This window comes from Gobius niger (assembly GCF_951799975.1).
Source record: "Gobius niger genome assembly, chromosome: 14".
NCBI lineage: Eukaryota > Metazoa > Chordata > Actinopteri > Gobiiformes > Gobiidae > Gobius > Gobius niger.
In genome coordinates this window covers 14523112-14811469 of record NC_136865.1, presented here as the reverse complement: position 1 = coordinate 14811469, position 288358 = coordinate 14523112, and the positions used below count along the sequence as shown (strand labels likewise).

At 41.0% G+C, this 288358-nt stretch overlaps 1 protein-coding gene across 1 annotated transcript; it reads left to right on the top strand.

Annotated features, from left to right (window-relative positions):
• Positions 1-51435: 51435 nt before the first annotated feature.
• adgrb2 (adhesion G protein-coupled receptor B2) lies at positions 51436-284354 on the top strand. Its single transcript, XM_079571360.1, has 36 exons — positions 51436-52236; positions 124254-125172; positions 166931-167011; positions 177261-177449; positions 186559-186720; positions 191037-191201; positions 191888-192049; positions 194851-194952; positions 197814-197920; positions 199455-199649; positions 199742-199810; positions 200237-200345; positions 202800-202950; positions 204366-204376; positions 208710-208797; positions 209567-209669; positions 213886-213929; positions 226163-226289; positions 239495-239598; positions 239899-240001; positions 240618-240768; positions 244004-244073; positions 247266-247332; positions 250779-250864; positions 252877-252975; positions 255093-255192; positions 256255-256326; positions 260156-260248; positions 263363-263402; positions 263756-263770; positions 265817-265980; positions 266456-267184; positions 270060-270095; positions 271913-272026; positions 280837-280890; positions 283107-284354. The coding sequence occupies exons 2-36, from the start codon at positions 124269-124271 to the stop codon at positions 283281-283283; spliced, it is 5043 nt and encodes a 1680-aa protein (XP_079427486.1). The 5' UTR covers positions 51436-52236; positions 124254-124268; the 3' UTR covers positions 283284-284354.
• Positions 284355-288358: the final 4004 nt, after the last annotated feature.

The following is a 288358-nucleotide window of genomic DNA, read 5'->3' as shown; positions in this document are numbered from 1 at the left end:
CTATTCAGTTAGAGAAAGGGTTTGCCTCTGCAAATTTCTTTATGTTGATGCACTTTAAATACAAGAAATAAAAAAAATTAAAATATTTTTATATATATCGTAAATCAAGTTTTTTATTAAAAAAAACTCTTGGTCACATGACTTTTCTTAAAAGGATGCACTCATGACACATCACGGCTGAGCCCATCATGACTTTGTTGCAAAATAGCCCTTTTGTTCACCTTTTTACTCCACTTTGTTTGAAATTATCTTTTACTTTACTTTAATTAAATTACAACTTTATTTAACCTTTTAACATCTTGGTTTTTGCTACACCTTTAACACCTAGCTTAGCAGGGTTGTAAAACCGACAATTTGCTGAATGTCTCTAACCTAAAGTCACAAAAATGCGACTGCAACAGGCTCTCGTATAAATATATTCCCTCCTCCTATATTTTCCTCCATCAGACGTTTATCAATAGCTCTACTCACACAATAAAATCCACTTTTTTGGTCAAAGTGATGCTCAGGACTGTCTGTAGTACTGTTTATTGTTTTACTTTATTATATAGATGTCACGAAATGTATATATAAAAAAAGTGGCGCCCAAAGGGTTAATAATCCATTCCAAAAGTGTGTGGTGGAAAATGGCTCCATCATAACAACACCAACAGACAGTCTAGTTCCCTTGAAGCTCTTATGTTCACATCGACGAGGAGCACACTCCCTGGAGGACTGTACTTTCAAAGGAATGAAAAAAATGCCAACTAGGTAATAATCACTGTTTTGGGGGCACAAAAGGGCTATACATGTTTCAATTTCCCTCTATAGTATGTTCCTCCATCTCCCCTCACCCCCACCTGTACCACACACTCACACTCAGGTTTTCTGTGTTCCTCAGCAATCCTCCGGGGGCAGTGCTGACAGTACAAGTATGATAGAAGACAGCATGCTGGAGCAGAGAGGGAAATGGTCTGCTAATAGTTCAGTAGCTCCCACTGGACACCTCTGTTACTCTACTGCTACTCATTCAGTGTGTACAGCCACTCCACCTATGTGTACCTCTACAACTTACAATGAGTATCTAGTTCAGTCTTTTTTACTTTTTGAAATATATTTATTACTTTTAAAGATCGGGCTGTCTTGCTCTGGTCAACATTCCTTCATTGAGTGGGGGATGTAGTGATCTACCTGTGCTTCGAAGATGTGGAGTGCAATGGTCAGTTATAGCCAAGACAATTTACGAAAATGACTTGAGTTTACTCTCTGCTACTAATATCTTTGCAGTTTTCAAGATGTTCAGAACAAAATATTATGCATGTAAAAAGTGACTCGTCAAGTGTATATTGAAATGTATTTGAGGAGCTATTTGGAAAGGACAGGAGAACTACAGCAGAAGTATTACGCACATTTGTTTTTGGACCTTGATGTTTTTTCTCTTCACATTTTCAAACTTAAAGTCTGTTGGACTGATGTGTCCCAGGTAGGGTTGGGTACGGTGAAACTTGGTACTGACCGAAAGGCTCCGGTAAAGGGCGGATTAGAAAAACTAAAATTCTTTCTGTGCCAAGTTTTGGTATTTTTTCTCTCCAGATCTCAATATATGACCCACAGTGAGTCTAAAAATAGCAACATGAAGTTGTATGCAGATAATGAGCCGCTTCTGCGCAAATACAGGCTGTTGTCTTTAAGCGAAGTATGAAAGCCATAACTTACTAAACTTTTGTAATAGAGCTGGTAGAGCTGGTAGAGCTGTGGTCTGCGGCAGGACTGAGCCAGGACCAAACCAGGACTTAGACTACACCGGTTGTAACCCACAGCTAAACTAAACCGGTTATAAACCAGGACTGAATAAGAAACTAGAGTTTTTAGGCAAATTGAAAAGTAGAACAGAGCAGTGACAACAAGAAAGATGTCTTCACCTTTAGCCACAGACCTGGAGGCTGTATGTTGTTTATGACCAGCTGCAGCGAGGAGAATGTCAAAGATTGTTTGTGGAAACGTGAGCGCTCACTCTGTATGACACATTTTTGGTACAGTTTTGGTAAGTTAGAGACAGAGTGAGCACTCCCACCGTATAAATATCCTTGACGTGTGAAGTTTTGCTTCGTCGAAGCACAGTGTGTTGTCATGATGTGGATCTGTCCCTGCAGCTCAGGAAGTCTGCTCAAACATGAGGTTACAGATGACGCTGCAGTGGCCTGTGTTGTGCTGTTTTAGGACTTTCTCCTGAACGATACTTTTTTTACACGTTATTTTAATTGAATTCAAATACCATAGGTATCGACAAAAGCACTGTTAAGGCACCGGTATCGAAAAGCAGGTATCGTTGAAGTAGTGGTGTTGAAAAAAAACAACACTACCCAGCCATCGTCCCAGGTGATGGCTACATTGCCTATAAGGTGACAATGCGCTGCGCGTATAGGCACTGCGTCTCCGAGGAGCAACACATTGAGGCCAATGTGACTGGACGGCATTGTATAGTATTTGTGCCGCCGTTTTATCAACGCAGCTGACAAAAAAAACGGCTTGCATTCAATGGGAACAATGAGAAAGAAGAGTTACTGTGTGTGCCAATGTGAGTGATGACACAACGCATATAGGAGTCTCTGTGCTTCACGCTCATACAAACGTGGCAAATCCGCTGCAAACTTAAGTTCAGATCCTGACAAAACTTTCTCATCCTGTAGTGTTCTCTGATGCCTGCGCTCACTGCGGTAAGGGAGAAAGGAAAGAGGGGAAGGTGTGGAGATTGAAGACATGTCTGAGCTGAAGTGCGCTGCACCTACAGGGGCAGAAACTCAGGTTCTGGGGGGAGGGGGCACCAACTGTTAAACATCTGAACTCAATTATTTTAACTCTACAAATAGTATTGGTGTAATTTCGAGCCTGAGTTTAATTTTAATGAGCTACCCCTCCTCCCTGATTCCTTTTTAAACATGCCTGCTTAGGGCACCAAAATGGCTTGCAGTGGTCCTGAGAGAAAGTGTTTTTTAAAGCATTCAAAGCAGGTCCACGCTCTGAATAAAGTGTGCAGAATTATTTTGCAGCCATGTTCCCTTGCCAAAAAACCTTCAAAACAGTCACAAATTGTTACTAGCTGTACAGAGGGACACAGCCCTCTTGAAATATCAAAAAACGTTGGGACGGCTTTTCCTTGCTGTGAAGGAGGGTGTAAGGATGGGGGGGGTGCTTGGGGCAAAAACTATTGATCTCACTGTTGACTTTTCATTTGCATGTTCGGTTTCGATTGAAGGTTGGAAAAGAGTCTCATCTCAACAATTAAGAGGGTTGGAAAAACTTTCACTCTGATCTACAATCCTTTATTTGAGGGTTAGAAAGTCCAACGAGATTTGTTTATAAGATTGAGTGCATATCCCAAAAGTGAGGGCGAAGTTGAATTGAGTTGTCACCAGACCAGTCAACCTCAGCTCACCCCTTTGCAAGGCCCAGTAATTCTCTTTGATTTAAACTGCCTTTAAACCATATGTTTGTGTGCATTCTCTTTGAATAAGAGAAACCCAGCCTGATCAAAGAAAGCATCAGCCACTCAGGGCCCATTAGAACCAGAATATTTGATCATTTCGTCCTTCCAAACAAGCTTGAAGTCGTCGGAAAAGTTTGCAGCCTTTTCTATTTGAAACTATTCTGAAAGAAGAAGAATACCATTTATTTGATAACAGTAGTCCTTTTCTTGGCATGTGCTCAGATCAGGCAACTTATTTGAATTGTCCCATGCCTCCCAGGCTTTTTTTCCCAACACGCACAACAGTGCAATCAATCAATAAGCTCCTTATAAAAGCGTCTTAAGCAGCATTCACATACACATCCCCTCGAGGCTGTCCAAAGCTCATGAGATTAAAGAAACATCTTGGAGGAGAGCCAGAAGCATCAGTGTCAGAGATGCATAAGCATGCGTCTGTCTTTAAAGCATTTTCTACACTAATAAAAACAGTAACAAAATGTCACATGATTCAGATTGCCCTGCGTCTTCAATCAAGACTGTTTATGCAAGGCTGCATGACACGTTATTATTATTGCAAAATTAGGTAATGCAATATCCACATCAAAAATCATAGGTGCATGGTCATCTAAAATCTATTTTACTAAACTTGTTGAATATTTTTGGTTTGTTTGGTCCTGACAGGTCGGTGGGGAGTCCTTGCCTCAAGTGGAGGAGTTCAAGTATCTCGGGGTCTTGTTCACGAGTGGGGGACGGATGGAGCGTGAGATCGATAGACGGATCGGTGCGGCGTCAGCAGTGATGCGGTCGCTGTATCGGTCTATCGTGGTGAAGAGGGAGCTGAGTCGGAGGGCAAAGCTCTCGATTTACCGATCGATCTACGTTCCCACCCTCACCTATGGTCATGAGATTTGGGTCATGACCGAAAGGACAAGATCGCGAATACAAGCGGCCGAAATGAGTTTCCTTCACAGGGTGGCTGGGCTGGGCGCACCCTCCGAGATCGGGTGAGGAGCTCAGTTACCCGGGAGGAGCTCGGAGTAGAGTCGCTGCTCCTTCACGTCGAAAGGAGCCAGCTGAGGTGGCTCGGGCATCTGTTCCGGATGCCTCCTGGTCGCCTCCCGCGGGAGGTGTTCCAGGCATGTCCTAGTGGGACAAGGCCTCGTGGAAGGCCCAGGACACGGTGGTGGGACTATGTCTCCGAGCTGGCCTGGTGTCGCCTCGGGGTCCCCCCAGAACAGCTGGAGGAGGTGTGTGTGGATCGGGAAGTTTGGGCATCTCTGCTGAGACTGCTGCCCCCGCGACCCGGCCCCGGATAAAGCGGAAGAAAATGGATGGATGGATGGTCCTGACTTTGTACTTTTAAATTGTTGTTTGATTAAAAAAGGATTTTTTATTATTATTAAACTTAATAGAACATACTTTATTGATATGGTTTTGACTGCAGATTGAATGGGCAATAAAACAAACACTCTATTTGGCTCGGCCAAAAGTTTTTTACACCTCCATCTTTTGTGGAGTAACTTCTTGTCCTCCTTGAAGTGTGCCCAGTGGATGAAAACAACCCTCTTAATCAGTACTCTCCAGGGGTAAACAATTAATAACTCTCATCACTGACTTTGTTGGCCAATTGCACTCTGCCTCTCACTTGCATAGTAAACAATCAGCGCATTTTACGTCCCTATAAAACTTTATGAACGCGTCGCTATGTGTCTCCCCAGCTAACTCTCTGGCTAATGTTTCGGGCCTACGCCATAAACCCTGACTCTATCTCCATCACTTCTCCCTCTGCCGGTCTCTTCCTTCCTTGTCGTCCCTATGCACCGAGCTTGTTAGTTATCCATTTCGGTCAGCTCTCTGTATTGCCACTTTCTAATAGGAGAGAAATGCAATTGCCGCCATGTTTCTAATGAGTCCCAGAGCAACAATCCCAGCATTCAATCTTGTACACGTCTGTTATTCAGCGAAAATGTAATGTATCGTTCTTCCCAGCTGACATCCATGTCATCTACTGACAGTCTAATATTTATCTGCATTTTCACAGAATCAAATCTGATGTGTTCTAACGTTATCTCAGAAACATAATCAGAAGGTTTCAGTGTCCAATGTGCTGAAACGAGCAACGTTACTGGGAATTTAATGCAGCAGTCGCTCGCCAACTGGGATGTTTCAATTCTTTCTGCTTGGTGCCTAACCATGAAATAGGAGAAAATTTCAATCACATCAATGCTGCTGGAATTTGAGTTGCATTTTGAATAAAGTCACCTGGTGGCAAGCTGGGAGAAACTACCCAAAACCTCAGCAAAATCAGGAAAGTTGGGACCGATGCGCTTTTTATTTCCTGCTTGGATGATTAAAAAAAAAGTTGACTTAAGAAAGACATCACTGCGTCACTGTAAAAGCATTCAGGAGAGCTCTGCTAGATCATGGGTAATTGCTGTTCCCATGGAGATCATTTCAATCTTAAATGTTCCCTTTGTTGCAGGAATATTTCTTTGGTAATTTGGCGAAAGTCTTTTTTCACATACTATAAGGTCATTTCTTGTATTTCCCACCTTGTTAGGGCTGTTATAATCTGCCTTTGCATCCGCTTCTAGTGACAAACTAATCAAAATATTGCACTGTAATTGCTGGTTAGTGGTGTGTTGCATGTAATTACGGCAGTCAAGGTTGCCTTCGTTCTCCACTGTTATGATGGCATATGCGTCAGGCGATTGCATAATACAACTAAAGACACATTGATTGTGTAAAGGGTCAATTTATAGTGAGTGCACAGCTCTTAAGTCAGGTTTTGAAACTCAATAATCAACACACATGAAAGGTTTTAACTAAGAGAACTAAGAGTTTGACATCCCCTCATACTTGTATAGCTACGTTCAGTGAATTTATATTGAAAGTAAACCTCAGAATACCTGGATTTTTCCATTATGTTCAGTCGCTGTGAAAAAGGAACACTGTTAAGATATCTCAAATGACCATTTCATAAACACGAAAATTTATGGAGGAAAAGACACTTTTTTATACTCAGTCAGCAGACAAATATTCCTGCAATAGTCTTTCTTCATTCTCAGTGAATCACTATTTGAATTGATTTTGTGAGAGTGGATAAAAGTTCAGCTGCTTGCTTTCTCAACTCAATTTCGCAGCTCGAATAATAGAAGTCATAACAATGTTCTCCCTTATGTAAAATATATTTGGGGATTGATGAAACTGTCTCAGAAATATTGACACCAATGGAGTTTAGCAACTTGTCTCTCAGAATTCTTTCCTTCAAGTTTGGTAAAGCAGGGTTTGCTACAGTTTTCATGATTAATAAGTGTTTGCTGCACCATAGTGAAATTGATTTATGTTCACAACTACAGTAAGTTGCACAATTAACCAATCAATGTGAAGTGGAGACACACAAAACATGTAATAATTAATATGCAAATTGCACTGATGGAGCTTTGTAGACACACATGTCCACCGTAGATGGACAGGAATGGGGGCCTTGCTATAAGTAAGTAAGTAAGTAAGTAAGTAAGTAAGTAAGTAAGTAAGTAAGTAAGTAAGTAAGTAAGTAAGTAAGTAAGTAAGTAAGTAAGTAAGTAAGTAAGTAAGTAATGTTTATTTATATAGCACCCTTCACAGACAAAGGTCACAAAGTGCTTCACAAAAATACAAATAGAAATACAAAGTACATTTACATTTACATTTAAAGTCACAAATGTGGTCATAAAGCAACCCTTATTCCACTGGAATTAAAACGCTTTCTGAAAAAAGTAGGTTTTAATTTGCTTTTAAAGACATCAACACAATCAAGTAAGTGCAAGGAAAGCGGAAGATCGTTCCAGAGCATCGGCGCGACCACCTGGAAGGAGCGATCTCATCTGGTCTTGAAACGAGTACGAGGGACCATGAGACGGTTCTGATCCTGAGACCTCAGCCTCCGAGAGGGGGTATAAGGACACAACAAGTCTCTAATGTATGAGGGAGCCTGGCCATGCAAGGCTCTGAAGGTCAGCACCATTTTAAAATGGAAACGAAAAGAGACTGGAAGCCAATTAAGAGCTTTCAGAATGGGAGTAATGTTTGTGCGAGTCAGTAACCTCGCTGCAGAGTTTTGTACCTGCTGTGTCATGCTGTGTGTCCGGTCAGGTATGATTGATGTGTCTCCTGTGGGGGGGTTCTAGTCTATTCTATTCTATGCTATGCTATGTTATGTTATGCTATGCTATGCTATGCTATGCTATTCTAATTCTATCATATTCTATGCTATGCTATTCTAATTCTATGCTATTCTGATCTAATTCTATTCTATGCCATGCTATGCTATTCTAATTCTATTCTATTCTGCAATAATTAATATAGAAATTACACTGATGGAAATTTGTCGTGATTGTACACGATGGGATATACTACATCTGGCATCAGCTATTAATGTTTTAAGTAGCATCTTTTTTCCCATTAATATTTATTCAGGATATAAAACATACTTAATAACATGTAGTGTTTGTAATATTAGATCGGATGCACATCAGATTTCAGCGTGACTTCAATCTGCGGTCAAACTGCTGCCCCGCTGTGTGACCTAATCCTAAACTGGCCCTGACACATGTCCACCATAGATGGACAGGAAAGGAGGAGGATGGTGACCCAACATGGCGCCTTGCTGTGTCATGCTGCACGTTGTGTGTGTTGGTTTTCATGTGCCGGTCAGGTATGATTGATGTGTCTCCTGTGGGGGGTTGATTGCTATGGTACCTGCCCCCTGACGAGCGGTTATAGGCTGAAGGTCCCGGCACCATGATCGGCGGGCGGTCGATGTGTACGGGATGATAGAGAGCTTTTAATGAGGAAGGAAAAGGTCACTGTTGGTGACTGTATGCCTACACTTTGTGCAAATGTGAAGCTGAGGCTCTTGCAGTAACAAAAGAGACCCATAGTGCCTTGTGTTATTAAAAGTGGGGTGGAGTTGTTTGTTTTTTTGAATATGAAAAGCACAAACCCACTAAAAAAAACAAGAATGTCCATTTAAAATGTGTGACCTAAAAGTGTAAGACATTAAAGTGTTGGCCACCACAATCATTCATGCTTGCATATGAAGCAGGTCAATCAAATACAAACATGTCTCCAGTTCAGCAATATGAACTTATCTGCAGGGTGGAGCATGGGAGCTTCCTCATTTGAAAAGCATGTGGTGATGTTTAGAAGCCCGATAGAAGGTGCTGGATGGGAGGTTTGTGTCCACACCTGTTCCAAATAGGCTGAGGGAGCTATAACCGTAGAGGCGTATTATTTTTTTTGTCGTCACTTCAAAATTCCCCCGGGAGACAGCATTCCTGATCGCTAATCCATTTTATTGTGGGTGGATGCCTTCAGGGATCATTGTTCCATATGCTTTCTTCAAGAATAACTGTCATGCTGTATGAATCCAGACTGTTTTTTTTTTTCAGTTCTTGATGGAACAGGACAGTGTGTGGTTTCAGCGAGATGGAGCCACTGCACACACCGCCAGGATTTCAATGGATTCTTTTGAGAGAAGCCTTCCAGCGGCGACCGATCGCCCTGGGAGGGGACATAAACTCGCCTGATCAGGCCCCGTGATTATTTCCTGTGGGGTTATCTCCAATCACTGTTTTTTAACGATCATCCACAGACCCTGGAAGACCTACAGAATGACATCCAAAACGAAACTGCCAATATACTAGTCAACATACTAGAAAAAGAGTGGACCAAAACTTTCAAAATTGTCTGAATCAGTGTAGTGTGATGATGGAAGCTGACTTTTATAGGATCTTCTGTTCAAAACTGTGTCAAATTACATTTCCTATGTTATGTGACAGGCAGAAAATAAGAGCAAAGCGTATCGAAACATGTCGGTTTTTTTTTTTACATTTTTATTACTGTACTATGCTAGGGTGTGCTATTCTAATTCTATTCTATGCTATGCTATGCTATTCTATGCTATGCTATGCTATTCTATGCTATGCTATTCTAATTATATATTATTTTATGCTATTCTAATTCTATGCTATGCTATTCTATTCTATGCTATGCTGTTCTAATTCTATTCTATGCAATGCTAGGCTATGCTATGCTATTCTATTCTATGCTATGCTGTTCTAATTCTATTCTATGCAATGCTAGGCTATGCTATGCTATTCTATTCTATGCTATACGAGTCTATGCTATGTTATTCTAATTCTAATCTATTCTCTGTCAAGCTATGCTATTCTAATTCTATGCTATTCCCTGCTATGCTAGGCTATTCTAATTCGAATCTTTTCTATTCTATTCTATGCTATGCTATGCTATTCTAATTCTATTCTATGCTATGCTATGCTATTCTATTCTATTATATGCTATGTCATTCAATTATATTCTATGCTAATTATATTTTCATTGTATTCAGTGCAACTTTTGATCACAGCCTTTTCATTCAAAATAAATGTGTTTATTTTTTTCATTATTTTCTATGTTTTATTTCAATTTCAACATCGACATCAGTGTATACATTATTTAAGCGCTAAGATTCCACCTCAATTCATTCTTTTTTTTTCAAACCAAACAATAGCCGTCTTCACATGTGTCCAGGTTTTGGAAGAGTTCCACAAATTGCAGCAGCGTGAGGCGGCTGCTGGGCTCAATCATCTCTGAACCAAAGCGGAGGCAGGCAGGATCCAGGCAGGCCACCATCCAACTCCGGAGGATTTACTGGAATTAAACTGTGTGAAGGTGTGCACACGCTCACTCTGCACCCACACCAAACATCCTCAAAAGAAGGGGAGAAGAAAGAGCGCCCGCCAAGAAATCGGGGTGAGGGAAGAGGATTTGACTTCAGCCCTTTAAAGCACTCTATCTCTCCAAAGCACATTTGTTTTATTAATTTAATGTCACATCAGGAGGCTGCGTCAAAGTCACTTCACGGAACTTTCCTCTGTGTGCAAAGTACTAAGAGAACAAAGACCCAGAGTTGTATAACGCAGCAGACAGAGGCAGCGACACGGGGAGTGGATAAAAGTGGTTTCCTTTCCTCTCCCATTAAATTGGCCTTTAGATAAAAGAAGCGCGTACACCAAAAGAGCAGAGTAATGCTTAAACAGCTCTTCATACTGGAGAGGTTTTTAGCCTCAGCATCACAGAGGGATAACAAAGCAAATAGCTGGGATTAATGTTTTTAATGCATTAGGAAAACATCTACTTGCTAAAAAGTACATTTTACTTTCTTTACAAAATTTGGATCCTTCAAAAATCTGTTTCCAGAGGCTGTGTAAGGATGGCATAGTCTGTGATTTAAGATAGGTTGAGATCAGTTCATATACACGTTTTGTAATTGAATAGGAAAAACATGTTTGGGTATATAGACTAACAATGAATTGCTGTGGGACTACAGGAAATTTGTCTTTGGTCACAATCTGGCATGTTCACTGTTTACCATTAACTTGCTGTTATAGAACTAACAAGCATATTTACTTGACATTATATAGCAGAACGACACAATACTAAAACATGTGGTCCTTTGCTGTTAACACCGGCATCATGATTTTGCTATAAAGAAGTGACCTCACAGTTATGAAAGTGATGTGTCCATATTCTGCAGCAGGGACGATACAATCGACATAGTACAATCAACAACGTTGCAATTAACATTTGCAGCTGATGCGATGCATGAAGAGCTTTTAGCTTTTTGGTATTTCGCAGCTCATGTCCCTGGTTGGGCCTTTCTACATAATTTACAATAATAAAATACATTAATATAAGATATACATTAATAATATAAACATATGTATAAAACGTTTTCAGTCACACACATACATACTGTATATGCTCAAACCTACATTAACACAGACTCAGTGCTATTTACAAATGGGTACAGCTTTGGTTTGTTTTTAGCCAAGACTTAACCCTAGAAGTGAACATTTTAAACTTAGGTTCGGTTTTAAGTTCTGTGGGTAATGAGTTCCACAGCTTCGGACCTGAGTACGAAATGGCAGACTGACCAAATGAGGTCTTGCGGTATGGAATTCTACAATTGTGATTGATGGAGCCTCTGGTGACTCTGTTACTGCTTTGTCTCTGTATAAATGAACGGAGTGGCTCGGGCGCTAGATTATTGACACATTTGAATATTTGTGTGAGAAGACACAACTTGCCAAAGTTTTCAAAGCTTAGCAGTTTATGCTTCTCAAGGATATTGCAGTGATGGTAGCAGATTGGCTTTTTGTCCATGATTTCTTGATTGTATTATGATCCAATATGCTCCCTCAGTGACTGAGGGAGCGGCCTGTGCCCATATGTAAAAACATCATAGCATGCATGGACAGGAGTGCGGCCTGGTTTGGAAAATAATGTCTAATTAACTTAAAACAATTTAGATTTCTTTGTATTGTATCCTGCCCATTTTACCACAATGACCATGTTCGAAAGGGAAATCATGGCAGATTTACAGACCCAGCTCTGACCGAGCATATTCCTAAAAAGGGCGGGATCTTCACTGTAGACTTGGCCCTCGTGTGACGTGTAGTTTGATCGTAATCAAGCCATTAGCTCTAATGCTAGCGGCCTGTCAATCAAAGTCCGGCCCTCATTAGTATACAAGATTTTTTTTTTAAATTCTTACGAAAACCAGCCTGATTTATTTAATTGTACCTAACCCAGTGTTATCACAGGAGCAATATCTAGGTGTAGGAAGTTCCAAAAAAATTAATCCAGGCTTTGCAGTTGTTTAAATCGTATGTGAAGTGCAATGCTATCTAATGGAAAACTAGCTTGTTTTGCCGATCGCATGGAGGCACTGCAGCAATGGAGGGCAATGTCGGCCTCTAACGTCGCAGTCATGAAGCAGTACAACCAGCAGCCATTGGCTGCATCCTGTCCCCTCAGTTTAGATCTTGACTGTACTCTCAGAACGCTGCACCGAGAGAATGAGATGCATTGACTATTCCAGAAAATGAAAGATTTAAATTTGAAAAATGAAAGGAAAGGATAAATCATATCTTTTCGATTGTCTTGAGTACAATAATGACTTGTGTATCAGCCATGTCTCATCAGTTGTATGCGTTCTTGTAGCCTACACTTAACCTCTCCAATCAACGCAGAGCCATTATTTTCTATCAGGCTGATTGTGCCCTCCATCTCCATACAACTGATTGAACTGCTTCACTATCTACGCCCACAGGACTCTCCTGCTCTTCCTGACCCTCACACACATGCACACACGCATCTTTTAGACATCAAAGAAAGATTGGGAAAGCACTGCATATGTGTAATAAACTTTGGCAACTTCAATAACATATAACAAGAAAGATGAAGAAGATCACATGGCGACCCCAAGGCAAAGTTGTCCTTCATCTGATACTTATGCTGGTTGTGACATTACAGTTGCCGATATCACTGAATTTAAAGTGATTTACAACAGGCTTTAACGTGTAAATAATTTTGTACTTCAACAATTGCAAGGTAGGTTCTAAGATGTACTTGAGTTAGCATTAAAATGTAAATTAGAAAAGGAACTATGAATTGTGTCCTGGATTTCATGTCAGATACAAAACTTTCTTTGACAAAAAGACCATAAGTAAAATTGACTTTCCTCATGCCTCGAAGTTTATAAACAAAAGGAGCATGCAAATTTTTAGTCCATTCCAGTCCATGCCACAGGCTATCCAATTTGCCTTGGTTAATGAGAAGTGGTCATCCTTGTGGAACACAGCTGTTTTCTCCTGCGTGCTGTTGTTTTGCTGCTCTTTATCGACTGGCGTTTGGGCCTAGGAGGGGGGTTTTGATGTTGAATGAGTATTTTGCCACAGAGGTGGGGAGAAGGAAATGAGATCTGTGGCCGGACTAAAGATCCTTCTTGATTGTGGCAGTGAGTTTGCACAACTTTGCTCTGCAGCCCTGACACTGACTGGCATTTCAATATCAAAGTGTGCTATCTGAACCAGAGATGTGTGGGTTCAATAGCTTTAAGGCTTGACACCCTGTTCAAGGTTAACATAACAATTAGTGGTGGGACTCGATAACATTTTTTAAATTGTGTTAATTACTGTAAGTAATTAATCGTAATTAATCGCAAACCAAAAACATTTTCAATTCAAAAACCCTTTTTGCAACTAAATTATTGAATAGAATTGAATGGATAGAGGCATGAGCACAACTTCAAATATATTTAGTGTTGTTAGTCTGTTAAGCTCACAAATAGATCGGTGCAAAGTGCATTTACAGCTATTCAGCTTCAAGTGTTTTAGGAACTCTGATCATACATGTAACTTGTAATCAGTAAGTAAAGTTTTTACATTGCCACGTTTTACATTGTATAGTAAAATAAATTAACCAAAAGGGGCATAAAGCATTGCCTCAATCATTACATTTTAGCTCCATATTGCACAACATTGTGAAGAAAGAACTTTTAATGTTGATCTGTTTTCTCTCTTAAAATAAAATAAAGATTTAAAACGCCTTATGCCACAGTTCATACAAACACTGCGCATGTGTGACATGATGCTGTATCTGCTACACTTGTGCATTTGCCAATAGAGCTTTTGAGTTCTTAAAGGGGCTAGATTCAAGTTCGTGATTTTATGCTCACTACTGCCATCTCAGGCCTTATGCGTAACTGCAGCTTCTATATTAAAGGAATAGGCCACCGTTTTTACATACTGAGATATGTTCTTACCTTTGCTTTGATGAGTTCTTTAGGACCTGTCTGGTCTTTACCCGTGCCTTCAGTCACGTAAACACAGCGCAGACGGCGTTAGCATTTAGCCTCTCCCCCTCTCCTCTATAGCTCCAAAACAGGTCAAGATAGAAGCTACCAAGCTCTTCCACGTTTTCCCTATTTAAATATGGTTACGTGAAGTGTTACACTACAAAGTATAATTACACAAAATTAAACAATGTGGATTTTCTAAGCGGATAAAAGGGGGAACTATATTGTAAGGCGTAATAATACCAGGAGTAATTTGGCATCGCACAGTAAAGTGAAGATTACTGCACGGATTTCGAACTACTCCTGGTATTATTACTGTTATTACTTATTATAATTATACTTTGTAGTGTAACACTTCACGTAACCATATTTAAATAGGGAAAACGTGGAAGAGCTTGGTAGCTTCTATCTTGACCTGTTTTGGAGCTATAGAGGAGAGGGGGAGAGGCTAAATGCTAACGCCGTCTGCGCTGTGTTTACGTTACTGAAGGCGCGGGTGAAGACCAGACAGGTCCTAAAGAACTCGTCAAAGCTAAGGTAAGAACATATCTCAGAATGTAAAAACAATGGCCTATTCCTTTAAGTTCGTGCATGACGGCACTTCGGACCCAAATTAACACCTTTTTGAGTGACAGTGCAGGATTTTAGAGGCAGTTGTGGCGAAAAGGTACATAGTTTAAAGATTTTTAAACTCTGTATAGTCCCTTTAATTAATGGTAAGTGAGTTTAAGACAGGTGTCCAACAATTATAGTCTTTATTTTTGTAATTATCCCACATTTTTATGAATACATATTATGATAATCATACAATTTTAAAGTATTCTCCTCCAAAATGACTAAATCGTGGTAGGGGTGTGTAGGTGTGTCCAAATGTCCAGAGAGAAATAACATTTCCCACAATGCATTCTGAAAAGTAGTGAGCAGCGATGGTCACTAGACCACAATGCATCGCATCAGTCAGAGGATGTGACTGTGTATGTCCACCTGTGGGCGGGGGGGTTGCACGTGCAAGCTCCTGCCCCGCGCTCTGTATTAATCATCTTTGTGTTTATCCAGCTGAGCTGATTGGCTGCAGTTAAGGACGGCGGAGGTGGAGTGGCCGCTCTCTTGTTTATCTCCTGGGTGCACGTCAACTCGCCCGGGCTGCCAAGCCACGCCAGCCATGCCGCACACTTAAATCTTTTTACACGCACGTCAACACTATACTCGCACCACACAAACGCTATCTTACTGATTCTCATTCGCTCTACACCCTCTGCACTACAGCATATGATCCATGTATACTGATTACAGCAATGTAATATACTTTTTATCGCTTTTAACCCTTTGGGTTAACTCGTATTCAGAGTCCTGCTCATCTTTTGTTGAGCCAAGGTCGTAACAGAGGAGAACAGCTGACTGTTCAAACTATACACAACATGAATAAGTGAAAACAACTGTTTTAATCGCATGTTGCATATGAATCAAGTTCTTGAATATAAATGGTTACGGTGAGAAGTTGCTGACGTTAGCTGCTTACCTTTAGCTTGAGCTGTTGAGATGTTTATGATCGATAGCTTCCTCTCTCAAGCATAAAGGCAATAATTCAAGCCGTTTTCTTAATTCATGACAAATCCATGTGAAATCAAACGTATCTGATGAATATTTATTAGAGGTGGGCATAGGTTAATTTTTTTAAAATCTAGATTAATATACACTGCGTTCCAAATTATTATGCAAATTGGATTTTTGTGTCAAAAAGGTAAACAAAAAAAAACAAAAAAATGAAACTTGTGGATGGTATCGTGTCTCGGGGCTCTATGAATCACTGACATTCATCTCAGAGACCTGGGATGATTAGTTTTCAGGTTAAGCCCAGTTAAGGGAAAAACTACTGAAAAAGGGTGTTCCACTTTATTATGCAGATCATCATTTTCAAGTAATATGGGAAAGAAAAAGGGTATTTCTGCTGATGAAAAGCATGAAATAGTTGAATGCCTTGGTCTAGGTATGAAAACCTTTGATATTTCATGAAAGATTAAGCGTAATCATCGTACTGATAAGAGATTTGTGGATAATTCAGAGCACACTCCGGTTTGTGCGGATGATGGCACAATATTTCTGCCAGACAAACACATCAGATTAAGAGAACAGATGCTACAAAGCAGCATACAGGTATCTGAAGCTGCTGGCTGCAGTTGTGCATAAACCTTCTATCCGGGCCTCCCCTAAACTGTTAATTGAAGCTGATGAACAGAAACGGCTGCAGTGGCTCAGAAATACATGAAGACTCATTTTCAAACAGTGTTGTTCACTGATGAGTGCCGTGTAACGCTGGATGGTCAAATCAATGGAGTAGTGGATAGTTGGTGAATGGCCACAATGTCCCAACAAGGCTGTGACGTCAGTAAGGAGGTGGCGGAGTCATGTTTTGGGCCAGAATCATGGTGAGAGAGCTGGTCAACCCCTTTAGGCCCTTTTAGGCTCCCCTCATGATGTGGACCCCCTCCTCCCCTGACCTCAACCCTGTTGAGAACCTTTGGAGCCTCAACAAAAAAAACTTCTATGAGGGTGGGAGGCAGTTTTCATCCAAACAGCAGCTCTGGGAGGCTATTCTGACATCCTGCAAAGAAATCCAAGCAGAAACTCTCCAAAAACTCACAAGTTTAATGGATTTAAGAATTTTGAAGCTGCTATCTCACAAGGGCTCCTATGGTAAAATATAACTTGACCTGTTAATATTTTTTGGATTGAAATAGCTTTTGATTTCAGTAAATATGACCTCCTAATGCCACAAATTCAACAAATGACCATTTTCAGTCAATTACAAGCTTTAAAATGTATTGAAACGATGAGTTGCATAATAATTTGGACCAGTGGATTTTGAGGTTTTTACTATATTTATTTTTGAAAAATTGCATAATTGCACATTTGCATAATAATTTGGAACGCAGTGTAGATTAATTTTGAAATTAATCTAGATAAATATAGATTAAAATGGCTCGCTTGAATTCTGCCGAAGCCATTCAGAATATGTGTGCTACCCAAATAATGACTAAAAGTAAGTCTTTGAGAACTAGTTTCTCAAGTCAGCTAGCGCGTTAGACCAGGGGCTCATCTCCTGTTTCCAAAATGCATCACAAACTGCTTGAGAACATTCTACTATGATAATTGGTGATGAAAATAATTCATGTTCAAGAAGATGCACTTGTGTTTACTAACTGTTTATTCAGTTAAACATTAATGTTGAACTGTAGGCTTACTACATAAGAGGTCCTGATGAACTGTTTACAGTCAATTTTCTGGTGACAAACTAAATCTCCTCTTCTGCACAATATGACCTGATAAAGAAAAAAGTCTCTCACATGGGACAGTTGTGGCAGGAGTCCCCAAGTATTTATTTACGGGCAGTTCATTCTTTATATTTTTTTTATTTACCAGATCAGAAAAAATAGGCCTCTGTTTGTGAGTGTGGGAAACATGTGCGCGTCTCCTGATTGGTCAGCAGTGTCAACAGTGTCACGTGATCACTGTCACAACCACGCAGTTCATGCTGCTGCAGCTACTGCTACTACGAGCTTCAACTTGGCGATAGTTCTGTCAAAATGGAGATAAACGTCGACAACATGAAGATGCGGGACGTATTTCTTTGGATTTGATAAGAAAATGAAACGGGCGGAGCGGAGAAAGAGAAGCTAATGGACTCGGAGAAAAGGAGCTGTAAAGCTCGTCTCCAAACTCAATAAGTGCTGCGGCGATAAAGTTGCACTGTTTCGTGTGGGGCTGTGGCCATGAAATGAGTTGTTTATGTCGCTGTTTTGAAAGAGGGAGGTGCTGCGGTGTTTTTCTGTCTTTTTTTCACTCTGTCTTTGGCCGCTGCTTCTGTGTGTCGCTTTGGAGACGCAATATTCACTCACTTTCTCCTGTGCGTCCGAAATTGGGCATAAAAGTTGTGTAGTGTGTGCTGACCATAAAATATCACGGTGAAAGTCATCATAGCTTGCAGAGTATAGACCCAGCTCCCAACCCAGCTTTGAGAATAGATTAACGGCGATATTTTTTTTATCGCCCGATAAGAGTCTCGCGTTAATGCCGATAACGGCCCACCACTAATATTTATCCATACATTTTCCACTGTCTCTTGATTTTGGTCGGTCTTCATCGCAGAAATACATTGTTCCCGGAGTTTATCGAACTGAGTTTAGCAGATGTCGTGTGCACTCATTCTGCTGGCTCACTACTTTGTGCACGCTGCGCAAGACAACCCGCGGTGAGGGCGAGAAAAGAGGAGTGGGCTTTTTGTCCAAAACACCAACAGAATCTGTACGCTAATGTATAGTGAATGAAGGGGTCAGGGACTAGGGAGGTCAGTCGGACCAAGCCACTGTTGCTAGCAGATGTAGCGTGTGTGTCTGATCTATGGGCGTACTAGAAACAAGCAGTTCAAATTAACGCGTCTGTATAATTAATTAATTGAAATTAAGCCATTAAAGTTCCGGCCCCTAATTACAATGCCATATTTGACTATAATGTTTACACAAGCTTGTCTTTAACTATTACATAGATTGTGTTTTTGTGGTTGTCGATAAAAAAAGATCCAAGGATCAAAATCTAGATTATAAATGAGTTGGTACTCATGCTCATGTTGTTTGTCGTTGCTTTCAATGTTTTGTTCCAAGTTAAGATGGCAATGTTTTGACAAATCTGTTCTTAACCTGGCTTGGAACTGACAGAAACACTATGTTAATTGAGCCGCCTGGCCGACTTTTCCAAAAAGTAAGTGCTTATGAAGATGTAATTTATAAAAATATTGCTCTATTGTTTTTGGAATTCTGTGTAAAAACAAAAACACGAAACAAAAATAACAAACTACGTTCTGACTCACCTTTTAATGACACCGTGCCTTTTTATTGTTATAGATGAACACAATGTAAGAAGTTTTCATTCTGCAACTTTGTGCCCAGAAAATCTCATAATGACTTCCCTTCATTATTGCCCCACCAGAGTAACACAATTAAAAATAACTTCAAAGAAATCTGCCAGCTCTAAAAATATTTAGCAGGAAAATGAGCCGAAATAAACTTTTGTTCTCCTTTGTGGATAGCATGCAATTCCCTGTGGCACCTCATCTAAAACAATGCTTAATAAGATACGCTTTTGAGGATTTTTCTTTCACAATCTCATTATCTGTTGAGATAAATACTTAATTAACAGTAACCATTGTATGTTCTGACCATTAAGTTACTATCCCTAAGGCAAGACAACACTGCAGTGAAACTCAAACTGTCGTACATGTACCATCATTTACTGCATTGTAGGTCCATTGTAAACCCTTTTTAGACATGGTTTTGTCCTGATTTTTGTTTTTGTTTAGGTTTTCTCTCATTTAAAGTGTAATATTCAACACAACATGTTCATTTTGAGTTCTTGAATCCCCTTTCATTTCTTAACTTGTTCCTTTCCACATTAACAACTATTATAAGACTGAACCAAAATTGCTTATAGAAATGAAATATATACTTAAGGTGTAATGGTACACATGGATTATTGAACATTACATTTTGCAAGTTTATTTTCAGATTTTTACCAAATACTTGAACTAAATCGAAATGCCATTTTACTGTACTGATACACTCCTAATAAATACACATATTACCTTCCTCATTATGACTCATCTGCACCGTGTGGATCCAAACTATTGCCATGGCAGGCTGAATAAGAGTGTGTTGGCGTCATAGCGGCCCTGCCCCGTGGCCTGATTGCTTTGAGCCGATGGTTTAATTGGCAATTAGGGCAGGAGCAGGGCAGCAATCACAATAGGTTTATGTGTTTATGTGTCTGCATGCTTAAATATGAGAAGGTGCAATTTGGTGGTTCTCCAACATCGGGTTAGATGTGGGTGAATGGAAAATGCTGCCCTGGGAATGTACTGTGTAACAGAATGTACTTTGAAATAAGAAGATATTCTGATGTCATTTTTGTTTAAAGGAACAGGCTACAGTTTTGTCATTCTGAGATATGTTCTTACCTGAGCTAAGACGAGTTGATACGTACCTTTCTGGTCTTTGTGCCTGCCCGTGAAAGAGCGTGGTAGCTTCCAACTTCACCCTGTTTGGAGCTATAGGAATATACTGGGAGAGGCTAAATGCTAACAACATCTTTGGTCTTTTTTGCATAACTGAGCGCACGCGCAAAGCCCAGACAGGTCAGTATCAACTCGTCTAAGCTCAGGGAAGAACATATGTCAGTATGTTAAAACGGTGGCCTGTTCCTTTAAATAACAATGATCCTTTCCCTATAGTCCCACACTAGCACAGCGATAACTCAGTCTGTCTTTGTAATGCTTCTGAAAATGGCTAGGTCGTCCTCTTCTATGTTCTATAGGGATTTGTTCGAGTATCTCATTTGTTGAAAGTTAACTTTTCGCTTATATCACTGATTGTTTGATAACCGTGACAGCTAATCCCAGCCTCTATCGTGTTAGCTGTTGCATCACAGTGCTCATGATGGCAAGGGCTGGGTACCGTTAAACGGTACCTACTTGGTCCCGACCGAAAAGGTCCGGTAGGGAGCAGTATCGAAAAACTTTTTTTTTCTGTGCCAATATTTGGTACTTTTTCTCTTCAGACGTAAATAAATTATCCGCAGTGAGGCTTAAAAAGCAACCTAAACTTTCGAGCAGCTTCAGCACAAATGCAGATGTTTTCTTGAAGCGAAGCAAAGCTATAACTTACTAAAACTTTAGTCATTATCAGAGATGGCAGAGCTGCGGTCTGAGCCAGGACTAAACCACTAAACTGGTTAAAATACAGGACTGAATAAGAAACTCCAAAAGCTCCATGCCGCAGAGCCTGAAGTTACGTGCTGTTGTTTACTAAACTCCAGCTGCACCGGAGAAGGAGATGAAAGTTTGTTTCTGAAAAAGTGAGCACTCACTCTCCCTTAGCCATTTTGGGAACAGTTTTGGTAAATTTTTAGTGACAGAGTGAGTGCTCACACTATGTAACAGATCTTTGGCGTGTGGAGCGCTTTCACTTTGACGAACAGCGCAGTGTTCGGCTGATGTGGATCTGATCTGTCTCTGCAGCTCAGGAGGTAATAATGTCCTTTCTCTCTTTTTATCGCTGCTTAAAGGGGCTAGATGCAAGTTAGCCATTTTATACTCACTACTGCCACCTCAGGTCATACGTGTAACTGCAGCTTCTATATTAAGCGCATGCATGATGGCAATTCGGACCCGAAGTGACACCTTTTTGAGAGAAAGTGCAGGATTTTAGAGGCAGTTGTGGTGAACAGGTCTGGGCTCATTCTACACCTTAGGACATTGTTGGAACATTTTGGGGGAGGAAATTAGATCATTTTACCATTTTTAAACTCTGTATAGTCCCTTTAAGTGGAACTTCTGCTCAAAAAATAAGGTGACGCTGCTGCGGCCTGTTTTCTTTTTGTTGTGCTGTAGGATTTTCTCCTGAACAATACTTTTTAAATAACATAGGTATCGGAAAAAGTACCGTTAAAAGAGCTATACCTGATTGTACAAAGACACAGGGTCACTCAAAATTCAAATTGCTATCTTCTGGTCCAAACTCATCTCACACTTTCCTAATGCATTTACAACATCAAAATTCGGCACAGGGACTGAGTTTAAACCAGGTTTCACAACTTTCAGGGAGGAAAACTCACACTTCACTGTAAAAATATGCCTTGCTTGTCATTTTATGACTGTTTAAAAGGCTTTAAAACCCGTGTTTTTTGATAAATGTCTGCTTTCACCATATTCTAAAGGGAAAAATAAATTTTATTCCAATAACAGAAGATTAAAAAATCAAGGATAGCTCCTTTAAGGCACCAGTACTGAAAAGCAGTTATCGTTAAAGTAGTGGTATCGGAAAAACGGTACCCAGCCTTAATCATGGCAAACAAATGAGTTTGCTATTGCTATTGTGATGAACAAAGAATTCATGTGCAAAAGGTAGTGAGTCACAAGACTATAAAATGGTACATATAGTGAACTATATGTAATTAAAATGGCTAAATGGCAAATCAGTAAGGACCGAGATCTGACTAAGGTGTATCAATAAGTTGACAAAACAACTTTAAATAAAACTCATTTATTTGACTCCAAACTCAAAGTAGACAATGTAGATTTCACATTTTACTGTGTAAAATAATACAACTTTAATTTACACTCATTTTAACAAGTCACATCAAGCACACTATGCTATATTTTAATGCTGAAATAATACAAAATTAGGCCACCGAGTAGCTATGATTTTTATTTATGATTTGATATTTATTTCATTTTCTCTAGCATCTTTTAGAAAAAAAATTCAACACGATTTCCTTCCCCGACTTGGTCCGCAAAAAGCCTCGTCAACGTCACTCTACTTACTTTTTAATCCACTGTAGTATTTCTCCGGATCCTCGCAGAATAAAGAAAAGGCTGGTGTGCATTTCAAAGCCAGTGGTATCATAAAAGAGCTCCGCTCCTGGATGAAAGCTCGACTGTTGATTCAAAACATGCAGTGCCATTTCTTTGTTTCTCTCTCCTCTGCGCCTTCGATGATGACATGGGTTCTAATCATTGGGTCATGTCGCATCTGATGCTCTCGAACAACTTCAAAAGTCCCACGTTGAGAAGCACTTTCAAGAGATGCAATTCTCCAAAGAAGCCAAGGGGAGAAAAAAAGCAGCCTCGGCTTCCTGAATTGGTGATGTCTGGGAGGAGCAGGAAATGTTTGGCACTTCCTCTCCTACCGTCATGTTTTGTGCATGAGGTGTGGGAGGCTCGAGCTCTGATCACAGGGAATTCTGACATCCTAACGTAAAAGAATAAAGTTGACTTTATTACTGTACTGATAACTGCAGGTGCGGAAAAGCTATATTAAATGATTTAACAACAAGGAGCTGTGGAGATTTGTAGCATTAAGTCATTTCAGTCCTGTCGCCAATGTGTAAGAGGGCATTGTGGGTGAACACGTGCCCGCTCTCCTGCAGCAGCCACCTGTTAGTGCCAATGCCAGGCCGTACCGCTGAAGCATGAACAAATCACCGCACACACTCACTCGCAGCGTCTTGGCGGCGGCGCACCTGATCACAGCCCACACACGGAGAAAACATACACACGGGTAGAGTTGCCAAGTAAATTCACAGCGTGTGGAGTGAGATGACTTGATGACTAAAGGGAAGTCGAAGCTTGAGCGAGCGCCATGAGTAGCAGGTGAAATAAACGCACCACTGGCTCTTTGTAGCCCACGGAGCGAAAGAATCAGCTTGTGTAGCTCAATATCACACATCTTTACCTTTATTTTAACAAATGACACAAAAGACAACAACTTACTCTTGATGTACTGTAAAATCTACATACCTTACCATCACTACAAACATACAGTATTAGCTTAGATTCACTGGTTAAAGTTGCTGTAATGGTGATGAACCTTGGAGAGAGGCAATTCAAACCCAAAATCTGGCTATCCTCCCTATCCTCCTTCAGCCTTACACTGTACAAAGGCATGCAAAGTAAATTAGTGGTCCTCCCATATCCCAATATTAGTACATTAGGGCAGGTGAGAAATAGTTCGGCTGGGGGGTCTCCACCCTCCAAACGTGCTCTAAAAGCCTTGGGCCAGATCTTGTGGTGGCGCACGGAGGGGCGCAGGCTCTTGGCCAGTTATTTTCCGAGTGGCGGAGCTATTTGCGCCATTCGCCTCCGCCACCTGTGAGGGGGCTTCACAAGAGGAGGTGACTGCACTGATGGGAACGCCGCTGACATTCATTTCCTCGTTTACATTGCGCTGCCTTGTGTCCTTTAAAAAATGCTCATTTATGGTAGTTGTATTACAATTACAATAATAAGAGTGTTAATATGATTAAGAAAATGTCATCTGATGTCAATGTCAATGTCAATGTCAATTTTATTTATAAAGCACATTTAAAAACAACCATAGTCGACCAAAGTGCTGTACAAGAACAGTAACAATATGTACAATAAACACAATAAAAGTCACTGGAAAAGACTTGAAAAGACAAACATAACTGTCATTCATCAAAGCAAATGCAACTTTGAAATGCTGTAAAAGATAAGAAGAAAAAAAGGTTTACTTCTACCTACTCCTTTTCGGATTATAATCCATCCATCCATCCATCCATCCATTTTCTTCCACTTGTCCGTTGCCGGTTCGTGGGGGCAGCTGTTGGAGCTGCCCAAACCACCCACCAGCCCCCTATGGCTCCTCCTGCAGGTGGTGGGTCCACAGAAGGACGGCCTCACGATTAACCGGGCCTGTTGGTCTCTCATAAGGGGCTTCTGAACCGCTCTTTGTCTGACCCGTCACCTAGGACCTGTTTGCCATGGGAGACCCTACCAGGGGCACGAAGTCCCCGACAACAGAGCCCCCAGGATCATTCGGGTGCTCAAACCCCTCCACCACGTAAAGGTGGCGGTTCCAGGAGGGGTTGGATTATAATGTTTTAGTTTATTTGTTACGGTATGTATCCACATAAGGAACATAATTCAAAATTTGAAAAAAAAACTAATCTAAACTTTGCAAATGTGTGTCTTCTTATGTCTACGTGTAGCCTCTCCGACCTTCTCCACTCACATGCACACTTCTCATGTTCACACATGACGACATCCCACTCTAATGCCATCAGGCTAAGGGTCCTTGCAGAAGGAGAAGTCCAAGGCAGAAAGTGCACAACAACAGTATATTGTGAAGAAATCTCTGTAGACTTTTGTGCTTCGTTGCTCTTGGCCCTGAGGGAGAAAACAGCCTCAACCTTGACAAGGCCCGCTGAACATGCGCCATCATAATACGATTTTGAGTACATTAGAAAACAGCCCTGCACCCATGATTTCTCAACTGTGTGAAAGTCATCATTTTAATGCTATCAGTCAACATAATGCAAACACATTTGGGGCTAATTGTTTCTCATTTACATGCAGCAGAGTGGCACTGTGTGTACAAGTTCAAATCTTTAGTGGTTATGGTTACATTAGTATTTAGACTTGGAGCGAGACTATAATGCAGCTTTGAAAGCCTGCATTATAGCCATTTCTCATTGTACATTGATTTTAGACTAGCTTTGCAACATAACATGTCTTGAGAAATATCCCAAAGTTCATTCCGCATCCAAAAATGCTACAGTAACTACTACATCTCATTTCCCAACCAGTATCAACTGCTGCTGTGTTGTTGGGCAAGACACATGACCCACCTTCAAAAGAATGTGGTTTGAGAGTAAGTGATTGATGGGGGTTGACAGTGGAGCTGTCCGTGCAGGTTGGGAAATTATTCTGTAGTAATGAATTTTGTGACATTGAAGGGCAGATTTCAAATGTATAAAGCTATCACCATTAGTATATAAAACACATTTTTAAAAAGAGTAGTGACCACAAATATAGAGTCTGACCTAAAACTGTTCATGAGGTTCACTTGGAATGAGGCTCTGGACGGATAACCTCATGCCACATTGAAAAGAACTCTGCCAAATTCTCAGACTAACTTGCTCAAACTATTATGCTAATTTGGCACATTATCTCGCCTATTTAAAAAAAAACCTTTCCATCACCCAAAGTGTCCCTAATGTTCTCCGCCTGCTGTGTGGGTGTGACAGAACACAGATAAACACTGCTAAACACACAGGCTTGACATGACTCGCTCCCTGTTTTTTATGTTTCCCTCATTTCCTTTTAACACTCTCTTTCGAAAAAGTAGGTGCACTTTGTCAAGCTGATGCGCACATATTCATAGACACAGCATAAGTAAAGAGGCCGACCACTAATAGGATGAGGAAACCCACTCTATATTGCATTTCTCTCTCCTGTGCAAAGGAATGGAATCTGGATGGACAGATTTGCTCATTGAAGTCTTGAAAGAAAAAAGTAAATAACAGAAGCTTACAGGAAAGGGATAATGACATAGAGGTCCGTAATCAGGTCTGTCTGCGCTCCTAATTGCACTCCTATCTGGCTCTTAGTCACGAATGAGTAGCCAAGCTGACTGCCATAAACAAGCGTGGCACTTCTGAGCAATCAGAGAGGTGACATGGTGCACAAAGAGAGGGCAGCAAGAGACAAGTGTAAGAAAAACAGCTGTCTGAATGGGGAAATTTAAAAGTAGCAAATACCAGAAAGTGAAAGGTCGGAAAGGTCAGTTTTAAACATTCATAACATAAAATGCAGGACCAGAAATGTACTTAATTGTTTTACTTTATGGACATGTTCTTGATAATCTTCACTCTAAGGGCCCGATCTAAGCTGGTATCTTGCGTACAAACAACAGTGGGCCGGCGCTTTTGCCGGTAGCCGGAGGGAGTTGCTTAAAGAAAAAAAGGTTTCGGCAGCACTGACTACAACGAGCACTTCCTCTTCTCTACATTAAAGGGATATTTCAGGATTTTCCTTTCCTAGTTATCCAGAGTATTGTTGATTTCTGTAGATGTTTTTTTTTAATTTGTCTATGGCGCATGTCTATGGTATCTAGTAGCCTGCATTAAAAACCTCTTCAAAATCATCGAGTAGTCCTCCAAACGTTGCCAAATCTGATTTGTAGAAAGCTCCTTTGTGATGTAATGCCGGCCGCAGGTAAACAAACTACTGTAGATCCGGTAACCAAGCAGATCAATCCACCGCTGCGTAGCTTACAACCAGGAAGCGGATGCTGCTCAAATATAAGTTATTTTAAATGCAAAATGGTTACATTAAAAAAAATATTCAGTCAACACAGACATTTATATGTGTAGTCTGGTGTTGTTGCCTCAGGTGTACTGTGCTTGGGTCAGACTGTTTTTAATTTAACTAGTTACCATAGACATGCGCTAGCCTAGCACTAGTCTAGCACCAATAAACTCTTCAAATGTAAGGACTGCATTAATTTAAAAAACTCCTTTTAACATCACGCGCAGCCTCGGGCATCTTATCAAGCGCTCACAGGACAAACTACAAAGCAATTTCTTCCACTGTGAGTCAAACACTGTCCAGCTGCCGAATATATCGATAGTCCCTCTAAAGAGCGCACAGTAGCGAAAATATTCCAGTTTAGTATGTTCTGTAGTAGGTAAAGCTTGAGGAGGGACCACTGCTGTGCATGAAATGGGTATGGGAGTCTGTCCAGCCCACTTACTGCACGAGGTATGAAGCTGAAGATCGCACACAGCGCCCCCTCCCCCATCTGCACAAATGTTAGTCCACAGTCTGCATTTAGAAAACCAAGATCTGGCCCCAAATCCTTATAACTCAAGACAAAGCTATTCAATGAGATCTTTGACTTTAGTTGAGGGTGCCTTCACAGGAAGCCAAAAATAACTGCAGGCTTGAACTGACAAACCAGTAATCCAGTGTAATAGTCAGTATTGTTTAGCTGCCATTTTTGCAAATTGTCAAACCTCAGAAAGCAAATCTTTTCCTTATGAGGTTTGCTTAGCTAAGGGCTGATTGACACAGATACTTGTGATCACCATTCTGTTGTAAACTACTTTTAACGACAAACGAGCACAATGGTTCCACATCGATTTGCTGGAGTCTGATGTGCAAGGCATGCTAGTGAAAATGTAACTATGGGCATCTATTATTCACGACGCAATTATGAACTGAGCTGCTTAGTCAGTCAGTCAATCAGAACCTGGCTGTTCATTCAGCGACCTGTCATGGCTCTGCACTGCAGCCGAGAATTCACACGCAAATGCATGCACTAATGGAGACATGGTACAAATAAACAGTCTTTTTCTTATTGTCAAAAAAAGGACTGCCAGATTGCACTCTAACCTTTCCTGTTTTATTCTTCTGTCCATGCCATGGCTCAATTTAAATGTCAAGTACAACTTACTGGATTATGGAAATGGAAAAGCATGGTAAATGCGGTGTGGTCAATAGTATGCAGTGGATAATGACAAGGCTGAGTCATATTGGGAACATGATAATTACTTAATTAGTTCCACAATGGTAATAATCTCTCATTTTATACTTGAAGACATGCAAAACAATAAATGCAAATGTTTAGATACAATATTTCACAGAGCAATGTGGGCTTGTTGACCGTTTGTTCTGTATTTTGGCGTCACGGTTTTCTTTCCACTGTTTATATTCTCAAAAACATGCATTCCTGTCCTTGAAAGTTTCACAATGTTAAACAAGCAAATCACATTAACAGAATATTCTGAGAACTTGCCGCAAAATAATGCAATTTCCTTTGACGAGCCATCACATTGTCATTGTGATCATTGACAGGTAGTTTTCAGTTTTTATCTTGCCCTTGAGTTACACACATCTTATCTTAACGCTAATACATTTGAAAGTACAAGTTTCATTATAGTGGTTCCCCTGAGGACTTTGCAGGATTCACATTTTGAAATGAAGCTCTCTCCATCCCTTTCAGCGCTCATCAGTGCAGAGTGGACTCCCTCAGAGGCTAAAGCCTTTATCTATCTGACTGGCACAAGTCTCAGTGACTCAGTGACAGTGGATTTACGAAAGAGAGAAGTTTGTAACCTCAACTAGGAGTTTCCTTCCTGACCGGAGCATACAGTGTATAGCAATTGCTGTTTTGTTTAATATGTATTCAGATTGATTGCCGTTTTAAGAAGTGCTCACATATGACACATTTGTAATAAAGCTGAATATACATTTGAATGGAATCGAGCCAGCAGTGACATACATGACTAATTCTGTACACATTCTTACTCTGTTTGTAAAGACACTGATTTTACATGAGTGTGATAAACGTCAATCACTTCTCAGAACTGGTCCATGCCTCGGCCAACATCCTGCCAATTCCATATGAAATCACAAAGCTCAAAATAATGTCTTTTATGGTTTCTAATCTCAGCTCTTGCTATTTTGTTTTTAGCGAGAAAATGGCAAAATAACTTCCAAAACAACCGGTGAAAGAACATTTTGTCTGCTTTCTGTAAACAGGTCTCCAAAAACCGTGCAATTGAAAAACAGACTTGTGTAGAACGTTGCTGGGTTTAAAGGAATACATGTTGCCCCTCTGGACACAACAAAGAAGCAATTGTCATAGAGTGCTATACAACTTGCTGTGGCGGGACCCCAAAATTGTGTTTTGTGGAAATGTCAGACATCTGATGTGACAGAATAGGAAAAAAAACAAACATGAAAAAATAGAGAAAGAGCAGAGAGGCAAAGGGCAAGGCCGAGAGACCTTCACAGCAAGTATGGAATTCAATAAAATGGATTGGATCGGATTTTGTAAATGCAACCGTAGCAGCTCGGGAAAACTACAGGGACTGCTGCAAAGTAATGCAATATGGTGAACCTGCAGACAGTATATCCTTATCTATTGGAGTTCCCTTCCCAGATTGCACAGGCAAATCACATATTGTTTTGGCTTGCAAATGTCATCTCACTCTTTCTCAGAATAAAGCTGTCTATTTCCCCCCCAGGGTTGTATAATTGAAACACATACAAACAAGCAACATGCTAGAAAATAGAAACGGATCTCCTTGAAATCCTTTAAGACGTTGCACGTTGACTCCAGCCACGTTGTGGAGCTCATCCATATTAATGTGCGCGTGGGGTATATTTACTCTCCTGACCAGCATGCTTCATTATAAAACGTGATGGTTGTTGTGATGCGAAGAGGACTAGCCCGCTCTGACTCCGGAGGCTCAAGATCAAAGCCTACCGTGTGTCACATCGGCGTTGGAAAACTAATCCAACGTCACCGTGCTCCGGAGAAGAACACGAAGTCGTAATGATGTTGACTTAAGCTTTATCCTTGTGTACACCTCCCGTTTAAAAGATGGAAGGCTTGGCTCTGTTTTGTTTTGAGGAGATGGCATAATGAGCCAAGTGACAGGGGACGCCACATCTTACTGTACACTGAGGGCCACGGAGATGTTTGAATAATGTTGTCTAATTGGCAGTCGATATGTTAGGAACAAACAAGCATAAAGAGAGCAGTTAGCTGTACTTAGAGAGTCTTAAGATGATCGCTAAGCCGCTCACAGCCCCGCCGGGCGGGTCTGTATGAGGAAATGTGGAAATAAGTAATTTGACTTCATAAATACCTCCCCTGAGCATGTGGCCAGTAGACGCGTTAAGAGTTGCCTTGCTATTGTCAAGTACAGCTAAAGTACCGCTAAAGGAAGGGTTTAATTTAAGTGCTTACCAATGACTCTTTTTGGGGAAATTGACACTAGAGGAATTTTGAACAAAACCACAAGAACAGTGACTTTTAAGCTTTCCATGAGTTGTTATTGTTGTAAGCTCTACAGAAAATAAAGGACGGCACTTTTCAGGCAACTACTGTGGCATTTTCAACTTAGAAGTGATATGCAGATTTTTTGCAGAGGAAGACTAATTATTTGCACACCATCCGCCATCTGTTTTTGTTATGGGGTGATGCAGCCTTAACTACTACATTTTTAGTAATATTTTTTCATAATTAATATAGAATCTAACCTCTCAGGTCTAATTAAACGAACAAAGTTGCCCTCATCACTCGCTGTTCAAAGGCTATGCAAAGAACCAAATTCACCTGTTACTGTGACAAAGCCTCAGTCAAATTGGTTTTAACCAGCTTTTTACTTCCGTGGCACCTTGCTGTGTTGAAGGGAAATTGTGAATAGCTTATTATGAGTCAACCAAGAGGCTTTGACCCACGCTCCACTTCTCAATGCTGTTGATCTCCTGTCCCTCCAGTCAACAGCCGCACTTCTGTGTTGTACAAAAGCCTTTGACTGTTCACAAACACATTTACAAAAGCTGGTAATGTTTGCAAAGGCCACTTGGACCGGACTACCAACTGCTGGACACAAAGTTATAAGGTAAGACAGGTTAAGTGCACTTTTTTGTGTGTTTCTTGATAAATATCAACAATGACTCAGCACAAACAGGACAATATCACACGGCTGAGGTCTACTCATTGCTGGTGTATAAACCACGCTGTTACAGCAATATGCACTTGGATCTTTGGAAATATGACTTTACAATCATGAATACACGTTAAATGTAATGTCTTAATAAAGTCACTTTTGCCTTGTAATCATGGAAACATCTTGTAACTAATAACAGTTCTTAAAAATAGCATGAAGCCTTTAGTATCAACTAAATCCTTTCTGTTAGTGCTACCAACTGTCTATTTTCTTGTGATTTTCTTTTTATCGTCTTTCAGGAACCCAGAGACTATTACCTGCTTATGTCCTGTCTTCTCTGGACACACCTCCATCACAATAACCTAGATGTAAAAACTTTACAAGCCTGGGGCCCCTTACAGTGCATTTGGAACATCTTCCTTGCATGTTTATGGAAGAAAGCACTAAGTGGTTCTCTGATGGTCCCTCTGGTTCCGTGGCTGCATGCCATGAGTGACATTTGGTATTAAACATGTCAGTGTTGGTTGACGGGCCTGTGATAAGGAGCAAGTGAGAGTGATCCTCATTAAACATCAATCCTGGTTTGGTTTACAGCCTTGTTGCCGTGGGCGACAGCATAGTGACACGGAGCAAAACACCTCGGGGAACAAAGCGAGAATTTTGAAGAGACGGGGTTTAAATTGGCCTTCTCTGTCACCCTCAGCTAATTTGATGTCTTGTTTTTTTTTATTTTATTGTGTGTCTTTTTGTGCTCGGTGTACAGTAAACTTCCTTCTGTCCTCAAACACAAAGGCTATTAGGGGCACGTAGGTTTCAAAGTGTTTTCCTACTCACTGTGGGTGAAGAAAATGGAAGTCTAGTCAACTGTTAAGTATTATAGGATTAAAATGACTGTGCAACCAATTGAAGGTAGTAAACCTGGGATTTGTGCCATTCCCATTTTTATCAGAACATATTGCAAATAAATCACACGCAATATGTTCAGTTCTGATTCACAGCTTGAGAAAGCAATATGCAGATCAGTTAATTAGCATGTCTTTTCAGCAGTTTATGTGCATGCATTTATCTTTTACACTCTCCAACGCTCACTGTATGTACTGTGCTCCTTACCCACGCGGAAACAAAGATTAAGCTCATCAGAAAGAAAATATTCTAACAAAACTTTGTTTATCCAAATAGTCCACAGCTTTGAATGTAACATTGGCACAATATGGCTAATGCAATGGTGGGGTTTGTCACTGAGAATCTATGTAAATGTGGGTATCGCTTTAGATGAAGGTGTGCTCATTAACATAAGCATTAGTGATCAGGTTAGGGTAAGGGTTAACGATTGGCTATGAAAAAGCGTATTAGTATGTTTACAGATAAAAGTATATTAAGCAGTGTGTTAATACTTTATAAGCATATTATTAATACTTATTAGTACCTTATTAATACTTAACGAGCACACTCAAAATCGTTTTGTAAATTGTTTATGTGAGACCAAAATGGACTGTCATGCCGATAGATGTGCCCAGAAATAAATAGTTACATATTACTTTTATTGCTTTTATCAATTAATATGAATGATTTCTACATACATACAAACCTTTTCTTTTTCACCACATAAATCTTCGCGTTTACAAGCGAGATGCCATGTTGCTTTTATATCTCACATGGATTCTGGCAGTTTGCAGATTAAATCTGACATTATTTTCTTGTTCAGGTGTAGCACTTTTGACTTTGTTGATTTTCCTCAGAAACCTTGACTGTGCGCCTTTACCAGAATCTGAGAGTTACATTTTGTATTATTATTTCTGTACTTGACAATAATGCCAGGGTTTGGTGTTGTAAACTATAAAGTGGTATTGATCTTGCAAAGTGATGTGCCCTAGAAAGACTCCAAACAAATTGAAGTGGCTTTTCTTTCTTTCTTTCTTTTTTTTCGCCCTGAAAATTCTCATTTTGTCAGGCACAAAATCAATCCGTTTGCCAAGTGTGCTCCACCTTGTAAAAAAGCGAATAATGTGCCCTCCTATTGATTCCTGAGATGCAAAATCGGCAAGTTCGGAGAATGAGAGGGATGGTCAGATCTCACAATCCAATCAAGAGCACACAGAAAATACAATGGACTTCAGCTCTTTTCACCTCTTAGCTCTTTTTTTAAGGCAGCTGCCCATTATCCTCGACTTGCTGATCTCCAAAGATTTGCATAAAAAGCTGGGGCCATCTTTTGCATTTATTTATTATTTATTCTGAAAATCCATTAATTCTTTTTATTCAGGCTTTGGCACGGCCAATTTATTATTTTATTTTTTTTATAACAAAATTCAAGTCCCTTACTCATTAAGATAATTAGCTCACAGACTGGAGGCAAAGTGGGTGACTCGCATCATGCACCTGCTGATCTCGACACGCACTAATGTATCCTCACATCTTATACCTTGCTTTTACTGTTTTTATACATCTACACAGTAGATCTGACACAAAATTAGCTGACAATGGTAAACAAAATGGCTCTCTGCCGCTTAGCCGCTGCTGTTCAGGCTTGTAATTCTCCAGATGGTGCTATAGGCATGTTGCATACTATCTGAAAGAATCTCTAAATTATTAGAGTAGTAGTAGTTTTTTTGTTGTTGATTCAAATTGTAGAGACAGGCAAGCAGTAAAAGTTCAAATTCAAACTTTGAGCTAAAATGTTGCATTTTCTCTGAACTCATTTACTCAAGTGCGTGTAAAAACGAAAGAAACGAAAGGAAAAAAAGTTCCTCGGTTCCCTTCCATCTTCTTTTATTAGCTTTTGCACGCTAAAACCTCGTGAACATTTACCCAGTGTTCTGCGGCAGTGCTTTGCTGGCACAGTTCACGGGGCATATTGGATCTCGTCTTGATGATTACTCACCGGCGCACAGAGCTGGCACCAAAAAATTGGAAAAGTCCCGTGGTCACATCATTTACATAAATACGCCTTTAGTGTTTGGCTTAAGGAACAGGGGTCAGTGAAATAATAGAGATTCACTTTTGCTTTTAATCAATGTGGTGTCCCGGGGCAGTGAGCGCAGAGCTATGGAGAGTGCTTTGTTTTATGCACTGGGCTATGGCTGGAGGTTTCGCTGATCAGCATTATTGGAGCAGCTCTGGATATACTCAGCCCACTGGGTGATGGACGCGTATTTGCCAACATCTGATACTGCCACATTCTCCGCTTCGCAATGGTAAAGGCACCATCTAATGCATTACATTCTTACATACTTTTTGACAGTACTCAAAGCATTTACGTTTTACAATTTAAGATACCGTATTTTCCGAACGATAAGTCGCACTGTTTGGCTGGGGGTGTGACTTGTACTCAGGTGCGACTTAATATATCAAAATATATAATTCCACAGTGTTAGCACTCTAGGCTTGTGGATCAGCATCTGCTACTCCTGTACCACTGAAGATAAAAAAAAACAGTAATCAAGCAGCAGAAAGAAAGTTTGGAGTGAGCAAGAAACTTGAGGGAGTGGCGAAAAGCGTAGGTTACTCTTAGTGCAATGAAGAAAACAAAAAAAGCAAATCACGAGCTAAGAGCTAAATGCCCACAGCTAGAGGAACGAGTTTGCAAATGGGTGCTTGAACAACGTGCCTGCCGGGAGAGGCTTGTCAACAGCAGTTACGCCTCCATGAACAGGTAGTTGGCAAGGCTGGTGCGACTTATACTCCGGTGCAACTTATAAATGTTTTTTTTCTTCATCATTGTGCATTTTTTGGCTGGTGCGACTTATATATGTTTTTTTCTTCATCATTGTGCATTTTTTGGCTGGTGCGACTTATACTCCGGAGCGACTTATATATGTTTTTTTCTACACATTATGCCTTTTTTGGCTGGTGCGACTTATACTGCGGAGCAACTTATATGTTTTTTTCTTCACATTATGCATTTTTTGGCTGGTGCGACTTATACTCCGGAGAGACTTATATATGTTTTTTTCTTCACATTATGCCTTTTTTGTCTGGTGCAACTTATACTGCGGAGCGACTTATACATGTTTTTTCCTTCACATTATGCCTTTTTTGGCTGGTGCGACGTATACTCCGGAGAGACTTATATATGTTTTTTTCTTCATCATTGTGCATTTTTTGGCTGGTGCGACTTATACTCCGGAACGACTTGTAGTCCCTAAAATATGGTAATGTACAAGTAAGACATTAACCAGGAGCATCAAACTGAGATTCACAACCTTTTCACATACAGTCCTGGGGGGATACAATTGTACACAAACACAGAGGACCACCACCTAATGACATACACAGGTAGGGGAGGCAAGCATTTCGACCTTAATGCATTTTAAAGAGCCAGAATCATAAAATGCTTTGTTCAGCTATCAAACGGAATTGCAGCCAAGCATGTCTCTCCGGTCAGCCTCCAGCGTCTTGAGTTTGCCACACAGGGACACTATGGACTGGGATTGATTTTAATCAGGGCTGTCACGGGATCAATGGAAGTTTATTACCCCCAGAAGGAGAAGGCTGGAGCTCCGGCAATGAAGCTCGGCCTCTTGGGAAGTGTAGTTTCAGCAGCCATCAACATCTTAACAGCACTTAGGGAGCTCTTCTATGGAAACTGCAGCTGTGATCATTTTTAGGTGAATAGTGTGTTTTGAGTGAAATGCAGCAAAAATAGGAAACATTCAACAGCATTAGCATAAAAAAAGACTAGGAAGGAATTGCCTTTACTTTACAGTATGGGGCCTGGCTCAGTTTTATTCAGTGGTACTTTTGAAGACTGTTATAATTAATTGCACTTAGCTGTTGGCAAAAAAATAAATAAATAGGATCTTGGCCACATTAATCACAACGTTTTGGGAAGTCGTGCAAAATGTGAGTCTTTGCTTTGGCCCTATCTCCACAGAAACACATGTGGCTAAGCATGATTTTTATATTTAAAAAAAATACAAACTGTAAGGTTTTTACACAATATCGACCCCTCCACATCATCCGTTATTGCCCTTACTCCTCTTTTTTTTGTTCACTGATATATGAGGTGAACCCAATACTGTTCTCACCATGCAATGTCGGGATTACGAACAATTATTCATAGTTACTTACAGAAATAAAAGGCTAATGGGGGCTCGTAAATCTATTGTTCACCTCCCGTTTACTCCCACAGGATTGAACTCACCGGGGAGTGCAGCGCTGTGTGCACGGTGTAGAGGCAAAAACGCTGTAAATGACTTGACACACTATTAAAAATTAGGGTCATGAGTGTGATTTGTACACTTGACCTTTAAAGTGCAAATATGAATGGAATATGCATGATTGGGTAACACGATTTACAGTAAGCTCCTCCATTGTGTTTATTTAAATCAGTTTTTGTTTATTTATTCAGGTGCAGTATATACATCTGAGCAAACTCAAAGCCCTATACAGACATTTTTCACTCAACAATTGCCACAATAACAGCAATAAAACAGGGAACTGTAGGATTCATATAATGGGGTTTAGATGGAGGAGGATGAGTATGCCGAGCAGCGGTGAGCAGCTATAGGTACACACTTAATCCATTTGAGAATGTACATTAATTTGAGAGGCTTTGACGGATGGCACGACCACAACCTCAAGGACAGGCTGGATCTACAGATTGGCTGAGAGGAGCTGAGAAGAGGGAAATGATGGGGCTGATTCACTCCTCTCTGTGCATGTACAATCTGTGTTCTGGCTTTGCAGATAATCTACATAATGTCTTAACAAATGAATAAATAAAGAACGTCTTGTGCTGTTTGTAATTGGGCTGAGAACCATCACATTTCTTTCGATACCAGTACTTTAACGATATACCAATACCTGAATGATACCTTTTTTCCGATACTGTTTTATGTCATCTAGAGCAGTGGTTCTCAACCTTTTGGAGCCGCGACCCCCATTAAAACAGTTAAAGGGGTTCGTGACCCCCTGCCCGGGTCACACCGTGAGAAATTGGAACATTAGCCTACATAATTCTTAAAAAAACAAAGAAAAAAACAAATGGCTAAAATAAAATTCATCAAATTATAAACATATAGTGGTAAAATAGCACACACATGCAACAATAAAATATTATAATATGCGCTAAAAAAAAGTATGTATGTTTTATCTACATGATCTGGCGACCCCCCAAATTTGTCTCGCGACCCCCTTGGGGGTCCCGACCCCCAGGTTGAGAACCGCTGATCTAGAGCTCCATAAAACAGAACAATAATGTGAATTAATTCCATAAAAGACCATTTGTTTTAAATGTGTATCATTTATTTGGGCTGAAACAACCAAGTCACTTCCTTTAATGCTGTCCCTGCGTCAACAGGCATCAAATCTTGGATCTAAAGATATATATTTTTTGATACTAGTAGTACTTACGCTTTATATCGATACCATGCTGGTATTGTTTAACGCAGGGGTGCCCAAAGTGGGGCCCGCACACCAAAATTGGCCCGCCAAAACAATTCCGTTGGCCCGCCAGAGAGTGACTTCTTGCGCTGGTATGATTAATACTAACTCTCTCCCATTCATTCTCAATGGAAAATATTGATGCAGTACACTTTTTGGCCACCAGCGTCAAATTGGGGGCGCTGTTTCACTCCTTTCGCAAAGTTAAGGAAACAATGTACTGTTGTGGTGTCTTGGTGTTTGTCAATCACACAGTGTTGTAGCACATCAGCCACCAGTTTTCCAACTTTTATTGCAAAGAATGTTGACCTCAACAAAGGTACGTGCTAGAAATGGATTTATAAAAGAATTTATGCTGAACTGACACTTTAAAAAATTATGTAATATCACATTTTCTTTGAGTTAACAAAAGAAAGTAATAAAGTCACTGTATGTGCTGTGTTGCTGTTGTTTATGCTTTGCACTATGTTGTTAAATTTTTTGATTTTCTGCTAAAACTTTAATAATTTGCATAGTTAGGATAACATGCAAATGTATACCGAAAAATCAAATAAAGTCATTATTATTATTTGCAGTTATATGTATTTCACATGATATCGGCGTGTTTGGCCTGCGACCCACTGGCACTTTTTTATTTTGGCCCTCGGAAACAAAAAGTTTGGGCACCCCTGGTTTAACGTTACCCAGCCTGAGCTGTTTTTGACCCTTGGTACCAGATTATCAGTAAGCATAGATTATATTGTTGAGATCACCATTGGGCAATAATATCCCTTTTTGAACCTGGCATTATGTTGAATATCTTTTTCATCAAATGCATACTTTTATCTGGCTCATTTAACCCAGCCTCAGCCTATATGCTCTGCCTCCCACGTACTGCTTTGATAATTCAACCATGATACATTCTGACTCAGGGTAAACCCACCCGCACCTTTTCACATGCATACGCACATGGGCTATGAATATCACTCAATTTCTTGGAATATGCTTAGAATACACACACGCACGCACGCACGCACACACCATATACATGAGGGTGCAGCTGTGTGTGTACCTGCCTTTACCCGGACCATTAACCACGTGGTGAGAACAGAGAGCCCTGGGCAGCCAAGTGTGTTACGTCTTACAAACAATCAATCATACGTTATCCATGTGAAGCAGAGCCAACTGCCAGGCCGCATGGAAGTGACGCCGGCTGCTTTTCAAAGATCAGTGCAAGGAAGCTGATGAATACGTATTTGAGCGGAGTCCGTGTCATCCCTGCTGTATCAAAGCCAACGTGAGTGGAGAGTCACATCATACCCACATGCGCGGAGCTTCCCTTTTTAGAATTGATCTGTAATGTGGTCGGTTGCGTGAAAGAAAAAAGGCAAATCGTCACTTACTCATTTACTTTTGCGAGTGCGTAGATGAGTCGGATGGTGTTAATGCGGTGAATGAGGGGTTGGGCCGTTGGAGCAGGGGACAGGAAGATGAGTGCAGAGGGGGACAATCAGTAGCACATGATAACAACAATAATAAATGTATGAACAACTCCCAAAACCTCAGACTATATATGCATGAAGTCTTTGAGCTTGGCAAGGCAATCTGCTTGTTGACTGGTTTGGAAACAGCACATACGTAAGCAGAGGTTCCAGAAGACAAGACGATTATAAGCAGGAGATGTTTCACTCGTAACAAGTGGATAATAATTGGCTAATTACTGGACCTCTATTTATGGCTCAAGATCATTTGCAGTGATCTTGACAACAGATCATCACCACTAGTAACACGGTAACCGCACCATTTCAACAGTCTGAGTACTCCAGAAATCAGATCGTGATAGGATTTTAGATATGTATGTAATGTAAATAACCCCTATTTTCAAAATGTATTTTCTAATGTCACAGGTTTGTGTTTTATTGTAAGGGGTAAGTTAGCAGTGGCCGAATAGTTCAGTTAGTTAATTATTGATTAGTTTAATGTGGGAGTTGTAGGGTATCCAATAAACAAACCCAGTTAAAAAGGATTCAATTACAATTTATTAGGCCTAATAAAAAACATGAATGACAGTAAAATATACTGAGAAGGAGAAAAAAAAAACTAATAGCGAAAACAAAAAGTTCAGAAGTTATGGTGCAATCCAGTTCCAGGAGCGACACGCACGGCAGGGGTCCCCCGGCAGCTGCGTCTTCGGGGCCTGGCGGTGTGTCGGGAGCGCCGTGTCTCGCGTTTTCATTCCTGGTGCGCCTCAGCCGGCACCCGTCTGCCACATGTCGCACCACCTCCCGATCACCTGCCAGGACACACACAGGGGTCAGAATAACCCAGCCAGATCCCTCCCAGCCATAGGCCTGCTTGATGTTTTTTATCAAGACTGTATACACTGATTATGACAATAATGTTTCTGATAACTGTTCAATTTTAACCATACATTATTTTATGTGTAAGTATGTGTGTATTACTTGTCTGCACATTTCCTATCTATTTTGCACCCCAAGTGTTTCTTGAGAGCTGATGGAATAGGTGAATTTCTCCAGTATGAGATCAGTAAAGTGTTAAAATTCAAGTTATTTTCTTTCATTCTATTGAAATATCTTGGCTATAAACTCTCCAGGATGTACGCCTCCGTAGTCTCATAACCAAATTCACATGTGCGCCCCCAGCAGGGTAAAGTCCTGCTGAAGTCAGGACTTTTGGAAGAATTTTTTCCCGGAGGCGCATGTGAATTTTGGCTTTTGTTACAAGTGTCTTCGAGCAGTTTTGAGTAGCTCTCTGATGGTTTTGATTTGTAAAAGTATCTCAACATATAAAAAAGGTTGGAGACCCCTGGTATAAACTAAAATAGCTCAAATCATGCAGTTGAACCACACAGCAAAGCACCGAATGTGGTACTTTACGGTACAGTAATAACATGGTAATAGGATAGAAACAGCAGTGTGACTAACAAAGGATATTGCTCTTTTCATATTATCCTTGTTAAGAAAACAATAACTGTGTTTCATGTTAATTGACAGGCTTTATAGATGATACAAGTACCATAATTGTCATTCTTAAACAGAACCCTCAGCGTTCCTCAGAGTGTCAAAACAACCAATAGTGCACACTTGACCCTCATTAGGCTTCTGTTGCCATGCGGTTGCTACGGTGCCACATCACTCACATTCCTTGTATACTGGTTTAAAGTTAGGGCGAGGGCTACGATTCGTGTTACTGCCATAACAACCACATTATTACACTTTCCAGAACCATGCTGGTACTGCTCAGTAAAGTCAGTTGTTATAAGAATTGAAGTGCCCTCTGTTTTACAATCTTTGAACACAACACTTCCTAATCCATTGTGTACACTGCTGAACACAACACAATGAATTATGCAGGTAAGGAGACTACTAAACTTGTGAGTGTATAGGAACTCATATACTTTCAACTGCTTTGTTTTATTTTTTATTATTATTCTTTATTTATTTAAGTACAAAGAACATTTCCCACAGCGGCTGCCCACCATAAAGGGAATAACCCTCACCTTTGAAAAGACATTTACAACTCGCGGACTTGTCTGCGCGAGATCTTTTTATTTTCTGAGGACATAACTTACATCAGGTGGCTGCAGACATATGTGATGAAGTCATAGATTGTGACTTAATGTCACCAAACAGATGCTTCAGCAAGTAAACAAAATGTGTGTGAGAATAAGAAGCAGGAGGAGATGGTATCATTGTGCACTGATCCGGGCTGCATACTAATTTGAGATTGCAACATATTACCTGCATTTCTAGATATTGTCCTGTGAGTGTGATGCTAAATAGATAGATGCAATATGTGCTTGATGCTCTGTAGGGCATGTCACTTGTTGGCTGTATCAAAAACAAACACAGAATAAAGACAGATGCTTTTATTTGCCCGTATCATGCGGTACATGAATTTGCAAACACCTTAATTGCTGCTATTTGGGTAAAATTATCTTGTAATAACATAAAACACACAGGAAAAGAGAGCTGTTCCAGACTTATTAGGACTAGTGATTGTAAATGCCACAACATGATGAATGGTTCTACATTTAGCTCCATCGATTGTACATTGCAAAAGGGCACAGAGAGGGCATTCAAGTGAAACTGTGACTAAAGATCAAACAAAGTGATTAGAACTAAAGACATTTGCCGTTCGGGTATGAGCTGAAAGTTGTCCTGTTCACTTTGGTCATTTCCCCTTGTACTCCTGGACTATCATCCTTTATACCAGTTCTCAAAGAGTTTTCACAACAGTATATGTTCTTCAGTAACTTGGAGTCATTCAAACAGTACCTTTTACTTCTATTTTGTTGAAGTAACAGTGCTTACTTACCTACCTCGGTTATTAGGTAAAAGTAAACATTTGAGTTCACTGTGTCTTTCCCTCTGCTGCCAACAGATGGAGCTCCACTCGAAATCCTGCCCATCCCTGGTTCCTGTGGCTGTATAATATCCATTTAGACGCCATTTCAAATGTGTAAATATTAATGCTCACATCATAAACATCTGTATTTTTATTTTGACAGTTGAAAGGTGAATTCTACCGAAAAATCCTGTCCTCCTTTATAGTCACAACAGCAGATTTTTTCTAACAGCGCATCATCCAAACCTCTTAGCTGATTGTGAATATTTCATCGGTAGTTCATATAGTATGCACGTGACAGCCATGTTTGGACAGATTTTACCCACTTCCCGCTGTTTTTTTTTGCGTGCAAGGTCGCCAAAGTCTCACGGCAGCCAATTCCGACGCAGCAGAACGATATCTGCTGCCGCTGATTCATCTGTCCCTGCAACAACAACATGCAACACATTTCCTTGAATATTTCATGTCCTGCTGAACTCTGAACCACATTTGGTGCAGTATGTTTTGTTTCTGTGTCACTGAGCACATGCTGTGATTCTATCTGAGCAAATCTACTAAAAGACAGAACATGCATGTATGAATAATGGATGGACTGTTCGAGGCTAAATTCAGACCAAAAGGAGAAAAGTGGATTTAAACGCTTTTGCCTGTTATTATCTTTTTCACAGGGCAGCTATATAATCTTCTATTAACTATCTAAGATAAAGACTATATGGAATGACTTTGCGTTCTTATTCTTATAAAAATGCCATAATGACACACTTTTGAGATATTTTTCCATACAAACATGTCAGCCACTTTCTTTTGCCTTGCACCTCCTGGGCAATATTTTAATTCACTTTAAAAGAGCTGCAAAATTGTTTTGTGTTTGATTTTGAAAACCATGTCACAACGAATTTAACACACATGTGCAGTGAGTGGTGAGAAAGGTATTCCAAAAGTTTCTTTGTCAGTCCAATTGGGTTCATTAGGTCCTCTATGATAGTATGTTCGTATAGCCAGACTTGTAGTGTAAACCTTTAATAATGCCATAACGTATACTAACTGCTGGACTCCTCAGCACCGATACATTAGTTTACATCCTATGACTGAGAATAACCTCTTTATTGTGCAGAAAAATAACTCTTTATCCCCAAGGACTTTGTGGGCTCAGTGTTTCAGTCAATGGTGTTGTGATGAATGCAGTTTGAGAGGAGAGCTGGTGCGGTGCTGGCTTATGAACTTTAAAAAAGCAGAGGACACTACGTTCTATCTATTATGCAACAACGTCCTGGAAACACAAGTCAAAGAGTTGCAGAAAAAATTGACCAACGTAAACAGGAGTGCTAAAACTTATGTGAATGAAGCTGTGCATATATGACTCTCTCCGCCAATGTCAAATAAGATTATATGTATATGTGAAATACCGAGTGCAAAAGAGAAAGCTTAAACTTCTCCTTAATCACTGTGACACAAAGAAATGGATTATGTTAATTGACTGAATGGACTGAAAAAGAGCGGAAAAATAGCTCTTTTTTTATTATTATTTAACACAAATGATAAAGGGTCCCACAAGGTTCCATATTAGGGCCTATACTTTTTTCTGTGTACATCAATGACCTGCCCCCTCTCTCATAGCTACTTTTAACCTAAACCGGTGAGGGGTCTCTGCACCATAAAAACAGTGTTATTGCATGGTTAAAAGCTCAAAAAAGTCAATTTGGCTTGTGGTCCCCTTTAAGATCTTGTACTACGGGTAAAAAAGGTCATGTTGACATTTTTCAGAATTAAATGCATCTTTCGCACTTCTCTTGCTTACTCGTATTTCCTCTCCAAAATCTCCTGCTGCGTTGTACTGCGGGTCTTGGCCTTTTGCTTGTGAGTGTTTGCAGTGCTTATTGGAGCGTGCTGTCTGTGCCACGGCCCAGCTCTCCACAATGGCCCCTACACAGATCCCATTTAGTTAAGAGCTGAAGATGACCTGACTCCAGGCCAAACGCAGAGCAAGGGAGGCAGGGGAGGAACAAAAAGACGGACAGCGGGAATGAAGAGGCGCTAATGCACGTCTTTATGACTTTAGTGGAGACTGACAAAACCCCAAACCTGTTTTTAGTCCATGTTCACACCAGACTAAAGATGCTATTTTTTTTGTGGGTTGCCCATGTTGTGCTTCCACACCTCCAAAAGCCTTGAACAGTCCAACGATGCCATTTTAAGATGAATTACAAATGCACATTCACTTTTCTCAGATGTTTTTCTGGTTGCGTTGTTCTCATTTTGCCTCTTCTTCTTCTTGGCCCACATGCTCTTCTTTTGTCGACAGAACTGTATAACATAAAAGCGGGTCAAGATGGGACATTCAGCAAGCTGTTGAGGTCACGACCAGAACCCATGACACTGAGAAATGTTTTATAACCTCTTTTTTTTTCCACAGTAAGAAAGTTATTGCTGCTGATTTGATGTTTTCCTTAATCATGCATGACTTATTTCAGTAGAACAGTCCTCTCTGGCACTCCCACCGGGGCCAGCAATGTCCCGGTCTCCTCTTGATTCCCGTTTGGTATTGTCAGAAGGATACAAACGGCGGCCATTCTTCAGTGAGTGCAGCCTCTCCACCGGTGATGGGTGTTTTCCCGCTGGCACGGGATCGCCGACATATCTCCAAGCGCTACTGTCACGCCAGGTGTTTATCACGGCCGCGCTGCCCAACTCGCGCTGATCTATTGCGATGAAGAGCTGTATTTCATAAGCCGCGAACGCTCAATTAGGATCATATCTGGCAACCGGAGCAGTCAGGTAGATTGTACACGGGCGCAGCGAAACGCATTAGCAAGTTTAATATCATTTTTTTTTTCCCGCTCCTCTTCCAGGGATCATTAAAGTTTCAAGAATAATTACTCTGTTTGCATTAGGCACCGTGTAATAGGCCTGTGCTGACACAAGGGAACGGATGGCATGGTAATATACTTGTCAAACTTGGATTTTTTTTTTCTTTTTAATTCCTATTTCGCATTTCGTCATTTAAAGCTGATATTTCTTGTTGTCAAATCATGAAAAGAGGAGATATTGGAGTTTAAACCGCTACACTTGTTTGTGTCTCTTCAAGTCCTGATTCTTCATGTGGATTAATTACATGCATGTTTCAGCCGCATGTACAGCTTTGTCAGATGGCGAAGGCTGACTGAATATGCAAGATTACTTAAACATGCATACATTAAAGAAAAGAGCCTGCTAAATTATCATAATATTTTTTTTATGAGGGAACAATATAACCGTGAACGGATCTGCAAAGTCAGTATGGAATACCGCAGGCTTTTATAGTCTGACAGCATGTTCACTTTTGATTACTTTCCTCTCGTCTGTTTCTTACACTGTTTCTACTATGACATACTTTTTTTTTTTTTTTCTTTACTTTTGATTGCTGTAATTGCAATGCTTAGAAAGTTCCCCATTGTGAGAATTGATCCACGGTTGATTGTCAAGTGTAATCAACCTTGTATATGCTCTTGTGCACAGTGCAGCTCAAACCCCCCTGTTTCTGCTTTCGTAAAGAAGAAGCCAGGTGTGCAGAGGCAGAGCATCCTCGTTCATCCTGCGGTAAGGCAAACCTAAATCATAACTAGTTGAGTTTTCCTCGCTCTTTTTTCTCCGTCCTGGCTGAACTTGTTTGGCCTCCAGTCGTCAGTGATAGATGGGGCGACAGAGTGTGGTCCGCTTTGGGCTCGGGCTACTCTTAAATGTATGGCCGGACTGCCGGGGGGATGGGGAAGAAAGGAGCGGGCACGGAGATGAGATAGAATGGGAGGAAATGTATGAGGAGAAGGGGCCGAGTCAGGGGTGATGCATGTCCACAGAGGAGGTTGAAGGCAGGGACTGTGGGGGGCGCCGACGAGCAGCGAGAAGAGCGGCTATAGGTGAGTGGAGAGGGCGGCGGCTACGGCCTGTGATCTGTCTCTGTCAGCTGGCGGGAAGATTTTTCTTCGTCCTGCGCTGCAGTGTGGTAGATGTCATATGTAGCCTACTTTGGGGTGTTTGTTAGGCTGGTAGACTGTGTTGCAAATGCAGTTTGATGTTATTTGTTTCTAAATAGTGAAATGAACGTAAGAGGAGTCTAAATGTCACATTATTCTGGGAAAATGCATTTGTCATAGTCAGGACTAATAAACAAAATATTAGTTTCTCCTTTCCTGATGCATAGAGTACATTCCCGGAAACACTGCACACTATTTTCTTTATTGGATCAAATTCTTGTGAAGTGTAAAGTTTGGTGTTATTCAGTTGTTGAGTTTTAGACAGTGTTTCACAAACCATGAATTGTGTTCATGGTTTAGACAAATAGTTATGTTTTTGAGTGAGTTTGAGCAGAAAGTGACTTGACACCGTGAATGACATTCAATGTCAAATCAAAAACAATAAAACACACAAGAACATGAAGATCTCAGAGGCAGTCTTCCCTTTGCTCCAATTTCTCTGCTTACAAATAAATATACTTGTTCTAGTGCTACATGCATTCGTTCTATAGTTTATTTGTGTGGTGCACGTTGGCAAAAGAGTTTCCACACGACTGCCATGAATGCCTCCAAAACACTTACAGAATGTTTAACCAAAAGACAAAAAACAAAAAAAACAGTTTCTATTAACTAAGCGTATTTTTGGTAATAAATGCAAACATTGAAGTCACCAGCATCCATTTTTGAGGTATACCCAATAGGCCAGTGTTCTGGGAAATGCGTACATCAGATGTTGAGTTAGTCCTGAACCAAATAAACTGTTGGTGTGCAAAGAAGGCAGTCCCACAGGAAAGAGGAGCGAGCATATCATAATGGTCACATTTGATCAGAAGGATTCACGGTGAGTTCATGCACCAATGCATCTTGTTAATCTATCATTCCCCTAAGGACTCACCAGGACCAACAGAAATACAACACACCCGCGATCTGACTCTGATAAACACAGCATATACCTATCTGAGCTTCACGTTCTTTTTAATATCACTCCCTCTTTCTCTTTAATATCTGGTATTTCATCATTGTGAAATACCAGATATTAAAGAGATTAAGCATCTTTAATATTTAACATTTATCTTTACAGAACCCACATCTTACTGTATGCAACAGCTCTGCTTCTTAGAGCTTCAAATTTAAGAGATATGGAGCTTCCAAACAGTCAGTGTTTATGTCACTTCTTTAAAATCCTAATTTGTATTAGTCAATTGAAATATCATGAGATTTTACTCAGAGACTATTTATGTATTTATTTAGTTTCAGTCTGTACTTTAATCAACAAAATATTACAAACTAATTCAAAGAAATGAACACTGCAGGCATAGGACCGACACTACAGTACAGGAAAGTTCAGATTTAAAAATCCTTTTCTCAACATTTATTAACAAGAAACATATTATAATTTACCCACCTTGTATGCAAAGACTGATGCCGCTATTGTTTGAAGAGGTCCTCCTGTCTCCCTGCTCTGTTTACTCAGCCTGTCCCTGCAGCGGCAGCAGCAGCAGCAGAAGCAGATGATGTGAGCTAATCAGGTCAAGAGCACCATTGACTTGTGCCCATGTGTACATACAGTGTACTGACACGTCCTGGTTCAGTGTATGCATGAGGAGATGTACTGACCCAGCTGCCTCATGATGCATGCCCACCTCCGGCACAGGTCACCTTTGGAGCTCTTACTTACAGTCAGACAGTGGACCGATGAAAAACTGCAGAAATAAGAAAACAGCAACAAAACAAAAACAAACAATTAGCGTGACAGGTTGTAATTTACAGAAGATTTATTGCAACTTCCCCCTTTCTCTGGAGCTCTCCGTGGTTCTGAAACCGTGAGGAAAGCCATGCTTTTCTTTTGTTAGGAGCATTGGACAATACCCTTGAAGACAATTACATGTAATTAGTTACTATCTTTGTCTATGTCTTGTATATTTGTAAAAACGTCCAAGCCTATTTAAGTTTCTGGACTGAGTTTAACATACAGCAGAAGACCATTTGAAAGCACTAATATGCCTTTCACTGTACATAATTTTGACCTGACAAGGACAACCCACTCATGCGATTGAACTAGATTATCTTATTTGCTGCTCGGTACTTTATCAGTGCAATTAAGGCCAGAATTGTGAGTTTATGAGGAGATTTACAGTTTGTTAGCTTGTAATACACGGTAGGTGATTTCCCAAGACAGACAACCTGCAGAGTGTTTCCTCCTCTGCTTTAGTTACTGGCTGCTGGAGTTACTGCATATGCAATATCATATAAAACTTTCACAAGCGTTTCAAGCATTGCCTTCCTTTCAACACATCATGGTGATCGTCCAGGAGACACAAGACACATGAGCAGTTCAGTGTTTGAAGAGTGTGATGGCACAAAGTAAAGCTTATTCTGTCTAAGTCGTCCTCAAATAGTCTGAACATGTGCAGGGCCTCCGCCAGTAACCGAGCGGAGCTCTCCAAGGTGCTGAAACATGAGCAGTATGTGTGGCAGCTCCAATATTCCAACTAAGGACAACACAAAATGTTTTACTTTAGTTTTACTGTATTAGTCTGTTTGTTTTGGTTTTTAATAGAGCTTAAGTTCTATCAATTTCAATCTGTTGCCTTTGTAGACATTTGCAGTTGATATTGTATCATGCATGTTTTGGTTTTAACCCCTGCTTCAGTCAGTCAGATTGTCCAATCAAAATGTCTACACGTATCCTATCATTTTGACTGCCAGATTTTATAAAATAAAAAATAAAAAAAAGTATCGTAAATAATAAACAAGATAAGGCAACCCGGCCTGCCCTTGTTTTTGTATGATACTGTTTTGAATTTATACTCTAACCTTGAGTTTTAGTCAGCAAACATATTACACTGATGCAATCTATGAAGAAAATGTTTTTAGTTAACGAAACATTTTCATTTCTTTTGACCACAATTTCCTTTTCTTTTGACATGAAATTTTAAATAAAATGTGGGTGGCGCGGTGCTTGTGGGTTGAGCGCTCTTACCCCAGAGTAAGAAAGTCCTGGGTTCCATTCCCAGACCGGGCAGGGCATTGTTGTGAGGAGTTCGCATGTTTTCCTTGTGTCTGTTCTGGTTTCCCCTCTCTCCAAACATGCTGGTCTGGTTGGCCTACAATGTTGGTGGGGGCGTACGGACTTGCAGGCTCAGGGCAAGCTCTCCATTTGGTCGATGCAATTTTGTCGCATAATAACAGTAAAACGTACTTTATTTTTCTTCTAATGTTATAACTAAAACAGTTCAGAGCAACATTTTAAAAAGCCATGAAGACACGGAGCTGCCCTGTCTAACAAAGCCTACCAGCCAAAAATCCATAAAAGTATAAAAATCCCCATGGAATAGTTGTGCATCAATATTAGCCAGCAAACACCCACATACTCTGATTTTTTTTTCTTTTATTTTCACAAAATTAAATGAAACACAATCTTCACATTTCTATTCTATTTCACTCATGAACGCACAACAACGATCCTTCCATTCTCTATAAGAGTGAGAATTATTCCGAGTTCTGACGGCACGATTATTTCTCTTTGGCAGGAAGCTATGGAAGTAAGTTCAATTTCTCCCCCGCCCATGCAGTTTTTATAACATGCTCCGTGCCAGCTCCCGGCTACAGTCTGTGAGTCAACTCAGTATAGATTTCTGCATTTAAATCATGAACAAGACAGGCAACAATGACGACAGAAAATGCCACAAACTGCGTGTTTTGATATTAGAGTCACAGGTATGCAGACCTTACCTACATTTGCTTGAACAATTTTAAGTGTGTTCAGTCACAGCACAACACATGTAAATGACTCACTTGTTTACTTCAGTGCGCCTCAAGTCCGTATGATATTAGTATCAGATGCCTCTATACTGTTTTTTTTTTCTCCATAGATGTCTCGAATAACAGCCTTGAACTTCCCGACACCTCATCCCACCTGAAGAGCTGGTTATACGAGAAAGCATCAGTATCCAATCAACACATTGTCTGAGAGTGTGATAAACATTCTCCAGACCTCTTTAAATTGTTCCTCTTTAAGTGATGATCTGTAGTACATTCTCTCTATAGAAGAAAACCTCGACATAACATCCATACCCTTCCAAACCACTGCAGACCCTTCACACAAAGCATTGAAAGGAATTGCTTCCTGAGTTAAAAATGCAAAACATTCCCTCTCCGCTTTTGCACATGCTACTCCATTTGCACTCGAGCAAACGCTTGGTAATTGACCCCCTTAATTGTTGCAAATAATTTGCATGAGATCCTGTAGAGCTCTCCGTGGTGCTGAAACATTTGCCCATTGCTCCACTTCATGGATAGGCGTTTTGCAGGTTTTTGGTAAACATTTGAAGCACATCTTTGTCACTATCTGACGTGTTGTTGGTTAGAAAATGCAATATTGATCCAAAACTGCTGAAACAAAATCTCCAGTAGTTTTACTTCCATTTTTTTTTCAAGCGTCCGCCAACCCTCCCCTTGTTTCATAAAAGGACAAAAAGGAAAAACAAAACAGATTCTGCAGCCCGTATGGTTATAGTTTAGCTATGGTGAGTGTTTTTACTTGCGATGAAAGGGTTAAGCTAAACAAGAGATGACGAGAAGAGGAAAGCATGTCCTGGAAAGTAGGACCTCAGGAGAAGCTACTATATAGTGTATAGATTACTCTACGCCATTGAAAACACAGCTCCAGGTGTGTTTCCTTTTTGATGAGAGAACAACATCGTAACTAGGTGAAAAGCTCGAAATAGTCGATTTTGCATACACCCCTCACCTTCATATGAAATAATTTCCACCTTAAAGGAACAGGCCACCGTTTTTACATTTTGAGATACGTGAGTTTAGATGAGTTGATGCGTACCTGTCTGGTCTTTGTGCGTGCCCTCAATCGCACAAAACGACCAAAGATGTTGTAAGCATTTGTCCATTTTCCAATAGCTCCAAACCGGGGTGAAGTTGGAAACTATCACACTCTTCCACGCACAAAGACCAGACAGGTACGTCGTCTAAGCTTAGGTAAGAACATATCTCGGTATGGAAAAACGGTGGCCTGTTCCTTTAAGAGCCAACTTTTATTGGCTATTTGAAGTCAAAAGTCATCAGATCCACGTTTGAATATAACGTATGATTTTTGTTTTATTTAAATAAATACATGTTCCATAAATGTTTTTGTCAATGATTACATTCTCATCATTAATCTTCAACCCGCCATTTTAGTGGCATGTTACATTTTATAACATGTAAGTAAAATTGAGGAAAACGACTGTAAGATTTGACCAGAAACCTGTAACCTATATTCTGTGCTGTATCCCGTCCCTCTACCTTTTCTCATCCATATGCAAATACTTGCAGCAGAACTATCTAATCACATCAGCTGTGAGGCCCCATGATGCTGCATCATGTGTTCACAGCGAAGATTTATTGACATTTTTGGAGAGGTTTGAATCAGACCTCTATGAGCAGAACAAGAGCTTCAGATATTTACCTGGTCTAATGTTCTGTGTGTTGCTATTGATCTGTATCTGTATTTGTATTTTTCTTTGCTAAAATCGCTTTTGCCTCGTGGCTTCATCAAACTACCATTCAGAGCTCAAGATACAGGCCATCATCACACCACCGCCTCAATAAAACTGAAAATAATCATAAAAAAAAAAAAGTACACGACGTGTGGCGTCGCAAAAATGTTTGATATATTTCGAAGAGGAGGTCCATGTGCAATAGTTAGAACCTCCGCGTGCTGACGTCACTCCGTGCTTGGATGTGGGGGTATAGCTAACAGGAGGGGAGGGGGATCCACTGTGAACGCGCCTGACAGTTCTCCCAGAGGAGGGCAGCGAGGGCGCGCATCTGTGTCCTCCGCTAGTGAAGCGACTGCAGGGGAGCCAGATGACCGAGAGTGAGCCGCTGCCTGTGGATACTTCTTTCCCGAATGCCAAGGTTGCCGCCGCCCGTACGTAGCGCGCATCACCTCAACGTCTGAACGGGAGGAGAGGAGAAGAGTGGCGCTAGATGGAGGGGCATGATTCCCTCATCTGCTCAACCGCCTCACGTGAAAGGCTGTGGACTTGGAAAAGCAGCAGTCAGTAGGAAAAACTCGCTTTTTTTTTTTTTTTTTTTCGCTGCGGTTCTGCTGTTCGCGAACACGTCCCCTCACCGCTTAGGAATACTCTGCTGCCTGTATGCGCCAAACCATGGAGCTTAAATGACGTGGATTTATTAATGATCTAACTGGACATCTCAACAGTATCTCCCTTTTCATCTGCCCCGTGTTTACCCCGTGTTTTTTGGGGGGGGGTTTGACTACGCTATGGTTTCATGTCCTTAGTGATCCTTCCCCGGTTCGGTTCTTTTGCTTTTTTTCCCTTCTTCTTCTTTTCTCCACTTGTTTTCGGCGCAGAAGTGGGATGCCTCGCGAAGAACATTTGTGGTGGAAGATTCCGCACAGAGGAAAGGCTCAGGCTCAGTGAGAGAAGAACCATGGTCTCCCTTTTCACTTGAAACCCAGCATGGATGGGAAACTTAATTTGTGTCAACGGAACCGACCCGGGATTAGCCGTCGCGTTGAATAACTACAGCTGACAGACAGTGACCAGGTAACTTTCTCTCTCTCTCTCTACTTCTGTGATCCCAAATCCAAAAATGACAGCGATTACCTGCGCATCGCTATTGTCCGTTTTGTTTTCCAATACTCGGATTATGCGAGTGTTGTAGGTGGAAACACAGGCCATTGGTGACTTTGAGCAGGCGCAATGTGATGCCATGGTGTATTATGGTGCGCAAACTTGGTGCTATTTGGTGTTTTAGCGCGCTGCCCGAAATTGAACTTTGCGCAGTGGCCAAAAAAGCTGGGCGCACGTTACTACAGCTGCACACCCTCTTTCTATGTATCACAGTCGTGTCTGTCCCCTGAAAAACACGCTCACATTCCAGAAGCGTGGGGGGGGACTTTCACGCGCAATGCCATTTTGAGTTTGATTCAGAGTCAGAGCCGCTCTTCTGCACGCCGGGAGCTTTCCCTGACGGAGCCCTAAATGGCTGCAGGATGTGTTCTCGTCCTATTCTCCAGTGCGCGCCCGCTGCCTCCCCCGCTGCATGCTAAAGAGCCACGAAAGGATGTAGACTCCAGCGAGCGTGCACTCGGGCACTCAGGGGGGGCTGCTGTGACTTCCATCCGTCCTGGCATCCTATCCCCGCGCGTAACAGAAAGCCCTTTGAAACCTGATTACGCGCTGAGCTGCGATTGATTTGACAGCGTCTGCCGCAGTGTCGACGCTCCGCTTTAAACCACGCTACTTTCCAGTCAAACGATGTGGAGTCCCGTGTGTGGACTCTTCCCGAACACGTCCCCCCCCCCAAAGTCCCCGATAGCAAGCAGGTGGCCCCGGTGACGGTGAGCAGGAATGACAAGCGGGAGTGCAGAGCAGCCTTGAAGCATCCTCTATCTTCTACATAGCCATCTGTTGAACGTGCAGTGCATGCGCGCTGTTCCTCACGCACTTCCAACTCCTCTATCAAACGGCCTTTAATAATAGAGTAGATCAGACACGGCACAAGCGACCTCCATTATTCCATTCCGCAAGAAGCCATCTGCAGCATGTTCAACTATTTCCTACAATCTTCGTCTTATTCCAGGCACTGTCGAGCCATAGCGCCTGTGGGTGAAACTGCTCAAGACATTCATTGGCACACTGTCTTCTTGGCAGTCGTTCAACCTGTCTTCAAACCACATAACGACTTCATGTGGTTATCAAGGATTCACTGGGCTACATGGATGAAGCCTCTCTGAGATAATTCACCTGTTGGAAGATCAGAAAAAGGGCAAATGTCTTCATAGTTAGACAGTGATTTTAATGAATCTCTGTCCAAAGATATTTCACCCACACTGCCACCTGAAAGAGTATTACCTTGCTGTTTCTTCAGGAGTTCTTCTCCAGTGCCCTCTGTCTGATGTGAGTGGTGAATAATCACATTCTCTCTTCTTGATTTTAATGCACTGAATAACCTCATTTGTTTTATTTCTTGGGGCGGCTGTCGGGACTAATGGAGCCGCCAGGGCCATGTCCCCTTTTAGCAGAGATGAGCAACCCACAGATTACATGCGCACACGAGAAGGCAGTTTTATTTTTTTTATACCGAGCCGCTGAATAGAGGACACAGAGGTTGGACCGAAGCGCGTTTATATGGGAACAGTCACACACAGGTTATCAGAGGCACACGAGTCATTGTTCACTTTTAAATACTATCATTATAGCGGTCAACAGGTGATGAACTATTGTCTGTCTTGTTGTGCTGTGACTATGTAAAATGTGCACGTCGGCTTTAGTTGGGTGGCCAAACTGAATCGACTCTTGATCTGGCTTCATCTATGCTTTCAAGCCTCTCTAGCATTTAGAAATACTTAAACAATGATGAATTAACAAATGGCATTAGTGGGAAAATAAAAAAACCCAAATGACTTCAAATCATAATAGTGGCGTTGTTACATCTTCCCGTTCCGATCCAGCACACCAAAATAAAAGCACCATCTTACTCATTAGTTCAGCAGTTCATTAGTTCAGCTTTCTTTCTGCCTAACTATTAACAGACAAAAAAATGTGAGTGTTTAATTATATTCTCGCAATGTAGCAAGTACCTGCTGAACGAATCAATGAGACGAGCTGTGTGCTTTTATTCTGGCGTGCTGGATCGAAACAGGAAGTCACTTCTTGGGCACTTCTTGGGTTATGCAGTTATGAGTCAATTATGGAATCGTGATGTCAAGTTGTTATATTTCTATGAGGTACAAGCAGGTTATATCTTGATCCCTAACATAGGCAGACCGTTCAATTGTTCATAGTCAAACCCACATTTACATTCCTTCCAAACACTCATCTCAGGGATGAGATTACAAGCATGTTTCACAACTTTCAGGAAGAAAACTGGAGCTCTAGTAACAACAAGCATGTTCATAGCGCCTCAGTGCCACCTCGGGTTAGTAAACATTCTGCAAACATTTGATTAAAGTATAGTTGTTTAACTGATCTCCATTGCATTCCCTGGCACAAAAGCATTAACTTAATAAATCCCTAAATTACCCATTGTGAACACTGTGTTACTGTCTCCAGCTTGGTCTTTCGATTTGGTGACATCTGCGAAGATACGTGCTGCTCAAATCTGCCTTGCAAATGAGCATGCTGCCTTAATGGACCACAATGCCATTTTTTCCCCCCCTCTCTCTCTCTCTCTTCTCATTTTTGAAACAGTACTGGCATGAATGAATGTCTTTCTTAATCTGTAGAGTGGAGAAGTTCCAATAGCTGAGGCTCCTATGGGCTGCAGCCAAACTGGCCAACACGGTGTCTGGAGATGTGCACAGATCTGCCTAAGTCCCTCCAGATGAGCCTCCAATTGGAATGTATGAGCTGCGGGCTCAATGGTCTAAAGCTCATTATGGCCAGCATTCAGGGTGGGATCTGCTCTCACACAATTAATCAACAGCGCACACAGAGAGGAGCACGGGTTTCAGCAAAAAAAAAAAAAAAAAAAAACATCAATTGTGGTGGATGCATGACCAGCTATCTTTATACAGGAAACTTACTTTGCGACTACTCCAACACTGGGTATCATTGCGATAAAGGACCAGTGTCTTGGCCAAAGTCAGTGTTGAACATTAGTTGCCTAAACTACAGGCGATTGAACAGTATGGAAACATTTAGTGCCAGCATGGTCTCAAACATACTAGTGTTTATTTTGACATATCTGAAGAAAGTAGACAGCGTGTGAAAAACATATTGTTTTGGACTCAGCAGTTGGCCTGTGGATGTCTGGCTTCATTGGTTTTGGATAAGCTATTTGTGTGTCTATTGGGTGCATTCAGTGGCAGTGGAGAAAAAAAGAGTAATTTGTGACCAAAGCGCAGCAGGAAGGTTAAATGGGAGAGAGAAATGAAATGCAGTGTAATGACGGTCTTATCAGCAAAGGATCATCCAGGCAGCAGCTGGAAGGGAAACACAAATGGTGCCTTGACATGGAGAGATCTATGGAGCACTCCTAGATCAGTGGCACTTGAATAACTCCCCTAAACGTGATCCTAATAATATGGTCTATATCCACCCACATGTCAGCAAGGAAGGCTGCCAATGCTAAAAATCTTTATCCCACCCACAGGCATTCAACACCTGCCTCTCACCTGCTCCAATGTCAATTTATATTTGGAAAATCATTTGCCAGAAGGAAATGTTGCAACATTTTAACCTTTATGAAACTGGAAGCGGCGACACATTCTTCGTGTGCCTAGATGGTCGCAGTCATTCGCTAGAATTAACGCTACTCGGTTTGTGCCTGGAGGAGTCACTGCCACTGTGCGATTAAGAGAGAACCTGTTTCAGTTTATTCCATGGTCTGATTGCTATATAAGCACAAGGTTCCGAATGAAAACATGCTTCTTGGTTCATTGATTTTGCTCTGGCTGAATAGTTTTGCTATCAAACAAACCTTGCAAAGCCATCTAACCTCTGACCTTCCCTGGACTTGGTGATCTCCGCTCCCCGACACTGTCCCGTGCCTTTCCGGCTCTGTGCACTGCAATGTGAGTGTGAGGCGGCAACTTCCAGCTATTTGGTGACGTGCAGCTTGGGCCTCTAGACCCCTTCTCTAGCTTGTGCGAGCAGATACTCCGCTCTGCACTACATGAGTTTCTAGCCTCTTTCCCCAGACAATGAGTCAGTAGGAAAACGCTCTCAGAACACTGACTATCAAGATCAGTCTTCTCTCGTCTTCCCTCTTCTCTCTCTTTCTTTTTGACCTGGGGTACACTACAGTAAAAGCAGTCCACAAGCAGTGGGGTTATTTCATTAGCTTTGCCCAATAGAGGACAGTGTGTTGGAGAGTGTGCGGTGCCTGTCTATGCCAAATACCCAACTTTGCCCTATAGCTGTAGCCAATTTGCCAATTTGCTCCTCATTCAGCAGGTTGGCATTTGTGCTCACATCAGTACAGAGTTTCATCCCTTGGTTTCTCTTCAACGGTTTACTTGTAATGCACTGCTTACAATCTGCTGGGCAAATGCTCAAGATGCTGGATAAGCATCACACTGACGTTCGACCCGCTTCCGCAGGTCTTTTCTCGCTTGTGGGCGCACCTTTACATTGAAATAATACAGAAATCACAGCAGAAGCCTTAGTCAAGTTTGGTCAGAACGGGCCGGCGGAGTTAACATTTGCATTGCTTATATATATTACAGTACATGAGTGAAGCGTCTGTGAATGAATTTTTATTTTTTCTGAATGCATTTACAAATAACTGAGGGGTCATCTGTCAGCAGGCACACCGTACTCTTCCTATAGCAGTATTTATGTATACACAAATACAAGAAATTGCATGGAGTGTGAACATGGTGATGGTGGCAGTGAGAGAGTGCACACATGCTTCTTGTTTGTATTGTGCATATGTAGACGAGGCATGACGACAGCTTGGGTTTGTTTGGATCATTGCACTTTGGCACGGCCACTGTTTCTTACACACACACACACATGCACGCACATGCACACGCACACATACAGACATACACTTCCTGTCTGTTCTCTTTGCATATTTCAGCTTCTAGATCCTGTAATATAAGCAACAATACATTGTCTTGCAATGTTAAACTGTGACACTGTATTGGACATGCCTGAGATGACTCGAGTCTGGACTGTTTTTGGTGTGAACCTTGCAAGCAGGATAATGTATATATCTGTACACTCACTATATACTCATCCCTTATGGTGACGAACATGGGTGTGATATAGAGGTCATAAACTAAGATAACACATCAACCGTGTGACGCACAGTGCTGTTTGCTACTGCTGCAAACTGCTCATAAAGCAAAAGCCTGTCATGTTTTACTACTTGAATAAAAGGCCATGAGTACACATGTAGAATTATATACATGGTCTAAAACATGATGAAACATTAAACATTTAATCACTGGAGTCAGAATTGCCCAACAGATACAGACATAGTAGTTGCAATGGAGTCCAGAGTTTTTCCCAGAACATCCTACACGCCATACCTCTCGGCTCATATGCCTGTTGTTAGTGGGGCAGCAGATGCACTTGGCACGGCCTTGGGTGACTGTGTCAATATGGTGAATGCCATTTTAGTTCAGGAACAGCTCATGACTAAACATCGCTATAGCTAGGGCTAAAAGAAAATGCACAATGAGCTTGCTCTTGTACATTTAATCAAACCTTTTGCCGAGGGAAAGGAGAAGCGGCGGTCTCTTTGGGGAATATGCAGGTCCAGGGCGGCTAAAGGATGAGGTAAGAAAAAGAGAACAAAGCAAATTAATTGTGTGGAATTGCAAAGATAATTCACACCTCTTATTAATATTGATCACACAAGGGATAAGACACTGCCGCAAATAACCATAGATAGCAGCAGATTTAATCATAAATGAGTCAATAGATCCAGATCCACAGAGAATAGGCTGTGCAGCTTGACATGGTTTAATCCTTCACATATCAAAATTAAAAACTGGCATACACTGTTTCATTCCTACTGTCAATTACAGGGATATCGGTTCAGTTCAACAATTGTAAATTTGGGGGGTTCAGTGTCGTACACTGCTCTTCACAGACATGGTCACACTAAGTTTTCATTCACTCCACACACGGCGGGCGGTGATGTGTGGATTCCCACAGATTCAGACAGGTTGAGTACCTGAGTGGTTCAATAGAATGACATCCACAGGAGTATACCACGTGGAGCTGGGATGGGCTTTTGTTGTGACTACTAAAACTACTAAAACTACTAGTATCATCACTACTGCTATTGCTACTACTCCATCTACAGCTGAATTACCCCCCTTGGGGTGGTTCTTGCCTTGCCAGCCCAGCTATACAGGCTTTTTAAAGATATGTAGTCTGGGAGCGAGTATGATCGCAGCAATTTCCCGATGGGCATAATTGACAGACGCGATCAACCAATTAGAGAAACGCCAGATATGAGGCAGGACCCAGCAGCAGGAAGCCTTTTCAGTAAACATTAAACAAGGAGGGGATGGCATGTCTGCCAGTACAACTCTGTTTATTATTTAAAACAGATGAAAAGCAGAAGAAACCAGAGTATCAGTCGCCGCACGCGCCATCTTTAATGTTTTGGTAGAGTGCGGTGACCACTTCCGTCTCTTGGTGCGACAAACTCCCACCTCTTGGTCCATGAGTGGAACATCAGTAAATGATAGACTGTTCTTCTTTTGAACAGAAAGGAGAAGCGTCTGGCTGACCAGGCAAAGACTTTTCCCGACGAAGGCCAATGGCTGAAATGTTACATTCCCAACGTGCCTGTTCCAAGCCAGGCATGTGAACTCTTTTGAAAAGTTTTTTGTTTTTCCACTCATAAAGTAAATATTCTGAATATGTTATTATTTTTCCCTTATGCCCACAGTCCAGCTTGAGTTGTACAATAATAATTCAACGCAATGTTTTTCATAATGCCTTTGGGAAAGTACCAAGAGTCGACACGGCGTATTGATTCAAAGCATCTAAAGCTGCTATTTTATCGTACTGCACAGGAGGGCCCTTGAGGATAGCAATAGCTAAAGTTTCTATTTCATGATTGCTTTTTTCCCCCCTTTTAATTCAGCGGTGCAGTAATCCACATACCTCATCCACCATAACCCTATGTCTAATACTACCCATTTAAAGGGCGCCCAAAAGCAAATGGCACATCCCCATCATGGGACTTATCTTCTACTCAGAGCCCTGTCTGACATTCATCCAACTGTGTCACACTTTTGGTGTGGCAGGCCAACAAGTGGAAGGCGAAAAGAGAAAAAAAAGTGTTGCATTTATGTGCCGCCTTGATCTGATGGAGTGTGATGTGTGCATGTTTGTCCACTGTTCCGAGTGCAGATGTAAATATAGCCGGGGACGTCCAGTCTATTCCCTTTGGTTGAATAGAGATGGATTTTTGCTTTGAATAACCTTTACTTGACTTCGCTTTTGGGAGACATCTATGCAGCAATATGCAGAGCTCAGTGTATTTTCACCATAGATGTACGAGATTTAAATACTGCTTTAATACAGAACTATGTGCAGTATTCAGTAACATTTTGTCTTTTTTTTGGTGCAGGGAGATTAAAAAGAAAAAAGAAGAGACTTGTATTTCGGCTTTATCTGAGGAGCACAATTCATACACACATTAATTCAAAGTACTTCACAGAACTGGAAATGAGGCTAAATACACACTTAGAAGGCAAACAAAGTGAATGAAACCAAAACAATCATAATGAAGTTGAATAAAATGCAAAGAGTGCAATTGGAGTACTTTCAGTCGTCATTATACAGAACTCATTTGCCTGGATTTGTCAGAGTCTACACCTGTCTCACATCGCACCAGATTTTAGTGGCATAAAAATGAAAAGCCATTGACCAATCCCTGAGGTTGTCAGAGACCGAGATGGTTCATTTGGCTCCAACATGTCACTAAAGTACATTGGCATCTAATCAAATATAATAATACATTACAAGTGTTTAGATTGTTTGCATAATGAATTGGATTTTCTTGGTAGCTACAGCATTTGTTCTGTATAAGGAACGTTTTATCTACATTAAGAATTGGCCATGTTTCCTTCACACAAGTGTCTAGTGTCTACGCAAGAATCTTCACGACTATCTTTGTTGAATGCCCAGTTTTTGATGAGACAATAGTGAAAGATTTCAAACAACCTCAAATTGCGTGAACATAGCAAAACACATCTGAAAAATAGGAAATGGTGATTGAATGTAATTTGGATTTACAAGCATTGTGCGAGAGTGAGCCTGTGTGCTTGGTGTAATTGTTTTGCAGAACAGCTCAACAATGATTCAAAACTAAATTTACATGAGCTCCGAGCTGCTTGAAGGGATTTGAGTGTAATTCACACCAACACTCAAACTGATAAAAGCCAACATTTCCACGGAAAGTGGAGAACACACAATGGTTTGTCGTAAGTACATTTTGGTTTTATAAAATCTCCAATTGTTTGAAAAGCTTCAGAAATCTTCATATTTCAATTTCAATACGGCTAATTTGGGGTATGTAAATAACCCCCACTAAGCTCTAGCACCTTGTCAAATTGCTGCTTGCAAGTTTTGCAGCAAATAATCAATCCTTTACCTTGCAGCCTTAAAGCTTGATAGGTGAAATATATATTTGTATATATGGGCTTGTGCATGGTTAAGTATTCCTATAGTAACCATTATTCATTTAGATAATCCCATTGGACCTTATTATGATGAAGGTCACCGCTGATTTGTCATTTCTGTGCAATAATGATGATAAACCAGGAAATAAGCACTAGGAAAAGAGATATTTTACAGTTCTGATGATAGCTTTCCACATTACAATTAGACGCCATGCTATCAAGGTGATGTTGTATTCAATGCACCATATACAGAGGTCACCATGAGAAATTAACATATTTTGAATCTGCACAGCTTCTGTCACAATCATTTATTCCCATAAATTGTAAAAAAGATATGCGACTTCTTTATCTACTCCACATCACTAGGACATGTCTTACAAAATCAAAACAAACAAAATCAGCGGTAACACTTGATATTAACCTTAAGAATTAATAAGCATTAATACTTTTGTCTGTTTACATACTAATAATACACTTATTCATAGACCTAACCTAACCCTAACCTTAACCCTTACCCTAAAATGATTGCTATTTTGCTTTACATAAGTAACTGAGTAAGTAACTGAGTAAGTACTGCCACGGGGAATCATTTGTAATGTAGTGACTTGGTGTGATGCTATACTCTATACGTGTCTTTCATTTCTGTCCGCATATGTTTCTTCAAATCCGCTCTGCCCTTTGCATAGTAAAAAAAAAAAAAAAAGAAGGGTGGCATGACTTAAATTTCTATTTTTGTTCCACGTCGCAAGGACATTTCTTATGCCCTTTCAATCTCCTGTCAGAGTCCATTTATCAGATGGAGTTTTATGAAACAGACAGGGATGAAATGCTGTTCATTCTTACCCAAGTTGTCTTGTCACTACACTTGAAGTTTGCCACCTGCGGCCATTTTTGAATCTGTACATAAATCTGCCATTGCACTCACGAGCTTTTGATGGCATGTGCCTTTTTCGCCCTAGCAGAAGATGAAAAATAGTGTCACAACTGGTACGACCACTGCTACTTTTGCATAGTACTACTACTCCCACTACCTACACTAATTGCTGCTGTAATCAGTGTAAAGAAATATGGCTAAACTAATACTCCAGCTATTACTGCTTGATTTTGAATTTGCATTGAAAGAAATTCATTAAAGTGGGTCATCTTTCTTGCGGCATAGACGGAAACGCCAAGAAGCAGGAATGCAAGTGGGATGTACAGTATTTGGGAGGGAATGAAAAGTGCTGTGGTTTCAGTTTGGGATTATGTGGGCTTATAGTGACAGAATTCAATTGGCTGCTCGTGGCAATTATAGTCCGCGTTGGAAAGGTCCCCACGCCGCCCAAATGGGGATGTGCTGAATTCTGGAACATTTTCAATTACGTTTTGTGTATTAGATCATTTTGTGTTGTTACCCTGTTGTTACCCTTACTCCCAGCACCCCAAGGGGTAATTATTCCCAGTGCAGGTCCATGCAGGCATGTCGTAGGCCCATACCGTAAGTGTTGATTTTAAGCATACGGTTTAGGAAAAGGGTGGGTAAGCAGCACCCTCTACCCCCGCAGTCCGACGGCCCCTGCCAAACCCCCTTATATGGAAGGGCATTAAACCTCTTCCAACATAAACATTCCCATCTCTACATGCCAAGAATTGCTCCGACTCGAGAAAAGCCGCAAGTAAAGAAGATTTCCACTACAAATTCACGTGACACGATTATAGAGCTGGCTTGTTCTCTCTGCCCGGCATTTAAAATTTATCAACCCAGGGAAAAGAGACCGAGTGTACTAGCAGGGAAAACAACCAGCTCTGCAAAACAAATCAGGTTTAGGCTCTGCAGGTTTATGTCCCTCAAACTGAGTTACTGCACTTAATAATGCGACTCGGGACTGCTGCACGGGGATGCGGTTCCTGGACTCCACCCATTGCAGCCCCCCCTCCATAGATACACTGTGTAATTTACTAACCTCCATAAAACACAGTGACCAGCTGCTGTGTCATCATGTGTCCCCCCTGTTACCTTCACAGCCGAGGAATTGGGAGATGGAACGCTGGCATTGTTTGGCCATGTAATTAAAATATGGAGTCCGAGGCAGCGGTGAGCTTAATGAGGGATATCTGCATGGCGCTACATGCTGGGAGACCGGCATTAATCTGGTATTTTCAATCAGGGAAGTGTTCAGAGACAAATGTTCCGAATGTTAGAGAGAGATTAGAGAGAAAGACATACTCAAAAACCAAAAGATTCAAAGTGTTTCTTTTGTTTTGTGTGTTGTCTTGTTTTTTGATTGCACATCAGACACACTTTCTGGTACAGCCATGTTCATTTGCAGGTTCTGGGACTGTTTGCTCTCTAAACATTTCAACTTTCAGCTGGAAATGAGTTCAATTATTGCACTTATTCAGTGCATCTTCAAGGGATATTTTCTCAAACCCCATCTTTTTCTAACATTTTGGCCAGAACATTGGCAGGGAGTATTGAAAGCAATGTTTCTCATCTGGTGTCTTTGGGACCTCTTCAATGTATCATGACAAGTCGCAACCCCCAAAAATTATTATTTTAAAATATTTTGCAGTTTGGCCATATTCGAGTGTATTTGATGGCAAAAGTGCAGAATTTCTCAGCAGAGTTCAGTAGTTTTAAGCATCTATCATAAAACTGAAAATGAACAAGGCCCACTGAAAATGGTCCTGCGATCCACTGTTGGTTCCCGAAACACCATGTTGAGCACCACTGATCTAGAGAAACCACGGTGTCCTGTTTTGTGCTTTCTAAATGTTTATTTTTTGCTATTTTCTTGCAATCACCAATGACCAATGAATTAACCAAGCTCCACATCATAATTCATATAAGCCCCTTTTCCACAGGCAGAAAAGGGGCCTGGTCAGCCCAATGCCTGGTCAACTCGGTTAGGCGAGCTTTTCAACTGCCGAGACCGGGGCCAAACCGGTCTGACCAGGTATATGTTTTGGAATCGATCTCTTGCTGTGCTAAACTGTGGCTAATGTGTCGTGAACAGACTGCTGGCCTCTGATTGGCCAACGGGAGAGTGAAGTGAGCCCTCACCGTAACAGGCAGCTCAATATTTCACAACATCATACCGCTGTTCTCAAAGGGGATTGCGCCGATATTAGCATTTAGCCGCTGTTAGTGCAACATTAGCTGGTGTTAGCATAAGATTAGCTTACTTCCCTTCATAGTGTCATCTTTTAGCTGCTTCTTTCCTCTAGTATTTGCCTTGGCACCTCTGAATGATTCCATAACCCCCACCAGAAGGGAACATTCGTCCACATTTGTTGTCATTGCGGCTTCCAAAAATTTGCTTTGGGGACGCTGCCCATAACAACTGCGGTTGTGTCATGTAGTGGAAAAACATGCGTGTACTGGGTAGAGTCGATACGTGACAATGCGAGCTCAAATACCGTGGCGTGCGCGGTAGAGCCATACTCAGTGGAACAACAGCTATACATCCTTCAACTAACTGAACAGCAATGACTCAACGGAGGGGTGCTTGCTCATCAGTTCAAAGGCTTGATTCCAGCTCTGACCTGTGTAGGTATCCTTTTTTTTTTAATTTCTTCTTGGACTGTAGATACTCAGCACACCTTGCCTCAGGTATCTATAGTATGTGCTACTAGTGGTTGAATGGGTGAATGGCTCCTTGATGCTGTGATTAACAAACGAAATAATTACCCTAGAAAAATGTACAACCAGAAAAATATAGCGCATTGGGCATAATCAGCTGATAATCATGAGCCTAGCATGAACCCCGCCCTGCCTCTTAACTTAACTTCCAACATTACCGCATTACACTCGCATCTGGTTTCAATCACACATTAACGCTTTATGACTTTGCCTATATGTGAGAAGCCAATCCCTGGTCATGTTGAAATAGATTTTTATTGCTGGCGGCCTGACAGTATTTTAATTCCCCCAGCGGTTTCAGTATCTGAGAGGCCCCATCGCTTCTCGGAACACCATCAGCACCTTTCTCCCGGACCCAATTTAGCCGCTGATCCTAAATCTAGCATGGTGGAAGCCCTGGAGACCTACAACACCAGCTCTTCTCGGAGGAGCTCCCAAAGTACCTTGGAATATATTGCCTCAAAATGTAATTAGATGCTGCCAATCTTTCGATATCACCAGGGATTTAGACTACACTGGCTTTCCTAATCGAGATGGGGTTTTGCATGCTTGTATCTTTAAGAACTAGACCACTTTGATACATCAACATTTGTGGACATGATATCTTTTTTCATGCATCCATGGACTACCCATTATGTATGGTATGGTATGTCAAAACAACACACAACAAAATATACTGAGAAAATTGTATTGTATTGGACTGGCTAATCACTGAAGTCGCCAGTAGTGTGCTAATCCCTGATATAAAAGTGCCTTTAAATCCCTTAAAGACTTTGTGTATGAAGCTCAGGCATATAGGCTCCTTACTGTTCTAAATCTACTTCCAATGTCATTCAAATTCTAGTGCTGCCATTATGTCCTCTCATGATATTTATGGTAAAGAGAATTTAATATACGTGCATGTAGCTATTACGGACTGGATTAACCCGTATATCACTTTGATTGACATAGGTATGCATATGCAGTAAAGATATGGAAATACATGGTGGCCCAGTTGGAACATACATGCATGGCTCTCTCTTCAATAAGGGCTCTTATTTCTCCCTAAGGCAAGGTTGAATGGTTGTAAAGACCTATTGAGTGAAGTAGACCGCCAGTTTGGCTCTATGAATCATTGTATAAGTGTCCTTTTCCGTTGCCCATGCGGATTCGTTCACATGAGCACGCTCTCCAAGCCTCATGTGCAGTGATAGGGCGAGTATATTTTCACATATTTATATATAGTTATATGTCTATGTGGTTAGCATGGAGCTTGGGGATGTTTGGTGTGTCTGTGCTGAGGCTATCACAGAGTGCTTGCTGCCATTGGTGGACAGCCCAGTATGACGGCTGGAGTAAGAGGCTCCTGGCATTATTAACCCCTCACTTGGTGGAGTTGAGCGAGCAATTACTACCAGTCATATGGCTGTCACACTGCCGCAGGGAGAGGCATAACCTTCTCACATTTTCTGCAAAGGCAAAAAGTATTTAATTATCATTTTACACCATCTTTCTTTCTGATTTTAATATTAAAATTGATCTGCCTCTGAGTGTTTATGGTAGTATAACTCGTAAAATATGTTACACTTAAATGTATCTCACCTTGGCGCAGTGGTTAGCATTCGTACCTGACAGCAAGAAGCTCCTGGGTTCACTCCCCTGGCGGGGTCTTTTACATGTTCTCGTGCCTGCAGGTGCTCCAGTGTGACCGACACCGCAAACTTGTACAAAAGGCTGGGATGAATTAAACTGAGTTTGTGAGTGCAGATGTGGGACAATGGTTTACACATGGACATTAGCCCATAGCTACTCATTATCATGTTTCCATGTGTGAGTCTTATGTGTGGTATTAAGCATGCGGGAAGCCATAACTGAGATAATTTTCACCCATAGATTGACCACCAGTCTAGATTTACCACATTGACAATCTTTTGGATGTGCTGTGCCGATCATCAGTACAAGATCTTGATGAAAACTGTTTCCAACACTGGATCTTTTGACTTGCAAAAGCTTATTGAAACAATTCCACCGCAAATGCCTGCTGTCATCTGTGGCCATACCGCCTTTGCTCTGCCCAAACCTGTCAGACCTTGGAAGCTAAGCTGGGAAGGGCCTGGTCGGTACTTGGATGGGAGACCATTTAGTAACACCAGGAAGCCTAGCGAATGTAGTGTGTGTGAGTGGTGAGTGGTGGTCGGAGGGGCCGATGGCGCAGACTGGTTGCCTCGCTTCTGTCAGTCTACCCCAGGGCAGCTGTGGCTACAGTTGTAGCTTACCACCACTGAGTATGGAGTGAACGAATAATGCAATGTAAAGCGTCTTTGAGTGTCCAGAAAAGCGCTATATAAAACCAATGTATTATTATTATCAAAGCTAAAGCCAGTCCAACCAAGGGTCAGGCATTACACAGTTGTACACAACTGCAGGTACCTCCCCAGTCATGGAGTTGTGTTGTTTCGCAAACTCCCTCCCACTCTCTCTCACAGCACACATCTATCTCATGGTCTTAAGCTGCAGATCACGATCTCTTCACAGACTTGGTCTGATCAAATCAATAGCCATTTTTCACTCATATGTGCCTGTCTTTGGTGTCTGCTGTGATGCATGGTGTAATGAACCCTGCTGTATACCAGCACTAAGTCTGTTCAGTGTGTGCAGAATATCTGATTGAGGATTTAAACACATGGCTGCTACATACAACACAATGTTCAGCCAACCCTGTCTCTCCAAGAATCACAATTGCATTGCTCTCCAGGAAAGAAAGACTATTTTCTTGGCTCAATGGTTATCGAGATTTGGCATGTTTGTAGCAAGTAGAGTAAAGAAGTAAAAACTGTTGTGGAAGATCTTCTTGGGCAGAAGTAAACTTAAGCAAATCTATTTCACAACAAGCAGGGTACACCAATTGTCGGTTGTAGTTGCAGTGTATAGTTTTATGGCTGACTGACCACTATTTAGTCTCTTATTTATTTAGATTTTAGACTTTAAACTTTGCCAATTCATACATGTTCTACCTGCACAATATGGACCTCGCTCAAATGTTTGTATTGTTTATTTTTTAGAATTTTCCGACACAACTATCACAATCCCACTCTGCCAGTGCTAGTTCCAAAAGTGTGTATGTTTTTTCCCTTGTCCACTATAACTGCCACCAAACCCACCAATGCCAGCACAAATGCAATCTCATTTGTGTATTTAATTAAGATGTCAGCCATTTTACGAGATGCTCTTTTGCCACTTTTGCTCATCAGATTATTTCTCCCAGGAATATTTGCCGCCTCTGTGTTGTGTCCTGTCTGCACTGTTGCTTCTATTATTTCCTCCGACACACTTGGAGCTCTGGTAGTTCAGCAGAATTATTTGCATCCTCTGTGAAAGACTAATCTTTTTTGTTCTGTTCATTGAGTCCTTTATCACTTCCCCTGATGATTGCATTGTTGCTTTCAGAGAGATGGAGAGTTTATTATGATTATGGCCCCAGAGCAAGAAGGCAATCTTTGTTTCGGGCATCGGAGGGGTCAGCTTTGACTTTTTCTCTCATTGTGAAAATGTGCAACTCTCAGATTTTAAGTTGATGTACATTTCCATTGCGCTATTTAGATTTTGGGTTATTAGATCAAGTCCAAGGAGCAGTCTTGGTTGGGTTGGTTTGGGATTGACTTTACCAAAAGTGACTGTGTGCGGGGACCCTGAAAAAACCTGTCCAAAGCAGCTTTGACATGAGCAAGTTTGACAAGCGACACATACCGGTGACTACTTACAGATAAGAACGGATAAATGCTGTTATTGTGCACTGTTCCCCTTGGTCAATTTAGACTAAAAGAGGAAGGAGTCCAAGAAAAGAGCAGTAATTAACCAGGGAGGGGAGGTATAAATGCTGATAAAAGATACAATGAGAATGGTTTGCCTGTGAGCCTATGAGACGCTATCAAAATGGTTAACATTGCAAATAGTTAACAATGCAAAACTATATTGTTCACAGCGTGCTCTAGACAACAGTAGCGCTTTGTAAAATAAGAAATAAAAAAAAATAACACAAAATTGCTTCTCCAACCATTGTGAAGATCCCCTGTTGCTGTCTTTCTCACGGTGCTGGTAGACTGGCTGGGATATTGGTTGGACAAATTGCTTGAAATATCCCCAAAAGGAGGTCGAAAATGGACTATTACTTCCACTGTTTTTTTTTTTTTTTTTTCGTGTGTGGATTTTGCTACTGGCTTGGGTGCTGTTAGCTTATACAAAAGGGCTTTAATTTGCACCCTGGGCTACACCAGAGCTGACTGCACAGACACACATGCTCAGATGTGTTATTATTTATGGCTCAGCGTGAAATATGTTTAAGTGTCTATTCCTATTACTCTTCAGCGTGTGGATGCACTCCTCTGAAGCTGCCGTAGTATCACTGTTCTTCAGAAAATGCTTTGTTTTCTGTCCTCACTATTCACACCTGCTGCTATGGTTACCATATCCTTACGCTGAAGTTCTTCTCGAACAAAACATGTGTTGAACAATTCGCACAAACTATTCCTGGCTTTTTTTCCCTGTTTTTTCTTGTGTTATTTTTCACTGCCTTACAAAGAAAAGTGAGCTGCGAAGCCCTGGGCAGAACCGTATCTACATCCTGGAACCTATTCAGCGACCATGTCCCTTAGGCAAGGAGCGTAATGGACAGTGTCCGTTTGTTGGGCTGACACATAAAGATTCATGTGCTATCTTATGGCTTTGGAAAGTGGGAAGGACCAGAGTACCAGGAGTGCCCACAAACAATTATGGACTATAGACGTTGCCAAACTATGTTTGTTGAACGATTTACCAAAGTGTTTTGTTCATTGTTTGCTTGTCTTTAACTCATGAATCAGATAAGATAAGCCTTTATTGATCTCATAATGGAAAGTTAGTGAACCTATGACCTAATGACATTTCCAAGCTGTGCAAAATACAGCATCATTTTAGATTCTTGTGTGTGACACCCTAAAACGTTGTTGGAAAGGTTTAATCTTAAAATCATTAGGCAACTGCATTGTCTTGTCTACCTGCAAATCAAAATGCCTTCCCTCTGACAATGTTGTGTACTTCGCAAAAGTACAAAATCAATTGAACATCCCCCGCCGCTCCTCTTCCCGTCACATCTGCCCTTGCTTTGTCGTCAAAGCGTTGCAACGTGCACCTTTCGCATGTTCTTCATTTCCCCCAGTGATTCACCGCCGCTCGCCTTTTGAGTCTCTCATTCATCACGTATTTATGAAAAGCCCTGACATGCTCTCTAGTTCTTAAGGCGGGGTGCTTGAAGATTTTCTTGCCTTTTTCATATCCCACTCATCCCTTCCTTACACTTTTCCAGCTTTGTTGGCAGTCATTCCCATCATCTCATTTTATAACTTACATTTATCTGAGAGAGCACTCACAGGGGAAGCTAATGATGCAACTCAAGCCGGGGGCGTAATCAGTCGAGCTCTCATAGTCATAGTGGAGCAACACACCAACTTTGATTGACAAGCTCTAGTGTGCCGAGCTTCAAAAATGCACATTAAATGGATTTGTGGCGTTCATTTGCGGGCGGCAAATTGTCGCTCTCTCTTTCCGAGGACATAATGAAGGATAATAGTCAGTTATGGTTATGATAAAATTGTTGTGATGGCTGTGATTCTTTTCTCTCCTTTTCCTATCAAAAATGACAGAATTTGAGTATTATCCCAACAGGCATGAGTGTCACTGTGCCACTATATCAGTGTAATGGGCAGCACAAATGTCAGTTTAATGAGCTATGACCACTAACCCTTAAAGAGCTAAGGCTGTCAGGGAGCATATAGCAATAATCCAATAGCAGTAAAGGACAGTCATGTGTGAAGACAGCCTTAACAAGCCCAATATGAGGAGAAATAGGTGCTGACGAAATTCTAATTAGGACATGGGTTAATTGCTTTATTTCAGCAACATGTGAATTGTTCAAACCAACTATCAAATATTCTTGTTAAGGTTTTAAAAAAAAAGTCATCTGGATTGGCTGAAATCTCTTCACCTTGAGAAGGGTCATGAGCTCTGTCCATCCTTTGGTCTGCACAATGGATTGATGCTCTCATTAAGTGCGGAAGAGTTAAATCTGCCATTAGCTCCACCCTGTTCACACCGCAGTTGTTTAGCATCATTACACTGCCTGTTGTCCTGACCTAAGGTGAAACTCAGTGTTAAAACCCATATCCTTTTTTTTTATTAACACAAAGTTCAGGTTCAGTTGGCACTGGGTTAGAAATAATAGCATTGTCATAATGGAACCATGTCTAGATTGTATTTCACTACGAGACAGGTCCAGTGTTGCTAACTTTAGTCACAAGGGCACAATACTTATGTTGTGAATTGACCAATCTTTATCTTACCCTTGGTGTTGTTTCTCTCTTTCACAGCATACACGCAGGACACATATACATGGAGGAAAATGTGTGTTAATTTCTGTAATATCTGGGGAAATATGGCTGCTTTGCTGCAAAAGCTGCACCGCAATTATTACATACTCATGCACAATAAATGTCATGTTCCCAAGAGGGGACAGTTGTAAGGCTGACCCATTTTGAAATGGCTCTTTATACTAGATTAAAATATTGTGGCAATCCTACAGTATGAGTACCACATCTAATTACAGATAATCAAAATGTATCTAATTTCTGTTCCAAAACGATATTACTTTGTTTCATTTCCCCTGAAAGACTTTGATAAAATGAACCTGGTTAGAAAACATGTGGTTGTGCTTCAATCATTTCCATAGTGTTCAATAGTGTTTTTCTTTGTAGGCTGTAAAATTCTGGTTTGACTGGGGCCAGTGAGTGATGAATTATATTTGTAATAACCTCTGTCTGTCTCCACATCTCATCTGTAAACTCTTTTCAACACTGTGTGTGTGTGTGTGTGTGTGTGTGTGTGTGTGTGTGTGTGTGTGTGTGTGTGTGTGTGTGTGTGTGTGTGTGTGTGTGTGTGTGTGTGTGTGTGTGCGTGCGTGCGTGCGTGCGTGTGTGTGTGTGGGTGTGTGTGGTCTGCTGTTTAAGTGGAATGATTAGTCATCTCTTTCCTCATCTTACATATGTGCATTTTAATCATTTTGCACAGCTGACATTGTACATATAATAAGACGGATGGCAATTGTAGAACTAGAAGATTGCGATATTTATATTTAAATCCACACTGACATTTCATCCAGTAGATAAAATAAAGCAGGAACATTCATTTCATTACGGGTTTTTGTGGGTAAAAAATGCAGAGAGTGCGACGACACCTGCTCGTCTCCATGGAGACGTTGCTGCTTTGCTTTTGATTGCCAAACAGGTTTAAAGTGCATATGACACATTAGACACATCTTTTGCTAAAACGTAGTTAGTGCTAAAAATATCACCCAGCGTTCTTTAGTTTGGCCATTATTATGATGTTTATAGATTCACTTCCTTATTTGGCACTGACAGGAAGTGACATAGATGAAGGCAAACAATTTTAAACTGCTGCCGGGCCGACCATGTTAAGGCAATGGGAAATGATGGAGTCAAACTGCTATGGTTAGTTATAGATTGTCTGCTCCGGAAGGACAGTCTGCTGTGAAAACGTGAGATATCATGACACAAATTAAGGTTCGGGCAAGGAAAACGGTTAACCTTAAGGTTAGGATTAGGTTTTTTTTTATTTTTTTATACAAACCAACTCATAGATCTATACAAAACAAAAAAAAGCAGACCATCCCTCTCAAGCAGACAATCTAGCACTAACCAACTGCTATGGACATTTACCTTTATCTATGTCAGTTCCTGGTAGCAGCTTGAAAATTAAAATAAATAAATATAGATATTTTCTTCATTAAAATTTCTGCTTAAAAATTATAATTATGCAACTGGTGAACTTGCAACTGATGTTATTCTTCTAAATAAGTCAAATTTTCAAAAGCATTCAAACCTGTCATGTGCACTTTAAAGAAATTTACATATAGCACAATATTGTAATAGGAAATGGTACCTGCATACATAGCCTATGGCTACGATCTGACATGCCGTGTTTACATGCATGAGTCACATGTGACCTTATGCACTCTCCCGACCAAATACAAACAAATAAACAAACAAACACGGTAATTACAGAACAAATCCTGTCAATTAATCATAGAAATAGGACACACAGCTGACATTCTACTTTATATAATCATAATATGATTCATCTTAACCTTAATTCTCTTTAAAATGAGACAACATAGTTCCTATTTTGTCTAATGATTTGAACACATAACTGCAAAATGCATGGCCCCTCATTAAACCTAGTTCCCATGCTTGTATCTCATTACTGTGCCATGAAGCGGCTATTAATGTCATTTTGAGAGTGCTTTTGGAATTCCATGTGTTCATTACAGTTTTAACAAGAAAATCACATGTTGTAATAATGATTAGTAATAAAAACAAGGGAGTGTAAGGGAACGGCATATGCTTTAAATCCATATGCAATTCTGATTTGAAAAAGGCTTGAAGGGAGAACATGATGCATCTTTGCTCGTATGGACTGTATGTCTCATCCCCTGCAATTGTGGCCTTTAACTCAGCTGACTTTCATTCCTTATAAGCCCCAGACAGTAATAGAAATCTTGGTGACAAGCAGGTAAGCTGATTAAATCCAAGGGTGCTGCTCCTTTTGGCGCATATCAAAAATAACTGGCCCTAATTGGAATACGAAGAAAAAAAATCCTTTTCATTACTTAAGTGTTTTTTCTGCATTCAGCTTTTATTCATTGGAGGAAATATGCAGATAAATCCCAAACGGCTCACCGGCCACTAAATCAACCGAGAGCCTGATATGTAATGTAGGCATGTGTTCATGGGAGTATATGCATCAAATTATGTATATTTGCATGTTCAGTGAGGGAAGCAGCCAAGTAGATCGCAGTTGTACGTAAGATAATGAGGAAACAAGGGCCATGCATTAGGTTTAGAGCGTCTACACTGGGCTGTTGAATAAACAGTGACAAATGAGACGCTTAGGAATGAAAGGACACAATGAGGTATGTAAGACCTTTAACATGGAGAGTCCAGTCCAACATTTAGATGGATGATATTTCTGTTAATGTAACACAGTGGTGTGACCTATCTTCAGGAGGGACATATTATTGACTGCATTGACAACTGGGTTTCAGACAGATGCCAACGTTTACGCAACATCCAAACAGCATCTTCGTAGGGCTGTTACGATATACTCTATATCTACACTACATCAACATATTGTTCAATAAATAACATAAATGATACATTTTTGGGCTCGATATTTATCGTCTGTACATTTGTTAGCGTTCCCCCCTATTTTTTTCTTTGCAAAACTTTGATTTCTAACTGAAGCAAATTCAGTTTGCAGTATTTTGGGATATGATTATGCATCCGGGAGGAGCTCAGAGTAGAGTCGCTGCTCCTTCACGTCGAAAGGAGCCAGCTGAGGTCGCTAGGGCATCTGTTCCGGATGCCTCCTGGTCGCCTCCCGCGGGAGATGTTCCAGGCATGTCCTAGCGGGACAAGGCCTCGTGGAAGGCCCAGGGCACGCTGGTGGGACTATGTCTCCGAGCTGGCCTGGTGTCGCCTCGGGGTCCCCCCAGAGCAGCTGGAGGTGTGTGGATCGGGAAGTCTGGGCATCTCTGCTGAGACTGCTGCCCCCGTGACCCGGCCCTGGATAAAGCGGAAGAAAATGGATGGATGGATGGATGGATGGATTATGCACTTTTAGAACAAAGATTTACTGTCATGTTTATGCCTTGACTGTATCTAGTATCGTTGACGGTATCTAGTATCATTGATAGTGTCTAGTATCATTAGAGTAAACGGTATCTAGTTGACGGTATCTAGTATCATTGATAGTGTCTAGTATCATTAGAGTAAACGGTATCTAGTGGACGGTATCTAGTATCGTTGACGGTATCTAGTATCATTAGAGTCAACGGTATCTAGTTGACGGTATCTAGTATCGTTGACGGTATCTAGTATCATTAGAGTCAACGGTATCTAGTTGACGGTATCTAGTATCGTTGACGGTATCTAGTTGACGGTATCTAGTATCGTTGACGGTATCTAGTATCATTAGAGTCAACGGTATCTAGTATGGTTGACGGTATCTAGTATCGTTTGAGTCAACGGTATCTAGTTGATGGCGTCTGGTAGCGTTGATGGTATCTAGTATCATTATAGTCAACTATATCTAGTTGACGGTATCTAGTACGGTTGACGGTATCTAGCATCGTTGGAGTCAACGGTGTCTCGTTGATGGTATCTAGTATCGTTGACGGTATCTAGTATCGGTAGAGTCAACGGTATCTAGTTGACGGTATCTAGTATCGTTGACGGTATCTAGTATCTTTAGAGTCAACGGTATCTAGTTGACCGCATCTAGTATCGTTAGAGTCAATAATATTGTTTACCGCGATGCTTTCCTGCCCCAATATATCGAACTTCAAATTTCTTATCATGACATGCCTACATCTTCGTGGCAAAGTTATTTCATTTTTTTAATGACGATCACGCTCATTGGATGTAGCAGTCGGCTAAATCAAATGGCTGTGGGCTATATCAAATTGTTTACCCGTGCTTTTATATGCAGTACGTTTCAAGGAAAGCAAAGCCCATCAAATTTGGACATTGGCAGGATACACTCTTCCATTCATGCTCGATGGCCTCATGCCTCTTTGGACGGTTGGTAGAAAGCATCAACAAACCAAGCATGAACGCGCCACACTTTTATGTTCTTTGTTCTTCGTTAAAATGACAAGATTTGGCACTCTTTTAGTCTCCTAACAGTCATTCTCTTCCTGGCACACTCCAGTTTGTTGTTTTAAATCTGTCTGAGATCCGTGGGCCCTCCTATATGCAAACAACACCCCTCTGCCTTTGCACTGCCTGAACATTTGCTCTGTCAGTGGGAGCCATCTTCCCCATCCAACTCCTGCCGCAGCCTCAACAATTAAACCAGATTTGTGCTTCTTGAACAGTGAAGTGTGGCCAAGGGCGCACTGCACAGTCATTGTAGTCCCACAATGATAAGAAAAGAAAGAAAGAAAAAAAATACTCGAGTGTGGGAAGCATGGGTGTCTGATTTGGCTGTAGCGCTGCCTTCTGTCTGATCTCAAGCTAAAAAGGCCCTAACTTCTACAACAGGCTTATATCCCTCCGCTAATCCCCGCTTCTGACTCATTTTGCTGCGGTTTTGAAGCCCTCTCTTTTTAAACCTCTCGCTCGCCTCCGCTGTGCACGTACTCACACACGCATACGCTATCTCCAAATAACAAAACTCGCCAGTTGAAATGGAAATGTCTCGTTGGACCGGTAAATTGCAGTGAGAAATATCTTTAGCCAGACGTTCAGACACACACGTACACACATGCACGGACTGACTCTGACCCGGCATGCACTGTACATTTCATTGTTTTTGTTTTTGTTTTGTTTTTTTCATTTTATTTCTTCCTTTGATTTAACTTGATTAAAATTCAAACACAATGCTTTTCTCCAAAGAATGATTTGCTTTGTGGACATTGACGTGCTTTTCTTCCCAAACCTGAATGTGGAAAATTGCTCACAGTCCTTTTTTCTTAGCCCTATTATTCGGCCACATATGTAATGTAGTGATTTGATTTGACATTGTTCTAAATGACATGGAACCTATACTCAGCACCATGGTAGCTAATTATGGGAAGTGCTAGAATATAATTGATTTTACAAGGGAAAAGGGAGATTTTGAGGAGAAACACTTCATCAAGAGCAGTCAAAACAGTGCCACGGACAGCTCAAAATTCCTCGTGCTTGATGCATGAAAAAGGCTTGCAGTGACAGCGCCTTACTATACCAGTTTGGCACTATACCGAACTGGTATAGTAGGCCTCCTGATGTTCGCCACTTTAGATGGAAGAGTAGTTTTTATGTGACACCGGCTCACGGCAGCTCAGCTATATTCAAGTCAATTAAACTTTATTAATCCCCAAAGGGCATTTTGGTTGTTTGGGATCAAATTAGTTTATTCACACTTGATTGGGATTGCTAGAGTTCTTTTCTGTCATCATGTCTGCCAGCTTACTAATCTCAGATGTCCACTCTCTCTGTAAGGCAAGTGAATGACTGTATATGTGCCATCTGTCCTGTGTGGAGAAGACATCAAGTTTGTTGATCTCCACAGCAGTGGTTTCCTACCATTTTTTTTATTGAGCTTTTCATTTCTACTGTGGGTACTGCCTTACTTCTAGAGTGCTGCTGCTTATTTCATTCATTCCTCAGGCATCAACTGCTACCAATTTGCCCAAATGGTAGTACACTGTGTTCAAAATATAGACACTAAACCCTTAATATGAAATACTTAGCCCCTGCAAAGTACATGTGCATGGTTAATATAATACTAGCTATAAAACAAAACAAAAAAATGAATAAATCACTGATTGTTCTTCTCTGTCCCCCCCCCCCCCCCCCCCCCTCACACAGACCTTTGCTCGTGCAGTATTAGACATGACTGTTTTTTACAAGCACCAGAAGAATTAGCATTAACACAGTTTTGGTGTCACATCACATGCATGTTTGTGAGCTGTCACTTGCTCCTTAGCAGACAACTCAATATTCTGCTGCTAATATCCCCCCCCCCCCCCCCCCCCAGTCTGATGTAATGCCATGTGCCAGGATTAAAAATGCATGGTTCAGCCAGACATTTCATAGTTCTATTTATGCAATGTTCTATGTTTCATTAGTGGTATTGTCTTGGCTATGCTTTCATCTCATAGGATTAGAAGAATATACACTAAAGCATGCATAGGCTTTTTATTCCTTATCGCAAGAGGGAAGAACCCAAGCGCGACTGCCAATCTGCACCATCAGAACCCTGACTACCCCCATTCACTTACTCATGAGTCACATTCATACGGGTGAAGTGTCTTGTGCAGGAACACAAAAACAGTATGCACCGGCCCTAGCGGGATTCAAACTGCCAATCATTTAGATCCGTGGACAAATGCTTGAACTACTGAACCATAACAAAAGCTCAACCTTGCATAGGCCTAAGATCAGACATTCTCATGATTAATAATAATAATGCATTGGTTTTATATAGCGCTTTTCTGGACACTCAAAGACGCTTTACATTGCATTATTCATTCACTCCATACTCGGTGGTGGTAAGCTACTATTGTAGCCACAGCTGCCCTGGGGTAGACTGACGGAAGCGAGGCAACCAGTCTGCGCCATCGGCCCCTCCGACCACCACCAACCACTCACTCACTCACTACATTCGCTAGGCTTCCTGGTGTTACTAAACGGTCTCCCATCCAAGTACCGACCAGGCCCTTCCCTGCTTAGCTTCCAAGGTCTGACGGGATTGGGGAGAGCAAAGGCGGTATGACCGTAATAAGTAATTGATTGTAATAAGTGAGTAAGTAAGTAAGTAAGTAAGTAAGTAAGTAAGTAAGTAAGTAAGTACGTAAGTACGTAAGTAAGTAAGAAAGAATGTGCTTTATTTGTCATTGTACAACCGTACAATGAAATTGTGTTCAGGTGTTCGTCCTGAGCTGCTGCGACTGAGCCGCGCTACCTGCAGTTGTCAACATCAATGCTTTTCCCCCCTCATACATTTGCACTTTCAGACTTGAGAATGATGTGAGTGTCCTATGGATTTGTGTTGACTAGGGACATGTGCAACGGGATGAGCATAGCATGAGTTTCCGGAGAGACATTTTCCCCTGCCAAACTTCATTCTCATTCTGCCTGCTCATTTCAAAAGCATCAGCCCCCTTTACTCAAAACAAAATTTTAAGACCAGGCTATCAGTCGATCCTATTACATTTGTTCAACTGACTTGGATGTAAATGTCACTGAACCTCCCAGCAAAAGTTGTGAGGGATTGAGGCTTCATGACACACCCCTAATCCCCTTTGTGTCATGTATTGTGGGAGTGTAATAGCTTGGTCATGAGGGCAGCATTATCACCACAATGTATGGCCCATTAAGGCAGCCTTTACAGCTGGAGTATGTGTTTCAGTGGGAACACAGACAGGGACATCTTAAGGCTAATGCTCAGGTTGAGAAATTATGTTGTGATTTATTATTATATATATATTTTTCATGTTGTATCGATGGAGCACAAAGAACACAACAACTTTGTCAGCAGTGTCATAAAATAATTGTGCAAATTGCTTGAAAAATATGAAAAGTGTATTCTGCATTCTTTGATCCCGCTAAAACGGACCAGCCTCTTTGTTTATGTGCGCTGTGCATATGTCATATAGTCTTCGTCTTCTTCTTTTTTGTCATTTAACTAATTCTATAATTGAGCTCAAGCTGATAGACAATATAATGCTGCTTTAAATTCAGCGCCTACATTTGCTTAATGCCCATCTTTATCCATTCCATTTACTTTGAGCAAACAGGTACAAACAATATTCCATTCCATTAACTCCAGTACCTCTTCTCTACATACTTATATTGGGCTCTTCCACTTCATTTCCTGGTTGCATTTACTGCTAATTGGTAACTAATGAATTGTTTCTTTTAAACATACATAACTGATATACTGTACGGCAGCTTTGTGCTTAGCCAGGGAAAAGCTGTCCGACAAACAAAAGAAATTTAAATGAGCTTAGCACTGCGGAAGCTATCCCTTTAATAAATAATGCTTGCATCCTTTGTACCGTCACAACCTATTGTTTGCTTTCTCTTAACAACCACACACTGCAAGTTTATCCGAGATACAGTTTTTTTAATTGCGAAACACCGGGTTACCATGGTTACCGGACTACATGCTACAAGATACTAATTGCACGGTGGGGTGTTGATTTAATGCACTAATGCCCTTGCCTATCAGCTTGCAAACAATATCCCCTGTTTGTTTATGTCAAACGCTAGGGCAGCTTCCGCTATGCTAATGAGCAAAAAGGTGCTAGAGAGCTTGTTAGTATGCCGGTGCACATAGAGCGAAGAAGAAGCCTTGGCCAATGTCAGTCAATGTCAGTTAACAGCTTGTCCTCGCTGAATACACACGTTAAGAGAGCGGATGGAGAGATGAGAGGGACATGTTTGATTAGGCTCTAGCAAAGGGCTGTTGCTCTAATCCTGCCCACCACTAATCCCACTTCTCTTGGAGGGTCCTTTACAGCCCGCCGGTCCAAATGTCTACACAGGCCAGAGCGTAAAAGGCAAAGATACTGCAAGATTGTGGGGATCTTACATTACAAGGAATTTAAGTTGATACAGCGCAACGGCACACAGTCATTGGGACTCACCATTTAAGCAGCATGTAATAACACAAAACGCCATGAAATAACCATACGCATGAAATAAAGCATGTTAAGTAAAGTAAAGTATGTTCTAATGAAGAAGCATGATTGTCCCAGGACGGGCACTTAACAAATAACCCATGCCAAAGATCGTTCAAGTAAATAATATTCTAAACATATTATTTTAAGAGTTAAACATGTTAAAATTAAGTATTTTCCTCCCCCTACGGGTTTCAACAATGTCCTGAGGTGTAGAATAAGCCCAGCCATATTTACCACAACTGCCTCTAAAATCCTGCCCTGTCACTCAAAAAGGTGTTAATTCGGGTCCGAAGTGCCGTCATGCACGAGCTTAATATAGAAGGTGCAGTTACACGTATGACCTGAGGTGGCAGTAGTGAGTATAAAATGGCAAACTTGCATCTAGCCCCTTTAACATATCTGTTATATGTGAGCTAATATTTGTTATTCTTTCAGTGAAATAAAATTCATCTTCTATTTCCCTTTTTGGAATGTGTCATTATTCCCTGAGCATTACTGGAACTCGAAAAGTCAGCTTTATCCTGTATTCAGGATTTAGCCATGCCCATGTGTACCCATTACCACCAACATGCCAAAACACATCTTGTACTGAGCTATTCAATTTAGGCAAATGAGCGTTCAGGCTCTAAATAGCTTGCTGTTGTGGAAATTGCACGCCTTAACGTAGACAGCAGCTGTCATGCAGGACCCGTCACTGTATAATGCATCGTTGATGCTTTGCCTGTGGTATCAGTGTGATCAATATGCAATAAAAACTCATTAAAGCGTTCGAGTCCAGGCATTAGAAATTAATCCCACAAGTCAAATGTGTGATGTGTCACTCCAGATATGATTCCGGGTCATTCATGCAGAAACAAGTTATTTAAAGCAGAAATTGGAAGCGGAGGGAGGGAGGGAATGAGAGAGTGACAGAATGTTAGAGAGACCAACCAGAGAAATGGGAGGATGAACTAACCCATCTGGAAGAGAGGAGACAGAGAGAGTCTATGACAGCCCAGCATAATGAGATTTGGTAGAGGATGTGGCTTCCTGTTCACCTGAAAAAGGAATTATCATAAAAAACACACACACTGTTCTGCATTCTGTGCACATCTTCTCAAATCATCACTGCTGCGTATCCATCCCTCCCACTCTGAGAGGCTTTAAGCATCTGCCCGATCAATCATTCTTCTGTTTATTACACTCCATTTTTCTTCTCTTCACCTGTTTTGGAAGACACTGAGACACTTGATTAATATCCACTTTATAGGCAACTTATTTTTGTAATCTAAAATGCTACACATGTGTAACGTAGTGCCACTTTTTTATTGCTGTGTCATAGCAACTGCTAACTGGACTTCATCTGTTTTTGTCGAGAGATTCTCCTCCAAAACTGGCAGAAAGACGACAGAACCATTTCACAAGTTGATATGCTCCGTTCTGTCTGCAGTTACGGACAAAAGAGACTCTGACTGTTTGGAGGGATCTTCAGTAAGACTCAATTAAAATCAGGGCTGTGAGCCACATCACAGAATGACTGAGTGAGGAGTGATGGACTAATGTTGTGTTTTGAGAAGCTTAAAGTGAAATATACAACAGAAACACCCAGAGGTGCTCTAAAAATTACTTAAAAGTTAGTAAGAAGTAAAGTGTTTTGATATCAGATCAACACGCAAAGCACTAAACTCTTTGAGAGACTCTTCCGTATTTCAGTGATTTGCTTTTGAACAGACTTCGACCATTGATCCATTAACATTTTTCATGAACCCTCTAGTGAATACTCCAGCAGATACCTTTAACATCTGCCTCATCTTAAATTATTCTAATCAGGCATTTGTTGACAGAATAAATCAGTGTGTGTGCGACTTTTGTTTTCACCGAGTCTGACATATGACGGGTTAAAAAGCGGTTCTAGGAAATGTTCCAAATGTCATATTGTGTGATTCTCCAGTCACTAAGTAACAAGTACATGACGCACACTCTGACATCAAACCAGTCCTTTTGAAATTATAACTGTCATCATTACAAAGGCTTCTCACAATCTTGAAATAGTTTGCGCTTGAGTAAGATTCTGCCAAAGGTTTTGCCTTGACTGCAAACTATTCAATTCCTGTTTTCAGCTTTTCATTCACTCCACAGAAATGTTTTTCTCTTTATGAATCCTCAATCAAACTAAGACATTTTGTACAAATGTATGAGCATGGATGGTGCCCTTTTAAGGCATCTTTTTTTTCATTGCAGTAGTTTTGTGCGTAGTGTCTTTGTTTTGAGCTTTGGGATACTGTATCAACAATCAAAGGGATTCATGGAATTCTATGTGTCATCAAAAGCTGCAAGGGTGTAGCGGAGTCCGGGCAACCTTTCCGTATGTGTCACGGTGGTGAGTTTGATCGCTGTAATTTGCCTCAGGATAGAAGATCCCTCGTGCCGCGGCAGGACCTCCACCTCTGAATGGATACTTGATAGATGCTGATGTTTTTCTCAGTTACAATAGGTCAGAATCAGTGAAATATGTTGAAGTTGGCTCCGTGTCGTTCTCTGTGCTGAGATTTCCCATTAATAGAACTACCTCAATTATCATTCCTCCCAGACTCGCCATACCACACTTAGTGCAGGTGCGGACCTCATTGGGGCTGCATGAATTATTGCCTGTTTGTCTTCTCCGTCTCATCCGTCCTCCATTAGTCTGGCTTTAAGACAGAGCTCAGTGGGTTGATAAATGAGGAAGCGTTTGGCCGGGCGTTTTCCTTAACTACTCCTTCCCTAAAGCATATTGAAGCTTTGCCAAAATGCCTTTCAGCTATTCCACCGCTTTATTACTGAGAGTGCAAGGTGTGACTGCCTGTGCTCCTTTTCATGCGAGCACAGGCATAGATGCACTTAGATCCATGTTTTGGATGCATTTCACATCGCGACTTTAGTGGTATACGCTGGATGAATGGAGGATCTGAGATGAACTGTGGCTTCATGCCTTCAAATAGCTATAGTGAGGATTTAGTGTACTGTATGGGCTTTCTCTGCTCCTGGCATAATCTGAATAGACCCAGACGTGGTTTGCTTACTTACTTATTTAGCAGCGGCAGAGCGGTATCCGACTGCTCGATGTTCTATATGTGATATGCATTAGCTCAGAGCTTCTTTAACACATTTTCAAAGGGTAATTTTCAAACAGTTCAACATTGTCAAGCTGGGAGGTTCACATTTCTTTTTTTCTTTTCTTTCTGCAGCTCAGCGTCATGACCAGGTTAAAACTGTCACATTCAATAGGCTCGACTTCTCCAGGCTATGAAGAAGTGAAATTTGAGTGAAACCTAAAGTGCAGCGTCAGGCGGCGGCAACCCATGGAGCTGATGTTGCTGTGGCTTTCTTCCTTCACAACGCCACACAGCGCTAAATGTAAAGTCCGACACAGGAGGGTACTTCACATAAAGCGTATGCTTATATCACGACGAAAACAGAGACATGTGGCACACTGAGACAAATGTTGTCGGACCTCGGGGGATGTTTGAGATCACGATGATGGAAGAGGAAAAGTACCATTTTATCTGGATTCTGTGAATGTAAGAGGAAGGCACACGGATGTACAGCAGTAAAAGGCAGGAGTGAGTGAGCTTGAGATGAATGGTGAGTTTAGTCTTTTCACACATAAATAGGTCGTTTTTTTGCGGATTTGTTTTCAGAGTTTATGTCAATGCTAGGTCGTGCCCCCTTTAAGTCGTCTACTTGTTGCTGAGGGCATGGTTTTGGCCAACTCAGGATTTTTATAGTTGGGGACAGCCTTAGTGCTCCACATCAATCATTTTGCAGACACAAAGAAATGTGATGCATATTCGATTACTAGGGCTGCACGATTTTGACAATCCTAATCCTCACTGCGATTTTACTGAGGGATATTGCGATTTGCGATTTTAATATTTGATGTATTTTATAGCCTATGCAGTATGTTTTATGATTCGTGCAATTGAGCGTCGAGCTGCTGCATATTAACTTCTAAAACTGCTGTTAAACATCATGGTACTCAGTTTTTACATTTCAGCATGCAGCGGCAAGATGCATATCTGCAAGAGGAAACGAGGAATTTGATGGAGTTGTCAGAAAAAACACGCTTAGTTTTAATCATTCTCGAATAAATGTGGCGCTCCCTCTCACTCTTTTTCTCCCAACTCAGCCTCATGAAAATCCACCTCATGTTTACATCAAAAACCTCCTGTAAAGATTTAGATGCAGTTTAACACAATGCGATGCACGTACGCTGAGGCGATCGGATTTTTTTGGCCACCCGCAACTCGCTCCGCAAACAAATGATGATTCCGTGACACAACCTGACCAGCTGTTCACGAAACACTGTCGTTGCAATCAGTGAGAACAGTTTGCAGTTCGGACTGTGCGAGACTCTCGTGGAGTTTGTTTGCTGCAACATGATTCTCCTGCAGTCACTTCTGACTGGTAGCAGTCAAAGGCTGTGAGGCTCGATCATTAGCGAACATGTGTTTCACTTAAATGGTGGAGGCGCAAGGCAGGAAAAACAAAAAAACACGCTCCTTGAGGTTTGGTAATCGCAGTAGCTAAAACCTCCATTTCGATTCGATAAGTGCGGCCCTAGCGATTAGTCTATTTGAGAATTCTACTTGATTAAAACCCCCAAAGCACAAACAGCCCAGCTCCCCAGCAACCTCAACAAAAGCCCAATGTGGCAATTTCAAACAGTTTGCCAATACCTGTCCAAGTGGGTGCGTTTGACAACAACAAATGGAAGGAATGAGTTATTTGTGCAAGTTTGGCAGAGGCCGCACTGTAACGCCTAAACAACTGAGAGGGCCATTCACCAGGCATTTGCTCATGTGCAAAATGAGTGGCACTTGCAAAAGTGTATCGGCAGCAGAGTCATTTGCAATTTTTTTCATCAGGCAGCATTCTCTCATTTAAATTTAAAGTGATAGTCTGGAAGTCTAAATGTTTTACAAATGTTATAAAATGTGCAAAATCCACCACCTTGTCCTACATTTTGATGTTTAGTTAGTAATAATATATACACATTAATTTTTGTAAAGTCCCTCCTTGCCGGATCTCAGCGACTAATCAGAGTCTAGTCTCCTCCCACGTTGACCAATGAGACGAGCTTTTCCTGTGAACCAGCCTGTCAGGTCCAATCAGGAGGAGGGGGAGGAGCTTGATTGTTTACTTTTTAATATTCTGCTTCTGTTTTCCTAATTTTTGCAAACAAAGAAGGGCTTTCTGGTTAAAGGGAGACATTTGATTGTTTACTTTCAAATTTCACTCTCTCTCTCTCCTCACTTTGCAAACTATCACTTTAAGATTTGGGTCCCCGATATGGTAAGGCAGACCAAATGATCAAAAGACCTATGTGCAACATGCTCACAAATAGCTAAAGTATATTATGTGTTCCACCCACAGTCAGAATATGTTGTGCATATAAAAACTAAACATTCTTGAGGATTGTGTCCACTATATTACTTTGTGGAGACAATACACAACTCTCAGTTCAGTAAGAGATTTGCAGACAAAATAGTGGCCCATGTTCCAAAATACACAGGGCAATGGCTGAATGCTGTCATATTATGTCTGCAATAAACCAGCAACCTGGCAGAATATTGTAGCTCTAGAACAGGGTCAGGATGCTAAAAAAAAACTAAACATGATCAGCAGCTCCCAACAATCCAATGATTTTCTTGCCACCTGTGAGAACATGTAAGATGCTTATGACATGTCTAATTCTGAGGGCAGCCTGCAGCTTTAGCAGACTTAAATGGACCACACTGAGTTGGTGTATGTCAAGTGTTTATGTGTGTAGTAGCACGGTTCAGAACAGGTGTTTCTGAAGGTGTGACCACGGCTATTATTGTCACAGCTGCTGGAGCTTGTCGGCCGGGTAATGAAATTTGTATACTTTTAAGCACACACATTGAGTGGCCTGTGTGGGGTCCGGTGAGAATTGGTTATTCGCAGGAAAAGAAACACCAAAATTGTACCTCAATCACAAAATGGGCCAACCGTTTTCATGTGAAGAGCAGAGAAGTTTAGCGATCGATCTAAAGCAGTCCAAGGATGTCAGATGTAGATGGATAGACAAGCTACTTCTCAGCCCACTGGTACTGATAGAAAGGTGTCAGAATGTGTGATGCATGGATCTGTATACCAGACATGCCATGGTCGACACACACACACACACACATACCAATGAGCATCCGTATTATGGCAATGTCATGTCGGCGGTGCCTCAGTCATTACCATTTAATCATCCTGTCAATCAAATACACTGATATAGATTGCATGCTTTTTGTAACACACAGGACAGCTCACACACAAAACATGCAACTACGTATGAGTGCAGTGAAAAGTATATAAGACAGTCTTTTCGTATTACCGGGTGTTTTATTTGCCTATGTAAGCAGTGTCTGTGGATTTTTGCTGTTTATGCTGAGCCCACATATTGTACATTGTGAAGCAACAAACTGTACCCAAATGTACCTTGCAAATGGTCACGAGCTTTTATTTGGGAAGAAGGATGACTGTGTGAACACCCCCCCCTGCTGTCTGAGGGTCTGTGCCCTGCAGTGCCGGGACCACTGCCTCCCCCTGTGAGGTCATCATTAACGAGCAAAAGCACCAGAGACATTTTTGTGCCAGCAACAAGCAAAACATGCTGTTTCAAGTAAATAAACTGGAGAGCTTGTTCTCGCTCTGACTAATATGTTTGGCTATCAAATCTGAAATCAGTGACAGGAATACCAAAACTTGTACTTTGAGTTTTGTTTGAACATCTAATGTGTAAGTCTTTTGACTGTTGGAACTTATGCAGCTGCTTCCCAACCCTGATGCTATTAATGCAGTGAATTGGGGCAGGGGCGACGATTTGGGTCTACACAGTTTAGTCTTTTTCGGGTGAAAGGTGAAAAGAGTGACACAAAGCGTTAGCTGTAGGGATGCACGAGCCTGGTTTTACCATACCCTTGTACTTAGTTCGTTTCGTATAAGGGTCTGGACTTTCTCAATTGAGCTCCGTTATCAGGTGGGAGGGGCAAACTCCTTTGAAACGATTGGATCTGATTTTTTTTTTACTAGCGTTTGGTCGTGACGTACGTAATGCGCCCGAGTGAGTGAAGCGAGCCATCATAACTCTTGGGGGCATTCCTTGCACATTCCAAGGCTTAAATTTTAATTTCTGGATATTTGGGAGCCGAGCCAGGACGGATTGAAGAGCTTCCATTACTTTCGTATCCGCCGCCATTGCCAGACTACAACCTGCAAATCGGCGCAAATGCTTGACGTCACCTACAACGCCCGCCTCCCCCGCTCGCTGAATGGTAGGTAGAACGTCAACCGATGTAACGCAGTCACTGAGATCAAGCCCAGACACATGTAGGGCAATTATAATTGACCGGAGTTTACGGATGGCTAAGGCCAGGCTAGGGATGCACCGATCCAGCTACCGAGACCGATACTGGGTTTTGAGTATCTGCCGATACCCAATATTTACCAGTACCACTTTCTTAACAGTGGCTTTCTCTGATTGAAACATTTAATTGACTCTTTTCTCCATTTTAAGATCAATAAAGTCATAGATATTTCTTAAACTAAAATACAAACACTTGGCTTCAGCAGTTGTTGATTTTAATTTATTAGGCTACTTTAGGTATACAGGTGTTTGCTTTCTAACCGTGACATTTTGCGCAACGATCAAAAGGCGCCCATATTCACTTAGATTTAGGTGGTAAAAAATGTGTTTTTAAGGCGTTGAGAACCAAAACTGGTATCGGTTCAGTATCGGATATTTGTAGCCGATACCCGATATCACATTTTTTTTCAGCATCGGCTCCGATATCCGATTCCAGTATCGGATCGGTGCATCCCTAGTTAGCTGCTACTAAAGATTTTACTTTCAAGCAATAGACATACTGTCAGAGCAAAGAGAATTGGAAAATTGTGCAGTTATAAAAAAGAAACTAATTCCATGGCCACCAAAGAGTCCTAGAGATGTAAAAGAAGAGTTATTTTGCACATCAATGCTCCTTCAAAAGTTTTTTATATTAACAACATGTTTCAATGCGAGGCCTTGATCACTCTTTTTTTTTTGTCTCCCTTGACTTTTTTTTGTGTGTACTTTGCCCTCACTGCTCTGCTGTTCTTTGCAAATAGACCCAACTCGCCAAATGTTCCGCGCGCTCTTAAAAAACAGCAAACTAAAAAAAGTACACAGACCTGGCGATGTTTAGTCATTACGGCAAATTACTGCAGTGGAGGTTTGCTGGCACGAGCCTGGCAGACTACTTACAAGGCTTATTAGCTGGAAGCCGACATGAAGGTGAAGTGTGCTAGCCTTGCGCTGGCCCTCTATCCTCCGCGAACCAAGCGCAGAGACGGAGAAGAGAGGCCGGGGAAGACTGATCTTGACAGGCGGTGTTCTGAGAGCGTTTTTCCCACTGACAGGTCCCACCTAGGCTGGGTCAAAGAAGGACTGCAATCAGAGAGGAGAGAGGAGTGGGGATCAAGGGAACTGAATGATCATGTCTAGAAGGAAATAAACAAGGGGACATTAAAGACACGTTGAGAAATTGTGGAGTATTAGCTAGCATGCGGAAGAATACCCAAACATCGGCATTGACAACCTCTTTCTTGATGCTTTTTTATCATTAGGTTCTAAGCAAATGAAGTATGTTTTCCTTTTATTTACTTTACTGATTTACCCCCAAACTCCTAAACTACAAGGCTACAGAACTGAGTGAAAAGTGAAATTAAAGTTATTTAGAAAGTTATCACTTGAAAACGCCGTTGCATGACTTGTGGACATAGATATCATGAAGTTTAGTATATCTAATATAGTGCGCAGTATGTATCACACTCTGTCTTTTAAAGAAATGCCAATAAGTCAGTTTGATGGTATCACTCTAAGCTGTTGAGTTTTCATTTTGTACACATTGAAATCACACAATGCACGTTCTGTTCGGGCGGAGGGAGCAGGCGCAGCAGTCGAGGGAACTAATCCTCTCTTACAATAATACATTTATTCACAGCAACTGGATAAGGTGACACTTTGGCTCCCATAATCTCCATCTTGCTCTTCCATGCCCTTTTTTTTTCTGTAGATCATCCTTTCTTTGACTTACAACACATATTTTCTATTATGTCAGGCTAGTTGCTGCTATAACCTTGTAATCTTGTCAGATAGACTGGAGTTTTAAACACAGAGGCTTGAAGAGCCACATTATATAATAACGGTGGGGCGTCACGGCGGCACAGCGGTTAGCACTTGTGCTTCACAGCAAGAAGCTGCCGGGGGTTTGATTTCCACCTGGACGGGGCCTTTCTCTGTGGAGTTTGCATGTTGTGTGGGGAGGTTTCCTCTGGGTACTCCGGTTTCCCCTACCACTAATAACATGTATGATACAAAATGGCTGACTGAGGTGACTTGTATTGTTTTTAAGCTCTTAATAAATTGAGTAAATAATAAGATAAGATTAGATAAGATAAGATAAGATAAGATAAGATAAGATAAGATAAGATAAGATAAGATAAGATAAGATAAGATAAGATAAGATAAGATAAGATAAGATAAGATAAGATAAGATAAGATAAGATAGGACTTTATTGATCTCACAATGTAGAAATTGACCAGTTACATCAGCATTCAAGAAACACTAAGTGGGGTGCAAAGTTAATAGGAACATGTGCAATCAAGTAATAGTAACTACATGTATCTTATGTGCAATGAATAAAAGTCTTTCGATGTGACCCAAATTTATAAAACGTTTGAGGATTCTGGGATACAGTTTAGGTATTTATTGTTCTGACATTTGAGACGCGCTAATCCAATAAGCCTGTTTGGGTAGTATGAGCAGCCTTGCTAATTGATATAACTTTAAAAAGAAAAAAAGCTTAGAAAATGTTTATCATAGAAACACACAAACGGCTTAAAACTTCAGCTATAAGTACACCTGAACAAATAACTCTGGAAATTGACTTTTTATGTCTGTAAATACTCTCTATAGTCTTTACATCATAAAGTGTAAAAACGTAATATAGAGTTCTATGCATGGTAAATTATGATTAAAGAACCAACCGGTCAGGTCAGACGGAGAGGGGAGTCCGCGAGGCAGTATATCCTTATCATATATTAGCCCACTGCCACCAGAGTAGCTGACTCTGTTGTACTTTGCCTTTGGTCAATGCTATCTGCAGGGCCCGGGGAGGTGCGGGAGTCATAAATCTATGACTATGAGAGCCTGCGTCTGAAAGACGGGAGAGGAGTAGACCGTCCTTGTCTGAACGTGCTTATTTGTGTTTTGATGCCCAGTTGAGCAGAAAGACCCGGTGGAAACAGTCAAAGGAACACACATGGAGGGAAATATGCTCTGTTAAGAAGAACCTTGAATTCACTCTGTGAGCAGGTTTTGGAAAGATCATTTCAAGTGTTCTAGGCCAAGTCTCATGCTTACTGGTTTTAAATAATAACCCATAATTGTGGGTAATAGACCTGCTTTTGGGCCCCTCAGGTTTGATCTTTACCACATTATAATTTGAATAATGTTTCAGCACAGATCACCCATGGTTTTGTCTCAAATTTCAGTTCAACATCATGACCCTCCATTTTAACCCAGTGGCATCATACCAAATCAATGAAGCTGTTTAAACGTCAGCTGTGCTTTTATAATGCAAGGACGAATGCCAGGATTCTTTCCATTACACAACTAAATTCAAAGTGCTTCTGCTGCAAAAGAGTTATTATTATTATTATTATTATTATTATTATTATTATTATTATTATTAATATTAATATTATTATTATTATTATTATTAGGCCCGAGCAACGGACACGCAGTGTCCCGCGAGGGACTAATTAAAATCGATAACGGGGGACGAAAACGCAAGAATTCACGTAGCAAACGTGAACCGATTCGCAAGTAACAGGGGTCAAAACGTAGTGCTCCGCAAGCTCTAATTTTGGGTGGGGTTTGCGAGAGAAAATAATAAAAGTTGACTCTGTGGCGCCCCCTCAAACAGGCGGTTTACATTGACCCAATGGAGGAGCGGTCGCAAAAAAAATCATCGTACAAACGTGACATTGGCCAGGGACATAGACCACGTCAGGACATGTCAAAAATGATATTATGACCCCGCCCTAAATGCTACAGGAAGTCGGCCATCTTGGCCCGAACCTCAAACCTTCAAAATCGTACCTCTTGAACTTCTGGCCCCTGATCCCCGAGTTTTCAATGCAAAGCCTCCAATTTTGGCCAACATGTCCCAAACCCATGTGGCTTTCTAAATCATCATTTCAATTTTTTTTAAATTATTGGGCGTGGTCATGACAAGGCCGCAACTGAGAGGCCATTTTTAGCAAATTTCAAAGCCTCATATCTTTCACAGACTTGGCCGGATTGGAACGGACCCAATCCGGCGCGCGTGCACATTCCACACCTGGACCTAATGCTGTGCACACGCAGCCGCTATCGCCAAAAAGTCCTTTAAATGTCTTTTAAGTGGCTTGTAAGTGGCCCGCCCATCCTCCGTGAAAATCGCCAGAGGTCTTAACCTAGCAGCGTGCTGGCCTCTGTCAGAGTTTCTCCTGAAATTCGCCAGTATTCCACATTTCCCCCTTTCTTCACAAAAACTACACTTTTGGACTTGTATATACTTATAATACCCCTCTCTAACAGACATCAGCTTTAATTTGGACGTTTTTGCCTCCAAAGTCACGTTTTTCTCAACTGTACAATCACAGGAAGTTCAATTCGACTGTTTCCTGTCCGTCTCTCTGTGTGTTCCTCATACTATATGGGTCTTACCAAATAATAGCTTCAATATCGAGGGTGCTGCAGGGCTGAAACCCCCTCTCAACGATTCTTTGGGCAGCCAGGAATTTACCCCAATTACAAAATGATACAATATATTATTTTCTAAGCTGTTAATCCGTTTCCTGCAAACACACAAGTGCGGAGTCTCTCGTGACATTTATTTCACCTCCGCTATATATTTCTCAGCCTAAGTAGCTCCATTGGTAGAGAGCTGGGTTAGTGTACAGGAGGTTGCTGGATCAAATTCTGACCTTGACTCTTTTTCATTTTTTTTCCTTTGGACTCAGCACTTTCTGGTTAGAACATGCATCGTCGCCGATGGTTCCACACTCATTAAAAACAGGGAAATGACCCCTCCAGTGTGTTGCTGGGATCAAATTTCAGCCTGTGAATTTAGAAAACCCAAGCAGTCATCAGGCCCATGTTTGCTTGGAATTACAGCTCAGTGATAGCATGTTCGTCTCAAGTGAAGGAGGTAACTAGTCCAAACACAACCTTGACACTTTCATATTGCCTTCACCTTTTCCATTGCCCGCTGCACACATTGTCACAGCCTAAAACACATGATTGCGGGACGTTTCGTAGCAGTTCACTCAACCTGAGTAGCTCCATTGGTAGAGTGCTGAGCTAGTGTGCAGGAGGTTGCAGGATCAAATCCCAACCTAAACTTTTTTTATTTCCTTTTTCTTTTGGACTCAACACCTTCCGGTAAGAACATGCATCATTGCCTATGGTCCCACACTCATTAAAAACGGGGAAAAAACCTCTCCTCCAGTGTGTTGCTGGTACAAAATTGCAGCCTGGGAATTTAAATAAGCCAAGCTGTCATCAGGCCCATGTTTCAAGTGAAGGAGGTTGCTAGTCCAAACACAGCCTTGACACTTTTCTATTGCTTTCACCTTTTACATGGGCCACTGCACACATTGTCACATGAGTACAGCACGTTTCATAACATTTGCTGTGCCCGTGTAGCGTTATTGCTTGTGCATTGGGTTTCCAACCATGAGATTGCTGGGTCAATTTTGACCTTTGCTCTTTTTTTTTTTTTTTTAACCACACCTACGGTCCCATTCTCATGAAAAACGCTTTCATATGCGTCACTAAAGAGCTAGAAATGGGGGGATCGTAGGAAAACAATTGAGGCAACACAAGGGAAAATGTCGAAAACAATCGAGGAAATGTATGGGGGGGGGCATGACTTGAAGCTACCTCTCTCCTCCAGTGGGATGCTGGGAACTAACTTCTGCTCGATAACTTAGACAAAACTAGCGCACATCACAGTCCAAGTACCATGGAGCTACAGCTCAGTGATAGTGTACTTGTCTCTGGTGTAGGAGGTTGCTGGTTCAAATATGGCTGTGACACTTTTCTAATGCTTTCTCTTTTCTTGCCGGCATTTTAATAGGATTATGATACAGTGAAGTCTGGCAGTGATTTTAACAGTGTATACAGTGTTAAGAGTTTCTGCAATTTCAACAGTTCTTACAGTTTCTGCAACAACATAGGGATTTTTGCAATTACAACACAATTATGCCACTACATAGGGATTTTCACAATAGCACTATAATGCAATTAAAGGGACTTTCGCATATAATGTACTGTAATGCAACTTAAAGGAACTTTCGCATATAATGCACTGTAATGCAACTTAAAGGGACTTTCGCATATAATGCACTGTAATGCAACTTAAAGGGACTTTCGCATATAATAAACTGTGATGCAACTTAAAGGGACTTTCGCATATAATGCACTGTAATGCAACTTAAAGGGACTTTCGCATATAATAAACTGTGATGCAACTTAAAGGGACTTTCGCATACAATAAACTGTAATGCAAGTTAAAGGGACTTTCGCATAAAATGCACTGTAATGCAACTTAAAGGGACTTTCGCATATAATGCACTGTAATGCAACTTAAAGGGACTTTCGCATAAAATGCACTGTAATGCAACTTAAAGGGACTTTCGCATATAATGCACTGTAATGCAACTTAACCCTCGTGTCGCCTTCGTGGGTCTTTTTGACCCGCTGTCATGTTCCGGGCATTTGGATGCAAGGTGACACAAGGGGGCGCCCTTCCAACCTTCTCAGTGTAAATGTGAGTTGACTTTCTTCAGATTTAGACTTTCGGTCAGACACCATGAGTGACAGTAACATGACGCTAAATACAGTGAGCTCTTTGTTTCCAGTAAAAAGGCTGAGGCCTCATTGCTCTTCAGTCACAGACTGAGAAGTGAAGAAGGAAGTCATGGAGCTTCTGCTTTAGACAGAACTTCAGACTTCTGCTGCATGTAAGAGGCATATTACATCATATCAAATGTTGTAATCTGTAAAGCATGTTGTGATACCTTTCGGTATGAAAAGCGCTTTATAAATAAAGATTGATTGATCATAAATGTGTAGTAAAAGTGTAAAATATGGAAATAATTATTACAATTACAAAATAAAATTATTTGAAAATCATGTATCTAATCAAAAAAATAGTTTTATTTACTCTCATTCTAAAAAAAATAAAATAAAAAACAAACCCTAACCATTTGTATCTGCTGTAAAGTCATGTTTTTTCCAGTTCCTCTGAGTCGTGGTGGGTCATGGTGGACCATGACAGATGTGGACAGGACTGTAGTAGATCTACTTTTACTTTGGAGAAAATAGTTACTATAGTAACTGTTGAAGAAATGAACCTCATGAGCTTCTTCTATAACATCTGTCCACATCAGTCCTGCTGCACCACGACTCAGAGGAACTGGGACAAACATGACTCTACAGCAGATATGAATAGTTAGGTTTTTTTTTTTTTAGAATGAGAGTAAATAAAAAACAAAACTATTTTTTTGATTTGATACAGCATTTTTGTAATTGTAATTATTTTCCATATATTAGGTTTATACTACAGAGTTTGAGAATATGATCAATCAAACTTCATTTATAAAGCGCTTTTTATACCAAAAGGTATCACAAAGTGCTTTACAGATTATGATATGATATAATATGACCCCTACATGCAGCAGAAGTCTGAAGTTCTGTCTAAAGCAGAAGCTCCATGACTTCCTTCTTCACTTCTCAGTCTGTGACTGAAGAGCAATGAGGCCTCAGCCTTTTTACTGGAAACAAAGAGCTCACTGTATTTAGCCTCATGTTACTGTCACTCATGGTGTCTGACCTAAAGTCCAAGTCTGAAGAAAGTCAACTCACATTTACACTGAGAAGGTTGGAAGGGCGCCCCCTTGTGTCACCTTGCATCCAAATGCCCGGAACATGACAGCGGGTCTAAAAGACCCGCGAAGGCGACACGAGGGTTAAAGGGACTTTCGCATAAAATGCACTGTAATGCAACTTAAAGGGACTTTCGCATATAATGCACTGTAATGCAACTTAAAGGGACTTTCGCATATAATGTTCTGTAATGCAACTTCAAGGCACTTTCGCATATAATGCACTGTAATGCAACTTAAAGGGACTTTCACATAAAATGCACTTTAATGCAACTTAAAGGGACTTTCACATAAAATGCACTTTAATGCAACTTAATAGGGACTTTCGCATATAAAGCAGAATAATGCAACTTAATAGGGATTTTCACGTCAAAATGAGCAAGTTCAATCATGGGGCTCGCAAGGACCTAGTGTGATGACGAGTGGTCGCAAGGGACGAGAGCGAGCGGGGTGGTCGCAAGAGACGAGAGCGAGCGGGGAGTGCGCCAGGGGCGAGGGCCTTTATCGCCGCGCGCGGCTTTAATTATTATTATTATTATTATTATTATTATTATTATTATTATTATTATTATCATCCATTTATTTCAGGCAAAGCATTCCACAATAGAGCACAAGGGGGACAAAAAGTTCACATGGTTCATGTCAACACAAAAGAGCAAGCACCAGTTTGTCTGAAAAGAAGAAGAATACGTATTTAACGTATTTAATCCCACCCGCATGACCAAAGTAAACAGAATTACTCAAAACTGCAAGAATTATGCAAAAAAATATTTCCCCAGGTACATGTTATGTTTTGTGATCAGGGAACAAAATAAAACGTGGTCAAAATCTAGAAACAAAAAACAAGCACGTCCCTTTTAAGAGACCCCGCGTAATTTTGTTTTTCATTGGCTTCTTTCCCAAACAGAACAAAGTCAGTTCAATGATGAATTCTTGGTTACCGTTCCTGAACTCAAAACTGTTTGCGTCTCCTATGTTGTAAACGTGATCATTTTCTGGGTTGTACATTTGCTCGGATGGTTTTGCTGAAGGCTGATCATGCAAATTCAACCTGGTGAGCCAAACTGTCTAATCTGGGTAATATGCCGATGTACCTGCACCTTTCCCCTTTCTAAAATACTTCTTAGCGTCTCACAATTGTAATAATTCTGCATAATCAACAGTTGGCTGTGCTTGCCTTTTCACTGTACTAGAATCACGCATGTTCTTTTAAGTGAGTGGGGATTATCCAGCCTGGAGACGACGCTCTAAAGGGCTCTCTAACTGATGAATTCTCTTTCATGAAAAGCTGATTTAATTGGGCTGCACCCTGCTTCATTCTCTGATAAGAATGCCTTGATAATCCGTAAGTCCCCATGCTTTCTTGCTGCTCATATTCCCACTCAATGGTCTTATCTGCGACCTGTTTTGATTTGAATTTCTGCCACCTTTCATGTGGTCAGTATGTTTGGCTTTGGCCAGCTAATTTATTTTCCGAGCGTGTTCTGTGTGTAAAGATACATCTATCTTTCTATTTTAATTTGCCTGTTCTCGTTCTCTTTCTCTTCTGTCTTTAGAGCTATAGCGTTCGCACTGCTAATAAACCCAAATTGGCATGACAGCTGGTGACCTCTTCTCCCTATCTCATCTTTTCTCCCTGTTTAAAGGACCTTTTGGACAGAATGGAATAATAATGACAAAACATATCAGGCTTCCTTCTCTTCTCCTTTTTTTTCTCTTTTATACTTCTATATTCACTTTGTTCAAACTCAACCCATTTGCATCAAAACCAGTCGTGCGTCCCATGTCTTTTTCTCCACAAAATGTTCCACTTGTATTGGTCGTTATGGTATTCTTGTAAGAGGCTTTTATGAAATGGTCTGACTCACTGTATTAAATAAATCTTCCTGCCAGACATACCTGACTGCCTCTCCAAATGTCCCCTTTTTGAAAGAGAGCGCAAACTGACATTGGGCGGGTGGATTTTGTATTTTATTTTTGCACTTTTCAGATGTTTTAACCATTGGACTCTCCTATGTAGAAGTGGCATCGCTCTCCATTACGGACAACGGATGGAACTCAATTCACCACAGGCCTAAAATTGAATGAATTTTACCCAAATTACTGAGGCAAATAGATCAGCTGGTGTTGTATAGGGCCTGAATGCTCTAAAAGTATTTATTTTTACATACTTTTTCAAAGCTTTTTAAATTTACTTTTTTTGGTATTGTAATATTTTAGGGTATATCGTGTGGAAGTGTACCAAAATTGATTTATTTAGTATCATTCAGTTTCATAATTAAGGCGATACACAGGTAGGGATGGGCCGAGATCTCGCGAGATCACAGTGTAAAGTGATTTTGTGATCATGTTTTCCTTTTTTCCTTTTTTTTACAGGCTGCAATTTAGATATAGACGTACTTCCTGTAGATGCTTATAGGGCTCATGGGAATATTTAGGCTATAGTTCTCTAGCAAAGTGTACTGTATTGATTGGCACTTATAAAAGAAAGAAAACTTCACCGACTTCAGTTGGTTGGGACCGCCGCCTCGGTGTTTAAACTTGCAGACTGAAGCCCCTGCAGATCCACACTTGCACCTTGTTACTTTCTCTTTCATTACAAATGAAAGTCTCTGCTGTTGAAAAATGCAATTTATTTTTATATTTTTGCACTCCGCGGTGACTCCGAGTGGGTCTGTCTTCTGTTCCCGTGCACGGGACAAGCGCAAAACTGCACAGACGTCACGCCCAGGGAGAGGCAGCGTGCAGAATATGGAGGGATAATTGCAGCGGGCCATTTGAGGAAGAAGGAGGTCAGTCTAACTAAGAATCACTCTCTGTTTAATGTTTAAAGCCTCCTGTGCGTCAGTGTCTGACACAGACTGCTTAGATGCTGAATCTAAATCTGTGTCTTGTCTTCCTCTGAGTGAAATGAACTTTTAAGCTTTCCATCCATCCATCCATTTTCTTCCGCTTTATCCGGGGCCGGGTCGCGGGGGCAGCAGTCTCAACAGAGATGCCCAAACTTCCCGATCCACACACACCTCCTCCAGCTGTTCTGGGGGGACCCCGAGGCGACACCAGGCCAGCTCGGAGACATAGTCCCACCACCGTGTCCTGGGCCTTCCACGAGGCCTTGTCCCACTAGGACATGCCTGGAACACCTCCCGCGGGAGGCGACCAGGAGGCATCCGAAACAGATGCCCGAGCCACCTCAGCTGGCTCCTTTCGACGTGAAGGAGCAGCGACTCTACTCTGAGCTCCTCCCGGGTAACTGAGCTCCTCACCCGATCTCGGAGGGTGCGCCCAGCCACCCTGCGAAGGAAACTCATTTCGGCCGCTTGTATTCGCGATCTTGTCCTTTCGGTCATTACCCAAATCTCATGACCATAGGTGAGGGTGGGAACGTAGATCGATCGGTAAATCGAGAGCTTTGCCCCCCGACTCAGCTCCCTCTTCACCACGACAGACCGATACAGCGACCGCATCACTGCTGACGCCGCACCGATCCGTCTATCGATCTCACGCTCCATCCGTCCCTCACTCGTGAACAAGACCCCGAGATACTTGAACTCCTCCACTTGAGGCAAGGCTTTAAGCTTTGAATTCTATTTAAGTACTTATTTACAGTCGCAATTAGGAAATTTAATCTGAATTCACCTGTTAAAAGATCCACATTTATTAGCCTTGTTCTAATGTTATTTCAGGCCTATGCACACCAATGGAGTCTGCATGATTTTATCTAAAATCTTATCAATTCTCATTTTTATTAGTTTGTTGATTTTGTTACAAACAATATGCAATGGCCCCATACAAAGGAAACATAATTGCAAAATATTATTTATTATTGCAAATTATGTCAAAATCTCAATCTCGTGTCTCATCTTGTCTCGTGGGATTTGTATCTCGGCCCACCCCTAATGTGAGGTGAAAACATTGATATTTGTTGTGGTCAATTTTTCGTTTGTTTGGTGAGTGTTTCTTATCTCCCTTAGCGTCTTAGTTTTATGCACCTTAGTTTTATTGTCCTGAAATCACTAAAAGCTTGTGACATTCTGCCAATCGGGCAATCGTCATTCATGACATGAACGGTATCTTTGCAAAGCTCTCACACCCCTTTATTCATCCTTTAAATGTGCACCCTTGCTTTGCAAAGTTTTTATTTTATTCGGTTCAAAAAGCTTCCATGAGCTGGTCCTAGTTCACAAAAGCTGAACACCTGTCAGTGGACCATCCTCCGCTTCACAACTTTAGCCCATGTATTATAAATGCACTATTTCAGCACCACGTCTCACGTCCGGGCATCACACCGACACAAACAGCTCCTGCCTCGACTCGTCCTGTATTTGCATTTGCTTTCGCTTTGGTCTCCCCTCTCCACACTCCTCTCCCTCCGCTTGACATTTTGTTTTTCACAGCCTCTTTGGGGCTCCAACCAAACAATGTCATATAGGTGAAAAAGTTGGGAGTCTTCTGAGAGCAACTTTGAAAGTGAATTCCATGCTGTTTTTCTGCAAATGGTTTATTTTCTCCCAAGAGCCCAAGTGTCTTTCAGGTGAAGACTTACAAACGGGAACATTTTAATGAGCGCTTGATCAAAATAATGTGGTGTAGCAATTTTAGTGTTAAAAAACTAAATAATAAAAAAAAGCTCTCTCGGAGAATGCTAGATTTAATTATGTGCAATAAAAATTAAAAATAAACTTTTCTAAGAGGTTATTGGTAACTTTGATACAGTTCACCTTTTCATTTTGCTTCTGGTTTTAATCGAGCCGAAGTCTACCATCACTTCATGGTGCAGTGAGTTTGTGTGAATTCAGCCTTGATGTGCGTTGGCCCCATGGGGAGTATTTACACATTAGGTCTGGGCCTGTTATTATTTTGACCTGCTCGCTGTGTTGTCCTCAGAAGAAGGCCTAATATAATTGCCAATTAAATTAGAGAAGCGAGACCTGCAAACACCCACACCCCAGTGAGCTTCACGATGTCTTCTGGAGAAGCATCACTCCCTGATGTGATAACACATGGAAATGACTAAAGGATGAGCTCATTCTCTGTGCAGATGTTTTTCTTGAATGGTAAATATCATTGACCATTTTGCTGATTCATATCACTATACCATATTCGAATTAAGAAGATTCGAGCAGGCAGGGTATTTCTTTTCCCATCCTTAAACCTGGATGAATAAAGACTGGACCCTGAGATGACAGTGTGTAAAAAATGATGATGAAGTGATCAGTTTTTGAGAATATTGCTCATACTGTCGGCCATTTTACTGTTCAGCCTTATCTTTTATGTAAACTGTTACTAGCACAAGCCCTAATTCATTTCGACAACCATGATGCTGCATTTTATCAAAAGGCCATGATGGTTGAAAGATCACGCACTCGACTTTTGAAACAACACTGTGCTTTTGTTTATTAGTGTTGGCCCAATGGAGGTGGATGTTTGTTTAGCTCTGCTCCAATGGGAGTCCATGTTGTTTGAAGGCCTGCCATTTCAATCAGGCCTGTCGTTAAGAGGCGCCTGTGCAGGGAGGAACCTGGCCAGGCGTGTTGCCAAAGGGACACGTGTGGTTCATCACGCCAGTAATTGGATTTGATTTAGCGTGGTCGCTTTTCCCCATGTTTAATTACGATACTTAGCCACAATACTACGCTCAAGAAAGACATGAAGGGAGCAGAGGAATCCCAAAATGATGACGATTATCGATTTGGGAATAGCGGGTTTGTTAATTAGTATGCATGAGCTATTTATCAGTTCGTTATTCGTTTGAGATGTCCCATTGAGAGATGAAGCGGTTTTATAATAGGCACAAAACACAAGGAGCGGAATAAGAGGGGCCCAAGTGGAATGATGAGGTGTTGAAAAGTGGAGGTAAAGAAGAAGTTTTTTGGCATCAACAGAGAGTGTGCAAAAGAACTGCTTGCATGGATGTTTCTCAAATGAAAATAGAAATGCACCATGGAACATTCCACAAGAGTTGCTGCTCTGAATGATCTGACCCTAAACAATATTCTTCTGTTTCATGATCAAAAGGTATCAGTGTCAGGTTCAAATGTTAACCCTTTATAGGGCACTCATTGAAATACTTTGAAGTAAATCATTTCAACTGAAGAGTGTTATTCGGGGTCATAACTGTTTCTGTTGTAACATTTTTCAAAAATGTTCATCATCATGCAGAAAATCAATGTGAGCGAAGCTACCACATTTTGGTTCCTTGCCCTAAACTGGTAAACAAAACAAAACAAAAATACTGTAAGCAAAGTAACCATACCTTTAAGGGTTAAAAAAAGAAAAATATATATATACAAAAAGTACTTTCATGTCTCGGGGGGGGTGCTGGTATAAAGGAGACGTTGTGTTTTGTGACATTGATGTTTGAATGATCACACCTGTCAGAGGCAAGAGCTTTTGTAATGTGATTGTGCTTTACGTGCGGTGGGCGGGGTCAGTCACCTTCAATATTATTTCCTAAAAATTCCACAAAAAATACCTTTGACAACATAAAAACATAGTCCTAGGGTTTATTGGTTCTTTTGTCAAGAAAATACTTGAAGTATAGTAGGTGCAACGGGCATGTCCAAATATGGACAAAACAAATTAACTTGAGGTTTAAGTGAACAGGGCGTATGATCAAATATGGTGCCTGCCTTTTTCATGCTGTAATTTCACTTATTTCACTACGTCCTCCAAAACCAACACATATATCATCACTTAGCACAATTATTCACCAAAAAAATGTGTGAGTTTCATCAACTTACCATGGTTAGTTTTCAAGTTATGTAAAGAAATGTACCATGAATTTAGCCAAATTACCAAACATAGTCGTTTGCCCTATAAAGGGTTAAGGATGCTATAGACATGGATTAAAATGTTATTTCTTTATGCCTATGTTAAAGCGCCCTTAACACGATGACATTTCAAATATAGACACAAGATTTGTGTACACCTGAAAACATGTACATGTAATGTAAAGACCACAAACTCGTTACCAAATGAGAGGAGCCAACAGGAAACTGCTCTGGTGTGTGCTTAGCCTGGCTGTGCTCAGAATGGAGAGCGTGAGAGAGATTTACACCAGTGGCTCCATCGATTATGACATGGCCCCACTCTCTGGGGGAACACTGCTTGCGCTATTTGTTTGACGGAGGAAAGAAATCAGAGGGAGTCTATTAGTGTGCTGGACTTCATGGACCGATGGCATTCAGCTGCCTACGGGACAAGCTGGACTTGACCCCTTCACCCCCCCACCCCCCCTGCTCTGTTGGTGGCTTAGATAGACCAGTGGACAGTCACACAACCCCCTGGAGCGAACGAGAGTGTGAGTGACTCGAGAGGATCCTTGAATAATGACTTTCACCTCAGCCTTAAAGACAGTCATCCTTGTGATATATCGCTGCACTCATCTTAATTGTTAGCCATCGGAGTGTTATGGCGTGTGATTTAGCATGAGAACTGAAGCTATTCTTTATTCAAACAAAGGATTTCCAAGTCTTACATAAAAGATTTATTCACATTCAGGTGTTCCGATATGCATGAGACCTATATGGATTTGTATAAAACAGCGTATAGCTACACATGTGTTTCCAATGACATCACGCATAGTTCTGGTAGTAGAATATTGCAGTATTACAACACATAACAATATCTCTACTCAGGATGAAAATGAAAGACAACCTATTGACAGTGGCATTTTTATGTACTCATAATCATTGAGTAAAAACATGGCCCCAGAGACGCACGTTCATGTGATATAACCAGCAAATGTGGCACAGATGTAGCAGCTCTGTCTGTCGAGCTACAGCAGGATTTACAAAAATATCTGCTTCATTCTGAAGACTATACAAACACTTCAAAGAGGAAACAGATAACCTTTCTCTGTGATTTTTGCAGTTTGTCATGTCAACAGAGTCTCAGTCTGAGTCAGTGTTTAAGCTGCTCAAGACGTTAGCATGCTACCAGTTCGCATTTAGCTTCAACCATTGACAGCTGATTCATTCAACTGTCATTGGCTTCAACACGATAAACACATGTGTGGCTCACATCTATGAACACTGAGGAAATACTACAGTAACAGCTCATATCTGACCTCTGTCACATGTTGTATCCAAGGCTAGAAGTTTGGAGTATTAGTTCAGGGCTTTCGCTTGGAGAGGTCAGAGCTGAGCTGTTGAAGCTAAATGCTAACCGGTATGCATGCTAACATACATCTTAAACACTGGCTCACTGGTTTCTTCACATAAAAGTGCGTCTCTGGGGCCGTGTTTTTACTGCTATCTTCTTGAGGAATGATTACGAGTAAATACAAATGTCACTGTCAATCAAATGTCTTTCATTTTCATCCTGAGTCATTTTACTTCGGTATTCAAAATGGCCGCCTTAACAACAAAAGTCACATGACTGAAAAGCATGCATACAGTTAGACGCAGTTTATTTGGCTTGGGCACACCATGTCAGTTGGACTGTGAGAAATTGTAAGCACTCTGAGATGACAAGAGCGTGCAGTCTTTGAACTACGTTGGGGCATCGCGTGCATGTTAGAAAAGCATACGCTACAGCTTTATTAAGATTATCAAGACGCCGTGCGAAAAGAGATGCAAAAACCATTGTGTAGATCACTCCACTATCAGCCGAGCCACTTGGGATACTCGAATTGGTGAGCAGTGTTTACAGTGCAGCTTAAGTTCAGCCTCAAGCTAAGGCAACATTTGCTTGCTGCTTCTCGCATATAGATCAAAATTTGCCTAGTGATGCCAGTTTATTTAAAGTTTTTCCTTGCGTCTATTCCTTGGCTGTGTGCGCATGTCCCCAAGCATTTTTTTTTCTCCCCCCCTCTATTTATTTGCGCAGAGTTCTTATGAAGCTCTGCAATCTGGTATGTTCTTTCTGGCTTTGTTTTTGACATCAAGCTGACCTCTTCAACGCTGCCCACACAATCACAGTGGCAGGAAAGCTCTCACGGCATTTGCGGAGACCGTGCAGACCTTGAGAACGACGTAATTGCTAAAATACACAGCGCTCCTCACTTCCACTCATTACGATGCGAAACTCTGCACTTTAATTGGGGTATAGAGAGTGAGATGTTGCAAAAATATTATCATCAAAGCGTTTTGAGAATATGGATTGTTTTTTTCTTGTTTTTTTTTTCTCGAAGCACTGAATATTCGAACGCAGCAAAAAAAAAAAAAGCTTTTGACTCTCAGTTCTTTGTGTTTCAGAGTAATTGATTGGCCAAGATGCATCACTTCCCACGCTCATCAAAGGAACATCGAGTTATATTGAGTTATATACTAAAAACAGTACTGTACTGCTTAGCAACATGAGCACTTTACATACAGTGGGGGAAAAAAAGTATTTGGTCAGTTTCACATAGACATTCTATTGGATTTTGGCCAAATACTTTTCCCCCCACTGTATATGATGCAGAATACTCAGTCATATTCCCTTATCTTGTGAAAAGCAAACTTGGTCTCGTCCTGCAAATGTCATTTGAATTGAATCACAGGTGGTTTTGTCCAGGCAGATATACACAGCTACAGATCAAGGCACTGTCGTTAGTTAGGGGCTGGTTTTGAATATCTTGTCAGGAAAAAAACAGTTCAGAGTTTGGAGTAACCATCTCAGTGGCATGCTTTTCATGTCCTAAGATGGTTCAGGGCAAAATCTTTTCACGCAAGTACACACTGGGAGTCAGAATTAAAGGAGAAAATCCGGAGCGGGCAGACTGATCAAAGTGGAGTCGTTCATGTTTTACAACTGTCCTGCAAAATGTCCTTGCCACTGTTGCTACTTTTCCATGTGGGTTAAGTGTCCGGGCACAAGGCCAAAGACACGAATGGATCCACAGCCCTCGACTTTGCAAATACTAGCTGGCGAGAGAAGTGTTGATTGATTTGGTTCTCTGGTGTGCTATTTGAGATCCGAGCATAAACATAGTAATTTCCATCGCAATTCTGGAAGGTTGCGTCGTCTGAAAGCAAATGGCCGCAATGAGCAGGATGGAGTGCTTTTCTCAGAGCTGGTCGAGGCTGGATCGTGGAGCCAAGTAAAGCACAAGTTTAATAAATGAGCAGATCGTTTAGAGGGATGCTTTGATGGTTTCAGTGACGGCAGAAACATACTGAATTTCCAGGTTGTGCGGTAGATTGAGCACAATGCAGGGTTGGCGGAAATGATAGGTGCGATTTAAAGATGAGTTTCAAACGGTTTCCTAAGAGTCAGAGAAAAATATCAATCTATGTGATGAATGGTTATTCTGAGCTATAGGGCCAAGATCCTATTTTCTGCCCTCAATTTATGCTCAGAGGACACTCATAAATTACTATCATCCGCATCTCTACTAGACAATATAAGTCTTCCATGATGGATGTCATCAACAGAGCTGCGCCCTCACTTTGAGGGGGGAGCAGGGTTGTTCCCTTATATGCGGCACTTCTCTTAATCCTAAATAAGATGGTTTGATTTTGATCTGCTAAATTCTATTAAGCTCTTACCCCCTTCTTTTCTCCTGTTCATTTTCACCCAAGTCTAAAATCTTATTGACAAGAGACTTTTGTCATGTTTTCATCAGTTTTTTGTTGCTCTTTTGTCACTTTTTTGTTGTGTTATTGTCGCTTCTTTATCGTGCCTTCGTTGCTCTTCCGGCTCGTTTTTGTCACTCTCTTCTGTGGCTTTTTTGTGTGTTTTTTCCATCACTTTTTATTCATGTTTTTGTTGTGTGTGTTATTGTTGCTTTGGCGCTCTTTGGTTGCGTTTTCATCCTCGTTTTTGTCGCTATTTTTTACAAAGCTTTTACATTTTGGGTAATGCCAAACTGGATACAATAAGCTCGGTTCAGGTGTTAAGAGGTTCGCTTTTTGCTGAATGGTTTTTTGCATTACATTTACTTTTAAAAACAAATCTTCAGGCAGATTAAAACACATCTTGGATTGTTGAATTACTATGAAGTTTTCCTCCTAGGATCAAGTGTTAAGCACAGCGTAGAGGTTGTTTTGCGGCGGCGAGATCCGAGATGAGACAGTGACGCCTTGTGCGCAGACAGTGCCAAGCATGTAGAACGTGTTAGCTGATGAGAATTTTTCTATCCCACTAGATTCTCCCCACCTTTGAATACTTGCAAAGGTGGGAATTGAAAGCGAGAGGAGAGATTGTGTTTCTTTGCGTCTGTGAGGAAAGATGGCGTTCCTCAGACTGCTCCGCTCAGCATTTCGGTAATATCAACTCATTTTGTACGTTTTCACACACACTCCCTCACACGGGCCAGTGCTGAATCAGGATCTATGATGACCACAATAACAGAGAGAGAACTGACAGCACCAAGATGTGTAGCTTGCTGCTAATGGCTTGCATTGCTTGATTGTTTTTTTTTTTTATTGTTTTTTATTCATTCCTATTATTTTCTCATTAAAATTACATGGCATGGATCTCTGCTGTAATTTGACTTCCACACCAGCCAGTTTAGTGTAGTTTTTAATCTAAATATTCCAAAGCTGAGCAGCAGACGCTTGAAATAATTGCGAACCTTGATACAAAACGAAAGAAAACAACACCGTGCAATGGTCTGTACCTCCTTATCTTAGCATTGACTGGCCGCTAGATTAGCCACCTGCTTTGGCCAGTGAGCGGTATTGACGCCTTGCCTGTCACAGTCGGCTCAACCCCTCAGTCAGTGACGAGGGCACAATGAATTCAGAGAGGGGGATATTGATGCGGACCAGGCAACCCACAAAACCACACAACAAGTCTTTTGGCTGGGGAGCTGTTTTCGAGCCTTCCCCAACGCACACTCATCCACCAAAGCATTGTTCACGTATACGCGCGACATACTAAACATTTTTACTTGGTTTATTTAGTTTAGTTGTTGTGCGTGTTGTTCTTTTGTTTGTTTCCACAACACTCTAGATTTTTCCCCATTATAGCTAAAAGGGTGCATAATGTTACCCCTTAGTAACTATTTAATTAAGTAAAGTAGGAAACATGGCTGCCTTCAGTGCTCCTCTGATCCTCTGAAATGGTGCACCTCCTCCTGGGTTTGTCCCTGTTTCAGAGCATGGTGTCCTGCACTGGTCAGCTCCTCCCTCTCCTCCTTCCTCTTCCTCCTGTGCTGCTCCCTCCGCTCCACAACAGTCTTTCACCCTCTAAAAAAAACCACCCACAAAAACACGGCAAAGGCGTGCAAAAGCATCCTGCAACAATAAATGTAGTTCATAGAACAAGGCAAATAACACAGCTGTTCCAAGGCAGAGGGAAGTTGCTGCTTGTTTATGGTTGCCATACCAATTAGCACGATTCTAAATAATTTATCAAATGCACTAAATGGCTTTGTTTTCCTCGCCCATTAATTCAACAAATATAACATTGTAAAAGAAAAATCAAATGCCTTTCCCAAAATTGCTAATTTTAGTGCTTTTGTACGACAGCTACAACAACATAATAACGTTTTTGCTGTAATTGAACAAAACATTTTTCCGCGGCGAATGAAACAAAAACAAAAGGTTCTCCTATGGGCTATGTGGTTTACAGTCTTATCCTCCTTGCTTTACAGCAGTGGCATGTCATGTTTCCCTGCACTTCTTTTGAAATTTTCCCCCACACTATTATAAAATGCGTTGTCCCATTTACAGTACGCCCTTGCCTGCACGGGCTGGGCTGGGAATGGGAGGTGCAATCTAAACCATCGCAGGAGCTGGGTCAGCAACTTCAGAGCTTTTTTATCGCCCGTGTGCGATTAGGTCCTCTCAGATGCAACCGCGCGCACGCTTTACCTGGACCACAAGTGTATATGTACAGTAGATGTGTGCGAGACTGGCCTCTGCTATCGCCGGCTTGAGATCCACACGTTTGTGGTCTTTTCTGAACTGCCGCGCCGCTGTCTGGTGTTGGAGATAAAATTGTGGCCTAAAGGAAGGAAAAAGACCGACCCCATCCAGTTTCTCTGCTGCATGCTGCTTAATCTGCACTCTTCCTATTCGCAACCTCCAATGTAGCGCCCGGCATCTCACTATCTCCACAGCGGCTCACACTTGTGTCTTTCATAACCTCAGACCATCCGTTCAATTCTTTACACTGGCTTCATCCTCTACGGCCATCTCCTGTGCTTTCCACTTTTAGAACAAGAGGAACCAGCATATCAGTCGAACACACACCAGTTGGCTTCATCTCTAATACAGTGTGGTTTCCTTCAGGTGAACCACAAGTTAGTTTGATTAAGAGTTACCTGCAGTGCAAAATCAGGACAGACTTGCAAAGGCTTGTGCTATTAGAATTCAGATTACTGAACCTTAATATGATCTGTGATTGAGCGATATTAGATCTTTTGGTAAGAACTTTGAGAATTTCCTTCTGACATTGTGTGCTGTACAAACGTTCTACTTTCCTGCTCCACATCTTTGCTCAATAGTTAAAACTCCCTCACTACTTCTGCCTCCTTCTCTCTCTCTACACACTGACAGCCAGTGCGTAGAGAATCGCTGCCCCTACTTTCCGCCCAGTCCCGAAAGTTATTACAAATAAACCGGATAAGATTTGGATCCCTTGTCAGATCTAACGGGATTGCTCAACTTAATTTTCTGCTCCAAATTTATAATGTCTCTTTGTGTCCGAATTTTTGGGGCTGATTGCGGCTGTGTGAGAATGATTGCTCCGGCCTCTGTCATTAACATTTGCATTTCAATAGAGCACGCTTGATTGAACACCAACAGCAGTGTAAGTGGTTTGGCAGGGCAATTTCCCCTTTGCTTCAAAACAAACATCCATACTTATTGATGTTCCTCTTCATTCGCTCGCAATCGCAAACCCACTCGCCTCTGTCTATTTTACGTGACAGAAAATACATTTCGACTTCTATAGCCTTTATTTCTTTTATGCTTGTTTCAAAAATTCCTTTGTGCATTCAGTTTTGAAGCATTCAATCATCGGTTTGTTTTTGCCACAGTAATCCACCGTTTGTTTTTTTGGGGCTACACGCTAAACAGGTGGATATTTGATGTCTGATGGAGGTTAGTGACCCCCCCCAAACCGTACAAAATGAATGCAGAGACTGGACTGAGGTTTGAGCCAAATCTTAAGTCTGAGGAGAAGTCTAGGCGGACATTTCACCATTGTGTACCCAATTAGATTGGCGAACATTAATTTCCCTTGTTACTTCTTAATAAAACACAAGTACTTCCTTTCCAAAATTTCAATATCTAGTGTCAACAACCTCAGGACCTACTCTTCCTTTCTGGCGGGCATTCAATTTTCAGAAAAAATATAAGAAAGTATTTTTGCAGAGTGGAGGAGTTCACGAGTGAGGGACGGATGGAGCGTGAGATCGATAGACGGATCGGTGCCGTGTCAGCAGTGATGCGGCCGCTGTATCGGACTGTTTTGGTGAAGAGAGAGCTGAGTCGAGGGGCAAAGCTCTCGATTTACCGATCTATCTACGTTCCCACCGTCACCTGTGCTCAGGAGATCTGGGTAATGGCCAAGAGCGTGGATTCAAGTGGCCGAAATGAGTTTCCTTCGCAGGGTGGCTGGGCGCACCCTTTGAGATATCGTGAGGAGCTCAGTTACCTGGGAGGAGCTCGGAGTAGAGTCGCTGCTCCTTCATGTTGAAAGGAGCCAGCTGAGGTGGCTAGGACATCTGTTTCTCCTGGCCGCCTCCCTGGGGAAGTGTTCCAGGCATGTCATATTGGAGGGACACGTTGGAGGGACTATGCCTCTGAGCTGGCCTGGTGTTGCCTCGGGCCCCCCCGGAACAGCTGGAGGAAGTGCGCGTGGGTCGGGAAGTCTGGGCATCTCTGCTGAGACTGCTGCCTCGGATAAAGCGGAACAAAATGGATGGATTATTGCAGAGTGATCCTACGATTTTAGGCCAGATATACACTTCTCAAGTAAGATCTGGATCTGTCCATACCAATGCAGTATTAGCTGATCTGAAGTCAGATGATCCCGGGGGAGTAACAGAGCTTTGCAACATCACAAAGAGGTTCATAGGGAAAACTACACTCAAACAAAATCCCTCATAGATCTCAAGAGAGAATCGCAGTCTTGATTTGGGTCTATTAGATGTTATTCCACTCTTTGTGCACTGAAAGGATGCAAACAATGGAGGTTCTCCGGCAACTACAGTTACGTTTGAAGTGGTTGTGTCATTGCCAATTTGTTAGTTGTCTTCTCTGTTTATTTTTAGCTGTATATTTGGATGCCAGTCCAAACTCACATTACTTTACACAGCGATGCAGATTCAAACTGAAATGTCTTACAAATCACATGTTAACTTCCAAGCTAAATCTGGTACCATCAACACTGAAGGAAGAACACACTGTCATTCATACTGTGTTTCTCTTGTGTTCTCAAGCCAGACTCTTGATATTGGATGTAGCATGTGAGACTGAATGATTGAATATTTCTGACATCACAATTATAAGACTATTTTGATCATATGCAAATTATTTCACAATAATGATTTGCTCCAGGACGGCACATTAAAAATTTCTGGGAAACCTGCGTGGCCTTTCAGAGGACACAACGCCATTTTGTTTTGTTTTTACCACTCTCCTGCTGACATAAAACCGCAACGTTTCTAAAACAAAGAGTCTGCGATCTCACTGCTCACTTGGCCATGCCTCGACTGCCCCATCCATGGGTCACCCGAGGACGCATTCATTAGCTAAATTGCCTGTTTATTTTCCCCTCGCGGTCAGGCGCTGCTGCCCCACGACCGGCTTTGATGCGAGATTGGAAGAGAGTATACGCCGGCTCCATTCCCCCGCCTTTTCTTCTTTGCCTTTTGTCTTGCTTTGATTTCAATGGCCATCCCCTCTGTCTGGGGTTCCTTTCTATATATCTGTCAGTGCACGGGGCGAGGAGGAGAAGTGAGGAAGACATGGAATACATCCCACTGAGAGACAGGCCTGGATAAATAAAGAAGAGGTATACTCTGTCCTGCCTGGGAGGGAAGGCAGCATGGAGACCAGGGGATTTTTTCTTTTTTTTTTTCTTTAGCTTAAGGCAGCTGTCAGATTTTGAGAGGACACTGAGGACTGAGAGGGGGTAAAAAAAAAAAAAAGCAGGAAAAGTTGAGGTGAATGCTGTTCAGGTGTCCGCGAGGAGAGGTGGGCTAGATAGATGGTAATTTGAGATAGGGGAGAGAAACCTGGGGAGTGGACGCAATATGGCTCCAGCAAATAGGAGCTATAATAGTGGTCAGTGATGGGCAGTCGGCTGTTATTGTGGACACATTGACAAGAAACAGTCAGCTGCAAGGCAGACAGCAAAAAAAGTCAGTGACTTGACGTTGGTGTTCACATTGATTGCAAATCTTTTTTTTTTTTTTTCTCGCATTAGAATAGCCCTGAAGCAGTATTCGTATCCTAATAAGTATGCAATTCTGTTGTAAGACTCAAGGTAGATATTGCAGTGTACTTTTTTATGGGCTTTCAAAGCACTCAGCTCGATGTAAAGGCTAAATATGCAAAGGCTAAAGCACATAGCCAGAGGCCAAAATGTCTTATTCAAGGTACTTTGGAAAGAGAGAAATATCAATTACTATTGTGTTGCTGTATGTATTAGAGATTCAAAAGAATGTCTGCCTCTCGCCAAGGCTGTAAATGCATAAACAAGAGTCAAAATATCAACAGATTTGTTACCTTTTACCAATTGTTAAAGTATTGCTGTTCGCTTTTATGGCCAAATTCTGCCCGTGACAACAAATGATTACAATACATAGAGTATAGAGTGCACAGAATAGGTTAGTCTACCCATTTCACAAAACTATAACATAGATAATGCAATTAAATGTAATGCTTTGTTCAATATTTGACCTTGCTGTGCGGCTATACTGTACCAATGGGGCATGAGCAAGTCCCAGTTTGATCTTCTTTTGCCACTATGTAATTGAACAACTTCAGTTTCAACCTTTTGTTAAATTGCCACTTAGCTTGAAACAATGATTAATATTTGCGCTGGCTTCATCAAACAAACCTTAGAAATTAAAATCTGTCACGGGCATGTACAATTATTTTAACCTCAACACACTGCAATCAATTTAGTTATCGCTCATCCTTTAGAATCCTTTCTAGCTAACTAACAGCTTGTTAGTGAGCCTTGGTGGAGCCGTGGACCTTTCATTTCACCTCTTTTGTAGTGTCCATTACAGGTCAAACACAGCTCTAAATTGGGTACAGAAGAAGAGACAAATGAAGTGAAATGACTTCATTTGTCTGGAGCGCTAACAGAAGCAGACATTCCAAGCACACTTTTACGATGCAGCGCCAACATAAGGCATGAAAAAGGGAAAAAAAACACTTTGGTATGGATGGAAGGAGAATTATGTTTCATTTTTATTCGACCTTTGAACACCGACATTGAATACAAATGCTGAATAAAGTCTGGGTCAAAGTTATATTAAGAACCGACTGCTCTGATGTGGTTATACCTCTCAATGGGGGTTACATTGAGTTTAGCTGCAAAATAAGCCAAAAAATCCATAAAATGAAACAGTTTTCAGAGTTTCCAGTGAAGCCGGTTGTCAAGCGATACGATGTTCTTTGTTGTGTAAAATATATGTGCGTCCGATACCAACGTACTGCCGTTGTAAACTGTGCCTTACTCTGTGCGCTAGGAGTGTATAGCAAACGACAATACTGACCCAAAGGGTTTTATGGCACTTTTTTTTTTTATTCTCCTCTTTCCACAAAATGTCCACGCCTAAAAGCTTAAAAAAGAAAAACAGTCATTTTCGCTAAAAGCTTCTTTTAATGCACTTATTCCAAACAGGCTTTTGCTGGACCATTCACATCCATCTTTGGGCCCACATCTGTTCATCTGTATTCTGTACATGTGCCCGTTTAAACAAGCCACCACTTCAAGCTTGTCAGTAAGACTTAAACTGCTTTCCGCTGCAATTTTTTACGCTGTCATTTCTTGAGAAAGCTTCTGCTTAACGTTCTTCATCAATAGTTATTTTCTTTGATTCTTTCAGTTTTTTTAAATGGTTGTTTTAAAGCGTGAAACCTCGCGGGATAGGGTAGAGTTTGTTGGGTCTATCACTTTTGCAAATACCGCCTTTCCAACAGCATTAAACTTTTAACATTTGGTCAATACTCATTAAGTTTATTTATTCAGTAACTTTTCGGCAAAGAAGCAAAGTTTACTTAAGAAGTGGAGCAATCAATTGTCTGTCCTCGAGATTGTGCACAGTAATGGCTGCTTAATTGTGTTTTTACATTTGTGTAGTGGGCTTAACACCGCAAGAAATAATGCAATGCATTTCCACCTGCATAACACGAGAAACCTTTCACACTTATTGTGGCAGGGTGCAGCAAGGTGGCACAGCGATTAGCACTCTTGCCTTGCAGCTAGAAGGTCTCACGTTCAATTCACGGGCTTTTTTTCCTCTTTCACTAAACACATGTACAACAGGGCAGTGTTAGAGTATAACATTATATCGCTTTTTATCATACTGGGTCAAGCTGTACAGTCGTACAATCTCTGTCATAGCCTTGACTGTGGTGTTCTGTGGAAGCATAGGCAGACATGAATGGTAGGACTAGCGCAATGTCTCGAGTGGTGGAGAGGTTTGAGCACCCGAATGATCCTGGAGCTCTGTGTTGGGGTCTTCATTCCCCTGGTAGGGTCTCCCATGGCAAACAAAGGTGACAGGTCAGACAAAGAGCGGTTCAGAAGCCCCTTATGAGAGACCAGCAGGCCCAGTTTGAATCGTGAGGCCGTCCTTCTGTGGACCCACCACCTGCAGGAGGAGCCATAGGGGGCTGGTGCAATGTGATTTGGGCAGTTCGGACAGCTGCCCCCGCGACCTGGCAACGGACAAGTGGAAGATGGATGGATGGATGGATGGATGGATGGATGGATGGATGGATGGATGGATGGATTCTTCATCTATCCTCTGTAACACCATTGTTAATTCTTGAACAGGGCAGGATGAGTGAGAGTGCGGGACAACAGATGAGTGCCGAAAGGTACAATCCAGTCAGGTGTGTTCATGTGCACGAGTCCTGTGTGTTCACGTGCACCTGCCCAAATAAAAGAACAACAAAACATAACAACCAGTTGACCTTCCAAGTACCCCGAGGCATAGTTCAAGATCAAATTAGGACTAAGTAAACAGATCCAAATTATTAGAATAAATTATGCCTAAACTGGGTCTGAAAAAGAAAAGAAAACACATACAGCATAAATGAATGTATCTGTAATGAAATGGAATAAAGACAGACCCTTTGTACCGCTGAAGAAACTCAAGTACCACCAGTGGTGCATGTACCATGGGGACAGAGGTCACAGCCACTTTGTTCTTCAAGGTCTCATGGCATGATTTTCCAACAGAAAGTCTCAGCTATACAAGTACGAGCATGCTCAGTGAAATATATGTGTTGCCTTGAGTGTAAACCTAAAAATATAAGCAGCACTGTGGATAAGAGACATTGTGAGGTCAAATCCGCAGCCACGGTAGAGTGAGGAGCGACTGTAATGAAGAGAGAGCACGGTCAAATCAATAAATAATGCTTAAACAGTACAAGATTTAGATTAGCATTTGTTTCCTACCACAACTAATGATAATAATTTTAACACATTGATAATGATTAATCTAATTTTATATTTTGCTTAATGCAGGGATCTCCAGTCCTTTCTGGGAAGCTCGCCAAAGACTTTCTACATTTGTACATACATTTGATGACATTTTGATTTTGTTCTGAACATGCTGAACACAATATTCAAACATTTGGGTCAATATAGTAAAGTGTAGGGTTAAAACGCAAGGGAATTTCATCTTGGCTACAAATTCTCTTGGGTGAAGTCCTCCAAAAGTGTCTTGCCCTGGTTTAATGTATATATCTTACTATAACTCTCTTACTACTGTTATAGTTGTCAGATTATTGATGACAACAAATAACAAAGAATGTCAGTCCATAAGAAGACTCAATGGAGTATATTCAAATTTGGTATCATCACTTTTCAGTCTCTTCAATGTATACTGTTGGTCCATGAGTGTGTGAATGGTTCCATGATGTGAGTGCAGACAGAGACCATTTACCACTTGTGTTGCTATGTTATCTGTGTCGTCACAGCTGCCATGGCACGGATGAATAATTATTTCTATGCTCTTCTATACTGACCGCTGCCGATGACACCGTTACCCACATTTGACCGCAGTAGCACTGAGCAGAGCTGCATTCACACTGTGCAGGATTTCCTCTGTCTTTTCAATCTCCTGATGATATATATCAGGCACACGCGCACACACATCCCCGACTTGTAGCTGAGCACCTGCAGCGTCAGCATTCCCAGCCCCAGCGCCTGTCTCCCCCTTGATACAGAGCCCTAAAACAAGGGCGAGAAATAGTGAGCTCTGAGATAATGAAATAAATACTCGTCTGGCAACACTTCAAAGGGGCAAGCCAGAGAGACTGCTGCGTTATACTGCAGTGGAGAGAGAGAAGGAGCAGAGATGTTACATAAAGAGAAAAGATTGGTGGATTACACCCACACTTCCTCAGCAATCCACAAATACAAACATGCTCAGACAAAGACGTATACAAGGAAGTTATGACTGCAGTGGAGCTGGAGAGTGGGAGAGAAAAACATCATTTGTGGCTGTTCAAACACAGACTGTCTTCCAATGTTTACTATTCATATATTCAGGTATTCAGCCTGATAGGAAATATATAGCTTTTTAAACAAATTCCATGGATGTCCATGCACCATGATAGCTTTGGTTTATACTTAATTCGTTGTACATATTTGGTTTGAACATGTTTTTTAATTTAAATTCACGTCACAAAACTGTTATAAAGCACAGTATGTAACACCCATGTACGAATCTCTTCTGTTGGTGATGGCATTCATGTCAGAGGGATTTGCATGCAGAAGACATATTTACATGGAAGCTCACAGTCTTTTCATAATACATGTGTGCTTTTATGTGTTTGTTAGTTCTTTCTCTACTTAGGTAAAACATACATGTCTTGTTTATGTTGCTGCAGTGTTGTTTGTGATTACCTTCCCGGTTACAACCCATGCACACATTAATACAATCTTTAGGCTTTCGCTGCCATGTCATGTTGTATGAAGGTTAATTTGTGTTTTTATTATACACTGAATTTATGTATCTGAATTTTTTGCATCCGTATTTCACCACCATATTGAAAAAAATTCAGTGTATTTTTTTTCGCTGCTGAAAAAAAAATTCAGCTGATAAAAAAATTCTGTGTATTTTTTTTCGCTGCTGAAAAAAAATACACAGAATTTTTTTTTCAGCTGAATTTTTTTTTCAGCAGCGAAAAAAAAATACGCTGAATTTTTTTTTCAGCAGCGAAAAAAAATACACTGAATTTTTTTCAATATGGTGGTGAAATACGGATGCAAAAAATTCAGATACATAAATTCAGTGTATAAAAAACACCTTGATAATAAAAACACAAATTAACCTTCATAATGTTGACATAGACCAGGGGTGTCGAACTCGTTAAAGTAAATAGACATGTGTGTTGTTGAAAACTAATATAAAAATGAAGTGTATTAAAAAAATGAGGCATTGTAATGTGTAAAATCATATTGGACTGTCATTCAAAGTGACAGTTGACCAATTGTCACATGAAAACATTATGACCGCTTGGCAAGTATGTTATGCATGATCAGCGGTGCCTTTATCTGGATACTGGAAGTTTGCCATTGTATATTAACCATCAGTTTGAAATTCACTTCATAGATGGCAGGAAATTAATTTGTTGATGGATTGCTCAGAGCTCTACATGGCGTCTATCTAATACAACAAAGAGACACAAGCATCATATTCATCATAACAACGGTATGAACAGTGCAACATATGCCGCCTCGGGGCCGTCTTGGAAATGATTATTTTCCCTGGCCACTGTTTTCCTCCAAGTATTGCTATTGATTTCAAGAAGAGTTGTTTTGGCCAATGCTTTGAAGCCGTTTCCCCAATACTTTTTCCATCTAAATGTTATGCATCTTTCCTTCCTTCCACATTTGTAGTCTGTCACTGCCTCCGTTCTGTTCACTGTACACCGTTCTATAACTTGAAAGAAATAGAAAGGCGTCTTGGCAGGGTTATGTGAAAGCCAATAACATTCTTGCGCAGTTTCCAGAATAAAGACCAAACTCTGTCTTCAGAAAATGTTTGATTGTTTCTTTACTAGGCACCTCAACACAAAACTCTCTTTTTTTCTGATGTGTTGCTGCCATAAAACACTGTATATTCATTATCTATGACTGAGCGATTTAAGGAAATGCATGTAATAGTCTCCAATTCACTCATATTCTGCTTATTCTGAATTGGGGCTTTAGCTAGTAGGTGTAATGCTGTAAAAGAGCTACAGTATAGTGTGTGCAGACTCTGTCCAAGCAGCCAACAGATGGTGACATTTCAGTGTGTTTTTCCGCACTCTGACAGCCAGGGTGTAAAGACGTCGCGTGGGTGTGCTGAGTTTCCAGGGTCAAACATGACATGCTCCCGCCGTGCTACAGTGCTGCTACTTTGCATAAAGTTGGCCATCTTGTACCCAAGTCCTCCAGGGAGTGCACAAAGGTGGAACAAAAGGCCTACTAATCACTATACAGCAACTTCAGTTTGTGCAACGAATGCACAATTAGACCGAGAGAATTTGTGTAGGTATTTGTATACATCCAAATATTTGTATGAAAATGAGTGCATTAGCATGTAGGGGGTTGTTTACTAAAGGTTTTAACGCACAGCACAAACTTAGCGTAAAAGACCTGATTAATATGCAAAAAAGAAAAGTTCAATGCGCAAATGCAAATGATTTTGTTTAGCGAGCGCTGCCGTGTTTATCATGACTATGCGAAGTAAACTGTGCAAAGAATTAGTACGTCGGATCATTAGTGTGTTCAAAATGTGTGTTGTTCTGATGGTGCAGGGGGTTATACAGAAAATGCACTTTACTTGCGACCTTTTTTTTCTTCGGCTTTCAACTGTATAACGTTGAGCTGGAGCCGGTCAGAGCGGCTGTCCATCAAACGGCTTCAGGAGTCTGTCACGTCCTTAGAAAGTCTTCATGCAAACCGCTGGGTCTGTGTACGGCGTATTGCATATGTTCCGCTGACCTCTTAACATGAACTGACCCCTAGTTAAAGTAATATTGTTACTCACGCAGTACACTCATTTGCATATCACAATTGTGGCACTGATACGGTTTTTTTTTTTTGTGATACATTTTTTATTGATTTTCTGTTAAAGTATAGGGGTGAGAATCCACATATTCAGCATGTATATAATACAGCGAGAGAAGCACACAAATATATATAGCACAGGTAAATACTGCAAACTCAAAGGCATGCTATCCCACCCCAACCATTGGGACCCAACTGGTGCAACATGGCCACTAAACAGCACATGCTAATTTTTTTAATTCTACTCGCAATTTAGCACATGGCTTAGTAAATTGAGTAAGAGCTTACTTTTGGACTTCTTATGACTTTTATGAAGACACTGGATGCACTGTAATATTGGTTTAGACATGTTGATTAATAGTGAAAAATACCTAGGCTAAGTGCAAAACTTTATTTTATACTACCTTTGATACATTCTACCGGCCGAATTTACTACAATGCTAGGTAAATGGATATGGAAAATTTGAATCAACTAAGCAAGAAGGTTATCGGCTACAAATATCCGATACTGAACCGATAGGCTGCCAGTGTTGGCTCTCAACACCTTAAAAACACAAGTTTTACCACCTAAATCTAAGTGAATATGGACATGCTTTATATCATTTTGAAGCTAAGAATCTGAGGAATTCATTTGCTGAGTTAGTTTTATCCGCAAATGTATTTTGGATCGCCGAGCAAAATGCCGCGGCTAGCTTCAGTATGCTAAAGCTAGCGGGGACATGCTAATGCTAACAAAAACTAATCAAGGCTGAGACAGAAATTATGATAGAAATACCTAAAGTAGCCTACTAAAATAAAGAGAAGAAATAACTGATCTATCTTTGAAAAGCCCTTCTAGGGGACGGACATTGCAAATCAGCCTTGGCTATAAATGTATAGTATAGTAGTAGTATAGTAGTATAGTACATGTTTATTGTTCACACATGTCCCTATCAAATAAATGAATATAAACAAAAATAACACTTGTAATCATCAGATCATGTGATGTGAGTTGTTTATTACTGTAGCCTAAAGCCTGTTATATTGCCTGATATTTAGTGTAGAAAAGTCCAGTGATCCTTGATAAATGTTCATCCAAGAGTTTATCAATTAATTGTAATATCATGACAATGAAATATGACTTTATTGATCTTAAAATGGAGAGGAGTCAATCAAATTTTTCACTCAGAGAAAGCCAACTTTAACAAAGTCTCTTGCTATTGGTAAATATTGGATATCGGCAGATGCTCAAACCTCAGTATAGGTATTGGTATCGGTATCGGTAGCAGAAAAGCTGGATTGGTGCATAGTTGGCTTACTGCAGTTGCTCTTCTCCAGAATTTTAGGTCCCTGATGTTGTAAGGCAATGTAATAATTACAGTAGTCCCATCATTGTTATTAATAAATTCCCTGCCTTTCCATTTCCCACAAATCAATTTGTAAACGTACAGTCGCAGGTTGAGGACACTTTGAAAAATTGTTGCTCACTGTAAGAAATTGTTCGAAATCCATTTAGTCATTGTCCCCACGGTTGAGCAGTTTTGTGATTTAGTGTATTGAAAAAGTGCTCGGCTTGAGGTGCAAAAGTATTAACGACAAGGAGCCTGATGAATGACCTGCAATTTTCCCAGGGCACAACGGAATGACGTAAACTCCTCAATATTGCCTCATATCTCTAATGATTCTGTTTGTTTTTTATGGAGTATGACAGCCCTATTGAGAATGATCGCAGGCTAATAACTGCTTTTTACCCACTCAGAAAAACAGCGCTGAGATAGCACTTTTGGTCAGTTCTGTGCCTAATAAGCGTGCATAGTCATTGCTTCAGTCAGTCGGTGCTTCGGTCAAATGTTGTGAATCTTGTGTTGGGGGGAAAATTGCAGCTATAAAGTCACCAATCTAGAGCAGTCACTTTTCATTGAACCATAAAAAGCTCTCGTTGCGTTCTCAGGATTGCAGTTGGATGAAATGGGACTTTTCGGGGACTGTGTCAACTCAATAATTGTGTTGATTCATATATTGGTGTGAGAAATATAGTACTGGCTGAGCGAGGGCAGGACAAAATAGGCGTTGGTTATATGGACTTATAATGATGTGGGTTCATTAACAAATTATGCCAACCGTATTAGAGCTTATTCAGAATCTATTCAGTTTTGAAACTGATATAATATGGCAACAGCTACATATTTTAAACAAATGGAAATATGGAGTCTCCTTGAATTACGAGCAGATTCATTTTGGCCTGAGTATGTGTTATGGGTTTACATTCTTGAAGCTCGTATAGGGCTGTGTTAAATTGTTGCTGGCATAAGATACCATTTTCACCTCCACGTTGATTTGTAAATCTATTTGATGTCTTATACTATAATCGTGTAATTTCCTGTACCTCATTTAATTTGTGTGCATTTGACGTTTACTGCTCATCTGTCATCAGTGTCTGTCACATGTCACGCCTGACAGGCCTCCATGAATATGGATGTGCCTGTGTGTGTGTGCATATATCAGTGCACGCTGGGTGTGTGCCATAGCTGGAAGCTCAAATGCCCTTTCCTGTGATGGTGGGATTTAGAGGGACTGTCTCTATACCCAGCATGGGCGCCTCCCCTGCTTGACTGCCATTTGAGAATAACTGATAAGGCTACACTACAAGCACTCAGGGTAATAAAGGACAAAGTGAGTGGTGACTCCCTAAAATGTCAACCCAGTATTAATAAAGGTCCAGATGTTATTAATGAGGAAACCAAAAGCACATGTGGATATGTGTAGATATCGGGCAGATAAATAATGCAAAACAGATTACACTGAGGTGCATTTACTTTCATGTGCAGGAAATAATGTCCTTCTGATCAGCCCTCTGAGCAAGTACTTTGTGATGTATTCATACAGAGTGAATTGTAGTTCAAATGTCAGTATCAGGATATGGATTTTTTTTCTTCCTTTTTTTATGATCAACTCTGTACTTGCTGTTGATAAAAAATAAAAGCTCTCCACTGGCAGGGTGAGCTTAACATTAAAGCGCTGATCTCAGTTCCAGCATTTAGCTACAATGAAATTGAGTTGTGCCTTTGTTTACCCAGGTTTGATCTGTTTTTGCACAAAGCCAAGCATAAAGCATTTACAACAGGGTTATTGTGCTGTTTTATGCCCCTGCTTCTGAGCTCATGATGTTGTGCAGATTTGACAGCCACTGCCTGCAATATGTTGGCCCACGAGATAAGCACATTTGATGCAAGTCAAAGCAGAAGCATGGACAATGTCACTTTGTGCATTTTGTTTCACAGGCATTTTATACTTTTGCATATTATTTCTGAACATATGTTTTCCTTCTTCATAGAGGTTTATGTTGTAGGCTTTTCTAGCCTCATGGAGAGTAATCAATTGGCAATAGTTCCAGCTTCTTCTGCTACAGCAGAGAGCTTACAGTCTCCCACTGTGTGGGAGACACAGATACAACACTCAGTCAGTTGGGTGTCTATTTAAATTCTGATTTATTGTGGGGCTAGAGTTGAGTCACTTTGAAATAGTTTTCTGTGGACACTGCACTACAATGTGGTTAGTAGTGCTGGAATAATTAGTGTGGATACGCACAGCCCCATCTCTGATGTGTTTTACATGAAGCACACAGCAGCGACCGGATCAGATTAGTTAGATTGTCACTAGTGCTTTAAAGACTGGAGGAGGAAGGGACAACAAAGACACACATACATATTTCCCATTCTTACTGATAACATTAATGTCAAGGTGCAGCAGGAACAGAAGACATCAAAGCTAATGAATATTTATACATGCCCACAGTAAAGTGCTGCTTTAGACTGAAGTGGGACAGAATGGCCTCATGAAGACAGCACTTTAGGGCCTACTCTTACACAGACCGAAGCTCTCTGAATATTCAGTGCTCATTGTCCTAAAAACAATTTGCCCAACACTCCAGGGCTCGCTATACATTAAATGTGCAGAAGAATGTACCTGGACATGATTGAGTCCAAAATACATTTTTCCACCAGGAAGAGGTCAGGATCAGAACAGAATCATACTCTTTGAACCAATTTCACATGTATCTCACTTTCAGATTCTTCAATGGAATAAGCAGAGAATAAACATTATCTTTTACATGCTCCACTACAGACAAAACAGCAAACATTCAGATCTCATGTTGAGTTTTTTTTGTTTTTTTGGTAGCATGCATTTAAAATGACATAGAACCTCTTCATATGGAGCAAATGGCTGGGTGTCCTTGAGCGGATTCCACAATATGCTACATTACTCTTCTCTCAACTCAGGTGTTCCGTGCATTTGTCAAAGTGTCAGTGTAACCACAGCACCACAGTTTAAACCCTCTTCACGTCACGCGTTTCATGAGAAAAATCTCAGATGAGAACCTGGCACAGTCCCAATCTCTGACAAAAGGCAAAGACAAAGGGAAGTTGAAAAAGCTGTACATCAAACCAAGAAGAATTCAGTCCAGTTCAGGTGATGGATGTTGTTGCTATGGTAACACCTTTTAGCTGGAGTTTAACAGCAGAAATCAACACGGGTGATGGTGCATTATTATTAAAAAGACTTTATTATGCAAAACCCACAATTTAGAGCTGTTGTTTTATATCATTTGCACATGTTTGCTCAGAAAAGTTCCTCCACACTTAAATATCATTAACAATTAACAATAACCACAGTCGCATAACTACTAGCAGATACGCTTTTAGACGCTTGACAACTATAGTTAAAATCCAATAAAGTACAACATTTTATCTCAACTATGACACAATATTATATTTTAAATAATGACTAGGAAAAACATGGGGCTAGGGGCGGAAAAGTGCCTGGATGTTAGAGGCACAGGGTCGAGAGTGAGGCCGAAGTGAGAGCAAGCAAGGGCCTGTATCGCCGCTTGCAGCTTTAATTCTTCTTCTTCTTCTTCTTCTTCTTCTTCTTCTTCTTCTTCTTCTTCTTCTTCTTCTTCTTCTTCTTCTTCTTCTTCTTCTTCTTCTTCTTCTTCTTCTTCTTCTTCTTCTTCTTCTTCTTCTTCTTCTTCTTCTTCTTCTTACTTCTTATTACACGTTGCGTAGAACAGGACCTCTTCAAGTCAAAACAATATGGAGATTTACATAAAAGCAGTCTAGACCCCCAACTAATCTTTTACATTTGCGATATTTCTCTTTTAAACTTCCCTTGTGCAAGTTGAATAGTTGCTGGAGTCTGGACCCTTGCTGTGTGCGTGATGGTTATGGTTTGCCGAAGCCTCAGGGGCGCGACTCAGCGGGCAGCGCGGTGTGTTTTGGTGTGCGAGTGTGCGCGAGTGTCTGTGTGTGTGCACTTATCAGTGGGGATAGGATAGAGCAGGCCCCACAGTGCATGTCTCAACAGCCAAGTCATCAACCCTTTTAATCCAGCCCAGCGGGGAGGTGTTTGTGCTTTTGACAACGTGTGTGTTTGTGTGTGGTGAGGGAAGAGGGAAGAGGGAAGAGTTCACTTAAACTGGTGTCCTAAATATTTATAGTATTAGTAGAACTGCAGAAGAGATACACAGGTGCCAAAACATGTTAGCATGACAAAACAACCAGGCACAGATAAATACAGTGTGTCTGGGTTATTTATTAACATTTTGCTGAAAGCCCAGAAAATATCAATGAGACATACATTCATACATGTCAATGAGACATACAGTACATTAATGCATTCATCCGAAAGGCATTATAAAACACCAGACTTTTCATAATGCAGCAAACATTATGGTAAAATGCTCGCACCTGCGTTGAACACTCCACATTGCTCACGATCATAATCAGTTTCATGCTGTGGATAAAATGTGAGTTTTATTCACAGCATGAATAAAACACCGTTCTATTCGTGCTGTGGACCTTTGATAAGTCATCCATAATTAGTATGCACTCACCTGTATTCACCTCTTTAAGACTTTCCGTGAACGAAAGCTCATTGCGGCTTTGTCACATCACTGCTTTATTACTCACTATGCTGCGAGTCACATCAGTGCTTTATTACACTCTCTGCTGTGAGATCAAAAGCATTTTAAGCTCCTCACCTTTTGTCCCCTGCTCTGTTATGCACTTGTTGGGCAGTTTAACTGTTGTCGGCACAACCATTTTTGTTTTGGTTTTCGTCATGTTTGGGTTTGCTCTGCATTACATTTATAGTCACAGTCCTATGCACTTCTTAAAGCCACGGTTCTTTTTCTCTTTGGAAATAAAGACAAAGCAGTCTCCGAGGCACCAGAAATTGTGTGGCCGTGCAAGGAATGGTCAAAAAAATGAAACATTAAACATACCTCGAAAATGGTTGTGGGCTCTCTTCTAATACTCTTTTGCTTTTGCTAAAACGTGGTCTCAATGTTCCAATAGTCTACGCTTTAAATTATCATTTGTCTATTTAATTTGCATCTCTCTTAATCACTTAGTTTGCACATTCTAAACTTACTTTTCCTCTTTCTCTCTTGTGTCTCCGCAGGACGAATGTCATAGGATGAACACTGCTGGCGGGGTGTGTCTGTCTGTGCTGTCCTCTCTCTTGGCTGTGGCTGGGGCACTGGCTGCTGTGTACGCCCTCGCTCTAGCTCCTCTCTCCGCTCTGGCTGAGGTTGCTACCGGGCCCACCAACGGCATCCCCAGCAGCAGTAGCGGCAGCAGCGGGGCAGAGGGACCCCCACTTCCCCTCACCTCGCCATGCTCCAGCTTGGTCACCGGGGTGCTGTATGGATCTTTTTCTTTGAGAGAACTCTTTCCCTCCAGGGCGCCCGGTTGCTCCTGGTCCCTGGAAAACCCCGATCCCACCAAGTATTCCCTCTACCTCCGCTTCACCCGCCATCCAATCATCTGTCGGACACACTCGCCTATGCTTCTATCTCTTGACCACCATTTGCCCAATCAAAGCTGTCCTTTACAACTGGCGACTTCTGAATCTAGGGATACTGACGTTGTCGAACTCTGTGGAAGTAAATCTACCTTCGAGGGACCTTACTCATTCTTACAATTTGATAAGAACTTTGTCCAACTTTGTCTAACAAAACATCCAACTGGAGACGAACCTCAGGTAACCAAGGAATTGCTAGAGCTGAGGTTAGTAGAGGTTTTACTTATCAACAATGAGAACTCTAGTCAGTTTACATGCGGAGTTCTCTGCCGGTGGTTCGAGGAATGCTTGCGAACAGGACACAATGGGGACCAGGAAGTGTCCGACGGAGATGGGTGTGGGATGAGCCAAACCGGATGCATTTGCCCAAACCATAACATCATGGCGCCAGCTGTGCCGTTGCTACCGGAGACCCCTCATACTTTCAGTAATGGATCTATGGTTCCTGACGACTGCTGCGTCACAGAGCTGCACTCCAACGATGCGATCGCCATAGCGCCAAGGGACGTACGGCAAGGTAAGACTTTGGATTTGTCATTGTGCACTGCTTTTGTGATGTATTTTCATGGAAGACATTGTGGTCAAAAGACTTTTGGATTCAAACCATCATAGACAATGAATTTCTTAAAGCTGTCATTGGCCCTGTTGTTGGTGTGTGTTGCTCTAGTGCAGGGGTGTCAAACACGCCGAGGGCCGAAATTCAGCCCCCGCAGTTGGTCGCGGGCCGCATATATTGTAAAGGACTGTGGCCTCATAAATAACAACAGCTTACACTTATTGCGCTTTTTATGAAAATGCTACAAAAAGCCATTATTGATTCACTCCAAACTCAATGGCAGTAAGTTACTATTGTAGCCACAGCTGCCCTGGGGCAGATTGACCATTTACCTCGAGACTAGATGTCTCATACGCACTGCTGGCCAATGGAGGGCTACGCCCGCACACGGCGGCCATCTTACCACAGGGAGCTCGCTCACTCATAACATTGTGTTTTATGGTACATGTACTTTTTAATAACTGTAACTTGCTAAATTTTCTACCGATTTTCAAACAGTTTGGTTTGTTATAAACCTCAGAGATGAAGGTATGACACTGCAAACATATTAATAAGAAAATAAAATCTTTATTTCAACATGTTACAGCATTCAGAATTATAGCCACGTTAATAATGTTTGTAAGACACCAAACCGCTTGTATAGCTGTGACGATTTCAGCGCGATAAGAGGATTTGTATTCGTGCTGATCACTCACTTACTTGAGCTCGCCAGAAAGCTTCCCTGTGGCAAGATGGCCGCCGGTTTATGCCGGAAGTGACTCTTCCTTAAGACATCTAGCCTTTATATATATCTATGGCTATAATATGCCGTTTATATCCTGATCTCTTATTATGTCAGTGCCCTCTTCTGGACGCGTGTGGAATTCTTTCCTTTTTGTCTAACCTCCATAGCTCCGTACAGGAATGGGCTAGAGACTCACTTTTTTATTTACATGCTCAGGAATTCATGCTCCTCAAAGGGCCACATTAAATCATCTCAGCCCATGGGCTTTGACCTTGACGCATGTGCTCTAGTGTGGACTTTTTGCTCCTCACCTAAGAAGCTTCATCAGCGAATGATTGTCTAACAGTATCGAAAGGGACCTAGCGACTCCCATTTCGCCCAAGCAAAGATAGAAGGGCTATTTTATGTAGTGAAACTGTAAACAATTGCAGTAGGTGGGGTGATGGCGGTCCTGAGCACTTCCCCCGTAAGTGGTCTGAAGTTTAAATAGGCTTCTATTATGAGTTTTTAACCATTCGTATGAACGAGAAGAAACATCTAAGCATAGACACAAATAGCAAACACAAACAACCCAGTGCACATTAAGGCTTAAGAACTTGTTGACTGAGACCAGAGCGTATATGAACCCATTTCAGATTACAAAAATAAATACATAGAAATGCCTGAGCCTTGATCTGAGGATCATTGTTTTAAGGGACACTCCTTTGGCAAAATAGGTTCAAGCCATTTACTGACAAATGTGCAATGACTTTGTAGGCTTTTTGTTAAAAAAAAAAAACACACACACAAAAAAACAAGGTGAAAATAGCAGAGTGGGTGACAGTTTTGGTGTTGTCGTTTTTTTAGGTCATCATTTATTGACGAAACATGCTTGAAGCAAAGAAAGCAAGAGAAGTCAGAGTTGTTGTGTAGGCCTTTGATACCACCCCAAGTCTTGCTTGACAGAGAATTTGTTATGTGTTTTTTTGCCTTTAATTAAAAACCAAAGTTCAGACGATGTTTCATTTCTCGCATCTGAAGATTTTTAAATGCAGGTCAGAATGCCTGCCTTTTGATTTTTTTTTGTTGGTAGAAATCCCCTGTGTATTTTTAAAAGATCAATCATATTTTGTGATATCTGAGGCCTACTTAAAATACACAGAACATGCTTTGCCTCATGTTCCTATGTCTTTGAGTTATATGTGATTGTTGCACCTCAGACCAGTGTTAGCGCCTGATAAAAGAATGATCATGGAAATAGTCACTCAAATTGTATGGGTGAAGTGCTGCCACCACAGTTCACACACACACACACACAATGCCCTCACATCGCAAATGGGATCAATAGTTCCGTTTCCATCCCTGGATTTGAATGCGCATATTGACGTTTCACATTAGTAGCAACTAAAACCACACGCGAGTGCAGAAATGAAGAAGAAAAAAGCTCAAACAGCTGCGTTCATGCTAACAACAGTTCATTGCAACTATGGACCAAGTCAGCCAACGAAAAACTTGCCCAGAGGAGCAGATGCCGCCTGATTTTCATTAAAACAGGTAGAAAACACTGGGATCGTTTTTTGTTTGTCCAGCATTATAAGTGCTGCAAGACTTCAGTGTAGCAGCTAGTTAAGATGCATCACTGCATCACAAGTAAAAAGAAACAACTAACTCCGAAAAGGTGTTAATGTGGCCATAAACAAAAACATAAAAAAGCTTGCACCTCGAGTGAAATAAAAAAAACGCACAGTATGCCGTCTGCTGGCTATATGCTGCAATTGTGCCGTACCCAGGTCCACAGATGGAAACACATGTCAATTCTCTTCTGTTATATGTATTTATTGTGTGAATTTTAGACAGATGTGCATATTCTTTAATAGAAACGCAGCTAATGGCCGTACACACACATACGGAATTATGTTTTAAACTAACAAAAAGTTGTAACAGATTCTTCATAATAGTTTTGCTTCAATTACCCCTCAATGTTTTTCACTTCACAGACTGTTGAACTATTTCAAGTGACGGCCTTATTTTATGAAGTTCATTGAGAATTTGTGTTTCCTACATATTCCCATGTGTTTATTTACAGTTTAACATCTTCAATGAGAATCACACAAAGTATAGTGTTGAAAATAAAGAAAAGCCAATACATAACAAGCATCTCCAAACTTTTGACCGGTGCTATTCAAATCAGTTTAGCAACACAGGCAGGAAATCCCTCGCAGATGGTCAGGTGTTAACAGAAGTAGCCATGTAAATCCACTATGATGCATTCAACACTGGGATTTAGGCTATTTGCAGTTTGACAATTTGAAACGGCGTAAATAAAAACGCTTTGTGAGATTTAAGAAACGGTCTATATCTTGCAAAATCATCTCTATGTTTTTATGCAATATACTTGTATAAGTTAACTTACCTTGAGAGTATTTTTTCAATAATCCTACTACATTTCCCTTGAAGCTTACACCTTCTCCAAACTTGTTCTGATCCTGTCCGTGGTCAAACTCTTTCTGCATGCTGCGTGTTTTGAGTTTTGTTTTTGCACCGCTTCCCAGGTCACTAGGGCACAGCCAAGGAAGAAGTTTGCCCTCAGTTGGCGTAATATGTGACTTTTAAAAAAATAATATCTTAAAACGAGGAGGCACATACTTTATTTTAAGTTAAGCTCCAAAAACTTCCAAGGCTGAGGCATGATAGATATGACCTTTAAATCCGTGGATTTTAACTCAAAAAGCATTGACTTATTCTTACCCCGACTCTGCAGCCAACGTTAAAGCCGTTTAATCTCTTATACAACATCTTAAGATTCGCCCCGTAGTAGTTAAGACAAGACGTCTTTTCTGTAAATTCCGTGTTCAATAAGTTCAGCACGGGAAACAGGATGGTATCTTTAATGGCAGAAGCTTCAACCAAGTTCAGGCAGCTCGCTTACATTTCAAATATACTATTACTCACACACCGTATAACACATGGAGACGTCGTTCTTAGCACCTGTCAGCTACAAAGACCTTACTTTAAAGCGTATAAACACACAAAGCTTGTTCCACATTTCCTCATGGAAGTGTGTGGTGTGTCGGAGGATTAATTGGACTAATGAGGTGCTGGTTCTTCTTTGTGCCGCACTTGGCCCGTCGTCAGGAACACACAAACACATGAACACACGTGCCCGCCGCTCGAGGGGGGAAGTCTTACCTTGCTAACGGGAAGGTTATCTCCAGCACTGCATTCAATCAGCGCAGTGGAGGATTTTATCATCTAATAAACTCGCGAGAAGAATATACAGAAACGAGTAGACAGGGCGGCGGAGAGGCTTTGACTTGACCCGATGTACTTTTGCTTGAGACAAAAGTCGAAAGGATCGCGCCGCTGTAAATTGATGCCAAGGGTCAGGGTGAAATTAAAGCGATGCCAGCGGTGGGAAGTGGCCTTTTTTTTATTTTTTTTCAGCTTCAGGGAAATATTCATATTCTGTAGTATGGTTGATCATTGACCAAAGCTAACCTTGCGATTATGCACAGGACATTTCTTCAGCACCCGATAATGTTTGTGAATGGCATTAAGTTGGAATAGACCAGAATGACTCACATTATTGGACATGATTCATCGTAGGCCTGTGAGTCTTTTTGTTCGCACAGCCTTTACTCATTTACATATCAGATTTGTGGCCCTAAAACTGTAACACACGCACTTGCAAACACCCAATATAGAGCAACACGTCCACAAATAACTATGTGCCATTTTCCAGCTTGCACTCGTTGCCCGTCTTCTTCCCCTCTGCCACATCAACTTATATTTAATGCTGTTTGAGTCCCAACACCACTGCCGCCCTGTCCTCTGTTTCTCTTTATTCCTGTTCATCCAAGCCGTGTTCTTTCCGTGGAAATGAGTTTGATAATGAGCACTCTGATATTTGCATTTGTTGAATTGAAAGTCAAATCTATTTTAGATTATTAATCAAAGGAACAAACATTCATTAACAGGATATATTCTGCCCCTGGTGGTTTTGTGCTGTTTTTTTGTGGTTATTCTTTCACACAGTTTGTCATTTGAATTTTAATCACACTCTCTTTACCTTGAACTACAATAGTAAAGTCTTCATTTTTCAGAAACTTTGGCGAATGCGTGGCATGTTCATCTTACTTTAAGAGACTGTTGAGTACACCAAATCAAATTGCTGTGTTATTTCTGAGTCATAAGAAGAACATACAGTATGGACACATGGGATCCAAGCACTGCCCATATGACCTTTAGCCTAAGAGTGTAACCAAAAGTCAAAGAATCTAAATGAGAAAATATATATATAATGATATGACCTAAATTATAATGGCGTCAGTAATTGTTCTTCAAAATGACTTTATTGTTTCAAATTCTCCTGTTGTTTTTTAACTTTTAAAACGCATGTCCCCCAATTATTATGAAAATTTTCACACCTTTCAGGCTGCAGAGGGACCTGGTAATGTTACAAAATTAGCCTCCACCAGGCAAATTGATTTTAATATTGGTGCTTCTTCCAGGTTACTGTTGCTTAATAAAAACACAGTTAGACGGCATGCAGTAGTCTCTCTCTCTTTAAATGTATATTGTAGAAATGCATATTATATATGTATAGCCCCTTAAATGAATAGGCCAACAGTTTTTCATAATTCCACAATGAGATATGTTCTCACCTGAGCTTAGACGAGTTGATGCTTACCTGTCTGGTCTTTACGCGTGTGCTCAGTCACGCAAAAAGACTGGATCTCCTCCTCTCCTCTATGGGGCCAAATGGGGGTGAAGTTAGAAGCGACCAAGCTCTTCCACGTTTCACCTATTTAAATACGGTTACGGGAGTAGTTACACAATCCAAGTATAGTCACACGAAATTCAACATGTTGATTTTCTAAGTGGATAAAAAGGGGAACTATATTGTAAGGCAGGGGTGTCAAACCCGTTTGGGTCGAGGGGGAAATTCAGCCCCCATGGCGGGTGGCGGGCCACATATATTGTAAAGGACTGTGACCTCATGAATAACAACAGCTTACACTTGTTACTATTGTAGCCACAGCCACCTTGGGGCAGACTGATCATTTACCATGTGGCTATAACATGCTGTTTACATCCTGATCTCTTATTATGTCAGTTCCCTCTGCTGGACACGTGTGGAATTATTTCCTTTTTTAAATTTAAGCTGCCCCCTAGTGGCTCGAGACTCACTTTTTTTTTTGACATGCTCAGGAATTCATGCTCCTCAAAGGGCCACATTAAATCATCTTCCCGGGCCGCATGTGGCCCACTGGCCTTGACCTTGACACATGTGTTGTAAGGCGTTAGGAACACCTTAGGAACACTTTGACGTCCGCGCAGTAAAGTGAAGATATTACTGCCCCTTTTTATCCGCTTAGAAAATCGACATGTTTAATTTTGAGTGACTACTTGAATCGTGTAACTACTCACGGAACCGTATTTAAATAGGGGAAACATGGGAGAGCTTGGATACTTGGATCCATAAATGAGAGGAGGAGGGGCTAAATGCTAACGACATCTTTGGTCTTTTTGCGTAACTGGGTGCAGGCGTAAAGACCAGGCAGGTACACATCAACTCGTCTAAGCTCAGAACATATCTCAGTATGGGGAAAACGATGGCCTGGTCCTTTAACCACATGTGCAACACCTTTGTGCAAAAATATTCATACATCGGCAAAGCCTGAAGCAACTGCTGACATTGGTGTTTTGTAACTGAATAAGATCCACTGTCAGGCTTTTTGGGGCGTTTTAGTTGTGTCCGTTGAGTTCCATTGCGAGCAGCTGGCAGGACAGTGGTCTTATAGCTCTGTGACTTTTTTTTTTGCATTCCACCTTCCCTTCTACCTTAATCTCCCCATATAATCCCAACCGCAAATGAATATCTTGATGTATTCCCATGAATCCACACTCACGACTAGGTTTCAACATTTCTTTTGTAGTGGAGCCTACAATGTGGAGTTAACACCATTGTTCTCAATCATTCATGGGCAAATTACACCATCCTCTGTGTGCCTCCTCATCCATCACGCCGCAGTAACCACTCTGGCTGTCCTTTAATTTAATTAGTTGCCTTGCATGCATTAACTTTGATGTGTAATGTGGAAGCTTTGCTCAGTAATTTGTCGGCGCCACATCCGAGTTTCTCCTTCGGAGCCAATAACAGATTTAGAGTGGAAGACATTGTATTGAATCTGTGTGTGGTGGGATTTCTGCAGTGAAATGACGTTATAGGCATTTATTTGAAGCATGTGTGGCTCGATGGTTCACTGAACTTCTGCCGTCATGCTGTGTAATGAAAAATATTATCAAATTTGAGCTCCCAAAATATTAAACCATCCTATTCATGTTTGTCCAAATCAAACATCCCACATTATTCCTGTCCAAATAGAACTTTCATACTTTCTTAACATTGTAGCTTTTATATGATTCTTGAATGTCAGGAGAGTTTCTGACTCTTTTATTTCTTTGTGAAGTGCATTCCATAAACGAATTCCTGTCACTGTGACTGTTCGTTCCATTGCTTTGGAATTGAACTTGTTTTTTTTCCCAAAGCTATCTGTTCTTTTCAGATTACAGTGACTTTCTATTTTTTGTATTGATGTTCATTGGCAATATTTTTATTGGCTTTATACAAAACCTGAAGAGTTAAACATTCTCCTCGTCCTGCTCTAGCGCTAGTATTAAAGACTCCACGCCATAGAAACATGATCAAAATACCAGCATGTTGAATAGTATGAAGACAAATGGTATCACTTTAGATTAAGGTGTGCTCATTAAGTATTAATAAGCATTAGTAATCATTTTAGGGTTAGGGTAAGGGTTAAGGTTAAGTTAGGTCTATGAATAAGTGTATTATTATTGGCATATAAGTATGTTAACAAAATATGTTAAGCACTGTGTTAATACTTTACAAGCATATTGTTAGTGCTTATTAATACATAATGAGCACAGCTTAAAGGGGGGGTATTATGCAAAATCGACTTTTTCAAGCTTTACATCATGTTATTATGTCATTCCCTCATTAAAAACATGCCTGAAGTCTTACCTTGGCACATTCACGTATTTTTGAGTAATCTATAAAAACTCTCATGGCGGCCATTTTAGGGATAAGTTTGCCTGAGTCCTCCTAGAAACGCCCCCACCTCCTGGAGACGCCTCCGACCTTTTGTCACCAGCCGAGTAACCAACCACTGCTCCTCAGCAGAAACCCCCCCCCCACTGATGCCACAGACAGCGTGTGGAGGGGCCGTGTCGGAAAGGGTCAGAGGTTTTTAAAGAGACAGAGGCCTATTTCAAGACATTCACTTCAGCCATTTTGAGAGAGCAATTTTATACAAGGCAGTTATTCTAGTTTACTGCAGTTACAGACCAACAGAAGGTTTCGTCATCATTGTAGTGTGCTATAGACTGGTGCTATGTGATTGAAAAAAGCATAATTTAATATAAAGTGTTACCAAAATTTGACTTTCTGTGTTTGAAAGCATTCTGAACTATTCTAGTTTTTAAATCAGAGTGCTTTTCTACCTATGAATTGGTCCAGTGTTTACATTTCACAAGTTTTGAGAAGTTTTGCAACAATAACAGTGGAGCTAATTCTGCTTTCAGACAGATAGGTATTTAGGAAATTTACAATGTACAGAACACTCGACATACCCTGACTTTAAAAACAACATAGTTTTTCATCATTCATTATGTATTTTTTGCTGTTTTTGAGTCTGTATAATAGTTGTCAGCTATTTCGCTAGTTGTCAATTAATTGATTTGTTGTTTCAGCCCCACACCAAATGATCTTTAACGTCATTCCATCCATCAGGCGTGTGCTACAGCTGCCTGAAACAGTTGGCCACATACTGTATGCGATGCTGTGTGGTGGTTAGTAAGGCTCATATATCATGGCACTCATAGACTGTGCACATGCAGTTTTGTTAAAGCAACATAGAAATCCTCGTAAGTTTAGAATATGGTACTTGTTTCTGAGGTAAATGAGCCTGGGCCACAGTCACAGCACATTGAGGTCAAGGTTGCATTGTGTTTACAGAGCAGTTGCAGCAGCAAGGACAAAACAACCATTCGCATTTTTAGGCCAGTAAACAACCTCAAGACATCTGTGCAGTGGGACAAATCCTGACATCCACAGGCTTTAGGTGGAGTACAACCTGAACAGGCTCCAGCTGGTCGCAAAACACTTTACTGTCACTATTTACCATAGGTTACATAAAAATAAAAATACTACACTACAGCATTATTCAACTTGGTCCTACAGTGGGGAAAAAAAGTATTTGGTCAGTTTCACATAGACATTCTATTGGATTTTGGCCAAATACTTTTTTTCCCCACTGTATATCAATGTAATATTAAATCTGGTTTATCTTTTATCAACTCTGACTTGAAAAAAACAACAACAACAACAACAACAACACACAGGGAAATTGTGCTAGCAGCAAAGTGATAGAGAGGTCCTGTGAAAATTTGAGCATTGGTGTTTCTATTCTCTGACCAGTGCATACTGTAGTTGTATACATGGGCAAGACCCTTCACCCCTCTTTACCTATGTATAAGGGTGAAGTTGGAATGACTCAGCATAGACATGTGTACAAAACAGAATACAAGCCTAACTTATTCATAAAGTTGACAATCCGGCAATTTCAGAACTCTAAAGCCTGTTCAATGTACTTTTCCTACAGCTGTCACAGTATTAGCCATCAAACACTGCAAATTATGAGTGATCAAGATGGTCTCTCTGTTGTTAACCCATCGAACATATTTACCTGAGGTAAACCCTGGTTAAAAACTCAACTTAGAACTTGTGATATTTTGTCTTGGATAATAATGATGAAGTGTAATAGTGGCTGCTGAGCTTAATGTAAAGCTTTCTTTGAGTTTTCTGCTTCTTGTTAGGATCGGATACACATATGTTAAAGATGGAGAAACAATATAAATGCTGAATTCCATGAAATTACCATATCATACTTTTATATTTGGATTGTCTTCATCATTCATTTGCGGAGTGATTTCGGGCTGAACATGTGATGACACAAATAACAGACAACCCTGGTAACCCTGCATATGTAACGATACGCTCAGACAGCCCAGAGCCCCTATGAGTCGAGGTCAGAGAGGCCATTGGCACACACAGATTGGCAGCTTTGTCAGTGACCACCAGAGTGTGAGGTGAATAATGCAATGTAAAACAACTTTTTCTTGTGAGACATACATTGCCATTTATCATACAGGTTTTTTTTCTCCGTATAGATGAATTCGATTAGGTACACCTGCCTCCAGTCTCCCGTTTACCCAGCTCTGCGGGATCTGCACCGCGCGCGCAGCCAGCGCCATCATAGCCATTAGTGGGAATACTCATTAGCACACCCAGAGCAAGCCTGTTTAATGCGTGGAACGAGAAAGTGAAAAAGCAATAGAGAAAAGAGTGAAAGAATGGACGGGGCAGAGGAAGAAAAGGCAGAAACCTAGAAAGAGAAAAAGAGAGGTGGGATTTGGCGGGGTCTCCGGGGAACAGATCTCCCTAGCATTGAGCAGGAGCCAGTGGTCTGTCACTTTCAGCCACACACACCGGCAGCTTAGCCCGTCCTCATGGAATACCCTCTACTTCCTGGTAATTAGAGCGGAGAGAAGTGTGTGTTTTTCCCACAATGTGTTTTGCATCATATCTGAGCACTGTTTATTTTCACGCTGTGCAGGCATCCAGTGCAGGTGTTCTAATAAGCCTGCCTGTGAGTGTGCAGTGTTGGCGGTGGCTGCATATCATACAGTACAATTTTAGACAGAAATTATATTTCAACTAAAGGAATGGTCCTACATTTGACAGAAAATTGAAAATGGAAAATGATTGACATGCTTTAGCGCTGATATTATATTATAGTATATGTATATTATTATATTACTTGATGACCACAGAAGGATAAATAACAATTTCATCACGCAAACTTTGACTGCGCATGTTTGAAATTGTAATTTCCGGGGCGACAGGGTCTTGCTATCCCCAACACTGCAGATCTTGTGGTTTTGTCTCGAAACCAAAGCCAATAACATGAAGATCACAGGTGCTCACAATGTTTTGCTCGATCCATGTGTGCACGCTGTTTAATTTGAATGCAGGCATCCAGTACAGGTGTTCTAATAACCCTTTTTCCCTATGCCGCTGTGCTCAGAACGGCTGTGGCAGCATATTAGTATTCTGCACTCATGAGCTATGGCTTTCTGTCTGAGCGGGCCTAGCACTGAGGCCCTTTATACTCCAGTGAGGCTGCCGTACACACACACACACTCTCTCTCTCTCTCCTCTTGTCATTTATATCCACTCCGTTTTCTCATATCATCCTCGTGGATCAGTATGGATTGCGATACAGTGCAGTGTTAAGCCTTGGCCGTATTTCAGGAACACTGCGACATGGGCCAACTTCTTGCCGATGCCATTAAAACTGTCATAAATCAAAATAAAACAGAAGCTTAATGTGTGCCTTGCATTAAGCACACAGTACAGGAGTGTTTGGGTGCACCCTGGTAACATCTCACAGGACCTGGTGGAACAATAGGGACATTTTAAGTATGCCGGTAGACTCATCTGAATGCCTTGAGCATGCTTTATTCATGCTTTTGCAACCCCTTTGGACACATTAGCCTTTGTATTTTTGGTAGTATGAATTAAAATAATGTGTTTGTCAAAAATGCAATATAAAGTTGTATATTATAGGCAGCTGTGTAGCATTTCTTCCTTTTGTGTGCACCAGTAACAACCCGTCTTCAATACTTGACAATAGACACCCATATACACCTTATTCCGGATGTTCGCGAGGGAATTGTGCCTGCCCCTTCACTCCTATTAGTTTACATAGGACTGCAGATGTTGGGAGAAAATCAGTTATTACACAGACACATAGGCCGTTTTCCGGACGCCCACAGAAACAGTGCAGTGTTGAGTTGTTGGTGCAAATAAACATTGGACATTTTACACAAATCAATCTACTGTACACCAGATTTTAGCAGCAAACATTTTCCCTCAATCTCCACTTATTGAACGGACTTGGAGCTTTACCGGAAGTGGGCGATGTCCCCTTAATTGGCAGCTGACGATGTTTACAGTGAATCATCGTGATGGAGGATGATATCGGAGGATATCTCTTTAAATGTAGCTAAGCTGTGTGCATCCCCCTGTCCAAGTCCCCTGCAGTGGGCGGAGCAGACAAGGCACCTGGCTCTGAGCCTTTCCTCCATGGATTCATGGATAAAATTCAGCCTTGAAAAAGGCTGCGAGAACATGATGCTCGGTTTATGTCATCCATTTCTGCCTGCTTCAACAGCTTTGTTGCTTCTGGAAATCTATGTTGCAATAAAGCACTTAACACGAGCGCGCACCAAATCACAAGTGAGTCTAAATGTATCCGCATCAGATAAAAGCTTATGGCAAAACCAGGGTACAGAAGAAAAGAAATTAGACTCGGACACAGCACGGAGGAAGCACAGGCCGCTGCCAGTAAAGTCAGACCCAAGACGAACGTTAGAGGAGAGAGCGGTAATTGGCTGGGGAGAAAGCGGTAGTCGGCCATGGAGAGTGCGAGGTGACCGGGGAGAGTGTGAGGCAGCAAGATTTGGATTAGGACTTGCAACTCATGATTATTTTGGTAATCGATTAAACTACCGATTATTTTTACGATTAATCGATTAATCGCTTGGCTGTGAATGATGTATGAAAATTGTACATATATATTTTTTTTTGAAGACATGTTGATGGAGTAAACCTAAAGAGAGTGTTTTTGGAGTCTCCACGTGCCAATTCTGATTGGATGAGACAGATATTTATGAAATTTTCAATGTACAAACACTACATTCCCTAACTTAAGAAACAAAGTAGGTTTCAAGAGGTTCATGTAATTTTGTTGTTGATTAATCGACTAGTTGTTTCAGCCATGTTCGGATGGACATGTGTGACTGAACCCTAGCACGTCATGTCTCTGGCAGGCTACTTAAACTAGCATACATATTAGTTATATCCATCCATCCATCCATCCATCCATCCATCCATCCATCCATCCATCCATCCATCCATCCATCCATCCATCCATCCATCCATCCATCCATCCATCCATGCACCAGCCCCTTATGGCTCCTCCTGCAGGTGGTGGGTCCATATAAGGACGGCCTCACGATTCTAACACGGCCTGTTGGGGCTCTCATAAGGGGCGTCTGAACCACTCTTTGTCTGACCCATCACCAAGGACCTGTTTGCCATGGGAGACCCTACCAGGGGCACAAAGCCCCCGACAACAAAGCACCCAGGATCATTCGGAATCATATAAGTTGTATTTGTGATTTAATTAACAGTGTAATCCATGCAAGTTTTTTGGTTTACGAGGCCTAAAAAAGATCAGTACACGCGTGTTTCTGACAGGAGGGGGCGTGACATGTTCGTTCATCCATCACGATGGACGATGTCACTGTACATCGGAACAACTCTAGTGTCAATACAACTGAAGTGCCGATCCGTGGCATAAAGAGGCAAAAGTGTGCGGGGTGGAATGAGGTGAATAATATACAACAAACAGCCTCTTCATACCGGATCTTTTTCATGATGACATAATTTTTCCTAGTACAGAAGGTTTCTGGGTACTGGTCTACATCTGAAGTGAATAATTACAAAGCACATGGTGTGCCGCGAAGTCATCACTGGAGGAACAAAATGATACTGCTTAATATATTAGACATGGGCAGGCAGTTACTTAGGCAAAATTACTTGTTCTGAAAAGACGTCAGTGATCAGAGCAAAAAAAGAAATGTCTAAAATGTTCAAACATAAAATCAGTGTTTTTCAATATTTTTGAGTTGCAGCAGTCATTTTTTGTTGTTGAAAAGGTGCTGTGACACGCTATACCAATAACATTTCCAAAGGACACAATGTAATGTCTCAGCCAATGTCTCAGTGGATTAGTGTGGCTACTTTTCTGGCTCAAACGTGTGATTAGGGCAAAGGTAAATTATTTAATGAACTGACTGTGGGAAGCAATTGATTGAAATTGGGATTCTTTTCAAGCAGTGTCCACATGACAATTCCTCAAGGCACACAGCATACTGAGAATCATCACATAAAACTGACTGTAGAGGTCACTTTAGTTTGAATATTTTATTCACTTTTTGGAGGGTTTAATATTTCATTCGCTTTTTCACTTGAGATTTTGCTTCTTACAGCTGGAGAATGGAGGTCAAAGGTTTCCTTTTGCTGTAGTCACTCATAAAACTTTAACAGTATAACACATGGTTTCAGAACTGAGAGCAGATTTGTGACTCGTATGGCGGAAGTTCGAGGAGACGTGGTAGTGGGAGGCGAAGAGTGTAGCGAGCAAGAAGTGATGGAGGCACCAGTGGGCCAAATTAGCTAACCTCAAGAGAACCCTAGCACTCTAGGGAGTCATATGTGCGTATGTTAGAGTGAGGGAGATTGGAAGACAGAAAGCCTGGGAGCTACTGGGTGTCTCCAAAGGCCTGTTCAGCTCTAGGGACATGGTAGAGCAATTCCCCGATAATGGACTACATAGATGTATTACTGTATCGCACATACGGTCTATATCAGTCCGTGGCCCACTGACTCGCAGTCAAGCTCTAGTGACTCCATGTGATCGATTAAGCGCAGAAAATAGACAGACATCCCAGAGTGCACCTGGGCCCCACTGGTCATGTGACGCGCTCCACAGAGCTCTGCGTTTTCATGGTTTGTTGTAGAGGTTGATTGTAACTAAATATTGTCACTTGAGTAAAGATTTATCGAGGGAAACTGGGCCTTAATTTTGTTAGTTTCAAGCCTGGATGAAGGATAATTGTGTCAGAAACATTGCATTGCACACTACATAATAGAAAAAGAAATCAGAATGTATACAACTTCTTGCCATAATCCTGGATTACTACTATACTCGTGATGATAGTTTGTGTAGTTTTTTCTATTCATTTGCATCAGCATGGAGCCTGAACAATGTTGGACTTGAAGTAGCTCCTGTTTGTGTCAGCTCTGACATTTGGAGTGAATGTAAATCATTGTATTTATATGAGTGTGGTGCTTTTCAAACATACTCCGTTCTATTCTGACATTTTAACATTGGTTGACAGCGAGAAGCAGAGGAAAAACCATTGTGTGAGAGCCTCACCTGTAAGAATGCGTCTTTCATGTGCTGAGAGAAGTTGTAATGATGAATACAGTTGACTTTGAAGGGAAGAGAATGGTGTGTGCAAGTCTCAGTGGGTGGTGTGGTAAAGGATTCAAAGACCCACTACAATTTAAAGCCACAGCAGCACAAGAACAGCTGCAGAACATGTTGCAGACTATTGATGGTTTTCATTCAATATATGCTCTTCACTTTTTTACCTAGAAGCCAAAGCTCCAAATCAGGTGTCACGTCAAAGCCAGGAAGATGAATAAAATGTTTATATGAATCACAAATCCATGACACTGTTTTCCTAATTCTATATTTTTTTCTCTTGTTCTGTAAGAGAAGCATGTAAAACTTGTGTTTCTTGTCATTAGTTTTAGTAGCACTGGGACATTGGCAAACACACCGCTGCCAGCCATCAGTGGCGAGCAGCCAATGTTCACCAAATAAATCCAATCTACATAGTAATTAAAAGACAAACAAAAATGGTTCCCTCGTCCAAAAAGTTTTCTTTTTTTTTCTGCCCATGCCGGCTGCAAAGTAATTAGCTACTGATACGAGTGGATCTGTGCTTTTAAACTGTCAGTAATTTTCCAGGCAAAATTCCAGTCCAATGTCAATGAATTCAGAACCTGAAGTTCTTGCAAACTCTGAGCCATTTTAATTAGTACAACAGCTTTTGGGTTGAGAAAATGGACGGCCAATATATTGCAAATTATTTTTCCACAATCAATATTACTGAAACGGTGCCTTATGATTTACAAGAATAATTTAGAATTGAAATACATCTGTTTATCCTTTTTCCTATTTTGTCTTTGAGTTGATACACAGAATTATTGTATCAGATTCAACATGACCAACGTCACGACCAATGTTACGTTTGCACTCTGGCTTGGATGTGATGAAATTGTGCTTGGTAAAAGCAGCACAGTGGTCCATGTGGTGAACCACTGGCCACCTGAGCCCTTCAGTCCATATGTTAGCATGTATATGATTCTGTGTGTGCCCATGTACAGAGATAATCTCACTTGCTAAGCCAAGGGGAAGATTTACACTGGCACTATAATTACCTTTTGGTACAGTGGCAGCGCAGTGATTTAGAGTGCAAGGGCCCGCCATCTGTAAGGAGGAGTGATGGGAAAAGTGCCATAGCATCTGACAACCAGTGGTTATCTAATGCTATTTTGACGTGGCTATAGGTGCAGCTCCATCCATTTGTTGAAGCGAGTGCATCGTATTTGTCACGAAGAGCGGCAGACAGGGTATGTGTCCTGAGAAGCAAACTCATAACTTGCCATTATTTATGACCACAGACTTAAAATGGTGAGGCACAAATTGATGCAGGTAGAATACAAACTTTTAATCAACTAAAAGAACTAGCACCGGAATATTATTAGGCTGGAGCTACTGCTATACTGACTAAATGTGCGTGCCAGTGCCAAGGAAATAAAGAATTCTAATTTTAATAGTATCATGTTGCTGCCATTAAACTCCAATTGACTTTGTGACGGTCATAGAATTGTAAAATTGCACAGAATACATGACTATGAATATTTTCTTGCTTTTTACCACAAACACACGTCTGGGTGTTGCACTGTAAATTTCTCCAGTGTGATGCATGATGAAGGCTTGCTTGTTGTGCTTGTCAGCCACACCTCTTTACCCACAAGATGCCCTTCACAACAGTGTCACGGGAACAGTCTTCCCCTCTGAAACGTGTCCTCTGGGGAACTCATTTGTGTTCATCTAGCCTGACGTGAGGAGAATCTGTTTGCCAGACACATAGCTTTACATGATGGACAGGCCTATTTATCCTAATACAGGTGAAGGAACACACACGGGCGCACTGCATTGTAGATGTGCACACGCAGATTAATTGCTTACTTTCTGCTATTCAAGTCAGTGTGAAAAAAAACGTTTCCTTTTCATCAGAGGCAACCAAGTGAAGTCACCTCAAAGCATAGAAGATACTCACAAACAACTATTTAGCTTTAATTACAGACAAACAGTGTAGACCAAAAGTAAATGTACCCCTGAGCTATCCTATTTGTTACTTATAAAATAGAATAATCGTCCTAATTGTAGCAATTTATAGCTTTCACCTGATGCCCTACCTACCTGATACAACCCTCTTATCCTGGCTTGGGAATGGCATGTGCAGTGCTTTGTGAGAGCTGATGAATTGTCTTATGCTATAGAAAAGCTTTTAACACTATGTAGCCTATTCAAATGCTAATGCTAGTGGCTTAACTTGTGCATGTGTAAATACACTTGTTCCCCATAGGCTTGAAAGATTTACACAAATTCAGTTATTTTCTTAAGTTCTGTAACTAGACATGTACCGATCCAGCTTTGCTGCGACTGATACCGATACTGGGGTTTGAGTATCTGCCGATTTCCGATAATTACCGATAACAAGAAACTTTCTTAAAAGTGGCTTTCTCTGAGTGAAATGTAGTTGACTCTTCTCCATTGAAAGATCAACACAGTCATATTTTATTGTCATGTTGCAGATCAATTATATCTAATGATAAACTCTTGAATAAACATTTAGCAAGGATGACTTTTCTACACTAAATATCCTTGGGTATATGACAGGCTTTAGGTTAGGTTACAGTAATATAAACACACATTAAGTGATCTGAAGTCATTTCTTACTAAAATACAAACACTTGGCTTCAGCAGTGGTTATTTTATTTTATTAGACTACTTTAGGTATGTCTATCATAGTTTCTGACCTAGCTTTGATTCGTTTTCGTTAGCATTAGTATGCTTCCGCTAGCTTTAGCATGCTATTGCTAACCACAGAATTTTGCGCAGCGATCAAAAGGTTAAAACTAACTTTGCAATAATGTACAGCCATATTCATTAAGATTTAGGTTTTAAAAGTTGTGTTTTTAAGGCGATGAGAGCAAAAACTAGTATCAGTTCAGTATCGGATATTTGTAGCCGACACCCAATATTGTATTTTTTCAAGTATCGGCTCTGATATCTGATACCAGTGTTAAATCGGTGCATCCCTAACTGTAACAAGTCTTGTAGAATAGTGTCTGTATAATTTTGTGATCCAATGAGTCAAAGAATTGATTTATGTTTTTTTTACAGATAAAAATGACCTGAGGTTCCATACGTTCGTCTGCTTCAGAATAACTTTCAGGGCTGTTTATTTCAGCTTTTGCCAGAATTTTTATGTCCATTAGTTCTACCATGGAAATATGCATGTCTTAATGCTTGCACTTCTTTGCCTTTACATCGCACCGGGAAGTTTGTTGAGAGAGCAGTGCGTTGTGAGAAGTGACAGTGTGCGGGAATCAAGAAAGTACTCTGAATATAGTCTCACAGGGCTAGTGATGACACCCCATGAAATACTACATTTCCATATACGTACAATCAGAGAACCACTCTGGTCTGTTGCAGTGTGGTTACCGTCTACACAATGGTGCTGGGATTGCTGGCATGAACTGACCAGGCTGAACAATAGCTTGGCACGGAGGTAGCCACGTGGGCCTGTTTGCCCAGTGGAGGTATGACAGAGCAGCTAACATGTGACAGCTCCGGACCAACTGCCCAAAACAGTTGAACCAAATCTGTCACATGTCCATCAAGGGCCCGGGCGCACTGACACAACCCACTGACTGACAGTTGCCCTTGCTAAGTCACTGCTGCATCCAAAACAAGTGTGACTTAGTTCCTCTCTCCCCTTTCTGTTTGTCTGTGAGAATTACCATCACCAGCCGTTGTGTGGCAATTAAATATATCCCTGGGCAACCTTAGTCCCTATTTAGAAATCATTACAAGAGAATCCAGCCCCGCGAGTTGAGAAAGTGCGTGTGTGCGTGTGTTCCCTACCTGTAGTGTTTGTCATTCTGATCCACTCATCCATGGCTCTTTGCTTCCAAGATAACTCTCGCCTACAGACATTCTCCAGCAGTGTAGCGAGACCTCCCCTTCCTCACGTCCCCCTCCCTCCCACCGCTCACTAGAGATTACATCTTCAGCACGGCACTCCACAGAGCAATGGGGGTATGCAGGATGGCGGATACTATATGGACTGCACAAGAACAGGTTTTAATGGTATATGAAGATGGTTAGCGTTACACAATATTTTTAGACAATTGATGCATAATAACAGCAAGTCTTTGTGTTGTTTGTTGGTCGGTGCTTGTTAATGTAATGGTTGGATGTCGGTACAATTTTTTTGAGAGAATTAAACAAAAATGCTGTAGTTCAGAGCTTAAGGCGAGACACTGCAGGTGAATAGGGAAAAAATGTATATTAACAGATATCAATTTGAAACTTTTGCTGTCGATCACTGGCATAAATGTGAGGAAAAAAATACATTGCAAGTTTTCTGTCATTTTATCTTTTCATATAAGAACAAGGTGTTTGATGCCTAAAAATGCCCAAAATTTCCCATCTTTTAGGCGACGAAATCTGAATAATGGATAGAGCTACATTCAAATTTATGGTTTCATTTTATTGATAAATGAGTTACCAAGACTTTTTCAGAGGGGATTTTGGGTATCTTGTTTAGTTTTAAAATAATTTGTTTTTTAGTGGAAAATTTTGTAAAAATGTAATTTTCGCCTCATTTTTTGACATTCAAAACTCAATAAATGGGGTTTAGGGATTAAATAATAAAAAATCCCTCTGAAAAAATCTTCCAAATATTGTTCAGTCCAAGGCTGGAAAATTTGAAGTCTTTAGGTCCGACTGACGTGGACATAGTGTCGCCACAATGACAGAAAAATGTGTTTTGAGGAAAAAGGACCTTGACATTGCATTGTCCCATATAAGTCTATGGGCAAACATTGAATCAGTGCAATATTTAAACATGTTATTGTGAAGATTAGGCATATTTTCTGTTTCCGGGTGAAAGCTTATATGTTCAGAGACCAATTTGGCCCGAAACCTGAAAACTGAAAAAATTGAGTTTTGCCTGTTGTGTCTCCCCTTAAAGAGAAAGGTTTTCAACAGTGTTTTCAAATGTGCAAAACATTGTCTTTTTAAAGGCACAGTGGTATAGAATACTGATTAAAAACAAAAAATCCATAAGGTACCTTATAAACCCTACCCATTTGCACGCTTAAATGCAAGGGGTTGTTGTTGGAAAGTCTGAATTCAAATGTGTCTACAGCGCTTCCACAGCACATTAACAAAGGTTAACCTCGTCGCTGCTCTGGTGCCTTTTTCTTGTTTTAAATCAAATTCTGCTAAATTGACTGAGAACTCAGACAGATGGGCCCATTAGGCTTCTGCTATAACTATGGCAAAGTTTACAACAGTCAAAACATAATTTCCGTCTGCTGCTGTGCTGCTGGTATTTGAAAAATCTAAATTTTTTCACAAAACACCCCAAAATCAGAGACTTTGATATGGATTCTAACTCAATAGACAAAGCATTCATGTCTGAACGAAACTTATGCTTATGAGGTGTTTCACATGTACCTGACAGTCTAAATAGGATGATAAGGTATTAGACTCCACTTTATTTCTTCTTTCGGCGAAAAGCAAGGCATATTTCCATGGTCTGAAGGAAATAAATACACTGGGGATTTATCAAGACCCTGGTCACACTCCAGCAGTCCCCCTTGGCGGATTTAAGGCCCAGGCAACAAGAATCTCTCTCAGTCAATCCAGTTCAGTTGCCTTTTTTCCCTCTTGCTTCCCCATCCTGTTGGTATTGCAGACTGCTAAAACTCCCAGTGAAATTGGATATATATTTTTCTCCCTCCGCTCTGTGGCAGATGTCCTGTAAAAATGTTTGAATAATCGAGTCACAAGGCAACTGTTGTTCTCTAAATATTGCCTGTGGATTGCATGTTACTTATAGTGCACAACTGCCTCGATCAGGCAACTGAGGAGAAATATTCCAGAAATATTCTGAAAACCCTTGCCTTAACCAAGCACGTTTTCTCCAGTTCAGCTTTACCCAAAACTAAAAGCTGTTGGACTGGAGCTTCCATGGCCTACAAAACTGATCTAAGATTTTTCCTCATGTTGTTGTCACTGTTTTTTCTTTTTCTTTGCTTATTTGTCGCCTGTTTTGTTGCTTTTTTGTTACTCTTTTGATGCCTTTTTTTTGCCGCGTTTTTGTCACATTTTCTAAGCATTTTTGTTGTGTTTTCATCTCTTTTTTGGGTCTTGTTTTTGTTAAATTTGTGTCACTTTTTAGTCATGTTTTCGTTGCTTTTTGCTTGTGTTATTGTTGCTTTTCCAGCACATTTTTGTGACCCTTTTTTTTTGCTTTTTCATCGTGTTCGTTGTGTTTTTGTCACTCTTTTGTTGCTTTTCTGTTGCTTTTTTGTTGTTGCATTTTCATCCTCGTTTTTGTCACTGTTTTCAAGAAGCTTTTGGATTTTGGGCAAAGCCGAACTGGAGAAAAATGTTCTTGGTTAGGGTGGGTGTTAAAACAGTAAATCAATCTTTGCCCTTGTTTTAGCCATGATTGTCTTATTTTGACACATTTTAATGAGATCAGAATAGATTTTGTGAAATATTTCAATCTGAACATTCAGTTCAATTATAGTGCTCTTTTTTTCATAATCATGTGGTCCAACATTATGTCGGAATCCTGCATCACCACTACTTTTTTTTCCCCTCCAAATGTGAACCGCTGATGACCTGTAATTTACATTGACAGCAACAAACATGGCACCAAGCCACAATTCCCCTGTCCCCTGAGTGTCCCGTGCGCACATCTGCCTCCAAATCGAGTTTTGTTTATACGCTGGTAAAATATTCACAGTGAAAAAATAGCCGCCTCCATATAATCCCCCATAAACTGATATCTAAATTCTGTTCACACAACAGTGCACACGCAGGCAACATGCACGCCGACTCCCTCAAGGGCGCAGTAAAACGAATGGCACCAGTCTATGCTACAGTTCCCCGGCGCTGTGTTTTGGCGAGTACACCACCGCGGGTGTGCAAATACACTGCCTCGTGCACAGGCCGCTCTCAGACGGACGTTTGGGGAGTCACTATCGATCGGCTCTCGTCAGCATGTCTTCCATAACGAGCTGTGTCCCCAAAAGCAATGCAGCAAACCTGTCTGGTATACGGACACAGGGCTGGGAATGTATTGGACTTGTGTCAACCGAAAAGCAACAATATACCCAAAAAAAAAAAAGAAGAAAAAAAAAACGACAAGCACGACAGACCAGTGAAAACATAATTGTGAGAGGCCACATCACCATGGGAACTACAGTAATGCGCAGTAATAGTTGGCCTTTGTTTTCATCAGTCATCAGACGAAAACTCACTATCATATGTTGTGTTCATGTCATGCCATAAAATTCATAAAAAGAGCCCAGTAAAACTCCCCAAGTAAAATGGGGACAGGGACAAACAGAATGTGTTGCTAAAGATGGAAAAAGTGATGTATTGACCATGTTTGGCTTAATACATCAGTGATTTCCAACCTAGGGCCCCCATGGGGTGCACCAGTGATTGCGGGGCCATAAAAAGATATTATTTGAGCAAATGAAACAGTAAATATTCCACATAGATAATTGGAAAATCAGTGCAGAAAGCATGTTCATTTTTTGACATACAGTAAATGATTGTTGTCAATTATTTTTATATTGCCAATTATATTTATGTATCTGGCACGAGTAAGGGTTTTTCAAGGAAACAGGTTGGGAACCACCGTGCATAGATCACCATGCAACATGGGCTCTCAAGGTGATATTCATTGTATTATTGATTGGGCCTATTGTGTTTCACAGTGCAGTGGGGATTATATATGTTAGGTGGTGATGCAGATCATGGCATGTATTGATTAGATTAGACTCAACCCTAACCGATGAAAAGATAATCAGCTTAATAACTCTTCAGTGCAACCTTTTTCTGCTTCAGTGCAAGATCAGATCAACACTTTTCCATGCAAAAAAAACATACACCGGGGCATACAGAGGCACTTTCCTGTTATCAGCTCTATCTCTACAATTGTCAGCTCTCAGTAGATGATCTGCACATACGGCACGTTGAGGAATAGGAAAAGTGACTTCAGTGTCTTGCCCGACAACACAGTAACAGTCAACTCTGGTCTCCACAGGGACTGAACACGTATATATACCTCTCAGTTTGTGGGAGAATGTTCTAACCACTAAAACACCAGAAAACAGCTGATTTCACCTTTATTGGTCATCAGGACATATCCCACAATGCATTGCCATCCAACTCCACCATTCTCATTTGTGTGTGACTTGATGATTATGTGCAAGAGTGGGAGAGGCTGAGGCGTCATGCATGCCTGATGATAATGATGTATATGTTACCCTGCCGAGGAACGAGAGCCCAGATCTGCCCAAAGTCTGCCTGCTATGCAAATTCCTCCCACAACCGCAGTGAATCAAAGGATTAGCACAGCCATGTTCGTGCAGCATTTTAGCGTAGCAATCATTCACAGAGGACATGCTAACAGTGTGCACACTCGGGGATAGGTTCTGCATACATATGTACACAGAAGAGTGCTTTTCTCAGCTCCAAGGTCTGTTAAAAATAGTAATGCATTTCGACAGGCTGACTGCTGGCTAACATGAGGTGAATACGGTAGAAAACTTTAAATATGTAACTGGTCACAGTAAATTGCCTGTTCAATATCGTTTGACACATTCATGGTCACACAAAACGTGCGAGTGCAACTTTTGCTTTGAGTTTGACAATGTGATGAATCAATTTTCAGAAAGTCTGTTTAAAACATTGCAGAATCCAGCCCTCTGCTGCTTTACTTCACAGCAAATGGCCCTCTTACAGTGGCCCGCGACATAACAAGGCTCCAGAGACAAATCCCTCTAAGTTGATGTTCTTGGCTGTGCAACACAAAGACTTGACAGATCTGTACTCCCTCGCTCCTATGACCTCGTGGCCTCGCTGTCCCGCAGAATACATTTTTAATACTCAACAAATAAGTTGCTGCTCTGTTGCCAAGATGAATCGCCATGGTTTTTGGAGTTTGGACATTAATTGATGGATGGGGGCTATGGCACACAGCAACACAAAACCCCACATATACACAGGCCTTTTCAGTTGAATGTCCTTTATTGTTTTTCCACAGTGCGGCCTGTCCATCTCGGGGCCCTCTCATTATCTTGTTGCTCTGTCAGACTCGGGGTTTGCCGGTGGGGTGTTGAACTGGCAGAACTAACAGTGTGACGGTAATTTGCTGGAATGGAAGGTTAGACAGTCTCACCTTGTGTTTTGTTTTGGGTTTATGCCGGCAAAACGGCGGACCTTTAGCATGCTAACCTTTGTGGAGGGGGCTGTGCTTTTATTTAGTAGAGACTGTCAACACTAATCCTATACATTAATCAGGACTTGACAGAGTGAGCTCAAATTGTCCAAATCAAGAAAACAAAACAAAAACAATCTGTGTGGTATGACTTTAATGTAGGTTTTTTGCTAGCTTGTTGAACTGCCTTTATGCAGTGTAACTTAAAATTATGTTGAATCAAGCCTCCACCTTCAGTGGCATTTTCCAATGTATGCTATGTGTTTCTAATGGGTTAATTGTAAGAATGCACTTCTGAGCACAGCAGGAGATTTGTGGGTCAGGAGTACACAATTGCTGCTCTCAGCTGGAGGCATCTTAAGAGCCCTAATTATAAATCCATCTTACCTTTAGATTTTTATACTGTGGATGATTTTATGTGTGAAAGAGTTTTGCAATTTTCTCTCTCATTGTTTTGAATTGGGTGATCTTGTTGCTTCTGCATTTCACCCATCAGAAGGTGAAGAAATAGTCAATTGCACGATTTTAAGGTTGGTTGTAAAATGTTAAAACATGGATAAAATCCGTGGAGAAGATAAAACTTCCTCCTGGAGAAGTATGGACAGATGCAACAACAATACTGACAATAGCCCTTAAAAAATGTATTCATCCTGTATATGAGTGGTTCTGGCCTTGAACCCTTCATCACTTAAGCCACGACCTAAATAAGAATATATTTTCCAACCAATAAATAATAATCATTAACTTTATTTGTATTGCACTTTTCCAAACATCAAACACTTCACAGTTGGAATCTGTAAAACACTGTTTCAGATTATTGTTGATTTAAGGATTAAATCAACCTGTTAAACCAAAATTATAGCCAAAAGAAATAGGCATCTGTCATTCTCAAAGACTCAAGAGCATTTTCAGTTGATAAATATTGTGAGAAAGTTATCCCACGTTTTGGTCCTGACCCACCAGTCGAGAACCACTGCTATAAAGAATCAAAAGTTATCAACATTACCCCAGTCACACAGGTCGAACTGCACCATTTGAAAATAAGTGGCCGTGCGGACATGCAGGTGCACACACACAGACTCCACACTCTGAAGCATGACAGCCTTTTAAGCCTTTGTCAGATTAATAGCCACTTGCGCTCAGTGGTCAATAAACGCTTTAGGGAGTTCCCTAAAGGGCTGCTGCAGAGCTCTGAAACATGCGTGTGTGTGTGTGTGTGTGTGTGTGTGTGTGTGTATGTATGTGTGTGTGTGTGCAGCAAAAGACCTCATGGGTCAGCCTGTCACCATACAGAGGGTTAGTTGGCTGGCCAGAGGGGAATCAATGCAAGGTGATGAGGCTTTGTGTGTCTTATGTGTTTCCCAAATAAGTATCTTTATTCCATATCACTACATCAGACATCAGAGAGGGATTTAAAACAGATAAAACCAACAGTATCATTTAACAATTCTTACTCATGTCCACATTCATAATCTTACTTGCGCTATACAGATATGTATAGCTAGATATATGGCTTGTTTTAATCATATAATATCAGGATCTCTGAAACTAAGCTATATAGTATATATAGGCATTCACTGACCAATCCAAAGACCAACTCCAGCCATGACCAGTACATACTGTCCCCGCTTTGTCCCCAGTATCTATGCACACTGGTATGAAGGAGAGTACCACTGTGTACATGAGTATAGATAGAGTATAGATATTAAAATATTGCTTCTGAAACGGGTTTGCAGTATTGTGAAAACTCAGTTCCTCCAAAAGGATGTTCAGCTCCTCTGTGTGTTCCACCACCAGCCCTGGCTCTAAAGGGACTGCTGCTTTGCGGAGAGTAGCATCGCCCTGATGCAATGAAGTCTAGAGATTATATGAGGCGGATGCAGTGGAGCTTCTCAGCTTTGGCCGGCTCTGGGGACAGTGAAGCTGCAGCTCGCCTCTCTGTTAGTGAACCCTGCTTGTTTAAACGAGCCCCAGCGGTCCTCATTACCCTCTCCCCTGACACATGCATACACATACACATACACATACACATACACACATGTGCTCAGATGTACACCATATACCCCTGTTACATCTGATGAAGTCCGCTGGCAGCAGGAGTTTGTAGTGGTTTGCTTGGACAACTCAAACGTCCCTTATCAACCACCGGCTTTAGCGGTTGTTAGTGCTATGATGGCTTTAATGATGCTTTGAAGACTCCCCGGCTGCTCTCAGCAAATACAGTGAAACTTACACTAACTCACAAAGTACATGCGAGATATTTGGTAACATGATTAGTTTAGCTTTTGATCAAAATTCCGATTCACAATGAAATACAGGACTATTTATTTCATTTGACCAGTGTTGACCTGTTGTGAATCTGATGTTCAAAGTAGGTCGTTTTGGCCCCCTGTGTACAATGTTACAGTAGTGAGTGAGTGGTGAGTACCTAAAGGAAGCCCATGCAGGGAGAGGATATGGTATGTCTGTTCCTTGCAGAAATCCAATGCAGGACCTCTTTGATGTGGGAAGTGTGAAGTGTGAGATGCTACTGTTTCTCGATAAACGATCGCTTTTCACCTTAAAGGAACAGGCCACCTGAGATATGTTCTTACCTGAGATATAGACGAGTTGATACGTACCTGTCTGGTCTTTGTGCGTGCCCATGGAAGAGTGTGGTAGCTTCCAACTTCACCTCCGTTTGGAGCTATAGGAATACATTGGGAGAGGCCAAATGCTACAACAACTTTGGTCGTTTTGTGTGACTGAGGGCACTCACAAAGACCAGACAGGTACGCATCAACTCGTCTAAGCTCAGGTAAGAACATATTTCAGCATGTAAAAACGGTGGCCTGTTCCTTTCAACTAGTGCTAAATTCTGCTTAACTTACTCGATTTACTAGACCCAGACTGTCACAAACAAGAGCCAAGTCTTCAAACTGGAAGTGAAAGTGCGTTTCTACTTTCACATTGTGCTGGTGAACGGGCAAATGACTGCTCTTGAATGCTCTTGGATGTGTTAATTGCACCTGTTCATTGCGCTGCAGCCTGTGTGTATGTGTGAAGCCAAGCATCATGGCCGTGCCTCCACAATATCAAGTACTTAAGTGCACCTATTTAGGCTCTCGATGTAATTACTGTTTTGGGTTGCATTAAAAAAAGCCACTTTCCAGCCATTTTTTTCCCCTTTCCTGCCTCTTTTATCTATGTTTTTTGGTTCTTTCTTTCAGCCACGCCACACACGCACACACTCGCACACACTGGAGGACTCCTAAGGGATGCTGGCATATATGGTGGTTTTCATGTGCCTGTTCATTTGTCTCCCTCTTTCCATTTCTCCAGTAGATACCACCTATGGAGAGCCAGATAGAGCTGCTGCAACATGGTCTCGCCCCGCTTATGTGTTTGTGCGATATTGAGCGCAGTTTGAAGCATCCGAGGCAATTTGTGGCAATGCATCTCGCGAAACAATGACAAAAGGAATCGTCGGGGCTTGGATCCGCGACTGCAACAGCTTTTGCCCTTTCATTTATATGGAAGCCTTGAACTGGTCAATGTTCTTGTTCGTTCGGTAAATAGGCACTTTATTAACGGTGATGAAGAAAGTGAAGGTCTGTGCTTGAGTAACGCTGTTGAAATTAATGTTTTATTACCGAATATAAAAGGAACTACTGACATATATGTTAAAGCTAATGGCGGGACTAATGAACAAGATTGTGGTTCACGAACTGTAGAAGAATCCCTGGGCACTGCAGTCTGCCTCAGTTCCTCGGCATATGAATTACAGTATGCGAGCGCACATTGAATACACAAAGTTGAATTTGTGATGAATTGCACAGCCCTTGGTGGAAGTGTGGCTCAACTTGTGCAATGAACAAATTTGCTTCCTTGGACAAAATGGCTGCCAATAAAGTCAATCAAATGCTAATATACAAGACTGATGTGCACGGTCATGTCTGCAAAGCTCCCACTAGGATTCTGTGTCTCCTCAAAGACAGAGGTGAGCGATTTCCTGACGTCGCTCCACTCCACATGACCTTTCATCGAAGAGCCATGCAAAGAAACGCCCCACAGGTGAGAGTTTGCTTCTCATCGCGGGGCAAAAGGGGTAAAAAGATACTGCTACTTGACTCACTGGGGACTTGACAGAAGAAAAAAAAAGCAGCGGCACGCTAAAGCGAATCAATGTGACTATTGGCTGAGGGTACTCAAGTGATTAATCAGTGTGGCATGTGGCTGACTCAGGGATTTGTTAACAAAGTCTTTGTGTGTGCGGAATGAGAGGCAAAAGAGAGATGATAGTGTGGTGACCCGTGTTTTGAAAGCGTTAAACAAGGATCACTTTCTGCCAATTATTAATAACCCTTTTTATCCATTCCATTACCTATTCACTTTTGACGCATAATGTGGGTTGAAATACACACAGAAGTTCTAGGCTTGTAAAAATATAAAAAGGAAATATCTTTTTTTATTTACACACTACTTTGTCTCGTTGGAAGAGGGTGTGAGAGTCGTCGATGTCGTGACTGTCGTGAATCCCTTTTTTTGATTAAATGCATTTTTACCTTTTCACTGCATTTGATGGGACTATTCAAACTGTAACAGAGTCCTTAAAACTGGGATCGGGTGATTTTTTTTTTTTTTTTGTGGGTGGGGGGTTGCCTTACCTCACTCATGCCCACAGGACCAACATTATCCATTCACAGTAAATGATGGTGCAGTCACAATGGACTCCCTTCTGGGCTCTCAATAAGACCCGAAATTAAACTGAACTGAAAGCCAAAAAATTTAACTCAGCCAAGAACAGCCATTATGTGGCCTGGCTCTTGTTCTCGCCATACACAGAGCAGACAGCCCTGGCCCCGCGGCACACTCTCTCAGTCGCCCCTGTAGGGGAATATAAATTACATAGCACATTGCAATTCATCTGTCTGCAACAGGTTGGCCGGACAAGCGGTTAGAAACTCATTTAAAAGGGGGATATTATGGAAAAATCTACTTTTTAGCATTTTACAAGGTTGTACTCTCATCAAAAACATACCCGAAGCTGTGTTTTGAGCCATTTGCGAATCTATTAACTCATCTTTTTGATTCTTCCCCAGAGGCTGTTGTTAGCAGCGCTGGTGAAGCCCCTCTCCTGTTCCCATACAGCTCCACCTGAGGACCTACGTGTCCAGGAAATGCTTTTTTCACCTCCCAATCTCTTGCTTTAGCTTAATCCTTTAATTGCAAAGTAAAAAAAAAACACTCACTATTCCCCCCCCCCCCCCCCCCCCCCCCCTTTTTTCCTCTTTATTTAAACAGCTGCACAGTGAAGGGGAGCAAGATGAGGAGGGGTTGGAGGGGCATAGAAAACTAGGATGTGAAACAATATTGGATATTTTGTTTCAGATCAATATGGCGTTTTCTCACCAACAAAATGCAAGATAGTGATAACAATGTGTTTGAGAGACGTACCAAATACCTGCAAAAAGCATAATAACCCCTTCATTTAGTTACAGCAGACAAGTTGATTTGCTATACACATAATTGCTACAGTTGGACAATTGCAAAGTAGAACAGAAATAAAAGCAAGGGTAGGAGTGCGAAGGTGCACACTTGGACGTGAGAAAAGAGTAAGTGCACAGTTTTCTCACTCACACCTACAGTGACATACTGTATCTTCTTCCATGGATTCTGAGTTGATTAAAGAACCACACTAGAGCAAGTGCGAGCTGGTATTCTCATAGAAGTGGCAGTAGATGTTGTTTTAAAGAAGAACTTAGTAACCCATGCCCCTTGAAGCCGTAAGCGCCACTGCAGGTGTCGTAGCATGTTACGTTTTTTTACTCAGTAATTGTCCATGAGAGTAAATACTACGCTGACAGAAAAGACAAAGGGAGAGAGGGATATTGTACATCCAATTACACAATAGAGAGATTTTTTTTCACTCAAACTTGGCTGTAAATAGTGCTAAAGTGGCGCTAGCCTGCAGTTTGCTTTTCCCGTTAACCTGTTAGCTTCTTATTCGGGATTCTACTAGTGTGTTTAGGGAAGTTACAAGGGTGGTTTTCTGGCCAGAGACACCAGGGGGAGATGAAAGACCCCACAATCATCCACAAACCCTCTTGAGGATAGTTACGTTTTGAGACCTTTTGTAAGATTAGCAGTTTACATCAGTCGTCCCTCAAATATCACTCAAAAGGAACCGAATCATTAATATTAAATTGTATATCTGATTACTATATCTCTCAGAAATGTTACAAACAAATATTTTATCCAAACAATGTTAGCCCAAGTCCCAATATATGTGTGGAAGATTTTATAGTGTAGCAATTACAGTGGTTAATGTGTGGAAATTTCTGTGTAAACATGGAACACTTGATTTGAACACCAAAAGACAATCGATAAAACTAAACAACCACAAGTGTACCTTCTAAAGCAAACTCTTCAACTACAGTTCACCCAAAAATGATAGTGCGCAAGAAAACTGCATGAACTAAACTGACAGATTGGAGACGCACACCCACGTGCATTTTAGTGTTATGTAAAACAACATCTAGGCCGGCATTATTTGATGATTCAACTTTAATCTTCACATATTATTCCTTCCCCTGGTAGTGCGTCCCTGTAATCTGTGCTCTTTTAATGCACAATAGTACTCCTCTCCTCCGACTAAATTGGTGGCATAGTGAGTCAAGACAAGCAGACAAACCCCGCATCTGCAGAATGGATGTGGTAGCCCTTGAATGGTGAGTATTTTTTCCGTCTGCGGTGACGCATTTGAGGTCTGAGGTGGGCTTCAGTGGCGGTCAAGGCCACAGTGCCCGCCTACGTGCCGTCCATCAGTGTGTTTGTGGCTTCGTTTGCTCTATGATGTCACATGGAACCATTCATGTGACAAGGCAGGCGACAGGTCGACATATCAGAAAGACGCATAGGTTGGCGTAGATACCAAAGTGTTTCACACCAAGTGTTTTTGTTTCTGAGTTTTGTTACCTTAATACCGCAAGAAACATTAGAAGATATGAGACAGGCCTCAACTCTGACAGTGTTCAAATCCAGACTGAAAACACTTCTATTCTATTTTTGATTTCATTTCATTAATTAATGATCATAAGCCTTGAGCACCGCTGTCTTTGTCCCCTTTGCAGACAGTATTACACAATATTTTCAGCTCGTTCAGGTTCAAACGTGATACTGTTTGAGCCTGAAGAACCTAGCTGGCTGTGCAAATGTTAATATAGATCATGAGGAAGAAAGGGCAAAAACCACGGCAATCACATTCTGTTCCACAAATATGTGAGGAAGCCAAAAGGCATGAAATTATAATAATCACACCTGCATGAATTGAATTGTACATTGCATTCATGACAGTCAGTAACTAAGCAACTGGAGTTAAGAGAGGCTTTGGACCAACTCATGATTGGGTACGTGTATGAAGTTCATAAGGTTATACATTATCTTACTGTCACTTAACTAAAAAAAAATAAAAATAGACAAATTGATTGCAAATGACAGAAATATAAAATGTCTTTAGCTGCATTATGGGGTCATAAGAAGGTGATGTTGATATGTGGGAGGATTGAGTAGTTTTGCACAACATGTATAAGCAGATCACGTTTTTTTGCGTATAGAACTAAGCCGTGTCTTGAAAAAAGTAACGTGTATGCATGCATATCTATGAAACATAACACGATAAAAGGTTTTGAAATGAGCTGGACAGTCAGATTTGAATATAGTTTATTTCGTGAGTCAGTGCTTATTATCAGAAACATGAGACACAAATGGAAACATGCTGGGTGATAGCCATGATCTACTTTCTGTTTGTTATCCCACCTACACGGTCACAAAGACTCTCAATCATTCTCTCTGAATAGCAGAGGTGGGAGTAAGTCACTAAATGCAAGTCTCGAGTCAAGTCCAAGTCGTGAAGGTCCAAGTCTCAAGCAAGTCCAAGTCAATCGGTCATGGGCTCAAGTCAAGTCAAGTCAAGTCATAGCTTTTGTCAAGTCAAGTCAAGTCAAGTCTTGCTTTAGCCGGCAAATCACCTCAAGTCACAAACGCCAGCGTGTCTACTTTTCAAAATGTGTTTAATCTTGAAAATAATAAGTGCTTTCTCAAGATACCGTAATTTTGAAAATTTAGGCTAAAATCAAACTTTTAAAAACTCATGGATTTGGATTTAAAGACAGCATTTTAAGGAAGGGGGCCCGGGGGGGGCGACTTAAAAAATATGAAATATAGTATTCTAAATATGAGCTGCTTTTCCCTGCAGTCTGAAAGATAAATATAAAATAATATTTTTATTTTTGTTAGTTTCTGGCAGTTATTCTGTCAGTGGTTCCCCTGTACTGCCGCAGCCCCTGTATACTCGGATTCGCCCCTGCTCAAAATAGATTCCGCGTAGCCTTCAGTCCCGCTGTCACTGGGCTGTGTGCGGATGCGTAAAATAGTCACTAAATGCTGTAAACTTTGTGTGAACACCTTAAAGCATTGAAAAGCCCCAAGATTTCTGTTGATTAGGCCGCCCGTCTGCGCTGTAGGTACAGCCCATTGTTTCAAACGTTTTCCTGTCCATAAATCTCCACCTCTTCACTGTCTTTAGTAAAATTTTTAATGCACGTATTTCGACGTCGTATTTCCTCCTGCCTTTACGCGCTGTATTGATTAGAAGCGCTCCGTCGGGAAACCGAACACGCATGTGGATAATTACCATATGTTAACATAGATGCGCCGCTTTTACGCAATGAATCCTGATCTTTCAACAGTTTCACTCAAATAAATAATAACTATAAAGTCACAGCAAGTCATTGAGAGTCATTGGCTTCAAGTCCAAGTTAAGTCTCGAGTCACACACAGCAAGTCCCAAGTCAAGTCGAGTCTTTTTGGAGCTTTGGTCAAGCAAGTCTCAAGTCACAAAAATTGCGCCTCGAGTCTGACTCGAGTCAAGTCATGTGACTCGAGTCTCCCACCTCTGCTGAATAGTCTCTCTTTATCAGTCAGAGAGACTCCAACTCTGGCCACTTTTAAAGCATGTTTTAAACTGTGGCTAAAGGAAAACCAGGCCTGTGAACACTTTTAGTTGTTAATGCATTTATTGTTGTCACATTATGTTAATTGTAAATTGTACATTGTGTATGTGCTGCCTGCCTAAAGACTACAGATTAGACTGGACTACAGAAACTAGCATCCCCGCTATAATCTGGCATATTTACAGTGCTCATGTGCAACTGTTCATCAACTTGCATTGTCCCTATCAAATAAATAAATAAATTAACAAGCTTACGAATACATACACACTGAAGGACACAACAAACCGTATGCAATGACTGAATGGCCAACATCAGCAAACAAACAAACAAACAAACATTTGCCATTTTATCAAGATTATTGCAGCTACATATTCTTACATTATTACTGAACAAGAATAAAGAGATAGCGTTCATATAGTTTAGCCACAATCATGCTTAAGCATGTTGCAGTAGTAGATGAATGATGATGATTATTAGCCCAGCAGTCGTTTGTTTGAAATTTTGTGCTGGCTTTGTCTTTTGGCTGACTATGCAATGTTCTGTCCCATTGACCTCTGTAGTCTCATTTGGGGCATACAGCCTGTGTGGCATGTGCATAGTGTCTGGACTGCATACACTCCACTACCCAATGCTAATGCTAATTGTGGCTCTGCTCATGCATACACTCGGTTTAGTCATTAGCATTATACATGCCGTCCGTGTGCTCTCCATGCGACTTCCAAGTGAACGCTCGGGATGTCACACAGCCATAAACATGCATGACCGGTAGCATGTTTGCATACAGAATGGAAATAGCGCTGATCATGACAGGCTGTTTAATGCCAAGGAGTAATTAAAACACCCACAAAGTAGGCGTATTCCTCACAGTTGGATATCTGGTAGCAACCCAGATACCCAACTGTAAGGATTAATTTTACAGTGTTTGCATCCATCATCTCCACAGTGTACATTTTCATCCTTATTATCACTAACATGAGCGGACCCTCTGAAGTAATCATTTGAACCATATTTATGTTTCTGCACTTTCTTTTTGAGATTGACAACGGACACAAACCATCCTTTAAGTTCAGCATCAGCATAACATTGTTCCCATGGCAACAAAGTGCAAGTCTTGGAGCCAGCATTGAGCAGCACTCATGTGGCTCTGCTATGGAAGCATTACTGTTGTTGACTGTGTGACCCAACACGGCCGTTTGAAAGAGGCTGGGAAAAAAAAAATCAGCTTTCTCTGTGTGATTCATTACAAGCCAGCGGGAAAAGTTAGTGTTTTCAAGGACCACACATAGGTACTTGATCAGGACACAGTAGGATATTAGACTATTTACTGATTTTGAAATGTGGGACAAGGAGGCCGGAGTAAATAACAGATTAGAAGGAGCCAAACTCAGGTCATGCCAACTCCCTAAACTCCCTACAGAAATCTGGCAAATACTTCATTACAGGAAGATGTTCACTATTAGGTCAAACAAAAGTGTAGTAAAGCAATCAGTCACTTGATGATTGCCATTGACAGCTGACCTAGTCCCATCCATATGATATCTTTAACCTCTTAAAGGGACTATACAGAGTTTAAAAATGTTAAAATTATGTATTTTCCTCCCCCTACATGTTCCATCCATGTCCTAATGTGTAGAATGAGCCCAAACTTATTCACCAAAACTGCCTCTAAAATCCTGCACTGTCACTCAAAAAGTTACTTCTGGTCCGAAGTGACATCATGCACGAGCTTATTATAGAGACTGCAGTTACGCTTATGACCTGAGGTGGCAGTAGTGAGCATAAAATGATCAACTTGCATCTAGTCTTTAACATCCTGCCTTAACACAGTGCATTTTCTCCACCTCGGCTTTACCCAAATCTAAAAGGTCACAGCCAGAGTAATGTCTCATTTGAAAGCTAAGACCGACAAAACTCATCTAAATCATCATCATTTAAATCAAGATAATTTTCCTCATGTTGTTGCTGTGCTGTTTTTTTTATTGCGTCTTCATCACATTTTTGCCACATTTTCATTGCTTTTTGACACTTTTCTGTTGCTCTTTTGTGGCTTTTTCGTCAATTTTTTGACACATTTTCAGTTATTGCGTTTTTGTTTTTGTTTTTTTTGTTTTCTGTTGCACTTTTGTTGCCTTTTTGTTGCGTTTCCGTTACATTTTTGCCACGTTTTCCTCGCTCCCTTGTTACATTTTCATCCTTGTTTTTGTCTCATTTTTTTGCCCTTTTGACGCTTTTTCCAAGACGCTTTTAGATTCGGGTAAAGCCAAACTGCACAAAATGTGATCGGTTCAGGTGAGGGTTAAGAGGTTAATTGCGGAGGTCCTGATGCATCTTGCTTTGCTGTGTATTTTCTCAGCATTGACAAATAATCTGGTCCAGAAATCAAATCAGGATATACAACCCGGGACTTTGAAATTATGATTTCACGCAATCTGCCACGAGGTCAATGTGTGAAGATTAGGAGAATTTGTCAAGGTGACACACTATGCCTGCCTCAAAGTGGATTCAGACATTCAGCCCGTAGCTTTGTATCGGTGTAATCGGTGACTCACTCGAACAGAGTTATCAAAATGCTTGTGTGGCAAACCCGGGGTAAATGTTTATCTGCCATCGATCCGTTTAGCGTGCTGCTTGCCATGACTGTAAACACTGCTTGCTTGCTTTATTGTTAAACCCAACCACCACTGGAGTATAATTGTGTGTAATTGATCAAGTCAATCCCGAGCACTAATGTTACTTCAAATGAATAGCCAGGGCCTTCAGAGCATCGATTGTTCCTTGATTGTGGCCATGAAGCTTTGCTCGGAGTCTGACACACTGCACATCTCTCTAAAGTCTATATTTGTATTTAGAGGATTCAAATAATAATCAAAATCAAACCATGTAACTGGAGCTTAGCATTAGAGTGCTTTCCATACAGCAATAGAGTCTTTATGGACTCCTCCGGTCTACCCCATCAACATGCACATTTGGCAAGATCTGAAGATGAGTCTCCTGCAGTAAAATTGCCCACTGCTCTTGACAAGTTACCCCAGCCAGTCTTCATATACAGTATATACACATATAGGGTGAAACAAAACACCAGAGCTAACTTAGGATAGGGCTCTAAACGAAGCTTCAGCAGGTGTACTCTAACATGTTGTCGCAACCAAACACTGAACACAAGTAAGCTAGATCTAAAATATGAGCGGTGGTGGTCAAATAGCTTGGTTTCATTGGTTGAGTAAAAGTACCGTTACTCCTTCTTTGTCGTCGGATAATGGCATTGACTGAAGATCTGCACACTGACACCTACTGTTCTGGAGGGTGCATATCGAGCCTCTTAAAATAATGAAAACACATCACCAAATTCATATGTAGAGGAGTAGACAGTATTATATTTGTCTTTGGAAATGTAGAAGTAAAAGTAGTAAATTCTCAACACTTAAACGAATAGGCCACTATTTTTAAATACTGAGATATGTACTTACCTTAGCTTAGACGAGTTAATGTGTAGCTGTCTGGCCTTTACGTGTGCCCTCAGTCACATAAACAGAGCACAGACAGCGTTAGCATATAGCCTCTCCTCTTCTCATCTATGGATCCAAACATGAGCTACATGAGCCTTTACACGATCCAAGTATAGCCAAACAAAATTAAACATGTTGATTTTCTAAGCGGATAAAAAGGGGAACTATATAATATAATATTACTACGCCTATACTACTATTATTGCATTGGTTTGGGTACAGACTCATGTAACCATATTTAAATAGGTAAAACGTGGAAGAGCTTGGTCGCTTCTAACTTAACCGCCGTTTGGATCCATAGATGCGAAGAGGAGAGGCTATATGCTAGCGCCGTCTGCGCTCTGTTTACGTGACTAAGGGCACGCGTAGAAACCAGACAGGTACATATCATCTCGTCTAAGCTAAGGTAAGAACATAATCTCAGTATTTAAAAACGGTGGCCTATTCCTTTAAGTAAATGTACTTTGTTATTGACCACCTCTGAAAATGTGTTAAGTAAGATTCAGAGCTGCCTTGGGATGCACTGGTAATATTCAACCAAATCACAAGATGTATTGAGACCTGAAAAGAAAATACCACCAGTTTGAGAACCTCTTATCTCAGATAAATTCAGGGGTTGAAGCCAGACACAATGACTCGGCTGAGAGTGTGAGGATGGAGATTCAAAAAATATCTAATAAGAAACTGAAAATGTGGGGAAAAGAAAAACCATTTGAGACTGCGAATGAAATGAAACAAAGCCAATTTGGCGGTAGAAGAATTTGCCAGGCGGTGTGTTTATCCGTGTGTGTATATAGCTGTGAAGGTGCGTTGCCGTATGTATGAGCGACTGATATGAAAACAGTGGCGGACGCCGGGGTGCAGAAAACTCGATTGTGAATCCATTTTCGAAGGCACATAACTGACCTTGAGCCCCCTGTAAGGCAGAGGCTGTCCCGCTCCAACCTGATTCCACTTCGCTCTTCATATCTGCCACGCGGCGATGGGAAGGCAAAGACGGGAGCGAGGAGAGATGGGGCCAGATGGAGTGGATGTGGCTGTCCTGTAGCTTATAAAAAGCCCATTATGGTGCACTTCTATCAGTTTGGACTCTCCCAGATGGACCCCGGAGTAAATGGACAGCACCAGAGAAGCCATAAGCTCAGATTTGATATATGGCTGAAAATAGCCTTGTGCGTGTGTATGCATGTGTGTGTGGGTGTGTTTGTGTGTGCCCATTTTGCCTGGCTGGACAAACATGTGGGTTTTTGTATGCTATTTACTTCACACATCTGTTTTACAAGGTTGCCATATGTCTCTCTTTATGCATTTTAAACTGTATATACGCCATGTCAGTGGTTGGTTTGAGTAGTAGATTATAGGTCGGTATAGATAGGCAGGTAAAGCAATGTAAATATGCATGCCGTATGAAGTTCTTTTGCTGCATCTGTTGACACACAACTGTGCGCTACGTTATTTTGAATATTCGAAAATCTGAATGAACAATGGTATGTGGTCAATTTTTAACAGGTTTAGCAAAATCCCAGCCGCGTCCCAGTCCACTTGTCAGTACCGTCTTATCTCTCAGCCATGTTTACTTCTTCCCGTGCAGGTGTCTGTCACAGCATGTCCGCGCACGCCGCACCAAGGTATTTTAAAGCTCCGGTGTCGTTGCTAATGTGTGTAATTAGGTATTCGCTGTGCTGTTGGATGATTTAATTCGTGTGTGTTTGTGTAGACTGTGGCGATCTCTGCCGCGTGATGGAGAATCTTTGAACAGCCTTTGCCCGCTGAGTGACAGACATGAGGCTTCTGTGTCCTTCCTTCCGCATGCTTCAGTCACAAAGCAGAAGGGAATTAAAGCACAGATTTGAGAACGTGCATGAATCATCACTGAGATGCATTTTGTGCTAGATTTCTTAAATAGCTCTTGTTGTGATTGTTTTTGTGGCAATATTTAAGAAAGTGACACTTACAAAGCATTAACTAAGGGTGCATTCACAACCCCCTCTTTTTTGTCCTCCTATTATTTTTATTGAGTTCAGTTTACAACGGTAAGTTATATCAAGACAGATATTATATGAAAATAATCCCCTCTTTTGTAGCTACACGCATACCTACACATATTTGCCCCCAACACATACTCCATTCACCTTCACACTCAGACGGACTCATTCCTGCACACACTCGGGCAGATGTGCACAGCAACCACTGCCCCGCTATATGTTAATGACAGGAAAAAGAAAAAAAAAGGGAAGGAAAGAAAGAAAGAAAGAAAGAAAGAAAGAAAGAAAGAAAGAAAGAAAGAAAGAAGAACCATGCGAAAAAGAAAAAAATATATATAAAATATGTATATATCATCATCATGCATGATTAGGATTTGGACAAATATGTATTAAAATGGGTCCCCAGCCCTGATTGGATCCGTTTTAGTACCTTGTCTGCGCCCGTTTCCCTCGGACACTCATCATGTAGTTTTTGATGTCTCTGCCCGGAGCCTTCACAGCTGTCTCTTGTGAGAAAAAAAACATACTCAGTTAGTCCTGGTTTAGTCCCGGTTTTGCCTCGTCTGCTGCTCCGTGTATCGGCTCATTTATCTCCCATTTCGTCCGTAAAAAGATCTGTGTGTTCCGGTCACTGGCATATTAAAAAATACGAAAAGAAAAACCCACACCGCCACTGTCTGATACCGCTCTGATACCGCTCCATTTTGTCAACAAGAGACGGAACAGGAAGTGGAGTTTAATTGACCAATCAGAGAAGCGTGTTTCTTGTTCACTGTTTTTCCTGTAGAAGGTTTGGACACAGCTCCCCCACAGGCGTGCAGTGGAGCTCTGCATTTAAAAATATTGGTTCGATTGACAAAAAAGAGGACATTGAAGAAAAACAACATTACTTCTTGCCTTCAATTTGTAAATACGCAATTATTAACAACTTATTCAGTTGGATAAAGTGTGCATCCATTTGAGCTTGACACAATGTCGACGGGATTTGTTCGCAGCAGTAAACGCATAAACTAATTTCCTTCACTTAAAGTAAACTGGAATTGAAAGGTGTTTCTTGTAATTGCTCTCCTCACCTGGATAATAAGGTGCCAGTTTCATGGTTCACAAAGCGACAGCACGGCTTACTTTAAAGTGGCCACAGCTAGAATATGCAGACTTTTGCTCTGCCATTTTGCTCCTGCATCTGAAAGAGGAAATAGAAAAATTGAAACCAAAGCGTTATCCTGTGGCACTCCGTCAGTCACAGGTACACGATTTCACACAAATCACTGTCGCCAGCCTGCCGAATGACTGACAGGCTTCACAGTGTCTAAGCTTCAGCCGCTACTCTGTATGAAATGGCCTTTTATCTTTAATACTGCCTTTGAACACTGTAGTGCTCTGCTTTGTGCACTGCTGGCTCACCCTTCTACATTATGTGCTTTAATTCCGCTTTATTCTGTAACTTATTTTTTATTTCGAAACTCTCCAACGCCTTCTTGCTAGCTCCGGTTTGAAGCCCCTTTGATCTGTGGACATTTTTCGCGACACGGTTGATTTCTGACTGACCACATGTCCTCATCTGCCCCAGATATCGACCCTGCGTGTAAGGGCTGGAAGTGATACAGCCCTGGAAGAAGGAGGCAAAGATTCCCCTGAGATGAGGAAAATAGCTGAAATTGGTAGAAAAAGGGACAGAGAAGGGGCACGGTAAGGTTATAGGGTGTGTGATGATGTGTCCATTAAAGCGCAGTCCAGAACATTAAACAATATAGTGAGGTCTACAAAGATCAAGTCACTAAGGGTTTCATCCATATTGATCTTTACTTTTAACTCTCCTCCTGCATCTTCTTTCCTCTGTCCCTCTGCACTACAGAAACGAGTGCATAGCAACAAATAGAATAGTTATCCTGCCAGGTAATTTTCTGCATCCCCCCCCCCCCTTTTTCCGCAGGCTCCATCTCAGGTGAGTGATGGCTTTGAATATATAGCCTTTCTCAAGCCTTGATAGGCACTCGCTGAAAAATGAACCATTAGCCTTAAAAAGCATGGCTTTTCAGTGATACAGAAATGAAAAATATACAGTAGTGATATGACGATATGGCCGTTGTCTGAGCTGCAGGAAAAGGCAGACAGGAAAGACAGATTGTAGCCTTTCTCTTTGACCAAACATGTTTTTCTTTATACTGTGCTGGTGAGTGTAGTTTTTTAGGCAGTAAGGGAATCTACATAATGTTTATGTGTTACGGTTTGTTTTTCATGTTTAAACAAATCAAAGAAAAATCTGGAATACTGATCTGTTTTTGTTACTCACAGGCCATATGTGTGTGATAAAACAGGACTGTGTTCCATACATTTCTGAAAAGCCTTACTGTTTGTTGTATTCACTGATGTACAGCAAGCAACAGTGCAGTGTTTTAGTAGGCAGCTGAAGATATCAGTCTCTCTGAACACGGCAGCATGCTGCTCTTCTGTTTAAATATGTTTTTTTGGGCTTTGGTTGAAGTCTCCCTGCTGAGAACAAAACTAAACCAAATAATGAGAGAAGCTTGGAGTGAATGAAAGAATGTGAGATCAAATAAAACAGACATTTGTCCACCAAAGACTCTGCCTCAGCCATAGGCTAAATTAGACGCAAAAGGCTGAGCAAGTCACAAGCAAATCATAGTCATTTTCAACTTGTGCAGTGTGTGCATATCGAACTGTTACATAACGAGACAGAAGGAAAAAAAATGTTAAGGATAATTTAACTTGGGAATGCTCTTATCTTTGCGTAAATGCTCCTCTCCTGAAATATCCCCCTGGGTAAAATGTGCTTATGTGGAAATGATGCTTTGAATCAAATGCAGTTTCTTTTACAAACGGAGCGCCACACTTGCTCACATCAACACGTTTTTATTTTAACTTTTACTATATTCCCATCAATAACTGGGCCAGTGATATAAGATAGTGTTGACGTGTGTTTATTTGAATCAATGCAACTCACAGACAGCGGACTTGACATTTGCACTTACTTATTGTGATGGGTGCCAGACTGTGTGTGTTGCAACATTGATCATGTTGAGAGACTCGCGCGCAATGAAACAGAATTGTAGATGTTCGGGAATGTGGAAAATCAGTGGGCTCAGAATTCAATTCGCATTAATATATTTCTTTTGTTTTCAGATCCTTACGATGATGACCTGAAAGTGAAGACCCAAAGGCCGCGATCAGCTGACCAGCCAGGTGTGTTTCAGGCACAGACAGGTGAGTGTGGAGGATGAGTGTGGAGATGCGGGCAACTGTTGGGACCAGCATCTAGCAGTGCTAATTTCATGGACTGAGTCAAAGTTGGGTCAAAGTTTCTGTTTTGTTTTTATTTTTTCCTCAGACTCAAAAATAAGAGGTTTTTGTTAACCAACACAATGGAAAAGCAGTAACAAGCTCCAAATTAGACAGTTTACACAAGCCCCAAACAAAACCAGTTTGTTCACTTTGTCCACAAAGCCATGACATTAATATCTATATTTGACTGATTAGATTATAGATTTTAGTTGAAAAAAGTTGTGGGGTATTTTGTCACAAAACTCAACCCGACTCATATTGAAAAAAAATATCAATTCACTAAATGTTGAGTTATAAAACCCTACTGTTTGTCAAAATATGTTTGAATTAGACTTTAAATTAACACATAACAGGAGGAAATTGGATAATGACAGAAAGCAGCAAACAATTTTACCACAAGTGGCACCTCTCTGCAGATCCCATGTAGCCAAAGTGTGAATTGCATATAAAGAAAATTTCAAATGTGTCTGAGGATGTAGTTATGGCTGTCATGCAAACCCAGACACAAGCTTTTCTGTGACTTATATACACAAGTTATACCATCATTACCATAACCAACACTAAAGCATGTGTGGCACGCTCAAGACTGAGGGACGCTATGATTTTGTAAACAAGGAGAAAATAATAACATTTAAGGACGTTTTCACACATGTTGGTGCGTACATAGGTCGCCCCAAGATCCCCCTATTTCCAAATGCATTTAATCCAAAGTTCATTAAGTCCTTGTTCGCATGTGTCTGCACCAAACATCGCACCATCAGCCACGTAACAAAGATCAGCTGTTCAACGAACTTATTCCCATGACAACGGGCATCGACCTGTCAATGTTACGCTGTGGTCAGTCCTCTCCCTCGTGGTTAAATACAGGAGGGTGATGTACGTGAAGTGAGGAGAAAAATGCTCTGTAATCGGCTCATGAAGACGACAGTTTTACTGCAGCAGGAAGGGAAAGACGGGCCAGAAGAGAGACGTATGATTTAAAGTTCCATTTTGCCTCGTCAGAGCAGTAATCCAAATGTCCTCATGCAGCCTGTTTTCATTCTGTCTTTGCTCAAAAAAGAGGCATCAAAGCGAGAGTAGTTCGTCCAGAGGTCGGCCGCATTCACACCACACCCGCTCCGAGGCAGAGAGCGGCTCAGGCTATAAAACCACCCTTGTAAATTTCCCTGTACCGGGTTGGAGGCGCAATACACACTAAAAGAATCACGAAGAAGAACCTAACAGGCAAAGCAAACTGTGGGCTAGCGTCACGTAAACAGTATTTACAGCCAAGTGTGAGTAACAAAAATTATCACCATTGTGCAATTGGGTTGTGGCACAATGTACAATACCCCTCTCTCCCTTTGCCTTTTCTGTCAGCGTAGTATTTACTCTCACGGACAATTAGTGAGTAAAAAGAACTCAACATGCTACGACACCTGCAGTGGCTCTTACGGCCTCTAGGGGCATGAGTTACTTAGATTTGCTTTAAAGCAAGATAAGGTTGAAAACGGAACGCTGAGCTTAAAACATTATACACTGCGTTCCAAATTATTATGCAAATTGGATTTTTGTGTCAAAAAGGTAAAAAAAAAAATAATAATAATGAAACTTGTGGATGGTATCGTGTCTCGGGGCTCTATGAATCACTGACATTAATCTCAGAGACCTGGGATGATTAGTTGTCAGGTTAAGCCCAGTTACGGGAAAAACTACTGAAAGGGTGTTCCACTTTATTATGCAGATCACCATTTTCAAGCAATATGGTAAAGAAAAAGGGTCTCTCTGCTGATGAAAAGCTTGAAATAGTTGAATGCCTTGGTCTAGGTATGAAAACCTTCGATATTTCATGAAAGATTAAGCATAATCATCATACAGATAAGAGATTTGTGGATGATTCAGACACACTCGGGTTTATGCAGATAAAGGCACAATATGGACGGTTTCTGCCAGACAAACACATCAGATTAGGAGAACAGATGCTACAAAGCAGCATACAGGTATTTGAAGCTGCTGGTGCCTCTGGAGTCTCCCGAACATCAAGGTGTAGGACCCTCCAGAGGCTGCAGTTGTGCATAAACCTTCTATCCGGGCCCCCGTAAACTGTTCATTGAATGCATTCATTCATTCGTTCCGGTTCCGGTGCACGGTGGTTGCGCGTTGCTTGAATCTCTGTTGTAGTGCTTGATTCACTGGATTATTATAATTAGAGACTTGGTTGCGGATTTCGTCGATGTGAAGGAGTTACGGACATTAACCGATGCTTGGATATTCTAAACATAAAGGACATTTGGACGAGTGCGATGCGAGGAACTAGCTAACTACATCAGCTAGTCGGACGTGGTAGCTAAGCAACAGCAACAACAACAGCAGCAGCTAACCTGACGTCGCCGCTCAACACTATGCCAAATAAAACTCGGTCTATGGAGGAGGTGGAGGATATTAAAAAAGCGCTTGACTTTCTCTCGCAGGACGTAAGTGACATAAAGGATAAACAGGACAAGATTCTGAAACTTGTGGAGGAAGTGTCGGAGCTACGTGTGCGCATCGAGGAAAGGGACAAAAAGATATCGGTGTTGGAAAAAAAAGTAGAGGATCTGGAACAATACTCAAGACTCAATGATGTAATTGTGACTGGATTAAAAATCAAACCCCGCTCATACGCTCACGCTGTGGGGGCTGGCGGCGGGGCAGATCCAGGCGAGCTGGAGGTGAGCTCTGCGGAAAAGCAGGTGGTGGATTTCCTCGTGTCCAACGACATACATGTGGACATAAATATGATCGAGGCGTGTCATCCTCTCCCCATGAAGGGCAACATTCAGCCAGCTGTGATCCTGAGGTTCGCCAATCGAAAGCACAAGGTCGCACTGATGAAGCAAGGAAAAAAGCTGAAAGGTACCAACGTCTATCTGAACGATCACTTGATTAAAAGGAATGCAGACATTGCCAAAAAAGCCAGACTCTTAAGGAAACAAAACAAAATACAGAACACCTGGGTTATGAATTGTAAAATATACATTAAACTTAATGGATCAGTTGAAAACGCTAAAGTATTGGTTATAAGAGACATAGAGGAACTGAATAAGTATGAATGAATGTATTAGTGGGTCAATGAGTTAGAAAAAAAAAAGAAAAAGAAAAAAAAAAAGAACATCTGTCTATACTCATACAATGACATCCATTCATACTCCATATACTGCTGATAGCAGTGACCTAAGTTTACACCAAAGGATCTTGGACTATGAGCTCTTAGAACTTAAAACTTCAGAGTACACTGAACATAATGTATTAGATTTGGAAGATCAGCTAGACCCAGATAATATGTTCCTAACATCTAACGCAATTAATTGCAAATACTACACTGAAGACGAATATAAAAACTCTGTTAAATCAGAAGGGAAATTCTCAATTATCCATTTCAATAGTAGAAGCATGTACGCGAATTTTGATGCAATTAGAGAATACTTAAAACAGTTTGAGCAACCATTTAGTATCATTGCAATATCAGAAACATGGTTCAATGAGGATAAAGGCATAGAGTTTGAGCTAAATGATTATGAGTTAAACTATGTAAACAGAACAAATAAAGGGGGAGGAGGAGTTGCTATATACGTCCTCAAGAAATTTAAATTCAAAAAATTAGAAAGTATGTCAGCATCAATAAACAACTTGCTTGAATGCTTATCAATAGAAATTATCAATGAAAAAAAGAAGAACATAATAGTTACTTGTCTATACAGGTCACCAGGCTCAAGCTTGGAAATATTTACAAATTGGGCGGAAAAAACATTCTCAGAAATAAGTAACAAGGTATTATTTATCTGTGGGGATTACAATATTGATTTGATAAATCCAAATAAACATAAAATAACTGATGAATATATTAATAGGATGTACAGTATGAGTTTATACCCGACTATCACAAGACCGAGCAGAATTACAACGCACAGTGCTACCCTCATTGACAACATTTTCACAAATAATATGGAGTTTACAAATGTCAGCGGCCTATTGGTTTGTGATATAACGGATCATCTGCCCGTATTCACGGTGTATGATGATAATGACATCAATCAAATATCATCTGAAAAATTTATTTATAAACGAGTGAGAACTGAGGAGGCAATTGAACTACTTTACAGTGACTTACTAAAACAAGATTGGAATGATGTATTTAACAAGAATGATGTGAATAGTGCTTTTGAATCTTTTTTGGAAATTTTTAGTGCAGTATACAATAAAAACTGTCCAATACGGCAATTCAGTAAAAATAGCAAAGGGACAAAATGCCCGTGGTTAACCAAAGGTTTACATAATGCTTGCAAGAAGAAAAACACTCTATATAGAAAGTTCCTAAGACTAAGAACAGTAGAATCTGAACGTAGATACAAAACATATAAAAATAAATTGACGGGTATATTAAGAAATAGTAAGAAATTATATTATACTAATCTATTATATAAAAACAAGAACGACATGAAAGGGGTATGGGGAATACTAAATAATATAATCAAAGGTGATGCAAAAAAATATTCAAATCCATGCTATTTCAGTGATGGGACTAATGATAATCACAATAAGAATGAAATTGTAGAAAGTTTTAATAGCTTTTTTGTAAATGTTGGACCGGATCTGGCATCAAAAATCCCTGACTGTAGCAGTGAAATGGAGTCATTGATAAGCATTAATTCAAAAACTATGTTTTTGTCTGGAGTAACTGAAACAGAAATAATAGATGTTGTTAACGTGTGTAAAAAGAAATTGTCTACTGATTGTTTTGATATAGATATGACACTAGTTAAAAAAGTTATACATGGTATAGTGAAACCATTAACCTACATATGCAACTTATCATTCCTGACAGGAACGTTTCCAAATAAAATGAAAATTGCAAAAGTAATACCCATACACAAAAATGGAAACAAACACATCTTCACTAACTACAGACCTGTCTCGCTCCTCCCACAGTTTTCCAAAATCTTAGAGAAACTTTATAACAGCAGAATGGACAAATTTATAAATAAGCATAAACTAATTAATGAAAGTCAGTATGGTTTTCGAGAAGCAAGGTCTACTTCAATGGCCATCATCGATGCAATAGAAGAAATTACTAATAGCTTAGAAAAAAAGAAACATGCAGCTGGAATATTTATTGATTTGAAAAAAGCATTTGATACACTTAATCATTCTATATTATTAAAAAAATTAGATAGATACGGCATAAGGGGAGTGGCTTTGAGTTGGATCCAAAGCTATTTAACAGGGAGACAACAGTATGTGAAGATGGGGGAGTTTACATCAGGATGCTTGGACATTGGCTGTGGTGTCCCACAGGGATCTGTCTTAGGCCCAAAGTTGTTCAATTTATATATTAATGACATTTTTAATGTGTCTAAATTATTAAAATTAGTGATTTTCGCAGATGACACAAACATTTTCTATTCTAATGACAATCAAAGTAGTTTAGTAACTAACATAAACCGTGAATTAAGGAAATTAAAAATATGGATGGACAGTAACAAATTGTCCCTCAACTTAAATAAAACAAAAGTAATGTTTTTTGGTAATTATAATGGAAAACTAGACCCAATAAATATAGATGGTGTTGACTTGGATACGGTAACAGAAATTAAATTTTTAGGAGTCACCATTGACAGTAAATTAAGCTGGAAAACACACATACGACACATACAAGGTAAAGTCTCCAAAAGTATCTCAATCATCAATAAAGCCAAGTTCTTTTTAAATTACAAAGCATTGCTTTTATTATATGGTTCATATTCAAGCAGTGTCTTCCACTAGAAAAAGTATGTGTGTGTCTGTATGTGGAGTTAAACTCTGGAACAAACTGGGGTCAGAGCTCAAACAATGTCCAAATATTCAACATTTCAAATCAAGATATAAAAAAATTGTCTGGACAAAGTACAGGAAAGAGGAAATGGGTAATTGACTGTTAATGGGTTTTGGAAAGTGCTATATACATTAAAGGACCGATCAAGCAAATGATGAAGTTTATTATTATTATAATTACTGTTGTTGTTATTGTTATTGTTATTATTGTTGTTATGAATGATTATTATTATTGTTATTATACGACATAATCTATAACTCAGTTATGGCTATTGCTGTTGTGTTATTATCATCATTATATATACATAGCAACCTATGTCTTATTCTTGAATCAAACAAAATCGATTGAGTCAGTGATATTGGTATTGGTGCTGATGGTAATAAAAAAGGAAGTAAATTCTCAGAAGTGATAACATGTACATAACCGTGTGTTTCTGCATTCAACATAACTCGTAGTACAGGGCAGGCAAGCGGGGCCGGCTGCTCGAGGAGAGCATCGTCTGGCAGCAGACTCCGAAATCTTGTCTCTTTTAATGCACAGCATAGGACACTTAACACATGATGGTCCGGTTGCTTGGGGGCTGCCCCCCTCTGGCAGCTGGTCCAGCACAGAAGAAATGAAAACATAAGAGAAAACAAAAAAAATAGACAACAGAACCTTGATTCCTTTTAAGTGCACATCATTAAGATTAATATTGTTACCATGAGCATCGATCAGGCAATACAATATATTTCATGAATAAATGCAGAGTGTGTTATGTATTATTCATGCACATTGACACAAGTAATGCTACATGGGTTGTGATGATGTTGATGATGATGATGATGATGATGATGATGATGATGAGGATTATGAATAACAGTAATACTAACATGACAATAAATAACGCATAAGGAAATAATAAATAAATAAATAAATGTATACACTTGTTATAAAGTGTAACATACTGTGATTGTTGACTTAATGTAATGCATTGTTGCATTTGATGTAAATATGTAATCATATGTTATTATTGCAACCACATTATTATTATTGAAGTGAATAGGGGGTGGGAGTTAATAAGCTTGTCTTCTTCCCACTCCTTTTCGAGCTTTGTAATTATTATTATTGTTTTTTTTCTCACTTTTGTGTCTGTTTTGTGTAGCTCGAAATAAAATATTCAATCAATCAATCAATCAATGCTGAGTAACAGAAACGGCTGCAGTGGCTCAGAAATATATGAGGACTAATTTTCAAACAGTCTTGTTCACTGATGAGTGCTGTGTAACCCTGGATGGTCAAATCAATGGAGTAGTGGATAGTTGGTGAATGGCCACAATGTCCCAACAAGGCTGTGACGTCAGTAAAGAGGTGGCGGAGTCATGTTTTGGGCCAGAATCATGGTGATGCTGAAGCTGGTCGGCCCCTTTAGGCCCTTTTGGGCTCCCTGAAGGTGTGAAAATGACCTTTGAAAAATATGTGAAGTTTCTGACTGACAACTGTCTTCTATGCTACAAAAAGAAGAGCCGTGCTTTCCTGAACAAAATCCTCTTCATGCAGGACAACGCACCATGTCCTGCTGTAAAGAAAACCTCTGCATCACTGGCTGATATGGGCATAAAAGGAGAGAAACTCATGATGTGGACCCCATCCTTTCCTGACCTCAACCCTGTTGAGAGCCTTTGGAGCCTCAACAAAAAAAACTTCTATGAGGGTGGGAGGCAGTTTTCATCCAAACAGCAGCTCTGGGAGGTTATTCTGACATCCTGCAAAGAAATCAGAGCAGAAACTGTCCAAAAACTCACAAGTTTAATGGATTTAAGAATTTTGAAGCTGCTATCACACAAGGGCTCCTATGTTAAAATATAACTTCACCTGTTAATATTTTTTTGATTGAAATAGCTTTTGATTTCATTAAGTATGACCTCCTAATGCTACACATTCAACAAATTACCATTTTCAGTTAATTACAAGCTTTAAAATGTATTGAAACGATGAGTTGCATAATAATTTGGAACAGTGGATTTTGAGGTTTTTACTATATTTATTTTTGAAAAAAATACCGTTATCACTAGGAAATTTTTTCCACCACATTTAATTGATCCTCTACCAGCTAAAGACTTGAAAATTATGCTGACTCTCATTTGAGTTGACAATTTAGAAAATCTTAGAAAAATGTCATTTGCATAATAATTTGGAACGCAGTGTATAATAGCCCCATAGCTGACCTTTTGGCATGCAGGATTGTTGGCGCTTGTGTGACTTTCAAGTGATGCATAATGGATCCTGTTAGGAATATAAGATGTTAATAATTAATAGAGTATTTGAAAAATTACCCATCTACAAAGAATGTAAAGCTGTGCCTGTGTGCTACTCAAAGGGGTGACACTGTGTCGCGGCAGGCAGTGCAGAAGAAGGAGTCCCCCGTGAGGGAAACCCGCGGTCCTGTCTTTCTCCTCTGCCTTTCCACCTCCCGTCTCTCTCTCTTCTTGCGCTCCTTCGTTCCTGCAGGCATTTGTGACAAGCTTAAGCTTTGACTCAGAGCATGTTAATGAAGATGTAATGCGATTAACGGACATGCAATTAATTTGATTTCCTCCTTTGCCATGTGATGACGCCTCCATCAAAGGACATGGCATTCATAAACTCTTTGGAACGAAAAGGGAAGGGGCTTCGCTCGGCTAATGTTTTTTCTCTTTCAAGGACGGCACTGGAGAGGAAACAGTCAGACAGGAGCAGTCTTCTTCACCCCTGGCCCAGAACCATCACACAGCACACAAACAGGCGCACACACCTCTCTCTTTGATGGTGTACAGCCCCCACAGCACTGTTCTGATAAATCATATGGGTTATTATTCTAGCACCTCAGAGAACATCAACGTCATACGGCTCAACAGCGATGAATATGCAAAGAGCCTTTTTATTCAATTAGAGCCTAATTGTTGTCGTGTAACTTCAATGGTTGTTCCAGCAACCTCTTTTTTCATTCAAGGTAATTTTCTACGTTTTTATTGTTTTGTTTATCACCCAAGCATACAATCAGAAAAGAGACCACAATCAATTAAACAAATGAATTTCTGTGGTCCCAAGTGTGAGGCCAGCAAAGCATTACTTTTCATGGCTTTCATATGAAGATATTACATCTCAAGTCTTATTATGACTGATTATGCACAAGGGCCAAGGAGGCCTCTGTGCTTTTTATTCAAATCAATAGCTTCTAGTCCCACTCTGCAAATGTAGTTCAAAAGGCGTTTGCAATTTTCTACTTTTATATTGACTTTTTAAGGTGATAGAGCAGAAATAGAACCTTCAAGTGCTGCAAATGCGTTCACATTCTCGAATTTGATGTCATAGTCTCAGATGGAGGGCAGGGTACGATATAACTCAGTAAGAGAGAAACCGTTTTTGAAAGGAATTTACAAAAGCAACCTTACCGTTATGATTAGATTCCCAAACCTCCCACATTGATCGTATGGCTGAAAGTTCTTAATACTGGCCAACATCACACATGTGTTTTTGAATATTGTTTTTGAGCAAGCCAGAAAACTTTGTGACCATTTTTGTTGCATGTGGTTTGTTCCAGTAATGACAAAGCAAGACAGAAACATCAACATTTGTTTAGTTACCATAGTTGCTACAATGTATTTCTTAGCTGCCCACCCCCTCGATTTTAAACTGTAGGCTGTTCACAATGTCCTGATGTCAAGTGAACACAACCTATAAAATCATTCAACATCAAGCATTTTTTTTTTTTTTATATTGTCAAAACTTTTTGACGTTTTTGTGAGAATTGGACCTTGGTTAATCCCTACTGACAAAGGAGAATGTTAAAACTTTGTGCCACTATTTGTTTCACATGGATAGTTCTAGTATTGACAAAGATACATACATAGTTACATACAATACACATACAAAGATACATCATAGTTACCGCCATAGAATTCTTAGCTTTAAACGAATGGCTCTTGAGCATGTTGTGATAGCGCGTGAACACACTGTATTTTTTATCGGGCACCTCTACTGCATTCATCCGCTATCTTGTACCCTAAGCGGCGTAATCCATGAATGAAACAGGAGCATCATACCATCAAATACATATCATGTGCTGGCGTCTAAATAAATGTTTGAGTCTAAAGTCATCCTTTTGTATTTCATTCACGTATCCTGTCCGATTCTAGATTACGGGGTATATGTGATTGTCAAGAATACTCTGCGATACCTCTTTTACTGAACTGGACAGAATTGGTTTGGAAACATAGGGTACATAAGTATATGTTACTGCACAAACCTGGCTCTAATTATGTAATTGCAGTCCTTGCCTCCGCATAAGGTGACCTGTACATCTCTGCTCTGTCCGTACAGGTGACCCGGCAGCGGAGGAGTGGTCACAGTGGAGCATGTGCTCTCTGACCTGTGGACAGGGCTGGCAGGTGCGGACACGCTCCTGTGTGTCGTCTCCTTACGGGACCCTGTGCAGCGGAGCGCTACGGGAGACACGCATGTGCAACAACACAGCCTCCTGCCCGGGTGAACCAGGCATCATCAGCTCTGGTAAGTGCCATATGGTATCAATGACAGGATTGAGTCTGAATATAAATAATGCCTAAATGCCGTATTCATAGCCCTCTTTTTATTATGTATGATGATGGTACTGAAAATGTTAAAATTGTTGATATTATTGTAATTAAAAAGATCTGTATTGCCAAGAGTAGGGATCAATGTAGTGTGAATATGAATATCACTGTTATATTTCTATTATTATTTAGAATTTCTATTAAACCTTATTTTTGCTTATTTTTGAGAAGGCAAGGTTATGTCATGTTTGTTGCCTTTTTGAAAAAATGCACCATTATATTTCAAACTGTTATTTTTGGATCAGCGGCTACGCATCGGTGTCAAATCTGTTTACACTTGTTGCATTTATGTTTCCATTTTACACCAGGTCCCAACTTTAACTAGAATTTGATTTTCGATAACGAGCCTTTCCCATGCGCTCATTTCCCGACTTGTATATTTTGTGTAATTTTTTGACATCTGCTGTGGTGCGTCAATGTCAAATCTGTTTACAGCAAAACAAATGCAAATGGAAAGCCTCGAATAGATGCACAATGATGTATACGGTCTCGAAACGTGTCTGACTGTGTTTTAGAGGGAGGGAAAAAAAAGTGCACAGAATGGAAATGTCATCTTGTCATTTCAATTCGCAGTCGTGGCCAGCTGAGAGCGAGACAGACGGAGCGGCAGATAACACCTCGGTTCAGTGTCAGCAAGGCTATTAAACAGGCCACGGCTGCGACACACACCCACGCACACACACACTCAGCTATCTTTAGCCCTCCTCTGCTCTCTCATTCTTTTTTTTCTCTCAAAAATTATGCTATCCTGCTGTCACATCAGTTTTTTTTGTCTTACTTGGGATGTATCACGATCATAGGCTAGTGGAAAAGCACAAATGATTATTAAAATATCCTTATGTTTGATGATGTTAGAAACTACAGCTATGCTTGAAGCCAGTAGAGGACGCATGTCCACCTTTGGAATACCGGGCTGCAGGACAAAGCTTACAAAAGAGAAAGCATGTGTATCAGCGCAGGGAGGAGAGTTTTACATCAGAGGAAATTCGGTGAAGGTGTCTAGTCTATAAGACAGGAACATCATGGAAATCTCCCTGTGATGTGCATTAGAGAGTGGACTGGAGTTTTGTGTGCGGAAGTGGAAGACTGTATATATGCAGGATTACTGTAACATCTGCAAGTGACACTCCAACTCCAACTCCACTCCAAGGGCAGTATGTTGTTGATAAGAGATTATAATGTAGTTACACATTAGTTAACGTTAAAAAAAAAAACGATTTTGTAAAGGACTTTTAAAGCAGTACTAAGTAACTTGTTTACCTTAATAAATCTTTTCCATAGTCCCTCTGGGGGTAATACAAATGTTAATGGGATGATTTGGGGGTCTTTCATCTCCCCCTGGTGTCTCTTGCCAGAAAACCACAACTGCAACTTTCCCTGCACCGGGTCAGAGCCACCAATACACACTAATGGAATCATGAAGAAGCAGCTAACAGGCTAATGCGCAAAGCTAACTGTGGGCTAGCACCACTTAAGCAGTATTTACAGCCAAGTTTGAGTGAAAAAAATTGATCTCCATTGTGTAACTGGATGTACAATATCCCTCTCTCCCTTTGTCTTTTCTGTCAACGTAGAATTTATTCTCACGGACAATTAATGAGTAAAAACACAACATGCTTCGACACCTTTAGTTCTGCTTTAAAGCGACTAGATGCAAGTTGCCATTTATATACTCTCTACTGCCACCTCAGGTCTTACACGTAACTGCAGTTTCTATATTAAGCTCGTGAATGACGGCACTTCAGTCTGGGCACATTCTACACATTGCTGGAACATGTGTAGAATGAGGAAAAGACATAATTTTAACATTTTTAAACTCCATCTTGTCCCTTTAAAGAGTAATGCTACTCTGTAATGATTTTGCTCAAGTAGAAGAGAGCAACTAGTCATCAGAATATTAAGTCACAAATACTTTTCCTTATTCCAGCCTTTTCGAAGTTTGTAGCTTCTGAAAAATGTTCCACTTTGATAACGATCTGCAAATATTTCGGTAAATATAGTAATGTAGAAGAAGAAACTCAAGTAAAGTGGTGAAATATAATGGCTTAAGTCTTGGTACAGTGCCTCAGTTCAGTAAATGCACTGTTGAACAATTCTGTGAAAGTAAACAGATATATAACCGCTTCCTCCCCACCTCTGATCATTCTGTTTTTAGACATTTGCGCAAAAGCTAAGACTGACCAATCCAAGTATATCCTCTATGTACCAAAAAGTACCATGGAGCATCTGACTAACATGGCTCCTAGTTGATTACAAGTGTTTGCGCGAGCTCTCGGAGGGCTCCTGTGTAGGTTTGATTGCTGTGATTGCAGTGGAAGTAAAGTGAAGGGATGGCCCTCACCTTTTTCTGCAGCTCCATGTTAATCGCTAAGCTTTAGTTCTTATGGTAACAAGAAAAAGGCTTCAATACCCAAAAGCCTGACAACGTACCCCCTGAAAACGACTCAAGCACTCCCAGAGGTTTTTGAGTACACGACGGATAACAGTGTAAAATCCAGGCTCCTGTTTGACCCAGGTGGTATGTAAATTTATAGGGGAAAGATACATTGATAGTATATAGCAAAGTAGAGCTCGGAGGCTTACGAACGAAAAAAGTAGAGGGTTGGGGTTAAAACATCTGAAGGCTGTCAATATCTGATCATCAAAAAGTAAATCGTCTGATCTATATCAAAACCAGCACTAGACACCCCGGAGGCACAGATTTCTTAATTTTCAGTTTATCCACCAATGAAGTGTGGGACTACATCGAGTGGTTTCAACAACCCGAACAAAACCCAAGTGAGTTATCTCTCTGGCGCGTAAACAAATAATCATCTGCTACATAACAGACGCAGTTTGAGTGACATATTGAGAACAAGCAGGAAGCACGTCGCCTGCAGTTCTATGTATGTAATGTATGTACTACGAGAGTGATAATAGTGGCATTTTTGACTATAATGAATCCTCTCCGCTCTGTGTTGTGCAAATTTTTTCCGGCCTAATTTTTATGTGTCCCTCGCGAGCGTATGTTCTCTCCGACATAAAAGTCAACTCTGTCAATCTTCGCTCCCGCTCCCCGATTCTTAAAACGGGGGGGAAAGGGAAGAGGAACATCTCCCTTCCCTGTCAGTGCATATGCTAATCTTGTTTTTATGCAAATGCGCCAATGCGATTTGTATGTCTAAGTGCCTCATTTTCCATTCAGTGTCGATATTAATATCCTCAGCCGCGCCTTTGATGGGATATTGGCGGCTGTGTTATGCTGTTTATTATTTCATATTTTGAGCTCTCTGATGTTTCGGGGCTTCACAGGGACGATGAGGGTTACCACAGGGGGATTGCCTCATAGGAATAGCACCAAGTTCAAATAGACAAAGTGTTGAACGGCGCCAAAAGAGAGTGAGAATGTGCCATTTAAAGTGTTTACTGAGAGACATTTGCTAAGCAGAGTAATTATTGTTTGATTTGAGAAACGAGAGAGATTGTAAACAGCAATTACTATATGACAATTGCATGCGGAAAAATTCGACTTATTGCATTTGTCATCATTAGAGTGCGTCTTTGCATTAGTAAACATACTGTACTTGTGCACACATTGTTTTGGTGAGTGAAATATTCCAAGGTTGACATAATATATGACAGGGCAAAATGTAGGCAACATGTACTGTATACAAGTTGCCTATATGTCACGTTTAAATGTAATTAAGTCTCTAATAATGATTCTCTTTGAGGATAAGTCACGATTTTAATTTCATCAAAAGGTTTGACCACTTGGTTTCTTACTTGCTTTAAAAGGTAGCCATCTGCTGCTTCTCAAAGTTCATGCTTGACTATGATTAATGAAATCCCGCTGTCACTCACTCAGAGCTGAACATTACTGACTGAAACAGATATATCAATCCAGAAATGATCATCTCTTCAAATGGTCAGATTGATCAGACCACGACTCAGTTATCATTATATTGCCTACGCTTTTAACAGTTTGTAAATTCACTATGCTCTTACATCGCTAATGTTATCCAACATCTTGTTATGTGTTAACTACTTAATGTGCACAATCTACATTCTTGGAGTCTACTATGAGCAAATGTGTGGGTGCATATGACTTAGGACGCAGCAGTGTGTAAGCAAGAGTCAGGGAACATCAAAGAAAAGCAGCTTGGACAGAAAGCCAATGAAGTGAAATTGGACCTTTTTTTTTTTTCCTCTGCTGCCTTTCCATCAGTAAAACTCTTAAATTAAGGTATTCGGTCATCACTATAAGCATTGCTTTGACTCTTGACAAAGTGAACAAGACAGTAATTGGTCTGGCAAATTAACTTATTTTATACCCTGCTCAGAATATGCACGCCGGGTTTTTGCAGCCAAAGTCAAGAAGTTCGCTTTGCTCTTAGCTTATGTCTCCGTTGACTCCAGTGGCATTTGGGACAATAATGCATTACGTACATGTGGGTGAGCACGTAGTCGAACGCTGTAACACATTCAGTGATCATTCAAGCAAAAAGAAGGAATAATAGTAGCAACCGTAAAAGAGCCACAGTGTCATGGCAACACTTAGTCCCTAAACACATAGTACACAAAGGCACACGCCACTTTGACCCTGTAGGAAATTGCTGGAATTGATGGTAATCATAAAAATTAATCTGATACATGTCTTGCAATGAGGGCACAAACCATAAGAGGGAAAATTGAATGTGGATTTTGTTTTTAAAAATAGCCATTTGTTATCATTAAATCTTATTTTTGCGGCGGCTACTTGTTTATTCAGGAAAGCGTGTGTTCTTGCATACATTATATAAAAAGCAGCCAGCTTGCTTGCATTTGCATCATTTCAATAGAGCAGCCACTTCATCCGCTGCTTATTTCCACCTCACATTTTAGCTGAACTTTACTTTTTCCGAAAAGGGCATAACCCCCCCCTGTCACTTTGCTGATGTTTGATCAGCGTCCGGATCATTATGGAATTTTTTTGTTTGTTTTGTTTTGTGGTGAGTCTCGAGTAGAAACGCTTTTATACGAATCCCCCTGTGACCGCAGCCCAGCACAGACCCCATTCATTTTGCTTCAAGCTGTTAAAAACAAACACCTTTGTGTTGGGAGCGAGATAGAAGACATATCTGATACTTTTGCCCTTCACTCGCTTTGTTGGGGGCCCTCACCTGAAAAAAAAAACCTGCAGCTAACAACGCAACAATGCTAATCAGTATCGAGATTTAGCTTTTCATCTCAATCTCCTTCATCTTCACAAAGTCCCTATTACCTGGGCTTCATCTGTGGATATTTTCTCTCTAAAATAGCCCAATTCCCCATTCTTTTATAGGCTAATTGATTACCATTATTCAGTCTGAATCCAGCTACACTTTTACTCACTTTGGAGAAATGGATATCGGCTGAATTTGTAGTATCTTTTCAATCCCACAGTACAATTCTGCAGCGTGGCTAAATAACACAAATGAATTGTATTTCTCCGCTTGTTATTCCGCTGCGTTGCTCTGTTTACCTCTCCGGAGAAATGCCAGCAATACAAAATCTAATATCTCAAATATAAACGTCTTTGTACATTGTGGGTATTATAACTTATTAATAATTACGTTATCGGAGTAAAAATACCAACTTTTATGTTTCAACTACTGCTGTTCCTGCCTGGTCAGTTTATCTCCTAAACGGAAGTGGAAGAGATAGTCCTCACATAAGAAGCAGTAGGGGGAGAATTATTATGTGGGTCAATGATTATGAGTAAGGTGTGTTTTTGTCTGTAAAAAAAAAGTGTCTTGATCTATAAAGGCAAGGCAAGTTTATTTGTAGAGCACAATTCATGTAAGGCAATTCAAAGTGCTTCACAGTTGCATAAAATTACAACAAGAAGATTAAATCATTAATTAATTACAGTAAAAGGCAAGAGTGCGGGTAAAAAACTTTCAGTTGTTATATGCATGGGTAAGAAGAACTGTTTTCAGCCTGGATTTGTTGCGGCCTGACACATCCTGATAAAGAAAAAAAAAAATAGCTGCATAAAACTGAAATGTAGCCTCGCCGTGTTTAGTCCGGACTCTGGGAACCACCAGGAGACCCCTCCCTGAAGTTCTCAGGGCCAGATACGGCTCTAACATTTAAGAGATGTACTTTGGTGCTAAACCATGAAAAGACTTGTACACAAGCAGAGCTGTTTTAAACTCTATTCACTGACTGACAGGAAGCCAGTGCAGAGACCAGAGCACTGGACTAATATGGTCGTATTTCCTGGTTCTTGTTAGGACTCGAGCAGCAGCGTTCTGGATCTGCTGATTCTGCTGGATCAGCTGTTTAAAGCATAACTTGTGCCACTGCAGGTGTCGTAGCATGTTGCGTTTTTTTACTCATTATTTGTCCATGAGAGTAAATACTACGCTGACAGAAAAGACAAAGGGAGAGAGGGATATTGTACATCCAATTACACAATGGAGATTATTTTTTTTGACTCAAACTTGGATCTAAATACTGTTTAAGTGGAGCTAGCCCGCAGTTAGTTTTGCCCGCTAGTCTGTTAGCTTCTTCTTCGTGATTCCATTAGTGTGCATTGGTGACTCCGACCCGTAGGCAGCGAAGTTGCAATTGTGGTTCCCATTAACACCTGTAATATCCCCAGAGGGACTTCAAAAAGACCCTCTTTCTGTCAGGCACGAGCGCCAACCGCTGTGCCACCGTGCCTCCCTCCCTCTCTCTCTCGTCCATCACTGCCATAGCCTTATCTTTCCTCATTCACTAGTACTGCCCCATGTCTTGATTGATCTCCTTCTTCCCTGTTGCCTACCTTCAATAGAGTATTTTTAACATCACCATCAACTTTCTTCTTTCCGTCTTTTCCTTGTGAAACTCTGAGGCTTCCTTCACACAGCAAGGTTAATTATTTATCCACATGATTTATTTAGATTTGCTTCCACACGGGCCCGGCAATCTTCTCCGCTCGACTGCTGTCTCAAACTTTTCCCCCCCTTCATCCCCTCTTTTTTTTTTAATCCCTTTTAGCAGCAGCACTTCAAATCTGATTCCCCTCTCTCTGACTCAAACACATGTAACTCGACCAGTGTCAGCGGGGCGCTGGTAAACAACACGGCAACAGTTATTAGGAAAGATACTTCAGGATGAGATATAGAACTTTATTGATCTCACATTGGGGGATCTTGTGAGGTTACAGCAGCTCTTACACAATGAAGTGCATATAGCAAGAGACGGGCAATACAAAGATGGCAGCGCCTGCGAAAGTACAATTTGCGCAAAGTAAGTAGTGTGTGCTGTCATTTCCATTTCACTTTTACTAGCTCCAGGGGTACGCTGTCAATTGTCAGTTTCTAACACAGAATCCAGATGCTTGATATTCATTAGGCATCGACCGGATTCAGAGCGGCAATAATTGTATCGGCACTCGAGTATTTGCTTGTACGGCCTCGGGCAGAGAAAACATCCGTGTGTAGGCATAGTATCAGCTAATATAGTATGCATGTGCTGACAAAACAATGGTGTTGTATTATTTTATTCCTATAGCTTATGTCGGTGTAATGCGAGCAAAATAATGTCAATTTTTTGGCTATAATCAAGCTTGGGAATTCATTTTTCTGACTTGTTTTTTATTTGATCCTTACGACATTTAAACAACAACAACATTACACTGATCTGTGGGTGTTCAAGCTAGTAATTTATGCTTTACAAACTGTACTGTTAATCTTTTTATCAGCATGAATACTATAAGATTTTTTTTTCTTCACAGTGCTGGACATTTTTATGTTTTCATCTCGGCCCAAATTGAATAGCATGGGCCGAATTAGCATAATAGCAAGTCATGTTTCATTATTGAACACTTTATTATCCACAAGTCTTTGTGTGACGCCACTGTTCTGATGTTTTCTATTGTCCTCTTTCAAGAAGTACAATGTCCAGCTCCAAAACAACAAAGAGGAGGGAATGTGAAGGAAGAGTTTCATGTCTTACTTGTGGGCTGCTTCTTTGAAGTCTAAATAAGCGCTGTGCAGAAACTATTATGGACTTAATATGTCGTCGGCATTCAGATTTCCTTCCGTTCGAGCCAGGGCAGTACTTTTTGCGTCAGTGGACTGCATATGCCACTGAATTCTTCTGCAACCTGATATTTGTTTGACAAGCTTTGCTATAATGCTCTTGACAAGTTGTTCACACTGCAAGTTATTTCACACAAAGGTTAAAACAGTACTAAATAACCGTAATAAATCCTTTCCGTAGTCCCTAGTACAAGTGTTAATGGGATGGCCCCCCGTCTTTGATCTCCCCCTGGTGTCTCTGGCCAGAAAACCACAACTGCAACTTCACTGCCTACGGGTCGGAGGCCCCAATACACACTAATGGAATCACAAAGAAGTTAACAGGCTAATGGGCAAAGCTAACTGCGGGCTAGCTCCACTTAAACTGTATTTACAGCCAAGTTTGAGTGAAAAAAACGACACCTACAGTGGCCTCTAGGGGCATGAGTTAGTACTGCTTTTTGGCATGACAGATTTCATGGTAGATTTCATGGTGAAAAAATGGTACATTTTAGATTTTTGTCTTAGAATAGTGATTGAACAGCAACAATGCAACCTCGAACGTCTGAATCTCTTGGACTGGTGAGATTTGCTTAAATGTTAGTCTTTGAAAATGTAGCTTTTGAATCATATTACACACTAATCCTAATAAAGCGCTACTCGGTTGAATAGCAATCGTACATCTTTCATTATAAGCCATTTCTTTATTTGTTAAGAAGTATCGTTTTGGCATTAGATTTGCTTTTCTGTTGCATAACATGTTTCTTAAGGTCTGCTCCCGCATCACTTCCCCCATGAATCTTTCAGGATTGTATTCATAAACTCTTTGAATATTCCATGCTTTTTTGTTTGTTTGTTTTTTTCCTCCCGTCCTGTCTGCCTGCTTCGGTCCATCCCCTCTCTTTGCGCCCCCCTCTCATCCCTCATCCCCCCCCCCCCCCCCCCCCCCGTGTGTGTGTGTGTGTGTGTGTGTGTGTGTGTGTGTGTGTGTGTGTGTTCTGGTGCGCCGGGGGGCAGTGCATGGGCTGTGGGAGGAGTGGTCGTCATGGAGTCTGTGCTCTGTGACCTGTGGGCGGGGGCTCCGGACTCGGACCAGGAAGTGTGCGAACGTGGACGAGGCCCCGGAGTGTGGCCAGCCCAAGTCTCAGACCAAACCCTGCAACATAGCCGTGTGCCCTGGTCAGTACCATCCCCATCTACTCTCTCGCTTGCTGCTTCGCTCTGCCTTGTTCACCGCATGTCTCACGGCTGCTGCTCTTTGTTCTTTTAAACTCACTGTTCGCAGAAAAGGATCACTATTATTACATGGCATTTAGCAAGAGCAACCCATAACATAAAATAACAACCCCCTTTGCACACTCACACATGCACAAAATGAATATGCGTTCATAATATTCATAGTTTAGAAAGTATTTAAGAACACTATAAGCGCCTTTCCAATCTGAATGCCTCTTTAAGACTTTTGCAAAGCCCTGAGCTCTGAAGCCTATGCTCTTTCAATGGTTGGCTCGGTTTAAATTGCCCATCGGCCCAGGGGGCTCAGCTCTTTAGGTATTGTCTGTGAGATTACCTATTAGGTACCCTACCTTGTCAAGCACAGTAATAAGTCGCCAGTGCAGCCCCATCTAATTCTGGTGTGGAAGGGACCGCGCGACTTTCTCCCAATCTTCTCCGGACTGTCCAAGTGAGACATCTTTATCAGGAAGCCAGTGGAGTGGAATAAGGCCGAGTCCAGATTGAAATAAAGTCACAATAGAAAAAAAAAAAAAAAAGAGAGAGAGAGACTCTGCAAGGCTGCTCTAGTATATGTGCACAAGACGCTGTAGCTTCTGAACAGAATGAATGAGAAGTTTCATTTTGGGATTATTGAACATGGCCTGTTACTAATACATGTGTCTTTCTTGTTCCTTTATTTTAATTTTATTCTTTTTAATTATCTTTATTTTATTTTTTTTCACAAGGCTAGACTTAATATTTTTGACTCTAAACTGCCATCATTCTTTTGAAATGTCGGCATCAATATTTTGCTTGGATACGCAACATTTTTTACAGAGAAATGTCTTTATAAAAACTATGTTATATATATATTGAAAAAAATTGTACCAAGTCTCAAGTCTGTCGATAACCACTTAGCATTGGCATTCTATAAGATAAAATGTATGTAAATGGAGCAGAACATACAGTAAAGGTCAGGGTTATTTATTTTTGTAAGCACTATTATCATTATTATGTGAAGTAAATAATAATGTAGCCTTGTTCAGATAATGCAGATCATTTTAAATCTGCTCTACACAAGTGTGTTCTAAAAGTCTATGCTGAGTTATATGTTGTTGTTCCTTTCGGTTCCTATTTCTTTTAAAAGATAATATTTAAATAAAATTATCCCTGTTAGCATAAACAGAGGCTGTGGAGTGAGAGGAATACGCGGGACGACATCATTTCAAGCCTTTGGGAGGTTTTGTCCCATGCTGTTTTAGCTCTTTTGATGGAGAAGGGTTTTTTGGGAAGGAATAATAAAAAATAAAAAAATGGCACGGGCCTCGAAGGAAAGTTGTGAATATGTGCTTTATTGTGCATGCATTTAGTGTGCGCGTAAATTGGGCAGTTCAAAGGCAGTGAAGGCTGGGATGCTGCTTTGATTGATCTCTCCTTCTTAGTTGAGAGTCTAGTGCGATATATGGGACACTGTTACCCATTCTAGATTGACTTCCCAGGACTGTAAATGTTATTATCAAAATACATTTATAGAGCACCATCTTTTTAAAATCCTGCTTGGCCGTTCGCACCAGTTTGGGTTTTTGAAAGGGGTCAGAAATTCAAAGTTAAGGTGTCAGAGTGTCACATTAATGTGTAAATCAATACTTGTTAGAGCGTAAATAACTCAATAAAAGTGACCTCAATGAGTAAAAATTTATAAAGGAGGCTTTTAGTTATCGGTAGTTTTGTAACTTTAGTGTAGATTACTTTCCCTCAGGAGAAACTGTATTGGCAAAAAGCATAACTGTGTATCGCAGAAATGTTCCTTTGTTGAAAATGGAAATCTTTGGCCTTATTTGTCAATACCAATTTTTGATCCAAGTAAAAAAAAAAGTTTATCCTGTTAACTATTCCCAATAGATCACTCCCACTAAATGAAACAGATCCTTTCGTTGATGCATATTAATTTCGCTTTCATTATGGAGTAAAAGCCATAATATACTAAGCACTCGTGTGGGCGGAAATCTGGCACCAAACTCACTTTGAATTGCCTGCCACCTATTTCACAGTGTAAACAACCAAAGTATTGCCAACTTCTTATGCATTATATGTGCTGGGGGTGACATTTGTTGCACTTTTTTTGCTCTCACCGTAAACATGGAAACGCCCACATGCTTGTTGCGGGTGTAAATTAGCGGTTTGGAACTCAATGTGAGTGGAAGGCAGAGCTAACTGGAGCATTGCTGTGGAGCACACAGTGTGATTGACCACATTACCAAAGAGAGTTGGCAATAGGGTCCCGTTGGGGGAGCTAGACAAATACATTTACAGCACTGTACTTCACTTGTTCTACGTGAAAGCTCCAGTGTGTTCAATGTGTGACTCAATATATCATTCTGAGCAGGGAAAGGAACACTCCTCACTGTGAATTGCCTTTGTAGTTAATATAAAGACAAACTGCCCCATGTCCGCGATCGCTGTGGGAAGTTTATTGTTTACAGCATTGTGGTCCTTACACCGGCATGAGGCCCTCACAAGTAATAATATGTTGGTGATTATTGGCAAGCAGACATCTGGATGGAAATAGTATCAAGTTTTGTAATAAATAAACTAGGGGTGGGACTTAGGCGCGTTTATTTCGATGAATTAATTACACAGATGTTAACGCGTACATTTTTTTAAACGCAATTAATCGTATTTCCCCTGATTTCCCCCCCAAGCCGGAACTCCTGAGCTGGAACCTTTCTATTTGCATGTTTCTGGTACGCCTGTATATCTGACGCACATCTATGGGACGATAGACCAATGGCCGCTGGCTGCTCTGCTTTGTGACGATGACACCAGGGGCCCGCTATTGCTGTAGTACCTCCATATAGCCGCAATTTCCCCATTGGAATGCATTGCACTTTAGACACGTTAAAAACCACTTTAAAGCCTGGTTTCTAATTTTCTTAAACTTTCTACAGCTAGAAATTGATGATGCTGGATTAGCTACAATTAAAGAAAAAAAAAAAGTTTAAATCTTGCCCTAATGAGGGTCGGACTGTTAGCATTGGAGCTGCACAAACTACACGTCATACAAGGGCAGAGTCTACAGTGAAGATCCCGCCCTTATGCCTTTTTTAGGAACATGCTTGGTCAGAGCTGGGGAGGGGGAGTCTGTAAATCTTCCCCCTCGTGCGTAGTCATTGTGGTAAACGGGGAGGAGTGAGGAGTCGTCGTCTATTCTTTTTAACAGTCTATGTGATAGACAGACAAAGAGTTGGCTTTCCACCGTAGTTACTCAAGTCTAAAATACCATCTCAATGCAAAACATGTTGGGGCAAACACAGAGACGTCACCGATGCTAATGTTAGCGTTCGGCCTCAAACAAACGCTCCAGCCAGCCCACTCTGAGCCAAAATAGCCCTAACCCATGTCAGTATAAGAAATGGCACTTTGATTTCTGTTTAAAGCAATTGTTAAACACTTAGAGGCACTGTTTTATGGCCCTCATTATGGCCTTTATTTATTTCTTACTTTTATATAAATGTGGCATTATTATTACTGTTTAATAAACTCTACAAGTTACATGAGTGATCAGCTAAATAGCTATAAATGCACTTTGCTTCTGTTACTTGAATAACTATACAGATTAACAATAATAAATACATTTGTTGTTGAACTCATGTTTCTATCTAGTTATTGAATAATTTAGGTGTTTTTGGTTAAAATAATTACAGACCTGTAATTAACTCGATTAAAAACATTTATCGAGTCCCACCACTAAAATAAACGTGATAATACTGCATGAATTCAATCAATTTGTAAAATGTAAAATGTTCTCACTCATATTGAATGATGGAAATGATGTGCAACTGCCTCACTCGCACTAACACAGAGACACTGTGTGCAATGTTTTAGACTATAATGCAATAGTCACATATTGTTGATCAAAGATTTGTTGACGTAAAGTGATGTAAATAGAGTGCATTGTGACATTGCAGGCATTCAAAGAACAATTTGTGCTTATGTATTCGCAGTGAAAATCTCATTCTCTTAACTTTATGTGATCTTTTTAAGGCACAAACTTGAAAAAGGATTGTTTTAAGAGTATAAACAATATTGCATACATTAAATATGCATGATTTCCCTGCACAAATAACAGTGCGCTATGTATTTCAGAATTTATGACAAAACAAATCACCTGATTCACTCTTCACCCTTTTCATTTTGAATTATTCATTGGGATCTAACTCACTGCTCCACTGTTTTCCTTCCACTGTACCGACACTAACACCGCACTGTCTGCGTTCCAGTGGAGGGCCAGTGGATGGAGTGGGGCCCCTGGTCGCGGTGCAGCGTGACGTGTAACATGGGGACACAGCAGAGGCAGAGGCGCTGCAGTGCCTCGGTGCACGGCTGGGCGGAGTGTAAGGGCGCACACCAGGAGAGCCGAGACTGCACCAACCAAGCCTGCAGCGGTAAGACCTACTTCTGTGGGTTCAGGAAGTACCCCCTGTCCCGCTTTCTACTTATACTGTACATTATTATGTGTCAATCGGACCATATGGGTGTGAAAATACAGAATGTCACAAACTATGGTGAAGAGTGTAAAATAAAACATACCCCGAGTGTGAAGTTGGAGCCACAATATATACATTAGGGATATTAATTTTACCATCCTGTCGACGTTCCAAGTTCACAGCTTTCCAAGTCTAGCACGTTCCGACTTAACAGGTTTTTATTGACTAATCTGCTGCAACCAAATCAATAACCTAAATCCTGAAGTACCGCCAGTCGTACCTCATTCTAAACAAGTGGGCGCTTACAGAGATAAAGAATCAGCCATACATAATTCAATAATGTCTCATATTCTCCCTAACATAATGCTCTGTATTCCACATAGCAGCAATTTGTGGGTTGGGACCTATTTTGGCTGACGAATACTTTACTAACGGTGCACAAGGGAACAACACTGCTTGTGTTTCAAATGAGACAAGGCTCCACAATGTGACTAAATGAACTTAATTTCTTCATTTCCGACATCGCCCTTCCACATTTGCATAGTGTTCGGAATACTGTGGCAATGTAGTGAACACACCCGGGCTAAAGCAGTTAAATTCCAAGTGTCCGATAATGCTGCTCATGTGTGTAACGTGTAATGCAGGGGGGAACTGGGGCATGTGGAGCCACTGGAGTCTCTGCAGTAAGACGTGTGACTCGGGCTGGCAGCGGCGCTTCAGGACGTGTGAGACCAGCGCCGGGCAGGACCACCCGTGTGAGGGCACAGGCGAGGAGGTGCGCTCCTGCAATGACAAGAAGTGCCCCGGTCAGTACCACACTTACATCTCAACATGTGTAGCATGCTCGTATTTTGGCCCCATCCCTGAATATTTGTTTAAGGCGAGACACGGCAGGTGAAAGTATTGATTTTTCACGCAGTGGTCGAAGTGGAGATTTTTATCTATTTTCCTCCCTTTACATCTTAGTTTTCATGTCAGAGTATAAAAATGACAAAACTCACCCCGCATGATGTGTATTTTATGATGTTTTGTCCGTCTGCGAGGCGCGGGCAACCCGGAAGTAGCTGCTGCGCTGCGTAGAAACGCTGTCTTTCAAGCGGGTATTCATTCATAAATATTGACAGATTTTACATCCACGTGTGCTGCGAAGGGTCCCCGTGATGACGCTTTCACCCAAATATGGTATTATTCCTCCTACGAGACGCTGGTGCGGAAATGCAGAAGAACGGGCCGCGCATGCGCACTCGCTAGACAACTTCAGGGCTGGTTTTCTCTGAATATGAGAAGGCCGCACTTGGGCAGCGAGTGAGCCCTTATAGTAGCTCCCACAGACTCCAAACTTTCCAGTCTGAGACCTAGCAATATTTTGAAGGTTTTTTCAGAGGGATTTTTTAATATCTAATTCCTAGCCTGATTTATTCAGCTTTGAAACCAAAAAAACAGGCGAAATTTGAGTTTTTACAGAATTTTTCACTGATGATTAGTTTATTGAAAAACTAAACAAAATATCCAAAATCCCCTCTGAAAACATCTTAGTTACTAATATGTCAATAAAATAAAACCATAAAATTTAATCTGGCTCAATTCATTATTTTGATTCCGTTGCCCAAAATATAGGCAATTTTGGCCATTTTAATGCTCAAAATGCCTTATTTTTTTGGGAAAACATAAAATGACAGAAAAAATACAATACATTTTTTTCTCATATTTACATTTGTAATGTTCAGCAAAAGTTTCAAATTGATATCTCTACATTTTTTTTTTTTTTCCCTATTCACCTGCAGTGTCTCGCCTTAAAAACAAAGAAAGAGGGAGCGAGTTTTAAAGTTTGAACTGTTTGAACTGAACTATTTCCTATAGATTCGTCACAGGGATGAGTCTATAACACATCATCACAGCTTCCACAACAGCAAGCCTGCTAGTTCACAATCCATAAGAAAATCTTTACAATTAGAATGCACAGCGCACACAGTGGTCACAGAAGACACCACATTTCATTACCCTACTTAAGAAAATAACGTATTTTAACCTCTTATCACCCGCCTTAACAAGTGCATTTCCTCCTGCTTTATCCAAATCTAGTTTACAGCCTATTAGGCCAGTGTAACCCCTCATTTGAAAGCTAAGACAAACAGAAACTGATGTAAACTGATCTTTTTCCTCGCGTTGTTGCCGTGTTGTCGTCACTTTTTTCACATTCTTTCTCATCTCATTTTTGTCACTTTTTAGTTGCGTTTTCCTCACCTTTTTGTTGCACTTTGATCGTTTTTTGTCACCTTTTTGCTATCTTTTTGTTGCTCTTTTGTGGCTTTATATTGTCACTCTTTCATGCTCGATTTCTTCCTGTTTCTGTCGCTATTTTGACACTTTTTTTTTTCTCCAAGAAGCCGTTAGATTTGAGTAAGGCCAAACCGGAGAAAATGTACCCTGTTCAGGTGGGGGTTAAGAGGTTAAAAGTAGTTGACCATACCAATGATCTGCTTATTTAAACTCATTCCAGTCAGCATGAAACTATTCCTCGTGTGTCTACTCAACTGTATATCCCACATGTACGGAAGTGTAATAAAGATATATTGGACGTGAGCTTTGGCTTGAAGTACTTTGTTACAGATTATAGCTTCTCTTGTAAGAACATCCGTAAGACGATAAATAACACTAAAACAACCTCATCGCCAATGTACTTCAAAAAAATGCTTGAGCAAACCCAAATAATCTCTGAAGCTACAGTTTTCTTCAGATTTTCTTTAAAATTATGAATAATGCAGGTGTGTAGGTGTCCCCCCCCCCCCGTTGTTCGTTTAGTATTTCCAGAATAAACGCTTCCAGTCTCTGTACACTTTTCCTGAGTGCCTGGGCGAAAAACACAAGCTTTAATAACCGCCTCTCTTCACTGAAGCGGTGTTGGTGCATATGCCGGTCTGACTTTAGTGGCTGCGCTTTAGTTCTGACAAGCTTAAACTTTTTGAGTGCCGCCTCTCTCCTGACCCCTTTGTTTAAAGTGGCTCTCTCAAGCTCTCTCTCTCTCTTTTTTTTTTTTTCTTATTTTATTTTACATAAGACAAGGATCTCCTCGGTCGGCTCTATGGGACAAAATGCCATGCGATGCCTTCTTCTTCTTCTTCTTCTTCTTCTTCTTCTCCCTGACATTCCCCTCTCTCTCCTTCTTCATCTATCTGCTCTGCGTTGCCTTTGCCAGCGCTCGTCTGGCCCCCACGGAAAATCTTCTGAGCACACTCTGGCATTTTTTCATCAGGGTTATGAAGGTGTGTGTGCGGAGGAGGCGGGGTGGGGTGGGGGGGTGGGGGGGTGAGCAGATGAATACAGCATTGGGCTAAGATGAGGCGGGAATGAGATACTTCGCGGAGCCACTGACACTGACAGAGAGCACTGAGCAATGTACGAGGGAAAGAGATAGGGGAGCGGCAGGAGTGGGAGAACATTGATTTGAATCATGCTTTTTTGTGCTTTTCTGCTTTGTGATGTGGCGATGTGTTTGTGCGTGAGGCGGTGGGAGTGGGATTTTGTTATTTCGCCGCGTTCCTTGCTACAGTGCATTTCAATTCACCTTTTTGTAATGTGGTTTCGCCCTGCTCCCTCTGTCCCGCAGCTCCTCATGAGATCTGTAAGGAAGAGCATCTCCTCACCATGACGTGGAAGAGAGCCTCCGCAGGAGAGACGGTCTACAACAAGTGTCCAACCAATGCTACCGGTCAGTCATGGGACATTTGGAAGAATCATCCCTTTTAGTTTGGCAATTTTGTCTATAACACCCATTAGGATTTGCGCAGTATCGCAGCAGCAATTTAGCTTTAAACTAGGATAAACTATTTCCCTGCTGCTGTAATAAACACAGTTCAGATGAGTGTGCATAATGAAACACCATTTGGAAAACAGAAATAACATATCCTCGATAATCCAGTTAAATCCAGGCAGAATAATACAGTTCATTATTGTAAATATTCCTCATTTTTGCTATTTAGCTTAATGCTCACTATTTCTGTTATGATAAACAAAAAAGTGAGAGGATGCTGATATGGTGCTTTGTGTCTGAGATGCATAAACGCAGCACTTTTCGAGAGTCTTTTATAGGCCTTGGCATTATAAGCTAACAACTCGTGCATTATCCAGCATTAATGCTTAATTAGTGCAGCAGATGTGTCCTGCTAGTACAAAGTCAATCCATATCTGTGCTTTAGTTGTTTGTGCAGGCTGTGCAGCCAGACACTCTCTTTTAAATTCCAAAAGCAGACTAGAACAAACCCCGTGCCTTGTTCTTTTTGATCCCGGGCGAAGAACAGCTGTCTAACTGTGCCCGTAAAAGAAATGGCTCTCTTCTACATCTGTCAAATGTAGCATTCAATTTCAGCAAGTATCCCTGTGCTTTGCTGAAGAAAATGTGTCTTGCCTGTGGTTCATGGCTAACAAAACTTTTCATCTTTGATCAGAGGTGGTCAGTAATATTACAATTGCATTTACTCAAGTACAGTTTTTGAGAATTTCAACTTGATTTAGTATTTTACAAATACAAATTACAAAACAAATGACTTCGACTCTTCTACATTTGAAAGATAAATATAATGCTTTTTTTCCACTTCATTTCTGCAAGCCTTTTTGGTGTCTCAAAGGGACTATACAGGGTTTAAAAATGTTAAAACTAAGAATTGTTCTCCCCCTACATGTTCCAACAATGTCCTAAGGTGTAGAATGAGCCCAGACCTGTTCACCACAACTGCCTCTAAAATCACTCAAGTCACTCAAAAAGATGTTAATTCAGTCCGAAGTGCCGTCCTGCACGAGCTTAATGTAGAAGATGCAGTTACACGTATGGCATGAGGTGGCAGTAGTGAGTATAAAATGGCTAACTTGCATCTAGCCCCTTTAAGCATAAATGCCTAATGCACGTCCGCACCAACTAAAAAAAAAAGCAGGGCAGGGAGGGGGGTAGATCATTCATATTAAACACACTTTTGAAACTACATCAAAAATATTTGTACAATTAAACAAATTGAGTTGAGTTACCTGAGTTTTTCTACTCCTGTGGCGCACTTCAGGGCAGACGTGTCTTCTCTCTCTGCATCTTCCCCTTTTTCCTTTCTGTCTTGCTGCTGCGAGCTCAGGCAACAGAGAATATTACATGATGCAAAAGTTTTGTCAGGACATCTGACAAAACTAGCAAAATTCACAATTTTACTAGTGAATTTACAACATTTGTGTGAATGGGCTATGTGTGAAGTTCCCACATGTGGCACTGGGATTCCTATGTATGTTCTATCATTAGTCGCATTGGCACACATTGCTGTAACTCTTTTTTCTCATTCCAACAAAGATTGATATCATCCAGGTAGATACAATACAGAAAGCTATATCGATTCTGTCCAGTTGAATCAATTTCTGTGGTGTATCTACCTGGATGATTGGTTAAATTGCAACAAAGATTGATCTCAGAGTTTTTCCTGGAGACTATGTAATCAGCAACACATGTTCGCCTTTTCTATTTGTTTTTTGTCCGCTGCATTCATAAGACAGCGGCGCAAACAATGCCATTCAATCACGATGCCTCAAAGTGGTGCCTCTCAGAGCACTTGACGTCTGAAGCGCACCGCGCTTTGAGCATGTAGGAAATGGCACCACTGGCCGTTAGTCTTAGTCTATGGCTTCAAGACAAAACAGTCACGGAAAAAACAACTGTCCAATGTGTAATTTTAAAAACAATTATATATTTGCTACGGCTCTGCTGAATTATCCATAGGATTTCACAGAAACAGGAAAGACGACAGCACTACATTGAGAGAAAAATCCAGAAGCGTGAACACATGTGAAAAGGGCTTATGGGGCTTCACAGCTTTCACGGTCAGCAAATTGTTCAAAACTCGCTAACGGCTGATGATTTCATGTATTATGATTAAGTAGGCCTAAATTTATTTTCCCTTTTTCCGGTGCCTAAGTTGAAAGATAATATGTGCAAGTCTTTGAAGGTTATGGGAATATTCTTTCAAAGTTATAGGCTCACATGAATCCATCAGTTCATTATTTTTGAAGCTGCAAAGTTATTGACCATAACACTTTTGAAACTGATTTATATTTTTTACTTTCAATACAGCAAATTATTCAGTACTTTAAATAATACATAATTTAATTGAGATTTTTTTTATTTTAAAATCAAGTACTTTTACCACCACTGTCTGTATAGGCAGATTAATAAGGCGACTTTATTCTAATCTCTTCGCTTATCCCCAGCCTGGAATCATGGAATCCGCATGCCTTCTTTGATCTAGTTTGCATCAAATATTTAAAATACGAGAAGGAATAAAGTCTCAAGCTACAGAAGGCCACTTAGGTTCATTTCTGGTCAGTGCATTTCCCCATTAGCCCGACATATGTAGTGTGGGAAAATATCAAGTACAGTAAATACATGGGAACATATAGATTTTTTACTCTCACCTCTCTGTGACCGACGTGCTCCCCAGGAAACTACTGTTAGCATGATTTTCACATTAAACTATAAAACAATATATGATAAAAGTTAGTACAACAGAATGCACTGTCTTCATTGTCTTTTTCTGTGTCTAGGATCTGCTAGTCGTCGATGTATGCTGGACAATAATGGAGTTGCTTTCTGGGGTCCTCCGAGCTTCGCTAGATGCATCTCCCTTGATTATAGATATCTACACATATCTGTAAGTTAAAAAAAAGAATAGACCTAGTATTCTTTTCATACCATCATGTGTGTGCCGTGTTCCTGTTCGTTTTGCACCCCCCCCCCCCCACCCCCAACGCAATGTTACTTTCCAAAAGTTTCTTCAAATGCATTCTTTACTATCTCTAATTAGCTTTTCCACAGCTCACACTTATCAATTAATGGATGTAGCTAACGATGCCTTCCTCAGCTATACCCTGTTTCTCTTGTCCGTGAACTCCAACCTCTTTCATTTCCTCAGCGATGGCTGGAGAAGATGGGGATTGTGTGCCGCGAAGCTGATTGTGCTGTTAGCAGCTGTTTCAACCTTTCATTAACACCGGAGTCAATAATTAATTTTGTGTGATTGCTGTTATCTTCCGCTGTCTCGGGCCCGCTCCCTCTTTACCTTGTCCCCTCTCATGCTTTGTGTTTCAAACAGTCCTGCTAAGTCCTCTCTCTGGGATTTCTTTTCTTTTCTTTTTTTTTCTTTTTCATTTTAAACCTCTATTTTACTGATTGTGGATGCTAAGTGTTGCTTATGCTGATACAAGAGGGGCATCATAACACACAAGGTTTTGACAATTTAATGCACTGACACTGACATGCAGAAACTTGTAATTAAGAAAGTACTCCCTGTTTTAGTCTGTATATGCTTGACTGAAGCCACTGGCAAATTAACATGACAGTCAGTTGTCCTACTTGTGCAGCACATTGACAGTGGATTGCAACCCCAAAGGAAATACATTTTAAGCAATGCAATAGGTCTGATTAACCTTTGATCAAAATTGTTACCTTTGATTAATAGCTGTGCTTTGTACCGTATTTTTTGGACTATAAGTCGCTCAGGAGTATAAGTCGCACCAGTCCAAAAATGCATAATGATGAAGAAAGAAACATATATAAGTCGCTCCGGAGTATAAGTCACACCAGCCCAAAAATGCATAATGATGAAGAAAGAAACATATATAAGTCGCTCCAGAGTATAAGTCGCACCAGCCCAAAAATGCATAATGATGAAGAAAGAAACATATATAAGTCGCTCTGGAGTATAAGTCGTACCAGCCCAAAAATGCACAATGATGAAGAAAGAAACATATATAAGTCACTCCGGAGTATAAGTCGCACCAGCCTTGGCAACTACAGTTACGAATGCAATTACAAATTAACTGCACTTTTTTGTCAAAGTGACAGTTAGAGTAACCTCCGCTTTTCGCCAGTCCCTCACAAGTTTCTGGCTTACTCCAAATTCTTTTCTGCTGCTCAATTACTGTTTAAATCTTCAGTGGTACAGGAGTAGCAGATACTGGTACACAAGCCTAGAGCGCCCTCTAGCTGCTGTCAGTATGAAAATAACAAACCTGTTTAAATTATATATTTTGATATATAAGTCGCACCTGAGTATAAGTCGAACCCCCAGCCAAACTATGAAAAAAAAGTGGGACTTATAGTGCGGAAAATACGGTAATACGACAAAATGTAGAAATTGTAAATGCACAAGCCATTCCCTAACATTTGTCTTCTCTGTGCGGCAGTTGCGAGAGCATCTGGCGAAGGGTCAGAGGACCCTGGCCGGGGAGGGCATGTCTCAGATCGTACGGAGTCTCCTGGAGCTTTTGCAGAGGAGGAGCTACTACAGTGGCGACCTTCTCTTTTCCACGGAGATCCTACGAAATGTGACGGACACCTTCAAAAGAGCAACCTACATCCCAGCTTCCGACGACGTGCAGGTAAGTGGCATTCTGAGCAACATATTTTACCACTGATTATTTGACTTAAACCTTTTTACAATATACTATATGCATTTTCTATTTTCTCCTAGAAATTCTTCCTCATAATTAGTAATATGTTGGACATGGAAAATGTGGAGAAGTGGGAGGACGCACATCAGGTACTTTTTTCAGTTGTGAAATAGTTGCACACCCACTTCTGAATTATCTCGACCCCTGAATTAAAATGAAAGCCGTACAATACAGTCAGTTTATGTGTTCTACCTGCTATTACAGTGGGTTTTTTTTCCCCTCCAACCTCGGTGGCTGTCCATTATTTAAGATAACGGTGTTTGCGAATTGCTCTGCTTCCACTTCCGTCGATATGCCCTTGGGTTGAGGATTTGTTTACTCACCATCTGTACACACTGGCATATAATATTATGGCACAATTTACTGCTCTAGAACACAATTAATGCCCGTGGGACCGGACTGTAGAAAAGTATTCCAGGGGTGAAGCCTGTCTCGTACAGTGTTTTGTGTTGTGTTTTTGGGTGCTTTGTATTTGCAATGACAGCATCCTATTTCCTGCTTTTATCCATCCACAGGTCGCTCCTGGTGCTGCGCTGCTCATGCGGATCTTAGAAGATTTCATTCATCTAATCGGAGAAGCCCAGAAGCCTTTTCAGAGTTTTCTTGTTGTTACTAACAACCTCAGTAAGTAGTCAATTAGATAAAATATCCTTAATGTGCAATGCAAAACAGGTCTGCACACCGTAGCTTATTTTCAGCAGTTTGTGGTATTTATTTTACTATTAAATATACAGTACCTATCAAAAGTTTGGAACACTTTTTATGTATTGTTTTTTTCTTTTATTTCAAGGGTATTAACATTAGATTCTCGCTGAAGGCATTAATTTATGAATGAACACATATGGAATTATGTTCAAACAAAAAAAGTTGAAATAACTTCTTCAAAAAAGCCACCCTTTGCTTTGTTTACTGCTTTGCACACTTTGGACATTTTCTCAATGAGCTTAGCCACCAGAAATGCTTTTGACTTCACAGGACTGCTTCAGGTGACGACCTTATGAAGCTCATTGAGAAAATTCCAAGAATAAAGGGTGGCAATTTTGAAGAATTTAAAGGAACAGGCCACTGTTTTTCCATACTGAGATATGTTCTTACCTGAGCTTAGACGAGTTGATATGTACTGTCTTGTCTTTGTGCGTGCCCTCAGTCACGCAAAACGACCAAAGATGCTGTTAGCATTTGGCCTCTCCCAGCATATTCCTATAGCTCTAAACGGGGGTGAAGTTGGAAGCTACCACGCGCTTTCACGGGCACACACGAAGACCAGACAGGTATAAACTTGCCTAAGCTCAGTTAAGAACATATCTCAGTATGGAAAAACGGTTATTTCACCCTTTTTTCTCTTTCCTACATAATCAAGGTCAAGGTCAAGGTCAAGTTTATTTCTATAGCACATTTACAACAACCACCGCTGCCCAAAGTGCTTCACAACACAAACAGATGATAAAAACTATGAATACAAATACAAACAAGGCATAATAAACTTACGTCAAAATCAATTAAACAAAAATACAATGGAGAAAGTAGAACATATTAAAAAGCCTGTGTAAAGAGGTGGGTTTTAAGGGAGGACTTAAAACTGCTTAGAGTCGGGGCCAAACGGATGCTGAGGGGCAGACCGTTCCACAGTCGGGGGGCAGCAGCAGAAAAAGCTCTGTCTCCTCTGGTTTTCATGTGCGTTTTGGGCACATCCAGAAGGAGCAGGTCAGCTGAGCGAAGTGCTCTGGACGGGGCATGGACAGAGAGTAGCTCAGACAGATACAAAGGTGCCAAGCCATTTAAACATTTAAAAACAATTAAAAGAATCTTAAAATTGATTCTGTGACAGACAGGAAGCCAGTGAAGACGGGCGAGCACAGGTGTAATGTGCTCACGTCGCCTGGTGCCGGTCAGCAAGCGGGCCGCTGCGTTTTGGACCATTTGTAGCCTCGTAATGGACGCTTTGTCCAAACCACAGTATAGAGCATTACAGTAGTCTAGACGAGTGGTGATGAGCGCATGTACTGCTTTTTCAAGTTCGTTTAGAGGAATGTAGGATTTAACTTTACTTAAGAGGCGCATCTGAAAAAAGCTAGTTTGGATGACTGAACTAATTTGCTTGTGTAGTTTAAAAGAGCTGTCCAACATGACGCCAAGATTCCTCACACATGGACGAACATAAGGAGCAAGTGGGCCAAGCAGAGCAATATCTGCAGCGTTAAAATTACCAAATAACGCCATCTCAGTTTTCTTTTCGTTAAGATTTAAGAAATTTTGTGCCATCCACTGTTTTATGTCTTGCAGACAATTTGACACGGTTTGGAGCGAGGTAGATTTTAGAGGCAGATAAACTTGAATATCATCTGCAAAGCAATGAAAAGAAAGTTTGTGTTTTTCAAAAATCAAACCAAGTGGTTTACTCATAGTTTAATGTCTTCAATGAGAATCACACAATGTAGATAGCTGATTGATTAAAAGTGTTTTTACTTACTGTATGTGACTTATCGTAAACACTTTTACAAGATGGAATTAGCACGGTGCTTAAAAGTGTAATGGTAATTATTTAACAGGACACCTCTTCATATATGTCATGGCAATATGAATAATCATTACCTTTACCCTACACCCAGGCAAGCTCTTACCCAGTGAAAACGACTGTTGGTACTTAAATCACACGTTTTCTTGTTATATAATGTCTATAATGACCGAAGAATATAAACTACTACTACTACTACTTGATAATTATAAAGAAATAGGGCATTATCTCCTGTTATTCCATAGTTACATACTTTTCCAACCTATTGCCATGTCGGTATTCTATTGTAAAGTAAAGTGCAACCGACGTGTCCATCAGTGCTGCTGGGGCAACCTGAAAACCTTTAGCCTGCTGGATTAGCCTTTAATGTATGTCTGCCTGTAATCAATATCTCTTTGGGAAAAGCTTTGCAAAGATGTGCAAAATGATCCAATACCCAATTCCACATTCCACCTGCCTACATGCAGCCATTTCCTGAACTGTCTGCATTGATACAGCATTCTCTGTTATTGTTTCATACTGCAGTCAATTTCAGGCATTTGCTCTGTGTCTTGTTCTGCCAGTGATAACCATTCAGAGAGAGCCAGTGTCAGCAGTTTCCAGCGATATTAACTTTCCCATGAAGGGCCGCAGAGGGATGAAAGACTGGGCCCGGACTGCGGAGGACAAACTCTACATCCCTAAGGATGTCTTCAGCATCCCGACTGAAGGCAAGTGCGCTAGCAAATAAACACTCTCCTCAAAATTGACCGGGGGTTGGCAGTGGCTTAATGGCCCTAAGCTTACTTCCAAATGTTAGTAGTGATGTGAAGTTCGAGAGCAGTATGATTCCCCCGTGAGTTCAAAGATTTGCATATGGACATGGGGTGAAGGGGCTGCTGAAGGACACTGAAGGTAATATTGACTTTGAGATGCTCTTGGGACTGACTCTAGAAGATATGTTCAATCATCTGTGAGACATGCTCTACATTCGTGACACTTGGAGGTTATCAGTCATCCGGGTCATCGTATAGTTTCTCGTGTATAAGAAAGGGCTCTTGTCAAAACACAACCATCATCTATACCCAAAAGACCAAAGAAAGAAAGAAAGACAGAAAACAAAATCTCAAAAGTGTTGTGTCCACTTACCTTTGGGCACTGTTTTGACTTTTTGGATCAAAGAGAAACAGGAAGTAAGCTCCAAAGTCATTCTTCTAACATTGTTATTGTTATTCTGTGTTTTGTTTGCCGCTTTTGTTCAGCTAAGCCTTGAGTGATGCCTTCTGTGTAGCTTCTCTATTCATAATGGCGGTATAGCAGTTTCAATAGGTTAAATGGAGCATTTAGCATGGCCACTGATTACAGTAATTAGATCTTGACAATAGCGCGTCCCTGATGCTTCTACTCCAATTTGTTCATTCATTTTCCATTGCCCTGACAACTTTGGGAGCTCCAGAGCATTTGCTTTTGCAGTGTTTGGTTCAGTGTTGTGGAATCCTAAGAAGTAAAACATCAACAAACAAGATTCAGTCATTTTCATATAACCAGGGACACAAAAGCTTGTGTTAGATATTTCTTGCAGGTGGAAGTAGAGAGTTGTTTATATCCAACAAAAAAATACTATGGCAGGTGTGATCCACTTGCAGCAAAAGCAAAGGTCACATCTCTCAGGAAATTACAGTGGCCAACTTTCTGACATATCTGTTCCAGGCCAAATGAATGTTCAGAGCTGCTGCAAGTCAAGAGCTCAGAAGCACCGGGACCTTTGACCCGCGCTGATGACAGGGTCTGGCTTTTGATTGGCACCCCGTATTGTGACCTCACAGTGACTCACCTCAACTGGCCTTCCCTCTGTCTCTTTAATCAACATAAAAAGTGGTTGTTTACTGTGGGCTGCAGATTGCATTTAATAGAACAATTTTACGACTTGTTTTGTTCGAGGTTCGGGTTCATATTTACGGCTATGGCAAATGGGTTTATCTCAGGATAGAGAACACAAACACAAAAAGGGTAAACGATTATCATATAATGGCCAATCCTGGGCCGGCACTTGTCATTGGATTATAGATTTATTTTCTTTGATCATCTTATGACCATATCTGAAACTGTCATTGGCCAATGGAAACTGTTCCATCAACTGTGGACATCAGACAAGAGACACGTACTCTCATGAGATCCAATTCTCTCTCAACATTCATTCACAAATGAAATTCAGAGAAAACATGCACTTAACTGTTGTCAACTACCTCACACATCAATCTCTAAAATTGAGAAGAAAAATAATAACTCTAATAATAAATAACTGCTTGAGTGCGGCGGTGCTGGTGGGCACCAAAGGCACTTTCTATTTTGCCTTTCAGCTACAGAAATGTTTTCAACCAAGTTGAACTAAGATAACAGACACCCCATAAATACAGTATATGCAGTATAATAATCCTTTTACCTCCATTAGTCTTGCCTTTAGAAATGCATAATTGAAAGCTCCCATTCCCTTTGCTGTTACTCTTTGTTTTGTTGATTAGAGCTTTAGTGCACTTCAGTGAAATGCTTACCAATATTTATACTGGCTTTTAGCGCTGTATACTGAAAACCTGCTTTGTGTTGTGGAAAGTATAAATAAGTCTTTTTGATTTATTGTCATGATGGTACATTCATGATGATCCATTACAAGGTTTGGCCAATGTCCTAATATGGCAGGTGTTGACAATAGCATTTAGTAGATCAGGACTACAATCTTCCTCCCATGTACAACCTCCACTTTGCCATTTGCTGCTTTGTGAACCTCTTCCGCTGTGCAGGATATTGTCTGTTCCTGGCTTTAGTAAAAGGCTGTGGCACATTGACATTCACCGGGTTGAGGACTCCCGTTGATTGGCATCAGTTTGTTTGGTTCATTTAGCCTGTAATGAATGCCCATCTCAGTCGGGCAGCTTAAACATGCTCATAAGGACCAGAGCCTCAAAGTGAGAGCTCGCGAGCGCTCAGGGTTCACATGCGCACAGCCAATTGATAGGTTCATGAGCCGCTTCACTGGTCGGAGGCGGCCAGTGTTCTGCACTTATTTTCGAGGTGACAAACTCTTTCACAGACTTCTCTTTATCCTTCCACAAACACACCAAGACAGCACAGTGTGTCTTTCCATCTTGGGGCTGTATCCTAAAAATATTGGGGGTTGCAGTTCATGTTTTCAGTCTGAAGTCCTTCAACTTGGATGTGTGTAATGTTGCAAGGTTACATTACCTTTTACACACCGCACAACTTGATCCGTGTCATTATTGCTAAAATGAAGACAGTTTTGAACATACTTTAACATACACTACAGTCAGCCAGTGCCAGGAAAATAATGTATTGTTTATTCTTGGTTGGCCTTGGCTTATTAGGTTTGCTTTGGACTATTTGGACTGAACATTTAAATCTAAATGAAAAGGCAACTCTTATTTTTGTGATTATTTACAAAGCCACAACAGTTTGCTCTGCCCTGATTTTGATTCCCCCTAAAGGAAACACAAAGGTACGTTTTCTTCTCAGTGGCTCCGAGTGCTTACTCAGAGTGACATGTTACGTGTTAAGACGTGTCAATGAAATGACAGTTTTGCGAGGTGTCTGACAGATCTGCGTCAGCTTCGTCTGTTGTCTGAAAAGATGTTCTCTACAGTTTTTAGTTGCCCCAGATTATGCATTATTCTTTCAACTTTGTCAAAAACTACTTAAAGCAGCACTTGTTCATAAATCCGTTCCTTGTCCCTCTGGGGGTAATACAAGTGATAATGGGATTATTGCAGGATCTTTCATCTATCCCTGGTGTCTCTGGCCAGAAAACCACATTTGCAGCTTTCCCTGCTCCGACCCGGAGGCCCCAATACACACTAATGGAATCATGAAGAAGAAGCTAGCAGGCTAACAGGCAAAGCGAACTACGGGCGAGCGCCACTCAAACAGTATTTATAGCCAAGTTTGAGTGAAAAAAATTATCTACATTGTGTAAATGGATGTACAATATCCCTCTCTCCCTTTGTCTTTTCTGTCAGCGTAGTATTTACTCTCACGGACAATTAATGTGTAAAAAAACGTAACATGCTACGACACCTGCAGTGGCGCTTATGGCCTCTAGGGGCATGAGTTACTTAGTACTGCTTTAAGTGTATACCTGAATAGGGTAGAACGCAATAATAGCAGTGTACCCGCAACGTAACAATGCATGCATATCCTGGCAAAGGCATATTCTGTTATACGTGGATTCTCTTTTGGAAACTTAAATACGATAAAAGTGCACCGTTTCCCTTTGCTGTTTCATCTTTATGCTAAGATCAGCTAATAACCTGCTGGCTCAAGTTCTGCTCCCTAAATCGGCTACAAAAGTGTGACTCTTATCTCATTAAAAAAGTGGTTATAGCCCTATTTCACCATCAATGAATTGGAAGTGTGGTGGGAAAAGCACAATATAGAATTTCAAGCATCTAAGAGCAAATAGTGAATAGTCTATTCTATGTAGCAGGCATCAGCGGTGTTGATCCTACTGGAGAGAGTATGCAAGGCAGTTTTGACTTTCAAGAACCTCACAGTAGACAGAGGGAAATGCAGTGACAGGACCTGAAGTAACTAATGTCGAAACGCAAGCCTCCCATCTCAGATTAAGACGATCAATTACGTCCCGGGATCAGCTCTGAGCATATATTTTGCTGACAAACGGCGCATTAATGTTTGCGTTTAGTGACAGATGTTTTGCCATTTCGCCGAATTACAGCTGACCACCAATCATGCCCGATGTGGAGGGAGGCTTCGGAAGAAAAAAATATTGCATTGGCCAGAAATGAAAGTTTAGTGATTGAGGACTTTTCGTGGTATTAATCAAATGTAGAAACGCCATTCGCCCACCCCCCCCACCCATTCACACACTCACACACACACACACGCACACAAACTGATTTCGACCCACGCGCTCTTCTCATTTGCATGCTTCTGCAGACACTGTCCAATTAGGATCCATCACTCTGCCAGGCTTTTCTCTCCTGACTTTGATCTGATTTTTGCGCCGTCTCCAACTCACAATAGCGGGATCTTTTCTTTTTTTTTTTTGTGTCTTTGGTTTTTCCTCGTCTGTTGTGCATAACTATCTTTCTCTCTTCCTCGAGTATTTAGCTCTTAGGGGCGGCAGGCAGACAGATTTCGGATGAGTCACCCCCTGCGTCTGATAGCATCTCCGCTCCCAACCCCCAATTTTGAACCGATGCTCCTTCATCACTCCCTCCGTGCTGAAAGGGCAAAGGAGGGAGTGGCGTCTCCTGCCATGAACTCAGCGCGTTTCTCCAGCCCGCCCCGTGAGAACTTGAGACAAAGTGACATTTACAGAGGGACTGTATACGTCTCAACGGGAGCCTCTGTGCTCTTTGTCGTGAAGGGCTCGGGAAGAAAAAGAAGGGGAGACTGGGGAGGCTTGTTGCGAAAGATTTGTTAAAAAGGGTGGAAAAGTTGTTGGAGAACTCCGGCGAAATATAGACAAAGATGACAAAGGGCGTTCTTAAGAAGAGACTCGTAGGGATTTGAGACAATGCACAGAGAAAATGGGGCAAGACAATGGGAGCTGCGGCTTTGGACTTCATTAAAACGGCTTTACAGGCCCTTTTGGAGAAATAACACATCGACATACACAACACTTGGAAAGCCACAATGTACTATGCGCCTATCTTCAACGGAGCAGCATCAAGGCAAACTATCTATCTGATGATGATGGAAGTCTGTGGATAGGTGTGTCTATTCACTTGCCTTGAATGGCTTACTGGAGCCTCACATATACTATTCTCTACATCAAAGTGTTTTACATCAAGCAACCATTCACATTCTGAAGCACACACCATCGTCCGTTAGTTTATAGAGAAAATGGGTGAATGTAGGAGAAGACTACCTCGCTCAAGGACACAGATGTAAACCACATCGTACCACCTGACACCCAGCCTCACTAAAAACTCTGGAGGAGGGTAGTGTCTCAGCGGGAGGCCGTTCTCAGCTGCTCGGCCTCATGTGAACAGGTGGATACGAGGACGTCATAGCCCTATCTGAACACTGACTGGACAAGCTATCTCATTATATTGTTGACACCCCATCGTTTTCATTTAGAAGCAGATCGAGAGAGGACATGACTGCTGAGTTTTCCTGGAGACTATTGCCGTGTTAACTGTGCCTAATTCAAGTCAACTCTACAGCAATTCCTCTGTGTCATTTTCTGTTTTGCATATTGTGCACATGACACATACTTGCTTGGAATAAAATGAAAATGCAGACACATTTTTAAAGGTATCTTTCTTTTTGTACAATGACAAGAGGGCATATCACACCATTTTCCTTATTGGATAATACAGTTTGAAAAATAGTACAATGGTTGCGATGTAGTTCTGATTTTTTGCTTTTTTTTGACTATTCCTTTTATTGCTCTTATCTTTCAGCTACTGTGTTGGCACGCGGACTGATGTACTTCCTCTGTGTTCTTTGATTTTCAGAAACGGAGACGGACTCAGAGTCTCCAATGTACTATGTAATTGGAGCCATCTTATATCGGACTTTGGGCGTCATCCTGCCAGCACCAACGTAAGTGCCTCAAAGAACGCTTATAACATTTCACACTATATACTATTTCCACATTAGAATTTCTACCTTTTTGACATTTCAAAGCAATTCTCAGACTTTTCTATATTTCTAAGAACACTCCTATTCTTTTGCTTGACACTTCCGATGCTGTACCTGCCAGGTCCTGCATCACACTTAATGGTTGGTTCAAAAATGCCTTGTTATCAGACAAGTCAATTCTTCATTCTCAAAGAAAGTACATTCACGATTGCCTTCTGTTTAGTATTCATTGTCAGTCTATTTCTGGAAAAGCACAGGGATTTTCATTTTGTGTGTCATAAAACCTCAGTGGAGCAGGAATCTATGGTGAATGCGGGGTTGTCAAACGGTATTGTGACACAATTGTGTTTGTGCTGGCCCTGAGCCCATAGATACAGGTCAGAGTACTTTATAGAGAAAGAGTGGCATTTATTACGGAGCTTCTTCTCTATTCTGCCTCCAGCTCAAGAATGATAATTTGTTCAAGGTTTTGTACTTTGATAAAGGTCTTACCATTCAGTCGCATGGCTCAAAAGGAATAGATCTTTTTGTTGATTATATTCATTTGGACTAAGTGATGGATGAGTTTGTTTGAGGTTTTTTCTCAATATTAAGCAGCAATCATTCTGCACATGTTACGCTGATTTTGTTCTCAAACCACTCAAAATTAAACTTGACTATGCTTTTAACTTAGATTTTTTTGTGTGTATAGCAATGGAATAATCTAACATTATAAACATTTTATTTATAGTCCACCTGCAGTGATCAACTCCAAGATTCTCACAGTGACAGTGCGTCCTGAGCCACAGCCCAGTGAGCCCATGGTTGTGGTCGAGCTGTCGCCACTGCTGAATGTAAGTTATTCCTACATTCGCCATCTCAACTCATCAGGCCATCCAGAATATTCTACAGCATTGCAGCATTATTTGATGTCATACAGTCATATATCTCCATGGGCAATCCAATGTTTCTTGATCTTGTTGTCATTGTTTGAGATTTAGTTTACACATTTGCCACATAAATGCTTTCCTCTGACAACAAATCATTGCTTGTCAATTGAACCACTGCCCAAATTATATTTTAGACTGTAAAAAACCTGATTTAAATACATAGAAATTACTTTGATTCTTGCCTAGATAGACAAGCTGGCTAGTTCTGTAGCCTGTTTGCAAATTAGGGATCAGCTTGGCAGACATCAATCTATCAATCACATTTATTGGATTGCATGGTTGGTTAAAAATCTTTACTGAATGCACAGACCATTTGAGCTTCTACTTTGCATAGTTATTACCATGTAAAAGTTACATCTCAGCAAAACACATTTGCACATTTTAGTGCCCCCTAAGCCGTAATACTTTATTTTACACTACCCTTGATACATTGTACCTAACTAAATTTAGTACAATACAATGTGCTCTGAAACAATGTGTAATAACTTGTACCTATGGGTTAGATACACATTGGAATGATATGTATTAGTTGTTTGTAGGTACATAATGTAATAAGACATAACTCTAACCTTAAGCCCTAACCCTAAGGGTCTCATTATGTACCTACAAAGTACTAATACACGTTATTCCATTGTGTATCTAACCCATAGGTACAAGTAATTATACATTGTTACAGAGCACATTGCATTGTACTAAATTTAGCTAGGTACAATGTATGAAGGTCCATAAAGTGATACCGTCAAGACTGCTTTCTCCCTTTTGTTTCTATGGTTATGCCATTACGTGACTGCTGCCCATCTGCGAGATTCTACCAAGATGTATTCAAACTTTTCAAAGCCATCTTGTTTAATAGATACAGTGACTTAGTTCCACCAAGGCTGTTTCCTGCCTTCGGTTAAGAGTGCTGCATACTGTTAAGTGCCATTGCGCTCAGCCTATTGCGCTGAATAATAGCATATAAGCGTTTTGGATCTCTTTGTATCACAGCATCTCCTGGTACCTATTGACTGTATATCAGTGCACATCATGTCATTACAAGCAGCATTTGGGGCGTCTTGAAGTTGGCAGTGCAAGTTTAATAGGGGGCACTCTTCAAAATATCAACTAGACTGCTTTCATTAGGCATTGTGCGGAGGTGAAGGTGGGCAGGGTAGGGAAAATAATGCTGAATATTTAATGGTAAACAAACTCGCTGTGCTGTGCTAATGTATCCAAATGAACTGGAGGTCGGAAATATTGCTGATGTTTCATTATACATATTTAGTATTCATCACCGTCTCATGACTCTTGCCTCCGTCTGCTGACTCATTACATAACAGAGCCGTAAAGTGGGCGCCATGCCTTCTATGCTGCGGCGGTTTTTATTTTTTGCCATTATTCAACATAGTGGAGCAGGGCCTTGCATAACCCCCAGTCTGGAGGATGATGTCTTAATGCTGAACGTGGCGTGCTGTGTCTTAGCGGGAGGTGCGATGCTGAGAACGCGCTCAGTAGAAACAAAGCACAGTGCTCAAACACATAGGCAACATATTTAAAGGATTGCACGGTTAAGAATAACAGCTGATGGAACTGCAGGATTTTCAACACCATCATAGAAAATATGTATCCTATCAGTAGCAAACAGCAGTACAGTAACTAAAAGAACTACTTTCTTTTAACTTCCTGTTTTTGAGAATTAAACTGTCATATCCTCAAATGAAGATGGCGGTGCATTAATACCATGAACACCTAAAGCATTTACACTGCCACTGAGGCATATGGAAAGAAAACAAAACAAAAAAATCTGTTAGAATTATAAGCTACGCAGAAAGACTATTCAAATGTGTTATTGAAAACAGCCAGGGGTTTGCCATCTACTTGCGTTTTTGTTTCATTCGGAGAAGAAGTGGGAGGCGCGAGGCTGCCGTCATGTGTTTAAGCTGGAGTAAATGCTGACCTTGGCTTGTGATGCTGAAGCAGCGCCATGGCAACAGCTGCTACAGGCTTCTCTGGATACAGAACAGAAAGGGGCTCGTGTAGTGGTCACGATTTGTACACACAAGTCTTATGTGCTGCAATATTAAGCCTACAAACTGACAAACCTTGTGTTGTAGCGTTGTCTTTTGCTTTTGTTTATTCATTACTTTGCTTGCTTATTGCTGTTAGGGGCTCATAAGTTGCTAGAGCCCATTTTGGTATTTTTACCTAATACTAATTGAATACTAAATGGTCTATATTTCCTTCTTAGTAGTTCTAAAAAAGGATAAAAGACACACGTTGGTGTCTTTGAGGGACATTGTTAGATCTGTCCCTGTTACAGTGCCGATGCCACAGAGAAGGAGCCCATGGAGAGGGTACATGGATGTCACTTAAGCTGCAGCGAGCAGTCAGACATGACATCCCCTTGATTGATAAGGCCGCGCTAACACAGAGGTCTATGCTAACATGTGATGTCCGTGACAGCAGACGAACAAAGCACTGTCATCCATCAATCGCAGCTGGCCCACTTGTGATCCTGTCTATATAAACATTGCATCACTCTTGTCCTCTGAAGCCATGCCACGCACAAAGTCGCGGTGGACGAGGTAATTCATGAAAGATCACTTTTTGAACTGTTCACAAAGCAGAAACGACCTTGTCCTTTTGAAGTCGATACACCGCTAACTTGTCCTATACTTTTTAGTTGAATGGAAATGTTACCAATCGCAGGAAGTTTTTACCATAACTGTAAGCAGTGCCGTTGCATTATATATCACCGATCACACTCACTAACCACTGAAATAATCATTTGAGTTCAGTTTGTTTAAGCTCCATTCTCCATATAAAGTAAATGATCTGTCATGTCCACCTGTGCCATCAGGGGGAGCTCTTCTATTCACATAAACCTCAATACAAAAAGCAGACAGCGCCAGGGCACAAAGACCAAGAGGGATCCATTTCCCCATCTCAGACCAGTGGAACAATGGCATTTCAATTGTGCGGCGGTGATGAATGGCCGTGGTGCAACACTTTAAAAGAATTATAAAACGCAGCACTCCATCTGACTGCAGATGTCACTGACTCATCGTTTCCGCTCGCAAGCCAGTGTTTCTGAATGCAAGCAAACAAGAGGGAGATGTGGCGCATTGAGAGTATTTTCGTAATGTTTTGCGGACAGGGGTGCTCAGGTTGAAGAGGTTCAGAGATGGCTAATCCCGAAATCATTTAAAAGAGATTAGGGTTTGTCTAGGCCCATATTGATAAGTGTCAGCCTGAGTATCGAGAAAGTCATCGATTTAGCGATTGTGTCCTGGTGTGTCTTCATTTGCCACCACGCGTGAAAGGAACTTGATTAATGTGTAATCCACCTGACTCTTTGACCTTATTGGCTGCAGGGTCAGATGAGCTCCTGCCTCTCCTCCGGTGGTGGGTGGGTTCAATCCCCATAGGACCAGTCCACACGATCCCGTATTAGCATTCCCTGCAGACTCTTTGAAGGCTTTCTCTCAACGTATAAAGAAAACAAGCATGTCTGTGGCTGGCGCGATTCTGAGTGGACTTTGCCACAGTGTTCTGCTCCCAATATTTTCCTATGGGTTTAGCAGCATCTTGCACATACACTATACATGTTTCAAGAAAATGTGGCGGCCAGTGAGTTATGGACACTGGCGACTTAATTATTTACTTTTTCATTTACCTTCAAGCTTTGTTCTGATTTTTGTCTTGTTGTTGTTGTTCTTTTCTCAGAGCTAATGCTTCATAAAAGACAAGACATCATGCGGCTTTAAAAATTCATCTGACATATTTAAATTGCAACTTTACAATTTCCCAACACCTCTTCCCCCCAACTGTCTGCGTCTCATTGTGCATGAAATGACTCTTTTCCTCCAAGTCATTCCGTTTCTCTCCCTCCTACTTCTTTTCTGCAGCCTATAGTAGCTATTTGTAGCACCATCCTGTGACAATGGCTCCTTCTCCATTTTGCCTTCCTTCCCGTGTCTGTGTCGATCCCTCTCTTTCATTGTGTGCTTACCCACCTCTCCCTAACTCTCTCTATTTCTCTCTCTATCCTCTGTTCTGGCAAACTCATGTTCTGTCTATATGCCATAGTCACAAATAGCACTAAATAATCACCATGTCTCTATCTCTCTTTGTCTTGCAGGGTACATCGGATCCTCAGTGCATGGTCTGGGACTATGGCAACCCGTAAGTTATTTCGTACCCGACTTTGATACTGTGCGTAATGCGTTGTGTTTGATGTTTATCTCATCAGCCCGTGCCCGCTTCCCTTCCCCTAATAATGAACTGAGAGCGGCCTAATCAAGTTGACTGTGACCATGTTAATTAAATTAGTCAATGAGAAACATTATCTCTGTTTCCCTGAGAGTATTTACTTAGTGACACGCCGCTAAAGCTTATTTCACTCAAACTTTCAAACACTGATTTGTCCAGAGCTTTAAATAGACCAAGGGGCTTGTAACATTTAGTTAAATTTAGCCCCGGCCCCATTAGTGACCCGTCGCGCGGTGGTTGTGTGTTTATAGGTCACTGGCTCTTTAGCATCGAAGTGTGCTGTAATGTAAAATCTCTAGCCAAGTGCATAATGTCAGCAGCACAATTGATCATGCCATCCCCATTAACCCACATGCAAGGCCTAGTGCACTACACTCCTGCACTCGGGGGTTTAAAGGCAGGTCACAGACTTGTTCGTGCTCAAATTTAAGACCTGCTTTGAGGATGTGATACACCGACACTGAAGTAACACATTTCACAGTGGTGCATTTACACCAGATTGCACACTGTAGTAAATGTTTTGTATTAGAATCGAGTACTATTTTTAGAGGGAAGTGCGACTCTTAAAATAATGTCTATTTCAGCGGTTTTGACGGTTCATGAGAGAGGATTGTGTTGATTAGGATTTTTGAACTGGCCTGGATGGTTCTGGATGGATGTATTTGTGCGGGCTCTCGTTCATCCAGGGAGTTTTCATCATAGGGAAGCTTGACATCGCCGACGAGACTGAGCAGCCACTGACAGAGTCGTGTAGTGTACTCCAAATTGTGCCAAGAAGATTTGCATTACATAGGGGAAACCAAGTAGCCTATCTTTAAGAGAAGTGCCCAGCGTCACAGGGAAAACAACCCTAGTCCACAGTCGGCTGTGCATCTCCATCTAAAAGCCACTCTTTTGAGAAGTCGAAATACTAGGGACAAGAGATGGTTTGAGAGAGGGGTAAAGGAGGCAATTTTTGTCAAGTAGCAGCAGCCCAGTCTCAATAGGAGTGGGGGATTGAGGCATGCCTTGTTCCTTTTCTATAATGGCCTCCTGAGATCAAGGGAACAACCGTCCTTTGTTAATGCTAATTGAGCATCACACCTCTCAGTCTCGGCATCAGAGCATTGCAAAGACTTACTAATTGAGTTATGTGTAAACAACTAAGTTGGTGGGGCCTGAGTCGTATTAAAGACCTCTCTAGCTTGGGTCTACTTGTCACATGTTCTGACCACTAGAGCTAAGAAGAAGCTTCTGCGCATTGAAGCAAACGGTCCTTAACTGAACTAAACTCAGCCCAGGCGATGCTTTGAAGCTTCACTACTCTGGATGGATAGAAAGCACATGATTGAAGGCAAGAAACCTGGCTGCAGAATAACGGCTTCTAGTCCATAGTTTGGTTTCAGTTGCTCAGTCAAACTACACACATTTTCATTTGTTGCCTATGTTAACCTTAGCAAACATTTAGGCCATAAGGGCTACTGCAGGTGTCGTAGCATGTTACAGTTTTTTACTCATTCATTGTCCGGACTCCGTGAGAGTAAATACTACGCTGACAGAAAAGACAAAGGGAGAGAGGGATATTGTATATCCACTTACACAATGGAGATATTTTTTTTCAATCAAACTTGGCTGTAAATACTGTTTAAGTGGCGCTAGCCCACAGTTAGCTTTGCCCGTTATCCTGTTAGCGTCTTCTTCGTGATCATTAGTGTATATTGGGCCTCCGAGCCGGAACAGGGAAAGTTGCAAGGGTGGTTTTCTGACCAGAGACACCGGGGGAGATGAAAGACCCCACAATCATCCCATTGATACTTGTATTACCTCCTGAGGGACTACGAAAAGGATTTATTAAGGTAAACAAGTTGCTTAGTACTGCTTTAAAGGCCTGTATGATAAAAATAGTAGGACACGGCACAATGAGCAGTTAACTGTAGCTGTAGCCAACAGATTGCACAGTGAGAGCACTCTCATCGTGCACACAGGCTCTCATCACTTGAGAATAAATAGCGCAGTATTGGTTGATGATTAATTTGGCCCATCAAAATCGGCACACAAATCGCAGAGTTAAGGCTTGGCTATTTCTGTAAATGACCACTGTAAGAATGTTGCTGTCTTGGAGAACACAAAATTAAACGAAAAAGGAAAAATGTTCCTGATACTTTTATTTATCTTCTTTTATATAAAATTGGACCAGTGAAAGGTACTAAGTCAGTTCTTCAGCACACATCCCGTGATGCTGGGAAACAGAAATTTATCAAACCCTTCTCATCAAGGTGGGGAGGGACGCGCTGAACAAAGTCAATTAACTAGCTGGCAGATTACAGCTGCAATCAAATTAAACTTTCACACATTACGAGGGCACAGAGCCAAACGCAATATAAAGTGTCAAAGTGGCTGGAGTGTCTATCAACTCAGAGGCTTGTGGAAGGCGTCCAAGGGCTGCATGTGTGTTTGTGTGCCTGTGTGTGTGTGTGTGTGTGTGTGTGTGTGTGCGTGCGTGCGTGCGTGCGTGCGTGCGTGCATGTGTGTGTGTGCGTGCGTGCGTGTGTGTGCACTGGGATAGTGCGTGTTTAGAGCATAGACTCCAGATAGACATACTGTATACAGTATACATGCAGGTGCTCTGTCAGAGTAACAACCAGCTGGCCACTGTCCAAGATGTGCCATGCCTAAAGCTTATCATGCAAGTGCTGAAAAAGACTTGGCACATTACGAGAAAATATTGTTCAATCATATACATGCAACATGTACAGTGGAAAGAAAAAGTAAGTACACTGTTTGGAATTTCTCACATTTCTGCCTAAATTGTTCATGAATTGTGGTCTGATCTTCATCAAAATCATAAGAATGAGTAAACAGTGTCTGCTTAAACTAATACCTCCCAAACATTTACATTTGATCATATTTGTATTGACCATAAGATGTAAATATTCACAGGAGAGCGTGGAATAAGTAAGTACACCGCCTGAATCTCGATGAACTGCAGCTTTCACTGCTCTGTGGACCCTTTCTTTAAATCTCTGTAATCTGACTTTGGATCCAGCACTTTTTCTGTCTTTGGATGTGCATGCCTATTTCTTTTTAGCCAACAAAAATATGCTTAGTGACCAATGTAGGCAGAAATTTGAGAAATTCCAAACGGTGTGCTCACTTTTTCTTCCCGCTGTATCTGTTGTCTGCCATGTACAAATCAAGGTTTATCCCCTGGGCCCATTCACACTGTGAGCTTATACCATATGGCCTCTACTTAAATATCCAATCACCAACAGCTTCCATCAATCAGAAATGCTAATTGCTATGTACGACGCTGGCTTATATTAATTACCATGCAGAGACCACTCACTGGGTCCATTAGATGTTTTGAGCTTTCAGTAAATCCCCTTTAGTCATCACCATTTGGATGTGCAGATGCTGATGGTATAAAAGGTGTGGGTTTCCAAAGCTTTGCCAACTGCTGATTTGTTTTCCCCTTCATTTTATTTTATTTTATGTAATTACCGCATATGTGTCGAAATCCGCAACGCAGATTCAGCAGATCATAAAACCTCTCTTCATCCATTTGTCACAGTGTGTACATTGAGCGGGTTGTTGCTATTTCTGATGGAGATCTTTAGCATGTCAGAACACAGCGGCAGCTCCAGAGTTGGGCAGAGAGCACTTGGATGTGTGTCGTGAACAAGTGGTTCAAAGTGCTTGTTTGTTTGCTGAAGGATATCACCTCTATCAGTCTGGTTCTGTCTCTTTGACGAAGCTACAGGCTTTGAGGTAGAGCAGGAGGCAGACAGGAAGGTGGAGAATGTATATATAGCCGTATGAAGGCAGGGTAAACACAGCTGATCCTCAGCACCAAGAGTAAATAAGTTCAGACCACAGATAAGAAAATAACTTCCATCACCGCTATACCAAGAAACGCTGGCTTTAGTGAAGTGGGGAAGGGTTCGATTTTTCTATCATTTTGTGTAGCGCAGGAAGTTCTTCTTTTTTGTTAAATGCCATTGGGGTCAGTTAATCCAGGAGTAAGGTTGTTCTTTTAATACTGTGTTGCACTTATGGGATTATGTGTTTGTTGTTGGTTTATAGGTGGATAGATGAATTAATTTGTATGACCTCCATTGCTTGTTGCAGATGAAGGAAAACCAATTTGTTGAAAAAAAAAAAGGAGAGCAGCTGGACGGGTAGAAGAGACTGATTTGTGTCCATGTCTGGGCACTGTATAATGCCTTGGAAGGAGGTCTGATTTCAGAGTTCAGTTGAATCTCACTGGACTGTGATTTCAGTCCAGTAGAGTAGATTGATTTTTGTTTTTTTGTTGGAATATATGTAAAAATAAACCTCTGAATTGCTTGCATAAGAATGACATTCACACCGAAAGGGTGTTGTTCACGTTAGTCCGCCCGCAGTTACCTAACTATTCAAACCACGGATGAAGCAGATTACCGAGTGCTGGCAGAATCGTGGTTTACTAAAGGTTCTCGGTTGCTTTTTCAGTTCGCGTGGGCTTATGCAGTTACAATAAGTGCAGATTTACCAAGAACAGCGAAACATACTTTCCATTAGCGGAGAGAGACACACACTCGCATTGTGAACGGACGACGGATTAGCAAAGGCACACATTTTTAATTCCCATTGTCAGTGCCATCCCACTGAACCGTTTCGGGGGTGGGCCTATGTCGGGAAAATCTGCAAGTAAAGCACCGGCTTGCTCCGCATTGCGAGCGTTAGTTCAGCTCGGGCTGCGTTTGGCCGCAGCAGTTTTGCGGCGCTCACAGTTCATCTCCGTATTTATGTGTGAGTGTTTATTTATTTATTTAGCCCCTAACAGGCCCATATGCCGGCACCATCTGCCCACCCAAAACGCCGCGCTCCGTGTTTTCCCCTATGTGCCAGTCTTACTCAACCCACCCCGAACCTGTTCTCATCTGCCACGCTGGCATGTAGACTCTGGCTTGTGCTGAACTGGATTTTATATTTGTTGCATTTTGTTAGTAGAAGATTGACACGCCCGGTGACAGCCGTGAGCAGCAACAGGAAGTGGCAATTAGTATTTTGTTGTTGCTGCACGCATCATCCTATTATCTTTAACTTACTCGTATATTGAAAAACTACAATAGAACATTTCTCTACTGCTGATCTCCCGTTCACAGTCAAAGTGTCTCTGATCCGCATGTGCTGTCCATGTTAGTTGGCTCGAGCGTCCTCACACTTTTCAAAGCCGTAAACGTCGACTGATACCGTAATTACCAGTTGCCCAGAAATGGATGTGAATGAACGCGAGAGAGGATGGTTGAATGGCTGTTGCAACATTAAGTCTGGCCACAATCCAAGGGGGTACCTCCTCTGAGCACCGTTCCTGGGAAGGGCTCCAGGAAATGTTTGAATAATACATAGAAATATACCTTGAGCTTTCCATAGGGATACACTGTAGTTTCTGACCTTATTTTTGGTGCTTCGCAAACCTTTAAACATGCACACATAGGATAGACGCACACGCTTCCTCAGGCATTTTAGAGGTTAATATCGAGTGCATCCTCTCCCAAATGCACCATCTGCATTCTCTGGCTGCTGACTTTTTAGTTGGTCCTTGCACATTTCTGTATGCATTACTCACACAATGCACAGATTTCCAAGAAACATTACTGTCATTCAAATGATAGGGCTTTATCAAAACGCTAAGCACTTTCCATCTGCATAGGAAAGTGCACAGAGAGGGTAGGTTCATGTCACTGAGCCTGTGAGAGGTTCAGGGTCAACTAATCCTGTTTCTAATCCCCAATGGTGGTCAGTGTGATCAGTGTGTGGAAGAAAAAAAACAACAACCAAACATCTCAATCAATGACCTGTGACTCTCTGAACACTTCAGTCAGACACACTGCTGTTACCTGTCTATCATTCCTTAGGCAAACAAAAACAGACCGCAACATCAATGCCACTGACAAAAATTGATATTATAAAATATGGTAACATGCAAAAATGTACTTATGCTGGATCACAGATAAAGCTTAATTTATTTAAAACAGTTAAAAACAACAACAGTTAATTATTAATGATTAACTGGGATGAGTACGAATTACATTTCATAAAAAAAAAATCTAAAATGTTTTTCTTGTAAATACTGAACCTTATTAAAACATAATGTTGCTATGTTATTGGCCATGTGTTTTGACATTACACCATAAAGTACTTAAATGTGCACCGTCACATATAACTCTTAATTCTTTAGCCACAAGGAGGGTGGGGGGAAGGATGTGTTTGTCTGTGTGGGGGGGAGGGGGGGGGGGGGGGGGGGGTGATAGGGCTTGCTCCACTTTTCCATCTGACAGAGCAGAAGGGATCAAGACTGTGTCACAGCGGCGTGAGAGAGGATCGGGAGACACCAGACACACGGCAAGGTTTACGCGGCTCTGCAGGAAGCCGCTGTTTGGATCTATACTAGCTTTCCACTTGACCGATATAACTGCTAGAACAAGAGGCAAAAGAATTATTGTTGGGATTGTTAAAACTTTGGATTTTTAGCTGATGAGTTGACAGTTCGTTAGCATCAAGTACTCACAAACGAAAATACTGTGTCCTTTAACATCCAGACCAAAATGGAAGAAGACTGTTCGTTTTAATTTGGATTAACTGTGGCAGAATTGAGACTTGCTACCTGGAATTGTTTCCGCTTGTGTGCACCTGCAGACTGACAGCTGCCGGGTAAGTCAGACCTACAGTCCAGACTATGAAATGTTTTTGGTGCTTTAACATTTGGCTGACCGGTGCAGTCATGTTGCTCAGTGTCACATGAAATGTGCAGTCAGTAGTATCCTCATGCTTCTTGCTGTGACACACAGATTACTGTGGCTGTAGGCTTGTGTGACTGAGAATATGATGAGGGTCACTGTGTCAGTGTGACATGGTGTGTTTCAGTGATGGACATTGACCTCGAGTTGCTGGTAATCCCATAGCAACATGCTTCCAAAGCCAATATTTATATGTATGTATATATTTTTATTTTCATTTTATTTTTTCAAAGGTGCAATTCTTCGCACCCCTAAAAATTACACTAGCAATATCTAGATAACTTTTTTTTTTCCCTGCAAGAGTCACCTCCAGCTTCCAGGAAACAGTTGAGATGGCTGGCATTTGTTGATGGAGTTAAAAAGCTACAGCCCATCTTGCTTGCACGGTTTGCTCTGTGGCTCACACATCAGGAAGAAAGCTAATCTGGGAAAAGAAGCTTATAAATTAGCCCAGGGCCGTGCAGAGCACCGATTGGGCCGCAGCAGGTCACTGACAAAGCTTCACACGGGACGTAGGGACTGGATGAGGAAGACTGGAGATTTGTGTGACAATGTTACATTAGTTCTGCAAGTAGACGGAAAGGATTAACAAGCAATATATTTCTGGAAGCATTTTACATCAGTCAGTGAGCTTACTTTGGTTGGTTGCTTGTTAACTGGTTAACTTACCTTACTGTCAACAAAATGTAGTTTCTGAATTTTATGCAATTTTATGCTTTTCTTAAATCTGTTCAGAGCTTGAAAAAGTCATCTCACAAATAAATGTTGTCTGAGATTCTCCACCATGTAGATTTAGTCGCATAAGCTGTGACTGACTTGTATACAGCCCTCTCAGTAAGCTCATGATTATGGCATGGCGTGTTCCTCCATTTGTAACAGGCATCTAAACATCAGTCTCATCCAGAAAGCTTAGTTGCTACAGGGATAAAAATCCGGGTTTAATATATTTATTTACATATAGAGACACTGAACTACTCACAGAGTTCCCTCTCTTTTGTGTGAATCTGGGCCGGCCAGTGCTGCATAATAGGCTCTATGGCGGGCTAAGTGAGTGCAGATGATTGGTGTCATGTGAAGATGTGCTTCAGTGCTTTCCAGATGCATTGAGAGTAAAAGGACAATACGCGGGGCCCATGCTGAATGTTAATAGTGGTAGTCAGCCCGAGATGCAGCCTATTGAAATGGATCCCATCAACCTCAAGTAAATGCTCCTCCTCACATATGTATTCTAAAAACCACACAACCACCGCCATAGTGAGGACTGTAAATGGCTTCTCCACGACAACGCCTCAAGGTTATACCATTTAAGTATTAGACAAATCAGTATTTATAAAAAAACTTGGTGTGGAATATCTAACTTTAAAAAATAATAATAAAAAAAACACTTTTGTAACCCAGGCCTACAAATTATTATTATTCTTTTTAAAAGAATAGTTGAGGCACTGGTACTGTACACCAAATCCTGTGTTTAGAAGCCGGTCATCTCATAAATCAGCGTTGACAGCAATGCCAGCAGCTAAATTAGCCCCTAATGTAAATCGTTATCGCATCAATGTACAACAACACATTTTCTTGTAATAATGGCTTGAAATGCTTAACAGTGAATTTACATTGATGGAAAATGATGGTGCCTTTTTGTCAGTGTCCTGCGTCTTTTATAAATTCAAAGCATGTTTAACCTTTTTTTTGTTTCCCTCGGAGGGTTGCAATTGGTTTTCAAAGCATTGGCCTTTCTGTCAACACTCAGTGCCAATTTATTCTCAGTGGGCACAAAAGGTCAATTTACGCCGTTGTCCGGGAAGTGTTTTTCTCATTTGTCCTAACAGCTGGAACATCATTTTACAAGCAATAAGGAAGGAACGAATAGCCACTATTGTTCTGTTAGAAATCCCACCTTTTGTAGTCTGTGCGCTCCGGGGACAATTTAAGCATCAGAAATTACACTACTTCAAGAGGCTTTGTATGAAATGTATTTAAAAGCATCATAAAATGTGTTATCGACAACATTTTGGTACATTTTTCTACTTCATCTCCTTCTTCATTAGAACTATATTATACATTACACTATAACGTATCATATACTGTACCTGCTTTTGCATCTGGCTGCCCTGAGAGATAAGTCTATGCAAAAACACACTGTAAAGGTTAAATTTGTATCAAAATGAAATGTTTATTCAACACCCTTGCGGATAAAGCTAACATTTTATATATGTAGTAATATAGCAGCTGTGTTTGCTGTGAACACTGGATCAATACACATCAAGTAATGGTTTGGAATTCCACTAACAGCTACAACTAAGCCTGGACATAAAGAGTAGACCGTCGTTTCAGGTGCAGGATCGGTTAAAGAACTTCTCTTTTGTGAGCTAAAATATATGGATGTGATCATTTTACTGCCTCAACCACCAATACAGTCCTAATACAATACTACTACAGTAAATGTGTCAAAGATTACCGTATTTTCCGGACTATACATCTCTCCGGAGTATAAGACACACTAGCCTAAAAAAGTATACTAGCCAAAAAATGCCTATGAAGAAAAAAACAACAATAAAAAGTGCAACTTATAGTCCGGAAAATACGGTATAAACAGCTATTGTGCTACAGCTACTTTTCTATTTTCCATTCTGCTGCTACTGCCCCTTATCACACATACTGTATTTGCAACTGCACTTGCATTATAAAACAATTCCGGATCATTTCATACTTGAATTCCACAGTTTCTAAAATCCTCAATGACCCATAATCATAAAAAAGTATAATTTGTCATATCCAACAAAAATATAAATGACTTGCTTTCATCTTGTGTAAAAAGATCATATTGATTGTTGCCTGTACATATAGCATTAATCGCATTTCAGCATGGCGTTACCTGACAAGCTGTCAGGGCTTGAGAACTCTGACGCACCGCACGGTCTTTGAAGTGTCACAGGGAGATGATTGTGAGGAAATCGCATGTCTCCTCTGTGACGCACTCTGTGCTGTAATTGAGAGTGTGTTTGTAGAGCTACCCTAGATGCAAGGATATCCCGCCTTTGGGAATCCACATGGAACATTTGTGTCATTCACAGCCGTCAAAGGGTTTATGTCTGACTGGTTTGTTAAGATGACACTTTATTGATCTCACAGATGGAGAACAGGTTACTGAAAAATATACATGATTTTGTGTGAATTGCTGTTATAAATGTTTTGTCGATTGTCAGGGAAGATCGTCAGTAAAGGCCGTCAATGGTTCAAACTGTTTTAGAGAAGATTTGTAGTTTGTCTAGTATTGCAGGTGTTATAAGAGCTTTATGGTGATAAGTTTAGAGGAGCATTTGATGTAAATGGACAGAGCATCATTGTATGATTCCCAAGTCTCTATTTTCAGTGATGTGAGCATTCTCAGTTCTTAAAGCCAAACTAAGTAACTCATGCTCCTGGAGGCCATAAGCGCCACTGCAGGTGTTATAGGAAGTTGCAGGGTTTTTTACTCATTAATTGTCCGTGAGAGTAAATACTCCGCTGACAGTAAACAAAGGGAGAGAGGGATATTGTACATTGTGCCACAACTCAATGGCACATTGAAGATACTTTTTTTTTTCACTCAAACTTGGTTGTAAATACTGCTGAAGTGGCGCTAGCCCGCAGATAGCTTTGCCCGCTAGCCTGTTAGCTTCTTCTTCGTGATTCCATTAGTGGGTATAGCGGCTCCGACCTGGAGGCTGGGAAAGTTGCAATGGTGGTTTTCTGGCCAGAGACACCAGGGGAGATGAAAGACCCCCTAATCATCCCATTAACACTTGTATTACCCCAGAGGGACTACGAGAAGGATTCAAAGCTAATTGTAGAATTTCATATTTACTATTAAAAAGAAATAAAACACATTTCACCCTTCCCCTGCATGCAGCCCCCATAGGGTTGATTTGATTTTATAACCGCTACTTCCAACCTTGAAAACATACAAACCATTCATCAAATGACCTAGTTTGTCTTCTTCAACTACGATCAAAATTAACTCAAGCTCTACCACATTAAGACTTCATTTGATATCCTTTTACATATGTGTGAATTAAGTGTGGTACATGGCTGAACTGTCTTCTCAAAGTCTCCTTGAGGGATCTATCATTAAGAAGCCCTTTTAAACCCCGCCATGTCTCAGTGACCGATTATAAAGCAGGTCCTCCATAACGTTTCCTCTCCTCTCTGGTGGTCGAGCTCTGAACTGTATTGTCGGGGTTATAGTGAAGGGTAATGTGTAGAGCGAGCTGCCAGCATAATTAGTCCAATTAGAATTTTATTGATCAATCTCAGCACTCGGCCCGAAAACTGTGAGCATTTGCGGTTAAGGGTCGCGGAAAGAAAGGAAGGAAAAAGGGGAGGAAAAAAAAAAAAAATCCCCAATTGTTCACTCAATATCAGAGCTATTGGTCATTTTAATGAATCTGTCCTGCCTGCTCGTAGCCATACTTTTGTTGGCTTAAAGTTCGCAGTTGCTTCAAGGAGAAACGCATCAAAGACAAAGGCTGTGGGAAGTGAAGGCAGAAATAAATGAGCGTGGTTGGGATGGAAGTGTTTAGGGTGCAAAACACGCAACAAGTGGGGGTGACATTGTCTTTTAATGCCAGTCGAGTTAAGTATCTGTCAGCAAGCCAGTTGATTTATGCCTGTCAAACCTATAGGAAGAAACCAAAGGGCCCCGCATTAAACTTAACGGTCTGCTGAAACATCTTGTTCTAAACTCAGTATGTGATCATTTAGTGAGCGTTGTAAATTTTAGTGTAATCTTCAAAATGAGTGCCGGGTGTGGTTGCTTGGGTGACAAAATGCAAAGTAGACTAGGAACGGGCTGGACAATCCATTTTTATCCCAACACCAATTTGTTCTGTTATAGAAATCTGAGCCATTAACTGTTTATTCCTCTCATCATGTCACATATGCTTTATGGACATTTGACCATTACATACAGTGACCTATATTCAGTGAGCGTTACCTCATTTGCTCCTTCTAGATAACTTCATTTGTTCTTTGGATAAACAGTCATCTAATCTATAGAGATGCCCTTGTCCATGGTGCCTTATGTATCTGCTGTATCTGTGCATTTCATCTTTGTATCTCAACAATGTAAGACTACTTTGACCATTACATCATTGGTCACACCATTGATCTTATACAGTCTGTATAAATACCATGTCCTGGCTCTGGACTGACAGCGCATCTTTGTACAAGTTGAATTGATTTCCTCTGTATTACGTATTTATGTATTTGCCACTCTTATTTGTGCAGTAAACAATGTACAGTTCCTTTCTCATGCACGCTACTACTGTGTTGGTGTGTAATTGGCTCTCTCCCCCTTCCAGCATCCCAGTTGACACCCCCGTCTCTCCCTCTTCTCCCCACCTCCAGGGAAGCTGGCGCAGAAAACTGGGGCACAGAGGGCTGCCAAACGCAAGCCTCCACCGCTGTCCACACCAAATGCCTGTGCAGCCGCATCTCCACCTACGCCGTGTTAGCGCAGCAAGCTAAAGACCCGGTGAGTCACACAACTACCCATCGCCTAACAATCTCTTAGGAGTCTTGGCGAGAGGGTCTAACAAGGCAACCACTACCAGGGGCTACATCAGAGGAGTTACTGCGGTTTTAAATTTAGACGTGTTGCCTGTCAGATGGATTTTGCCGTGATGTGGGTTGCCATTTGTTGTCTTTGCGAGCGCACTTGCTTTGACTGATGCTGCTCTTGCTCAAGGAGTTGAAATATGAGCTGTCTGTCTTCATTGTCTTACGCGTGAAACTTTTGGGCTAGCGGTTTTAATCACTGCCTCATTGTGTGCCTTTAAATTATGTTGATTTGGCTGTCAGTCTGCGTCGGCTCAAACTTCCAAAAGGTCAGGCAACAACTTTTTTTTTTACCCAGGCAAATGGAAATGCGCGAAGGAGAACGAAGGATGCAGAGTTCTCGTTGAATCGCGGTTCGCCCACAGCTCTCGATCTGTAAATAGTTGTTGCAGTGTGTGTTGTGACGTGACATGATTAAAGAAGGCGTTCGAGCTGAAGCCTGTTCTGATACATTGCGCGGTCTTGTGCTGTTGTGCGACTGTGCGTCCAACGCATCTGACATTTGACTTGGCATCCTCTGATATGTTAATCCAGCGTTTAATCCAGTTGTATTGCTGTGCCGTACATGAGCGCTGCATTTCCACTGAGGATATTAACTTTTACCTGTCTAGTCATGTCCTGTCCTTTGCCCTGTCAAGTGTTGCCGATTGCAGTCCCAGGATTAATCGGTCGATGCTTTTTGAACTTAGTGCACAATAAAAAGTGGAGGTTGAATAAAACACGGAGAAATTTAATTTGTGAAAGTTGCTGAAGCACTTGATGCCAGAACCAAATTGAAATAGGTTTATAAAGAATGTGTGTGCAAGTGGTGCACTGATGTATCCTTTGTAAATCATTATGCTGCAGTGGTGATTTACAAAGGATAGATCAGTAGCTTTGTTGATAAATGTTGCCAGAGATTGGACTCATGAATTAGCCCAAAACATTTTTACCAATTTCAATAGTTTGTTCATTTTTAACAGGGTCTCTATTAAATAGATTACACTGAGGCAAATTTAGGACTTTATTGTCTGTGTTTGTTTTTGTGTTTTTATAAACATAACATTCTAATCAATTTGCTTTTCGAACAGAAGTATTGAAATGGCAAATATTGAAGTGGGCCATTACAATGTAATATGAAAACATAATAAGTGATGTGCCTTTAATTACAAAAGGCCCTGTATTAAAAAATTCAGAATGGAAAAACTATTCTATGGCCAAGTTAATCAAAAAGTTTCCGTGTATTCCCAATCACTTCAACAGAGTTGAAATTCTTAACTAGGCTCTCGATTCCGCTCTTTTTTATTCCACATCAGTGAGTGCGTCTGCCCGTGAATGGGAGCTGTCACTTAGCAGGAATAAATCCTAACCGCTAATTATTGCAGCTGTGAAATTACAGCAGATTTTCCAAATTCTCAGTTTTCTTCACAGTTTTTACTTCAGGCCTGTCATTACCACGGCAACCATTAGTGTCAAGCCCATGCCAAGATTCATCTGTCTTTTTTTTTTTTATTATTTATGTATTTTCATTCATGAATTATGCACATTATAAATGTAATAATCTTCTGATGCATAAAAAGTGAATCCACGTTAGAGCATGCTCATTATATTGTCTATTACTCTGTTTTTATATGTAAATAGGGTCAATCTAAGGTCACTGCTTTAGGTGCAAAAATATTTGTTCATCATTTTAACCCTCAAAGCTAGAATAAGTTGACATGCTAGCTTGATTTGGAATTAGGAAAAAAGAATACACTACAGTGGCCATTGCATGAAGAAAAAAAAAAAATGGTTTTGACCTAAAAGTTGAGCGAGTCAGTCCTGCAGCTATTTTTGGTATCTATGACTTCCCGTCTGGCTGAATATACTATTGACTTTTCTCTCAGCGCAGCACGCATGTAGAGTGAAAGAGAACTAATAGGGAAAGAGACATTGACTTTGGTGACATCTGTTAGAAGTGCAGTCATTAGCGATTCATCACTCTGCTTCAGCCTGCCACTATAGACCCGTTTCCACAGAATGGGTCAGTGTGTGTATGTCAATGGCTCTCAGGTTGGAGTGGCACAATGCGCTGTTGCTATTTGACGTAACCATATATAAACACTCTTTAATCAGCCATACGATGCACCATGAGTCATTCCACTTCTAACAAGCACCAAGTTACACAGACAAATTGCCGGATTTAAACTCTCTAAAGTTTTTTGGATTGGCTTCAGTCCTCTTACAACACAGCGCGGCATGTCCCCTTTAAAATGCACTTAGGCTATTTGCTATGTTTATGGTGGCCATTTGCAACAGGTTCAACTAGGGATTGACGGCTGTTATGAATACGGATTATGTTTTGAAATTGTTGCCATCTTTGAAGTACTGGACTGGTAAGAAAAATAAAAAGAGATTTCAAAGCCAGAATGTGCATGCCACGCTAATGCCAAGTAAATACATGTCCTTCAGCATCTTGCAGCGCTATTTGTGCGTGTAATTCTGTCGGCGCGCTTAAGCAAGGCGCGGTGTGTTTCCGTTATATCTGACAAGGTTGCGTAAACAAGTTTTGTTTTTTTTTTCCTTCTTTTTTTTAAAGCAAATCACTGAGGGGAGTTTTGGCTACAAGCGTCCTCTCTCTTGGTTTACTCACTTGGGCTGTGCGACTACTGGAAGAGAGCGCAGTATCAGAGGCCCGGCTCTGACAGCTTATCCGGGGCCGCAGCACCAGGGACAAGGGGAGCCCAGGATTAACCTCCATGTTTAATAGAAAAAAAAATGTGTGTGTGTATGTGTGTAGGGGGGGGGGGGAGACAGAAAGAGATGGAGGGATTTAGTAGCAGCTCTGCCATTACGAGCCATTTACAGTGTAGCCAGGGATAGCGAGTTTAATCCTGTTTACTTTCTATAGCCTTTGAGATTTCCCTGTGCATGTGAGAATGTGCGTGCGTGTGTGTGTGTGTCCGTGTGTGTGGGCATGTGTGGTTGTCGGATGCAAGATGTCGTTTGGGCGGAACAGAGGTGATTGAGTGAGGTCATGAAGCTAAACAATAAACCCAAGCGCCCCGTTCCCAAAATGACAATTGCGAGAATAGAAAGTCCCGCAAAAATGTCCAGACTCATTGCCCGGGTACGGCTCACAGGGATCATGGGATTTGGAGTTGAGCAGATATTGGCTTCATAAAAGTCAATTTAACATTATGGTCCTCAAGTTGAAGAATGGACGTGTAATTCCTGCTGTATTGGCTTGGCTTGAAACGGGAAATACGATGCCGCGATCGTATCCTCACCCCCCCCGCCCACTCCTCGATACTAAAAAATAAAATAAAAAAAACACATATATGACACAAATGTAATTGAAAAGAATTCTAAAGATAGCACAGGAACTTAGTTATTAGTTCATTTTGAGAAAACAGTGATTCACATTTGTGTTGTGCTGTTTGTGTTCTCGGCAGTTTGTAACTTTTATTTGGAAGTGGCATGTTACTTAAACCACTTAAGTTTCATATTCAGTTAGTAATGAGCGAGCCCGAGGCATCTCATTTACAATGGATGACTGCTCTTGCTTAGCTACAGTCTACATTATGCTGCATATGGGTTACGAAATAAGATTTGAGAGGCACGCTATGCCATTGGACTGCTGCCGAGTTGCCCTGAGACAACTGTTACTATGAGGTGGGCAGGAGTGCAGCCACTATTCAACCATACGCTACATTCAAATGCTTTGTTTGCATTCTCGTAGGTCGGAGAAATACGGTACTCTTCACTTTCTACTTTCTATCAGATTGTCATGTGAAAATTTGTATATTTCATATTATTTTATTTTCTGATGCTGAATGGGGGAAACATATGAATATCTTATGCTGCAATGTTTCTCAAGTAGTCTATACCATCTTGGCATGAATGAAACGTTTCGTCTTTGACTTACATTGTACAGCTGGATCCTGATTTAGTGTATATTGTATATTGTAAAACATTATATCCCCAGTTCAGTTCCTTTATTGTCAATAGATCAAATTCCATTTCAGTTGGAGGGCAGGGACCAATACAACTCAATGGGAGAAAAACATGTTTTTTAAAGAAATTTCCATAGAGAAACAGTCCAAATGTTTTCCCTGATCATTATTTGACAGTGATTGAATTCACAAGCCTGACTTATTATTTTTTCAGCTGAAAGTCCTTTCTACAGACCATTGTCTCTACTTTTGGACGCCTTTATGAGGACCATAGTTCAAATGTGCAGGAAGGGAGGACTATGAACTTTGGGACGGTTTTTGTTTCATGTGAATTGGCCCAGGCTGTTACCATAGTTACTGCCATGGAATTCTTACCTGCCCTCCACCTCTATCTTAAACTATGTATATGGACACAATAAGGGGCAGCATAGGGCGGGAGGGGGAACGTTCAGCTTCCTGACTGACGGCCTGCTGGATGCCTGTAGGTAGAATGTGAAATATTTATTGTACTTGTTTTTCATATTTCATATCTCATCTTCCATTTTCTTTATAGCTTGCATAGAACTAGCTTTGGTCCCCATGGTAGACACTAATGAGCCATAGCGTTTCAACTATAGGTCTCCCCCTCTGCGCTCATCTATTGCTCCAAGTGAATTTTATGATAAGCACATTTCACCAAGGCTGAAACTACAATAAGACACATTTTGCCACCAGTCACATTTTTGTCTCCCGGGCTTAAGAATGTTTGTGCAGAAAAATCATTCTCTGGGTGAAGCTGTCCTATAGTCAGTCAGATCTGGCACATATCGAGACTGCAATCAGTAATCTTCCCTCCTCTCACTCTAAATTCTTCTCATTTTTAAATTTTTTCTCAATGACCTGATAAAATAACACCGACAGAGTAACTATCTGTAAGTGCTTTTTAGATGATCTTTTCATACAGTCATTTCATTTGCCTCCTAGGTCAGTAGCTTAAAGGAACAGGCCACCATTTTTCCATACTGTGATATGTTCTAACCTGAGCTTCGACGAGTTGATGCGTACCTGTCTGGTCTTTGTGCGTGCCTGTGGAAGAGCGTGGTAGCTTCCAACTTCAACCCTGTTTGGAGCCATAGGAATACATTGGGAAAGGCCAAATGCCAACAACATCTTTAATCTTTTTGCCTGACTGAGGGCATATAGTTCTTCCATACTGAGATATGTTCTTTCCTGAGCTTAGACGAGTTTATACGTACCTGTCTGGTCTTTGTGCGTGACCGTGGAAGAGCGTAGTAGCGTCCAACTTCAACCCCGTTCGGAGCTATAGGAATACAGTGGGAGAGGCCAAATGCTAACAACATCTTTAGCCTTTTTGCGTGACTGAGAGCGCACACAAAGACAAGACAAATAAGTATCAACTCGTCTAAGCTCAGGTAAAAACATATCTCAGTATGTAATAACGGTGGCCTGTTCCTCCATATTTATGAACCAGTGTAATTTAACTCTTCGAACCCCTCATTAAAATGACAGGAATTGGTCATTGGTCGTTTTCTGGCTGAGGAAATAGCCAATGATACATCAGTGTTTGTAGAGTGGAATGAGGCAAAAATCTCAATTTGCCCCCCCCAAAAAATAAAATGTACCCAGGCAATTATGCTAGGAGGCTGACGATTTGTGACTTGTGCTTGCCCGAGCAGAGAACCATAATACAATTTCCACTTCTCCATGCTTTCCATCTGCACCTGAGACCTTGCGCCAGCCACGGTGCACGAGCCGGCCCCCCCATTTTCAGCCATGTGCTCTTGTTGGGTGGAGAAAAATCACACAGCACGCTTTGGCAAAAGGGGGGCGCTTCTCTGTTACCTCCATCAGTCAATTCCCGTACACCGGAGTATGTGTCCGTGTGTGCGCGCGCCCGTGTGTAAATGTGATGTCTGTTTCGCCACTAAATCATTCGTCACTGGTAAATGATTTGGCCCACTTCAGATGGATCGAGTTGTGTTTCCTCTCTTGTCATCAGTGCACGCCGCCACCTCAAAAATCCAGCTTCGCCACAGTCTATTATTCCCGCTATTAATGTCCAAAATGGTTGATAGAAGTGCAAGAGGGGATGATGGAGCCGGTGTACGATGGCAGCTCATATTTTCGGTAATTTACGGGGCAATCTCAAGGAGGCAGTATTTCAGCGGAGTATCTATGACTTTGGTGAAGCAGTTGGACAAGGTTAGCTCATGCAAATATGCTGACAACTGTTAGTAAATATCCGAGATGTACAGATTTACGAGGAGCCGGTCCGATCATTTGGATCTGTGAATCTTATTTTACAGTAAATGCAGGCGCCCTAAGTAACAAAGAGTCACGCGAGGTTAATGATTTGCTTTGTAAATATTCACTTTAAATGATACTTGGGGGTTTTAGGAACTATGAATATTGCAACTTTTTTCACTCTGGTCATGCTGCGTCTGCTTTGACATGTTAGACTGTGAAATCACCCAGCAACCCGTTTCACACTTTGAAATGGCTCTACACTGTGGGCTGTATTCATATAAAAATAAAAAAAATGAATTGGCAACTTTTATCGAGCACATTACAGGAAGCTAAAGCTTTACTGCTAAATTTTGCAAAGTGATTTTCTACTGACTGACTCTAAAGTTGTTTATTTGTGCAATGAAAAAGTATTCATACGACTGCCAGCTTAAAGGCCCAATATTCCACTCAGCAACTTATGTTTTTTACAAGGCCGGAAAAAGTGAGTATGTTTTAAGTTGTATGGTTCAATACTAGCCTGGTTTTACCATACCCTCGTACTCATTGCATACAAGGGTCTGGAACTTCACAATTGAGCTCCGTTATCAGATGGGAGGGGTGAACTCCATTGAATTTACTGATTTTCGCTAGCGTTTCGTGACGTGAAGTATGTGATGCGCCCGAGTGAGTGAAGCAGCTGTCAGCTATGCTCTCGTCGGCATTCCTTGCACATTCCAAGACTTCAATTTCAATATCTGGATATTTGGGAGCCGAGCCAGAACGGACTGAAGAGCTTCCTTTACTTTCGTATCCCCCACCATTGCCAAACTACCACCAGCAAATGCTTGACGTCACCTACAACACCCGCCTCCCCCGCTCGCTGAATGGTAGGTTGAAATTCAGCCGATGTAACGCGGCCACTGAGATCAAACCCAGACGTACATGTAGGGAAGTTTAGGAGTTTACGGATGGCTAAGGCTAAATACAGTTAAATACAGTCAGTTGTATTTTCCCTTCCCTTCAGTACTGTATCTAATGCATATGCACTATTTGACATTCCTGGTGCTTTTCCCTATAGTGCAAACTGCACTTTTAAGTGCGTGTTGTGGTTTCCTGTGCCTGAATTTTCAAAGCAAAACAGAGTAGATCCTGTTCTTGGAAAATCCCTAACTTTGAGTCCACCACTCATCAAAGTGGTGTTTTTTTATGAATTTATTTTAGCTTAAATTGTTGATAAGTAGGAACAGTGCCATGGTGCCAAAAGTGCAGAAATCTGACGACATGAACTGTACTAAAGTGACGGTGCAAGTTTGAGTCTAAATGTGTTAATATTTAAGCTCCGTGGTGCGTGTCAGAAGTGCTTGCACCTAAACAGAGCGAATGTGTGTCATCATCACGTACCGCTAAATTGAAGGCTGCAGGCAAAGTGACATCAACACATGGAATCTGCATGCCTTTGCAAAGATTTCTCCTGCTGATGGTAGTACCTATAGATCCAGTGCCCTGCGCAATGATGCCGCTGAGAAATGCGTAAGATCCAATCTTGGTCATACTCCGCTTCAAAACTTTGTTTCCAAAAAAGTACAAACAGAATGTCGTCTAGGAACAGCCCAATCACAAGCCACAAATGAGCTGCTGCTTTAACTCCCTATGGAAACCGAAACTGAAACTTTTACGAGCACATGGTCCGCACTAAGCTGCTTTTTTTCCATAATATAGAGCACTATGTTTTCTATTTTGTTTAGTATTGTGAGCTCAGGGGCACATTTTATTGGAAAAACAGCTTTGAAAAATTGGAAAGTATTGTCAATTTATTTATAAAATTACAAATAGGCTAACTGCCTTATAATGAGCATTTAGGCTATTTTATTTCAAAACTGACTTTTATATAGCCATTTATATCGCACTTGCACCGTGATGTACCGAACCATGGATCCTGCACCGTGAACCGAACCGTGAGAGAGCTGAACTATTACACTTTTGACTAGTCCTTGGAAACTGCAAAAGTTTCAAGGTTAACTTATTTGACCGTTTTTTATGCTAAGGTTTTCCAAATGTTTGTGTGAAAAATGAAGAATTTGCCGTTAGTCTATGCATTTTTCACATAAACACGTCATTACTTTCGTCCTTAGGCAAGCTAGAATATCTTTTGTTCGCTCCATCTCGCCAAAAACACAGCTAAACTGTGAATAAACAGGGCATTACACCATTTCATTCACACGCGGAGCCTGCACGCTGCGCACGCCGCTGTAGTACTCCGCTGCTCTCCTTTTAAAAGAGCCATAATTACTTAGATCACTCCCGAAAATCCCCATCATATCCCCATAGCCAGCCGAGGCATAGACCCCCCGCTACACAATGAGAGCTGAAAAGCGCCGGGTGGGGATTCACAGAGAAATTGGTAGGAGGATAGGTGGGAGGGGGAGGGGGGAGGATTGTTGGCGAGAGCAGATAAGTAGGTTAAACTTCCTAGGCTGAAAATAGCTATCTTCTCCATCACATGGTAGCCGGCTGCCCAGGGGAGTGTGGTCAGAGGATACAGAGAAGCAGAGCACACTGTCTCTCTGTCCACACACAGACACAGTTTTTACTCACATGTTTCATACTGATGTCTTATTACTATTTATTTTATAATTCCTTGTGAAATGACCATCTCATTGCAAGCGCATAATCTATAGCAAGCAAGAGCACACTGTTGCACACGATGCAGAGCTGGGGGTCAATGCATTAATGTGAATATTTATTGAATTAAAATGTGTTATTTGTTTCAGTTAGTCACGCGATATGGAATGGATTTTTTCACGGATTGCCTTAACAAAACAGTGAGCGCAATCCTGCTGATTGTTTGTTATGAGTCTTACAATGGAAATGCGTCCGATGCACTTCATTTATGCATTCATCATATGAGCTATTTGCTTTTCTGTCAAACATGTGCTGTAGGTCTTATTTAAGATCGCGTGTGTTTAATTGCATAGTTCATTCGTCAACTTCATGACTATTATCAAATTCCAATCGTGTTGTCTGCAGTTTGTATTTTTTAGATTACTGATTGAATTAACTCTTATGTGTATTGTATCTCACTTGTCAGCACAGTAGCGTAACAGAATGGAGATGCTAAAACCAAAAGTGCAATATCATGGTAATTGTGGCATTGTTATGAAACAGGACACACGACTGTCATTCTGCTTTGTTTTGTGTTACAATTACTGAGCCGCATCTCAGTATAATGACAAACAAAACAAGGCTGTTTTCTTTGCAATAATATGAAAACAGAACTGCAAATTGCGTTATTCCTTAAATCGTCGTCGTCTTCAACGCTTCAAACCCCGTCCACTTGTTGCAATTACTCTCGTGTATAACCTCGGAGAGTGGTGGGTTGAGATGTTTTAATATAGTAAATAATAGTCAGGCCTGCTGTGAACAGGTACAGAAGGAGTCAATGAATGGATGATGGTTTTATGTCAGTGTGGAAACCTAAAGCTACGCATGATTTAAATCTTACAATGAAATACATTAATGATTGTATAACTGTCCCGCTCAGTCACAGAACCTGTTGGGTATTTGGCTTCCCTTAGCTCAGTTGTCATTTCAGACGGTCCACAATTAGTGAACCAGTCAGTACACTGTCTGCTAGTATTTAAGTAAAAGAACCCACTGCTCATTATGCCATATAAAGTACAGCTGTTTGAACGGTCAGACCACAAAGAGAAAATGCACTCAAACGCATATAGTTTCCTCTGACATTACACACACACACACACTGTCTGTGAAGCGCGCCTCCGCTCTATTCCTCCCTCGCAGCAGCTTGTCATGCCATTGCCTTCTCGTTTTCTGAGGGTCACTCTTTACTTATGAGGCACTTTTGATTATGTTTTGCCCTCCCAGCGCATTGGTGTGTCATTTTGACATTCCTGTCTGTTCCACTTTGCTTTTGCAGAAATGGCTTTCCTTGATGGGTCAAAGAAACACTGCGTGAAAGAAACCACTGAGCCTTAGATAGTGTATTTTCCTTTTATTCACTTCCAATTGCTTCCCGATTTAACCATTGGCTCTCTTATCATTCTGTTTGTATCACTGCCTTGAATTTTAGCCTACTGTGTACTACCCACTTGGAAATGGTTTGATTTGGCTGCTCCTGGCAAATGTGCTGCTGTAAGAGCCCATTTACTGACATTTACTCAATATGTCACGCTGGACGTTTACTGTCATAATTCTCCCTTTTCTCGCTATCATCTTTACCTGCTGACCTTCACTGCTATCCTTGTTTGGGAATCGTCTATACGAATTGCCTGTCACATCTCCAGACATACCATTATCTTCCCTATGGCCCGTGTTCGGCGGCAAAGTAAGGGGAACCTCGCGAGATGGGTGTGTGCGTGGTGATAAATCTGGGAAATTGAAGAAGCTCTGGCCACTGCGGGCGGTAAATGGAGCTAAATTGGGTGATTGAGAACTTAAGAGAAGGCCAAACATCAAGCCCATTTGTGACGCAGCGGGGGGGGCAAACCCTTAACATAGCTTCATTTGTCTGGTCGAGAGCCACTCACGGCCCAAGGGAGAGTTACAAAGCAGAGGTGCACTGTACGCTGTGACCCAAATTGCTTAATTATGTGCTACAGCCTGGTGCTTTACCCTTGTGCATAAGCAATTACGGACCGAAATGGTCAAACTTGCGGGCATGGATTTGCTTTTGAGTGTTGTGTTTCAAACTAGATTTTGTATAGGAAGTTAGAACTTTTTATTGTTTGTTGATTCTAATCTTGAGTGTATTCTGCAAAAGAAAAATCGTCGTATTTTTCTTTGCATGCATTCATGAATCGACTCTGTGCATAATTTCAAATCATAACAACATGGCCCAAGAACTGACTTCCTGTTTCGATCCAGCACGCCAAAATAAAAGCACCATCTTATTCATTAGTTCAGCAGTTCATTGGTTCAACTTTCTTTCTGCTTAACTATTAACAGACAAAACACTTAAAATGTGTGTATTTAATCATATTCCTGTAAAGTTGCAAGTACTTGCTTAACTAATAAATGAGACGAGCTGTGTGCTTTTTTTTTGGTGTGCTGGATCGAAACACGTGTTGAGCGGCATTGTTATGATCTGAATTAATGCACAGAGTCAATTGTCTCACTGTGGAGTAGGGCATACTGCGTACTATCTTTATTTATTTATTTTTATTTATTTTATTTATTTATTTAAGATGGGACAGTGCATATTAATTAACATGAGTCCTCAAAGTCCACATGTAGGCCCAGGGCAGGTTGCTGTCTTCAGAACAACAAGCACAACAGACACGAACAAAAGACAAGATAAAATGGTTAGTAAAAAGACATTATAAACAACCTTTTCATATTTCATATTTTAAGGAATCAACTTTTGCTCTTCTTTCAGTGTGGTAAGATTCTTTGTTGACTTGCCTCTTGACAGAATAAGTATAACTGAACAATGAGCTCACTACAAGTCTCCATGCTTCACAAATGGCGTCTCTAAACTTTAATTATACATCATTATCCAAGTCAGTCTTCTCTCGAGATTCTAGTTACGTGAGAAACTATACCCTGTAATTTAGGACAATATCACATGAGGCAGCTGAAGGAAACAACAAAGAAATAATGGTCAAGGGCATGTCTTCTAAACATGCAGTTTAGCTTGACCCATATTGCGCGGCATAGCTGCTGAGGAGTGAGTGCCCACGCCTCACAGTGGTCCAGGTTTGAGTCCTCGGCCAGGCCTTTGAGTTTGCCTGTTCTCTCCGAGTCTGCGTTGGTTTCGTCCGGGTGCTCCAGTTTCCTCTACACTCAAACATGCTTGCCAGGTTGACACATGGCAACAAAGGGTCGCAGCGACTCAGAGTCAGCCCTCCCATCTGATACAGGCAATTTCAGAGTACATCGTATATGTCAATAAAAGCACTTTACCTACACGCCTTCCTAAAAGCATTGGTATAAGGGGAAACACTGTGGCAAAACATTTTTTTGTCGTTTGTTCTTTAAATATTTCACTTAAGAAAAAAGAAAGAAGCTAACAAATCCACCCACAATGGTGTTTTTTTATTTTTCACAGAGACAATTTACCTCCGTAGGACTTCCAAGGCCATTTTCAATCATTCATTCTCAAAACAACCTGGTAAAATGGTAAAATTGTTTCTGCCAAACCTTACTTACTCAAAGATAAACACAATTATCCAAAATCCCCTCAAAAATTGTCTTCCTATCTAATTTGTCAACAAAATTAATATAGACTTTTGTACATGGCTCTGTGATTGAAAAAAGGCCCTAAAATCATACTGTTGCTTATTTTATTTCCACATAAAAGAAATGAATAAAAGAAAACCTGTTACAGTTCTTCCATTTATGTTATCTACAAGGACATTTTCTTATTGAAATGTTTTTTGCTTTGGTTATTTTTTAATTAGCATGCAGTGTTTTTCCTTTCATTTTTTCATGAATTGGAATTATTTTGAGATGCACACCAAACTTCTCATACTATACTTATTTTTTTAATAATCGAGCAGCCCTAGTATACAGTATATTTTGCATGCATTACCACTTACCATTTAGGTACTGGGATACTGTATACTTGCGAGATGGTACTAGTGCCTTGAATGGCATCTATGTGGCACGGTAGTACAGAGGTTAGTGCTTGTGCTTCACAGCTGGGTCTGGGTTCGATTCCCACCAGGGACGGGGCCTTTCTGTGTAGAGTTTGCATGTTCTCCCTGTGTCTGCGTAGGTTTCCTCCGGGTACCCAGGTTTCCCCTACCACTAAAAACATGTACAATAGGCCAGAATGAATGAGAGTGTGTTTGAGAGTGCGCATTGGGGGCGACGGATGGAAATACAATCCGGTGTGGCTTGTTCATTAATGTGCACTGTCCCTACCAAATAAACCAATAAACCATGCTTTCTCCCTCCGTTTATTTGATTGACTTTGAATAATATTTGCATGTATTTTAATGTATTTCTTTGTTTCTTTCAGGATATGGGTCCCAACAGCATGCCGTCCGTGCCCCTCATGGTGGGCTGTGGCGTCTCCTGCACCGCACTGCTCATCTTACTGCTCGTCTACGCTGCCTTTTGGAGGTTAGATCACACGATTCTTACACACAAACTGACGACGACGTTGCCAAGTCTTATGTCGTGCCGTGATGCAAAATCCACAGTTGCAAAAATCCTGTGTTGTTTAATGGCAACAAATGGTCCAAAATGCAGCAGGGGAGTCACAATTAATTATATTGGTAACGCACCGAGCAGATGGCTAAATTAAGCTAATGACCATGCCATTTTCTAAACAGTCTTTTTTTTTTTTTTTTTCCATATCGGGTTTATTGTTATTTGCCATACTTCTTCCTCTGGACTAACGTTCTGTTTCTCCTCTCTAAGGTACATCCGTTCAGAGAGGTCCATCATATTGGTGAATTTTTGCCTCTCCATTCTGGCCTCCAACTTATTGATCTTGGTGGGACAATCACAGACTCTGGGCAAGGTAAGCGCTACAAAGCCGCTGAGTTTAAAGGCTGTTAAATGATAGTTCTCCAACTGTGGTGGTACTTGGGCTCTTTAGTAATCCACTTTGGTGTTTTTCGATTTAGACATAGTTTCCACCCATTCATTAGATATTTATTCCATTTGTAGATCTTTTGTAGACCCTTTTTAAGACCTTGTTTAGTTGTGATTTTATCTTGAGTTGAAATGGAATTTAGATTTGCAAAAACAAAACAAACCCACAGCAAATGACATGTGCCTGGGATATTTTGCCCAGTGCTTTTGGATGAGCAGGATGTTTTTGAACAGATGGCAAAACAAGGGATTTGTGTAAAAAAAGGACTTCAATCAATACAATTCATTTTTACCTAAATAATAAAAAGGGAAAAAATGCTCGTATTGTTTCTTGTGGGCTGTTTAATCAGTCAGTTTTGTAGATGGTGAATGTAACTCTTTTATTTGCTGCCAAATGGTGAGAGGCGGCATGTTGAAGTCAAGTATGTACTGCATTGAATTATCACCACTTTGGAAATCAATGCAGTGTCTGTATGGGCTTCAGCTGCAGTTTTTGTTTTGTTTTTGTTTTTCACTTAACACTTTGGCTGTATTTCTTTTAGGGTCTCTGTACCGTGACTGCTGCCTTCTTGCACTTCTTCTTTTTGGCGTCCTTCTGCTGGGTGCTGACAGAGGCGTGGCAGTCCTACCTGGCTGTCATTGGCAAATTGAGGTCACGACTTATTCGCAAGAGATTCCTGTGTCTCGGATGGGGTGAGCATTCACACATTTATCACAGCATTATGACAGACCCCTCAATGTTATAACACACACGTCTTTATTTGCTCCGATTCATTGTAAAATCATAGAAAGCGTCTTCAAATTCCTGCCTGTCGCCGCCACTTATTAAACTGTGTCGATGCAAAGCCACTGTGTGCTGCAGGATTACTTGCATAACAAATTACGCGTTATGAATTGGATCCTGATTGAGGCACTGTTGCGTGGCGCAAATTGACAGTGAGGCTGGCATACTTTACATGTAAATGCAAAACACCATTATGTCGTCGTGTCGAAGTAGTTAGCCGCATAATGTCGAATAACCCATTTTGTTCAGCGCTCATTTGCATCTCACTTTGTTGTTTTATGTGCATTTGTGTCTTTTGATGGCTCAGATTGTCTGTTTATGGAAGTGTGTCAGGCTTTATGACCTAAGACGTGGCACTTGATGATTATGCCAGTGTTTACAACATAATTGGCAATTTAGATACAGATTTGGATATTTTATTTGCATTTCACGGCAAACATATAATCACCTAATTGTGTGTTCGGAATTGAAAAATTGTGGAGAAATGGAGTTTGTCTCGATTTTCGACCATACGTAGCTAGTCGGCAATGACATCCAAAGACATGCATGACATCCTTGTTCAAAAAAAAAAAAAAAAAAATCTTATTCACTGTATAATAATGTGACACCAGAAAGAGTGTTAGTTACTGCTGTCGGGGTCGTGGCTGTAACTCGGCTCAGACCCATCTATCTGCAGGTCATCTTTTTCAATGACCTGTGTGGAGAAAAGCCTGCATGCCCGACACCACCACCGGAGCTGAATTTATATCTTCAAATGGTGCACAAAAATGGTTCAGTATTTTGATAAAAAAAAAACAAAAGGGACTCTATTTGGTGAAGAAGAAGAAAAAGGCAAACTGTGATACAGGCCCTATCGCTGTCCCGTTTCTTCCTTGAGGACATTGTGCTCTCTGGTTTCGTCTGCTGTGACCTGATGATGCAACAAGCGCCCGGGATGTTCGAACATAATCAAAATACGAGATAACATCTGACCAACACTGTAAACACGCATTGAGATAGCCCAAGATAGAACCGACTGCAATCACCCAACACACAAGCGTCTATTCGTTTCAGTGAATATTGATCCCGGCGGTTTAATCTGACAGGGCTCTGATGCCCTTAGCTGATACACAGGGGGGGGGGAAACGTATGGATTGCTGTATAGTCGCAGATGGGTTTGATAGGGTCTCTGTGTGAGTGTGTGTCCGCAGCTGTGTGCTCCTCAATCAGTCACAAACTCACACAATCAAGGTGGATGGGAGAGCTTATTCTCATCTAAATTCACACTCATTGGGTCGAGTGGGATGCCGGGAAACAAATGATTCACTGTGAGATTGGCTTAGTGAAAACAGACCATCTTGGTATAAAGATCATGGCTATCAAAGGTAATATATTCATAAACAATTCAGGACATTATACACTGTATTACCAGCCAATATGGAAGTAATGGAGTCGTGGCATGCAGTCAATTCTGTGAAATGCCGATATCTGGTATATATCAAAAAAATATATTAGTTTGCCGTTTAACTTGGAAGAAGAACAATTAATATTTGCAAAAAGTATGACTCTCTTTTAATCTCTTAACCCCCGCACATTTTCTCCAGTTTGGCTTTGGGCAAATTTAAAGCTTATCGAAAAAAAAAAAGCTTCAAAATAACGAGGATGAAAACGCAACGAAAATGTGATAAAAACACGAGCGGAAACCAATGAAAAAAAAACTCAAAAGACACAACAAAAAGGTGACGAAAACACAACAGACAAGCAAGGTTATCTATGAAAATTGCCACAAAAGAGTGACAAAAAAAGCAACAAGGAAGCAACAAAGAAGCAACAAAAGCGTGCCAGAAAAGCAACAGTAACACAACAAAAAAGTGATAAAAGAGTGACAAGAGCAACGACTCCATGACAAAAAAGCAAGAAAAAAAAAAGTGACAAAAAAATTACATACAATGCGCTCGGTTAAAGCAGTACTAAGTAACTTTGTTTACCTTAATAAATCCTTTTCATAGTCTCTGTGGTGGCAATACAAGTGTTAATGGGATGATTGGGGGTCTTTCATCTCCCCCTGGTGTCTCTGACCAGAAAACCACAATTGCAACTCAACCAATACACACTAATAGAATCACGAAGAAGAAGCTAGCAGGCTAACGGGCAAAGCTAACTGTGGGCTAGCGCCACTTAAACAGCATTAGTACAGCCAAGTTTGAGTGAAAACAATATCTCCATGGATGTACAATATCCCTCTCTCCCTTTGTCTTTTCTGTCAGCGTAGTATTTACGCTCACGGACAATTAATAGGCTAAAAAAGCTCTGTCAACTTGCCACGGCAGCTGCAGTTGCGCTTATGGCCTTACGTTCTATATGCCACTTTGCTGGTTATCTTTAAAAAAACAAAGCTTACCACAAAACACCCAGGTAATAGTAATGTTACAGCTTTCCCGTTACATTAGACGAGCCCGGCTTCCCTTTCCATATTGTTAAGACGACTATTCCTAATTGCTTTTCATTTACCGCCATCATCTCTGTCTTGTTAATGACATGAGTTTTTCAGAGCCCGCTCGTTACAACCACAGCATACATTTCCTTCTTTTCCCCCACTTTTCGGCACCAACTGTGCAACACCCATTCACGCTGCTTATTTACACTATGCTGATTGAGGTAATTATTGCGTGACTTGAATTGATCATTTGTACACGTGTATAAATAACATGCGGCGCAGTTCGGATAGTGTTGCAGCCTCATCCACTGTGACAAGTCTGTGCTGCATATGAAGGTCAGTGGTTTGCGTGTGTGCTTACATAAATCTGTGCCGTAGATAAAGAGGGGAGATGTCAGGGGGGGAATGGACGCATAAATATCTACAGAAGGGCTAAAAATGAGTCGTCTCTGTGGAGCTAGATGGGCTGGGATTGAAGCCCACTTTTTTGTCCCGCGGCTACCCCTTTGTGTCAGAGAGCAGCTTCACAGCACACGGTCACTTTCAACCACCTATGTACAGGTTACACACTATTGCATGGCTGCTTAGCATTTGAATAAGATAAACCACACGGCGGCCTCAACATTGGAGCACATTCTGGCGGACAGGCCTCATTGTGCACATTAATATTATTGTAATTTTGTGTTTGTTTTGGTTGATATGTTAATCCCTCTTCTTTCTCTGTGCAGGTCTCCCAGCGCTAGTTGTAGCTGTTTCTGTGGGTTTTACCAGAGCCAGAGGTTATGGAACCGCGAGCTAGTGAGTACCCCCACTCACTCCAATTGCGAATTATAATAGATATTGTTTTTCTCAGCAGCTTGCTACCTGGAAATCACCATGGTAACATACAGCGCACACCATGGCCATACTGTGCTGGTCTGATTTGAAAAGTTGTGATTAATATTTATGTAGAAAGAGGGATATAACTTTGATTTCATACAAGGTGATAAATGGGTCCCTCCGTCTTCGTAAATGCATATTTTTGCTGAAGTATGCACATGGATATTAACCCATTCAACAATGTACTGCTGGTGTCTGTTGTGTACATTGAATGGATAGTCCATCTACACACTGACATTCTAAAAGATGTATTTAGTCTCGACTAAGTCACCCTACAAATTATAAACACCTCCAAATAATAAAGTTAGACCAAACAACCCTCGATAGCTATCGGCTCAAACTTGCCATTCATTAGCAAGATTTTGAAGAAAGTGAACCTCCATCAAGTTACCCATATCGAAATACAAATGACTATTTTGATTGCTTCCAGTCAGGATTTCGGAGATATCACACCACAGAGATAGCTCTGCTCAAAATAATCTACAACTGCAATGTTGTCTCGAAAAAAAAAAATGGTCTTAGTCTTGAATTGATTACAGAATTCATTTATTTTTTACTTTACCATCATGCTTTTAAACTGGTTTGAATTCTATCTCTGTCCATCAGAGATTGTAGATCCGACACTTATCCAACACCCAAGGCTTAATGCTTGGCCCTTTGTTATTTTGCTTGTATCTTATACCCTTAAACAATGTTTTTAAGAACTATAATCTCTCATATGTATGCAGATGATGCTTCTGTCGCCCCTGGTGATTACAGTTCTATCAACTCCGAAATTAAGGGTGAAAGATCTGGGCCATTAGAAGGCTGGAAACTTTCTCCAGTTGAATGTGTCTGTGGGCCCCTCAATAACAGTCAGACATGTGTGAGCATCCACAACTCGAGCTAAGGGCCTCTGATATTCTTGAGTGTGAACACAATCATGTCAGAGATTTTATGCATGTAATATATTGTGAGACATGAGTGCATGTTTTATATCAAGCAGACTTGATTTTTCAATGGATTGCTCACTAGTCTCCCTAAAAGTCACAGTCAGACAACTACAATTGCTCGACAAGGCTGCGAATAACAAAAGCTAATAAAGAGATAATTTCACCCCACACTCAAATCCTTGAACTGATTCCCAGATAGACGGAGAATGTGGTTCAAAATACTCATCCTCGTGCACAAATCACTTAAAGGAATAGGCCACTGTTTTTACATACTGAGATATGTTCTTACCTTAGCTTTGTTGAGTTCTTTAGGACCTGTCTGGTCTTCACCCGTGCCTTCAGTCACGTAAACACAGCGCAGACGTCGTCAGCATTTAGCCTCTCCCCCTCTCCTCTATAGCTCCAAAACAGGTCAAGATAGAAGCTACCAAGCTCTTCCACGTTTTCCCTATTTAAATATGGTTACGTGAAGTGTTCCACTACAAAGTATAATTACACAAAATTAAACAATGTGGATTTTCTAATCGGATAAAAGGGGGGACTATATTGTAAGGCGTAATAATACCAGGAGTAGTTTGAAATCTGCGCAGTAATCTTCACTTTACTGCGCAGTAATCTTCACTTTACTGTGCGGATGCCAAATTACTCCTGGTATTATTACGCCTTAAAATATAGTCCCCCCTTTTATCCGCTTAGAAAATCCACATTGTTTAATTTTGTGTAATTATACTTTGTAGTGGAACACTTCACATAACCATATTTAAATAGGGAAAACGTGGAAGAGCTTGGTAGCTTCTATCTTGACCTGTTTTGGAGCTATAGGGAAGATCAGACAGGTCCTATAGAAATCGTCAAAGCTAAGGTAAGAACATATCTCAGTATGTAAAAACGGTGGCCTATTCCTTTAATGACATGTCACCAAAGTATCCACTTGACCTTCCAACACTGTGTGGGCCCCAAAGGACCGTTAAGATCAGCCGGCACTGGTTGACTAGTCTCATCAGGGTGAAATGTCATTCCCAGGCTATTGCCTCAAAGACTTGAGCACTTATAAATCTAAACTCACCTATATCTCCATGTTCTCATATTTGTATTATGTATTCCTTATTTATCGTGTTTAAATCTGCGTGTAGAGCATATTGAGCTCTGCACCTGAGCGGTTCCATATGGACATAGACTTGAATTTGCAAATGTGACAATATTCTTTTTGGGAGATTTCTGCTTAAGCATGGATGGAACATAGACGATCGATTAAACACAATATAATACAAGTCGAATCGGTCGGTCTTCTATTATTTAACACGTGTTCTTGAGTAAAAGGACAATCACAACACGGCTGCCAGAGCGAGATGTTTGTTCCATTGGATTCCCATGGCAACATCCTATTTAGGGTTTCATCATAGATCTAGATGTAGAAAATAAAGCCTAATTAAAACAAAGTCACATACACATTTGAATTACCTAGGTGTAATATACGATATACATTTGATAAAACCGCAGCATGAGGGAAGTCTTGGCATACAGACCACCTTCATGATCACTCTAGCGTGGAACATAAACTCGTTTTGGAAGTGCTGTCTTAAATCTAGTGACTGAAAACCAGTAGACAGTTGGGTATAACAGAAAATGCATTAGTCTACTGGCTATAAATGCCCTCTTTCAACTTGTTTTTAACCCAATTCATCCAAAACATATATAACACACAGTACAATTCAAATGATTTGGTCTTTCATGCATTAGGGCTTTATTAGGTTACAAGCTCTCATCCCCTTTCTTTTCAATCATTATCAAGCATTAGCCGCCTTTTTCATCTGGTTTATTTATTCAGTAAGCACAGTGCGGCTTCAGCTTTTGAGCTAATGTGTTTTTCATGTTTTATTTAGCTGCAATTAAGTAAAGAGAATGGCTTCATGTACACCGACGACGCCACCGTAGGACACTTCTGAACTCATTACAGTGATCAACACCACATTAAATGTCACCAGACTGTTTGCGTTCGGGGTATATATTTTAGATAGTGTGGATAATTGTTCCAGTGGTATTATTTACTTGCCGGAAGAAAACACAGTAATTGATTGTGCCGAACGCCGCAGCAGACCATATTGTGTTTTAGACAATGGACAATTATATGTTAGGAAAGACATTCAATTCTGTTTGTGTTTTGTCTCTGCCCCTATAGTTGCTGGTTGTCACTAGAAGGAGGTCTACTGTACGCCTTTGTTGGACCTGCAGCTGTGATTGTCCTGGTGAGTTTGCGTTTAATAACTACCCGCCGTAACGTTTTTCTTCTTTTTTTTTTAATGTCTTTTTTATGCTTTAAAGAAACCGACATAAACTCTGCTTGACGAGAGCACTTTGGTATTGGTCGCGTTGCCGCCGACGATAATCGATGTGCTCTGCGGCCAAATCTATCAGTATTATCTGTAGACTCTTAACTCTGACTCATCCCTCTGAACATACAAGGCCGAATCTTTATTCATCTGAGCAAAGCGTCTGTACTGAGTCTCATGTGCTTTTTAAGCCTATTAAAAGCCAAACATTTTGTCAATATTATACGCACGTGTTCTAGAGTGGCTCAACTTCAATTTTATATAAACATTGAACTACTTTTTATTGAGATTTTTCCCACACGCAGACAATGACAAGTATTAAGTTTGACTTCATGTGAGGTGAGTGAGTATAGCAACTGAGTATAGCAACTGACTGTGTTCCAGGAAAAAATAAAAAGTAAATAATATGGAAATCTATGTATCATTGAAACGGTATTTATGGTTAAAAAATGAACAGAATGAATCACAAAAGCTCCCAACATTGTTTCACGGCTGAACTTGGTGCATTGATTGCATCTCAGTGGCAGGGTAATCTTTTATTGTGGCTTGCCTGTTGCCGCGGCTCTTTCTAGTATTAGCTAATTGAATCCCGGGTGGGTTTTTTTTTTCTTCCTGCACACGGCTTAATAAGAGTGGATTGGGCGCTAAACTGTAAACTGTTCTCACTAATCTCTTACAATACCCACTGAGTAACACATCAGCGCCTCCGAATGAGTCCTTTAAGTCCAGATCAGAATAATGCTGAAGGAAAAGTGTAATGAATATGCCTTGCGGGTCAATAATGCAGCACTGTAATATTTAATGCAATAATTGCTAACAAAGTAAAATCAAGCCAAACGATGAGGCCTGGGGGACGAATTGTCCAACTTCGAAATGCAATGTACTTTCTATAAGCACTCTGGTGCCTAAAAGGATGCAGAAAGTAAAGCTACTGTATATATATGATAACAACTAAACACAAAGATGTATCATTTTTAGTGCTTTTGTCCAGGAATGTGCATAATTGTTTTGTTTGTAAACTGTGTTGTCAGTTGTGGGACTTGGTAGTTCATTAGCGGATGGAAATAAATGAGCTCTCGCAGACTCTCTTCCTTTGTTGTTAAAATCTCTTCGAGAAAAGGTGCAACATGGCCCACCTCCTGAAAGTGCACACTGTCGTTGAGTCCTTGGGCAAGACACTTCACCCACATTGCCCCAGTGTCTGCGTACATTGGTGTATGAATGAGACTATGAATGGGTGAGTGGATCCTTGCTGTAAAGCGAGTGCCTAATGTAGGTGGAAAAGCGCTATATAAGTTGAGACCGTTTACCATTTACCATGGCTTGATGGCTTGATACCATTCAGGTCTTTGTTTTTCCCATGATGAATACTCACCCCAGCTGGTCCAGGTTAGCCCGTGCCCCCCTTTGCGTTGTTCTTGGGGTTCCCACTTGAACTCTCGACTGTAATAATAGCAGGAGGAGACACACAGTCCTCCCCTCAGGAGTCTTGTTTAATTAATGACCCTGCCCTTGAGCAAATCGGTGTGCAAGACGCCGCTGCTGATGCGCAAGGCAGGGGTGAAGGCATGACTTGCATCACAATAAAGCATGTTGTTGTCCTCACGGTGTTAATTTTGTCTCCAAACGTTTTTTTGTCATATTTACGATATGACTAATTGTATGGTCAACAGAAAGTACTTTTCAACTTTTTCAGTCAAAGAGGGAATACATATACATTTAGCGTTCAGCAAACACAGCTGGTCCTTTGGACAGTGTTAAAGCTACAATAAATAAATATCATCTGTGTCTAAATTAAATGTAATAAAGATATTGTTTATTAAAGCAGTACTCATACCCCTAGAGGCCAGAAGCGCCACTACAGGTGTCGTAGCATGTTGTGTTTTTTTACTCATTAATTGTCCGTGAGAGTAAATACTACGTTGACAGAAAAGACAAAGGGAGAGAGGGATATTGTACATCCAGTTACACAATGGAGATCATTTTTTTCACTTAAACTTGGCTGTTAATACTGTTTAAGTGGTGCTAGCTCGCAGTTAGCGTTGCCCGCTAGCCTGTTAGCTGTGTGTATTGCACCTCCAGGTCAGAGCAGGGAAAGCTGCTATTGTGGTTTTCTGACCAGAGACACCAATCCCCACCCCAATCATCCAATTAACACTTGCTTGGTACTGCTTTAAATTTGCTGGATATTTTGTTGACTAAATGTCTTAAAAGAATGATTTGACTAAATCTTGACTAACTTTATTTAATTACATTTGACCTTTATTTAGTGTGTAGGTCCCACTGAAATTTCAAAAGGACTCTTTCAGGAGAATTCTTGCTCTGAGACAAGAGCACTAATCTCAGTAAAAGTTAAAACTGGCTGAAGCACTGATGTTGAATGTACTGCATGAAAGAGCCTTCATGGGCACAGTGATCACTTAGGCGAGACCTTCGCGTGTCAAATTCCAATAAGGAAATTCCACCTCGCAGTGATGTGTTTTCCGTATTCTAAAACACATTCCAAACAACGAGTCCCCACTGACGAATAGGGCGTAGTATCCAGCCAGACACTCACTTCGGGGGCCCGCGATAACGCTATGAAAGACATGCAAATGCGGCACAGGGGGTCATTAACTGGTAATGAAAGAGTAACCCGGACAAGGTTAGGCGAGGACGCAGCAGGCATGAGGAAATTGAAAGTTGGGAGATTATGAGGAACATGTCAACGGTGCGGGAAAACACGCAGATGGCCATGGATTTGACAGTGGAATAGGTCCAGGCAAAGAGATGTGTGCACGTGTCCTAATAGAAATCTGCATTACCGGGTCACGACCAGATGTTTGACAAGCTTAGCTACAAGGACCTCATTAGGAAAGTAGACAGGAAGCAATCACGATGGCTTCCTTATCGTCGAGAGGTTGTGCAAGGTCTGACATTGGGTATGCAAACAATGATGCAGTTTGTCCACATAGTTGGAAATCTAAAAAATAAAAATGAACGCTTACTTTCTTTTCAAAAGCAGGAGAATCTTGGACCTGGCTTGCACACTGATGCAAATTAGCAATGTGTCACTCAAAAGTGGAACTGATGGTTGCATCGTGTGAGCATGTTTATATGATGTAGAATCAAACGTAAAACTGTTGCAATGGGTGAGTGTGTGGGATTAGCCTTTTGGAGCTGGAGCTGTGGAATTGTGCAGCAAATCAAAGATAGGTTATAAAAAGTAAATCTTTTGTTTTGCAGTCTGATGCGATGTAAAGTCACGACAAATCTCACAAAATCTCCCTCTAAAAATGAGATATTAAAAGGCACGTTCCCGGGTGGACCGTCTGATCCCCACCTGTTTCCTGCCTTCCTGATTAAACTTTCTTTCTCCTCAGGTGAATATGCTCATCGGGATTGTGGTGTTTAACAAGCTTATGTCTCGGGACGGCATCTCTGACAAGTCGAAAAAGCAGCGGGCCGGGTAAGCCAATCCCACCTCCACCTCTCATATGCCATGCGATAGCTCACAGACATCAAATCTGCCATATTAAATACATGTTACAATCTGTCACGCACACAAATCCAAACAAACATTTCAGTTTAACTACCTTCAGGGCGTCTCTGATCGTTTTCCAAAAGCCCCCCCCCGAAAAAAAGGCAATTTCATTTGGCAGTAACACAGCAAAGCATCTGTCATGTTCTGTTACTTTGTGTCATTTTACTGCCACTTACGCATGTTGATGTCCAATGTAATTTTCTCAGTTTGAAAATCAATGACAGATGGAAGCTAATTACAAACTGTAAACAGGGGGATTATGTGGATGAAATCCGATGCTCCGTTAGAATCCTATAAGATAAAAGATGCTTTTGTTCTTGTTGCAGTCAAGCTAGTGCACACAGTATAAGTAATGTATGCCTTAGCATCCCATAGCAATATTAGTCGAAGTTCAGAAGATATCCCCGACTAATCCAGTGAATGGGGAGTGCCTCAGCTCCACCAGAAAAAGAAAAAAAAATCCTTGTCTTCATTTCCATAGCTATCGATTCTATTATTGCTCTCTCTCCTGCTCTGTCTTTTATTCATTCATTTCTCTCATTATATTTCCACCACTGTCTGTCGCTGGCACAAATTGAAATTGATAATTTGTGTGTAGCAGCAAGAGGTTAATAGCGCATGCCACGTCTCTGGAGAGTTTGCTGCAGTTATAGTTCTCGGATTTTGTTGCTGTGATGGAGGTGAAAAAAGTTCAGGTTGGTGTAGGATGTAAACAAACATGGGCATAAAGAAAGCTCTCGTGTCTGCCTTTATAACCTCAGCTATAGGGCACATAAACAAGAAACAAACAAAATACTGCATCAGTGTAGGCAAAATGATGTATGCTTTCATCACAATAATCATTCATGAATGGTTATAGAGTGACCTTGTGAATTAAACTTGATTCACCGCTTATGACAAAGAAATGTTATGGCTGTTCTTTCAATTGCAAAAGTAAAGCAAAAAGCTCATTAATGAAGTGTTAAAGTTATACTCACAGTTTAGTATAGACTCTTTTCCATATTTATCTTAGATGCTCTTGGTAGAAATTCCTCTTCCATCCAAATGAGCACATATTGCACATCTCTCATTTTTGACTGTGTAATCCCTAGTGGTAATCACATTTGCTCTAAGAACCTGAGCCCACAAACACAAACTCCCACACACCTAAATGGACGTATCCAGTCGTGCTAGTGTTGCTAACAGGACAGTCTGTCATTAGCGTAATGCATTTCCTTATGAAGCTGTGGCCGTGCGAGCCACTAAGGCAATGAGCTGTGATGGGATGCTAATGTAGCATAGCCATCACTATCTTTGTGTAATGCATACACACATGACAATAGGCCCGGCACACTCAGTTCATTTTCATCTGAGCAGCCAACTGTAAAGTGGAACGAGGTGTTACGCTCATAGACTCTTAAAGGTTTACATGGGCAGGCACAAAATGTCCCACATCTGTACACAGGCACTTTGTCAACACTAATTTAAAATACAAAAAACAAACTGGAACACTGGTGGAAGAGTTGGAACACGTTTATGTATAGGCTCAGTCCGCTAAGAGTTTTCCTCTAGAGGTATTTCAAAGTGGTTGAAATGCTCTAGTTTATGTTGATTTGTCTATATATTTGTGTAAGACTTGAAAAAAAGTACATTGTATATATTTTGTTTAGACTCTTAAATGTTCTCTGTAAGTCCATAATGTTTCTTGGGTAGCATGTTCCTCTCTCACATTCTTTCTATTGGATCAATCTGTAACTTCTGACTGTGTTCATTAAGCTTTTTTCAAGACCTGGTTTTAATTTTCTTTTTTTCTTTCTTTTCTCCCCCTCTCCTATTTTCTTTTTCCTGTTGTCTCCATACTGTCCCATCACCTCCTCACCACTGTCTCACCCGACATCTGCCTGTCTTCGTAAACCACACACCTTCCCGGGCCCTACATCCAACATGGTTGTATATAGTGTCCCGGCAGAAGCACGTAATCGGCTGCTCCTGAAATGCTCCAAGTGTGGTGTGATCTCAAGCACCGCCATGTCCAGCCAGACCGCCAGCAGCGCCATGTTAGTCCATTCTCAAATCTCTGTCACTCTGTTGTGCCGGTATCTGAGATGATGCATGGATCTTAGATATAGATACAGTTACACAGAATGGCTATGGTTGATTAGAAGGTTTATGTATTCTCAGTAGAATTTGTAATTACTGTAAATTCCGGACTATTGAGCGCACCTGAATATAAGCCACACCAACTCAATTCTGAAAGAAAAAAGAAAAAGTACATATATAGGCCACACTTATGTAAGCCACAGGTGTCTGTTCATGTTGTAACATGAAAGCGCACACACACTGCACCAGGGCAGAGAGATGAGTGCGGTGCGGGACAGCGTACGAGCAGCAACAAGTGTCCCTCCTCTTTGCTGTTTCATTCTCATCTCCTCCTCGCTCGTTTTTCACAAACATGCTTCAGAAACATGACCAGGTGCTGTGTATTGTATTATGATATTCTGGTTGGGCTCATGCATAAGATCTAAATGCGCAAAATCTTTAAATTAGCCGCATCGCTGTATAGGCCGCATGGTTCTGGGCGTGTGAAAAAAGTAGCGGCTTTGACTAAAATAATATCAATAGTCTGTGTGGACAGTTATGTGTATAAAATGTGCACACAACTGAATACTTTATACCCCTTGCCAAGTTTCCATTACAACAAAATATTACTGTGTGTGATGTCTAAAAGTGAAACAATTTCTTGAAATAGCTCAAAGCAGCTTAATGGGCAGTATGAGGGCCGCTGCAAGCCATTTTGAGTTGTGCGGGGATGAGACGTAGCTCATTAATATTAAAGTGATAGTCTGTAAGTTTGCAAAGTGAGGAGAGATAGCATGAAGTTTGAAAGTAAGCAATCAAATTCTTCCCCTTTTAACCAAAAAGCCTTTCTGAGTTTGTAAAACCAGGAGAGCCAGAACAAAATTTCCAAAAGTGAACACTCAAGTTCCACCCCCTCCCCCTGATTGGACCTGACAGGCTGGTTCACAGGGAAAGCTCTCCCTCATTGGTCAACATGGGAGGATACTAGACTCTGAATAATTGCTGATAGATTCTATTCTGCAGCCCCTCTTTTTTCGCTTGCCGCTGTGAGCGAACACTACATGATGCAAAAGTTTTGTCAGGATCTGAACTTAACTTTGCTAGTGAATTCACTGCGTTTGTATGAACGGGCATTACGTAAAGTCTCCTTGGAGCACATTTCTCTAGCTCATCTTTCTCAACATTCTTATTGAATACAAGCCGTTCTTTTGTCAGCTACAGCAGTAAAACAGTGGTGTGAAATCCATTTTGCCCCATGCAGCATATTGTGTTTGTAGACGTTTGTGAAAGAAAATACAGCTTTGTGGCGTCGGCAGCGTAATATAAACAAATGTAGCACCAATGCTAAAAAAAAAAGTCTGATGAAGCTAGTATTTACAACATTATTATATGGTAAATATTATGTCGCAATCTGCTTCTGTTTGAAAATAGGAACAATTAGGTACAGGGCCTTAAATATGACATTTAACATAAAAAAAATAATTCTTATAGCTTATCTGGCTACTGTTTCAGTTACATATGCTTCATGCATATTGTAGGGAACGGGACTAATTTCCCACAGTCTAATGAACTTCATAGCATGTTGAATTAAAAGCAACGGCTCACTTCTTGCTGTCTCCCCTCTGCACAGTGATGATTACCCCTCAACGCACAGGGAAGCTAGCCTGGTCACTGCACACGCCTCACGCAACCAGCGCGGGTGTGCTCATGCGGCATGAACGTTTTAAATTGGTGTCTGACTGCAGCACATAGACATACATTTCAAAGAGGCTGGAGCCGGTACCTGTCAGTCGCCTGTCAACGCCCCTCCCATTAAAATCTGCCACTGTGACACTTATTGTTCACCAACCATGTAATCACAAGCAATTGTTCAGTACGTAACTATCTACATGATTACGCATCATCTTCCACTTCTCCGCCGAACATGGAGTAAAAAAAAAAAACAGACTTGAGATTGCCAATCAGGCTCAAATTGCCCACGCTGATCCCACAACCTCAATGTTTTTGTCAGAGTCAGCTATATTCTGGCATACGATTTCACTTTTCTGCCCTTTTTTTGTGTTCTGTCTCCCTGGCTGGTTTCCCAATCTGACAGGGCGTCTCTATGGAGCTCCTGTGTGGTTCTCCCTCTCCTCGCATTAACCTGGATGTCAGCGGTCCTGGCCATAACAGACCGGAGATCTACACTTTTTCAGGTAAAGTCTTAAGAAGAATGCAACTTTTGAAGGTATTGTAAGAAATTGAAACCACACGTATGCCGTTAACATCGACATGATAAAAATGTTTCTTTGCCGTCTAACAAAAATGAACCTAAAGATATGTCTGAGAAATAGATGTTAACATTCTTCACATTTCTACCGTTCTGTGTTATTATACTGTTTGCTCAGAGACCAAAGGGAAAATGAGCTTTTGAGCAAAGCACAGTAGTGTGTCTGAATAGACTGTTTGGTTCAGTAAAGATAATTTTAACACACTGCATATAAACCGATAGAATATAAGTCTGTAAATTTTCCACAGATAAAGTTGATCTGTTTTAGGTCATGTAAGGCTATAACGCTGGTGTTGTTTTTCAATAAGTTTGGAGAGGGAGACTGAACTTGCAGTCATGTGTTTTGGATTCTTTTGAACAAGTTGAGGGAAGGGAATGTTTATTTGCTAAAGAGAGATGTATTTTATCGGTACCAGGAATATATATTGTGCGATGGAAGACTGTTTTTCAATACTATGCACCTTATTTATGGAACTTATTAAAAGAGTTTAACCTTGACAATAGCCTAAGGCTAACACACACCGAGACACTGATGCGTGGCAAAGCATTTTCATCAATTATTTTCTATGGGAGTAGAAAATACACACAATAAGCGTGCAAGGTCCAGCATCAGCGCACCGGAAATGGCTTTGTGCACTTTTGCAACACATAGAGCATGTATGGGAAACACTCACTCACTCACATGCAAAAAGAGCCATGTTCGCTTTCTTTGTACAGCATGGCACAATAGACCTCATTTAGAGGTTCCATAGCAAGAGCAAGCTGGAAAATTGCATGTATTTGACGTGGATGTGTTGCACCCACTTTACCATTTGATATTGTGCACATTATTAAAGTCACATTTCTGGCAATGAGAGACAGAGAGAAAGTTTTGCGCGTATTCCTTGTGTCCTTACATTTTGTAAATGTGTTAATTTAGCTGCTTTTATTATAATTATTAAAATGCAGAATATACTTGTTAAATATCCTGTGCAACTTTGTCTTTCAGATTCTGTTTGCGGTCTTCGACTCAGTCCAAGGTTTCGTCATCATCACTGTCCACTGTGCCATGCGCCGTGAGGTAAGTCTGCACTTCCGAAGCCTATTCTTATTCATCCTCAAACAATGACCCCAGCCACCCCATTCTCCGAGCAGCAGGTTAGACAAATGTTACTGTATGTCATCTACCTTTCCGGGTCACCAGAAGCCATGACAGAGCAGACCCAACAAGGATTAGCCCGGTCTTCCTGTCGCGTGTCACTACTACTCTCTTCCCTTCCCCAAAGTGCACTATGATCATTGGCATTGTCCATCTGATCCAAGGCAGCTTTGAGGAGCTTTTGAAGATGCTGTATATAGAGAGCGATGGGATGAATCCAGAACTAATATGCTCTGAGTTTGGTCCCTGTTTGCCACCGGCTTTGGCATAGCCCTCGGAGACAGTGCGTTTAAACTCAACGTGCACTTACATGTCTTTGTGCCCCGCAGGACAGACGCGCACTTATCTCCCAGCGCAGACAAACTCAGGCTTCACTACTTCTAATTAATGAATTTACAATGTTGTCAGTTTTATGGTAATGCGTTCAGTGGAGCAGATAAAGACACATTGGTTACATTGGAAATAATTTCATGTAATGGAATGCAAATTTGAAGTTAAGGCTCAGAACGTGTTAAATCAATCTTTGTGTTCACACAGTCATTAAAGGTATTGATTTGTAATATTAAGGTTTAAAAACAGTGAACAATGAATAATCAATATTACAAACGTCTACCACAACTGGACTTGCATTCAAAAGAGCCATGTATTTCAGTACAATACAAAACCCACCTGTTCAGACATGTCTATCAAACATAGTTCATTTTATTTTCTGGGAGTATTTGTTTTTAGTTATTGTGTATTAGTTAACGTGAGTTGTTAAAGTCCACATGGAACTTCTTCTTCTTCTCCTCCCTCTTCTTCTTCTTCTTCTTCTTCTTCTTCTTTTTCTTCTTCTTTTCCCTCCTCCTTCTCGTCCTTATTCTTCTCCCTCTCCTCCTTCTTCTTTTCCTCCTCGTTCTCCTTTCTTCTTCTCCTCCTCCTTCTTCTCCCTCTTCTACTTCTTCTTCCTCTTCTTCTTTTCCCTCCTCCTCCTCATCCTTATTCTTCTCCCTCTCCTCCTTATTCTTCTCCTCCTCCTCCTTTTCTCCTTCTTCGTCTCATTCTCCTCATTCTTCTTCTTCTTCTTCTTCTTCTTCTTCTTCTTCTTCTTCTTCTTCTTCTTCTGCTTCTTCACCATGACTGTTAAAAATCGAAAGACTTTTGAATATACATTTAGATCGGTTTTACACCCCGCCTTAGACACTATTTTGTCCTGAGTAGATCTTGACGTAGCCTTGGAAGGTCAAATAGTTTATGAGGCGGAACTTAGTGTGGAAAGTTTGAGAACCACCATGTTAGAGCAAATTAGCGGCCATGTTTCCTCCCATCTGCCTCTGGCCTCTATCTTGATACTATTAATTTTCGTCTACATGGTTGTTGAAGTATTTAATACATTAAAACGCAAATTACTACGACTACTACAACACAGCGAATGTGGTGAAACTTTTTTGGAATAGCTTTGGAAAAGTCAAGAATATAGATACAGTAAAACCAGGACTTGTACATTGCGTAAGAATGAGTGAAAATTCCTTTACATATACTCCTGTTGAGTAATCCAGGTTTGCTGAAGTGCTTGTTCCGCACTTGCACTTCTAGCGCACAAGGTGGGAACACTCGGCAGACCCACCAGTAAAGTAAAGCGTGATATTCTGTGAAGCAAACCGCAGACACAAACGCAGCGCCGAGTGTATATGAGGCTCACAGCACACAGCCCTTCTCAGCAGAGACGAGGCTGCTGGGATTAAAAGGGATCCTGGTGGCACAGTCTGCCTGCTGAGATCAGTCACTCTGAGGCAGGAGAATGTAGCGTCGGGGCTGGTGTGATTAGGAGGTCTCCGGAGAGGAACACACAGCACCAAGAGTCAAGATGCGCAAACGGGGGAGAATTTGGTTGTGTGAGGATTGAAGAGGGAGGTGAGAGGTTGGAAGAACAATGACTAGAACATAAGTTATAGGGTAAACTGCATCATAATCTTAGAGGAAACATAAAGCAAAAACATAACCATTTGATCATAAATGTGTTCTATACTCTATTTCTATAATACGTTGTTACATAAGGACACCTTTTTTTTATGTTTTGAGTGCAGCATCAACCAATCCAGTCTCATATGTCCTCCGCAAAGCTATTTTTATTATTATTACTAAAAAATCTTTTTGATTGACGTCCTTTGATTTAGAGACCATTTCTGTCCTGACAAATCTGTGTGTCTCTGCTAAAAGCAGACACGCCACTTCCCAGGTGCACAGATGAGTGACTTAAGATACCATAACCCGCTTTGTTCCCTTTTGACTACGGGGATGACCCTAAAAGCTTTCTTTGTCCACCCAACCTGTATTAATCCAGCAAAAGCACGTCTCCACCGAAGATAGTTTTGTCAGTCATGTGGGGCTCTCACGCTTTCATGTCACAACAAGCCGCGGTGCATGTAAAGCAAAAGAAGCAGCACAATCGAGGATGCACACGGACATGACAACCAAAGCGAAGTCTCGAGCATGCAATATTAATCCGTCATGATGCCACGACGGTCCACTCCATTTGTGAAGCACCGCATAGACACTTAAGAGCGAAGACCACCCAGGGCGTCTGCGGAAGGGCTCTCGCAAACCGCTCCGTATACGCGCGCTGCACTTGAGAATCTTATGGGATTTGACGCCGGCAACGTTGAGAAATGCAGCCTGCTCCTCAGCATGTAACCAGGACATCTATTATACAGGGGCTGATGGAAGGGGGGGTGGGGAGACGCTGGCAGAGAGCTGTGAAACATAATGCAAAAGGATCTATTTGAAACTAGCTACAAAAAGAAGCAGTGCTGTGGCAGTGGGCGCGCGCATGTGTGTGTGTGTGTGCATGTATGCTGGGGTTTGTGGGAGGAAAAACAACAATATGACAGTGGATGGGCCCAGGGGTTAAAGCGTCTCTATAGAGCGCTGTTGGTTTTAATTAGGTGCGTGAGCCACTGATCTCACTCGGCTCAAATAGGCCACTTTGAAGAGGTTTTTTCCACATCACTCTAGTCTGCTCAGTCTTATATAAGATGCAATCTGAGAGAAACAGCACTGTGCTTAAGTGCCAGAGTTTTATTTAGGCTATAAAAAAAAAAAATTAAGTTTATGAATGATTTAAAATGCAAAAAAAGAAGAAAAAAAATCTAAACTCCTAGTGTTTCACAAGTCATTTTGTTTATGGTCTTTTAGTATTGCTGAAATTGTTTTGAAACGTTTGCATATGTACCTTGTGCCAAATGACAGGATTTACTGTTTTGATGTGTCATATTTTGTATTCACTTTATATTTATACAGCGGAGGTTAAAAAAGAACTAAGCAAGTTTACCTTAATAAATCCTTTCCGTAGTCCTTCTGGGGGTAATACAAGTGTTGATGGGATGATTGGGGGGTCTTTCATCTCCCCCTGCTGTCTCTGTCAAGAAAACGAATTGCAATTTTCCCAATACACAAGATAAGAAGCTAACAGGCTAACGGGCAAAACTAACTGAGGGGCTAGCGCCACTTAAACAATATTTACAGGCAATTTTGAGAGAAACAAATTATCTCAATTGTGTAATTGGATGTACGATATCCCTCTTTCACTTTGTCTTTTCTGTCAGCATAGTATTTACTCTCAAGGACAATTAATGAGTAATAAAACGCAATATGCTGCGACACCTGCAGTGGCGCTTATGGCCTCTGGGGGCATGAGTTACTTAGTTCTGCTTTAACTTTCTTCACCAGCATCGCATTTACCCCTCTCAAATCGTGTATTCTCTTCCCGCAGGTGCAGGATGCCGTGCGCTGTCGAATGGGGGGATGCAAGGACGACAGCGAAAACTCGCCAGACTCCTGCAAGAATGGACAGGTGCAGATTATGGTGAATAGCATTTCATTTCATTCCATTTTGCAGCTTAACCGCACAACTTCTCGCAAACCCTCAGGCCCTGTCATGGACGCTGTGCAGCCTTTATTCAAACTCCATTATTGGTGATATATCAGTAACACCGTGTGCACATACAGCGAGGGTTTAGGAAATGAAGAATTTTAGCAAAGGCCTATGAGCCAAGACTGCCATTAAAAAAGAAAAGCGAAAGAGATCAGAGCATAATTTGATGTATTGTCATAATCATATCTATCGCCAATATCTTCATTAACTTGAATCACGTTTTTTTTTTTCTGTGATGAAGAGCAGAAAGTTCACCGATGATAAAGTTAAGTGTCCATTGCCAATGTGTTTCGTAGTACTATAAATCACGCAGTCTAGAGCAACAGCGCCAATGTCAGCGCGGTCGCAGTGCCACTGAGCACCAGCCAGGTGACTCTTGTAATACTTTTATTTCTCCCTGAGACCGACTCGGGCTAACGATTATTGGCCTCCGAAGAGCCCTCAGAGGTTACCTTGATTAAACTTAGAAGCCATCATTCAGCTAACACGCTCGAACCTCTCTTTATGACTTGTGGAATAGAGACATTGACATTCTGACAGTTGCAGTAGCATTTGCAGATGCGTCGCACAACAAAGAGCGTCCCTGGGGGGGGGTGTTCTTCTTGACGTATCGGCTGATGGAGACGCCAGCAGTCGTACTTACACCTTAATTACGCCACGTGTTACTCTCTCAGAGGTGCTCCTGCGAGTGTCGCTGAGAATCTCATTAGAATACTAAACTCCTGACATTTAGAGACATTACGATGAATGTTAGCCATATTAACTTTGCAAAGGTGAAGAACTTTTTTTACGTAGCTAATTTTTCAGGCTTAGCTAACCTCTAAGAACACTTTTTGGTTATACACTGGCCATTACAAGTACTTTTGACTAATTTGAACACTTATTTTAGTAGAAACTGTTCCAGTATAATGGATACAGCTTGTTCATGTTTGGCCAGTTCTATGGCTGGTGTGAGTAAATCCATATGTGAATCTTAGAGCATTAGAGGGCAATTTGTGGGCTATTACCTGAGCATCGAAAGTGGACACGTGAAAGCTAACAATGCTTCTTTCAGCTTGGTCTTCATATATTCGCTTTTGTCACTGGGTAGAAATAATAAAGCTTGTGCTGGGGGTTGAGTTATTCTTAAACTTAGATCTTTGTTAAAGAAAAGAAAAAAAAGAAAAGCTGGTTCTTTCATCATCTAACACCCCCACTATGCTCTTCATTCTGCTCCATCAGAAGTGTTCCAATGAAAGCTTCTGTGGGCAGCAGTGTGTCCCGCTGCGTTATGGCACATCAGCGTGCCTGCCTCGTGGCCACCCACAGTCGCTGCCGGCACCGTGTCAGCAGACATGTCAGCAGCTCTGTTACCACACTCTGCCCAGAGGCAACCAGCCACCAGCCAACCATCTCTTCAGCCACGCGCATGACCATAGCTCCATCCTCCACCCTCACAACCACAACCATGCCCACAGCCACTTCAGCGGAACGCCAGTATGTCACTAGTAGAATAGACTGTGCAATCCTGTATTCCTTGACCTATGGGTGCATTGTGTAAAGAATTAGAATTAGTTTGATGCTTTTTGGTGATCCTTCTCAGCATTTGAATACCCCGTAGAGCAGTGGTTCTCAACTGGTGGGTCGGGACCAAAATGTGGGTCACGGAACCATGTTTAGTGGGTCGCGAGCCTTTCTCAAAATATTTCTTTCAATATTGTAGTGTAAACACTGCAGAATCTGTTAGACCGACTGCTATCATGTTGTTTTTTAATCATGATTTTAGCTTTTAAAGGTGCATTATGCAACTTTTTATGTGTAAAAAAAAAAAGTTTAGATTTGTGAGTATTTGACCATGTATTGTATGAGTATTATCATGGCACTTTTATTTTCCATCACAGTGGTCTCTAGGACGCTCCAGGATCAATTGTTTGGAAGGTTCTCACTGCTGACGGACCCTCCCACCAGAAAATGTACAAAACAATTGCTCCTGTAGCGTTGTAGTGACCGCCATGATCGAAAGTAAAGGCGCCATGCTGACCACTCATACAGCCGCTGGGTCACTACAAGGTCAAATACCCACAAATATCAACTGCTTTTTTTTGTTCATAAAAAGTTGCATAATGCACCTTTAAGGCTTAATTAACGCCTATTCAACAATAATTTGTGGGGAAAAGACTGTATTGTACTTGATATATTACAAATTAAAGGGCAAGTGAGAACCACTGCTGTAGAGAATAGTAGTAAAAGTTTTCCTTGTTTGACTGACCTGCAGCTACGCATGTTAAATTCATACCTTGATTACATTTATTGAAATTGGAATAAGAACTTCTGCAACACCCATACAAGGCAGATAACAAAACCTTTGTGTCAAGAGAGGCTGGGCTGACCTGCAAACGATGTCATCCTAGCAGCACTGTATAGTCCAGTGTAAAAATAGACATAGTCACTGCCACTGTGGTAAGCCAAACATGAAAGTATTTTCTCTCCTGTTTGGCCTTTTTAAACTGAAAAGTCAGTCGCAAATTAGTTCACACTTACTGTATATCTCACTGGTTTTGGAGAATACTGTATGTTTCTATGTTGCTTTAAACAAAGACTACTTTATTTCTGACTCTTAACTTTACCATAGCAACTGAATGGACTCTTTTGTTTTTGCATCTGTGTCCCTTCTTCTATTATGATAAGCATAACAGATTTTGGGATGGACTGTTATAAATTGAACTTTACCATACAGATCTTCCATGTTGGTATAAGCAAATGTTGTCCATAGACATTAGCTGAAAACAATATGAAAAAAGTAGAGAGAACAGACAGGACAATCACGAGCGATAAGTACTCGGACAAAATAACATGTTTTCAATGTCAAATATAGAAGCGGCGAAAATTAAAGCGCAGTGATCTCTGTCCTTATTTTCATCACCATGGAAACAACTCCCAATCTCGCCTGTACAAAACTATCTGTACATCTCCACTCAATTCAACTCTCCTGAAATCATGTTTATAGGCTGAGAATACTTGCCCCTAGACTCATCACGATTTCTCCCATGTCCTCCTAATTTTCAGACGGATTTCGAGAAGGACGTGGATTTAGCGTGTCAAACAGGTGAGCACACTTTGATTGCATTAGTATTTTTGTCTTTGCCTCAACTGGCCACACAATACCTTCGGAATTTATAGCGGCGCATGACAGCCGATGATTTGTTAAGACTCCCACCGGTGGAACACAAATTAGTATGCCTTATTGATCGCACATATTCTGCCAAATAGCCGGCCCACGGGGACGCAGTGTTTGGATGAGTCTGTGGTTAATTGCGCATGGTAATAGTCCTATGAAACGTGATGCGTGTGTGTGTGTGTGTGTGTGTGTGTATGCGTGTGTGAATGGGCATGTCAAGGATTTTTGTATACTTTAAAAAAATACTAACACGGTCACTTTTCTCCGCTCCACCCTTCCAGAGAGAGGACACCCATGTAAGTTTTCCACTTGTAACTTGTAACTCAAACCTGCTCCATTTCAACCTAATGTCTTTCTGCATGTGTGAATGGAATTAGGGTAGAGCAGTGGTTTTCAAACTCTTCACACCGAGTACAAGGTATGAGCGGGCCAAGCTCAAGGTCAAATCATGAGTAAAAAAAAAGTTTTAACTCAATTGGATTACATTATACCCAAACAATGCGTAAATGTGCAACAGTTTGAAAACCACTGAGAGCTAGTTTTGCAAAGTGGATTAGTTAACACATTGAGTGCCAAAAATAGAAAAAAACAAGTTTTTGCTGTGGGGGTTTTTAAATTAGGAAACTAGACTCTAATACACCTTATATGTGATTTTGTTAGCTCTGTGATGAACAGAAATGCAATAAATGACGATCAAAAATTTGTGAAAGTCACGATCTGGACATTTTATATTATATTAGAGGCGTTTCTTTTCTTTTCTTTTTTTATGGACCAGCTGTAAAGTCGACACTTCTCTCTCGCTCTCTGGAGTGCGTTTGACAAAGCATAGCAGCGTCCCATAGAAAGATCGAACATTTCTCAGAGTTTTTGAATGGTCAAAATCGGTTCAAGGCTGAGAAACTTCCGGGTCTTCAGTCCGAGAACCAGGCTGTTTAAATGCACATGTGATAAAAATTGATCGATAACACACAGTGTTTCAAAACGTGTCAAGAATGAAAATTGAACTTGAAATGGAGATATTTAGGCATTTGTCGCTTCCCATAACGTTAGTGTTTGTCCAGAGAGGATAGAGGAGGAGAGAGTTGGAGAGAGGAGTTAATCAGAAATGAGAGTGTTGCATAAAACACTAATTATTAAAAAAATCAGAGATTTTGATCAAAACTAGCCTCTGTTTAGGTTAAATTTCTCAGGAAACGCACATAGAATTAAACTGTTTTCACCTACGGAGAGCTTAGAGTCTCGTCTTTCAAACCAGGGTGTGTCCATAGCTATAACATAGAATGCGCTGTGGTGCTACAAATATCATGAAAAATGGTCTGGACTGTTGGCACGCTACAGCTAAATCCCCAAAAGAGAGCGGTCCTCAATGTGTTAACTGCGTTTATGACCACACTATGTAAGGTGTTTGTATGAAACAGTTACGTAACTCGCAAACTTGGAACTATTCACTACGTTTTTCTGTCTCTCATCAATCTGGTCATCAAATCTTTATTCAAAACGCTAAATAGCAGAAAGATGTGAAATGCCGTAGCATATTGTCTTTGGGATGTCACTTATAATTGAAAAATCCAAAACATCTTTGCAAAATTGGATCTGGAATCACACAGCCTGGGTGGCGGTCTCAACGGGCATTTTTCTGACCAAAAGGTAATTAAAAAACAGAACGCTGTGATTTGCAAACTTGATTAAATATTTTAAAAAAACATTAAAAGTAAATCGCAAACAACGAAAGGGAATATTCTTTTCTTTTGCTCAAGCTGGGACAGGTACAGATGTGCCTAACCACTGTGCTTTGTTTTTGTTTGCGTTTAGACTTGGCTTTTATTTTATTTTTTACCAAGTTGCTACGCTTTTCTCCCCCAAGCTTTTGCTCTCCCAAGTAGACCTGCTTGTCTGCTTAAAGCTTGATCATTCCTCAAATGAAAGAAAGCGCACAGCATTAAACTTTTAGATTTTACCTTCGGCAAAATGCACGATATAGCCACTATTTTCATTGGCTTTTTATTAAAGCTGATACGTTCCACTGTTTCATTATGAATATTTATTTGCCTATTGCTTTGAGACTCTCCGACCAAATAAAACCCTTCATCAGCAACAGTGCAGACAATGCTCTACTGACTTCCAATATCTTTTGCTGCAAAGTTGTATTGATATATAAAGGACTGTACATGATTCTCAGGCTTTAGACTCTATATTTGCCAATATTCATTTAGATTCCTTTTCTTCAAAAATCCATTTGCGGAACACTGCTCAACCTTTTATCATCATACTGTATTTCCTTTTTTTCCCCCTCTGCCTATCTTCTCTCTCGCCATGTTTCTTCCCCTTTACTTTCTCCCTAGTCATTTTCAAAGAGGTGAACACTTGTAACCCAGCCACCATCACCGGGACCCTCTCGCGCATCTCCCTGGATGATGAGGATGATCCCAAGCTGGCAGCCCATCAGGAGGGCGTCAACTTCAGCTCACTACCTGGCAACATACCTCCTCCCAACCTCATAGTGCAGGTACTACCACACTGCCTTGTCAGACACAAACAAATAACACATTACTGAGGTGAATAGTTTTCCAGCCTAAGGTGCTGCAGCAGCGCGGGCTATCTTTGTCTGCATTTTTCTGGGAGCAACTTCAGGGCTGATCTGATTCCTCCCAATAACATGCAGAACAATTGCAATGAAACATCTGTCAAACATCTGTCAAACATCTGCCAGTGTTTTGGCTACTGCAGTCTGTTCATTTGTCTTCTGTGATTTTGTTTTTGTTCATCTGCTTCTTCTTGTTCTTTAAACTGCCAATCACCTTTTCTGCATTTTTCTTTGTTTATTTTTTTTATTTTCATTCTTTGTGGAAACATGTTCAATAAATCAAGTACAACAGCCTGTATTTTAACATCCTGCATTTTATAAAACATTGGATTCGTTTTTCATAAATCATAAAGTGTAATACTTTGCAGCTCTTAAGCTCTTGTGTTGTGTGCTGCAGGTTCCACCTTTAGGAGGTCTGAACGAGCTGAGTGAGACTCCTTTGAAGAAGGAGGTGAATGTGGACCAGCAGAGGCAGGGGCAGCAGCACACTGGAGCTCCCATTTATCTGTGCACCGAGAGTGGCCTGGGCTGGGCTCGACCGCCAAACTCCTCCAACACGTCCCAAGACGGGAGTGCGGGGAGTGGGGGCAGTGGTGGGAGTGCAGGCAGTGCCGCGGGCAGTGGAAGCACTGGTGGAGGAGAAGGGGACTATATGGTGTTACCGCGCAGGACAGTTAGTCTCAAGCCTCCTGGGTCCTCCTCCCAAGGAGGAGGCCTGGGACTTGGGGGCGAGGACAAGCCCCTTAATATTACAGTGGAGGACCCGCCTTTTCCCCCACCCCCTTCACCCCTGACCCTCCACCCTGCAGAAAGCGAGGCCTACCCCGCAGACTTTGTGCCGTCCAGCATGGGGGACATGAACATTACTATGAACCTCAACCGCTCATATGGGACCATCAAAACAATGCCTCACAACCATGGGCACATGATGGCCCAGGGTGGACTGGTGCATCCCCACACTGGACACTTACACCCCCATGGACACTCCCTGCAGCTGAAGCCGGGACAGAGACCATCCGTCAGACACATCCTCACGGGTGGAAACGCAGTAGAGAGAACCCGGACCCTGCCTCGTAACCTTGGCAGCACAAATGGCAACAGCAACATCTCTGCAGGATCCCTAGAGGTGGGTAAAGATCAAGGAGTCCTATCTGCTGACTCTTTTAAAACATGGGATGCTTAACAAAAAGCTGCATACGTTCACAATAATACAAATCGTGCAGCGTTTTTAAGCAGTTGTACTTCACACAGCATTCGCTTGTTCAAATGAGTTTTATTTTTTCATCTCTCTAGTGAACTGGCTAATACGAAATGCAATTTACAATACAAAACCAAATCAGCTCTGAGAAACACCATATTCATTTCACCTTCTTTGAATTGGTTGGTTTATTTGGTTGTGACAGTGCATGTTAATGAACACTCCACATGTTGCAGAAAAGTACACTTACAGTTTGGGGATTAGGTCTAAATGTAGTTTAAACCTGTGGTTAGTGATTAGGGTCAACGTTACACTGAAAACAAAGCAGAAAAAGCTGTTGGGGGGATGCAATAGGTGATACTTACTGCCTGAGAGGCCATCTGAGTTATTTTCATAGTGGCAGACGGCCCCCTCTTAGGTCACTGTGTGAGTGTGTGGAACAGTCTCTCCTGCCCATACAAGGCGGCACAACAGATGGAAGGGGACTCTCCGGATCAGAGGAACTACCCCTGCTGGATGCCTTTGAACCCACCTTTACCAAAGTGCGCATACACACAAACGCGATATAATGCAGGCAGTGGCATGGCGGCCCCATTCCATTTCTCATTCTTACCCATAGTCCGTTCTGTGCCCTTCGGCTAGGGCTAAAATTACACCCTTATTAATTGTGACAATGACACTATTCGAGGCACTTTTGAAACCACTAGCATGTCATTACAGCATAATTCAATAATACAATGTCTGCAATAGTTAGTTAAAAGAATACATGAGTGCTTGTGCTGGCCAACCATGGATCAATAATGCCTAACTACCAAACACGCTGTTGTAGGGTTGTAGAGTATTGTGCTTGTGTGGTCCCGTGGTTTTAAAATATTATATGGTAAAAGTGTATTTACATGTTGAGCACAATGTTTGTAATTTTACCCATTTTAGAATGCCACATCCACAGTTCAGTTCAGTTGGCTTTTTTGTGATTTCTACCACATGCGAAGCAAATACAGTGAACTTACATGACATTAGTTCCGAGCCGTGGGGTGTCCAGATCATTGTTGAGCCAAAACACAACAGCCGTACACAATCCATTGAGAAGAGTGGTAGTCCAGCTTGACATAAAAGAGCGCACAAAAGCCTCTCCAAGTAGGGATTGGGTGAGCCACTAGCTCTGCTGTTGACACTCCACCGGTTTTTGTCATCCTGCTTGTAGAGATCAGACCTCAGCCCTATAACTCGCATGCTGTCTTCCCCTGTCGACAGTGACTATTGCCACTGGGTTGAGTTATGCACACACAGGTATATCCTGCAATAAAACTGTGTCAGATTGTTGATTAGAGCAATGAAAGATGTTTCTGCTAATTGATTTAGCAGTTTATTGAATAAATAACATTAAAAAATATCATCAGATAAGCATGGAGTGTACTCATGAATACAGAAATCAGCAAAGAGACCAACGGAGCCTAATTTACTGCCTTCACTTACACTGTTTGAACATTCTCGATCTGGAAAGAGATATCATGAGTGCGCAGCTCCCAAGATTTAATCACACTCCCCAAGTCAAACGCGGAGTAACTCATAATTTAGAGTCACACAAGAGTAGCCTCCTGCTCGCGTTGATGTTTGAGTTTGAGACATCATAATAGGAACCTAGACAAACTCGTCTTTTATTTATGTGTTTATTGAATACGATGATCCGTTTTTGATTGATAATGTTGTAACAAATGGGGCTTGATGATTTAGAGCACAATTTTTTGGAAAGCTAATTTATTATGGACAGAGAGGTGGAAGCACATGCTTATGCTCCATAAATATATTACCCAAATGTATTTAAAAAAATATATATCTATATATATATATTTTATGACTGAGATATTAAAGAAACAAAGGACCAATAACGTCATTCTTATGGGAGGGACACACAGGGGTTAATTGAGTTACTGCAGGAGAAATCTTTAAGTGTCACAAAGACAGTGAAGTCGTCGTGATATACAGTGTCTTCCTCATTCATTTTGTGTAATCGTAACGCTTAATGGTCAGAGCCATTTGTCTTAATCAAACATACGTCCAGTACAAGCGGAGATAATTGTATTTGCCTTCATAAACTCCGTTGCTAATCGACAGAGCAGGAAGTTGAGGCACTGACTTTGCTATCGCTTTATTGTCAGACCGAAACCTTGGCCGCCATTGTCTCAGATCAGTTGCTCCGGCCTTTCACAAAATAAATGCAGCTTTTAACTAACAGTGGAGAGTGGCTGCGCTGTGTGCCAGATTTGCATTTGGCAGAGATCAGCCCAGCAGGAAGGCAGACGCACAATACCACACAATGCAGTGTCGGGGACAGATGAGTTGGAAATGTCTGCTGCAGCTAAATTGGCAGCTTGTGTGTTTTAGTGCTGAATGCTACAGAGGCACTTAAGAGCAGAGAGCTGAGTCCAAACAACATTACAGGAAAAAGACTGCGGATGTTGTTCTGTTAATCAGAATGTTCCAACCAAAGTCTTAGCAAAAGTGGATGATTCATGCTGGTGTTTTAATGATTGTGTTTGGGAGGATTCGAGGCGAGAAATTATGATTTCATTTTAATTCTGGGTTATTCCACTCCACTAATCTCATTACACTGAAATAGGGTGAATAATTTGCGTTTTGGTTTTGACATTTGTACGAATGATATCTTTATCACTGTGAGCAGCCAGTGTTATTTGAGCTCTCCTTGGTTTTACTGGAGGGTGTGTGGGTCTAACACAGTGCACTTGTGGCTGAGGGCTGGTCATTGATGCTGTCTTCTCTCCTCCTGCCCCTCCTCTTCCAGAGGAAAAGAGTACGGTATTCCGAGCTGGATTTCGAGGTAAGATGTCGGACATTCCCCCCCTCCGTCAGCCTATCTCTGCTTTCATGTGCTTCTGCCAGGACCTCAATAACACATAGAGGAGCAAAAAGCATCGCTAAACCCTCCCCACCCCCACCTGCTCTGACATTTAAGCTATTTATATTCACACAGTTTGCTGTTTCTCCAACAACATATTTATTTCTTCAAACTGGTAAACTGTAGATATGCTATGATGACTCTACCTTTGAAGAAACAGCAAAGTCGAGTGCTTCTTATGTCAATAGATTGTGTTCTGGGTCGACACGTTTTGTATATGGATGTAGTAGTTTTAGTTGACTTATATATATATTTGTATAAATGGTGTGTAGAATGGTCCTGTGTGAGTATGCCGGTGCAGGCCTGTCCGATAGTCTGTTAATGTCCACTTTTATAGTCTGTTATGTCACTGTTAAAGCGCACAATTGAGACACATCCAAATAATATTCCCGATAATGGCTGGGGCATGACACTTCCTCTCAGTGCATATAATGACAGTTTGCAACTAGGCTAGCATGAAGTACACTTCATCAAAAAAAAAAAAAAAGGATTTTGTCAAGTCTGTCAGGCTGCATTATTTCAGTTCCTTTAAAGCACTTTTTTTTTGTTTAAATTGGTGACTCTTTGCGTAATTTTTATACATTATATATATTTTCTGCATATTCATTTCCGAACTGTGTAGCGGTGCATCAGAGGCACCATCACCATCTCCTTCCAGAGTGGGCTCAAATAGCTCTCTACTTTTTTTTTTCTTTTTTCATTTTACAAAACTGCCAAGTCAATGCAGTTTGAATGAAAAGGAGCAGAGAGAAGAGCGATCATATATCGGCCCCTCTTTGTTCAACTTTACAATCAGTTTACAAGAGGGTTTTTTTAACGACATTCACAATTACTATCACGCAAGTTCCAGAAAATGGGAGAAAGTTGAGCAGAATTAAGTTCAAGTTGTCGCTGGTCAATTCAGGTTACTCATGTGGCTCCTTATAAAAATGAATTGCTCATCCCTGATCACACAGACTCATTCAAAACCCTGTCTGATTGATCTGTTATTGTATATTTTGGTTGGTTATTTAGTATTGTTCTGATGATCACAAACAAGAAAAGCTTATCCAATGTGCTAATCCTCTGATGCAGCATGTGACCAGCACTAATAGTTTATTCTCCCTAATCTTAAAGTATCCAAGTTGAAGTAATTGGAGCCCTGACCTCTTGAGTGTGCACGTGTGTGCACTGACATTTCTCCCGCTGTAACTGTCACCTCTGCCAGTGCCCTTGTAGATTATCTGAGGAGGAGCACGGCACCGAATACACTGGATTAAAGACCTCACCGCCTTTCTGAGTAGACATTCACGAAGCACGAGAAGCACTTTTGTATAATATCTTTGTCTTGGGACAGGAGTTAAACCCTGTCCATCTGCTGGACATGGATCGGATGAGACAGAATCCTGACTTAACAAAACCAGCGCTGAGCAGAGACCACTTTGTAACAAAGGCGTTTCTGTCAGTCACGCTCTCCACATTTTCCCACTTAGCCGACTGTTGCACTCCCATTTGCTAAATCCCTGAAAACCAAGGAAGCAACATGATGTATGAGCATGAGCCAGCATCGATCTGTATGTGTTTCCCCCGCTAACCTTTCCCATGTCTGGTTTCATCGCAGTACCTCAACTCTATCCCCCCATGCCTTGCCCCTAGTAGTTAGAGCCACCTTTCAGGTTTCTTTCTTTCTTTTTCTTTCTTTTTTTTTTTTTTGTCTTTGGTTTATTTTTTTGCTATCCCTTCCTTTCTTTCCCTTTCAGAAAGTGATGCACACTCGCAAAAGACACTCTGAGCTGTACCATGAGCTCAACCACTCGTCCAAGTTCCACACCATAGACAGGTATAGCAGGGACCCGGCCATGTCCACTTTTAAGGTAAGAATAACTAACTGGAGGATGGAATGCCACAGTCCTCAGGCACTAAAATATTTCAGTCCACACCAAATCTTTCTATACCATATAATAACTGATACGAACGATAATACTTGGTCATATCTGTGTTTCTGTTGCACTATTCATTGCCACAGACATTGTACGTTTGAAGTATCCAAACTTTTTTTCTTTCTCTATGTAAACACCATCTGAAAATGTGTCATGTTCATTATTCAGTTCCTCCAGGATGTAAGATAAGATATGTGAAGGCATCTTGTGTACATTGAATTAAAAAAGTACTAATGAAAGCTTATATGAGGATTTATGTAACCTTACGTATCAAAAGAAATGAATCAGAAGGCATTTTCAAGAGCAAAAAGCATTGATGAATTTACATTTTTTTTTGGCATAGTTCTGGGTTAGTTTGAGATTTAAAAAAAATAAATAGCAGTTCAGATATTCCAGTGTGAGAAAACTCATTTCACAATATGTTATGCATATTTATAAACTATGCCAAATATGCATGTTGACGAATTAACAGTGAAACAGGGAGAAATTTGGACATAAGTATAATAAACGTTAACTCTATATCTCAAAATCCTGGACATGACCCCACACATTGTATGTTGTCACTGTTTTTAAATGTCTGATTTCACATGAGCTAAGTCTGTATGTGTTTGTGACTGACTGACTGACTGACTGAGGCTCTGAAGAAAACCTTCATCCGCAGACAGAGTAAAGACTCTGACCTTCAGCAACACTCGCTCAGTCAGTCTTCATCTGAGTGCTGGTTTAGCTGGTCTTGATGACCGTTCTTTCCACTGGCATCAGCAGCATGCAGTTTCACGTGTAATGTTCATATCCAGTGAAGAGACAGACTGAGAGGCTTTCTAAATACCAGCCCATATTCTCCCATCCTGTTCACTCACTGACACGTTGCCATCTCCCAAGCCAGAGCAGTCACAGTTCAGCATCTTGATCCGAACTTCTATCGTGAAGCAAAAGGAGGAAGTACAGGAAGAACAAAGCGAAAACAGAGCGAGCTTGTTCAATGAAGTCACAGATAATATATACCCGGTTGCCAAATTTGTGAAGAAGTACTTTAATAATACCTTCTTTTTCTTTTCTTTTTTTTGCCAAATTCAAACTCAATGTAGGCACATTTAAACAAATAGAGACAGAAATGATCCCATTTCCCTTCACTCCAGGAGCACATCTAAAGTCATTGTGCAGGATGTAAGTAGGCGGTTCAGTCGTCTCTGAATAATGGCAGGGATAATGCTCTCAATGTCAGGCCTTTGACAGAAGCCAGTGGAAGTTCAAGCCGACTCTTGTCAACATGTCTGGAGTCACCCTCGCAGACGCGCTGCTGCTGCTGCTGACTCCACACTCATTATGGAGATGAGACGTAGCCTTGTGTTTGCGCTGCACTGTGAGCAATCAGAGCCCAAACATGTTTGTCTGCCCATTCTTCTGAGAGCGCGTGTGTGGGTTATGTTTGAATGTCACTCACTGCATCATGCCTTTAAGTCCACAATGTGTGCAGGGGCCCAGAACGGCATGGGTAATAGCATAATTGTATCGTAATTACTCAATTAATGTGTTCTGTGCCACATGACAGATACTGACTGAGAGTGCAACACCGGCTTTGATTTATAATAGAACTTAATTTCAGGAATGAATAACATTTAATGGAGAGTTAACAATGCAGGGGATTCCACACCGCTTGTTTTATCTTCATATCAACACCAGCAATATTGCCTTGTAATGAGAGAATCAATATGTACGAACTAGTAGGTATGTACAACAACAAAAAAGAAAGATCGATTAATATATAAAAAATAATGATTAAAATAATTCTAAATGTAACTCTTCGACATCTGTAGAAAATTCTGTGATGACAATATTTTTTCTAACATGCTTCATAACCATAGTCGTTGTAACTGCTCCTCATAAACTCCTTTTTAACCACAGTTAAACTTACAGGTGCCCCCTCCCCCACCCCCGAGGCACAACACCGAGCCGTCACTAGTGCGCAGAACTTCTCTTGTTTACAAAGAGAGTCAACGTAAGGCACAATCAACTCTGTGACGTGACCAAACATCAGTCCCTCTAGTGGTGTGGTGCAGTAGTGCTTTAGATTATCATTGTGCTTGAGCCAGACCTCCTTCATCCATCAGCCCCATACAAGTATTAGAAGCCTACATACTGGGTGATACGGACTGGAACCTACATGACATGGTTTGATGTCTTTTATCTTTTAAAAAACACAAAGTTGGCTTTTATTTGTTGTGGAATGAATTGCAACCATATGAGTGAGGTTGCAGTCCAAACTCTTGTCCATTTTAGTGCCTGAATTAAACCCTGAGCTAAATGCCATAACGTGTACTAAATCAATTCATAAAGCCACCTAACCAAACCATAAATAAGTCATAAACTTCCAAAATACCTCATAAAGAATGGGCACTAAAAAGGACAAAAAATGTTAAGTTTGGCCTTTTGGGCTAACTGTTTATTCTGCTCCAAAGGTAAGAACAAAGTACATTCTGTGCACATTGTGTTGTGTTAGATGAGTGGATATCAGAGTTTTCATGAAAGGTCAATTTTTTTGCGGTAAAACTGTCAAATCATTTCCATGAATAATTTTGTGTCAATTTATTTGTTAATCCATCCATTTGCCTTTCCTTTTCCTCCATACGGTTCTCCTATATCTGCAGCATCTCACAAAAGAGATGTTTAAGACAATGCATTTACAGCTTCTGAAATGTGTTTACCTCAGTCCAATTAGAGGTGCTTTTCTGTGTGCAAACTTTAGCAACTCGATTGTATATAGAGATTACATTGATTAACATGTAAGTGGTTTTCACAAGTGGTGCAACGCTTGCGTAAACAACCACATTCACACAACTGCAGGCACTAATCCAACATGTTGCCGAATGTCGGCTTCTTTTCTTTCTTTTGTTGCGAATATGTATTAAAAGCTAAAATTGCGGACATCATGTGCTATTGCAAGCGCCTGTTATCAAGAATGAAACACATTATTTTTGAATTTGTGGTGGGTCATTGCCAAAGATGAAGGATTAGTTTAATAAAAAATAGAAAGACTACAAACATGGTTATGTGTAGACTTGTTGGATGGCTTATATTGGCACAAATATTTGGTGCCACTGACACACTCCACTTGGTTGTAGTTAAGCTGCAGATATGAGCAATGCCTGACTGCAAACAGACCATTTAACTCAGGGATCATTGAGAGTATACATGACCTTTAAAATATATTACAGGTAAACACACATAAAGGTCAGTTACATGCTTAAGAAAGGTCATTTGTTTTGCTGATTATAAGTAAAGGTGCATTGTCTCTATACAGTGTTCCTATATATCAGGAATAAAGTTGATTTTACTGATTTATTTTTCCTGCATGTCCACATATGAGGATGCGGTGGTTGTTCGTGTCGTAGTTTGAAACCGCTCTGCGCGTGTGTGTCACTATGAGTTACTTAATCCCTGTATAATGTTAAGACGCGGCGTGCCCCCTCGCAAACCCCAGCATGCCACCACAGTTTTACCACCATTGTTTCCTTCCCTCCCCACAGGAATACGTTTAAGTTAAGTTCTTGAAGTGAGCAAACCGCACACATTTGCATCCAGCGCCCAGCGATGCAGCGCTTACACCCCTCCGAGTGGGAAGCAGGAAAATGTTTGTGGAATACATACATAGTTTAAACAGTAGGATGGCGCATAATAATCTAGCGGATGCATTTTTAGCTCTCATATGGGATATTTTTGCTGGGTTAAATGAAGCATGCCTGACTTCTCTCTGCAGATAGGGGGAATGCGGTTGAGAAGACAATACTTGAATGATGTCCCTTAACTCTTAAATCAGCGCAGGAATAGAGAGTTTGTCCCCCCCCCCCCAAAAAAAAGGGTTTATTTGTATCTGTGTCGGGCTGCGTATGGTAATGTGCATTGCGTAGGCATTGTTTTCACTGAGGAGTTGTGCAGCTCACCTGTGTTTATTTTGAAAGCACGTAACTGGTGGTTTGCGTCTTGCCAACAGAGATAAAGCCAAGTCCCAACTGGAAATAGTCGTCTTGAAGTCGCCTATCTTGTTGCGTCTGTGGAACAAAAAAAGTCAAATTGCATTATCATATAAGTCGGTTATGGTTTTTTTCTTGGTCTACAATGTGTGCTATTCAGTGCGAGATCTTTACTGCAGCAATATGCACCTAATAGTACAGGAGTGGGCAGGTTTGCTTCAAAGCAGTGGCAAATACTATAGAGCAAACAAAGGGTCTGGTGACACTCTCTTACCCCCCCTATCCACATTAACCAAGTGCATTATTTCCAGTTTGGCTTTACCCAAATCAAAAAAGCTTTCTTGGCCAGTGTAAAGGTTCATCTGAATGCAAGAATGATCTGAACTTTAGTGTCACGTTGACGCCGCATTTTAATTCCATTTTTGAAACCTTTTTGTCGTGTTTTCTCCTTATTATCTTGTTTTTTGTTGTGTTTATGTAGTTTTCTTGTCTCATACAGCCCCTGGGTCACCACAAAGTCAAATACACATACACATATCAACTTTCTTTTCCCCCACATAAAAAGTTGCATAATGCACCTTTAAGTCTCCCATATATGCAACATATATGATCATTTAAATAAGATTAAATTACATAAATGGCACTGGTAGAATTTAAATGAAGTTATTACCAATCTGCTTCCCAAATGAGATCATTTCATTTGCCGTAAGTGGATGATACTCACACTGTATTTCACCCACTTAAGAGAAATTTAGCTGAGGTAATGTGTCTGCTTTCAGCGCTTGTCATGTAAAATGAAGTTGTATAATTCAAAATGACAAAGAGCCCCTTTTTTTGTTGATTCAGTGAGGGCAATTTGCCTTAACACTCTCTAACCCCTCAGGCCCTGATAGTCAATTTGCTGGCATTAGGCTAAGGGGCTTCAATTTCACATTCCAGCAATAATGCAAATTCTAGCCTCTTCTCTTCGCGTCATATCTAATTCGCACCCTCTATTTGTCCTCGCGGCTTGACATTTTCCCTCACGCTGTCTCACTTATATTCCCATTTTCTAAACTCACTCCAAAGCCCACGGTGCCGCATTCAGGGCATTAATAGAATAATTAATATCTCTCATTAGCTTATTTTTAATTATATTTCCTAGCCCCCCCCTTCCCTTCCCACAAACTCACAAAGCTATTTTTGTCCCCCCCTTCTACATAAATTGCCCATGAAGCTACCCATATTTAGCTTTAGCCCACAGTCTGTGTCTTCTAATGAGCTGATGGTGAACACGGGCAGAACAGCGGCCCGGCTCTGGCATCGTGCTACACAAGCTACACTACTCATTTAGCTCATTTAGCTCCCTTGGACCAATTAAAGTGAGGCGAAAAGGGCTGCTTGGAACTATGTTAACACTGGCCTCAGAATGCAAAGGGCCCACACAGCGGTGCAACTAGCCGACTTCTCTGATTGCTCGTTTGTTTGCAATGTGTTGCACTAATGGAATTTATTCGCCCTACATTCTCCAGAGCTGCCTCTTTGATGGGGCTTTATTATTTGCGACAGTGATTTCTTGGGGAGCTACGGGCCTAAACGTGGCTAAAGCCAAGCCACGTCCAGGCCAGTTGAGCTCTTTCATAAATGATGCAAGTCCGTAAAGCTTTCCCATACAAACTGAATGGATTGGGTGACACATTTCTGTTAGCTGTAAATGTCTAATACAAATAAGTACAGTGCATTTCTTGTCTAGTCATTGGAATTTGAAGAAGCTTTTGGAAATGTTGACCATCACAATCAACCAAAACCAAAGCCAACAATGCAAACTGGCACTGAACCATTGACACACTCTCTGTAGACTAATACATGCGTTTCCAGTGACATCACACAAAGGCTATTTTGAATACTGAAGTAGCAGCTCTGTCTGTCAAGCAACAGCAGGATTTACTAAACATCTGCTTCACTCCTCAGACTAAATTAGAATTAACAGAAAACCTTTCTCGGTGATTTTTACAGTTCCTCGTGTCAACAGAGTCTTAGTCTGAGTCAGTGTTTAAGCTGCTCAAGACGTTAACATGCAACCGGTTAGCAACTGTGAACACGATAAACACATGTGTGGCTACACTACTACAGTAACAGCTCAGCTCTGACCTCTGTCACATGTGGTATCCAAGGCTAGATGTTTGGAGTGTTGTTCAGGGCTTTCTTTTGAAGAGGTCGGAGCTGAGCTGTTGAAGCTAAATGCTAATCGGTAGCATGCTAACGTCTTGAGCAGCTTAAACACTGACTCACTGGTTTCTTCACATAAACGTGCGCTCTCTGGGGCCGTGTTTTAACTTCTTGTTGAGCAATGAATATGATTACATAAAAATGCCACTGTCAGTCAGTTGTCTTTCTTTTATATCCTGAGTAGAGATTTTGTTACATGTTGTAGTCCTACATAATTCTACTTCGGTATTCAAAATGGCCGCCATAACAACAAAAGTCACATGACTGAAAGGCATGTATTACTTTATTCCGTGATGTTGTGACCCAAAACACAATGCATGTGTTGGATACACACAATAAAAATGTTTATCCATGTGGTAACTAAGCATGAGTGTGGAAAAGGAAAGGCAGAAAACATGTAAATCCCCCAGTCATTTGCTTTGGTATCCACTCTGTTCACATCTGGTTGTGTATTATTATTTGACCTTTTTTTTTTCAGTTCACGTCTCGTCTTTTTACCTGATAATCCATTGACTTATTTTGGTTTGTTGTTCTCTTCATTTCTTTATTTTTTTGTTGTTCTTTTCTTGTTTTGGCTGACTGGGCCTCACGTTGCATGCTCCTTGTCATGTCCCAGTTTGAAAGTAGCAAGGCAGTCGGCAGAGCCCCGGGCGTCCAAATCAACGAAGGTAAAGTGAACCACGCTTTCTCAGCATGCACCTGTCCTCCCCCATCACCTACCCCAAAGATAGCCTGTCACATCTTTTCGCCCACTCGCATACATACACACATGCACACACACACACACACGCTTAATTTGGTTTTTGCCCTGCTTCCGAAAAACTGACGGGGGCTGTGAGTGGCACAGAGAACAGGGTTTTGGAGGCTCGACGTGGCATGGATGTTTGTGTTTGCCTGATATTCCCTCGCATTGGAACCCTACATGCCCTCCCCACTGCTTTCCTGTGGCGCCTTCTGTCACAAACTTTTTTTGGGACCGGGTGACACATTTCTATTGGCTCTCGGCTCCATTTTCCAGGGATTATGGGGGGGAGGGATCTATTTTCTGTTTACTATTTTTAAAGTTAGCAATTGAAACCGGCACGTGCAAGACTTCCCCCGAGGAGGATGCTCCCTTAATATATACTATAAGCCCTAAACATTGCAACCACAAATAGATAAAGTCATTCATAGGCTGGTTATGATGGTGCTCTAGTGAAGTATTCTATATTCTCATATTATCAAAAGAGTTATTGTGGTCTAATGGTGCTCTCTGACTTCCTCACATGTAACATAAGCACTGATGTTACAAATTCTGGCTCCTTCATGTGACTGGCAGCAGAAGAAAAGTGCCCACTATAAGTGTCCTCACTGTTTTATGTACCAGTTCTGAAATTACAAAAGTACTTTGGAACTTTAGAATCAATTCACACGTCACTAGAAAGACAAAAGTCAATCAAAAATGGTATGACAAATTAGTTTGAGACCACATGGAGTTCATGAGTTTGTTTGAGCGTTTTTAAGACAATAACAATGTTGACTCGTCGGAACCTAATTAGTTCGATTTGTATGTGATTTCCAGGACTTCAGGTCACTGTTATGACTAGGGATTTACACCTCCATCTTCACTCCTCCTTTTTGTTTTTGTGCAGTTTCAATGTTATTTTTTTCCTCATATGCGTAGCGCCCATCCCAAAGTCATAATGAAAGATGTGATTATTGTCTGTGTGTGGGACTGTGGCTTATATGATGCGTGAATGAATGCATATCGTTTTTGCTGTACTGGAGAGATAAAAACACCAAAAAAGAAGGAGGCGAGTGCCACTGTAAAGCTAAAGAACCTTCATCTGGATCTGAACTTCTGTGATGAATTGAAAATGTTACTCTATTATAGCACTAAATGGAATGAAACATAATAGTAAAATATTTGGAATGCTTAAAGATCCAAAGACTAGACGAAGTTGATGACGGAGGAGTTTATGACTAGGCAAAACTCTGAAACTAGTGGGAGCTGCCCTTTTTAATGCTTTGATTTGTATAATAAATTAAAATGCTGCAGCAGTCGGTCTTAACAGAATGGTGTTCTAAAGCAAATCGGCACTCTATGGATCATTACCAGACAAAACATGCAGCCCACTTTTATATGGATTTGTTCTCAGTTAAAAAAAGTGTTCAAGTAAAGTACAAATGCCCTAAAACTGTACTTGAGTAGACTTTTAAGTAAATGTGTTAGGTGGATAGCCAGAGAGATATTCGTACCTGAGTTTGAGAACAACTGCCCATCATTCATACTGTGATAAAGCAAATAATTTTAAGTTCAGTCAATATTTTGAACCAATTATTGTATAAGGTAGTTGATGTAACAGGATTTCAATGACATGCTGCGCTTTACAAGGCCCACAGGCCCACAGCTACCTGTTCTTCTGCTTTACATGTGGAAGTGGCGCCGTTGTTTTCAGGGCAAGAGTTGTCAGTGACTGTGATCCCCCCTTTTTTTTCTTTTCTTTTCCTGTTCCTCTGTCTCTCTGTCTGTCTCTCTCGTCACCGCTGCTCTTGTCCTCCTCTCCCTCCCATTTCATCACACAGAGGGAAAAGCGATGGAGCATTTCGTCTGCCGGCGGTGAAAAGAACTCATCGAGTGTAAGTAGAGGCAGAGAGAGAGAGAGAGAGAGAGAGAGAGGGGAGCGACGCGACTTGGGCTTCGGGGCATAGCAGAATGGTAGTCTAGTCTGGAGATGGCAAAAAAAAAGCAAATGGATAGACACGCAGTCGCAGCACAATCGCGTTAGCCCAAGTCTCTCAGGGATAAAGTTAGGGTTTTACGGCAGCATTACCCGCAACTCCTGCTCTACAAAATGTTCTTCGCCGGTGTTTAGCATGCAAATTGGCTCCCAGATTATGCCTTTTGTATTCATTTAGCCCAGCTGTCAGACGGTGGCACAGGCAGAATGATAATCAGGGACAATATTACCCCACAGCGGTCTAAGAGGCAAGTCAACACAATGCCGGGTAAGAGGGACTCAATGCAGTTTGTGATCAATGGATATATGTGTCATAGAGGTCTGAATATAGAAGTGAATTGTAAATGTGGTTAATCGAGAAAGTGGAGAGGACTTATCTTAATGATTTTAAATTGAGCAATAGATTGGATGCATGTCATTATAGTTCACACCTGTGGATTGGAATACCCCTGTTTACATTTTGTCTTGCTTCAGTAAATGCTTTACCAGCCGTTATCCTGAATTCATATATCTCTATACCTCAGGTGCTCATCTCTTTGAAATAAGAAGTTGTTGTTCCCACTGGTTTAGTATTCATTTGCTTTTTTTTATAAACTGATTTCACTGTATTCATAATTAATGGATGTTAACCACAGCATGTCTTTTAGGGTAAAAGGTCTATACCTCTTTATTGTTTGTTTGTTCTAGTTGTGGAATAAAATATTTTTTATTATACGGTATATTGTACGAGCAGAGGTTTGTGGGAAAAATACTTTTCTGCATTGCGCATTGCAAAGCCATTTAATTGAACTATTTATATTTCCGTGACAGTAAGGTCGCTTGTAAATTCTTCTCTGTAAAGAATAGTGACATTAGAAATGCTTCGGGAAATGACACATGAATGACCTGTTTGTGTAAAGTGAGCACGTTTATGCAAATTCAGCCGTCAGTGGACGTCAAAATGTCCACTGACGGGTGGATTAAGTTATCGACATGTCTGTCACTGTACTTGGATTGGATGTTTTAGTCAATGAGTTGGAAGCTGAAGAAATGGGCAAGTGCAAGTCGGCTGAAGTTGTAAGAGCTAGAGGGAGCTCTTGGTGGGACCGGTGTTGTACCAATGTGAAGACGAGCTTACTGCAGAACACATTTCTGTTGAAGAGTAGCTCATTCCGAGGGGATCAGAATTATGCATTTTAGAGTATTGCTGTATGAACGGGTTTACATAATGAGTAAAAAGGCACGTCTTTTTTGCATATCAAACATGTTTTAATGTGTTTTAATGGTTGTTGTCCATCTATGTGGGGGTCTACTCTGCCTGTATTTGTTGAATCATTATCTCTGTATAAAAGCTGTGTGATTTGAATAATGGCGTTTTTAGTGACTCCTCCACATGTATTTACATGCTTGGTGGGCCCATCTGCAGACATCACGGAGAGATCAGAGCCAAGGGAATTCAAACTCACTTCTAAAAAGCTATATTTGTGAAAAGAAAACACACACATCATTATTTTGTTATGACAGATATGAAACTTGAATAGTTCCATATGGGGAATATTAGTTGAACAGGACAGTTTATTTATTTAACAGTAAATCCTATTGACACAAAAAAATACAATCTATTGCCTAGTCATTTTGCAGTTTATTACACATTCTGAATGGGTATTTCCTATGTTACCGTGTTCCAAGTCCTACATAAAAAGGAAACAAATAAATAGAGGTCTTTGTGAAAAGAGTAGAGTTGGATATTCCAGAAGCAGGTGCAGCAGTCGCACAGCACAGACCGAGGGAAGCTGAGGTCATTCTGCAGTGCACTGGTGAAAGGTTGTAGGTTATAAGTCAAACCAGAAGCACAGATGAGCAGAGCAAAGGTCAAAGCATTACCAGGATATCTTAAAACTGCTGGGGTATCCACAAAGGACAGCTTGTGAGGGCTTGTAAGGGTTTTCTTTTTTCCGCAGTGCTTTTGGCTATATCAGTAAGCAGTCCTATTCTAATGCCACAAGTCTCTGCTCGACTATGGTCCTGTTTCCTTTTTTAATACACTATGCTTATGAAGTTTTAAAAATCTACGCCACAGAAATGCTAAAAGTGAAATGATTGTTGACTGTGTGTTTTGTGTTTCCTCTGCTCCAGGACAAGTCCACCCCAGAGGAGACAAGCTCATGGGACAGCTTCAAGACTATGACTCCTGAGCTGACCATCGTGCCTGGGGAGCAGAAAGACCGCATGGAACTGCACAATAAAAACTGGGACTCCTCCTCCGCCAACACACCGGACTCCTCTGAGGGAGACTTCCAGACTGAAGTCTGACTCTCTCTGTTCATGTCTCACTGAACACTAGATCGCGCCTAAACCCAGCCACACACAGCAGATCTATGTACAAGTCCATGAGTGTGTGCACTCTCACAGTGCTCCTGTGTCCCGCTTTGTCAGATTCCATATTGTATTGGTTTACTGCTGCAGTGGACAGACACCAGAAGACTGTTCTTCTATATTTTTCACAAAGACTATCAAAAAGAAAGAACAGAGACTTGGTACGTCTGTGAGTGACAAACATTTTTAAATGAACTTAAAGTATAAAAAAAAAGACTTTATTTCTGAAGAAAAATGTCTTGATTTTATTCTGAAGAAAAAAAAAAAAGAAAATATCTTTCAATTGTTTGATGATTTGGAAAAAAGAATGCTATTTCTGCACCATTCTTTTTCTAACAATGGGAAAGATCTCTGAGATTTCTCAGTCTTTTAGTTTCATAGCCCCGCTTTAGTTTTTCATCTCATGGACAGATGACAAAAAACCTTACATTTTCACTGTTTCCTTTTGTTCTTGTTCCATCTGAAGGGATGAGGATGGAGGATGTGGAATAGCTGCTCACTCATACGTGCCATCCTTTTTGCTTTTTACAGGCTCCAGCTCTACTCTCCAATCCATCCAGTCCCCTCGCATCTTTGTGTCAACACTGTGCTCCCACTCTGTGTACTTTTGTGATTTAGTTCAAAATGCCCCCCAATGCTTTGAAACTTTTGATGAAAAAATAATACGACTGATACAAATGAGTTGAGCTGTGCAAGAAGGAAGATGAATTATTTCAGTTGTGCTGCCTTTCATTTTTATAACACTCTTTTGGGTGCAAGAGAAAGTTCCTGGGGAACTTGAATGATGATGTAGGATGCCTTCCACACATCCATAAGAGCTTGCTTTAGAAGTAACGTGTGCTGCATGTAGACTCTGGTAAGGCTGTTGAAGGTTTGGGATTGGTCTGCTTTACTTGCTACTTTGAGCCTTTAATCGGCACCATCTGAATCCATTTCAGTCGTCCGCTGTGGGACGATTACCAGAGTCATTGCAGATCAAATATATATTCTCCAAGCTATGTTTGTATTTCGAAAAAAAAAAAAAAAAAAAGTTTTCTTTAAAAGCTACACTCAACTGCTACTTCTTATTGGCTATGGTTTAGTTACCAAGGGGCTTTGTTTTTGGCTTCTTTCAGTTTGATTTGTTTGAACCCATACCAGCGGTGGTTAGAGCCAATCACGTTGCAGTATTTCCATGAGAAGGTGGGTTTTACATTTACTGATAACACTTTTAACCATACTTTTTAACAAGAGGATGCCGAAGGAACACAAGGCTTGCAGCTACACACTTAAAAGCATAAGAGTTCGGTATATTTGTTGAAAAATGGACTGGACTGTAAAGTCTCAAATCTTAATCTTTAGTTTTGATTACACTCACTGAAATACATTTAGTCATTTTGAGGGGCTCCATCATATACCATGTACACGCCTCAAACAGATACTCAAGTTTGATTACCTTATTATTCTCTCTGGCAGCTTCTATTACTCCATATTGGAAAGTGAAATGACTGTGGTTCAATAGTGTATTAGTCTACAGTGTATAGTGTACACCCCAAAGAAGCCATATGTTTGATAAGAAAAAAAGTAACTGGAGCAAATATGAACTGATCATAATGGCATTAATATAATAACCTAACCGGGACTTGGATTTATAAAAACAAGCTTTTGTTCTTGGGAGAACTTGAGGTCACCAAACATATTATGAATGAATTAGAGAGACATATTCCATGGGTCATGTCTATAAATGGTGTAGCCACAATGTTTGAATCACTGGCAACATTAAAACATCCCACTAAAACTTCTGTACTGTACTAAAGACTTTGGAAGAGAAATAAAGATAATTCAACTATAAGCCAACAATAATAATACAAATAATAAATCATACAGCAATTTTAAAGCTGAAAATTATGAAAATTTAGATGCGCAGGGAGTGTATGAAAAACAGTAATTACTGGGGTATGGAGATTTGTCCTGACATTTTCCAATGGAGCCCTCGAACCATCTGTTTAAAGATCCCTGATGTGGTTTTAGCGCAGATGGCGAGACAAGAGTGCAGCCCTGCTAACCTTTTTGGGCTAATCAGCTGATAGGCAAAGCTACATCGCCGCCCTGTAGATTTGGATCATCGTGGTCACTTTAGCCTGACCTTGTAGGAGAAGGGGTTCAAGTACAAGTGCATAAGGACTCCCAATATATAGTCATAGAAAGACTAGTGTTGGCATCTTTCCTTCACTTTCAATAACTTTAGAAAACACCTACAAAACAAAAACATAAACAAACATACAAAACATTTCATTGCAATATGTGAACAGTTTGATTCTGAAGCATTTATAGAAAACTACGAATTGCACACATACTTAGGAGAAGTAAATACATTGCTGGTTTTGCTTCCATTGTCCTCCTCGGTCGCTTTCTGTCCTTTCCTGTTCTTACTGCAGTTTTATTTTTTGTTTGTTTTACCTTGCCAAGGTACAGTAAGCTATTCTTTATTGTGAATGCAAATGGAAAGGCTGTAATTCTGTCAAAATCTACAATGGTTGTTGTTCTTTTTTTTTTTCTTTTTTTTGGACGGGGGGCTACTTGTGTTAACGGTCTACTTTTCACATGAAACCCCCATAAGCATTCAGTTGACTTTTTGGATGCTTAAGTGTTAACCAACTGATCGACCACCTGACATTCCAGTTGATTTTGGACCTCTTGTTTCCTCATTTATGTTGTATTTTCTTTTTATACATAAGATTGTACAAAGTAGTCCTCTAATGTTTTCATAGTGTCTTTTTTATATGAAAATAAATTTTCAAATTCATTTGATTGGCCTGTATTGTTTGTGCGTTATGTGTTCTTTCAAGGGCGCAGGAAAGGGGACACGGCGCGCTGTGCGGATTTGCAGTTTACTCACTCTCTAATATCATTCAGTATTTGGCATGACAAACTGTGTTACCCAGAAGCACTGAAGCTTAGCTGTGACCAATTGTGCTGCAGTGATCTGCCTAAAAAGGGACAGGGAAAAGTTTTTGGGGATTTGAAATGGAAAAGCGCAGTACCCACAAAATAATTACTGATGTGATCAACACACATGGATCAATAATTTTCAAAACACAATTTTCAACAACCCTGACTCCAAATGAAAATTGAACACAGTTTGAATATGAAGCTAGTTCTGCACAAAACCTAACAACGCACCAGTAATTCTCAAATATTTCAACACTTTGAAAAGATTCAAGGCTAAATTTTGTACAAGATTATTTGAACTTTTGCATCAGACACACTGAAACTCAATCAAAGTATGTGGGCCCTGTAACAATTAAAAAAATATTTTTTATAAAATGTAGAATAGTTTGGTTGTGAACTTGCTCTAATATATATTAGATTGAGTTGATAAAACTAGAGGGTCTGAATTGGAATGACAACTCTCACAATGAGCCCAAAAAATGAATGAATAGTGAGGCATAAACAGGACAACGCCACAATCTCAGCAAAGTTCCATGTGTAACGACAAAAGCAACACTTGTAATCCCATACACTTATCTAATTTCTAATTTCTATTTCATACTCGTCCAACTATTCTTTCCAAGTTTCACCGGGCTTGTTCGAAATAGGGAATTGGTAATACTGTCACATTGGCCGAAGACTACCTTGTCAGAGTGTCTCGGGCAGAAGGAGCAGGCCAGGCTATGACACGCTGTGCACGGCTCAGTCACTCGACATGTGCTACCCCAGAGGCTTGTGGGTAATTAAGCGTGCCTGAGTCTGCCCATCAGTCACCCTGGAGAAAGGCCACAGACTGGAACTTCCTGTGGGGTGAGGAGACGATGAGAGCAGCGCCAGCAAAGAGGTTGAACCTGTTCAGAGGATGACAGCCACAGTGATGGAGTAGAGCTTTTTTCACAGTCACCACTCATTGCTTAGGGTAATAAAGATGCACTTCCATGTGCTAGAAACACTGTAAAATCCATAGCTTACAAGGGATGTCAAATTAGGACCGTGGCAATAAACAATTCAACTTCTATCCTTTGATTAACCAGAACTAAGTGCTCAAAATGTTGGCCATAATAGGAAAACGTCATGTAACTGCATGAAAAAATGAACCTGCACCTAAACTGAAGATTGTCCCTTGCCTTAGTGAATATTGCTGTATTATTATTATACAATTGTTTTCTGAAATTGCCATCTTAAACTTGCTACAGTGCTTGCAACAAAACCTCCACATGACTTCCATGGCAGAAACGGATGTAATCAGAGATAAGATTCTTTGGAACTTTGGTCTGGGGAACTTTTGCCGTTTGTCGTTAGCACCAAAATAGCACCGAGAGAAGTACATGATTTGAAACACAAGGAACATCCACCAATTTGTCTGGTAACCACAGAGAGCAATTTAAGTAGCTTGTCAGTACGACGCCGCAAATTGAATGGGACTACCTTTCCCCAGCCACATTCCCCTTCGGATTCTTACCCCATACAAAGATTATGAATATAATATGCCGGCAAGTGTCAAATGAAAAAGAATATCTGACTATAGTGCCTTTCAGACCTTTCAACCAAGTATTTTGAGGTAACAAAGACAGAGAACCAAGTGATACCATGGGGAACTTTTTATTTCAAATTCCATTTTAACCTGGAAAAAGTCAGACATACAAAAGAGACTTTAGGGAGGCTTTATCGAACATCCATTGTATTTGGCGCTTTATTCATTTATACTTGCACTATTCGTCGAGCTCAAAACGTTACTAATAATCTTTTTATTCGCACTGCTCTCCGTGTAAGTTGCTTATAAGTTTGGTGCATTATTCCTAAACTCGCACTCAATTGCTGCAGGCTATGATGCAGGCGTACAACCCCTCCGACCACTAATGTCACAAGTGCCAGAAGCAGCACTGCAGGTGTCGTAGCATGTTGCGGTTTTTTACTCATTAATTGTCCATGAGAGTAAATACTACACTGACAAAAAAGAAAAAGGGAGAGAGGGATATTGTACATCCAATTACACAATGGATATCATTTTTTTCAGTCAAACTTGGCTGTAAATGCTGTTT

Coding starts and splice junctions, on each gene's coding strand:
- adgrb2 (XM_079571360.1), top strand. CDS start 124,269: ATGAACACTGCTGGCGGGGTGTGTCTGTCTGTGCTGTCCTCTCTCTTG. Junction 209,670..213,885: donor AGCTGTCGCCACTGCTGAAT/GTAAGTTATTCC, acceptor TTTGTCTTGCAG/GGTACATCGGATCCTCAGTG. Junction 255,193..256,254: donor GGAGATCTACACTTTTTCAG/GTAAAGTCTTAA, acceptor TTTGTCTTTCAG/ATTCTGTTTGCGGTCTTCGA.